Here is a 220077-nt window from a genome sequence, read left to right on the forward strand (position 1 = left end):
AAGACAACAAAAATGGTAAGTATCTGGAAACCAGATCTTGCAAAACAGTAGAGGGAGTTGACTAGGCTTATCTTTGTTGTTGTGTGTCTTCAAGTCATTTCCAACTTATGACAACCCTAGAATCATAGAATAATAGAGTTGGAGGAGACCGCATGGGCCATCTAGTCCCACCCCCTGCTATGCAGGTGAACCTATGACAGGTTTCTTGGCAAAATTTGTTCGGAAAAGTTTGCCTTCTTCTGGGGCTAAGAGGATGTGGGTTTCCATGGCTGAGCAAGGATTGAACCCTGGTCTCTAGAGTCAAAGTCTATGTTGTGTCATGTCATTGTTAGCTGCCTTGAGTTCCTATGGGGGATAGACAGGATAAAATATAGTATATTATTATTTCTTTTGCATGTACATAACAACACAGCACACATGCATGTTAGGTCCAAATGTCTGGTATTCATCTCTGAATAGCAAAGGGCTCGTCTGAAGGGCCTAGGATATTTGAGATTACCAAGATTAGTATACAGCAAACAAGGTCACTATGCTGGCTGTTGTATTGGTTCACACATTGGACACTTCCCAAGTGTCTAGGACTATGTGATGTATTGGCGAATAATGCATACAGATCCCAGTAGGGTGGCCTTTTGCAGCTGAGAGATGGTAATTTTGTCAGCGCTGATTGTGTTTAAGTTCAGGCCAAGGTTTTTAGGCACTGCACCCAGTGTGCCGATCACTATTAGGACCACCTTTACTGGCTTGTGCCAGAGTCTTTGCAGTTTGCTCTTTAAATCCTTGTATTGTGTCAGCTTTTCCAGTTGTTTATTATCATTATCATTATTACCTGGAAGTTGAAGAAGGCTGAATGCATTCTCAGTCCATACATCAAGTACGGATATAATTATGTACTCTATGAATAGCGGGATTTGTGTTCTGAAAGAAATAAATGCTTGGGAAATGCTTTGCTTTTTAGGTCTAACAATCCCGGAATGCCTAATGGTCACACTGCTAGAGCAGCAGTCCCCAATCTTTTTTGAGTCGCAACCTCATTTTATAGAGGCAAAATTACCCGCGACCCCAATACATTAAAAATAGGTTTTTAATAGGGTAAATGAAAACGGATTTTTCAATATAGTTCAAAATAATGTTAACTGCACATGTACCTGGACCTCATAACAAGATCGTAACACGTTTACACAAACAAATTTCTGTGCAGGATGCGTTGACATGATTTATTTATTTTTGGTTTCCTCTTTTTAAAATTTCTATAGCTCACCCCTGCCTGGCAACCCCACAGAAAAGCCTTCGCAATTCCAAATAAGGTTGTGACCCACTGGGTTAGTGGATTCAAGAATTTGTTGGCAAAATGTAACTTTTCCAAACTCAGGTTTGTCCTAATTTGCCTTCTGCTCTCAGCCCTTACAGTTGAGTAGTTACCCTTTAATGTCCTCGCCTTGAAACATGTAGGAGTGAGGCAGGGATTAATTGAAATGCAGGAACCCAGGTAGACAAAGGAAGGAGCGGTGCTTAATGACCTCATCTGATGTCCAGTTTATGACTGTCTATAGATTGCAAACCTAAATTCTCTGATAAAAACAAAAATCTATGGGATGAAATAGAGTGCCTCTTTCAAGAAAAGAGTGAGAAGACATTTGGTCCCCGTTTGTAGTGTAAAGAAAGAATTTTGAATTTGCAAAATCACAACTTAAACTTTGCAAAAGGGCTCTTGGATGCAGTTACTTTAGAACAAAGCCTTGTTTACTGTTACAGCCTGAAGTCATCATCCTTCGCTGATAGATTCAAGGAAGCAGAAGTGTTGAGAATGAAGGGGCTTTGAATTTCAAAGGGAAAGATGGTTATACTTGGGAGGAAGAAACCTCCGGAGTGGTAACTTCAATTAGTCTGTTATGGGCAGAGTATGCAACAAAGGTACCCTCAATGCCTTGAGGCCTAACACATTTTACAGCATATGCTTTCATGGAACAGAATAAGTTTTGTCAACTGTATTAAATGTTGCTCTTAATAGGCAGTCTGTCTGTCTATTTATCGATCTGTCTGTATACACATGTACACACACTTCCATACACACATAATAAAACTTTATGCAAATTAAGCAGAATAGTAGCATTTTGTTTCATGTCAGGAGCAACTTGAGAACTGCAAGTCGCTTCTGGGGTGAGAGAATTGGCCGTCTGCAAGGACGTTGCCCAGGAGATCCCCGGATGTTTTTGATGTTTCACTATGCTTGTAGGAGGCGTCTCTCATGTCCCTGCAGGGGGAGCTGGAGCTGACAGAGGGAGCTCATCCGTGCCCTCCCTGGATTTGAACCTGCGAGCTGTCGGTCTTCACTCCTGCCAACACAAGGGTTTAACCTACTGCACCACCAGGGGCTCCTGTAGCAATTGGTGGCAACAGCATTATCTTGGAACATAAAATAAGACATGCTGGATAAGACCAAAAGCTGATTTAAACAAGCATTCTGGCTACATAATGTCCAACTAATTGGGGATGGGAACCCTACAAGCAAGAAGTGCAATGAGACAGAAAATATTATTCAATGTCCTTCTCAAAGATAGAGACATTCAGTCAAATGTCCAGCACCAACAATAGGGTTTCAGATCTATATACAGAGATACTAAAGGGTACTTACACAATAAATGCAAAAAAGAGCTTTTTTGCAAATCCAGAATATCTTATAGCGCCTTACAGTTTGTGCTCTAGAGCAACTCATATGTTCTGTACACACGAACAGATGCAAGAAAACTTTGGCCAAGATCTTACATCGCAGATATACTTACAGATACGTAACTATCAATATGTGTCTTCCCTGACTCACCCTTTCAAACAGCCATTAGTAATACCAAGTGACAAAGGTGTTTGATTGGAAGTTGTGGCATAGCAAGATAATGTTTTCAGCCAGCAATCTCTGGTGTGAGTAGAAACTGGAATTTGGGTTCTGCTTTTGCTCCTTCATGGTGAACGAAGCTAGAACAGGCATGGACAAACTTTGGCCCTCCAGGTGTTTTGGACTTCAACTCCTACAATTCCTAACAGCCTACCATCTGTTACGAATTGTGGGAGCTGAAGTACAAAATAACGGGAGGGTCAAAGTTTGCCCATGCCTGTTCTAGCTTCATTCGCCAGTGGGATAGGGCTAGAGACACCATCCTGTTGCACCCTGATCACCAACACAACAGGCTTCTGTTGCCTAATGTGGCTGCCAAGTTTGGGGGCAATAGTGCAAAGCTAATAAACATACATATGTTGAAGTTAGAAACACGCATCTTTTGCTTACACGAAGCTCTTTTCGATCTTTCTTTGAAATTCCTCAGTTGAAGAATGAGGACTTTCAGGCCAGCAACAAAATGTTCAGGGATATTGAAATGTTCTTGGATTTATTTTTGAATGTTTGTTACTGTTCCATTATGCGGGTGGAGGCCACAAGGGGGTGCTAGACAGAGAAGGACAGTCTATTTTACAGGTGGGACAAGAGTTGAAGGAGTAAAACTATTTCCCCATTTTCCTGTTGTTCTCCTCACTCATGTTGCTGTTGTGGAAACAACCCTTGCGGGGGGGGGGGGGTAATCTTCAAAAATGGGGAAAATTATTTTCCTTCTTCATCCCCCTCCATAAAATGGACTATCCTTCTCTGTCTAGCACCCTCTTGTGGTCTCTGCCTAGATAATGGAAAAGTACCAAACATTCAAAAATGAATTCAAGAACATTCTGCTGCTGGCCTGAAAGTCCTCTTTCTTCAATTGAAGAATTTAAAAGAAAGATCGAAAAGAGATAATAATAACAAAAGTTGGCATCCTGTGGAGCTGAACAAATGTGAACTACCCATGGTTTATTTTACATCACACACACACTGTTCTAGGAGTCATAGCCTAGACATTTAAATAGTAAAATATACAACACAAACGCTTTACAGGTGAACTTTTATTCAGTCGTACCTCAATGTGACTATCAGCCTGACCCTATTTGTTTTTACTTAGTTTCTCAACATAAAAAATGTATCCGATAAGAGAAACACTGGGAGACCTAGAAAGGAAATTGGGGAGAAGACTCAAGATACAACAACCTATCAATCATCATTAGAGCCTTTAAATCCACCCCCTTTCCCAGGTTTGGGAGGGAAAAGGGGACTTTTAGTTCAGTCTCACAGTTTGGAGCCTTACAGCAGGACGTGTGGGCTTTCTCTGTCCCACCTGTAAAAAGCTTCACTTCTTACAGGAAAACCTCTACAGCTTTGCTGGGGTTAAAGAAACAGATCTACAGCCAGCTTTGCTGGGGAGTAAAGTTACAGTTCCACAGCTTTGCTGGGGGAATACAGCCAGCTTTGCTGGAAAATAAAAGAATGGTTCCATGGCCTTCGTGGGGCAAATCTACAGGACACCAGCTTGGCAGATCTACAGCAACCATTGCCTGGTAAGGGACCACTCGAGCTATCCATAACGCAGCTGGGAGCTGGGAATTGCGGCCTTACGCCAGCAGGGTAAAGAAAGATTGCCCAAGGAGGGGTCGGAAGGTTTCCCTAAAGAGTAAAGGAACAGTTTATCAAGCAGCTGCCTGTCCCTTGTTGGCAGATCGAGAAAGCTACTAGTTTTTCAAGATGATATAGCATTTAATTCATTTGTTCGAAGATTTAAGCCTTAATAAAGAACTTTGTTGAACCTGTTTTGAGCCTCTACAGAACTTTGTGTTGGGAAACCTATGGGACCTTTTAGCTGAGGCACCCTGGCGTCCAGTTGGGCATACAGAAAGCACATCCTGTAAACAGACATTGTCATAGGCCCAGTGCGCGACAGCACAGAGACTCTACTGTATATCATTTCTTCCTTATCTCCCAGCCAGGAAGAAGTCTAGTGTAATTGCATTAACTGAACCGATAATCTGGTTCAGAGTAGAGGACATTTTCAAGTCCCGTAACACTGTTGTCAGTAGATACAGGGAGAGATGACATCCCACCTTGTTTCAGCATTTGGGAACTGTGTTTGTTTTTCTACTATGTAACCTCCTATACTTGCAGGAATGTTTTCTTCACTTCATCAACTTGAAAGGGTTTTGATGGTGCTGGGGAAACTTAGATTTCAGTGAGAAATCCAGCTCAAGAAACTAGGAGCAACAATGATTCCAAATGAAGTAAAACCAGGAAATGTATGGATGAGACATTTGAGTCTGTGTTAAAATACTATTTTTGAGATGAGACAAATTGCCCTTTGTGCAAACACCACAAAATAATCACGAGGAATATGCATAGAACTGTACAGCCCGTTGACACCCTCTTGTACACAATCCCACACACAGCACAGGTGGTACCTTTAACCCTGTTTGCCCTTTTGCCTTTCTTTATGCACCGTTCACAGTGATTCTGGTTTTATGCCTCGTTGCTTAGCAACGTTTGTGAACAAGAGCACAGCCTTTTCTTTCCCTCTCTCCACCCCTTTGTAGGAGTTTGCAGGCCAGGTCACAAGGAAAGCTAAGTTGTTGGTGACAACAAACTTGTCATTGCTGAAAATTGTGTAAAATTACCTCTTGGCTTAGAGTTATGTAAAGAAAAAAATAGTGGTTGGTTTTGTATTTGTGGCTGTCATGTCCAGATATTTGTTTTTGGCTCCTGGCTTCTCTCTGCCCTTTAGTCCTCTCGCTCCTGAAGCCTTTGAAGAGATCAAATGCCTTGCCGGCCAAGCTTGGAAACAACACATTCAAGAAAATGCAAAGGGTTCGACAACCTATACTGGAGCTTATGGAAACAAAGGGCCAGATGAACTGCCTATCCGTAGCCGCGTCATCCCTTCTTCTCCTACCAGGACACATAAGCCTCATCCATCTCAGTAAGCACTTCTTCTTGTAACAGCAGTAATGTGGGTGACCTTCCACTGGAAGATGACCATAGATTTGCCTTAGGGGACCTAGAGCAGTGGTTCTCAACCTTCCTAATGCCACAACCACCTAATACAGTTCCTCATGTGGTGACCCCCCAACCATAAAAATATTTTTATTGCTACTTCATAACTGTAATTTTGCTACTGTTATGAATCGTAATGTAAATATCTGATATGCAGGATGTATTTTCATTCATTGGACCAATTTTAGCACAAATACCCAATACACCCAAATTTGAATACTGGTGGGGTTGGGGCGGGGGGATTGCTTTTGTCACTTGGGAATTGTAGTTGCTGGGATTTTTAGTTCACCTACAATCAAAGAACATTTTGAATTCCACCAATGATGAAATTGAACCAAACTTGGCACACAGAACTCCCATGACCAACAAAAAATGATGGAAGTGTTTGGTGGGAATTGACCTTGAGTTTTGGAGTCGTAGTTCATCTACATCCAGAGACCACTGTGGACTCAAACAGAGATAGATCTGGATTAAACTTGGCATGGATACTCAATATGCCCAAATGTGGTGGAGTTTGGGGAAATATACAAAATAGGGGTTCATTTACATATCACCACAAGAGAGGACTGCTTTGCAGAAAATTCTATATTAATAGATAGAGCATAGTGGCAAAATGAGAAATGATTTTAATAATTTGAATAAAATAGCAGTGTATTTTCCCTAAAAGGGGATGACTGCAAGCAGGTGACATATGAGCCTGCTGTGGCCCAGGTGATGTTGATAAACAATACCAAGCTCCCTGATCTCTTGCTTTACCCTTCTCTTCTAGGAATGCTAAATACCATATATATTCAAAGATAAGCCGAGTTTTTCAGTCCTTTTTTCCAGCTGAAGAAGCCTCCCTTGGTTTATAAGGGGCTCAAGGCTCCAAACCATTCTTGTAATATATGATATATTTCTTTCTCCCCCCCCCCCCCCCTTAACAGTGTGTTTTGTTTTCCAATGGCTCCCCACCCCTCTTCTCCTCCCAGGCTGGAGTTGGAATCTCTTACTTGGGCAAATGTATGCCCCAAAGCTTTTCCCCTTTGCAAGCCCTGTGTTATCTGTATATATCTATATGCATAGTCATCTTATATATGCGTTTTCCCTGAAATCTTTTGCAAGCCCAATTTCTGTGTATCCAAATGTATTAACTTTGTATAAGCATTTTGGTTTCCTTGGAAGTGTTCGCTTGCTTTTGTAAGCCCTATGGATCACATTTGGTGATATGGGGGGGGGGGGGCACAGGGAATGGGGGCAAATAGTTTTTCTCACATTGGTGTTGTTATGGGGACTTTCCTCCATACTCTTCAAAGACAGGACATATTCAGGAAGAGCATTGCCTTCTGACAGTCCTTCAAAGACAGTGTGGTCTTCTACAAAAGCAAATGCACAGCCAACCTGCCCAGAAGTTAAGCCTTAATTGGATTCATAGGGCCTCAATCTCAGGTAAAAGAATACAAAATTGCTGTTTGAATGGTGACACAAAGTGTTGGTCCTACCAGGAAGAAGGGGGTCCACTTCAGGCAACCAACTGACTGGGATCAGTACTGCAAAAAGCAATTAAAGTATCTGTAAAACATTGAAATCAAAGGAAGCCAGGTAACTGAACATCATGAACATGGTGGGCTTTTGAACCCCACAGCAGCCTGTTGGAATTTAATTGGGCAGGTAGTTAAATCCACTAGGTTGAGTGGGAAGGGAAGGGGGATGACCAGTCTGGGAACTGAGTGCACTTCCTTTTCGCACTTGTTTAGGCACTGCATGTGCTCTCTTCCTCCTGAAATTAAACTTCTGATTATTCTGGCAAGTCTCGATGCAATAGTCGCTGTGTGAAAATGAACAAGAACTATTATTTTCACATGCTGAGAACAGCTGACTTGCCGAGATAGAATATCTTCATCACACATTGATCTGACACAAATAAGATAAACATGGAATAATGTTGTAGATTAATGAGGGTTTATTTGTCACTTTAAACTCAAAAGTATAGGATAAAAGATGGAGCATTATATTGGCAAAGTACTAAGGGGATACATGCTGGTGGATCATGTTTTGCTAATGATTACGGCAAAAACCGCATGACAAAACCTATGACAAAACCGCATTGAGTCGCCTAATCAGGCTGAAAAATGCGGTATAGAAATAAAGCAAATAAATAATAATAAATAAAAACATTCAAAAGTCACAAAACTTTCTGAAAGAGCAAAAAAAATCTGGTTTTGGTTTATTGGTGTTTTTGTTTTGCTTGCCTTTTATCACAGGGATATTAAGTCCAGCATGTTTTTTTTTTAATTGCCTGAGCTTTGAGATCTACAGAGAGATCTGCCCTGTAACCATTATTAGAAGTGTGTCCGGTAGATATGAAGGAGGTATTAGGTAATATAACAGACAGTGGTGAATCTTTAAAGCAGAGCAATCTAATTGGAAAGGCAGAAGCTAAACAATGATTCCTATGACAACACAAGATCTAGCACAGAACATGAATAAGCATTCATTCCTTAGTAACTTTGAAAAGGATTACTTACAATACAAACAAATCAATACCTAGTCCAGGCATTCTCAAACTTTTTCAGCCATGGAGCCCTTTTGGAAGCAAAAGCTTCTTGTGGAGCCTCAGTAAATGTTTATCTATTATATCGTGCAGGAAAAGCACAATCAAAGCACCCCCCAACAGATGGTGATACAGCCTTTGTAATAATAATAATAATAATAATAATAATAATAATAATAATAATAATGATGTTGTAATCGGAGGTGACCCCCCCCCCCCCCCCCGGACTCTGTAAAAGATAGTTCAGAATCAGGGAATTCATAGTTTTGCCAAGGACACCAGGCTGGAATGATCCCATAATCCCCTCCCCCCATGCGGGAACCTAAGGCTTTTTCCATGGCCCCACATGGCAGCGCCCTTGTAAACCCAAACAAGCATCTGACCAATTTGGCTATTATTGGATTCCTTTTTTATAAATGAAACTTCTGTTTTATGAATGGCTCAGTGCTTCACATCATCTTACATGAACTCTGGGTGACCAAGATGAATCTTCCCTTGACCCTGCATGCCTCCTTCCTCCTATATATAACTCTGTATATGCCCCATGTCCCCATCCATTGTATGTATGTATGTCTGTATAAAATATGAAGCAAGGTAATCCTTTCATGAACTTTGCCAGCAACTCAGGGCTCAGGAATTTCCAAACTTCCTGAGATGGTAATTCCCTAACAAATAGACTTGGCAAAAACCATTTGCATGGACAATAAACCAATGGCTCCTCTCCTGGATTTTGGAGGGTCTCATTGACCAGACCATCCAGGATGATGTGGCCCATGGACATATTGAAGCATTCGACATAGAAGGCACTTACGTGTCACTGCCTCCCCCATTGTGCCATTTCCTGGTCTCTGAAAAGGTATCTCGACTCTCATCATCAAGTAAATATCACAGGATTATAAGACAATGGAACTGGCTCTTCGGGGCTAGACAGAAGATGTTATTTCAAGACTCTGGACAATAGCCTGTGCTGAAGTTTGAGAGCTTAAGCTATTGCTTATCAATACAGGCACAGAAAGGGCCATTCATAACCCATCATATGACATTTTTTTTTCATTTTTTCCCTGTTGCCCATCTCCTTCCACCTCATTGGCTGAGCGGCCACAGGCTCTCATTGGATGTCCTGCTGGTTTGCTGACGTCACAGCCAATCACAACGAAACCATCTTAGGAGGGTGGGCATGGGAACTTTTGAATCTGACAGCCCTATAAATATTATTTTTCTCTGCCCAGCCAGCATGTCAGCTCCTTGGGCAAATAACTGCAGTTGTCATCCATTCCAGGTGGAATGAAATAAAACTTTGGCGGCTTTTGCTTCAACTTGGTGAGATTTTTTGGGGAAAATTAAGGGAAAAATCTTTCTTGGTGCTTGCTATCTCACCAGGTGTCCCGGATCCTCTTTTTGGGTCTGGCTGGTCTCTGCCTAGGCAGGGCCTCCCAAATTCGTGTTCGGCATCATTAGGAGCAGCCCCAGGGGCCATCCAATTCAACCCACTTCTGCCATACAGGAAAAACATAATCCAAACACACCCAACACATGGCCACCCAACCTTTGTAGTAGTAGTAGTAGTAGTAGTAGTAGTAGTAACTGAAACCCCAAGGGCCATCCAGTTCAACTCCCTTCTGCCATGCAGGAAAAGCACAAAGCACCCCCATGCAGTTGGAGGGAAATGGGGGTTTGGAAGCATGGAATGCAAGGGGGAAAATCTTTTGGGGACAAGGGACATGAGGAAAAATGGCCTTGGGGGCAAGGGAGGTGGGGGAGGGGAAGGAGCAGGAAAGAATAGGGAAAGCTTGGGGGGAAGGAGGAGGAGGGAACTTCAGAGCCCCTCAGTATGCTCACCAGAGCACATTTTGAGAACCTCTGACCTAGAAAATTGCTATAGGTAGGCAAAATTTGCTCCTCCAGGTATTTTGGACTCCGGCTCCCAGAAATCCCAGCCAGCTTGCCAGCTGTTAGGAATTGTGGAAGTTGAAGTCCAAAACATTTGACCCTGGGTTAGAGGAAAGGCAAGAAGGCATGGCAAAGCAAACTCAAAGAAGTGTGCCAATTAGCAGCAGCAAATATTAGCACAGAAAAGTTGCTAATTCTAATAAGGCAGCATCATAGGACTCTATTCCAAAGGAACTTAGTCTAGCCTCCTCTCTGTTGGATTATGGGACTCTATTCCAAAAGAGCTTAACCTAGCCTCCTCTCTGTTTTTCTCCTGTCAAGCCAAGACTTTTCTGTTCAGGCATGCCTTCAACAGCAGCTTGACTGTTACACTCGGCACTTTTTAAAATGGATGTGCTGAACCTTTAAAACATTTTATTTGTTATTAATAATTAGTATGGTTTTTAATTAGTGCTTTGGTAATATAATCAATTTAATTTGTATTTTAATATATATGAAATATTGTGTTTTTATTGAACCTTTTAAATTATATTGGAAGCCAGTTACATAGAGTCTTTCTTATTCAACATAAAAGGGCCAGTAGAACGTTGGATAAGTGAAAATGTCGAATAATAAGGAGGGATTAAGGAAAAGCCTATTAAGTGTCAAATTATGATTTTTACAAACTAAGCACCAAAGCATCATGTTTTACAACAAACTGATGAACAAAAGCAGTTCAGTGCACGGTAATGCTATGTAGTAATTACTATATTTACGAATTCAGCACCAAAACATTGCAATGTATTGAACACCTATTGATCCAGGTGGGAGGCAAACTGCGTTGCATAATACAGAATGTTGGATGCGTGAAGGTTGGATAAGTGAGAGTCTACTGTACTTAGTCTTTTGTTATATACACACAGAATGGCTCTTCTGAACACAAGAATGGTATCCGTAGTTTCCTCTATAGTCACATTTGACAAAATATGTCCTCTCTAGTCTTCCAGAAGATTCTATAGTTAGCTTCTGTTGGAAGTTTCCATAGCTTTGCCTGAAGGAAAATCTCTAGGGATTTTCTAGATCTTCCAGAATGACTCTATGATAACTTCTGGTGGAAGTTGTTCATTTCAATATGCTTGGTTATTATCTAATTTCCTATTTCCACAGTAAGTTTGGATATGTATCCCCTATGGATACAGTGGCCTTAGTGTACATCCATATAAGGACAATATATTATGTTAAAGTCGATGTAACATTAGATGTTACTACAGAGTTCTACATCCATTCTTTAATACAGACTTCCTCAAGGAGATGTTTTTCAGATGTGCTGAACTGTCAATTACTCTCATTCCCAGACATGAGGAATGAAGTTTGGAAGGAAGCGTTTTAACTCCTTTGCATTATATGAGGGTTATCCAGAAAGTAAAGTTACAAGGCATGTAGCTCTTGTGGGTATTTTCGCATGGGAAGTTGGTATCACTGCTGTGTAGTGGGAAGCCAGCAGAAGCAAACGAGCAGTGTCAGTCGTCAGTAGCTCATCGTCTGGCGTTGGGTGAAGGTTAGAGATGAGTGTCCTCATTCCATTTCTCTCCAAGTGTGAAATTTGCACTGTAATATGCTACCTAAATGCTAAGGGCATGAATGCTCCTGTGATTCATCATGAAATTGTTTCTGTTTATGGAGAGGGCATAATGTCAAGACAGCATGTGACAAAATGGGTACAGAATTATTGTGAGACCATGAAGAAACTTTGCAGAGCCACCCAAAACAAACGTCATAGGATACTGACAACGGGAGTCTGTCTCCTTCATGGCAATGCATGTCCGCACACTGCTCATGCACCACAAGAGTTGTTGACTCTATTTGGTTGTGATGTTTTAAGCCACCCCTCTCACAGCCCCAATCTCGCACCCAGTGACTATCATCTGTTCACTAAAATGAAGGAACACCTTGGTGAAAACACTTTTCCGACAATGACAAGGTGAAAATCAAAGTGATAAACTGGCTGAAAATGGTGGAGGGATACTTCTATGCCACAGGCCGCAAAAACTCATCCCACGGATGACAAAATAGATTGAAGTGAATGGTGATTATGTGGAAAAATAATGTAATACCTATGCTACAATCCATGTAAGTTTTTAAAAAATATATTCATTATTTGTATTTTTAAAAAATCTTGTAACCTTACTTTCCGGATAACCCTTGTACTTTTTCCCCAGCAATATAAGGATGGGCACCATGTTTTTGTGTTAATTAACTGAAAGTTGTCCTTGATTTTTTAATAAAAAGAAACCAAAATTGTCAACTATTTTCTCCCACCATCTTTGTTGAAAGTTGAGGAATGCAGGATAAGCATCTTGCAATGTGGCAAGGCTAGTTAATGATTTTCATAAAATGCTGAGGCAAATATTTCATATGACAATGAAATCTTCTAGAGTTCCTTTGCTTTTATAATGTCATTAGAATCTCTTACTTGTGTAGCAATATCATTGACTATGAGAGTGGAAAGCTTTAAGAAAATTATGCCATTATAGGATACATTCAGACTGATTGAAAAGTCTTAGGTTTTGTCCTTGATTTCATACTTGGTTAAAATAAACTAACCTGGGAGATTGTATAAAAGACTTCTGATCATACAGGGAGTTGAGAAAACATTCTGGGATAAATGAAATATGTATGGATCTCCAACATAAAATCAGAAAGGACAGGAACTAAATTGCAGGCTTTCCTTCAGTCTGAATACTCTCAGAGTAAATATCAGATAATAGTAAAACTCTTCAGTATTTTAGTATGTGTAGTAAGAAAGTATGACAATTGTAAGATTGGTGTGTGTGTGTGTATGAAATATAACAAATAGTGAGGCAATCCTTACGAAATCTGGGAATATCCTGGGTGGTCAGGGCAAAAGCCGCCTGTGCTTTTGATATTCTTGTTGTCATCAAGAATACAGTTAATTATCCATGTGGCTTTTTTGCATGGTGTCGGTAAGGAAAAAATGACCTCACTGTTTATACAAATTTCATCTATGATGAAAAGCAGCTGCATGTATTTGGGAGTATCACAATTCTGAAAACACAAGAGCTGTGGCCTTAAGTTACATTAAGAATTTCTTAGGAAGCATATGAAACCTATATTCTCAGAAGTTTACTTTGCTGCCTCACTGTGGAATGAAGGCAATCCTGGTTTCCTAGCTAGTATGTTTTCAAGCATGAATGCCAACCAAGGATCGGCCTAGATAATGATACACTTATCACCAGAAAGATGGACATCAGGTAATGACTGACTAAATCAACTAGGGTGTATCTGCATTGTAGAATTAATGGAGTTTGACACCACTTTAACTGCCCCAACAGGAAGTACAGTGATTCAAAAGCAAAGATCCTCTCCTATCCATTAAGTCTGCCTGTGGAAAATCATGGCTCTCAATATCTGCGGGGAGAGCAGAGGTGCTCTGATGTAGCCTTGTTTCCCTCCCTTGGTACTCCCTACTAAGAAATGTAGGGAATATGTCTGGTGTGTTCCCACCCACACATGTGGTATGGAAACAAGACAATAATAAGCGAACACAGCTTTAGAAATGAGGGCAGACCAGGTCTCTTAGCTTTCAATCTTCTTGAAAATTCATGCAATACCTATAATCTAAGATTGTGTCTGATAACAGGCTTTAGAATCAAAGCTTCTGCCCTAAATAGCTTGCAGGGAAAGTAGCGACCTGAGCCCTATCTTAACAGGTAGGACATTTGAGAAGCTTCCACTACCAAATATTATGGTGCTCCAAAAAAGCTTGAATACTAGTGTGGGGTGGCCAAATTCTAACATTAGACTAAAAATTTTTTGAATACTCAGAGATGGATTTACCTTTTCCTTCCTCTGAAACACAGCCTATAGCACCCGGTATTTGTTGGCAGTCTCCCAACTAAATACGAGGGTTGAATGAAAAGTAATGCCTCCACCTTCATTACTTGGGTTTGGATGGGAATATTTTAATAAATCAAACACAGAAATAATCCTTAGAATGTGCGCTTTAACTAACCCTATTCACTTTTCCACATAATCAACAGACAATTGGATATATTTCTGCCAACAATGAATACGTTTTGTGAAGCCATCACAAAAGAAGTCGACACTCTATTTCTGCAACTCATCGTGCATGGATCTTGCTTGAAATTTTTCTCTGAGTGATATGACGATCATCCTGAATCAATCTGTCAACCTTTTGCTTGTGAAACTCAGTGGTTGCTGTCATAGGACGTCCAACTCTTTTTTTGTTACGCAAGTCAGATGTTCCTACCTCAACATCTTTAAACTTACTAGCCCGACAATGCACAGTACTCAAATCAACACAATCACCATAAACAGCTTGCATTCTTTGATGAATCTCCTTTGGGGTGACACCTTCTGCTGTCAAGAATTCAATGACTGCACGTTGCTTAAGTCACATTGACTGACCATCAGTGCAGGGTTCCATACTTTGCACTTTAACAACACAACCATTCAATGCTAAGGTTTCCTGACAGAATGGAACTGTAGAGGAGAGTCTACTGAACAAGCCAGTACCTGTCGCATACCAGTACTGCCATCAGTTGAGGAGTTACGAAGGTGAAGGCATTACTTTTCATTCAACTCTCGTACTAACCAGTGCTTAGCTTCCAAGGTCTGCTTAGCTTCCAAGGTCTGGATCTGGTGCCTTTTGGGATTTGGCCCAGCCTCTATGCATACAATGGATTTGTCTGACTTTATTCCAGTTTTGTCTGACTTTTCTATTATATCTTTTTTTTTTTGTTTCCCCTAGAATCTTTTTAGTAAACCAGCTTCATCACGTACCTGGACCTTATGGCATTCCAAAATGCACAGGAGCAACGCACATTGGTAAAAAAATAAATCATATATACTAGAAACCTATATTTTAGAAAATAAGATGGTTGTATAGCAATATCAATTTGAACGCATCTTTGAGGATTGAGTAGTAAAAGTCAAAGAGGAAATTCTCAATAAGAAAGACTTATGAGGTGCTGGGAACAAAACAAACAGGACAGAAGATAAGAACATTGCACTTTGTGGCAGCAGCAAGGCTGCTTTGATCAGATGAGCCATACTCATAGGCAACCTCTAGATGGCGCCATAGAGCAGTTTACATTCCAAATAAGTTGGCATTTCCAACAAAAACTTTTCAGATTCACCTTTAGATTAATATGTGTACCTGTCACATTTATATACACACGAGAAAGCACTTTCATTTTATCCCCACCACACTATTTTTTAAATGTTAAGTTTTTTTTAAAAAAACCAACAACAACCAAAAAACAACAACTAAAGGAAAGGAGATTCCACCTGAACACGAAGAAGAACTTCCTAACTGTGAGAGCCGTTCAGCAGTGGAACTCTCTGACCAGGAGTATGGTGGAGGCTCCTCCTTTGGAGGCTTTTAAACAGAGGCTGGATGGTTGTTCAGCAGCTTTCACAGTTAGCAGTGTGGTGGAGGCTCCTTCTTCAGCCGTGTGGTGCAGGCTCCTGCTCTGGAGGCTGGATGGTCATCTGTCAGGGGTGCTTTGAATGTGATTTCCTGCTTCTTGGCAGGGGGTTGGACTGGATGACCCATGAGGTCTCTTCCAACTCTATCATTCTATGATTCTAAAACCTCTGTCCCACAACCTCCCCCACCCATGTAGCCCCACACCAAATACTAGTAAATATAAATATAAAAAGACATTAAAAACACAATTGACTTTCCCTTCTGCAAACCACGACATCTATCAAAATGTTATATGGTACTTCTAATAGCTTTAACATCTGCTAAATAGGAAATATTGTTTAATATGATACCTCTCCAAAAGTGGTATCAACACAGTTTAAACATTTTACTATAATTCACTTCTTGTAACTTCATCCTTTAATTCCTGTATCAATGTCTCCCAATGTTTTCCTTGATTAATTGTATGGTTTTTCAATAATTTTATCTTGGTATCATGTTGTATTTCCCCCTTCATATGAAATGTTCTTGTTTCTTTCATTCCCACATTTTAAAAATGTATATATAGAGAGGGGGGGGGTGAGGGAGGGAGGTTGCTGTGAGTTTTCTGGGCTGTGTATAAACCCCACTTTCCTAGTTTCCAACAGACCTCACAACCTTTGAGGATGCCTGCCATAGATGTGGGCAAAAAGTCAAGAGAGAATGCTTCTGGAACATGGTCATACAGACCAGAAAACTCACAGCAACCCAGTGATTCCAGCCATGAAAGCCTTGGACAACACAAAAAAGACATAGTTAAAAGTATTTAAAAGAGAAACCTTAATTTCCATCCTCACATAATTGGGTCTCACCCTACAAATATTTTCAGGAATGTATATATTTCATGAACCTACTTACAGAATTTCAGCTCTCAGAGAAGCAAGTGTTTAGGGAAGAGAATTAAGGGGGTTGCATAAACAAGAACAATTTTCCAGTTGGGCATGGCCACATCATATCTGATTGAAGGAATTCCTATTTATTTTATTTCGTGTCAAAAGCATTGCATAAATAAATAAATAAATAAATTTAAAAACTGATAAAACAAAGCGAGCTCAAGCAGCTAAATAGTTTTAGACCAAAAATAGGCAACAGCCACTGCATTGTCTGTAGCTTTCAACCGTCATCCCTCTGTGCATGAGGCAGGGCGTTGTGGGCAAGCATACAGATGCGGAGTTGTTTGTTCTGTTCTGCAGTCGAACAAGGTGGAGGATGCTTTTAGGTAGTGCCATTTTGTCAGGTTGTCTGTTGATTTGCCAACTCTGCTTCTGAGTCTCTTCAGGGACTTCCAAGTTGTCCATTCTTGGTTTGCCCCTGGAGGAAGAACCTCCCTTGCTGTTGCTTGAGGAACATTGAGAGGAGTGGTGATTCTCATGAAACTTTTCCTTCATTTATGTCTACTGGGAGGAGGCTAATATTGATACAGTGGGTGCCTTTATTCACAGTATTCAAACTTGTATCTCTCGCAATTGGCAGCAACTTGCCATCACACATTGGTGGTGGGGGGTGGGGAGAGAGAGAAAATGCCAGCTAGCTTATTAGCTTCCTATGAAGATAATCTATTATGTCATGCCTTGTGGCAGTTTGTAAAGATTTGGGCTTTGCAGTGTAATTCAAAGGACTGGAGGGAAAATCCAATCCTTTTTCTTTCTCTTGCCCTCTTTCTAGGATTGTCTCCACGTGAAGTGAAGAAATTTCAAGTGTCTCCAAACAAAGTAAGCAAAAAACAAGTGGAGCAGTAGAAACCTTGTGTGTTTACCTTGCTATGTATGAAAGAGTGAACAAACCACCAAAGAGAGAGAGGTTTATGAAAAATTGAACCTCCCCACTCCATAAGCCTCCAAAAACCTTTTTTTTTTGGAGGAGAAGCAACATGGAAGAGCATTCCAAGAAATGTGATTTTTAGGGAACAACTATTGTCCCTATTCTGTCAAAAGATAAGACACTCTCGATTGGAATTTTAAGGAAATTATTTACTTGTATCTTGTGAATTCTCCCCTGCTTTGGTGCATCTACAGAGCTTAGAATTCAAGAATAATATCTTAATTATTTACCCGATTAAACCTTGATGTTGATAGTAATAATAATATAATAATAATAATAATAATAATAATAATAATAATACACTTTATTTATAACCTGCTACCATCTCCCCAAAGGGGACTTGGTGCGGTGAACATGAGGTCAAGCCCAAAATAATACAATACAGGGTTAGTCAAAATGCATAGGCCAATAAGCCATTCAATAGGCTTCTTATTGGCCTATGCATTTTGACTAACCCTGTATAACAAGCACACAGTAACACAGTGATCTCCTTAGGCAGCGAATTCTAAACGCAAGGGGCCACAGCGGAAAAGGCCCTCTCCCTTGTTCCCATAAGACGAGTCTGTGATAGAGGAAGGGGCGAAGAGAAGTAGGTAAAGACATAAGACTAATTCAGTATAAGAGTTATTTATCTTCCACATTAATTGGCTGCACATATAGACAGGTGGATATGATAGAGGAGAACTAGGTAAAGGTAAAGGTAGTCCCCTGACATTAAGTCCAGTCATGTCTGACTCTGGGGTGTGGTGCTCATCTCCATTTCTAAGCCGAAGAGCCAGCATTGTCCGTAGACACCTCCAAGGTCATGTGGCCGGCATGACTGCATGGAGCGCTGTTACCTTCCCGCCGGAGCGGTACCTATTGATCTACTCACATTTGCATGTTTTCGAACTGCTAGGTTGGCAGAAGCTAAAGCTGACAGCGGAAGCTCACACCGCTCCCCGGAATCGAACCTGCGACCTTTCGATCAACAAGCTCAGCAGCTCAGTGCTTTAACCCACTGCGCCACCGGGGGCTGAGCTGTGTATATATTTAAATCCAAGTTTAGCTCTCAGATGCTATACCTTCTGATGTTGAACTTGTGAAAATTGCTTTGACCAATGCACACAATATAAAGCTTATGTGGTTGGACTATGGTTACATTTAAAGAGCTCGTATAGCAGATGAGCTTTTATCCTGAAATGTTCTATCCAATCTCTCACCTCTCTTCTACTTTCCTGTCTAAAGCCTGGAAAAGTTCTCTTTGGGTGGAGGGTACAACTCCCAGATTTCCCCCAACCAGTAGCATTCACACCAGTTGTAGGAGACTGGGAGCAGTTGATGTCCCAAAGAAACTCTGTCAGGACTGTTCATATCCTTGGCAAACTAGTAGTTTCTCTGGCTTTGTAGTATAGTACATCAAACTCTATTTGCTGACACAGTTGAAAGCCCCTGTCCAAATGTTACCACCACCTGCTGTGGGAGTTGTAATCCAAAACACCTGGTGGGCCAAAGTTTGTCCATACCTGTTCTACACCCATGAGGTTGCCTAGGGTCTGAGATCTTCTTTTTTTGGGGGGGGGGGGTGGGTTCTTTCTCTCAGACTTTACAGGTGTTAATCATGGCAATGGAAGAGAAGAACCTTCTTGGTGGTTCCTCCAGCCTGTAGAACTCTCTGGCAAGAGAAATTAATCTGGTGCCCTCCCCTTTGCCCTTTTACCGGCAAGCAAAACCTTTTTATTCAACAACCTTTTGGAAACTGGATGCTGAGGAAGGGGTTGCATGCTGTACCATGTTACTGCTATTTTTCAAATTGCTTTTAACTTCCAATAGTCTTTAAATAGGATACTGTTGCTTACTGACATTTCAACATGACACCTTTTGATCTGTTTTTAACATGCTGTTTTAATCATGCTTTGATGTGTCATGATTCCCAGCTCTAGGAGAAAGGCTGGTTGTAAGAGGTATGAATGAATGAGTGAATGAACAACTGGATGTATTACAGAAAATTGTAATCCACATATTCTCCAAATGTCCTGGTTTGACAGGGACAGTCCCAGGTTATTTACTCATTTTTGGCATTTTTCTGGTTTGGGACTCAAAGGCAGTGTTTCTCAATTTTCCTAATACTGCAACCCCTGAATACAGTTCCTCATGTTGTGGTGACTCACAACTATATTATTATTTTTGTTGCTACTTCATAACTATAATTTTGCTACTGTTATGAATTGTAATGTAAATATCTGATATGCAGGATGTATTTTCATTCACTGGACCACATTTGGCACACGAAACTCTCATGATCCAACAGAAAAAAGCTGCAAGGGTTCGGTGGGCAGTGACCTTGACTTTTGGAGTTGTAGTTCACCTACATCCAGAGAGGACTGTGGACTCAGGCAATTATGGATCTGGACCAAACTTGGACCTAATGCTCAATATGCTCAAATGTGAACACTGGTGGAGTTTGGGGAAAATTCGCCTTGACATTTGGGAGTTGTAGTTGCTGGGATTTATAGTTCATCTACAATCAGAGAGCACTCTGAACCCCACCAATGATAGAATTGGGCCAAACTTCCCACACAGAACTCCCATGCCTTGAAGGGACTCACTGGCATGAACCTCCCTCCAACCTCGCGTGTTCTCCCCTGCCCACACATGTGCACCATGCTTCCATGTGCCGAGCACGCCTGCTCTCCCCTCCCCCACTTGGAGTCGCTGAAATAGCCCTCTCCTTGGCTGAGAGGCTGGCCAATCACAGCAGAGGAGGGCTTTTGGTGGGAGGATTTGCCGTCTGTTTCCAAAAAGGAAGAGAAGGATAAGTGAAGAGATCTCCAACCTTCTCTGCCAAAGGCGTTCCTAAGATCATGTTATCTGATGATTTTTGGTGACCCTTCTGAAACCCCCTCGTGACCCCCTCCCCAGGGGTCCTGACTCTCAGTTTGAGAAATGCTGGTTAAAGGAGACATAGCTAAAAATATACAAAAGTTGGAAACATCATTAAGCTATCCATAAAATTAGAGCCGGCATGGTGTAGGCCGGGGCTTGAGCATTGGATTCTGAATCTGGAGACTAAGGTTCAGTTCCTTGAGAAAGTCACACACTCTCAGCCCCAGAAAACCCCATGATAGATTCATCTTAGGGTAGCCATGAATTGGAAATGACCTGAAAGGGCACAATAATCCAAAAATCAATTAAAAATGTAACAATTGAAACATGAATAAGACAAAACTCATGAGCACAGCCCAGTTCTGCCAGACTCAATTCCTTTGAATGGTTTTCAAAGGCTGGAAAGATAGCAGAGATGTTGCCAGCCTAACCTCTCTCAGGAGGGAGTTCCAGAGTTAATCCACTGCTGTCCAAAATTTTCAGCTGCTTTTAAAGCATCCCAGTTTTTTTCTTTTCTTCTCCCACTTCATCGTCAGCTCCCTTCAATTATTGCAAACCGAGTTGAAAGTGCAACAATCTGAGTACAATACACTCAGCAAGAAGGAGCAACGGGCACCGGCCCCTTCCCAATTGGCTCATTTGTGTGTTTTTTTTTCTTTCTTTTTACAGATTTTCCTCAACTCAGAACATTTTAATTTTGTGTGAATAGCTTTTGCCCTCTGGTTGCCTGGCCACTCTTTTGACCATACTCTGATATTGCTTGGCGACATAAGTCACAGTTTTCCTCTGTGAAATGTTGGAAGAAATGGATGCACTATGTCATCTTTAACATTACCGTCTCATTTACCACCTCTTTCTTTCTATTTTTAAAATATAGGTTAAATATAAAGCAGCTGTTGTCGCATCCCCGGTCACACCGCTCGATGTAATTCAGCAAGGGATAAAACATGCCAATTTAAATGGTGAGCTCTCCTTATTCATTGGATTGAAGTATCTTTTCTTTTCCCAACACATAAACACACTAAAGGTTTTTGGTTTTATTTTCATTTTTGCAATTATTGCAGGGAATCAAAGTGGAGAAGAAAAAAGATTCATCTCATCTTCCAGTGAGGATATGCTGACTGGCTGGCCTGTTAAAGAGAATGATCATTCCATTGTAAGTACAAGCGTACACAGGCTGCAATTTGAGCGAGGCACCCAAGCTCTCTGGTTCCAAACTATAACTATCCTTCCCTAAACTGCAAATCACCAAGTTCAATAGACATTTCAAGTGGAATCATAATACAATAGTTCTGTAATGTGTAAGGGCCTCTAGTAGTTTTTTCCATCTATAGCAGTGGTCCCCAACCTGTGGTCCATGGACCACCAGTGGTCCCCAAAACCAAAAATATGGTCCACAGCGTCACCATTACTACACCATTGACTTGAAACCATGCAGCACTGAGAGTGACTGGTCTCACAAACCCTCTTATAGCTTTGAGGCAATGGGAATGTCGGGAGGAGAGAAGTTGACTATCCACAAAAGATTACTACTATCACATCAGCTCTAGATTATTAAATATGTTTTTCTGTGGGCAAGCAGATGGCAACTACTGGATGGCATATGTTCTGTATTAGAAACTAGAGCTGATGTGGTCTATCCAATGCAATTTTCTGAACTGGTACCCCAAATAACCAAATAAAATCTAAAGTTGAACAAAAACTGATTTGTAACCCTTTTGGTGGTCCCTGGTCAAAGTGGTCCCTGGTCAAGTGGTTCCTAGTCAAGTGGTCCCTGGCCAAAAGAAGGTTGGGAGCCAATGATCACAAACTTTTTCTTAAAAAGGAAGGGTTGAATGCATGGAGACATTCCCAATGATCTCAAACTAGAGGAGTCAGGCAGTGTGCGGCTTCTTTCCATGCAATCTTAATTTTATAGAGGAGCAGAATGATTAAATGGGTTTTTACCATCCTGAGAAAAAGGCATCAAAGAAAAATTTAAATATGAGAGACTCAGAACTCTGTCTCAGATCTGTAGGCAAGTCTTCACTTGTTTTCTCTTTCTCTCATGTTCTGAGTTCTGCTGAACCTCCATGAATATTTAAAAGAGAAGTTAAGTTGACTTTTCTGTTCTTCTGTCACAGGAGGTGCCAACAGGCAGGGAGACTGAAGCAAGATCGCCTCTACCATAACTAGATGCACATCTATGGTAATAACAAGCACTTGTTTCCATCTAAGAATTGCCTATCTCCACTGGAAAAGAAGGATTCAAATGTGGGGGAGAAACCCAACATAAATGTGTTGACATTCTTATGCAAAAAAAATTATCCAAGGGAGTGGTATGCATTTAATCCAGTTTTGTTTTATGGTTTATATGTACATATGTGTGTATTCATAGTCCTAGAAAAATGATGCATTACTGGAAGCAAATTGCAAAAAATAAGTGTTGTACAGGGAAGAGGTCAAATTCATGCCCATCATCAGGCATGTAGCTGGGGGGGGGGGGGGGGGCTTGGGGGGCTACAGCCCCCCCCCCCCCCGAAATTCTGATGGTGGTTCGCGAAAAGGCCTTACTGGTGCATTATTTAAACTGTTATGTTTATTCATATCATCATCTGATCACCATAATCAATATATCCCATTTGCATGGGGGTATTGGGGTAATAATAAAAAAGGTTTGCTAGGCTAGACCCTCTTTCACTCAGACTCAGCCCCCCCCCCGAAACTCAGCCCCCCCGAAACCCCCCTGAAAATTTTTTAGCCCCCCCCCCCGAAACAAAATCCTGGCTACGGGCCTGCCCATCATATTTGATTCTCCAGAGCAGGGATCCCCAATCTAAGACCTGCAGGCTAGATGTGGTCCTCCAAAGTCATTTACCCAGCCCCCAGTCTGGAACAACTTGAAGGCACACAACAATCCTAATGAACTTTACTATCTCATTGGAGAAAGGAGGCTCACACTTCCCATTGAAAGCTGTCCAAGATAGGGTGATTCATTTCACTAGCCTTTTCCTAAATACAATCTGAAGTAACACTTACCTTGAGAACTTAGACAGCTTAACATCCAGTCCCTGAAGAACTCCTGTGCCTGGATAAAATACACATTCTATTTGACATGAATGTTTGAACTATAAGGGGTAGTAAAGAAAATTCACAAGTTCTAATTGTTCTCCATGTTAGCCAAATTAGTGGTAGGATTTTACAAGACAGAAGTTAGGGTGATACAAATGGTGAAGAAAGCAGACTAATTCTGGCCCTTGTAATTCAAACAGTAGGACTTTATACTAGTCTTGTGCATTTGTACAGAATCATAATCCATTTCTATTTGTTTCATTTGTAAGGCATCTTTTTAATTTTCGAGTGCCTCTTCCAAAAAGGGCCAGGGCCTACAGTCGGGCACCCACTCGACACCCAGCACTTGGCTGCAGACCCTGGTGCTTTGGGCCTGCTCGCCACACACACACTCTCCTTGGAAAGTGAGAGAGTGTGTGGTGAGTAGGCCCAAAGTGCCTCTTACTCGGTGCTCCTGGCAAGTGCTGGCACCTTGGGCCTGTGTTCACCACACACACACACACTTTCCAAGGAGAGAGTGTGTGGCAAGTGCCAAAAATCAGCTGACAGAATGGTTACCATTCCTATTTTCATTTCGTTTTACTGTTATTTCCATACCAGAGGGGGGTGTACCATTTCATGCCTTCCGAATGAACAAAACGGTACAAAAATACGAATTAAACGGATGAAACAGTAACCTGGCCCATTACTACTTTATACATTAAAAAGCCCTATGAATCATGTCTTGAATTTGAGTTTATGAAGACAATCAGAATCTCAGTGGCTGATGTGATAGATTTACAGTAGATTGAATTGATTCTGATTTGCACTAAAAGTTGTTTCACCAAAAGAGAAAGAGAGAAATTAGATTACAAGTTTATCAGGACCACACAGCAAATATATATACAATCAATGACATTATGTATCTTTTGTTTTCAGTTTCTCTACTTTTTTGAGCTAGAGAGTCAATTGTTCCACTGCAGCGTATAACACAGATCCTGAAGTCCTGGCATATTAAATAGTAACCCATTGGGATGTGACAAGACAAAAATAGGACCAGAGTATAGCCAACTTTGTTTTTAATTAGAGTATATATACTTCCAAACTGGATACACTAGAAATTGGCAATGCAACATAAATGCAAAGAAATATACCAGTTACTGTCAAAATGACCCTGTACAGCCTTATAATGCAAAAAAGCTTTATACAATACAAATTTCCATTAATGTACACAAACCTTGACAGTGTGATATCTGAATATGGTACAACAAGTTAAAAAGGGCCGGGGGGAAGCAAGGAAAGTGCTGAGAATGTAACCAAATTACTGGATGGAAAACAAGAAAACCAGCCTATCTTCAAGAATGCATAGTGAAAAAAGCAGATACAAACCGAGCCTGTTGGTAAAAACGTCAAGTCTTTTAACAAGCAAAGGATATCTATAGGGAGCATTCCTATCTTTAGCTTCAGACAGCCAACAAATTACTGTGTATGCAAGGGCTTGGATAAATACTGTATTTTTTCCTTAAAAAAATAATAAAAAACACCTCCAGATGCATTTTTTTCTCTCTCATTCAGAACTCATGTATAACGAACGTTCCGGAAATAATTCAATGTTCAAAGTGCTAAATAAAGCTGCCCAATTATATCAAGCATTACTATGACAAGACATCAATACAAAAAGAAAATGGTTAAACCCAAGGCATTAAGTTGCTTACAGCATCATAATACTCTCATTCCTTGCAGTTCCTATGTATATTGCACCATTTGGTTTACAGGGGGGAGAAATCGCTTAACATTCCTATGCATGCGTAGCTTACCTGCTGACAATCCACTATTTTTTTTCCTTTTATTAGAAACACCTTGAATATATTTAGTTAACTGCAGCAGCTACTTGTGGAAACACAGCCCCTTTATACTTGCCATAAGGCAGCGGTGGGCACCCTTGTCCCGCCAGAGTTTTTGGACTACAACTCCCATTGTCCCTATCAAACACTGGGTGGGAGTTTATCTTCTCCTTGCTAATGAAGGAATTAATTTAACCCTTCGGATTGACATGTTGTCTATTAGCAGGCAAATCCTTCTTTTCTTAAGTGGAGCCTGTTCTTTCAGCGATAAATCTGTAGTTAAGTAAATAATTCAAGACTGGAGAAAAATGCCCTCCCCTGATCTACAGAAATAGCTTTGGAAAATGAGAAATTATAAACTCTTTGTGTGAACGTGTGCTTGCCAGCGTTGCATACAGCAGCATACTGGGTGAAGAAGGCCTATTGCAGCTTGCTGGGACATCTCTCATGAGCGGCCACCTTGTCACTGCCGGTAACTCTCTACTGAGATGTCACTTTCTCATCTTCATCCTTTCTTGTGCCTATTTGGAAGATCTGTGTGTGATTCTCTGCCACATATTAAGTGCTGGTGATTCCTACTAGGCTTTTCCATATTCTTCTCATAGATTGGGATGGGATGCTACAAAAATGTCATAGCCCACGACACTCTACTGACCTTTCCTTAGTCAATGTTTTGCCACACAATCAGCTCATACAAATACTTTTAACACCACTGGGTGAAATAAAGTGTATCAAGATGCCTGTGTTGGGGACAATTTAAACATCATCTTATTTGTTGTCGAAGGCTTTCATGGCCCAAATCACTGAGTTGCTGTGAGTTTTCCAAGCTGTATGGCTGCGTTCCAGAAGCATTCTCTCCTGATGTTTCGCCTGCCTCTATGGCAGGCATCCTCAGAGGTTGGGAGGTTTGTTGGAAACTAGGCAAGTGAGGTTTATATATCTATGGAATGTCCAGGATGGGAGAAAGAACTCTTGTATTTTTGTAATATTCTGGTCCCAACCCATCCAATCCTAGGCTCATTCCAGGTTTTAAATTATCTATAATTTCCTCAATCTCTTTCTCTGATATTGCTTGTTCCATAATTAGTCTGTTTCTTGGATCTTTATTTTCCATTGTTTATCTACATAAACATTGTAGATAAACATTGGCTGAGAAAGGCGGTATAGAAGTAAAGCAAAAAAATAAATACATACTCTTCAACTTTCTTTCTAGGTCCTTCATTTGCTGTATATAGATCCTGATGAAATTCCTGAAATATTAGTATTTTATCCTCCATTTTCATGCTTTGTTTTTCATCTCTACTTTTAATCACAGTTATTATTATTTTTGTTTCCTAGTTGCATTAGCTAATTATTTAGAGTTTCTTTTGCTATACTCAAAATACTCTCTGTTTAAATAAATCAAATCTCTCTGTGTCTTTTTGACCCCTCTTTTTCAAGTTTTTTTTCCTCTTTGCTATGCTCATTCTATCTTGTTCTGTGGATTTCAATGGTTGATGAAGCAACCTGGACACAGCATATTATCTGAGAATACAGAAATGCTGGACCACTCTAACAACCCCCATATCAGACAACACAAAAAAGCCATTCAAATCCACAAGCATGTGGACAATTTTAACAGAAAGGAGGAAACCATGACAATGAAGAAAATCTGCTACCAGTATTGAAAAAAATTCTAAAATCAAGACAGTAAATAAAAAGAAAGACTCAAACAACAGGGGAATTCCTGACATGAAACAATCAGGGCCAGCTAACACCTCCCAACAAAGGATTCCCCTAGGCAGGAATCAGCCAGTCTTTGAAACTGCAAGACCATTCGATGCTAATCAAGGTGGCCAATTGCAACATTCACACCTGCCTCACACAGACAAGAGCTCTTCCTCCCAGATATATAAACCTCACTTGCCTAGTTTCCACAGACCTCACAAACTCTGAGGATGCCTGCCATAGATGTGAAAATGCTTCTGGAACATGGCCTTACAGCCCGGAAAACTCTCAGCAACCCAGTCATCTTATTTTATTCTTTGTTATACTTCTACATTGACTCTTGTTCCTTCTGTGTTAATGTAATGTAACCTACCTAGTTAAACCGGCTTTTTCCCCTTCTTGTCCTCCATTGAGAACAGTTTCTGGTCTTTGATCTGTTATATAGATCTGTACTTCTTCTCCTTCTTATGTGTTTAGTGGAGGGAGCTGGCAGTGGTAATGATAATGACAGACAATAAACATCAGTGCATGGGCAAGGAAGAACATCTTGGGGAGAGTTAACAATGGACTTAGATCATCTAATAGGAATGCAACATTTGCTTCTTACTGCAATAAAGTGCAATATTTATGTCATTTTAATGACCACAAAATAAGAGCTTTAAGAAAAATATAAAGTTAGCTTCCTAGAAGAGTATACTCGAGTAGGTATCAACAAAATGATATATAGGAATACAAGTAACATGAAGAGTAATGTTTATAAGGACACACATTTTTTTGCCAATATAACCAAACCATTGGGCATACAAAAGAGAATTGTATAATTAAACAGCACCTTTTTTTGCTCTTTCTGCTTAAAAGAACTCGCCATTAACTTTTCAAATATACAATCTGGTACTTTTTCAGACAACAAAACCTTTTTTCTACACTTCTTATCTTTATTTATTTATGTTTTTTGCTCGTGAGAAACATATTAGTGCAAGACTCAAGCACTGTGCAAAACCTGCCTTTATTTAGTCTGAGCATTTCTACCCAGAATTCACCAAACCCTTCCTTTTTTAATATCCCCTTTCCTAGATTTCATCATGGTTGAATGTACACTCTTGATTTTGCAAAACAACATAACCACTGAATTGAGGCAAGAATGATCATGTTTGATCTCATCTGAAGACTGCTTCCTATTATTTTCTCACCCACCCCCTTCCCCATGTGCTAGTCTTGCCTTGCATCAGTTTGAACTGAGCACATGCCTTTAAATCACTAATTTTCTTAGCAAACTAGACAGAAGCATAATGGGGAAAATACTGTATTTCTTCAATTCTAAGGCACACTTTCTCATCCATGTAAACATCTCTAAAATTGGGGTGCATTTTATTAGGGGCATTAATTAAAGATTTCCCCTGACCCACTTCCTGTGGACTGAGGGAAACAAAACTTGGCACAGTTATTAGTCCTTCTCTGCATAGGTGCCACCTAGGGACACACACTTCTCCCATCTTTTTAAGCAACTGTAAACAACTTGCACAGGTTGCTCCAAAAGCTACACTGTGACTTCAGAAATCAGAATCTCACCATCTGAAAAATGTTTGCCCTTCAAAAATAACTTCATTGTTGGAAAGAGGTGGAAGTCTGATGGTGTGAGGTCGGGTGAATACGGGGGATGCGGCAGAATTTCAAAGCCACAGGAGCATGCTTCCATTTGGGCAACATGTGAGTTGTGAACTGGTGCATTGTCTTGCAGAAGGTGGACACCTTTGGTGAGCATGCCACATCTCTTGGTTTTGATGGCCTCTCGCAATTTCCGCAGCAGTGAAGCATATTATGCCCTAGTAATCATGGTACCCTTTGCTAGGAAATCCATCAATACTACTCTGTGTTGGTCCCAAAATACTGTTAGCAAGACCTTGCCTGCCGAGAGTTGGGCACGTGCCTTCTTTGGAGGCGGTGAGTCATGATGCTTCCATTGCATCAACTGGACTTTAGTCGCAGGATCATAGAGATGGACCCAGTTTTCATCCTATATGATCGGTCTGTTGAAAAACTCCTCCTGGTTTCCATGGCACATTGTCAATAGAGCCTGAGAACATTCCACTTGTCCCTGCTTCTGGAAAGGTGTGAGTAGCCAGGGGACCCAGTGAGCAGATACCTTATGCATGTGAAAATGATCTTGCATGATTTTTTTCCATGCACCCCACACTAATATTGACAATTTGGGCTAGGTGGCAAATGGTTATGTGACAATTTTCCAAAATGGTGACCTCCACTTGCTGGATGGTGTGTTCATCAATAGCAGAGTGGGGTTGCCCTGGAATCGGAGCTGTTTACACCAAAGTCCGACTACATTTGAATTGATGATGTCAGTTCTTGACTACATCAAATGATGGGGAATCATCACCATAAACCTCTTTAATCTTATTGAACGTCTCCTTTGGTGTGCGGCCTTTCAAATAAAGGAACTTGATGACTGAGCTGTATTCCACTGACTCCATTATCAGACCTCACACCATTTCAGCACCTGTAAAATCAAGGCCATTAGCAGTTCTGAGTTGTAAATTGGCACCTAACCTATAGATATTTATAACATTACACATGTGCAGCTTCAATGTCCTGTGATAAATAGAAGTGGGTCAGGGGAAATCTTTAATGAACGCCCCTTGTAGAATCATACGTATTTTATTTTTTGGTGGTGGTACTGAAATTTGTGTGCGTCTTACAATTGACAGCAATCTTAGAATGGAAGAAATACAGTAATTTAAATGTAGTGCATACGTTCCATTTAAAATGGATGCTGGCATGCTGAACTTTGCTCCTGGACAGCTGCACTATACTCAAGTACAAAAAAGTATTGGGGGGAAAAACAGCCCATAGTTTACACGATTATAACAGAAGACCTTGGACATGCTCAAAATGCACTTGCTGTTTAAAGGACCGGGTGCTCTTTCCTGTATGTCAGTATTCTATATTCCAGGCTGCTTCATACATTTTTCTTCTATAGACATAATCTCTGTGTTGGAACATGCATCTGCACTACAACATTTCCAAAAGAGGCAGAAGTGCATTGTTTTTGTTTGTTTTCATGGAACACAACCTCCAAGCAGCATAAATGTGCAGAGGCTAACCAATTTGTGGTAGAGAGAGAGAGAGAGAGAGAGAGAGGTAGGGAAAGAACACATTCATATTATGACAAACATGACTGGGTATAATCCATTTGCCCATGCAGAGATTATTTCCATGTTGAAAAATGGTAACATGTGAAACAGCCCTCAACTTGCAAGGCTGAAAATAATAGTTTCTTCTCAACTACTTCTGCCCTGATCTTTGAATTCCCAGAGAGGAGAATTCCTAACCAACAACTATTCTATAGCACATTCGAAGTAGTACTGACAGGTTTGCCAACACTGCTTGAACCAAGCATTGCTGTTCCCATGTTCGGATAACTGCAAAAGAAAGAGAAGCAGGCAAAGTGGTGAGCATGGAGAACCGCAATCATTATCGCAAGGGGCAAGGGTGCTGCTCAATGGTAGGTAGAGCACATGCTTTGCATGTATCGAAGTCCCAGGTTCAATCCCCAGCCTCTCCAGGCAAGAGCTTCTCAGGCGACAGATGCTGGGAAAGACTTCTGCTTGAGAAGCTTGGAGAAGTGCTGTGCTGCCAGGCAGAGCAGACAATACTAGGCGAGATGGACCACTGGTCTGACGTGGTATAAGGCAGCTTTATGTGTTCATATTAAATAAGCCATTACAAAAGGATGTGCAAAAGTAATGTCATGGCACACTGACTCTCTTTCAGACACATTCGCACTCACAAACCCAAAGGAAAATGCATCAGTATGTAATCTTAGCAAGTGCTGATTGCCATTAAGGACACTCTTGTTCAGCGTTAAACAAGACAAAAAAAGAGTTTTTAAGTTAAGAGTGCTGGGGACATGCCTCTGAAAGTAGAAGAATGAAGGAGGTCACCTCTCTGAAGTTTTTAATAAAGCAGCCTTCATGTCAATGCATTAAAGAGACACACAGAGCCATTTTGTTTTCTTATATCTCACGACTAATGATCTATAGTACAAAGGTTCAGCTAGCCATACCTGGGTATGGTTTGCAACAACGTATATACCTGCTGGGTGTCTCTTGGGTGTGTTTGGAGTATTTTTGGTACAGAATGTGGCTGCCCTCAGACAGTTTCTGCCCTTTCGGTGAGTCCAAGGTAGGCGAGGAAGGAGTGCTTCGGCGATGTGTCACCCAGGCGTACAGTCTGTGGCTGGGGCGCATGGAATGTGATCTCAAAGTGGTTCTTAGGAAAAAACATGGTCAAGGGAATGAGGTGGGCAAACTCAGAGTTTCGATACTTGTCAAAACAGAGGGAAGTGCCATTGATGGCCAAGGCCTTAAGTGCCAGGTTTGGCTCCGCACCCCCACTTTGAGCAGCCGTCATGGCCACTGTTTGGAGAGCCTGGGAGGCGGACATCATGGAAAGAGGTGACAAGAGGCTCCGGGGACTGCTGCCTGCAAGGAGAGGGCTGGCTTCCTTAGAGCTTGATCCCTGGCCCTTTTTCTCCTCTTCGAAGCAGTCCCCGTTTTGGTGCTTCTTCACATGGCGGCTGAAGACAAAAGGGTGGGTGGTCTTGAAGAGGCACTCTTCGCAGCTGAAAGTCTGCCGCGGTGCATGCTTGAGCTTCTTGTGCAGGTTGAGATTGTCTTTGCGCTTGCAGCTGTAGCTGCACTGGTCACAGTGAAAAGGGCGCTCCCCAGTGTGTACGCGCACATGCTCGATCAGCTTGTTGGCCGTCTTGGAAAGGTAGCCGCACTGGTCACATTTGTAATGGTTGCCAAGGCGATGCTCCCGAATGTGCATTTCCAGCTCCAACTGGTTGGCTTTCACTGCCTGGCAGATCCGGCACTTGTACTCCATTTTGTAGTGGGTCTTCAAATGGCATTCCATCGCTGCTGGACGGTTTGTGGAATAAATGCAGAACGGGCACCTATCAAGAACCAAACAGACACTGACACATGGGCCTAGATAGTCATCCACCCAAACAGATGCAACCCCATTAAAATTAGTATCATTCTCTTCAAGTTTAGGACTATTGGGAAAACATTTTAACCAACTAATGTAATATGAAGGGCCCCCTGGTGGTACAGCAAGTTAAACTGCTGACTTAAAGGTTGGCGGTTTGAAGCTGGGGAGCAGGGTGAGCTCCTGCTGTTAGCCCCAGCTTCCTCCAACCTAGCAGTTTGAAAACATGCAAATGTCAGTAGATCAATAGGTGCCGCTTCTGTGGGAAGGTAGTAGTGCTCCATGCAATCATGCTGGCTACATGATCTTGGAGGTGTCTACAGACAACACTGGCTCTTCAGCTTAGAAATGGAGAAGAGCACCATCCCCCAGAGTTGGACACAACTAGACTTAATGTCAGGGAGAACCTTTACCTTTTTAACGTAATACAAATACTAATCCTATTGATGAAACCCTAACTAGAGGAAGCCCAATTACATTTTTGAATGATGAGTCAACACTATAGATCCACTAAGTTTATTCTAGTTGGGACTAATAAAATGGATTCAAGGCTCTCATTTAGTATGAAATTTCTAACGTTTTGATGCCCAAAGCAGAGTCTAAGTGCACTTGTCAATGCCAGCACTTTACCAAGACTTGTGTATGGCATTGTTTCTACAGGATTGTTTTTCTTGTCGTCTCATCATGCAGCTTCCCTTTAAAAAAATGTTTTTGTCACCATTACCTTCAACTCTTCTAACTCTCCTTGCTTTTAAAACTGCTACTGCTGCAGAAGCAGATGCATAGACACTCCCATGATTTGTGGGATCATGTGACTTTCCACATAGAGAGGAAAGGGGCCATCCCTCTGTGAGGCCTTTCTGGTGAGCAAGCCCCAAACAAGATCTGCATTGTTCCAATTTGGCTGCAACACGTGTAACCTGAGGCTATGACACCTGGAATCCAGCTTACATGGCCACTGCTGATATGGGCCAGGCAGCTCTAAGAGCCTCACACCCCAAAACTAACTTCAAAAATCAGAGCTTAAGTTAAAAGCTTCAAAGTTAAGCTTTAAATAGTAGTTGCTCATATTGCTGTTATCACAGCCTTTCTCTGGGGCCACCTTGATGCCTTATGAAAGACCCCATCCTCAAAGCAAATCACTGGGTTATTGCAAGGAGCCATTTTTCTGCAGTGACAAATGCTATTCAAAATTAAATTTTAAATTAATTGTATTTGCTGAAGCAGCAAAAGTGGCAGCTGGTTGGTGGGCAACAGGTGGTAGATGCAGGTAAAGGGCAGCCCTGGAAGTGGCAGATGGGTGTGTGAGTGCTCAACTGTCCTTTCTGATCTGCTGAATCAGTCGTAGAGCTCAGTGTCGCTTGTGGAAGGGCCGATCCTGAATTCTTGCTACACAGTTCAGACTCCAGCCCCTTCCTTCCTATATCTTTCTATCATAGAGCCATCTAAAGCAGTTTGTCTCACCTTGGCATGTGCATTCTTGGACTTCTTAAGACATAAAATGGCAAGCTGCTCCTTTTATGAAGTTGACAAATGCAGGCAGATGCCTTTGAAATGAGTCATTCTGGTCTGTTTTGCCTATTATCTTTCAATGAGGCATCCTGGTAACGCAGGGATGAATCCAACCCACATGTTCATCCATTCACCATTACATCTGACAGATACATGTGTTTACATGCAGTGGATACTCATCCTTGCTCCAGGTTTCTAAACTACTATTTATAAACAACATTTTGTTCTGCACGGTCAAGGATTGTTTTGGACCAAAGTACTTTTAAGAGTGACTGCCTCTGACTCATGGGTGGCCTGATCAGTGAACTGTAAAAAAAATGTTTTTAGGGGGGTTGAACGGAGTGGAGATTTGCTGTTATGTATTGCTGGTTCTAGTAAGATAATTGCATATTTTTTCAGAGTGCTTTTAAATTGGAAAAGCATCCCACATGTTTTAGAACTAAAGAATTTTTAAAACATGAGAAGTGGTTCTAAATATTTCACATGCAAAGGAGGGTTTAATTATTTGAACTATTTTAGCTGCTACTATAGTAATGAAAAGGGTAAAGTTTCTCCTTGACATTAAGTCGTCATGTCCGACTCGGGGGGGGGGGGTGCTTATATTCATTTCTAAGCTGAAGAGCTGGTGTTGTCTGCCAACACCTCACAGGTCATGTGGCTGGCATGAATGCATGGAATGCTGTTAGCTTCCCACCAGAGCCGTACCTAATGATCTACTCACATTTACATGTTTTCAAACTGCTAGGTTGGCAGAAGCTGGGGCTAATGATGGAAACTCATCCTGCTCCCTGGATTCAAACCACTGACTTTTTGGTCAGCAAGACACTATAGGGGGGCTATAGTAATGTAGTATTATAGTAATGTAGTGGGGTTGTGTTGGCACAGTGGGATAAACCGCTAAGCTGTGAAACTTCCTGACTGGAAGGTCGGCTGTCCGAATCAGCGGTATGGGGTGAGCTCCCGTTGTTAGGCCCAGCTTCTGCCAATGTAGCAATTCAAAAACATGCAAATGTGAGTAGATTAATAGGTAGGTACCGCTTTGGCAGGAAGGTAACAGCACTCCATGCAGTCATGCTGGCCACATGACCTAGGAGATGGCTACGAGCAATGCTGGCTCTTCAGCTTGGAAATGGAGATGAGCACATACCCCCCCCCCCCACATCTCATTAATGTGTAGAATGCTATATGAAAAAGAGCAGTCACCTTGAAAAGGACTTGTATTGTTAAGTTTCCACAGAGAGTATCAAATCAAAACCAAACTCTCCTGCTGATATATTATGGGGATTTAGCATTCTAGCACATGGAAATATCCTGTCCATTAGGATACAGTTAGTATCAATTGCTTTCTGGGACAGATTCAGGCATTTTCCATTTTCAGGTTGGGATGGTTGTTTAGTGTGTGTGTGTGTGTGTGTGTGTGTGCTTACAATCTGAGTATTTTGGACTACATTATGTTTCTAGCTCATGAAAGAGTTATTTTAAAGTCTGCAAGGAAGTGCTATGCATGCCTGATTGGCTCTCCCTCACAAACATGGAAATGGAGCTCACATTTCTGTAAGCAAAGCTTTATGCAGCCAACTGCTACTATAAGTTACCTTTCCCTCTATGTTTTTTTCCAGCAGAGGATTCAAGTGACTTACAGTGTATTTACACTGTAATTAATGCAGTTTTACACCACTTTTAACTGCCATGGGCTCAATGCTATGGAATTGGTAATTTGGTGAGGCACTGTTGGAGGAATATTCTGAGAGTGCTTTGGATTGCGAGAAGATCCAACCAGTCCATACTTTAGGAAATAAAGCCTGACTGCTCATTGGAGGGAAGGATATTAGATGCAAAGATGAAGTACTTTGGCCACATCATGAGAAGACAGAAAAGCTTGGAGAAGACTGATGCTGAGGAAAATGGAAGGAAAAAGAAAGAGGGGATGACCAAGGGCAAGATGGATGGATGGTATCCTTGAAGTGACTGGCTTGACTCTGAAGGAGCTGGGGGTGGTGACGGCCGATAGGGAGCTTTGGCGTAGGCTGGTCACGAAGAGTCGGAAGCGACTGAACAAATAAACAACAATAACTAACACTCTTTGGCAGAGAAAACTAAAGACCTTGTAAAACTATAATTCCTATGATTCCATGGCACTGAATCATACCAGTTCAAGTGGCATTAAATTGCATTAATTCTACAGTGTAGATGCACCCTAAATGTGTTTGGTTGACCTGTAAGAGGTAAAGATAACCAATAGATCCCAGACACGCATGGCTCCCCTATAAGGATCTCCCACCCCCACCTCCCCATTTTTATCAACGCAATAATTGAGATGCTGAACACAGTAAAAGTTTGTGTACTTGCTTTCCTTACTTGAGCCCACCGGTGGGGACAGTGTGGCATTTCTTGTGCTCCAGTAATTGCTCAGGAGTCTTCATGAACTTGTGGCACACATCACATTCAAACATCCGTGTGATAAGGTGGATTTGCAAATGGCGCTCAAACATATTTTTTGTTTTGCAGACAAAGTTACAGAAAACACATTCAAAACCTGCAAGAGGAAACCACAGACACTATTACCTAAGCCACACACCACAGCCTTGCGTTAAGTGGACGAGCTGACTTGGCATCCATTTCGCCAACATTTTACCTTTCTCTGACTTTTCTTCCGCATTTAATATGGTCTGGCTACCAGGCACTACGGAAATAACTAGCAGGTTGTTTGGACCCTTGGGTTTGGGGCTGATATCTGCATCCTCTTTACTGTTGGCAGAATCACTAAGTGCGGACAGGGAAGAAGAAGAAGGGCTGTTTGAATCACTGGGTGTCTTTCTCTCTTCACCTACAGAGAAAACAAAATCAAAACATTAACTTGCTTATTAGTAGAAGCGTTGTCACAATACATCAGTGCTCCAACCATCGTGAAATCCATTTTCAGAAATCATTCTTGGGAAACTGCATGGACAACTTCATGTTATGCAGTCCTCACCCAACCCATGTGATCTACAGTACATGGATAATCTTTTTGCCACACAGAGATGTATCTCCTTCTCCAGGTCTTGCAACAGTCATGTGAAGAGTTTGGGACAGTTTTGGACTATAGATACCCAGATCCTCCCACCAGAGTTTTTGACAGCTGTAGTCCTCAAAGTCATCCTTCCAAGTCTAACTAACCATGTCTAACTAATTTGTTAAAGCTAAAATAAGGCACCAGTCTTGTTCATAGGTTTTCTATGTTTACTACATCCAAGGTTTTTCATATTTAAGTGATGTACAGCTTTCAAGAGCCTTTTTAAATAATAAAAATCCTTGCTCTTATAATCGAAGGCTGGAGTAAATGGTTTGACAGCAATCTGTCTCCTGTGTACCTGCCAAGCGACCACAGTGTCTAGACACCTTACCTGATGTCAGTGTGACACATATGTTTGATTTTTTTGTATTTGAGCAGAAAGTTGGCACAAGATGGCCAGTGATGGGTTCCAGCCACAACTTCTATTCTATCCTGTATAATGTTAGAATTCTGCAATTTAAAAAGCAATGCTCCTAAGTTTAAACATTTGACTTACTTACATGGATTTACTACAGCTATTGGGAACTTTGTGCTCTTCAGATGTTTTGGACTGCAACTCCCATAATTCCTTACCATTAGCCATCCTGGTTGGGCGTTCTTCAATTTTCAAGATCAGCAGGATAGCAATTGACTTAACACACCTTATAATAACACTAGTAGGGGACTCTGGGCAGATTCCAGCATATACAAGACACAAGGCAAACATTCATTCACCACCAACAGCAATAAGATCTACCAACTGAAAGGGTGCCAGTTCGAAGCCCGGGTTGGAGTGAGTACCCGACTGTCAGCCCAGCTCACTGTTCACCTAAGCAGTTCAAAAACAGCTTAGAGCTGTAAGTAGAGAAATTAGGTACAGCTTTAAAAAAAAGCGCGGGGGAGGTATTTTACAACACCATAAAAGAAAAAGGCCAGAAAATGTGGTGACCAAAAGGAAGGAGGAAGTCCTGATGGCTCTTAGTCATAGAGGACGGAGTGACTACACCCCCCTGTGGCTGGATTGAGCACAACCTCCAAGGCACCGAAAAGCTGGATGTTGACACAACATATCTCCTTTCTGTATGTTCTGTCCTATAATGCCTCAAAACTATGAAACACAGACACACAGATAATGGTAAAGTCTTCCTTTTCATCTCCGGCTCTGGGGGTGGTGCTCATCTCCATTTCTAAGCTGAAGAGCCTGCATTGTCCATAGACACCTCCTGGTCATATGGCTGGCATGACTGCATGGAGTGCCGTTTACCTTCCTGCTGAGGTGGTACCTATTGACCTACTCACATTTACATGTTTTCGAACTGCTAGTTTGGCAGGAGCTGGGGCTAACAGCAAAAGCTCACCCTGCCCTGTGGATTCAAACTGCCAACCTTCCGGTCAGCAGCTGAACAGTTTAACCCATTCTGCAACTGTGCTCCCTTAAGGTTGTTTTTGTGGGAGAAGGGGATAATGTGGAGTTCACACAGCACGTGGCCCCCCTCCCAACTTCTAAATCCACCCCCCCCCATGGCCAATTGTGCCCCCAGAAGCCTTGGAGGGCACAGTATGCCAAGGCCTCCAGAATCTGCCCAGTTCTGTTCTAGGTCCTTCAAGAATGTTGTCATTCCAATCCCGTCATTTTCTTCCTGTTTCTATAGTCAGAAAAACCTCCCCTGTTTGTCAATATTGTTTCTATCTTCTTCCTTTCCACAAATTTTTTTTTAAAAAAATAAAAGAGGAGAAGATGGGATAGCTGCACTGACTTTGACAGGCACAGATAGTAAGCTTATAATCAACCTATGTCTGTGTACTTATAATGACTGGACGTCCTCTTTTCATCCTCTTTTGACACCATTTTAAAAACATGGAGAAGAACTGGAACAATGTCTAAGGTGTTCTGTCTCAGGTTGACACAGGTTCCTTATTTTTCCACTGATTTGCACCAGGACAGGGGGCACTAACTGAACAAAGTTTCTCCCTGTTTCCTTGCTGTTCTTCAGTTCCCATCTACTGCCAACAAAGAGGATGATCAAAATAGTTGGAATGATCAAAATAGTTGGAAAGGAAATAAGCTAGAATTGCTTGGTTTGTTAAGAAAGAGCCTACGACTCACCATTATTTGTGAGCATGTGCGAAACTCCCTAAGTTATTCTTGCACAAGGATATTAACTCCTGTTTGCAAAAGATATCCAGGAATATATCTTCAGTACATTATAGAAAGCAGTTGCAAATGCAAACACACACAGAAAGTATAAGGAGGTGGACAGTGCCAGATCTAGCAATAGCTCCCCTAATGGAAACAGCAGGGACTTGGAAACACTCTGTACAACAGACTCAGACATTCAAGAATCACACTGAACAAAAAAGAAAACAAAGTGATAAATGATGCCATTTAAACTTATGGCATAATCTGGAATTCAGTTTGGCCTTGACCACTACCAGTAGTGCCAGTAGGAGGCTGCCACGGAATGGTCCAACTGCTATGGCACCATTAAACTGCAGAGTTTGGAATTATTTCCTTGTTGAATGGGTGGCTTGAGGATTCTGGCAGTTGTAGTCCAAAATGAAACTTTCTCAATCTGTGCATCAGAGGAAATAGCAGAAATCATAAGAGAAGACAAACCCAAACCCAAATAGAGGTGATCACCTGTGTGCTTGGTGGCGACATGAGCCTTCATCTCTGACTCTTCCATGGTCACAAAATCACAGGCTGTGCAGCAAATAGAAAACATCCACTGTTCTTTATCCACATGAAGCGACATATGACTGACAAACTGGACATTCATCTCAGTTTCAAATCCACATACATGACAACTGGAGGCAAGAAAGAGTTAGAAAAAATTCAGGAGCCTGTGCCTATTTGATGCCTTTGTGACAAAGATGAACACTGCTTCCCTCCTTTCAACCTGGCCAGTATCTGGTTTTGCAAACTTAGTCTTCTCTGTGCTGTTCAAATTGCACGGGGATACTCTTTTGTCTGCTGAACTGCTTGTGAACTGAGAGCCATGCCAAGCTGATTAAGGGCAGGCACAAGGCAACAATCCCAAACATGCTATAATGATGCTAAATAATCATAAAGTTAATTAAAAACTACAGGTTCCAGATGCTGCACATCACCTAGCCATTTCCTTTGGGCAATAAGATGGGCTGCAGCCTTGCCAAGATATTTAGTCAGGCTGCTATGTGGCCAAATGGAGAGCTTGCTACACACTTCAGGAACAGCTCCCAAGCTTTGGATAGAATCCCATGTCAGGTTGGGCTCTCGTGCAGAAATGCCTGGCATTCTCAACACACACAAGTCAAAATGGGCCCAGGGATTTCTTCTGCCTGACTGGGCAAAAGTACTAATCGGCTATGCAAACACAAGTGCTTCAGAGAGACATTCTGCAATCAGCTTTCAGTCCTGCTAGTATTGACAGCCATGGAAAAAATGAATTTCATAAGCCAGATATGGCTTGAGAGCCAAACTATCTAAGGAATAGCCCTAAGAACTTCCTCATTTTCCTAAGACCTTCAGGCTGTACATCCTATTGTAGCTGAGGAAGCTGAGATATGAATTTGTGATCAGGACAGAAAGATTCCACTGCTCTTATTGCAAAGGTTATTTTTAGAGTACAGTATTTCAAATGGGATTTACATTCAAAAGGTATCTTTTCTAAACTTAGATTTTAAATGTGCACTGAAATCAGATTAAATTGGAATCTTAAGATCTGTTTTTACAGCTTCTGTATGCTTTTTCAATAAAGTCAATCCAGTATATTTTTAATTAAGTTTTTTTTAAAAAAAAAACATTGCTTACTTTAGATTATTGTAAGTCAGCTAAAATGGCAGGTGCTTAGAAAGGCTGGGTATAAACCTAAGTATATATGTCTATATGAATGCACACATAGAAATAAAATGGATTTCAAGGATTTAAGGAATTACTTCTAAAACCAAAAACCGCATGCACATTCCAGTCAATTTCCTCAGAATGAGTAGCACTTTCCTAACGAAATAGCCAATACCAAATTCAAATACAATCAGTCCTGTAGTTTTTTTCCATGCCAGGAGTGACTTGAGAAACTACAAGTTGTTTTTGGTGTGAGAGAATTGACCATCTGCAAGGACATTGCCCAGAGGACACCCAGGTGTTTTACCATCCTTGTGGGAGGTTTCTCTCACGTCCCTGCATGTGGAGCTGGAGCTGACAAAGGGAGCTCAACCGTACTCTCCTTGGATTAAAACCTTTGACCTGTTGGTCTTCATTCCTGCCGCCATAAGGGTTTAACCCATTGTGCCACCAGGAGTTCCTAGCCCCTATAGAGGCCACTTGGAAACATGCAGACAGATCAACAGGCTAACTTTTGGAATATAGCGGCTTGCTAAAAAGATCAATAGATTTCACTATACCATTGCACCCTGTTTTGCATGGCCTGAAGTGGTGTGATTTGCCACATAAACAAAAGACCTATATGGCATGTAGCTATACTTGGAGTCAAATATCATTTGGATTCCAAGTGATCTCTGTGCATAGGGCTCTTTCACAGCAGACAAAACAAATAAAATTAATGAAGTTATCTAGGAGCAAATGGCTCCATAGTTGTTCTCAACTGTTACAGAACAGTGACAATTTGTGGCTTGCTGTATTTTGCTTCAGAGATGGAAAAAGTTAGTGTTTCACACTACAGCCTCCAGAATTCCAGATCCAGAAAACATGTTGGCTGGGATTTCTGGAAGCCATAGAAAAATGAATGAATGAATATTTTAAAATAATAATTTAAAAAAACAACTTTTCCAAACTTTGATTTGAAGGAAGGTGGAGTAGATCAGGCTTTGTGTGGTAGAGGAGCAAAATATACAGAGGGGAATACAGGCATTGGCTTGGACATACGACAAATTGGCAGTAGAATTTCTCATCTGAAACAGAGAGCAGGAGAATCATGTAGAGCTACAGATTCCCTTCATTTTTAGAGTTTTTATAGCCATGATTGTTTACGATACAACTCTCACTGCTCTGACTTTGGTCAATGCTAGGGCAAAATGCAGGAAAGCCAACAGCATCCAACAGGTCCTCCCGCATGTGCAATGCAGCAGTGCTTGTTCTTTTGTTTTTAATAGTAAGAGGCAGGCAGAAAAAGGAGGCTGGGGCCTGGGCTCTGGTCTTGGCTTCCCACTGGGTCCTCACCTGTAGTAATAAGGGTGCTTCTTTCCATCACTGCCTTCGGAAGTGACAGCGCTGACAATGTCCTCAGTGTCTGTACTCACCAGCTTCACGGAATGGACAGTCAGGTGCTGGTTCAGGTTAGCACGGCACTTAGCAGCATAGGGGCACAAATGGCATTTGTATTTTCTCTCTTCTGGAAAGAAAAAATTAAATACTTTGAGTGGGGTCACAGAGAGTCAACCAATCACTTCGATGTCACAATCACTGAAGACTGGGCAGCGAGAGGTGAAATCTTCAAAACTTGCAAATGTCCTCTTTAGACTACAATCCTCACCCAAAAGCCATGCTGCTTGGGGGTTATGGGAGTTATAGTCCAAAACAACTTTTACAGACTCTGTTTGCATTTTTGAAGAGCTGCTGAATATTTCCACACCTTTCAGTAACACTAACTGGTAACCGGTTACCACTTCATCATATTAGAGGAAAAATCCACTTAAAATCCAGTTTCTGCTTCCTGCAGAATTCTGGGGTTTGTAGTTTAGTGAGACAGTTAAAGGTTCCTTACTAAACTACAAAACCCAGAATTCTGCAGAAAGCAGATTTTAAGTAGATTTTTTCCAGTGTGATGAGGAGAAACTTTCCCTTCAGCAGATTCTGCCAGCATTTTCTAAACAAATACATGACATCTTCCTATGCATGTCTTGAGATCATAGAGATCTGTAGTTCTTAGCCTGTGGGTCCCCAGATATTTTGGCCTTCAACTCCCAGAAATCCTAACAGCTGATAAACTGGCTGGGATTTCTGGGAGTTTTTAGGCCAAAACACCTGGAAAACCTCTGATGAAGAAAGACAAAATAATGGTGGTAAGCATGCAAACATGGTTAAAATATCGTTACTAGTAAAGAGATGCATATCTATGATATCATTTTTGCAAATATTGTTCATCCTTCAGAATAATTGGTGCTAGGTATAATCCAGTGAATATTTTTGAGCTACATTTACTTCAACCAGAAGATTAAACAGACACTTTCATCTCTCCCACCAATACTAATAAGGCACTGAAGTCTGGTACATACCTATTGCTTTGAACAGTCCCCACCCCCACCAAAAAAACCCTCTGACTGCTCTTGGTATTACAACCCCTGTCACCAAATTCATGAAACTACATATGGCAAAGAATACAGAGGTAGGAGTGCCTTTTATTCAACAGTTGTTATTCCTCTGTGCATGACAGGATTCGATCCAGTTTAATAATAAAACACTTCTTCAAAAAAGATAGCATTTCATCTAAAGTTTCTCCAAACACCTCGGCCTTAAAAATAATAGCACAGGAATAGAAATTTGTTTGGTACTAAATTGCACTTGCAACAGCTTTGCAAATGTAAATTGGCAACTATAGAACAATCACAAAACTGAGTACAAGATATTTTGAACACCTGTACTAAATTTTACAAATTTATTTATGACAGCAACTAATACTTATAGTGTCATGTCACACCAAATATGATATCTTTATCTACAAGTTGAAAAAAAAACTTTTAAATAATTGATCCAAAATACCTGGGTCAACATATATCCAAAGGTCAATGTTGGAAACAGATGATCACAATGCAAGAAGTGCAACCTGTCTGTATTAGGGATCCAGCACAAAAGCAGAGGCAAGAGGCAGAGGCAGAGGCGAGAAGTTCTCTCACCCCATTACCTCTCCTCTGGCCAAATGGGACAAAGAAAGGTAGTCTCCTTTCATATCTTCAGAATTCAAAACGATCTTAACAAATTAGAGAGATGGGCCAAAACTAACAAAATTAAATTCAACAGGGACAAATGCAAAATACTCCACTTAGGCAGAAAAAAAATTGAAATGCAAAAACATAGAATTGGGGATGACTGGCATGACAGCAATATGTGTGAGAAAGATCTTGGAGACCTCGTGGACAACAAGTTAAACATGCGTCAACAATGTGATGCGGCAGCTAAAAAAACCAATGGGATTTTGGCCTGCATAAATAAGAGTCTAGTGTTTAGATCCAGGGAAGTCATGCTAACCCACTATTCTGCCTTGGTCAGACCACGCGTGGAATATTGTGTCCAATTCTGGGCACTGCAATTGAAGGGAGATATTGACAAGCTGGAATGTGTCCAGAGGAGGGTGGCCAAAATGATAATTGAATAGTCCACATAGTAACTTTTCAAGCTCTGTTTCAGCTGAAAAAAATTAAAGTAAATTTAAATGTAAAAAAAAATGTTTAAATTGTGTTGTTGAAGGCTGGAATCACCACGTTGCTGTGAGTTTTCTAGGCTGCATGGCCATGTTCACTTCTGGAACATGGCCATACAGTCCAGAAAACTCACAGCAACTCAATGTTTAAATTATTAGAACTATCAACCTGTGCCACCCAGTTGGAAGCCTTCACAGAAATGGCCTGACAATGCTTTTGAAGGCCTTAATCTGAAAGCCAGTACATTTCTCCACATCTACATTTTAGCATGTATGTTTCAACTCTACAATGGGGCTCTCTTATGAGAGCAGCAAGGCCTAAACAAAACAGTACAAACTCAAACATCCCAGGCTTCATTTGTGAACAGATCAAGTTTCCTCCTTAATAAGATTTTTTTAAATAATATTAACATAACTTAGTTATCTCTCTAACTTAAAACCATGGAGCCATACTAAAATATTTTGACACCAGCTAACAATGAGGCATTACTCCTGAACAAAGTCAGGACAGTGTAAATGGTGGTGGCAATGAAGACAGAATAAAGGTAGTGACCATGCCATGAAGGAAGAAAGACACTAGAGAAATAGGCTTGTTGGAGCTAGCATATTCTGGTTGGCATGTGGGACATCCACATCCATATGTTTCCTTATGTGTGTGGATATTCGTTTTTGGGCTGCTGCAGGGTTTGGTATCCATTTTTTTTCTGTAGTGCCCAAACTCTAACTGAAATGCCTTTGAAATTGCCCAAGACAGCAATTTCATGCATTGAGGAGAGCAGATGGGACATATTCTGGCTACATTATCATAACCCAGCACAAAATTGTGACACTAAGATTTGCGGGGGTGTCATGTGGTCATATGGAGCAACTTCAAAGCCTTTTCAATAAGTTAGAGGTTTATTTTATTTTTTTTATTTATCGTGTCAGGACCTTCTTGCGACAACACCAGAGGCACTCCAAATGGCCAGCTACTGGTCAAAGGACATTTAATCAACTATCAAGCTTGCAAACTTTGTGTTTTGTCTGTTTGTTTGTTTTGTTAAAAATGTAATACAACTGTCTGGTTGCTCCTGACACAATAAAGTTAGAGGTGATGGTACATGATCTATGCTGTGCCATACAGGATCGCAGCCACTATCTGCCTTCTCTTGCACAGCACCATGCTGAAAAAGGTGCAACTGCTAGATTACTGCAGCAACAGGATACTATTCAGAATCTTTAAACAACAAACATGATTCAAACATATTTTTGTACCATCAATGGGCATCAGCACTATCTGTCCAAAACTTGGAAGGGTATCTCTGGACCAGTTTTTTTTTTTTACCAAATTCTTTACTGGGTCACTGACTATGTCACTGGATATTTAATAAATCAATTCTTGCTAGAACACTGATCATAAGTATTATGAGACAATAACTGAAGGAGTAGTTAGTACCTCACTGCACTGGTCTAATTATTACAACTTAGATAACATTCCCTTATAGCAGGAGTTCTTAATATTTTGTTGTTCCACAGACCCTTCTGCCATTCAGATGAAATATTGTTATATAATATCATTGTGTAAGTTTATACTGTCAATTTTTATATGCTATGTATGGTGTATTTATGTGTGTTGCACCTTGGAGTGCTTTTGTGAGCTGCCCTGAATCCCTTCGGGGAGGTGTTGGCAGGATGTAAACAAAGTTTTATTATTATTTATTATAAAACCACGGGCTTTCTCAGAATGTAGCCACATATAGTTTTATGACACTCACCACCAGCATGCCTTTAAATTAAATTTTAGTATTAATCAAAATTGCATTTTACATCTTTCACACAATTTCAATACCTGATGACCTAAGACGGTGCAACATCTGTCTAAATCAGTGGTTCTCAACTTTTGGATCCCCAGATATTTTGGCCTTCAAATTCCAGAAATCCTAACAATCATGGGAGTTGTAAGCCAAAACATCTGGGGGACCACAGGTTGAGAACCACTGGTCTAAATGATTTTTTGAGATATGCAACAATTGTAATGTGATAGGAAATGAATACTATTGTAATTTTTTGCATACAATTATAACGGAAGGAAATGTTAGTTTTCAGTTAGAAGTGAGAGAAAACTAAGTTAATAAATTGATTTCCCCCCTCTAATTCAAGCTCACAGACCCCCTGAAATCTTTCCACAGACCCCTAAGGTGTCTGAAGATCCCTGGTTAAGAACCCCCGCCGTAGTGTTTTACCAAGAGCTTTAAAAAAATTACACTTTGCACTACTCATCCCAGAATCTTCCATGACCATTGGCAACCAAGACTTTTGAATTACTGTCCACAAAAGTCCCTTTTCAAAGCTCTGGTTTTCCATCCAGATCAAAAATGAGAGGGGCAAAAGGGGTGTGTGTGTGTGATTTCTGGTAGTTTATCTGTTGCCCTCCAGTAGCTAATCCTCAATACAGGACATTTGCACAGGATCAGAGCAAGACAGAGACAAGTTTGTTTTCAGTTACTGGAGATAGATATAATCCCATCATTTATGAGCATTGCAAAATACACAGAGGATAAAGCAATCCACCGTCATTTGCATGCAAAGAAATGTTCGTTGATACCATGAAAAAATGAGAGAAAGTATGCAACACTATTGCTGAAAAAAGTGTTACCTGTGTGCAGGGAGAGATGTCGGGACAACGTCTGCTGTCGGCCAAACACTTTTCCACACACATCACAGGGAAAGAGCTGGTCATTAAATTTCCAAGATGGTAACCCATTTCCAGCTTCCAGCCCTATCTTCTCTGTATCTATTCCCCAAAAAAGGAGAAAATACAGTTCTAGTATTAATTTTTCAAAGCCGTTCTTGTTTATATACTGTGTCACTCAACAAGTCATGGGCAATGCAATCCCACTGTCCCATACAGATGGAAACATTCAGATGTGATCCTTCTGAAAGTACCAATCACACTTAATGATAGTCTTACATATTAGTATTCCTTTATTACACGAACATACTAAAAAGCAATAGGGGTTTGCCTCAATCTGATATGCAGGACTTTAAAAAGGAGAAGAAAGATGCCGGGGCAGTTACTCTGTTTTACATTCATCTTTCAAGCTGAAAAGTAAAGCCTTTTACTTTAAATTCTAAAACACTGGAGGACATCAGTCTGTGCTTGCACTTCTTTATTTTATTCTAAAAATTTTTCCTATGGTAACACAAGCTAACCTTTGTAGTCTAGATACTTCCTTGAAGATAGCCTTTCCCATTGTCACCTTGTTTCTGAGCCACAAAATATGAAACTCATCTTGAGCCAACTTTGTGTAGTGATTTGAGTGTTAGACTATGACTCTAGGAGACAAAGGTTCAAATTCCTGCTCAGACATGGTAGAAACCCACTGGTGAAATCATCACATTGACCAAATCAAGCATTCTAAAATGCTTCCAGCTTGCTTCAGGGATGGAGTCCCACGCCTGCCATCACACAACATCATGTGATTTCTGGTGGATGCTCTGCCCCCAACTGGATTGGAAGTGTCCCTGGACCTTATCTACTTAAACCAGTGTTTCTCAACCTTCCTAATCCCACAATCCCTCAGGTTGTGGTGACCCCCAATCATAAAATTATTTTCATTGCTACTTCATAACTGCAATTTTGCTACTATTATGAATTATAACATAAATATCTAATACGCAGGATGTATTTTCATTTACTGGACCACATTTGTCACAAATACCCAATATGTCCAAATTTGAATACTGCTGGGGTTGGGGGAGATTGATTTTGTCATTAGGGAGTTGTAGTTGCTAGGGGTTGTAGTTCACCTACAATCAAAGAGAATTTTGAACTCCACGAACGATGGAATTGAACCAAAGTTGACACATAGAACTCTCATGACCAACAGAAAATACTGGAAGGGGTTGGTGGGCATCGACCTTGAGTTTTGGAGTTGTAGTTCACCTATCTCCAGAGAGCACTGTGGGCTCAAACAATGATGGCTTTGGGACAATTTGTCACTACTACTCAATATGCCGAAATGTGAACATTAGTGGAGTTTGGGGAAAACAGACCTTGACATTTGGGAGTTGTAGTTGTTGGGATTTATAGTTCACCTACAATCAAAAAGCATTCTGAACCCCACCAACAGTAGAATTGGGCCAAACTTTCCACACAAAACCGCCATGACCAACAGAAAATACTGTGTTTTCTGATGGTCTTTGGCAACCCCTCTGACACACCCTTGCAACCCCCAAGGGGTTGCGACCCTTCCAGGGGTCCTGACCCCCAAATTGAGAAACACTGACTTAAACTCATGACATTATCACAATGCAACCTGACTGCTGCCACAGGCACAGTGGAGGACCGTCTTACACCCACATCAGAGGCACTCCAAGTGGCCAGCTTCTGGTCAAAGCACATTTAGCATAATGCCAAGTTTCTTTATGTTTTTAAATACATTATAACTGTACCCAATTCGCTTCTGACAAGATAAATAAACAAATCACATGGGGGAATCAACACCCCGCCCCCGGTGCCGTTTTGCTAGCAAGCACACACTTGTCTGATTTGGGTAATGCTTCCCCCATATGACCAAGTTGCCCTGTAGACCAAGTTGCCCCTCGTATCTGCCCTTTCACCACTGTCGCTGGGAAAACGGCACCGGCGGGGGGGGGGGGGGTGCTTCCCTATGTGGTAAGGCCATGGATCATCTTGGGCAATGCACACTCTTGCAGTTTCAGTCAATGACAGGTATGTAGCCGGGGCTTGAGGGGCTTCAGCCCCCCCCCCGAAATTCTCATGGTGGTCCGCGAGAAGGCCTTACGGGTACATTATTTAAACTGTTATGTTTATTCATATCATGTTCACCATGCTCAATATATCCCATATGCATGGGGGTATTGGGGTAACAATACAAAAGGTTTGCTAGGGTAGACCCTCTTTCACTCAGACTCAGCCCCCCCCCCCCGAATCAAACTCAGCCTCCCCCCGAATCAAAATCCTGGCTACGGGCCTGGTCAACGCTACACCTATTTGTAGTATTTCCTTAAAATTGGTAAAGACTATTGCTGGATGGTCAGACAGTAACACACAATTATGTTTAATGTGGCTGCAATGCAAACCTTAAGTAATACACGCTTTCCAGGTTGGTTTCCTCAAGATACCAAAGGTCATACTGCTTTGATTTCAGGCATTCACAGTTGCTATTAGTGTACTTTTAACACTTACAGAAGGGGGTTAATGACAGCAACAGTTATTGCGATGCCTATATATTCTTGTATCAACTTTTATTCACTTCATAGCACAAAATGTGCAACACTGAGAAGCTCAAGCTATAAATAACAGAGGAAAGCAAAACAGAACAGGGCAAATTACTGAACTGTGAATCTGCTTTTTAAAGTAATCATTTATAGGCTTGTAGATTTTTTTAAAGGGAAGATGGAAACCATTATGGTGATCAAACCTGACACTCTCCTTAAAAGGTGCTATAAAAACCAACCTAGCCATTTCTGTATCCAGCGCATAAGCTCTGCTAAGTTACAGCATATCTTGTTGAGAAAGATCCCAATATGATTTAAAGACCTGTAGCGATGCAAACCAACACAGCAAACAGGTCTTTCCCACTGCAATTTTGCAACCAGCTTCTAATTTTAAGATGACAGTCAATTAAATTTTTATTTATTTTTGTGAGTCAACCACTGTAAAATCCTCTGGACTCTTTTGCAGTGACAGCATCACAGGAAGCGTCCATAACTTACTTGTTTGAATGTGTCAAGCATGCAGTGGTTTACATAGCTCCAGGAAGAGAGCTAGATGCGCATCCTGCCATTTTCTAGCAACATGGAAGTGACCATGTTGGGGGAGAGATGAGCTTCTGAAAAGGTCTGTCTCTGCAGTTATAGCTTCTTATGCAGGATCAAATTAGTAAATGCTTTTTACCCCCCCCCCCCAAATATTTGTATGGCCTTATAATGTTCTGTCTCATCAATTATGAAGCATAAGATTTGCACCCCCTTGTGGCCGGAACTGAGCACAAGCCTCCAAGATACCGAGGATGGGAAAAAGCCTATATATACCTCCTATATACAATTGTCTGTTTTGTCTGTATAAAACAGTATTGAATGTTTGCTATATATGCATGTTTTGTGATCTGCCCTGAGTCCCCTTTGGGGTGAGAAGGGCAGAATATAAATACTGTAAATAAATAAATAAATAGATAAATAAATAAATAAATAAATAAGATTTGGAGACTCTTTTTTTGAAATTCTTGCTGGTTGATATGTATATTGCTTTGGAAATATTATTTTTATATAATGAGTTTTATATATCTTAATAAATTAATTGATATATATTACATTCATTTTTTATGTGAAGCATATGTATTTAAGTAATGATTTAGTTTATGCCTTGCTTGGAATTATTGTTACGTATTATTGATTTGTTCCCTCCCTGCTTTTAAAAGCCTGAGGAAGAGCATGCAAATATTTTCTGACTAAAAAACACTCATTTAGGAAACATAACTTCTTGCATATATCCTGAGAGCACTGCTTGACAAAGTAGTGGGCAAGGCCTGAAAAACTGGAGAACTACCTGATCCAACCCAACAGACATGTAAGGGACCCTGAAGGTCAAAATGTTACAGCTTTAGAAAGTTACTTTTATGTAGTAGGAGTTTTCAGAGCTGGAGTCCAGAAGAAACCTTTGATGGGACCAGCATCACCAAAGCTCAACCAACGTGTTTTTGCTACTTGCCAAAATGGCAAAAACAGATACTATTAAATATCTTGTTGGCTCATTGTGATGGATCTTCTCTGATGTAGTGCCACAGCTCAATACAATAAAGCAGAACCATGTTTACATGGACCATTACATATTCTTGACATAATGGAACTGGAACACAAACAATCCTTCTTACAAAAGAAACAACAGTGGACACTTGGTATCTTCAGGGACTTGGTTCCAAGACTCCCCCTTGGATACCAAAATCTGCAGGTGCTCAAGTTCCATTATATATAATGCTACAGTAAAATGGTGCTCTTTAAACATAATGATAAAATCAAGGATTGCGTTTTGGATTTTTTTTAGATCAAGTTGTGGATGGTATGGCAGAATCGTGGATGCAGAATCTGTGGATATAGAGAGCCAACTGTAGAGCCACCCCTATAAGCCAGAAGCCAGCCACCGCCCCATTTCCCAATTCATTTGTAACTATATATTTTAGCAGAATAGCACTTTCCCCATTTATATACAACCAGAACTATCTAGATAAGTTGTCAGTCAAGGAGCATACATGTGAATTATTGTAATTAATTCAAGCAAGACCTGAAAGCTTGCTTAACGGAGCAGCAAGGATCTATGTAGCCATCGCAACAGGCTATTTATTATAGACACATCTCCCAGAAAAGCCATAGTTCATGTAGCACCTGGAACAACAAAAGCTTGACACTTGAAGGGTGCCCTCTGGGTGCTACCATTATCTGCTATTTGTCTTATAATAATATAAATTATCCTTAATGTGTGATTACTCACGCTTCTTTCAAATTGGCCCTTCTGCAAAGTTTAAAAGGCAGAAGGAGGAGGAAAATGGCTGAAGTATGTATCAAGCTTTTAACTTCCCCAAAATCAATTGTGAACCATTCTTTCAATTATTAGTCTTGAGTTCAAGACAGCGGTCATTTGACTCTATGGCGACGGCAGATGTTTTTACGCAGCTTTTTGAGTGCTTAATCAAAACAGTGCTTTAGAGGGAGGAATATGGTAATGATTATGAGAAAATGTCAAGTGTATTCCAGTTCCTAAAGCATGGTCACTACAAAACTGAATTAATTTGGACACAAAGCAAACAAGTAGGCTCAATTAGAAGTCAATGTCCCTCTTAAAAATTCTTCTCAGTATTTGCCATTAGCATTCTTCTTGTCATATTAAAGGAGCTGAAATCACAAACCATATATCATTTATTAAAATTCCACAGGAAACTATAAGAGGATCCATTTTCAAATTTCTCAAAGGTGTTGAAAGCAGACTGTTGTAAAAGCTTATGATGCACCCTTCTAGAATGCAAAACCTTTCCTGCTTTGATTTCTTTTAATTGTCTGTTACTCAGGTGCAGCCTTCTGGGAACTGGTTTGCTAATACTGTATTTTCAAACATTGATTTTCTGCAATGTTCCCCATTTCAACTACACATTTTTTTTGTCTGAAGCGGAATGTCCCAATTCAGGGCAGAAAATAGCATTTTCAACTGAGTGGAAGTCTCCCAGTATTTATTCTCAATTGAAAATGACCCATCACTTCCACTCATTTTAATTTTCTTTTTGTACTTCTCATAATTTAGCTAGCTGTTTGGTCCAGTGAGGGATGGTATCTCATGTACATTAAAGCCTTACGCTGCTGAACTTCCCCATCCTGGACGCTGTCGAGATCAATGCATTCAAAAAACTGGATTTGCATATCTGTAAGACTGCAATATCGGTTACCTGGCTATATCTTCAGGACAGATCACCTGCTGTTTGGACTATTTAATGGTATGTAATCCTAGAATTATTTGATTTGATCTCATTTTGTTTGTTTTGCTTTATTTTCCTTCCTTCCAAAAGAATCATGGATACAAACATGAAAGAATTCTGCCCAATATTCTGTGATAAATTAACATATTTCTTCCCCACATGAGTTTTAGCAAATGAGGAAAGGCATACAAATGCTTGACATTTGGGGAACCAAATAAACTAGCATGACACACCTGTTGCCTTAATTCCATTTGTAGCCATTTAAGGGGTCTTTGCTGAGCAGAACTTGTATTTCCATTCCAAAATGACATCTACTACTACTACTACTACTACTACTATAATTATTACTACTACCATTTAAAAATAGAGACTTCTTTGCCATCAGTCTGATTTCCACCCCTACCCCACTTGCTTTCCTTGGAGTCCGACTTCTGTTTACCACTTCCTATTGTTTTAAACCATATAATTCAGTAAAGAAACAACTTAAACACTGTGGGGATAGAGACAGATGGAAAGCATTCTATAAATGAAATGGTCATCCACACTTGAGAAAAACAATTACAAAAGACTGATAACTTTGCCTGCTTTCACCAGCTGCAGTGTCTTATTGTCCTACAGCCTAACTAAACAGCTGACTCAACTGGTTCAAATTTATGCCTCTATAAAACCAGAAATGGTAAAAAAAAAACCCCACCCATTTTCTTTATCGAAGTTAATGACTACCCTTGCAATTCACCCTCAATTTCCTTTAAGAAGATTTTGTTATATGGAGCGGCATACAGGGAGCTACAACCCTCCTGTTACGTTGCTTTGGGACCAAGCCTTCGGATAATAATTGTAGTGTAATAAATGGATATAGAATATGTGTAATGACTACTGGAATGGCCCCGGATTACAATTGTGGATGGTGTGGTTTGAATACTTAATGTAATGTTTAAATGTTTTAATTTTTGATTTTAATTTAAAGGTTTATTTTAATTGTATGTTGTTTTTTATGCCGCTGAATTGTTGCCTATGTGCAAAGCCGCCTTGAGTCCCCTTTGGGGTGAGAAGGGCAGGGTATAAATATGGTAAATAAATAAATATGGATGAAATGAAACTAGAGAAATTTCGTTCATTGTATAAAATTCAGTTATCTCTTGAAAACAAAATAGTGCACACACATGCACCCCACCACACATACACCCAATGTTTTTAATGCACAAAGGAATTTTCTGTTACTTTTTCACTTTATTCTAGAAAAAAGCTAAACTAGATGGGTTCAAGATCCTATACATTAGTGTTTCTCAACCTGGGGATTGGGACTCCTGGGGGGGTCATGAGGGGATTTCAGAGGGATCACCAAAGACCATATTTCTTATGGTCTTAGGAACTCCTTTGGCAGAGAAGTCTGATGATCCTTCTCTTCCTTTTTTGGAAATAGTTGGCAAATCTTCCTATCAAAAGCCCTCCTCCTGCTGTGATTGGCTGGCCTCTCGGGTGGAAGGTTGAGAACCACGGCTATACATCAACAGGGACTAAATTAATGTATCAAAAGTCATTTATTTATTTATTTATTATTTATTACTGCGCTTGTATACCGCTGTTTCTCAGCCTACATTGGCGACTCAACGCGGTTTACAACACTACAATAATCAACAATATTCAATATAAAAAGCATAAAAACACATACATAATATACAATATTGGGCCACCAATATCGAACCAATGCATCTCTTAACTAAAAACGCAGTCCAATTCCATCGTCTGTGATTACCAGTCCTTGATCATCAGATTCATTGCACCGAGTTAACCGAATGCTTGTTCGAACATCCATGTCTTCAGTCTTTTTTGAAACACCATCAGCGAGGGGGCTGATCTTACCTCTATGGGGAGGGCGTTCCAAAGCCGAGGGGCCACCACAGAAAAGGCCCTGTCTCTCGTCCCCGCCAGCCGCACCTGTGAAGCAGGCGGGATAGAGAGCAGGGCCTTCCCAGAAGATCTTAGGATCCTGGTGGGCTGATAGGCTGAGATACGTTCGGATAGACAAGTTGGGCCAGAACCGTTTAGGGCTTTAAAGGCCAACGCCAGCACTTTGAATTGGGCCCGGTAGCAAATCGGCAGCCAATGGAGCTGGTACAGCAGAGGAGTTGTATGCTCCCTGCGCCCCGCTCCTGTTAGTAACATGGCTGCCGCCCGTTGGACTAATTGGAGCTTCCGAGCCGTCTTCAAAGGCAACCCCACGTAGAGAGCGTTGCAGTAGTCAAGACGGGATGTAACCAGAGCGTGGACTACCGTGGCCAAGTCAGACTTCCCAAGGTACTACCGTGGCCAAGTCAGACTTCCCATTGGAACCTATTTGGTCATATCCGTGTCATACCTGGTTATAGACACATACCTCCGCCAAGAATCCAGATTGTGTTAGTCACATGTATAAATGCATACACAGCAGACACATGGTGATATTTTTTATAATGACCACATGCCAAGTCCATGTATGGCCGATACCTGCCTGTATAACCTCCACTTAATAAAAATTCCATGTCTATTATATTGCCAGGTTATGTATGTCTCAGGAAGAATGTCTTATGTATTATAGACTAGCCTGCTCATAAAAAGGTAAACACTGTAAGTCATTGTGCACAATACTTCTGGCATACTTATGCATTTCCTTTTAGAATTATTTCCCATCAAAACATCAAGAACTGCTCACTTTTCAGAACCTCCTTAATTTTGATTGTTGCAAAGATCAACCAAGCTGTTTACATGCCTTTATTGACACACCCTGAGATGTATGCGTTAGATGAGGGCATGCCTGTTAAACAATCCAGGTATTTTAAAGATTACCCCATTTGGTAACCAGGCTTGAGAAACTGTATGGGAAGTGCACTCTGGGAGGAAATGGTTGCATAATTTGTAACCACCTGCAATTTAACTTTTCCTATGAGATATTAAAGAATACTTCCATTTGAAGTACACTACTGTATTTAAATCCATAATCATAGAAAACAAGCAAGCAAAAAGGTCTATGCTGTATGAGGTTTGGGTACATAATTATGGAATTTTCAAGATATGTTGCAGTAGGATAACACTAGCAAGCTATATGAGCAAAACCCTTTACTTACACCACTTGTCAAGAATAATGATTTTGCATGATCAATATTATGCAGACTGAAATAAATTGTATTTCTTATCATAGGAGAATCTAAAGTGCAGTAAGACCAGCTGGTATTATTTTCATTAATAATAGGTAGTTGTTAACTGCCATGAATTTGACTTTGATTTATGGTGATGCTATTAAAAGTGTTGAAAGATGTCATAAAACTTGAGAATGTTCTCTGCTGGTGGGGAAACAAGAGTAGTCTAAAGGAGGCAAATCTCTTACTAAATTGTTAAAGAAAATCCCTGAGTGTACAGACCTATAGTAATGCTTCTAAAAGAATCCGGAGTGAACCATACTGTGATATGTCTATACTAACTGTGAAGCAGTTAGCATTAGTGGTACTTTCATGGTTATCAGAAGATGAGTATTTAAAAATATCTTAATAATGATAACTAATAGGAACACACGTGCACTACATTGTTCTGAAAATGGAAAATGTAAGACCCAATCTAGCATGATTCATTTGAAAGCATGCAAGATTTTAACACTATGCAACTTAGGCTATGGTCAAGGAATTAATATGAATCTAACCATTTGCTTTTTGAAAATGAAATTAAGGTAATGGTTATCCATAATTTAATATCGACACAGAAATTTAGTTGCCCCTTTTAGTTCCCAATTCCACTGTGGATCATGCTCCATACTAGGCTTGTACATTTTGGCTGAATCTCGATCTGTTTCTGCTGACCAGATACTGATAGACCCTTGTATCCGTTTTCACGCGTCTGCCAAAAACAAATGGGTAGCCGGATAACCATTTTCACTCCTTAGCTGATAACTGAGGCTAGAACCGGACCATTTGCGGCAATGGGGAACTTATGAGGCTTCTCTTTCCCCTTGAAGCCTTTCCTTTCTTCCCTTCAAGGGAACGTGGCTATCAGCAACAGGGTTAAGAAACACCCTATCCAGCCCATTATCCAGCCCAGCTTCCATATCCTTCATTAAGACCTGAATTTTAAAAAAAGCATCAGAGTTAAAATACCATTCTTTCTTGATCCTTTCCTTTCTGTTTGTAGAGGAGACTGGGTTTAATGCTTCTTAAAGCTGTTTACTCTAGAGGAGAGGTGCTACAGGCACACATGCTTTCTTTTCCAGCACCAGCAGCACATCACATGGCTTTCCAAGGCATTTTAAGGAGATCCAGGGAAGGAAGAGAAATGACCTGGAGCTGAGTGGAGCTATCTTCCCTGGAATATCTTAAAAATCTCCCCTCTTTTCTCTACTGACTGCAGTATCCTTTTTGCTTGGGATTTTGCTTCCATAAAGCGGTTTCTACTTTCTACTCTAGAGGAGAGATAGGCTTCTCTTTTTGTTTGTTGGGATTACTATTACTATTAATGATTATTATCTTTTAGAAGTGTTTTCTGAAGGAGAGGAAGGGAAGAAGAAAAAGAAGCTAAAAGGATAACTCTTTGAGCCCCCAAATGTGCGGGTGCACCCCACCCACTGTCCCTCAGGTCCTCAACTCTCAGTCAATCCCACTAAATAAACAGAATCAAGAAAATAAAAAAAATAAAAAAGATTCACCTGTGATGCCAAATAGGGGAGGAGGAGCCATGAACAGCTTCCACGTGGTCCCTTTTTGGATGGGAAGCCCTGATGGCTGGGCCCTTGCCATTACTGGCACCCGAACAAACCGAAGAAGCTGGATTGGCACAAGCCTATTCCATATACTCTCTTCCATTTCTATCTAAGTTGGTTCAGGATTGGGACCCAAAATCAATGTTCTACCACATTAAAAACAATACATAGCAGACAATACTGCAATTCATTGGTGGCCATTTGACAGGTATTATTCTTGATTGGTTAAGCCACAAATTATACTCTCTTGATCCAAACTTTCTCACTTAAGAAATTTAAAAATAAACTGTAAGTAAACTCATTACATGGAAATGTCAAGCCTATTTGGATGTACCAATTTATCACAAATACCCAATTCCAGTAGCATTCAATCACAATTCAAGCAACTGTTCTTATTTTTGATCACTGAAAAATCTCTGTATTTATGGGAGATATGGTACAACTCACACTCGTTCATACAACTCGCCAACTGGAAAATCGTGGTTGAGAAATGGAAGTCACTTTAGAAAAGCTGTAGCTCTCTTTAGACCCTAAGGAAATCCCCACAAAATGAGCAGTAGATAATGTAGTTTGTATCTAAAGACTTTAGACAGGTTTGAGCAGACAGTGGGTAAGCATGGCATTATCTGTGAGATGACAAGCTTTGAATACAAATAGCACCTCAACACAACTGCTTTTACTATTTGCTATTTCACAGAATACACTGATTTATGCCACAAATTTCCAAAGCTTGCCAAAGTGTCTTTAAATACAAGGGCTTATCATATACTCAATCCTACAGAACTCAATCCTACTGCCCCCTCCCTCATGACGTTCAGGAAACTAACAAAGACCTGGTTGTGGAACGCGGCATTTGACAACTGATTTAATTCTTTGCCCACATGAAAGGAGGATGATGAATGGGATTGTGATGGTGTCGGACGATTTGGCTCTTTTAACTGTGATGATAATGTTTTAATGTGTATAGTGCTGATATTTTAATCGTGTTATGAAGTGGCATTATGTTGTTATTGTATATTCTTTGTATGTTAACACATGTTGTGAACCAGTCCAAATCCCTCTTTGAAGGTGAGACGGTCGGTATATAAAACCTCGAAATAAATAATAATAAATAATAAATAACCTCTCTTATTAGTAATTTGAGGACTGCCCGTACTGAGCTCAACATTTGTTTCTCCTTTTCCTTTTGTTAATTTACATGCTTTAATCCTGACTGGACACTAGTATAGCAAACAGATGATGAGTACAGCTATGTTGAGCTTATAGCATTACTTAATGCAATTAAGGATGTTTATGAATTTTATTTCTTTTCACAAGCAAGCAGTTTGAATGCAATATGCAATCCACTCTCAGTTTCGCTCATCATTCAGACCTCTCTGATTTCATCCAAAACCTATCCAAGTCTAGTTCCTCTTGCAAATTCATCTAACATTTAATTGCTGTCAATCCATCTTCACAGACTGTTTGACCTAGATTTTCTATTTAACATAATATATTACAATGTAATAGAACTGAAAGGTCACGCAATGTCACAAGTCAAACAGGCATTTCATGAGCATCAAATGTGATAGCTTTTATGGAGAGAGATACTGTTCAGTTTTTCCCCAAGCATAAATGAAATAAAGGTTTGGGAGCACAATTCAAAGTGCTGGCTTCAGACTATAAAGCCATAAGCGGTCCCAACCCACCTTACTTGTCTGAACACTTGTTCCCTTTATGACCCACCTCAGAGATTAAGATAATCGGAGGAAGCCCCGCTTTCGATTCCACCACACTCGCAAGCACGGTTGGTGGGGAGGAAAGACAGGGCCTTCTCAGTGGTGACCCCCGGCTGTGGAACGCCCTCCCCAATGAAATCAGATTGGCTCCCTCCCTCCTATCCTTCAGGAAAAAACTTAAAACATGGTCGTGGGACCAAGCATTCAAGAAGCAGATGTGGTAATAATAATGAGAATGATTTATTTGACTGCCAATTGACAGACCTGGATTATGACTTGAACTTACACAATTTTAATTGGATGTTTTTATATTTGATATTTCAACTATTTGTTTTAAATGTAAATTGTTATTATAATTATCTTTGTTTGGGCATCTAATAGTTGCCAGTTGTGAGGCCGCTCTGAGTCCTTCTCTGAGGGTGAGAAGGACAGGATATAAATGTACTAAACAAATAAATAACTGTGAATAGGTTTCTCTGTCAAAGATTACAAGATTACAAGATTACAAAAGCAGTTCAATTCTAGCACTCAAACCACGCTTATGGGTTCATAATCCTTTAATTTCCATTGTATATTGCAGTCAGGCTAGTCTGCCAATCCTTATTTTAGAAAATATTGTTTATTTCATTGCACTAGAAAACAGAATTTGCAGAGATTACAGAAAGTTGAGTCTGGCAAGGGCTGAAATTATCTGGATACGCTGCTGAAGTGAAACAAAAGAAATAACTTATCTGGATATCAAGAGTTCAGTTTTGAGTTACAAGATGTGACAGCAAGGTAGCAGAGAACTTTAAAAGGGGATTAAGAGTTGACACAGAGCCAAGAAGGCTAACTGACAGGCAAACATTTAATTTGCTGACAGATCTAGACCAAAAATGCACTACCAATCATTATTGTACAGTAAACCAAAACAAAACGATTACTGTACAGTACCTCTCAAAAAAAGACTTGGAGTGCAAATTTTCTCTACAGTTTCTCATTCTGAATAAACCCAGTATCTCCTTTTTATAGAAGAAATGATTATTTGGTTTTTGCCACTGTTATGATGACAGGACATGATAACTCATCTGGCTTTGGTCTTGCAACAAACTGCAGAAATGTCATCAAGATTACTTCAACTCATGCAATCCTATGAATGAAAGACCTCTAGGTCAATCTTTTACCAACAGTCTTGTTAGGGTCTTGCCACTTCAGTGCCTTTGATTCATTGATTGAGTCTATTTACTGTTTTCCTAGTCATTTCCTGCCTTCTACTTTACCAAGCATTACTGTCTTTTCTAATGAGTTATGTGTTCTCATTATTAGTCCAATATACAATACTCCCAGTTTAGTCATCATTGCTTCTAATGAGAGTTCAGTCTTGATTTGCTCAAGGAGCTAGTCATTTGTCTTTTTTTTTTTTTTTTGGCAATGAGTGGTATCCGAGGAGCTCTTCATCACCACATTTCTCTTCCTTTCAGCTTTGTTCGCCATTCAGCTCTCACAGAAACCAAAAGTACTATGGCACAGACAATCCTGACTTCAGGATCTTCAAGTAAGTTACTTTATGGCTGCTCTTCGAAGTTCTAGGACCTCATCCCACTGAGCCAGAGAAGCTGAGGAGAACAGGGGAAAACTTGGAGCAGTGTACACCTGATTCCTCTGGGCTCTGTTTCTCTGCGTTGCTGTCACGCTGTGCCACGGAGTGCCACTAGAAGTGGTCCTGTGTCATATGATGGGCTCTTGGGGGCTATGTGCCAGTAGTGTGCCGGCAGTGCAGAGAAGCAGGGAGAAGATGCTTCTTGGCCCTAATGTGATAAGGTCCTTAGTCTTCTGATTTCTTGGCTGAAGTCGCCATTTTTGATTAATGGCTGAGATATGTTAGAGTAAATCTTTAATTTTTTCAGTGTCTTCATCACCTGCTTTAAAGTTTTGTAAGTCATCTGTAGTCATTATTTTTATTTTCTTAATGTTCAACTGAAACACGGCCTTGGCATTTTCTTCCATGACATTCTTCAGGAGTTATTCCAAATCTTTGCTATTTTCTGCTACTAATATAGTGTCATCTGCATATCTCAAAATTGTTTATATCCCTTCCTCTAATTTTCATGCATTCTCTCTCTGAGTCTAATTCATATTCATGCACAATATATTAAGCATAAAAGAAATTAAGCATTTCTTGAAGAGAGATGGGTTTTTTTTTCATGATCTCCACTATGGGTGAAGCTACACTGTAGAATTAATGCAGTTTGGCATCACTTTAACTGCCATGTCTCAACATGATAGAATCATGGGAACTGAAGTTTTATATGGTCTTTAGCCTTCATTGTCAAAAAGTGCTGGTGCCTCATGAAACTATAGTTGCCAAGATTCCACAACATTGAGCCATGGCAGTTAAAGTGGGGCTCAACTGCATTAATTCTATAGTGTAAATACACCTTATGGGTCCATATTCTACCAGCAAGTTATATTGCCCACGTTCTTTTTATGTTTATCACATTTGCTTACACATTTGCTTTTGTAATAATAATACTAACATTGCAGCATACATTCAGGTAGTTCCATATATATTTGCATGTGAGCTATGGTTGGGAACATGACTTCCTAATTTCTTATAATAACAGGATTTAAATTTCCAAGTTAAATAATCTGAGTACAGTACATATTTTTTAAATCAAATGAGGTCAGCTCTAATATAATTGTGTGTTAAACAAAGAGTACAGTATGTGCTATCCCACACATGGTCTGATATCTCTTTTCCTTTTTAGTCCATCACAAAATGGCAACCAGAAAGTACTGAGGCATTTGGGGTGGTTGAAGTTCCAGGGAGTCGTGCAGGTGGGTTTCACATTTCTGGAGCATTTTCTGTGCAATTTTCAGGTGACAATTGCTCCAAAACCATGCTAAAATGTTTACAGAATTTGGGAGGAGGAATTTTATGGGAGTAGTGCCGGGTTTCAAGGGATAGCAAAAGTGGGCTCCAGGAAGGGGACTCTGTCCATGGACTACACTGTGCCCCCATGGTGTTAGGCAGCATGTCCACACGCTACAAATTTAATGTACATTCTTGGATGTGTGCCTTGCCTAAGATTAGAGACAGGTTGCAGTGTTATCTGGCAAAAGTGCTACTCCTGCCACTCCAGTAAAATGAAAAGGCAGAGACTGCTGCTGGTGTGGTGGCAGCTTTGCTTCTAATGTGATTGGACCTTCCAATTTAATTTTCCCATAATGCAAAGCTTGACCAGGCTGGCCCTACTATTTGATAGAGTGAAGTGACCATTCCAGGAGGTTTATCTGGCATAGCTGCAAATAATTCGCTATTGACTGCAATGAACTGTCATAGTTATTCAGCTGTTCGGGACTGGTGCTCCTCTCTGTGCCAAGCTGAAAACATTCAAATTAAAAGGGAACAAGAAGCCTGGGCCATTGCTTTAGGATCCAATGTAGGTGAAAGGCCTCATTTCCTCCAATGGCAAAAGGGAATGTATTTTTAGAACTCAAAGACACAACTGTTTAGTCAGGATCGTTATGCAAAGGGAAGTTGCATCTACACTGTGGAATTAATGAAGTCCGACACTACTTTAGCTGCCATGGCTCAATGCTATTGAACAGGTATGGGCAAACCCAGGCGTGGAGGCTGGATGCAGCCCCTTTGACTCTTTTCTCAGGCCATCCTCTCTATCATCATCCTATCCTTCTCTCTTTCCTTCCTCCCTCTTTCTCCTTCCCTTCCACCCTTTTATTCTTCCTTCCTTCCACTCTTTCCTTCCTCCTCCTTCCTTCCTTCCTTCCCGCCTTCCTTCCCTTCCTCTTTCTCCCTCCTTCCTTCCCTTCCATCATTTAGTCCTTCCTTCCCTCTCTTCCTTTTTCTCCTTCCTTCTTTCCTTCCTTCCCTTTGGTCTTTCCTTCCTTCTCTCTTTCCTCCCTCCTGCCCTCTCTCACTCTTCCACCTTCCATCCTTCCCTTCCTCCCTTTTTTCCTTTTTTCCTTCTCTCTTTCCTTCCTCCTTCACTTCCTTCCTTCCATCACCGCACAGCCAGTCCTCCTAACAGGGACCGCTAGCATGCAGCCCCCAAGTTAGAAAGTTTGCCCATGCCTGCTGTATAACGATGGGAATTGTAGTTCGATGAGCACTATTTGGCCGAGAAGGCTTGATCCTCAAGAGCTACAATACCCATGATTCTATGGCACTGAACCATAGCGGTTAAAGTGGTGTCAAACTATGTTAATTTCACAGCATAGATGCATCCCGAGAGAAAGAAGTTGGTAGCATAAATCCTGCATCTGATGAAGTAGGCTGAAGTCTAGAAAGCTTATACCATCAACTTCTTTCTCTTGGTTAGTCTCAAAGATGCTATAAGATACGTTTGCATAGAGAATTTATTGATATTGGATGTGGGTAAAATATAAAATATATGGCTCTAATATGAATTTATTTTTATATATTATTTTGTTCACATAAAATTTGGATAATTTTACCCTGAAACAATGGAGCATGTGTGGCAGCATGCCCTAATTTAGTTATCAATTGACTGGGTTGAATTCTGGATTCTTTTAATAGTTTATTTCTGCACTGTTTTATAGTTTCATCTGTCTGTCTGTCTGTTTCTCTCTCTCTCTCTATTTATATATATTATTACTATTTTTATTTAGTCTATACATGACCTCAAGAGCTCATTGAACAGGGAACCAATGCATAAGCATGCTAAATAAATAAAGTGTGCATATAGGTTGCAGCTGGGAGCTATCTTTTCATATAGTAGAGTCTTTAAATTGTAATAATCCTTTATCACTTGGGAATGATTCTAAATTAGTTTGTCTCTACATCATTGCCTAGTTTTGTTCACTTCACAGTAAATCTGATTGAAGCCACTTACTAAGGAGTCAGGCTCACTGCACTGAGTGGGATGTATGAATGAATAAACATAGGAGTGGACTGTAAAAGAATTGTTTAATGCTCACTCTCTAAAGAGACCGATTCTGGAAAACAACATCTTCAGGGAGACAGGCCTTGAACTCGAATCCCAGGAGCTAAGAGACATTCTCCTCCCAAATCAACCTTTTAAAGTGAAGTGCAGAAAAACAGTCTATGTTAACACTTGGAGAGGGTAAACTCTGGGTCCTGGTATCATAATCGGTTTCTAAAAACAAATTCCAAGCCTGACATCATGGAAACCAGGCTCATGTTTCAAATTGAAACCATTTATTTTTCTAGCTGTGAAAATGACCTGGCAACATAACCTTACCTAGAGAATATGTTACGTTCCCATGGTGAAGACTAATCTTTAGGGACAGGGAGATTCTGTCTGAGGTACCTGGGATAAAACATTGGAGAATTGGAGAAGGGGTTTGTATGTTGAAGAGTCAGAGTACTTTCCAAACTGAGATAATGAATAATAATAATCTTTATTTGTACCCCGCCACTATCTCCCCAAATGTACTTGGGGCAGCTCACTGAAGCACTCCAAGTGCCACATGCAGACAACAACACATAAGTATAAACACAATGGCATAAGTGTAATCAACATAATAGACCAGGACATGAACCAATAGATTCCTAAGAAAAAAATATTCCTAAACATTAGGAAAAACATTTTGATTGTAAGATCTGTTCGACACGGATATTGTGTAGGTCTTTCTTCTATTGTGGAAGTCTTTAAACATGAGTTATGTATTCCTGCATGGTAGAAAGTTGGATTTGATGGGCTTTGCAATCCTTTCCAGATCTATGATTTTACATGCATATTCATACTTTTCTGTGCAGGTATATGTAAATGAGAGCAATGAACACTGCAAATGTCTCTCTTTTCAGTCATAATGACAAATTGGAACGGTTGCAGACTATGATATTAGATTGTGTGATTTTAAATATTGGTTTTAAGGTTTTATATGTTTTGAATTATTGTGTATATGTTAATGTATATGTTCTTATTATATGTGTTTTTGGTACCAAATTGCCGCCTATATATGTAAGCCGCCTTGAGTCCCCTACGGAGTTGAGAAAGGCTGGGTATAAATATGGTAAATAAAATAAGTAAATAAATAAATAAATAAAAGTAATGAGGAATAGTAGTCTCTAAACTGGATAGTTAAAAAATTACCTGAATACAAGTTAATAGCTTTTTTGGGCTTGTTTACAATGCTGGGCTAATAGAAACAAACTACCTGAGATAGACTACTGTAAGTCAATCTCACGTATAAGCTGGGGGAAAGTTAAAGGGTCAAAATATGGATTTTGATATAACATATGGATAAGTTGAGTGTCATTCCATGGAGAGGGGAAAGCACCAATGCCGCCTCACGTAGATATCTTCCCTTGGCCATCACCATTTCCCTGTCCAGGTGTTCAAAAAGGCCAGAAGCAGCATCACGGGGGAGAGAGTGGAGAGGGTCAGTGCTTTTTTAAGGTTCTCCTAAGATGGGCCAAGCCACTGAATTTCTCTAATCAGAGAAAATGATATTTCCTTTTGTGTGCAAGGCAAGAAGTCCCTCAGCCAGGAAAGGACATCTGACACACAATAACATCTGGGAGTAACAAAGGCCACAACTTGTATTTTGGTTACACTGAAAATGCTGTTGGCAACCAGACATGGGTTCTGGATCCCAGCATCAGCCAGCCCATGCACAGAACTGACAAAGCAACATGATAGAGGCTGTCACAATCTGTAGCAATGCTTCTGCCTAGCTTCCACCCAACAGCCGCTCCAGGTCACCCTGTGCAGCCATAACCTCCAGCAGGTAGACAGGAGTCTTTATGCCTGATGTTGGGAGGGCATATGCAAGCAAAACCAGATCCAGAGACAAAGGACTAAAAATAATGGAAGGGTGGGTAGGGCGAGAGCCCGACAGCAACTGAGCTGGAGGAGCAGCTGGGCCTGCTTATATGCAGCCAATCCTCACTTTGCCAGACAGGCATGCAAAGTGAAGGGGATGCCGAGAGAGAAGTGAGCCAAGCCAGGGAAGCAAGATGGCAAGTGGAGGGTATGACCAGACACAGCTGCTCTGCCATGTAAATCAGGGAGAAAGTGTTTGATAAGAGTTATGATACAGTACTCACATTAACCCATAAATAAGTCAACCCATGCTTTTTGGGGGGTGATTTTTGACAACCCCCCCCCCCCCCAGAATTATACATGTGTATATAGGGTACTTGTAAACGGGATTCTAGCTATCCACTGTGCTGTAGGTGCTACTATAACATAGTGTGAATGGAAGGACCAGTAATTCTCAACCTGTGGGTCCCCAGGTATTTTGGCCTACAACTCCCAGAAATCCCAGTCAGTTTACCAGCTGTTAGGATTTTGGGGAATTGAAGGCCAAAACACCTGGGGACCCACTGGTTGAGAACCACTAATAATATCATGCTACCATTTTTTGCATCAGTTGCTGATATACTCTGTGGTAATCTCTAGCATCTGTACAATGGCATTGTAGATCTAATCCTAACACATGATTCTTTTCTCCTTCACCTGAATATACAAGACCTCAGCAAAAAGTATCAATATGCTTGGGTTGCAGTATCCATACTAGGAAGTGAGAGTCATCCTTTGACTTTCAAATCTAAAGATTTATTTCAAGCAACCGTTAACAATTTAATCATATGTCACGGACTTCCTGGCTCTTGTAGGTCTGTTGTGATATTATTGCTGACCTTTGTTTTTTCAAAGTAATTCTTTTAACTTCTTCCTTTCATTTCTTTTATATTTCATTTCCATTAAAAGTTCCTGACTCTGACTCTTTTCTTTAATTCTTTGACAGTATTTCATTGAAAGTTGCTGTGTGCTCTATAGTGGCATCAATTTTTTCTTCCTCATGCTGACACTTTCCCCATTTATGTGGGATAAACACAAATCCACCTATTCCACCAAATAGTTATAAGCTGAATGATTAAAGTAAGATGGCCGTGGGAGTGGACTGTTGAATTTGCCATGGGTTTTAGACTGAATTTTAGAGGAGTGCAGAATCAATTTAGGAGGTAGGGTTCAGAATCCTCATTTCAAGGTCAGAATTGAACTCCCCACTTCCACCTCTGGTAACTAACTATAGTAGAGTCTCATCCAACCTTCACTCATCCAGCGTTCTGTATTATCCAACACAGTGTGCCTCCTGCCCAGATCCACAGCTATTTCAATACATTGCAATGTTTTGGTGCTGAATTCGTAAATACAGTAATTACTACATAACGTTATCGTATATGAAACTGCTTTTTCTGTCGATTTGTTGTAAAACATGAAGTTATGGTGCTTAATTTGTAAAATCATAACCTAATTTGATATTTAATAGGCTTTCCCTTAACCCCTTCTTATAATTGAACATTATTATTAATCCCTCCTTATCATTGTTCTGCAGGCCAGTTTATGTTGGATAAGCAAGACTCTACTGTACTTGAATTGAACAGCATTTTCTCTAATAGAAATAGCTATCCAGGGCTCCAGAGACCTTTTCATAAGAAGGATTTGTGACTCCCAATTGTTTTAACAACAACAGTAATACAATGACTCTTCTATGCCTGTCCTAAATTATGTTGTTGACATGAACCAGGAGTGGATTTTTGTGTGATAGAACTATGAGTGTCAATTCTGATTCTCAAAACAAATTCCTGGATTCAAGAATTCTCTAAAGCCAAGTGCATATCTTTTGCACCAGGCTTTGCTGAGTGGTTCTAGTGAAAATACAAAATGTGTCCTGCAATCCTTAAGTCCTCATGTTTACTAACTTTTAAAATGTGAATATTTCTGATCCTAGAGATCTCTATTTCATGAACTATAACACCTTCATATGATTCCCACAGGGGACCACTATAGAAAGTGCCAGCGGTACACAGTTCGCCACCCAATAGTGCCCTTCTGCCAGCATCAGTTATGATATACTTACAGACTAGTTACACACTATGCACAAAGGATTTGTGTGCACAAAACAGTTCCCAGTTTGGAATGGATGTATTGCCACTTGAACAACTGGTTGCACATCCAGCTGTGGAACTGATTGCACACCCAGTTGTAGGCCTGGTTGCACAATTACTTGCCTAGAAGCTTGAAAACAGTTGTTTGTGTCATGGCATACTTAAGAGAGTACAGGAAGAAGTATACAGTTGAAGAAAATGTAATTCTGCTAACACATTGTTACCTTAACTAATGTTGCACTGAATTTAGACCAGACTCATATGACATATACAGACAAAGTTAGAAAGTCGAAGAGTATGCCTTCAGACACAAATATACAATATACAATAGATAGGTGTTTTAGAGGTCACATAATAAACAAGAGAGACAAAAGGTTACGAAAGGGTGGGGAGACTGCATAAAAGCATTGGCCTTCCAAGAATTATGTCAGAAAGACATGACAAATTTGCAAAATTGTTCTCTGCCACAGTGAGAACTAAAACATTGTAAAGTGAAAACTGAATCCCTTTAGATTCCGGCTTTGACCTCAGATGATCTCATCAAAATGGCTGTGAAGTGTACAACACAATGTTGAACTTGCTTTGCATTCTTACACAACCCAACCCATTGTGCAGTTCCTGCTCAGGTGAACCTTCTCCTTTCCCCATCTTGCTATTCTTAGCTCTGCTTATTCCCCCCATCCCACTATTCTTAGCCAATCTGCATACCCAGCTAACCCAAGCAGGAAATGCTGGCAGGACTCTCAGCTACACAGATCATCAGCTGTCTTAAGAGTAAGGACACACGTATGCCATCACTCACAGGATGTTAGGCATTATATGTCTATTGGCACTGACAGCTTCCTCTATGGTCTCCTCAAGATAATGTCTCTGGAAGAGAAAAAGAGTATGTTTGCCTGTTTGCATGCAATTTACTGACTTCTCTTTTCAGAATAAGCACCAGCTATTGGCCATGCTGTCAGTAGATTTATCACTGGGATGAGATCACCTTGTGCTGCTCATTCTTTCAAAATGAAGCATCAAAATCAACATCCAATACCTTGTGTCTGCAAAGCTCAGTCTACTATAACTTGAACTGTGAAACAAATATTTGTAGGACTACAACACCCAGAATACCCTAACCAATATGGTGAACTGGGCCATGATACCCTTTTTTCATGTTAGGAGTGACTTGAGAAACTGCAAGTCATTTCTGGTGTGAGAGAATTGGCTGCCTGCAAGGACATTGCCCAGGAGACCCCTGGATGTTTTTGATGTTTTACCATCCTTGTGGGAGGCTTCTCTAATGTCCCCGGATTCTTCAGGTTAAACAAGGGTTTAACCCATTGCGCCACTGAGACTGCAGTAAACTGATTTTCTATTACTGACTGAGGATTTCTGGACATAATAGTAGATTATGACATCAACCAAGGAAACAAGGACTCTTGGTTCAGTTGTAGTCCTGAAATCCTACTAATCCAAGCCAGCAATGGTATATTAATCTGGCTGCAGACAAGATCAACCTGCATATAAATGCCTCTTAATAACTCACATCTTTGCTCTGGTATGGATATTCTTGTTATTATCAAATTGACTCCCCTGCACAGTACTATATTATTGTACTTTACGTGCCAAGTGTGTGCTGCTATGACACACCTATCCTTGTTCTATATATACTCAAGTGTCTTGTTCCATGACATTTAGATTAGTAGAAAACCTTGAGAATTTGATGGCATTAATGCAGAACAGTGATAACAGCCAACATTCCTACAAGAGGAAGTATGAATGCCAACCAAACTTCATGATTTTTTTTCGTACATGAAACGGCTCATGGAGCGACAGAATTCTTTCTTCCAAAGAGTAAGTTCCACAAAATACATGATATACCCTTCTTTTCCAGCTGTGTTGGGCCCACTCTGAGCTACAATGCTGGCATCTCCTTTTGTGAACTTTGCTGGCCACTTTTGGTAGTGTTAACAATCTGGATTGGTGCCCAGGACAGAAATCCCAACAGCTGTTACCTCTGTCTTCTGTGCATTTTTCCAGGAAACTTTGGTGGTCAGTAGCCAAATTTGGTTGTAAGGTCTGAAGGCATTCACTAGTGAGGATAAATTGCATGTATCATCTTATAAAGGGGACATTTGACTCCATCTCTTAATTTCTTCTTGCTCTCTTTTGTACATTGTTTTATGTAGATCACAGTTTCTCCCCTTCTTGCTCCTTTCCCTTTTACCTGGGATGCCTCATGGCATTATCTTGGCTTGTTATTTCATAGATAGACAGGTTTTCTATCTTATCTGTCTTATTCAATAGGACCTAAAAACCTGGTGGTTCCAGCATGCTTTTGGAAATGATTAGCCCCAGGCCCTACCCTGCCCATTAGCTAGGTGCCCACTCTGCACTCTACTCATTTCCCCTAACCTTTGCTACCTCGTTCCACTAGCTCTAGTCCAGCCCTATTATAAGGCAGCAGGTCCTGGCAATGCATAGCCCCAGGCACTATCCTGGCCATGAGTTAGCGTCCTGTTTTGCAATTTATCCTCTTCCCCAGCCCTATATCTCTCCATTGGCCCAGCCCTCTTTTAGCTATGCGGCAGGCCTTGGAAATAATTAGCTCAAGGTTCCACCCTGACCACCAGGCAGGCCCATACTTGCACTTTACCCACTCCCCGAGCCTTAGTCTATGTGTGTATGTAGTGGAGATGTCCACTTACCCAGACAGCCTCCCAGCTCACAAACAGACTATAGTTCCAAGTGCTGAGAAGCCTCAAAGGCACTCCCTCAACTGACATTGCAGGTTATAGTGAGCGCCATGAACATGTAGCCCAAATGCTGCCCATGTCCTCCCCAAACACAACGGTCCACCACCCAAGGAATGCTTTTATTCAGGGAGAATTTCATCCTAGATTTGATATGTTTCCTCCACCACAGGCAGGCATCTCAGGGTTCCTTGTGTGGAATTTGCATGACCCACCCACTGACTCTCCCTTAACCATTTCCTACCCTTTCCTGTGGCACACAGCAAACAGAGATGACTTGATCAGCAGCTGAATAGGCACACAGACCTCACATGGCAGGATTTGGAGGTGACTGCCCTTGTGGCATATGGGAGTTGTAATTCACCCTTATCCAGAGCACACTGAACCCTGCTGACCACAGATCTGGACCAAACTTGGCACACACACCCAACATGGCCAACTGTGCATACAGGCCTGGCTTAGAGAAGATTGACCCATGATCCTGGGAATTGTAGTTCACCCACATCATTATGTATTTTCTAATGGGACTATTAATAAAAATGACATCAAAGACTGGCTTTTCCCCAATAAACAGTGTTACTAATTAACTAAATGATATTACCTAACACCCCAAAACAAACAATGCCTTTTTCAAATAACTCGGGTACCTAAGCTAGTAAATAAATAAATCCCAGCATATGATAAATAGATAAAAGTTGTTCTGTACTTCTGTTAATATCAGAATTATCACTTAATGACCTTGTCTGGTCATTGTTATTTGATCTTCCTTGGCTCATAGTACAAGTGTATTTTCAGAGGCTTCCGTCTCATGTATTAACTTTCCACTTTTGCAAGAAATATACCTTATGAACAATTTCAGCAACCATAGTACTTTAATATGAGCCAAACATGCAGAAAGAGAAGAGAAAGGAAAGCAGAAATGAAATCTAACAAATTTATGGTTAGATCTCGTACCCATGTGCACCATGAATGGACAAATGCCAGGTTCCCAATATGGCCCACCATAGCCAACATCCAATTTTTATCTGTCTGCTTTTTAAAATCATGTGCAAGGAATGTATGAAAACTAGTGATCCCAACCATGTTTTTGTCCCTTCTCCACTTCTTTTAGGCTCCAGTGTTACTCTGAGATCCAGAGACATTGTGGATATATAAAAGTGATGGAGAATACAGATACCTAGCTTGCCAATTCTGCTCTGAGCAGCTGATGTTTCTGGAAAAAGTAGCAGGAATCTGGAGCTACCACTCCTTTCAGCAGCATAATTCATCTCTACTGTCTATTGCTACCACATTCTGACTCCAAAAGAGTCTTTAAGGGAATCCACCAGGGTACAATTCTGAAGAAAACCTTGCCCAAAAGATTTCATGTATTGCCCTATACTATTAGCGGGCCACAGTGTGATTCCCCACTCAGTCATGGAAACCACTGGCTAATCTTGGGCAAGCCACTCTCGCAGTCTTAGAGGCAAACTCTCTCTAAACCAGTGGTTCTCAACCTGTGGGTCATCAGACGTTTTGGCCTTCAACTCCCAGAAATCCTAGCAGCTGGTAAAATGTCTGGGCTTTCTGGGGGTTGTAGACCAAAACACCTGGGGATCCACAGGTTGAGAACCACTGCTTTAAACAAAACTTCTCAATATGACATGCAAAGTTCATTTTAGAATTACTATAAGTCAGAAACAATGCGGGTGGTTGTATTTTCAAAGGCTTTCATGGCCAGAATCACTGGGTTGCTGTGAGTTTTCCAAGCTGTATGGCCATGTTCCAGAAGCAAAGAGTTCTTTGTCCCACCCTGGACATTCCACAGTTATATAAACCCCACTTGCCTGGTTTCCAACAGACCTCACAACCTCTGAGGATGCCTGCCATAGATGTGGGTGAAATGTCAGAGAGAATGCTTCTGGAACATGGCCACACAGCCCGGAAAATTCACAGCAACCCAAAGTGGGTGGTTGTTTGGCACACAACAACCCCCACATTATGTTTGACATCTGCATCTAGTTATCTTCAACTTTACCAGAAAAATTATCATCATGCTCAATAATGTAGACATTTCTATCTTTCAAGCAGTGAATGATCTGTAAATAAATATAGCCTTCTTGCTACTATGATTGATATGCAGAAGTATTTCTCCTAAGGGGCGCATGGCCCTTGAATGTGTCATAACACTAATTTGGTTTTCAAATAACTTGCAGCCTAAATTTAGGGCTATCCTAATGGTTATGCGAACATTCTCCCAAAAATAAGATTCAGAATCCAGAGAAAGAATATTTGCAGACTGGAAGTAACTACGCTCACTGCCACAGCTTCACTTTCATTTGTGTGTGTGATTCACACCAGTTAGTGCTGTGTTATTTCCCAAAGGTAAAATGATTTTTTTTTCAGATTCCACACAGAATCCCATAGAATTATAGGATGATATCTCTAAACAATCACACAATACTTGTATGAATATATAATTTGCCTTCTATATTTTCATTGGAATTAAGCTAGTATCAGTTTATAACAGCATTGGAGAGCTTTTCTACATGGATCCCCCATCACCACACACACACACACACACACACACACACACACACACACACTGTATTCACTTTGCATCCAGTACTGGAGGCTGTCATGACACACAGGACTTTCAGTAAGTATCTTGGGTTTTTAGCTTGGAATATCCCGTAACTTTAGAGACATCTGGACAGGTAGATCGGTCCATTTCGGCCCAATCGATTGTCCCCATGGTCACCACAGCCATCTTCTTTTCCCTATGCACAGGCAAGCTCCCATTTTGCCACAATCAATCCCCTCTGGTCATGATTCTCCCTGTGGGCATCTGATCATCCCTTTGAGAGGTCGGAATGGGGCACCTATGCAATCAGCAAGAAGAAGGGATTGCTTTACTCCAGTGGTTCTCAACCTGTGGGTCCCCAGATGTTTTGGTCTTCAACTCCCAGAAATCCTAACAGCTCATTAACTGGCTGGGTTTTCTGGGTGTTGTAAACTAAAACACCTGGGGACACATAAGTTGAGAAGCACTTGAATAGAGCAATCCTTTCTTCTGCTCTACTCCCTTCTTGCTCACTATGCGGGTGTCTTGTGGCCAGCAAGGAGTGGCACCAAAAACAGCGGACAAGGGGATGGCCCAGTGCAGTGTTTCTCAACCTTCCTAATGCCGTGACCCCTTAATATAGTTCCTCATGTTGTGGTGATCCCCAACCATAAAATCATTTTCATTATTTATTTATTTACCATATTTATATACCACCTTTCTCAGCCTGAAGGTGACTCAGGCGGTTATGCTACTTCATAACTGTAATTTTGCTACTGTTATGTATTGTAATGCAAATATCTGATAGCAGAAGGTATTTTCATTCACTGGACCAAATTTGGCACAAATTTGGCACAAATACCCAATATACCCAAATTTGTATGTATGGTGTGGGTGGGGGGGGGGGGGGGTTGATTTTGTCATTTGAGAGTTGTAGTTGCTGGGATTTATAGTTAACCTACAATCAAAGAGCATTCTGAACTCCACCAACGATGGAATTGGGCCAAACTTCCCACACAGAATCCCCATGCCTTGAAGCCACTCCCTGGTGCAACCCTCCCTCCAGCCTCGCAAGCTCTCCCTCACCCTGCACATGTGCACCATGCTGCCATGCTCTGAGCATGCCTGCTTTCCCCTCCTCGCTTGGAGGCTCAGAGGCAGCCCTCCCCTTGAGTGAGAGTCTGGCCATTCACAGCGGAGAAGGGATTTTGGTAGATTTGCCATCTGTTTCTAAAAAGAAAGAGAAGGAGAGGTGGAGAGATCTTCAGCCTTCTCTGTTTTCTGATGGTCTATCATGACCCCCCTGAAACTCCCTTGCGACCCTCCCAGGGGACCTGACCCCCAGGTTGAGAAACACTGGCCCAGCAAGACCTACATGGTGCCACATAGTTTGTCCAAGTGCATCTGGAAGTCATCATGGTTGATCTGGGCCAGTCCAGAGCATAATGCTTCTGCAGCCTGCAGATAGATACATAGACCAAGTGACCTAGAACTTATATTATGGATTACAAATCCCAGAATCCTCTAACATTCAGCCCAAAGAAGTAAAGTTTCCAAGCTCTGCATGTTTCTTGATAAATTACAGATAATAATCACATCACACTTGCTCACAAGGACAATGCTAGAAAAGTAGGTAGGGATGCAACAGTGAAAAAATAAAATTGATATTCCAGTATCCTTAAGAGAGTCTAAAGAGCCAGACTGATTTTCCCCATTGAGAGTGCCTCTGAGAGGATCATAGCCTTCCTATTAGAGGAATTTGGATCCGAGACATAAATTACCATATCTTACATTACTTTATGATCACCTCGTTTTCAGAGTAATCAAAAACATTTCAGCAGCTGGGTACTTTTAGCTGAAGCACCTGCCAAGTTCGCCACTTACTACCCTGTTATTTAACTTCAGAGCTAATGGCCATAGCCAAATGCACTTCTAAAGAACGGGAAAGATATAAATTGCAATGATGAAGCACCTATCTATGCAGGCGGTATATAAGCCATATAGCTTTAGTAAAAGCATGTAATCCCAGACCTTTTCAGTTTGGTAGATACTAATCTTCCAAATATCTGGCTATTCTGTAGTGAACTGCTCCAAAACCGAAAAGACCATTTACACAACTAGAACCTTTAATGAGAAAGCAAACAATTTGAAATGCTTTTTTCCAAGGTGATGTGTTTCCTGGGTGAATGATAGAATGAGTATAAATGCTAACTCTAAAAAAAAGTCTCCTGATGCCTTGACCTTTAACTTTCATAGTGATCTCATATATATGCCATGCTAAAACACAGTGTAGCACAAAGCTTGGAGAAGTTATAACTGTTTTCCCACTTCCCTTTGTGTAAAGTAGAGATGAGAAGTTCACGCCACATGACATGGCAAATCGTTGATTAATCAAACTTGAAAGAAAAAGCTTCTGAGCTCCTTTCAGTGTGTGGGAAAAGCGAGAGAGCACAAAGGTCTGAGATTCAGTGCAGACTTTTGCCACCCATGCACATTGTGCTTAACGGTTGAACATAATGTATGAATGAAGCCAACAACTGGAAATCTTTAGGCTGTCATGACACAACTCAACTGCAGGTAGAAAGACAGCCCACCGAAGACAGCGGGATACAGTAAATGCTATACACAAACGCCAGACATTACGTGCTGAGGCATTTCTAATCAACATCCCATTCCAACGTTTTTTCCAGGCTCAATACCTCTCCACAATCTACAATTACCTTGATGTCCCCTGTTACTTTTGCAACCCATAAAACAGTTATTATCATCTGTTTTGTCTAACTAAAGCATCCAATCATACCTGATTTTAAATAAGAATAATTTATTCTTAGTTAGATTTGTTTTATGAGTCATGGCCTTTTTACATTTCATTTCAGCATCTGACCTGTTTCCTCTTGAGGCTATCAGAACATGATTAGGAATCGCATTGCAGCATTTGAAACCTCTTGTAACAAGAGACATAATGTTCTATACCTGTTACTGTCGTCTTTCCAGGAACAGCGGTTTCATTAGCCAGGAGATCTTTTGAATTGGAAGTGAACGGTGATTGTCTAAATGTATCTTCTGAAAAAAAAGGGCTGAAGGGGGAAAAAATGTTCTCGTAAGTAGACAAAACAATAATTATCCTATCAGCAATAGTAATGTACAGTTACATATATAGTAAGTTCATTGCTTAGAGATGTACAATTAAGAAATAATTTAAATAAAATTGTAGATCAAATTTTCAGTCTTCTGTAAAATGATTCTACATCACCATCAGTGAATTATTAACTGGTATATTCATGAATTACGAAGCTGAATGGAAAAAACTTTTGCCAAAAACCAATTTGTGAAAAAAATGGTTAGTTATACTTGCAGCAAAGTCACATGGAACTTAAATTAGTTGTGACCAACTTCACTAACTAATTTAAATAGAATATGATTAAATCTATATCTGCCCTTGAGGTTTGCTACTCTGCTGATGAATACGCATGCGCAGTGTGGAATACATCTCACCATGTTAAAACAGTGGATGTAGCTCTTAATGAAATGGGCCACATTATCACAGGATGTCTACACCCTACACCACTGGAGAAATTATACTCCAGTGTTTAGCCGGTATTGCACCAGCCAATAGTGAAAGGACGAAAGCATCGACATCTCCAGATCCACAGAGATACTCGAAGGAACACTTCAGGAAGCGAGAGTCCAAAAGTGGCAGGTTAAAACCCAGAACCTCAATTATTGGCTGATGTACAGTTTATTTTTATATCTGCAGCCATAGCTGCATTTTACTGAATCTTTTAAAGGGATTTTATATGATGTTTCATGTAATCTGTTTACATGTTTTTGCTATTGTACTATTTTGCTTATGTACTTGCTGTACTATATGCCTGCACTATTGAGTGCTTTTGTAAGCCACTCTGAGTTCCCTTGCGGAGATGGTGGTGGGGTACAAATATAATATTACGACTACTGCTACTACTATCACTACCACCACCAGATGAGAGACTCCCCCTTGGGGACACAGAAGACTGGATTACTTGGAAGGCACTGAACAGACTATGGTCTGGCACCATGAGATGAAAAGCTAACCTTAAGAAAGTGGCCTGTAAATTGGAGTCAACGACATTCAAGTGTGGAGAAGAGCAAACCACAGACCACTTACTACAATGCAGTCTGAGCCCCACCACATGCACAATGGAGGATCTTCTTATAGTAACACCAAAGGTGCTCCAAGTGGCCAGTTTCCGGTCAAAGGAAATTTAGTGTAATGCCAAGTTTTTAACTTTTTTTGTGGTTCTCCTATACATTATAACTGTATTTTTAATTGACTTCTGAAACAATAAATAAGTACATATTAAATCTAGATCAAATTATTTTTAAAATGAACAATAAAACAACCATGTTGCTTAGCTGCATATATTCTATAATTTTCCTAGGCACCACTTTTTCAACAAATATCATTTTCTACCATCTATGATTAAGTTAAGAAATCTTGTATTACCAGAGGGATTTTAAGGAGACATAAATATTCCTGAAGTCCAGTGCTGCTTAGGTAAAGAAATTTCAGGACATGGCGGGGTGTATCAGATTTTATGGAGTGCCACATTGCAGAAAGCTCAGGCTTCAGGGTTATGTGTCAGTATCAGGCCCAAGCCAAGCCATCTCAGTGAGTGAGGATGTCATAAATGTCACCATGAAGATGAGGACATCCTGCTCAAATGTTTTTATATATGGAAAATGAAAGTGGAGAAATTACTTTTCCAAACTCTATGGAAAAACTACTTTCCCCGTCTAAAGTGCTGAGAGCTTGATACTCTCAGGTAAAATGTCTTCAACACTGGGGAACCGCTTGAAACTAAGTATTCTTGTCACAGTTATTTCCCACAGCTTTGGCTGAGCCAACACATTTTGTTTGTTATTCAAGGAAACCTTTCAGGTAGCAAAAGGAAGGTCTAGGAGCAAAAACATTGCTAACAGAGGAGATTCTATACCTTTTTACACTACTTATTTCCTAAGCAAATTTCTACTTAGACCCAAAAAAAGGTGGTGGGAAGCTTCTACACATAGACAGGACAACCAGTAAAAATTGGTACATGTGTGATGAAAATGTTGGATGCTGTGCTGCATATAGACTGAGCCTTGAATTATAAGTTAAAATAGTGGAAATAAGACTTTAGAAAGCTTTCACAACAGAATCTGTATATAGATGGTGCAGCAACTATATGTTTTCAGTCAGCTACTGTATGAAACTGATTGGAATATTATTTTCATGATTTTTCAGATTGCTGATTTACCTATATGTTGACTTACTATTCAACAGTGAATTGAATAGATTTATTTGCTTTATTTCTATACCGCATTTTTCAGCCTGATAAGGCGACTCAATGCGGTTTACATAATGAAGATTATCACAACAATATCAATAATATCACAACAATATCTTACGCGATTAAAACACATCATATACAGCAGACAAATCAAACAATCATTAACATAACGCCTCAATAAGAAATCAGAATCCATTCTCGTAATCCTTGTACCATTTCCTAGATCTGTTCTAGCTGGGACAAATAAATATTCTGAACATATCACATCTAAGAAACAGTACATCTTAGGCTCCTTCTACACTGTCCTTATACCCCAAGATCCGATCCCAGGTTATCTGCTTTGAACTGGATTATATGAGTCTCCACTGCCAGATAATCTGGGATAAGCAGATAATCTGGGATCAGTTTCTGGGATACAGGGTGGTATAGAAGGAACCTTAGTTGCCTCTTGCATTGCCCATTAATCTTGAGTATTTAAATCTGTCCTTTAGATGGATGGCTGTCCACAAGTAGGGGAAAGACTGCCACAGGATGTGTTTACATAGCCAAAATAACTTGGATTCCCTGCTTAGCTGTTACAGGGAATCCAGGTGACACATTGTTGAATTTGCAATAGAAGTCATGCATCCAGCTGTTAATGTAGGCCAAGAGAACATGGGATTTACTCCAGAACTTCCACGAGGTTCCAGAGTGATCCCAGAGTTTCGGAGGTGTGGACAGCTGGATTAGATTGCATTTGACATGATCCACTGTCCACACCTCCAACGGACCAAGCACTGCATCACAGCCAACAAGCAACTCCTGGCAGATGCTTGCTCGTGATGTTGCTTCTGGTGATGTCACATCAGTGTGTCCAGCCATGTGACAAGATGTCACCAACATATCTTTGGCAGGGAGCTACTTGTTGGTGGTTGCACAGTAGTGTCCCAGTGTGCTCTTGGCCCAGCTGGTTGTTTGAGTGATCAAAAGGCTCCAGAGACACTTTAACCTCAATTACTTGGGTATGTGTAGACACAGCCTTAGTTTGCTACCAGATTTAACTGAGCTAATAAAATTAGAGAGTTTCTTGAACTCAGGAAAGGAATCCTACTGCCTCCATAAATCTATAGGGCACCCAGATTGATTATATTTTGTTCCTCTTCTCTCTGATTTTATTTTGGATATCCATACACATTTTGTTTAACCTAGACTGTTTTGACAATTGTCAGAAGAGAGATGTTTTATATCGGTTCTCCAATGTCAATTTATTGCAAACCAGTAAAAAAAAAACCTAGAAAGAATGGCAACAAACTATATAACTTTTCAAAAAGTCTGGATGTGCCCTGTGTATAGTTCCTAAAGAAGTGGTGCTATAACACTTGCTTTCTGGGGTCAAGAAGGCATTTAGATTTTCTAGCATAAGTGAGTCTGATAAATTTCTTTTTCCTTCAGATCCTGGAGAAGTTAAGCATCTAGACTACAACTCACAGAATTCTCAAGATGAGGGGATTCTGGAAGTGTGGTCCAAAATATTTTTCTAAGCATATTCCAGGAAACTGCCACCTTGCCTTATTGTGGTGAACACATCCTTAAGAGCCAGGCCTGTTTTCACATTTCCTAGGTTTTTTTTTTTAATCCGGATTAATAATAAGTGAACGAAAGGTTTCAAGGACAGACATGTGGAGAAAGAAATCACCCCACTTCAGAACCATGTTTTCCCAACAATGAACACATGTGAGGCAAGCAAGCAAGAATTTTAAGCTTGGGTGGGAATCAAGAAGCCTTCCAGATGTTGGTTGACTTCAACTCCCAGTTCTTGTCAGCCCAATAACATCTGAAAGGCCACATAAATCCCACTCTTGACTTATACCTTAAATCACAAAATGGCTCAATCTGTAACATAAAACTTCATGCCTGTTTTTTCCTTTGAAAAAGTAGAGAGAGGTTACTAATAGAATGATCTCATACAGAAAAGGGAATGTTATTTTATCTCCCTTTACCTGTTATCTAAAACTCCATTTGCCTGCCTAGAAGCTTCAAGGGAAATAAATGTTCATAGACATTAAAGCAGGCATAAGCAAACTTTTTAACTTGGGGGCTGCATGGTGGGCTGGGACAGGATGGGAGGAAGGGGGTTCTCCTCAAGTCTCCGCCCTGCACTTTCCTTTCTATCCTCTTCTCTTTTGGAGGTGGAAACTGAAGGAAAGATGGGAAACATTTGGATCCCAAAAGGGTTGGCCTTGGTCAGAATGAGAGGGTGGGTGGCAGAGAAAAAGTGTATCCATGAGATCCCATATTGATTACTCTTGATATAAAATCCTAGAATCCTAGAGCTGGAAGAGACCTCCAATGGCCATCCAGTCGAACCCCCCGCCATGCAAGTAGGCACAAGAAGCCTCCAGAGAATCATGTCTCCTCTCAGCCTTCTCTTCTGAAGGCAAAACATGCCCAGCTCTTTAAGCCACTCCTCAGAGGGCTTGTTCTCCAGACCCTTGATTATTTTAGTTACCCTCCTCTGAACACATTCCAGCTTGTCAATATCTCCCTTCAATTGTGGTGCTCAGAATTGGACACAGTATTCCAGGTGTGGTCTAACCAAGGCAGAATAGAGGGGTAGCATGACTTCCCTGGATCTAGACACTATACTCCTATTGATGCAGGCCAAAATCCCATTGGCTTTTCTTTTTTGGTGCCGCCACCGCCACATGACATTGTTGGCTCATGTTTAACTTGTTGTCCACAAGGACTCCAATATCTTTTTCACACTTACTGCTGTCGAGCCAGGAATCCCCCATTCTGAATCTTTGCATTTCATTTTTTATGCCTAAGTGAAGTATCTTGCATTTGTCAGTGTTGAACTTCATTACGTTAGTTTTAGCTCATATCTCTAATCTGTTCAGATAGTTTTGAATCCTGCTCCTGTCTTCTGGGGTATTGGTTAACCCTCCCAATTTGGTGTCATCTGCAAACTTGATGATCATGCCTTCTAACCCTTCATCAAAGTCATTAATAAAGATGTAAAACAGGACTGGGCCCTGGATGGAACCCTGCTGCACTTTGCTTGTCACTTCTTTCCAGGATGAAGAGGAAGCATTGGTGAGCAGGAAGGGGGGAAAGACGAAAGGATGGAAGAGAAGAAGAGAGGGAAGGACGGGAGGGAGGGAAGGAAGGAAAGACAGAAGGAAGGCAGGGTGGGATGGTGTGAGAGAGGAGGGCCAACGAAAAGAGCCCAAGGGGCCGCATCCTGCCCCCTGGGTTTACCTATACCTACATTAAAGGAACTCCCCCCCCCCCCCCCTAAAACCATGCCAGGAGAAATGGAGGGTAATTTTACTTGGACTGCAGTTGAAGAGAAGAAGGTAACTTTCTTTCCCAATAATAATCCTTCCTGTGCCTATTCAATATTGGAAAAGGAAATATATGGCTGAATGCTATACATTACTTATTTTAGATCATTCGGCTTTACAGTGAGCGAGGTTTTTGTGGCACTGTCACTGTCTGTTACAGAAGCAGGATCCATTTTTTCATGCTATACCAATAAAATCCTATGATTTACAAGTACATCACCAATGTACCAATGCCAAGCTTTCTGATTCATTTCTCCAGCTTGCCCAACCCAGTGAGTTTATTGATTGAATTTTTAATCACTTGTCAAACTGAAATATTAACTGATCACATAAATATGGAGGGCATGATCCAACATAAGTTAAGCACTTTTAATTCTCATTAAAGGTTCATCCCCAAATTGATGTGATTTAAAAGTACTTCACTTCAGTCAGATCATGCAGCACCATATGTTTTCAATTTAGAGGCAGATTTCAAAATCTGAAAAAAAAACCCTAAAATATAAAGAATATCAGTACTATAATTCTATAACACTGTTGACATTTTATATGTGCACTATACTCATGCACTACTTTGCATATATCTTACCTGGTTGTAGCTGCAATGGTGTTATCTTTACAGTGGTTGTGTTCTTTGCTCACTTTTTCTGTGGAAAAAAAAGGGTTGTGATTTTTTAAAAACAGTCAAAACCAATAGAACACCCTACTTTGAAATTTTTAGCCTTGGCTGTTTTTGAAAGGGAAAACTATTTTTATGAATATATTACCTTATTCAATTATATCTAGCTGTAGCTTCCCAGTGTTATTTCAGTGGGTTTTAAAAAATCTAAATGGTGATCACTATATGCCATCTTCTACAATATTATTTTACATACTATATCAATGGCAGTGAACAGCTATCCTGAAAGGAAAGCCAGATCTTTTGTGATACAAATGGGTCACTTTCAATTTCCCTAGATGGCCACATCCCCTTTCCCAAAATCCAATGATTTTATCATTTTCAACTTTTATATCTCAAATTCCACTTACAATTTGAAAATCCTCTCCAAAGCTGTAGTCAAATATTTGAAAAAAGCTAAGTAAAGGCAATGATAAAGGAAGTATCATATTTTATTGTGTAATAGTCACACTTTTTCCCTCTTCCTCCCTCAAAAAAGAGGGGAGTGAATATCACCCAGTGAAAATTTGGATAGCAGCTGAGAGAGATCCCATAGGCCACTTCCACCGGTGTGCATGAGCAAGTGAGCCCTACAGGATTTCCTTTGACTACCAGAAGCCGAATGAAGCCCTGTAGCTTTCCCCAGCAGGTACATGGGCAGGTGAAGGCTCACCTGTCCATGCCTGCTGCCGTACAAAACCTTCCTTAGCTGGTAGCAGCAGAGAGAAGTCTCCTAGCTCTCGCACCTTCACCTGCTCATATGTCTGCCCCTTGGAGATAGAGAGCTGCTCCAAGGGGCAGGCAGGCAGGCAGGGGTGCAGCTATTATGTAAGGAAAAAATATATACTAAAACCAGGACCCCCAAAATTGTGGTGCGACTAATATGCAATGGTGACTATTATGCAATCAAACATGGTCGATAAGATCCTCAAGTATAGAGATGTATCATTGAACATCAAAAACAGGATAATCCATGTCATAGTATTTCAGTTTCTATGTAAGACTGTGAAAGCTGGACAGTAAAGAAAGCTAATAAGAAAAAAAATCAATGCATTTGAGATATTATGCTAGAGTTAGGGTCTATGGATATCATGGATGACCAAAATGACAAATAAATGGATCCTAGAGCAAATCAAGTCTGCACTCTTATTAGAAGTCCAAATGAACCGAGCCTAACATACTTTGACCATACTATGAGACAACATGATTCACTGGAACATTCTTGGTTATGTGAGACACACTGGTAAAAGAGGAAGACCACATCCCAGATGGATTGACTCATTAAAGGACTCAGTAAAGGCTCTGGACTTCAATGACCTGAGGTCTCTCTTTGACCGTGTCTCAACCGGTGAAAGCAAAGAACAATAAAAAACAAAGGATTAGTCACAGCTTTTAAACTTTGGACCAGCCCACCTCTGGAATGTAGCCACCTCTGAACTTGGAGTTAAGTCTAGCCCTTGGGCGGAAAGAGGTTCCTTGCCCTTGTGTTACAGGAACTGGGGATAGTTGGGAAAGCAGGATAAAGTGGTTGAAGAAGTGAATGCTAAGAATCTATTCATACATCTTTCAAAGCAGCTTTCCATTATCTATCTATCTATTTCCATTATCTACAACTATTCAAGTTGTAGTCTGTTGGACTACAACTTGAATAACTTCTAGCCAGGGTAGCCTCTAGCAAGAGAGTTGTGATATATTGCCTCTCAAAGGTGCCTGATTGGGGAAAAATTATTTAAAGTCATAGAAGAAGGAACACATCGACCCATTTATTACTCATGGCTCTCAATTCAGGTAACATCCCAAAATCAAATTCATGGGTAGAATGGGAAAAAAACACAGTGCTTCAAGTTTTCCTTCTTTTTGTAGTGTATGGACAGGGTATTATTTAGATGATTACACATATATACTTGAGTATAAGCCAACCCGAATATAAGCCAAACCACCTAATTTCACCACAAAAAACTGGGAAAACGTATTGACTCAAGTATAAGCTGTGGGTGGGAAATGCAGCAGCTACTGGTGAATTTCCAGAATAAAAATAAAAACCAATAAAATTACATTCATTGAGGCATCAGTAAGTTAAACGTTTTTGAATATTTACATAAAACTGTAATTTAAGATAAGACTGTCCAACTCTGATTAAATCATTATTCTAACCTTCTTCAATGTAAATATGCTTATGTAAATGTATCCTTCCAATAAGAGTAAAATAATAAATACAATAACAAAAATAATAACAGAGTAAAATAAGGCTCAAGTATAAGCCCGGGGGGGGGGGGGGGGAGCTTTTCAGCCTAAAAAAGGGCCAAAAACTCAGCTTATACTCAAATATATACGGTAAGCATTTTAATAAGAATGTAGCCCTCCCTTATTTTGTCTTAACTGCAACCTTCTTCCATTTTTTTTTTAGTCTTACATACAATTCAATTGCTCCAGTAAGGCCACATCTGAAGATCTGTTTGTTAAAAATTTTGAGGAGACAAGAGAAAGAGTTTCTGCAACACTCTTCTTTTCCTTCCTTTGGTAGCCACAGCTTCAGCATGTCAGGAAGAGCCAGGGAGTACGCCAATGGATCTTTTAAAGAAGGACCAGCATGACACGGGATGAACTAGCACCACATAGGTACTAGCTATACCACTGTAATAGTCTATTGCCTTACCTGTTACTGAAGGTCAGAATAACTTTGTAACTTCAACACAAAAGAGCTTCATTGTACTCTGGATCTCTAGTGAATCTTTAGTGTGCAATGTATATTTTTATAAAAATACTTTTGCCACACTGGAAGCAAAATTTCTTTTCTCAACTTTACAGCATGACCTTAGGCACATTTACTCAGATATGTTCCTGTGTATATGTTCCAGTGCAATCCTATATATCGGGGTATATATTAGAGATGGGAGCCTGATTCCTTACAGATGTTTTGGACTATAGCCTTCACAAGACATTGGGACTTATAGTTCAAAACAGCTGGAGGGCTATTTCTAACGGTACTTGTCTGCTTAGAAGTAACCCCAGTTGAATGAAACTTCTCAATGGAATGTTTTTCTAACCTCAGTCCAACACCGGTATGTTGGTGGCCTCAAGTTTGTACCAAGGTCTTGCAGTCATGTCAAGTTCAACTCACACACATTCAAAATACACCCCAAAAAGTTTCTTTATTTACCTGACAACTGAAAAAGTAGCTCCGAAGCCATCTTTACTGATATATCTTGGCTGAAGAGGTTTCTCTCAGGGAGTACGCGGCCTTCTGGTATCTTTTGTATGTGTTCAGTTATCTCTTGCCTGAGTAAAGTGCTATAACTGATGTTTTGGCTGGGTGAAACTGAGGCTTGGGGATCCTGAATATCAACTTCCATGGGCTCTTCTTTAATCTTTATCGCCTGGGATTCCTTGTAACTTTCCGCTGTAAAGATTGAATAGGGAAAGGGGATACAAAATAATTTAATAGTTCATCTAATTAAAAAATCAGGTGAGAAATTAAGAATAGCAAATGCTACTTTTATTTTTATCTATTATTGCTGAACAATATACTGTAATCAGGAAGCAGTATTAGCAATATGTATTTTGTGAATAAGTGAATAAATAACTCAGCTAAGTGAAGGTAGCTTTGTTGCTTCGCAATTTCTTTCATTTTGTTATGTTCCCTTGGAATAAGTTTTTAAAAAACATAATAATCTGAGGTATAAAACACCCCTTCCCAATGCACATATGTTGCAGTTCTGTTAAGACTAAATGAAAATTAGGTCTGCAAAATAATAATAATAATAATAATAATAATAATAATGCTTTATACCCAGCCACCATCTCTCAGAGGGACTTGGGGAGGCTCACAAAGAACTCAAAGATGCAAACACACAAAATACAAAAATGCAAAGACAATAACATAAAAGCAATAAAAACCAACATAAATATCACGCCCCCCCCCCCCCCCCCCGCTCCCCCGGATATAAAACAACTGCAATCAATATGAGTCTCAATATGAGTCTCTAGCCTCTCAAATATGCTCATTAAGGGTTTCTAAACATGGTCAAAGGCTTGTCAAAAAAGCCATGTCTTCAGTTATATATATGGGGAGCCCCTGGTGGTGCAATGGGTTAAACGCTTGTGCTGGCAGGACTAATTACAGACAGGTCAGAGGTTTGAATCTGGGGATAGCGCAGATGAGCTCCCTCTGTCAGCTCCAGCTCTCCATGCGGGGACATGAGAGAAGCCTCCCACAAGCATGGTAAAACATCAAAAACATCCGGGCGTCCCCTGGCCAACATCCTTGCAGACAGTCAATTCTCTTACACCAGAGACAACTTGCAGTTTCTCAAGTTACTCTTGACATGAAAAAAGTTGCTTATGGAAGGCCTGGAGAATGGGGGCTAGTCTAATCTCCCTCAGGAGGACATTCTACCGCCACCACCAAGAAAGCCTTCTCTCTCTCGTCCCCACCAACCGCACTAGAGATGGAGGTAGGACCAAGAGGATGGCCTCCCCAGTAGATCTTAATCTAAACTCCCAATAAAGAAATGTTTTATTCACATAAATTGATAATTATGAATAGCATTTATTTTTACAAAATACATAAACAGGGTTGAGTATGTCTTACCCAAAAAAATTGGGGTCAGAAATGTTTTGGATTTGTCAACACTTGTATTGGCTAATAAGTACATAATGAGATATCTTAGAGATGGGAGCCAAGTCTAAACACAAAATTCATTTGTTTCATATATACCTTATACTCATAGAGCAAATATAATTTCATACATCATTTTTAATAATTTTATGCATGAAACAAAGTTTGTGTAGACCGAACAATCAGAAAGTAAAGGTGTCACTATCTCAGGCATCCACAGGGACGATTTTGGAGTATTTTGGATTTTGGAAGGAAAAGATGAATAATTTTAAAGACACAGATCTCATATTGCACATAATAACAGAGTCTATCTTTCTTTCACACACACACACACACACACACACATAAAAATAATATGCAGGTATAATCAACTAAAATAAATCTACCTTGCTTGCCAATGTAAACTCTGTAAAGTGATACATACAATAGATAATGAAATACATATAAAAATACTTATACTGTAAAAAAGGTATTCAGTCACATCAGACTTTGTTCCTTCTCTATTGTGCCCCTGTTACATTGCATACCCAAAACATTTTAAGACCTTTCAGTCTTTCACTCGAGAAAAGGACACAGAAAAGTAAAAGACCAGCTTTCTCGCTGCAGTTCTTGGGCTATTATCTGTGGCTGAAAAATCCTTTAGTTTTGAGTGCATGAAGTGACCATCCCCTTTTGAAGTATTAGCTCTCCTTCACTTCAAAGCCATGTCAAAGGTTGTACTTCAAGGAAACTTGACCATGACACTCACCTCCAAGGGAAAAAAAGCTTGTAAGGCAGGTGGTCCATTCTGAAACTCAACTTTGCTTTTAGAAACTCATCGATGATCTGGTTCAAAAATCCCACAGAATGCTTATTTAAAACCATAAAGGAATTAAGGGGGAAACAATGAAGGAGAGCAGGACAGAAATGCTTATGGAATATCCATCTACAAGTTTCCAGGTTTGCCAAGCCAGCTCCTTCTGAACAGGGATTTGATCCTGATCTATAACGTGTTACCTTTGTAACTCTCTCTCTCTCTAGGAAGGAGATTAACCACTTGGGATGGTAGTGGGAATGTATATGCACAAAGAATTCATAGTTAATGGTACCCATGGGGATTGATAGATAAATGTAATTTCTAGTTGCTTGAGAGTTAATATTACAAATAGGCCTAAGACTATATCCCATACTATACTATAAATTCTGTATTGACTTGATATTAATACTGAAATACAGTCATTAAAAGCAGATTGAGACAAAAAAGGCACATGTAACTTAATGTAACAAAGTTTTACTGCATTATACGTGCATTTTAATTTTTATTTCAAGTATTATTTCTTTGAATTTTTTGCCAGTTGCTTGAGTTCCAGTGAACTACAAGTCTACTGTATTATTAGTTTTGTAAAGTCCAGCTCCATTGTTTCAGGCACAATAGGAACAGAACATGACAAGAGCAGAGACGATACCTTGTCTAAACCTATGCCTAATTATCTCCACAAAGCAATTTCAGGACTTTACATCTAATAATGATAAGGACTTTAATTAACATCTTTTGGATATGTGTGCATGCATGTGTCTACATGCATTTATAAGCTTTTATCAGCTTCAGCTGTCCTGACTTATTCTGGAAGGCACCCAGACCATCTATAGTATGTTTACTCCTCAAGGAGGGGGGAAAGGAAGGCAGTATGCAGTCATCTGTCCCATTGAGTTACTGTGAGTTTTCCAGGCTGTCCCATTCATTGTTATGACGACATTATTCTCAATGCTCTCTTGAGAACACTGAGAATACGTATGTCCCAACTAAATCTATGAAAAGATAGCAATTAATATTTTTTTCAAAGAGACTAGTACAGAACTGCCAAGGAGTGAAGGTGACTTGCCAAACTACAAACCCCAGGTTTCAAGAGCATTGAACCATGTCAGTTAAAGTGGTGTTACTGCATTAATTTCACAGTGGATGCACCACAAAACATTTCATTCATCAATCTAGTTTCATATCCAGATAAAATGAATTACAAGATCCAAAACTTTGGATATCATAGTGTCATACTCCCCTTTGCTCAAAAATGGTATACATTAAGGACAAACAAATATAATTTTAGGTTATATGTTATAATTTGATCATGTATGTGGGTTTATTTTTGGTACATGTGGGTTTATTGTGGTATATGTTGGTTTATTTTGGGTTTTGGTAGGTTTATTATTGTATTTGTATTTATTGTTTCGGGCATTGAATGTTTACCTTTTTGTCCCTCTTGGGGAGACAGGGCGGAACATAAATAAATAATAATAATAATAATAATAATAATAATTATTATTATTATTATTTTACTGACACAAAAATACACTATGTCACAGCAAACGAGATATATATGCTGGATTTTGGATCACTTCCCAAGTGTCTAGGACTATGTGATGTATTTTCGAATGATGCGCGCAGATCCATGTAAGGTAGCCTTTTACAGTTGACAGATTGTGATTTTGACAATGTTTATTGTTTCCAAATGCCAGCTGAGATCTTTTGGCATGGCACCCAGTGTGTCGATGACCACTGGAACCCACTATACTGGTTTATGCCAGAGCCTTTGTAGTTCGATTTTGAGGTCTTGATAACGGCTGAGTTTTTTCTGTTGTTTTTCCTCAATGTGACTGTCACCTGGTATGGTGACATCAATAATCCAAACTTTTTACCTTTTCACAATTGTGATGTCTGGTGTATTGTGTTCCAAAACTTTGTCAGTCTGGATTCTAAAGTCCCACGGTATTTTTGCGTGTTCATTTTCCACTGACCATTTTGCAGGTTTATGGTCCCACTAGTTCTTTACTACTGGCAGGTGGTACTTGTGACATAAATTCCAATGTATTATTTGGACCACAGAGTTGTGCCTCCGTTATCTTGCAACAGCTGAGGATATGATCAATGGTTTCATCAGCTTCCTTGCACAGCCTGCATTTTGGGTCGTCATCACCATCATCACTACTACTACTACTACTACATACAAGCTCATCACACAATATCTACCAGCAAAAATATATAAATGATCTGCAAGGAAACCTACTGTTTAAACTGAACTCACATAAACAAAATCACTATAAATGAAGACTAGTCCATGGAGTATGGTTTACACATTTATTTAATGCCTGTAGTTCATGGCTGGTCTATGGGCATCTATGTATACATAAACTAATGTAGAACTTTGAAAAGTTACTGCACAGTTAAATTCAAAAGAGATAGTTGTCTTTGTTCCCAACATCAAATGTCAAGGAGTGTACTGTGCTTGAACATGCAGGGTGTTTTAAATGCCAGGGACAGATGGTAAGGAAATGGTATTCACTAGTTGCTTGGGAATTTTTCTTCTGCAACCAGGGATTTTATCCATTTGTCCAGAGGCTTTTGTTTCTGCCTTCATGTTTTTGTCTACAGTTTTAAAGCCCACTCATTTCTTGTGCTTGGTGAAATACCTTTGAGACCAGCCTGCTTACACTCAGTAGTACATCTCATCTATTGTTTACTACTAACAGGATAAGTTATGCTGTGCCATAATGCCCAGTGATCATGCTACAAAGTTGTGGAGTGACAGATGGTGGTGATGGGCATATGCTTTCAGAAATTGAAATGCCAGCCACAGCAGTTTAGAGAGATAAGGAAATGTTTGTCATGTCAGGTTGGAAAAGAATAATTATTTCAGCTTGGGGAGCCACTTGTACATTATTAGGTTGAAACAGCTGACAGATGAAACAGCACCTTCATTTGTTTTGCTCTTGCTTGTGCCATGAGTTGCCCATCCATGCTGCCAACACTTTACAATGTTCTGGCCCAGTTTCAAGACTGAATGGGAGAGGTCAAATGCCAACGTATCAGTTCACTGTGTTTCCCTTGCATCAAAACAGGTGATAGATGCCTGGCCCAAAAGACCATCATCCCAATCTCATCCTGGTGATACATGAAGTCGAATGGAAAGAAGCTCATTGTTTCCGCATGCAAAAATTGATTTTATCAACATATCCTGGCTGCAGTTGCTTCATACTTGATAATTTCCTACATAGCTATTTCTTCCACGATGGAAACATACATGAAAACAGTAAGGAGGAAACCATGAAACTGAACAAAATCTGGCTACCAGTATTTTAAAAACTCTAAAATCAGGACAGTAAAGAGCAACATTAAAAAAAAAAGGGGGGGGGGAATTCCAGACAAGAATCAATCAGGGCCAATTAACAACTCCCAACAAAGGATTCCCCCAGGCAGGAAGCAGGCAGGCTTTGAAGCTGCAAGGCTATTCAGTGCTAATCAAGCTGGCAAATTGCAACATTCACACTTGCCTCAAGCAGACAAAAGGTTTCTTTTTTCTCTCCCACCCTGGACACTCCACAGATATATAAATCCCACTTGCCTAGTTTCCACTAGACCTCACAACCTCTGAGGATGCCTGCCATAGATGTGGGTGAAATGTCAGGAGAGAATGCTTCTGGAACATACAGCCCAGAAAACTCACAGCAACCCAGCATGCACACTGACATGTGACAAACAGTGGCAGATTTGTCAACTCAGCCAAGTTCCAATAAGGTAGAAAGCTGTGATTAACATAATTTTCCAATACATGTACAGTATATGGGCATTCATAATAGGTAAAAAAATACATATAGTTTCTATATGTGGCTTTCTTATACAGAAGAAATAAACAGAGGAAGCAGAGTTGCATGGAGAAGTCCTTGAATAATCCTACCTTTGAAATGATAAGTCATTTGTTGAGTTTGGGAACCCTACTGTTTTCTCTATTTGAACTTCAAAACTCCATCATTTCACCTCTGCCTCAATGAAGTAAGTAACATACGAACACACCACTTTCATTTACTTCCATTTTTATCCCAGCTCATCTGCTAAATGTCAAGCTAAGGCACACATTTTGCTATGAAGGTTGTGATTTTTATGACATGTCTTGTGATAAATGTTACAGTTTCCATCTAACTGCCTTAGTATGTAATTCACAATATAAACCTTATATTTTCATAAAGAAAAGGGGTTCATACATAAATATAGTAATACAAATTGTGTGCAACCTATAATCTTGTATGCTTGGTTTTTATTGATATATTAATGTTTTCAGCAATGTACGTTTTGTTATACAATTGTGTAAAGACAGTACTTTCTGATATATCACTATATACATCAATTAAAACCAGCTTTCCCACTCTCCCCACAAAAAAAAAACAACCATCAATAAATGAAAAGGAATTAAAATGGCCTTTCCAACTCTCACCTCAAACATACACAATAGAAATATTATTGTAATCCTGCTAATCTCTTATTTTAAGACAATTTATCCATTTTATCTTGCTATCTCAGTGTTTGACTTAATCTTTAAAACCCACAAGCATGCTTATGTTTTCTTTTTTCTTTATTAATGACATAAAGGGTATCCATTATTTTAAACGGATACCCATTATATCAATCTCCCTCATCAAACAAGACAATTTCAACCATTTCTAGGACTTTTATCATCCCATTTGCTTCTAGGGATAGTTCTTTAGTTTTCCATTTCTGTGCATACAGTAGTCCTTCTACAACAATCATATAATGTAATAACTTGGAATACATGGTTTTTGATTCTTCATTTGGAAGTTGGATCTAGCTGTGTTCTGATTTTAAATATCTCTTGTAACAAATTTTGTTTTGTCTACACTGGCAATCTGCAATCTTCTTTTCCTTTGTTGCATGTCCATCACATATGATAGGAAGTATCATATGTTATGGATATGATCGTTTTCAACATAAATTTTAGTGTCCTTGTACATCCTTGTACATCCTCATCCGTTTCAGGTACCATCTATACATTATTTTATAGAAATTCTCTTTCAAGTCAAAACTTAAAATATACTTGTTAACTCAGAAACAAGACCCACGCATATACCCAAAACTGGGATTTTGGGTATATGCATACATGCCTTCAAGTCACCTGCTAACTTATGGAGATTCTATTGATTTCTTAAGGTGTTCTTAGGCAAGGAATACGCAGAAGTGGTTTGGCCAGTTTTTTCCTCTAATTAATTCCATATAAAAACATTGCATAAATTAGTATAAAACTGATAAAAATAGAAGGAGCTAAGTGGCTAAATATCTTTTGATCAAAAACGGGCAACAGCAACCGCATTGTCTGTAGCCTCCAACAAATCAAGTGTGGCCATCTTAGCTTCCAAGTACTTGCTTCAGATAAAACATTCATGCTATAAGATTTCAGTCCTGTTCATTTAAACATTTTCTCCTTTTTCTAATTTGCAGGCTGAGGCATATGCGTGAGGTAAAAGGCAAGAGACTTCTCTATTGTATTTAGCATTCAAAACAGCACCTCCTGGTAACAAACAAATAAACTAAACAACCCAAGTCTTTTGTTTAGCCTTTGTTATGACAAATGTTTTTTCTTAAAACACTGTTTTAAAAATCCTGATAAAACCACCATATTTCCAAGCGGTTTGTTTTATTTCAAGCATAAGCAGCTTTTATATTCTGAATTTTTGACTCAGAAGCATACATTTCTTTCTCCTGATCCTTTTCTTAAATTGCCTTTTCCTACAATTCTTTCTCAGCAGCACTAAGGGTGAAGGGTAAACCTCCCAAATGCTGTGCCTTGCGAGTGAACTTGGCTCCTTGGAGGTATGTGTTGTGTATCTTTATCTATGAAAATCTCAGATAACAGTGAGAACAAATGTGTTCCTCAGATGTCTGACCTCTAGAGTTCCGGCACTAGACTCCAAATTTAGGTGCAGGAGTCAAGATGACCTTCGCTGCTCAGCCTTTCTTTCAAAACATTCTTTCTATTTCTGTTTCTGCTCCATGCACAGTTTAATCCTCTCCTCTGCTAACACTTCTGGCTTGCGTACCGGACATGACCGGGATGGAGGGAAACCTGTCAAATCTCTGCACATTTTTTCTTGTGTTCAACCAAGATTTTTTCACCAAGAATTGCTTCTGTACATTTCAAATCTCACCTGTTCATGTAGAACAGTGATTCTCAACCTTCCTAATGCTGCTACCCCTTAATGCAGTTCCTCATGTTGTGGTGACCCCCAACCATAAAATAATTTTGATACTGTTACGAATCATAATGTAAATATCTGATATGCAGGAGGAGATGGGGTCAGCCGAATAACCTGGACTTGTTGCTGCAGCTTACAAGAGCTGTAGCTCTACAGATTTTCTTACTTACATGACCAACAGAAAATACTGGAAGGGTTTGGTGGGCATTGACCTTGGGTTTTGGAGTTGTAGTTCATCTACATCTAGAGAGCACTGTGGACTCAAACAATGAAAAATCTGGACCAAATTTGACATGAATACTCAATATGTCCAAATGTGAACACTGGTGGAGTTTGGGGGAAAAGACCTTGACATTTGGGAGTTGTAGTTGCTGGGATTTATAGTTCACCTACAATCAAAGAGCATTCTGAACACCACCAATGATAGAATTGTACCAAACTTCCCACACAGAACCCCCCCCCCCCATGCCTTGAAGGGACTCGCTGGTACAAGCCTCCCTCCAGCATCGCATGCTCTTCCTTGCTCACACATGCGCACCATGCTGCTATGTGCTGAGCATGCCTGCTCTCCCCTACCCACTTGGAGTCTTAGAAACAGCCCTCCCTTAGGCTGAGAGGACGGCTAATCACAATGGAGGAGGGCTTTTGGTGGAAGCATTTGCTGACTGTTTCCAAAAGGGGTCCAGATCCCCAGGTTGAGAAACGCTGTGGTAAAAGTCTTCTGGGATGTGAGAATGCCATTTACAAAGTGGCACATTCTGATAATTCAGAACTCTACCACCAGATTTATGTTTCCTTCATTTTTGCTTTTGCACCCTGTCAAGTGCCAACTGCATTCACAAACATGTACACATGCAGTTCTTTAATCCTTTCATGACAACTAAATAAAAATAGGTGGCAAGGGCTTCCAAAAGCCAGGTGTACATAATTTCTTAACAAATGTTCAGTGATTGCTTTTTATCATCAAACAAAGGGTGAACTCCAATTAGTCTATTATGTTGGTATAACTATGCTGGCATAGGCAGTGGCAGCAGGAGGCAAAAAGCTGTGGGCAGAATGGCTGTGAACAAAACAGGGCACTGGAGCAGTAGGCTTCTCTGCTCTGGCAGACCTTGGCCTCAACCCTACTGACTGGTCCAAATCCTGACCTACTGAATCAACTGCTGAAAGGTGTAGCAACATATAAGTAAATCCTTTTCATTTAAAGAAGTAGTTTGCAATCTTCTTCTGACCAGGGATCACTTTGACCAGGGACCACTCTCCAACATTAGTACCAAAAGGGTTATGAATCAGTGTTTGGCCAACTTTAGATTGGGTTTGGAGTGCTGATTCAGAAAATTGCATTGGAGAGACCCCATAGGCTCTAGGTTCTGATAGAGAGCATATGCCATGGTCAGCAACAGAGAAGGAGTGGCAGGCAGGTGGCATGAAAGGAGCAGAAATAAAATAAAATAAAATAAAGAGAAAGGAGGCTCCTGGACCAGATTTTTGTCCTCGCGGCCCACTGGTGGTCCATGGCCATAGGTTAAGAACCACTGATTTAAGGGGTTTATTCTAGTTGGAATAAACTATGGGATTTCCCTTAGTTCTGTCCATACTGCACAATTACAGCAATTTAATTCCACTTTGACTGCTATGACTCCATTCTATGGACTTCTGGGATTTATATTTTCATGAGTCCCTTACCATTCTTTGCCAGAGAATTCCAGTGCTGTGGTTCAGGGGAGTGTGATACAGAATTCTAATTCACCTCCAGAAACTACAAATTTTGGGAATCTATAGGCTGGATCTATGGCTATTAAAGTGGACTCCAATTCTTATAATTGACTAGTGTGGTTACAACAATTTCCAATGCTCCGTGACCTGGGACAAATCCAACTGTAAGCATAGTGCAGTAATAGAAACATTAAGAGTGATGCAACCTGTAGGCTGCCAGAGTTTTGAACAACTGCAGCTAGACTGCTTTGAAACTATTTTAGCAATAACCTTCTTTACAACACAGCTATGTTTATATTAACTAGTTCCGGAACTCTACAGTGTTCTGGTTTTGAATCCTAAGTAATTGCCCTGCTTCTGACGTCTTTACATACAAAAATAGATGCTTATTATTTCCTCCCCATTCCACCAAGGCTTTCCCTTTTGCTCCATTTCTGCCTTGTCCTGGGTTTCCTGAAGGGATTTCCTCTGCAGGCAGACAAAAGGTTGTACTGAAAAACAGTTGTCTGGCTGTTTGGAATGGATAGGTGGGAAAGTGTCCAGGGTATTCAAGAGTTTTAACACACAATCAGAAGGGAAGGTGAAATACTGCTGTCTACATGAAAGCCATAATGACGTAACACCATATAGTGTGGTATTTTCAGTATATTTTATATCCCAATACAGCTTCACAATATTTAGTACCTCCCTTGAAATTCCACATGTGTACCAACTTAAACACCAGTTATTCTTTTGTATTTAAATACAAGAACTGCAAGTTCAAGATCATGGCCTTTACTTTTAGGAGTCACAATGATCTAATGCCATTATGTTTGCAAAACTATGTAATGACTGATAGCCCTGAACCTTCATTAGGCACCTGAAAAATATGCTACACATGGAAAAGGACCACACAATGCTTCTGGTTCCCTTTTCACAAATCTCATTATTTTTCAGGTGTATGGAGCAAGACCTCTGCAGGCAGCATCCTGTTTTCCTGGAGAACCTCTTCAAATTTTAAAAGCCTACAGAGAGCCACATGCCCTCTTTCTTTCTCCTCCTTTTAACATGGAGAAAAAACTTAAGTTTTAAAGGTTTTGTAGCTGTGAAAAGAAGGCTACGTAGAGTAGCCCATTCACACCCTGTGGTTTCCAGGCCAAAACTTGAGGCCTGAGAAAAACCTCTGATGACAAAGTCTTTTGCATTAAATATCAACTTCAGCTGCACAAAGCATGTCATTCAAATACAAATATCCACATATACACACAAAAAGTTTTTTTTTCCTATTTGGAAATTAAGTACGAAATCTCAGCTAAAGTTGGTCTTCCCAGATTAAGGTAAAATGGGAGGACCGTTCCTTCTAATTTAAGGAAGCTGGGACATTTAAGCTAGCCAACTTGTTTCTAGATAGGGGTTAGGACTTCTGGGGGGGTCGCAAGGGGGTGTCACAGAGGTCACCAAAGACCATCAGGAAACACCGTATTTTCTGTTGCTCATGGGGGTTATGGGTGGGAAGTTTGGCCCAATTCTATCGTTGGTGGGGTTCAGAATGCTTTGATTGTAGGTGAACTACAATTCCCAAATGTCAAGGTCTATTTTCCCCAAACTCCACCAGTGTTCACATTGAGTATTTGTGCCAAGTTTGGTCCAGATCCATCATTGTGAGTCCACAGTGCCCTCTGGATGTAAGTGAACTACAACTCCACAATTCAAGGTCAATGCCCACCAAACCCTTCCAGTATTTTCTGTTGGTCATGAGGGAGCAAGCTTGTTTTCTGCTTCCTTGGAGACTAGGACGCGGAACAATGGCTTCAAACTACAAGAGAGGAGATTCCATCTGAACATTAGGAAGAACTTCCTGACTGTGAGAGCCGTTCAGCAGTGGAACTCTCTGCCCCGGAGTGTGGTGGAGGCTCCTTCTTTGGAAGCTTTTAAACAGAGGCTGGATGGCCATTTGTCAGGGGTGATTTGAATGCAATATTCCTGCTTCTTGGCAGGGGGTTGGACTGGATGGCCCATGAGGTCTCTTCCAACTCTTTGATTCTATGATTCTATGATTCTATGATTCTATGTAAGTAAGAAAATCTGTAGAGCAGCAGCTTTTGTAAGCTGCAGCAACAAGTCCAGGCTATTTGTCTGACCCCATCTCCTCGTATAAGACTGCCCAAGCCCCGAGGTCTTCAGGAGAGACCCCTCTCTCAGTCCCACCTCCATCGCAAGTTTGGTTGGTGAGAAGGAGAGAGAGGCCCTTCTCAGTGGCTACCCCTCGACTCTGGAATTCTCCGCCCAGGGAAGATGGAAAGACTGTTGTCTTTCCATCAGTAGGCTAAAAACTTTTTTATTCAGGCAGGCTTTTAAAGAAGGACTTTATTTATTTATTTATTTATTTATTTATTTATTATTTAAAACATTTATATTCTGCCTTTCTCACCTCGAAGGGAACTCAGGGCGGAGCACAACATATATACAGCAAACATTCAATGCCAGGACATAAAACTATAAACATACACAAACATTAAAATCACGTATATCTCTTTAAAACCATCTTAGGACACAGTGTGGCTCTGGTCAGTGGAGTAGGTTTCTGTTATTGCCTCACTGCACTGCTTGAAGGCTTGGTCTCAAAGCCAGGTCTTTACCATTTGGGGGGGGGGGCAATCACTGAAAAGGACCCGTCTCTTGTCCCCGCCAAGTGCACCTGTGACCATGGCAGGACCAAGAGCAGGGTCTCCCCAGACTATATTACTCTTCATGGTGATTTGGAAAGGGAGATACATTTTTAAGATCAAGTCAGGGTGTGCTGTGGGTTTCCACTTTGAATATGGATTTTAACTTTTTATATATATCCTTGATGTTCAATTCCAATTTAATGTTTATATATTTGTAGAATTTAAATTGTACTGAAATGCTTTTAATGTAAGCCACTTTGACTCTAATGTATTGTCGAAGGCTTTCATGGCTGGAATCACTGGGTTGTTGTAGGTTTTTTCGGGCATTCTCTCCTGACGTTTCACCTGCATCTATGGCAAGCATCCTCAGAGGTAGTGAGGTCACTACCTCTGAGGATGTTTGCCATAGATGCAGGCGAAACATCAGGAGAGAATGCCTCTAGACCATGGCCATATAGCCCGAATAAACCTACCACAACCCACTTTGAGTCTGCTTGTGGAGAAAGGAAGTGGGTATAAATAAACAAAATAATAATAATAATAACAAATTAAATAAGGCTTATAAGTTGTAGCAAGCTGCTGTTCTACTAGTGGAACTGGAGATTTACACACTGTTCTTTCCTCTTGACTGCAGCTGATTCCAATACAACTGGAAAATTTGTACCCATGTCTCCTGCCTAGAAATGCCCACAGACATTGGAGATGTTGTGGAGATGACCCACAAAAGCTAGACCCTGGAATCTGGCAATCCTAAGGCTAAGTAGAGCAAGGCATAGCTTAGACTCATGAGATTCGACATCCCATTTCACATCAGAATCCAGTGCCCACAATGAGCCCTGGCACAGGTAAGTGCATTTTCTCAATACTACATTATGGTAATAGAGTTCCCAATCACTCTTTGCAGCAGGTGACTTGTGCAAAAAGCCTCTCCAGGTTAGACATTGTCAGCGCTTTGAAACCATTTACAGGCTGAACAAGTAAAGAGTTTAAAGGCAAAGCACTGTGTACTAGGTCATTGCTTTTAGTTTAAAGTTCTCACTCAAAGTTTGCAGAGCACATTTCAAACTGCTGCACTTTAACATTATTGCAAATGAGCTTATCTTTCAAATTAACATGTTTTTCATTAGATACACATGTGGAAAAAGAGAGAAGGTCATCTGAAATGTTTGATGTAATCTCAAAGCTATTTGAAGGCAGATTATCCACCAGAATCTAATAAACTTTAAAGTACATTGCATTGTGATTAATATGCTACCTCTGTGTGAATATGAGCATTTCCCACTGGTGACTACCTAGCAGGATATTTAGTCAAGGGAAAAAAAGCATTCACAAGCTTGGGAAAATGTCCCTTTCGGACAAATGGAAAATTGACTACCGTTTCACACTGCTGTGCTGAAAATTCACCTTCTCCTCCGTTTCACTGTAAACTGAGGGCAAAAGGTAAATGCAACTGTTATTAGCAGATTAGCTATGATATCACAGCAGCCTCTGGGAGGAAAAGGAAATCATGACATGTAAGCAAGAGCAGAAAGAAGGTAGATCTGGATATACTGATAGGTTTTGGGGTGGCTGGCAGGAGATCAGCAGGAATTTCTGATGATCAGTTCTTTAACAATATCAACAACAAAAATATTTTCCCCAGGGATGCCTCTCCAATTGAAATTTCCTTCTGCCTTCAAATTTCTAGCACTGCAGCAACTTAAAACATCAATTGAGCATTTAGAAATATATGTTAAGCATCCAAAGAAAAGATTCAGGTGAAGTTACCAAAGGAATGTATATACAATGGATATGAGATGTCTAGGTGTGAATGATTACCACCATCTCTCTGAAATACTAGAAATTTGGAAAATGAAGAAAAAAATATTCATGGGGCAGAATTCCTGCCCCCAAACCTAAATTACACAATTGGAAGAAGTAGTTCTGGTTTCTGGAATGACCACGAGTAGAATTTTGATTGGAAGGGTTATCTTTCCCCCTCTTCCCTACTTTGTATATCAGTTGGGCAAATGTCAAGGGTTACGAGGGAGTTACCATAAGTGGAGTCAGCCTGAAGGCACATAACAAGAGGTATTTTTTGCTAACTGGAAGTGACCTGGGAGTAATTTTTTTCAAAAAAGAAAGTCTTAGATTTTCAACACCTGCAGACGCAACAGAAACAACACACACCTATATAGCAATTTGGGGTGATATTTCATGCATTTGATTAAGTAGGTTGGCTTTGATATTTTAAATAACTCACCCCAGAAAATTTATCCCATAGCCGTTAAGCTATGCTATACAAATCTGCCACTTTCCAGAGGATTAGTTATTAGGCAAGGGCAATCCATGGTTCTAAATGGTTCTAAAGTACTTACAAAACTAATGTTCTGGTGGTGAAAATTAGGGGGTGCTGGTGCTTTGCTTCTACAGTGTTGCTAAAGTTCTGGTGGTGAAAATTTCAGAACTCTAACAAAACTTTCAAAATTTCATTATAAATTGCAGCTCCTAATTGGTTCTGTCATTTAAATTGCCAATAATGAAATAATAATGAAATTTTGAAAGTTTTGTTAAGAGTTCTGAAATTTTCACCACCAGAACTTTAGCAACTTTAGCAACTTTAGCAGAAGCAAAGCACCAGCACCCCCTAGATTTCACCATCAGAACTTTTGTTTTGTAAGTACTTTAGAACCATTTATAACCATGGATTGCCCATGTCTATTAGTTATACCAACCAGCTGCAATATAAAACAACCAAAGACAGATAAGGTGTAATATAAGTTGTTTCCCTGTAGCTCATGTAATTATCTACATCTGGACATGGTTCATATTAGCTGATCCTCAGCTACCAGAAACCAATATTATACATCTCACTAGAGAACAAGAGAAAAAATGCCACTGGTGGTTTTGGGAAATCTTCTCAGCTCAGTTTGGGGAAAGGAAAAGCCAGCTCATGGCAATGATAATGATGTTCATGGTGATTTGTGCATTTCATATGCATGCACTGCTACCAAGAAGTGCAGGGATAGATTGCTGAGAAATGACTGTGTGTATGGGGTACCTTGCATAACTTTAAAAGGGAACATGGGAATTTCTCTTAAACTAGGTCAAATGACCTTTCCATTTAGCCCAGTGGCTCTCCATGGACTCAAGCTAAGTACCTTTCATCATCGACTTTCAAATTGATACTATAGTTGAACCTACCATGCTTTCCCAAAAATAAGACATACCCATAAAATAAGCCGTAGTAGGATTTCTAAGCATTTGTACAATATAAGCCATACCCCAAAAATAAGACATAGTTATACAAGCTGAGGCATAGAGGGAGACATAGAAATAAATGCAAGAACTTTCCGCAGCTGTGGTGGAGGTGAGTCCAGGCCTTTCTTCCTCTCACTTTCTGCCTCTGCCGCCACCTCCTCCTCCTCCTGATCTTTCTTTCCCTTGGGCCAGGACAGACAAGCAAGGCTTCCTCCCCAAATGAGTGAGAGAGGGAATGAGTCACTGGATCCAACGGGGCCGTAGTTAGCGGCGCTGCTTCCTTTTGGCCCATCCCTCGGGAAGTCTCTTTAATGAAGTGAGGAGCAGGACGCTCTAGTTTAGGTATTATGTGTCCTCAGAGGGAAGAAGTAAACCTGTGGCTGCCATTTTACTCAGCACTATATTTGAATAAAGGCAGATTTGTTGTACCATAGTTAATAAAAATACAACATCCCCTGAAAATAAGCCATAGTGTGTCTTCTTGAGGAAAAGCAAAAATTAGACAGTGTCTTCTCTTCGGGAAAACACAGTAGGATTTTCTACATTGACTCAACCCCTAAGCTATTGTCCCTCCTTCTTTTGATGAAAAAATTCAAAATGTTTTATGGTTTCTCAATTCATGTCTTGTTCCTATCAGAATAGCATAATGTTGTATTTCAAGGGTTATCAGTCCAACTGATTACGCTCCTCTGGCAGTTAGAGCAGGAACTATGGTATTTATTCTGTTTGCACTAAGAATGAGGAGAGTTTATAAGAGAGACACCTCGTCCTGAGAAACCCACTGACACAGTGATGTTTACTACATACAAGCTGTGGCCTGTGTCACAACTTCATTTTAGAACACAGCAGAGCAAAGAAAGAGACTCAATGAAAATTATAGGTAAATTGCTTTCATACAAGTGAAAATGCATCTACTTTTCAATGACTCATAGCTGGGTCATTGTTATTGCTGGTTTATATTTTGAAAATTCCTAATCAGCAAATTATTGGCTGTGATAAACATATCAAATTAGTTTCCGTCTCTTATTTTGAAATATACACATCCGTGTACACACAGAAAATTGCTGATAAATTACCACTTTTCCCTCCAGGCCCATTTTCTTCTGTGGTGCCCTTGACTATGCAAGTATTTTAAATATTAACTGAGTGCTTCATTTCTTGTCTGGTCATGTTTTCTGTTCCTAGGAAACACTATCCAGCAAGGAGGCTAACTGTACCATTTCTGTTTGACAAAATTATGTTCTATTACATTCCACAGACATAAGCAGCCATTTGATAAAACTGTGTCAGGGCAATGTATTGTCAAAGGCTTTCATGGCCGGAATCACTGGGTTGTTGTAGGTTTTTTTGGGCTATATGGCCATGTTCTAGAGGTATTTTCTAGTGATGTTTCGCCTGCATCTATGGCAAGCATCCTCAGAGGTAGTGAGGTCTGTTGGAACTAGGAAAATGGGTTTATATATCTGTGAAATGACCAGGGTGGGACAAAGGACTCTTGTCTGTTGGAGTTAGGTGTGAATGTTTCAACTGACCACCTTGATTAGCATTTGATGGCCTGGCAGTGTCTGGGGCAATCTTATGTTGAGAGGTGATTAGATGTCCCAGATTGTTTACTCTCTGTTGTTTTGCTGTTGTAATTTAAGAGTTTTTTAATACTGGTAGCCAGATTTTGTTCATTTTAATGGGCTCCTCCTTTCTGTTGAAATTGTCCACATGCTTGTGGATTTCAATGGCATCTCTGTGTAGTCTGACATGGTGGTTGTGAGAGTGGTCCAGCATTTCTGTGTTCTCAAATAAAATGCTGTGTCCAGGTTGGTTCATCAGGTGCTCTGCTATGGCTGACGTCTCTGGTTGAAGTAGTCTGCAGTGCCTTTCATGTTCCTTGATCCATGTTTGGGTGCTGTATTTGGTGGTCCCTATGTAGACTTGTCCACAACTGCATGGTATACAGTAGACTCCTGCAGAGATGAGAGGATCCCTCTTGTCCTTTGCTGAATGTAGCATTTGTTGGATTTTCTTAGTGGGTCTGTAGATAGTTTGTAGTACATAACTTTCCTAAAGTTATGTACTACCCTTCATCTAATATAGTCAGAGAGACATACATACTCTTACCCATTCCCATGTTCATTGTCATAGAAAATCTGCTGGCTGTACTAGGCCATGACATAGTGACTGAACAGATATTTGGACCTAGGTTTTCCCGGTTCAGGTCTAACACAAGTCACCTCCCAGTCATGACTTACTCTGCTAATCATGTTCCAATAGATTTCTGATTGTCATGGAAAATTAAATTAAATGCCTGAAATAAATGGTCTGTGGTATACCTCTGAGAGGACAAAAACAATGTAGATTGTTTCTTGCATATTTTTCAATAGATGTAGCTCACCAACAGGTTAATTAAGTCTCTGTAAATAACTGGGAAAACAGGATGTGCCATATAGCAGCGCTTAATTGTCACCAGATGTCAGTTGCAATATAACAAGATAACTAATCAAACCTGAATTTTACATTTACATTCTTCTACTGCACTGTTATGCTTCTATTTTTAATAGGGTCTTCTTGTGCAAATCTGCATAAGAACTGGCTTGTGCTTATGGGTTCTCTGAGCTCAGCAAGAAAAAGGCTGAAAACAGGTCATTCTTTATATGCGTGTCACATACATATGACAATAGCAATATAGAGTTTAACTTCTGCATCTACTTCTAGCACTTTTAAAAAAACACCTGAATAAGGTGAAAGGTTGTAGCCTGTCAAAACAACTGCCATTTAATCCCAGGTATATTTGGGAAAAGTAGGATTTTTTCCCCTAACTTTTCTTTGAACCTTTGTGGAGTTTCTTTACAGACACATTTCTGTCAGTGAACCATGGCAACAGCGTTTAATTATGTTAATAAAATTCCTAACAATGTGACTTTTTGTTTGCTTTTTTGGTAGGACAAACATGCCGTGTTGGTTAGTAAGAAAAAAAATCTGGTACTTAATTAGTGGCCAAAAAATTCAAGTCTATGACTTTTTTCATCAGGCACCATTCTACAAAAAATGTTGGGTTGGAGGAAAGAACTAAAGGCACAAAAGGTGACCGGATGCTGAAGTCACTAAGTCTGCATGGACAGAGGCTTATATTTTAATGGCCATTCTTGTCTTAAGACTTCAAACAAAATTTATGGGTTTATGCTTTTCCTCTTTCTCCTCCCCTATCTTTTGCTGCTTTCCAGTCATCTTTGTGTGACTAAGAGATCTGGAGATTTTGAATGTTTGCCCATTTTTATTTTTGCATTTTAATTGGACTTAATTAAATTACCTGCTGAGAATGGATTTTAAGAAACTTTTTTTTCAATCCTGGGTATCTGTAAACTTTAGAAGCACTCATTGTTAAGTGAGGACTTCAGAACAGCCTCAAGACAGTTCCCTTTTTGAAAATGTGGAAGGTCACAGCACTTGGAAAGGAATGCTTCGCTTGATATGGAAGCAGATCTGTTTGATTACTTTAGCAACGCACCCTGCTCTGAACTGGCAAGTTGGAATAGAGCTAATTTTTTTCACTCTCTTTAAGAACACTACAGCAAAATAGGTAGCAAGATAGGTGGCACAACAGGTTAAACCACTGAGCTGCTGAACTTCCTGAACGAAAGGTTGGTGGTTTGAATCCAGGGAGCAGAGTGTTAGGCCCAGCTCCTGCCAACCTAGCAATTCAAAAACATGCAAATGTGATCAACAGGTACTGCTTCTGCAGGAAGGTAACGGTGCTCCATATAGTCATGCTGACCACATGACTTTGGAGGTATCTACGGGCAACGCTGACTCTTCGGCATAGAAATTGAGATGAGCACCCCCCCCCCCCCCCCCCAGTGTCGGACGCGACTAAATTTAATGTCAGGGGAAACCTTTACCTTTACTAGCAATATAGGCAGAAATATTGAAAGGTCATTTTGAAGTTTTCCAAGTAAGTAGTTAATGGTTTCCAGTCTTTTTTAAAAAATGTTTTCATCCCGGTTCTGTAGTCTTCTGGTCAGTTTGTCCTTTTTAGAGAGCTCCACGAGCTTCGTCATCCATTCTTCCATTGTAGGTGTTGCCTGTTGTCTCCAATATTCTGCAAACAGTATCCTAGCTGGGTTGTTGTAGGTGTTTTTGGGCTATATGGCTATGTTCTAAAGGCATTTTCTCCTGACGTTTCGCCTGCATCTATGGCAAGCATCCTACAACAACCCAGTGATTCCGGCCATGAAAGCCTTCGACAATACAGTATCCTAGTTGCTGATACCATTTATTGGAAGATTATCTCATGTTCTTTTGGAATTCGTTTGTGGATGTAACATAGTAAGAATGTTTCTGGCTCAAAAATAATTTTAATGTTTGGTATGTTTGCCATTATTTTGTAAGTTCTTGTCCAATACTTTTTAGTTTGTGGATATCACCACCACAAATGATAAAAGGAACCAACCGATTTATTACATTGCCAAAATGTATTTTTTTTCCTCTTAGGTTGGATTTTTGCTAGTTGTTCTGGAGTTAAATATCAACGGTACATTCTCTTGGAGGTCATAGTGGCAGGTGAATTTTATCCTCCTTTTCCACAAGTATGCCCGTATACTCATTTCAATATTGTGTCCAATATTTTGTGCCCATTTGATCATGTGACCTTTAACTTGATCTTTCTCTGTATAGTTTTTTAGTAGTACATTGTAGAGTCTAGCAATCAATATATCATTTCTTTGCAGATGTGAATCTAATTCTGTATCTACTTCTTGTATGCCCATCTTTTGATTATCTTGCCATCTCTGATGTATTTGAAAATATTGGTACCCGGAGACTGAGTGACCTTCACTGAAGTTAAAGCATCATTTCCACCCAGTTCCTATTTCATACAAGAAACATGGTTGCTTTCCTCAAGAATTTCCTTGTCTTTTCCTTTTGTTTAATCATTGTTTTCTTTACCCTTGTACATTGTATTTAAAAATTCAAGAAAAAGCTTGCTATTCCATATCTTGCCTCTAGGTGGCTCTGTGGATATCAAGGAAGGCAACTAACTACACATCAAGCACTGCATGTACATGCCTGTCTTGGAAGATAAAGAATTCATATGGGTAACAGACCTAGCAGAGATGAAAATATTCAAGATAAAACTGGATAGGGTATCTGTTGTTTCTCACAAGGTGTTCACCAAAAAGCTAATCAATATTCAATTGAAGGAGCCAAATATTGCAAAGTAAATATACACAGGAGACAGTAACTCTCCTAGGAATGTACACAATAATATAACACAAAAAATGGTCAGAATCATAATCTAGGATGCATCAAGTAAGGGATCAGTGCTGGTTAAACAATATTAATTTTAAACGATCAGATCTCTTTAAGTGGAAAAGCTCAACTTTCAAGGAATGACAGAACTCTAGTCTAAGGTCAATGCAGCTTTGGAACAGGATATTGGACAATGAAATAATATTACGGTCAACATAAAACACACTTTTTAGATCGCCTAAGAGTCTTCACTTGCTATTAGAACTGCAGTGGCAAAGTTCTAGACTGATGGGGGGAAATAAGCATGCTGACTAAATTGAATGTTATGTGAGGCCAATAGCTAGTATTCCTCTAATGGGGGTGGGGGAATATCTACATATTTTGGTAACTTCCAATTGACAATTAAAGGATGAATAAACCCCACTCATTGCCTATAATTTAAAGTACCACACACACACAAACACACACACACACTGCACTCAGAAGTCTGGGCTCACCTAAGTGATGTGGCATTATTTCTGGTTTCCGTTTTATGTCAAATTTGGACTAAAATAAAAATTGGGAAGCTGATGGTCCATGCCCAAACTATCTCCCCAATATAAAAATGGATATTTGTGAGGCTTCGTTTGCTATATACATGCCTGACTTATGGAAATAGAGCAATGATTTCCTTTACAAGGAAAGAGTGTCCCAGATCCTTTAGCCCCTATGTCCTTCAGCCATGAAAAGCATACCTATGCCTAAATTTACTGGATCATATCTCCTGGATAAGAAAACTGCTTTAGTCTGGTGATTTAAGAAATTTGGACCTTATCCCTTGCATTAAAAAAAAAACCTGCCATAGAGACAGGGAGACCCAATACTTCTGTATTCTATTTTTCATCCTGTTAAGGTATTTCAGATAGGAATGCTGCTCACATTCAAAAGATTCTATAATCATAATACCAAGTTCAAAGGAACAGTCACATTGTAATAGATATTGCCTTTCATGTCTGTCATCTACTGAATCTTTAATCTTGTCAGATGTGCTTTCTAAGGGCCCTTCCACACAGCCATATAACCCAGAATATCAAGACAGGTCTGCTTTGAACTTGATTATTTGAGTCCACACTGCCATATAATCCAGTTCAATGTGGATTTTATACAGCTGTGTGGAAGGGGCCTAAGTCTAGCTCAGAACCTAAAAGACATTATCCTGTTGGTTTGAGGAATCTGGCTGACAAGTTAAACTCACATGTGAACTAATAGTTCAATTAACATGTGATATATCATAATATCCAATTCGGAGATCTTGTATATTATTTTACATATCTTGGAAAGTTCTCTTTTTGGGTCTAAGGTCCCTTCCACACAACTGATAAAATCCCACATTTTCTGCTTTGAACTGGAATCTATGGCAGTGTGGACTCAGATAACCCAATTCAAAGCAGATATTGTGGGATTTTCTGCATTGATATTCTGGGTCATATAGCTGTGTAGAAGGGCCCTAAGATAAATTGAATCTTCAGCCATTCTAGCTGTGGTTTGTGGGAGTTTTAATCAAAAACTTTCTCATACTCTGCATTGTTTACAAGTGTGTTTCTGGAACCCATTTAGAGTGCTGTCCCCTCAACCCCAAATGCTAGGATTCAGACTATCTCTCAGCCCCCTTCCACACAGTCCCTATATCCCAGGATCTGATCCAAGACTATCTGTTTAATCCAGATTATTTGGCAGCGAAGACTCATATAATCCAGTTTAAAGCAGATAATGTGGGATCAGATCCTGGGCTATAGGGCAGTGTAGAAGAGGCCAAAGATGCCTGAACCCATTCAAATATGCCAGATCCCCAGTATTGACTACAGAGTTCATATTCACATCTCTTCTGTTTAGGACCATGCAGGAAACAGGGACATCATGTGGTTCAAATGGTAAGGTGGAGGACATATGTCCCTCAACAATAGAGTGCCCATGATCTTCTCACCAATTACCTCAAAAAATGGAAATGACTTCTCAACTTCTAGGTAGGTGTACTATTAGGAAAGAGATTTTGCTACATTGTAAGGGGGGGGGGGTCTGAAAAAAGCATGCATGTGAAGGGGAAAACATAGCAAACTATCCCCATGACACTTATAGGAGCTATAATTCAAAGATGTAACTTTGCAAACTTTTGATGTCTTTCACCATACTTTTAGGTTTTTTTAATGCAATGCTATCTTTGTTTACTCAGAAACAATCCCCATTGAAGTGCATCTTGCTCCCGAGGAAGTGAGAGCAGGATCATAGCCTAAGTCACTTTTGGGAGCGACTACTATATGTGGGGATGCAGAGCAGTTTTTGGCAGAGGAGACACAAAGTGCAAGGTAAGGCTTGGACAGCAGTGATAGATAACAAGATTTATCTCGCAGATGTCAGAACATCTACAGGACAGTAAAATTAATCCAGTAATGGCCACAGGCCGCGGTTTTAAAATACAATATAAGGATCAGTACATGCTAGATTTACCAATGGCCTGAACTAATATACTTTTCTCCAGTGCTGTCAGGTTATTTTTAAAAAGCTGAATAGTTTGAGACACAATTCACAACTTCCAGCAGCAGCATAGTGTAGCAGGGAATATTAGTCAATTGAGCCAAATTAGCAAACACGTTTTAGACAAATGCCTTTGCTATAGTTCAGTGGTCTTTTTTGGACTGTGTTATCAATACAGAGTTAGTTGATGTTTAGAGATATAAACAGATCCAGCACAACCATTAGGTAGAGCCAGGCAACTACCATTTTGAATACAGACAGCGATTCCTCCTAGATTTGCGCCCTGCCCTGTGTTGCCTGTCACACCGTACGCTAGCCTGTCATCTTCCCAGACAACCAAGATCACTGATCTGTCGCCAATGCTGAAGCATTTGGGGATACTATTCAGCACCTTGGACAATTCCTTGAAAGTTCAACAAAAACACAAAATGGCTTCACCTCCCCACTAACATGCTACCATTCTGATGAAGGAAGATTGACAGGTTTCAGTATGTGCAGTGGAATGGGGATACTTCTTTTGTCTTGTGCAGTAAAAGGCCTGGCACCAATTACAGATTATTTCTCATATGTTTAAGATGATTTGCTTATAAGATGGAAGAATAACTAATCAACATTGTTTTCTTTTTAAAGGCCTTTTTGCTTTACCATGGTGGTCCACACTCTCGTTAAATCTAGGACAAACGACTGCAATGTGCTCTACATGGGGTTGCCTTTGAAGACTGTTCGGAAGCTTCAAATAGTCCAACGAGAGGCAGCACGGTTAATAACTGGAGTGGCATACAGGGAGAATACAACTCCCATGTTGCGCCAGATCCACTGGCTGCCAGTTTGCTACCGAGCACAATTCAAAGTGCTGGCTTTGGACTATAAATCCCTAAATGGCCCCAGCCCAATTTACCTGTCCAAACGCATCTCCTTCTATGAACCATCACGGAAATTAGGATCCTCCGGGGAGGACCTGCTCTCCATCCCACTAGTGTCAAAGATATGATTGGCGGGGACGAAAGAGAGGGACTTCTCAATGATTGCCCCTCAGCTATGGAACTCTCTTCCTGGTAAGATTTGATCGGCCCCCTTCCACCTGTCCTTCAGAAGGATGATAAAAACTTGGCTGTGGGACCAAGCTTTTGGGACAGTGCAATAAGGCAGCAATAGGAAACCTTACCATGTCAACGAGATTTGATACAGAGATGGAGACAGTTTTAAATAGTGGATTTTATTGTTGAGATAAATGATTTTAATGTTTATGTATGTGTATAATCTATTATGTCCCGGCATTAAATGTTTGTATGGTGTGCTCCACCCTTCAGGGTGAGCAGGGCCGAATATAAATGTTTAAAATAAATAAATAAATAAATAAAGTGTAAAGAAATAGAGAGAAAACTGGGTTTTATTTTTCTGGTTTATTTAGTACATTCTAGGGTGCAAAGAACCACTACCTATTTTTCTTAAAGCTCATGTATTCTTATTTAACTTACAGAGCTCAGTGGCTATTTTTGATTTTCATAAATGGCATGGACACTGGGGATTCTGGGCTTTGTAGTCTATAAATAGCTGCTTCCAGTTCTGCTAATATGCATGCAGGTTTCAGACAAAAATGCTGGCTCTGAATGAAGGTTGCGAGCCAAAAACTATAGAGTGGGCAGGCTGGCGAAGAGTAATTTGGATTGCATAAGGACTGGAAATTACAACACTGCAGGGTGTATGAGGTCTATAAATTCTCTTCCTTTTCCATCTGGGATGAACTTAGCCCAGTACAATATTCTAATTATATCAGATCAGCATATTTCTTTTATTGCTTTGCAATACATTTCAGTACAGTCATTTATGAGCCAAAAATGTTGGGAGTTAGTTTTTACCAATTACATTCTTAAGTAGATAAGCCAACATTTTTTATTTTTATTTTTAGAATCCATGTGTACTCTCTCCAAAAGATGATCTCATTCAGTCACAAGTCATTCTCTATTTAACTATCCACTGTAAAACATTTCAAACTGCTTGCAATCAGCAGGCTATGGAATTCAAATAATATACAGAATTTAATTTGTTATTAGATTCCAAATACCTTGTGAATATGGAAGGTCAACAATGTCTCCCTTGCCATTCAGGATCTTATATGGGAGTTCATGTAATTTCCCAGTGCTATGAAGGGAAAGACAACTGGGGGAATAAATTTCCCATCCACTGCACTAAAGCTATACTGGAAATATGGCATGAAATGGATCTCTTTCTGATCATATTTTGTGAATTAATCAGAGAGCAGGTGGGTGAAAATTTAAAATGCACCCCCAGTACATACTGTATTGTAATTTAATAATCAGGTTTTTATGTATTTGTTTATCCTGTATGTTAAAGACCTATGGTCTAAGCCAGACATGGGCAAACTTGGGCCCTCCAGGTGTTCTGGACTCCAACTCCCACAATTCCTAACTTGGGCCCAAGTTTGCCCATACATGGTCTAAGCACTAAACAATTTATTTGGTATTTAGTACAATTCTATTACAAAGGGTTGTATGTTTGTCATTTCTTTGATGCTATTTTTCAAAGTGATATACCTTTGCAATGCTGCTTGTGAGAAAAAAGGAGAGCGGGAGAAAAACTGAAAGAGAAAGAGAACGTTAGAATCCATCATTTAATTTCTGAAAGTCTTCTTTGTGTTTCTATTGTGTTTCTGTATTTCATTTTTAGAATTCAATGCGGGGTTATTCAAATTCAAGAAGACATAAACAACACCATGTAATTCACATGGCAGTATTTAGGGATATCTGATATTCAGGTTTATGCCTCTGAAAATGGACCATTTGTCTGCTTGTTTTTGATCCGTTCAGATGCTGACTCCAATAACTTCCATTTGCCTAGACATCTCTTGTGATTTATGATTCTCACACAGGGATCATATAGCGGTAACTTTAAATTCTAAGAAAAGATATGTCTGAAAATGCATATACAATATTGTATCAAACTGATGTTCTTCTACAGCTGGACAGGATTTCCTACTTGCTTGGAGTGAGCATTCTTTGATGACCAGTTCCAGCTCCCTGACTCGGAGCAGGTGGAAAACCTAAACTCCAGATCTGGGATCTGGCTGCTTTCTCTCGCTCCCTCTCTCTCTCTCTCTATGCTGTTTGGCGCCACCAAGAATGGGGGTAGGAATAATAGTAATAATAATATATTTTTTATTTCTATCCCACCACCTCTCTCTCCAGGGGACACGGGGCAGCTTACAACATAAATCATACAGCAAAGTGCAATATAGTAAAATGAAATAAACAATTAATAACACATCCAATCGATGTAACACATAAAAATGCAGCATAACCAAATAACAAAATCAACAATAAGATTATAAGCATTAGATTAAAAGATAGTCATTTCTATGAGCTAAAATAGCATTGCCATTGAGGTAGATGCATATTCTAGAGACTGACTAATCACTATCAAAAGCCTGTTTAAATAACCAGGTCTTCAGGTCCCTCCTAAATGTCGTGAGGTTGGGTAATCTCCCTGGGGAGGGTGCTCCAGAATCGGGGGCCACTACTGAGAAGGTCATCTCCCTTGTCCCCATCATTCTCACTTCTGATGGAAGCGGGACTGAGAGGAGGGCTCGAAACAAATCTAAAAAATAACTCTGCAAATAGAGACTATCTCATTAGACCTTATGCTATGTGGTCACCATCTTGCAAATGACTGAGGCTAGGAGCTGTTTGTGTGCTGGGAGAGGCATCTAGAGGTAATCATTTGAAACTCTGCACCCCACTTTTTCAAGTGTTAAGTTTCACCCATGGGTGCTTCATGGTTGCTGGCATATAACAATTTCAAATTGGGTTCATATTTTTTAAATGTATTTTCAAATATATTTTCTATCTCCATCAAAACTTATGCAAATCCCATTGATTAAGTGGATAGCTGAGGTTAGCAATTGGAAGTGATCCCAGATACTTTACAATTAAAAAAGAGGTTAACAAATCCAAAACTGTTCAAACACCCATTTTAAAAACAAAATGATGACCTGTAATTATTTTGTTTGTTCTATAAACATTTTTAATTTTAAAAATTGCTTATAGATAAATCAATGGAAATATCTGATCTCTGTCAAGATATAAAGACAAAGCAAAATAAGGATGTTGAATAAAATGGTTTCCAATATACTTTAGGCGTCACTTTATGAAATAGATTATTCCAAAAGAATACCTATCTCATGCTTTTTCTTGTTGAGAAAATCCATTTTCATACAAATGTATTGAGTTACTTTCATATTTTTCCTTAGGAGACAGCAAAAACATTCAAAACTTGGCAGACACTTAGGTAGGTAAGGCAAATAGACTTAAATAGGATTAACTGCATTAGACAACCATATGCAAGGCACACAAACTGAAGATGATGCTGTTTTGGAAGCTTCCTTCCTTTTAGAAATTCTGTTTAGTTTTACTGATGATATTACAGAAACAAACACCTGTGATATCCCAAATTATTAAAGAAAAATATGTTACAATCCATTATTGTAGTGCACTAAATACAATAACAGAAACACATGGCTCTGTTACACTGCCGAACAGACATGATGAAATCCAAACACTACTGGATAAATACTATAGCTCATTGTGTATTTTTCTTTCTAACCTAATAAATAAATTGCAACTGAAATAACTTTCCATACCAAAAAATAATATTGCAATCTGAATCACTACCACACAAATATGAATTATATTACAATTAGGACATCTGTGGCCCTGCAGGTACTATTAAGCTGCAACACCCATTAGCTCCACATTGCATGGCCAATACTCGGGGATTATGGGTATTTTGTAGTCCAATAGCATCATGGTCATCACTGGTGACAGCTATTTTAAATCCATCTGTAATGTTGTTGAATGACATTTATGTATCTGTGAGTATACATCCATCATAACACATATTAAACAAAACAAAAAATCCCACGCCTGTATTCCCATTATATAAAGACAGACGTGTGTGTGTGTGTGTGTGTGTGTGTGTGTGTGTGTGTATATATATATATATATATATATATATATGATATCAATTTTATTACAAGATAATTTTGAAAGACATAATCAAGATATTGGCGCTATTGGTTTCGAAATTTTATGGGGGGGGGGGGACGACGACTGCCAATTACTAGCTACTAGAAGGTAATAAGTCAAAATGCATTCCTTTAATAGCTATCATGCAACAAGTTGTTTATGTCCTTCTTTTGATTTTGTCCTAATTTACAGTACCAGATACATTTCTAATACTTGGGGGTGTGGCGGGAGGGAGAGGGGAAAGAATCTTGTAACCCACCTCCCATTTCTGGAAGTCTGGCAATTACTGGCTCTTGAAATCAATAATCAATGTGGGAATGTAAAAGCCTGCTACTTTTCGGAGTTCACTGATGGAGCTCAGCCCAAAACAATTGACATAAAAGACCTTACTCCTTTCTTTTTTACTCTTCTTTTTTAGAACTTCTTGTTGTTTTCACATATCCTTATATTGACTCCAACTATGATAGGGCTTTCTTGGCCAGATTTATTGATGGGAAGTTTGCCATTGCTATCTTCTCAGACTGGAGGAGTGTGACTGGACAAAGGTCACCATGGCTGAGGAGGGATTTAAGTCCTACTTCTACTCTCAAACCACTATACCACACCTGTGTCCTTTTGGCAGGTAGTACCAAACAACAACCAGAGCATTTTTCTCTGATTGTCTGTATATGTGTTTATTTAAAATTCCATGGATATGTCCCTTTAGAAATCTTCTACCTTTGTGGAAGGAACATGAATTGAGGATGCAGTGCCACTAAGTGGTAGGACCCGCACCTTAGTCTACATGCCTGTATCTTCTTCAGATGTTTAAAAATACCTTGCAGGTTAGCTCCTTCAATACCATTTCCCCAACCTTTTCCACCGCATAGACTGAATCCCACTAATATTACTATCTATGTAACCTGTTGTGTTTTGCAGCTATGAGAATGACAACACTATTTTACTGAGTTGCTGTGAGTTTTCTGGGCTGTATGGCCATGTTCCAGAAGCATTCTCTCCTGATGTTTCACCCACATCTGTGGCAGGCATCCTCAGAGGCTTTGAGGTCAGTTGGAAACTAGGCAAGTGAGGTTTCTGTATCTGTAGAATGTCCTGGATGGGAGAAATAACTCTTGTCTGTGTGAGGAAAGTGCAAATGTTGCAGTTGGTCACCTTGATTAGCATTTAATGGCCTTGTAGCTGATTCCTGCCTAGGGTATCCTTTGTTGGGAGGTGTTAGCCAATTTTAACATTCACACTTGCCTCAACAGCTGAGGATGCCTGCCATAGAGGTGGGCGAAACGTCAGGAGGGAATGCTTCTGGAACATGGCCATATAGCCCAGAATACTCACAGCAACACAGTGATTCCAGCCATGAAAGCCTTCTAACAATACCTTGTAAAACTACATCTCCCATGATTTCGTACCACTGACCCAAGGCAATTAATGTGGGGTCAAACTGCTTTGAACTTTGGACATTATTTTAAAATACAGGCAGTCCCCAAGTTACAAACAAGGTAGTTCTGTGGGCTTGTTCTTAAGTTGAATTTGTATGCAAATCAGGACAGGTACATTTTTTAAGTGTAACTCCAGCCAAAAAAATACCAAATAGGATAGGGTAGGGTTAACAACTGGGTTGTGTTTGTGTTGCTGTCTGTGCCCCTGTTCAGAAGATTTCACCATACTTTCTGTCCCTGTGAGATTTGATTTTTGAAAACTTTGGCTTGTTGTGGGAACAAGGATTGGTGAGAAAGCTTCAGTGGAGACAGCTTTTCCCCATGAGAACTCTTTCTGGGGTAGATTTCCCTTCCTAGGGGTAGATTTATCTCACTTCCTGTTGTCTCATCTCCGCTCTTAACTATGAATCATTTGTAAGTTGGATATTTGTTACTCGGGGACTGCCTGTACTATTAAAACAGAAGCTTCACTTTCTGCTCCAATGCCCATTTTGACCCATTTGTTCACCTTTGTACACAGTTGGGCTCTGCTTCTAGTTTGCAAATTTTGTAGATTTTAACAAACTGGTCATTCAAGAAAAGACAGCCATGTGAGATTGACGGTCTTTCTTCCCCTTAGGACACAATGGAAACTTGGGATGCTATCAATGTGACAACTTTGCTTTGAAATCGGAAATCTAGTGTAGAAGCCTATGGTGCTAATAGCTCAATCAGAGAAAGATGAAAAGTGATGAGAAAGGAAAGAATTTCTGGACCATAACATCAGCAGTTATGAGACAGCTGCTAAGACTTTAGAAGTATTTACAGACAAAGTCAAGTGAAACCCAGAAACTAGGGCACTGTTTAATTGGATTTTTAAAAACAAAAATCACCCTGAACTCAGCAATTTGTAGTGTAAATTGTCACTACCAAGTATTTTTTTCAGCATAAACTTTTAAGTTAGTTACACAGGAAATATCAAAAGTCAGGATAGTATGCAACTGTAAGTACCCATAATTAATACCTCGATTGGGCTGTTGTGTGTTTTCCGGGCTGCATGGACATGTTTCAGAAGCATTCTATTCTGACGTTTTGCCTGCATCTAGATACAGGCGAAACACCAGGAGAGGATGCTTCTGGAGCATGGCCATCCAGTCCGGAAAACACACAACAACCCAGTAATTCCAGTCTTGAAAGCCTTCAACAATACATTGAATATTTCTATGGGGAGAAACTGTTCCAAGGCACACAGAAATTGGAAATGGATGCCTGCCATTGATGCAGCAAAAGTCAGGAGAGAATGCTTCTAGAACAGGGCCATACAGCCCGGAAAAGACACAACAACCCAGTGATTCCAGCCATGAATGCCTTCGGCAATACATTGAACGTGTCTACGGGGAGAAACTGTTCCAGCAAACACAGAAATTGGAAATGGATGTCTGCCATAGATGCAGTGAAAGGTCAGAAGAGAATTCTTCTGGGACATGGCCATACAACCCGGAAAACAACACAACAACCCAGTGATTCCGGCCATTAAAGCCTTTGGCAATACATTGAACATCTCTACGGGGAGAAAGTGTTCCAAGACACATGGAAACTGGAATGGATGCCTGCCATAGATACAGGTGAAACGTCAGGAGAGAATGCTTTTGGAACATGGCCATACAGCCCGGAAAACATACAACAACCCAGTAATTGAGGCGCTATGTCTGTTTTATGTTGTTTGTTAATTGTTGTGGATTGATGTTTGATCCTGTTGTTACATTTGTTGTGTTTTTAATTGCACTGACATTGTTGTGATAATTTTTACCATGTAAACCGCATTGAGTCGCCTGTTTGGGCTGAAAAAATGCGGTATAGAAATAAAGCAAATAAATAAATAAATAAATAATAATTCTGGACATGAAAGCCTTCGACAATACAATACATCAATTTTTCTTCAAAATGACCAGAAAACCTGTGTTTATTTAAAAATGCTATCCAATTAAACCTATTTCTAAATTTTTCGAAGTGATGATTTTATAAGAAATAAAGTAAATAAGACCTTTTCTCAGACAGACAAAAATATTATTCATCATCCTTATGTTCTAGGCTATTTGAAACAAACCCAGGCAATCTGGAATTGAAAATACATAACCATAAACAACGTAATATATAAAATGAAAGGTTAATATAATACTACCAGCTGGCCGGCATAAAAAGATCAAGCATGGATTTCTGTATGTAAATCCCTATTTATTCCTCCCTTTCCATATTATTGATGAACTGCAACCAACAACACAATTAACTTTTTTTTCTACTGAGTTACTTAAAACACACAAGCAAAAGATAAATGCTTTGCTAATGTAGTTCTAACATATGTTCCTTCAGTACAATGGGTTCAGAACTCAATAAGGAATGGAGAGTTAATGCATGGCTTTCTAACATTTTCCTTTGAACTACAAATGAAGACCAGTAATGCCATTACACTGAGCAGCTAATTCAAAGAAAAGTTAATTAATAAGAAAAACGATCTCCAAATTATATAAGACTGGACCAAGACATTTTGCTCCCTATGGGAACCAACAGATAACATTGCTCCATCTCCCATTTTTCTCTAACCTTGGGCATGTCTATAATCTTTCACTCAACTCAACCTACTTCACCAGAGTTGATTTCCGATCACATAAATTGTAGCATTCTACTAAGACTTTTACTGCCCTATCTCCATCCTATGGAATCCTAAAATGTGAAGTTGGTTAAGGTACTGCTTTTGTTTGGGACATTGTACTTAAATATCTCACGAATCTCACCAAACTACATATCTCAGAATTCCACATGTTTAACTGACAAATAAAATACTACCATGCTTCTATGATTGTGCAATGTGGATATCCTACCTACAGGAAACACTGCTGGACTATCAAGCAAAAAAATGGGTGCTAGAAATAATTTCATACGAAAGCTGACTGGCACAACCTGGAGATCATAATCAGACACAGTGAAGACATCTTCCCTGGAGCTTTGCTACTCTGCTGCTGAGTATAATGCCCAGTATGGAATACTTCTCACCATGTTAAAACCATGGACATGGCTCTTAATGAGACATGCCGCATCATCAAAAGATGTCTACACCCAACACTGCTGGAGAAATTATACTGTTTAGCAAGCATTGCACCACATGATATCCGTCGGTAAGTAGCAGCCAATAATAAAAGGACCAAGGCATTGACATCTCTGGTTCATCCTCTGTCAACCAGCATCCCAACACCTTAAATCAAGTCCCTAAGATCTACAGAGATATTTGCAGGAACACCTCAGCAAGTGAGAGTCCAAAAGTGGCAAGTTAAAAGCCAGCACCTCAATCAGTGGCTGAGACCAGATGAAAAACTCTACCCTGGACACACAGAAGACTGGGCGACTTGGAAGGTGCTGGACAGACTACACTCTGGCACCATGAGATGCAGAAGGAACCTTAAGAAATGGGGCTACAAAGTGGAGTTCACGACATGTGAGTGTGGAGAAGAGCAAACCACAGTCCACTTACTACAATGCAGTCTGAGCCCTGCCACAAGTGGCCAGCTTCTGGTCAAAGGAAATCTACCATAATGCCAAATTTTTAGCTTTGTTTGTGATTTTTTTATAACTTATTCTCAACTTGCTTATATTATAACTATATTCTCAATTTGCTTCTGACACAATAAATAAAAATCCCATAAATTGATATAACAATCAAAATGAAGAGGCAGCATGCACAGACCTTTTATTTCTTTAAAGAAAACGTAGAATGTGCATATTTTATGAACACATGTACACTCATTCACAAAACAAATGGACTTTGAAAAATTACAACTCCAAAAATGGGCCAGATAGCAAGGCCCAAAGGTGTATGTATGTATGTATGTATCCATGCATATATATATATATATATATATATATATATATATATATATAAATGTGTGTCTTGTGTGCATTCAAACTTTTTTTGACATATGGCAACCTTAAGGATTTTCTTGGCATGATTTGCTCAGAGGGGTTTGCTTTGCTTTTCCTCTGAGGTTGCTCAAGCTCACCCAAAGTGTTTTCATGGATTCAGACACTGGTCTCCAGAGTCATATCCAACATTCAAATCATTACAAGCATGCATGAGAAATGAAGCTTTAGCTTTAAAGAGTAACTTTTCAAAACTTTGTTATGTCTAGTTCAAGGATGTGAATTGTGAGTCCCTCCAGATGTAGGATTGCAACTTCCAACATGCCTCACCATTGTGTATGCTCATTAAGGCACGGCAGGAGGTTGGACTAGATGACGCGTGTAGTTTCTTCTAACTCTTTTATGCTAAGGCCATTGCAAAATGTAGTTCAACAACATCTGGGGGGCAGCTCAATTACCGCACCAACAAGGAGAGGTAGAGAGATGTGGAGATACAAATATTGCTGTTGTCCATTATGTTATAAACAGCATGTAAAACAGTAAGCTTAGCATGCAACACATCAAGCTGTGCATCACTCAGAACTAACATGAATATGCATTGGGGCAAGAAAACTCTAACACCCAGCTGGAGGTTTATTTTAGAGTGAAATTGGGGAGGAAACTGAATCCTGAAAATTGACATCAATGTTCACAACCTAAAAGTTTTATGAGTTGCCATGTTTGGTAGGCAGACTCCTCTGCTACTGCCAACAGCTTAGCTAGTCAGCAACTGCTACTGACACTGACCAAGTAAGTGAAGGAATTTTTCTTGCCTTTTTCTGGTTCCTCTCCATAGCTCTCTCCAAAGGTAGGGTGGTTAAGGGACAGATGCTGTTACAATGCATCAACTGGTGAGATAGTTCATCTCACATCATGGCCAATTATATTTGTGTTAGGAACCACACATTTCAGCTAGGTTTGCTGGCTAACTTTTGTCTGAAATAGGGATGGGCATGTGCCAAGGTTTGGAGAGCCATGTTTGGTTCTTCTGGAGGTGCAATGATTCAGAAGAACCCTTCCAGTTGGATCATGCAGTGGCCATAAGTGATCAGGGTTGTTGTTCTTTTTATAAAGGAGTGGCTTTTTGGTTGAAATAGGATGGAGTGGCTTTCAAGAGCCACATGGAAACCTCACTTCTGAAGGCTGCATGTAGCCTATGGATCACATAATTTCCACCTCTGGTCTATAAAGCAACACTGTGCTGTGTTCATCTTACAACTCTACAAAGGGTTCTTTTTTGCACTTCCTGCCTGGTGGTTTGTACAGCCGAGAAACAGGAAGAGTGTGGTGTGTGTGCACACATGTAGCAACTCACATCAAATGCTTTATCTCAGCAATACAATGATAGCCTTAAGCCATTTTGAAAGAGGCACCCCTTACCTCCTTCTGTTGTAAGTGTACTTTCTTTTTTAACATTACTCCTGTGTTGAAATATACTAACCAGAGCCTTTCTGGTTGTTGCCTCAATTAAATTTCTGATCCCTATTGGCAATCACACTTAGAGGCCCTTCAAAAGTGTTTTTCTTACCCTATTTTTATTTTTCATTGCATCTGATGTAGTAGGCTGGGCTCCCTGAAAAAGCTGTTACTCTCTAAGGTGCAAGAAGACACTCTGCTGTTTTTTACTGCAAGTGACTAACACAGTTATTCTCCCCCCTCCTCCCCAAATTCGTAAGCTATATGAGATAAAAATTAATCATATCACTAGAGTGATAAACAAGGCCTTTTATTTCTCCATAACTGAATGCACAATGATTAAAAATTGTCATCATAATAAAAAAAACCCTTCCTCTGCAGAAACACTCACTTAATATTCATGAGAAGAAGAGAAGACATGTTTTCTTCTTTACACCACATGCTTCTATATTTATATTCAAAACATTACCCACCAATACTTGTGCCTTATGAGTGAAAAATAAATTTCACATCGCCAGGAATGCTGTTGAAAATTTTCTCAAAATCCCTATTAAGTATAATTGCATATTGAATATTTTATGCAGGCTACAACCTCATTTTTCTGCATAGCCTGAGAGACGTTCAGAGCTGTCCAGTCATCAAGAGCTTTCCAATACATGTGTGCTGTTTACAAATGTTATAATATAATGAATCTACTCTGTATACACAGTATAACCAAACAAGGGCTTCTGGATAAATTGGAACACGGTGCTCAGGAGACAAAAAAGAAGCTAGATAGACATCAGACAGCTTTGCAACATTTCACAGATATAGCTGGGTGTTGTATGATCAAGATTGACAAAATTTATTAATGAAGACACACAAGCTAGAAAAAAGCTGTGGCAAGTTATTTTTCCTTAGCCTAGTGGAAGGGCAAAATTTCTATCCCCTCTTCTTTCCCACTGCTGAAGTGAGCTGAGGGAAATAGGAAGCAGAGAGGGAAACAAACATTTTAAATGCAATTGGAAAAGTCAGATGACAGGATTAATTGGGACCATCCTGGCTAAACTAAGGGCACTTCCAGACAGCAACAAATTATGGATATTAGTCAGTGGCAAAAAATTCTGGGACTTCAGAAGAGGTCCACATATAGACCTGTTGGTCCTGAGATTTCTGCCTCCGTTATCCACACTTGCTCATGTGGCCTCACGTAAGCTGCCCCGAATCCTCTTGGGGATAAATAAAGTATTATTATTATTATTATTATTAATTGCTTTGTTGTGGGATTTAGAGGCTCCCAAGATGGCCACTGTGGGACTTCTGCTGGAAATTTCGGCAGATTTTTAAAAGGTTTGATTAAAAAAAAACTTAAGAAGATGTGAATTATTGTATAAGTTCTGTTCCTGGTTTAAATAAGCTGCAGGGCCATCTGTGCTGTTCTGTATTATACATGTCTGATCCTGATTGCTCTTACTGTGAAAAGATGTACAATGTTGCCTAGGGGGCCACAACTTTGTCCTGGCCAGAGAAAATGTGCCCTCCACATGTTTCATGAAATTTCTGTCACACAAACAAAATTTTCGCAATCTACTCAACTGCCACTTCGGCTCAGAACCGGGATATTACTGTACCTAAAAACGGCGTCTTGCCACCCTCCTGTTTCCTGTGTAAGCTCCTGGAATAAAGGTACTGTCTGGACAGGCCCTAGGACAGTTGGAGAACACATGTAGCAACTGATAGTCCTTCTTAAAAAGTACTGTTGCCAAAGGAAAATCTGCACTCTGAACAACCCATTTTTGGGGTTCAGTGTAGAGTTGTAGGGCCGTGTTCTGTTATATAAATGTGGGTAGAATTCAGGCTCCTCTTAATCACTTCTTGAAGAGATATAAGTCACAGTGAAGTCTTTTCTGACACTTTCAGTATAGAACTGAACCAACTGTCATGTCAATGACCAATAAATATGGCTTTTTATCATTGAGATACAGGGATAGAGTGACTAAATGCTGCATCCTTGGAGAGATCAATGTTACTTTCCAGCTTAATACCAGAAGTTTACAGCTGTGTGTTTGTCTTCATGGCAAACATCCCAACAATCGTTTTCATCAATAGAAAGCACAGATGCGAAACACTGATGTTTTTGCCAGATTATGACATATGGAAATCATAATGTGTGTATGTATTAAGTGATGCCAGAACATGAACAAAATACGTCTTCATCCCAGCATTATAGATGTGGATAAATTGATTTGTGGACAAATGCCCCAGACCAGAGAAAAATAGAGCAAGACAGTGTGTGTAGCATATGGGTCTGATCTGGCTTGCCAATACTTTTGCCCAGCATATGGGTCTGATCTGGCTTGCCAATACTTTTGCCCAGAAACCCTCCCATTTGTCCCAATATGGTCACGTTCCAAAAAAGCTGCCACATCCCTGTCCCAGGACTATAATGAAAGGAACAATGTCTCCAAAAGGATAAGCCTTGCTACCAAAAAAAGGCCTATAAAAGACATTTCTCATGTAGGACCTTGTGTAGTCACCCATTATGTGAAGTAGGGTCTTACAAAAGAACTCTGGCTAGGATTGATAGAAACTGCACTCTGATAACATCTTGAAGCATACACATTCCATAGCTCTATTCTCAACCAAAGGAAACCTACTGAATGAATGGAATTAACACAAATGTTAATATATTATTCAGTCACCCAACAGGTGTACTCTGACTGAGATTAGCAACAGAGTTTAGGTTATAACAGCTCTTCTTGTCTCTTTTAGATTAAAATATGGTCTCATAAAATGACATCAAACTATTACAATAAAATAGAAAATAGGTTAAATAACAAAGCACTAGAGTTATCTACTGTATGAGCACCATGATTTCGCTACATCTTAAGGTAATCGAAAAAATTATTGTCACGACATTGTTCTGGTGTGAATTGATTCTAACTTTGTGTCTATGAGATGTTTACCACATTTTAAGAAAGAGAGTTTTCATTTCAAAATAACCATAAAAGAGAAAAATACATGTCACATGTTTGTTACAGACTCACACTAGTTTTTTTGTGATGCTCATTCGTAATAAATATAAACTCAGGACAATGTCTCATAAACGTCTTCTGATTGTGTGTGGATTTCCTTAAATTTTAAAAGAATTTTTGCAGGTTCCGTTTTTCAAATAGGGATTTTTGGGGGAATATGACTGTTTAGTGGAATACTGTTGAATCGTGCATACAAATATGTGTGTGTGTGTGTGCTTGTGTGCGAGCTCGCTGTAGAATAACTACTTCATTGGTTTTAGATCTTAAGCATCCCAAAGGTGCAGTCTGCATATATGTACTGCCTAGTGTGAGACACTGAAAAATAATCTGAATTATAATAATAGTTGTTACAAAGCCTATCTACCCCAAAGAGTTAGATACTGGAGTCAATAGAAACTTTATAATAAATTGTGAAGAACCAATAGACAATTTCACAGCAATCAGGACCAGAGAAAAAGTAAATGCGGGAAGGGGAATACACATTTAAGTTAATCAACTACCTGATAGCTTCATGAGAAGTTCAGATGCTGCTTTGACTGACATGTCCTGCTGTAATACATTTGCTGGCACTTCCTGTGATTTGAGATTCTCATCGGGAATGCTTGGAGCAGATGTTTCAGGTTCCTGGCTGAAAATGTAACTGGATTTAGGCAAAGTGGAGCTTTCATTTTCCTCATCTTTCGGTTCATCTTTCACTTTGAATATTGGAGTCAAGGGTTCCTTTTGATTTGCAGCTGTTAAGAGAGGGGGAGAAAGGGATTTGATTGTATGAATGCACCATCAGAAGGCAGCAAGCTCACAGGAGAAAACAAAACAGAACAACCACTGGGATAAGCACTGCAGAAGGAACTCTATAAGGAATCAAATTGGCCAGGGCTTAGGAGATGCACTAAATGTTGCCACAAAATATTGCAAACATAAATATAAAACTAGTGAAGCAGAAATTACCATCTCTCTAACAGCACCACCAAATATATAAGTGGTAACGTTATCACAAAAAAACCATGAAGGACTCCAGTAGTAGAGAAGCTACACAAATGGAAAACAAGCAGGGAAGGAGAAAAGAATGCAACAGAATAGAAAAATTCTGAATTACTGCCCTAGGGCAGTGAGTTATATACTGTATGTTTTCACTGTTAGTTCACATTATTGTTTTCGAACACTCATGGGAGCTCATGTCCTTCTGTTATACAATGAGGGAATCCACATATTTTACATACTATGCCATAAAATTAAAATCTAAAAGGTCTCAAGGTATAATACATACGCCCTGGTTTCCAGTTTATCCTCACAACAACCTTGTGTGATAAATGTGAGATAAAGTCAAGATAAATGGATATGATTGGCCCAAAGCTACTCTTTGAGTTTCACAGTTCATTGGGCATACATGCTGTAGATCAGCTACTGATGGTTTAAGTGATGATTTCGAGAGGATTATGAGCTTTCCTGTGGCACAAAGTGATGGGCTCTCAAGTCAGGGAAGTTGTGGTTATCTCTGTGAGAAAACTGGCTCAGAAAGTGCAGAGACTCAAGGGCATTCAGGGGGTCAGAAGTAGCAACAGCAGATATGGAATCGAGTGAAGAGCTGAGTGATAAAGAGGATTCCCATGGGAACCCACCTGTAGCTATGGAGATCAGCAAAGGTCTTCATTTATCAATCAGAGCTGAAAATAGATTACGTCGCTCAGAGAGATTACATGGGAAAGTTGTGAAGGAAATTCATGTAAAATGGAATTGTTTCATGGGTGTCTATTAAACAAGTTATTTACCTTAAGGTCAGTTCAGGCAACACTGTATTAGAGTGAGAAGCTAAGCCTGAATTCTCTTATTCCTGGTTCAAGTCAAGCTTTGATTTTGGATTTTATATATATATCCTGGAAGTTTTCTATGTTCCTGTTTATGTTGTTCTGTTCAAGTTCTACTAGTAGTTATGCCTTCTTGATTGTGGACATGCTGTATCTGTGATCTTTGGCTATTCCTGTACTTTGTCACCTCTGGAACTTTATGAGACATTTGGATTATCGTTTGGTTATCACCTGTTGCTAAACCTTTTTTGTACTATATATCTTCCTTTCTTATTCCTATTTTTATATGCTTTTAACATGTGTTTCACAATAAACTGTTTGCCTGGACTCTTGTGTGCAAATAGGTATTTCCAGGCCTGGAGTGCAACAGTACAACTCTCAGGTCTTAACGTAACAGTGCTAGATGGAACTGGATAGGGCTGTGATACTTGTTATCAGTGTTAAGGGAAATAGGCACTCATGGAAAGTAGCAACTGGCCAAATCACAAGAACTACTGCAGTCAATGCACTAGTCTAGAGTGTGGAATCAAAGGTCTACAGGGCCAAAAAAAAGTAATTGTATGTGCTCATGCTGAGAATATAGCTTGCTAAAAAAAAATGCCTGGATTCGCCAGGACAACTGAATAGCAACTGTTCTTTTACTGAGCTCTAAAGTCCACATTCATGATGAAAGGGCCTCAGATATTTCATCTTTACACCATCAGAGCCTTTTTATCCACTAACAGAGAGTGTGTATGAGGGCTTGTATATGACCAATCATGTGAGCCAAAAGGTCAAGGCAATAACAGAGGGGGAAAGTCTAGAAATACTATTCAAGTACTGTTATTAATTACAGTTAATAAAGGATTTGCTTCAGTGTACAGTTTACAATTAGTGATGGAAAAAAGTAGACTATGCTAGTTTACCTAAGAGTAAATCCCACATATATAATACAACTTTCTGTTGGCAGGAGGAGGCTGTAAGGAGGGGGGAGGAACAGTATCCAAAGGAACTATGTTCTGGATTAAAACAGGAAAATGGAGAGTGATCGGCATAGGATGATCAGCTGAGACACAGACAGCTGTCAGGAGGCCAGGACCTGAGTGGAGCCAAAGAATCAAGCTGGGAGTCAGAGCCAGAGCCATTTGTCTCAGTTAACATCTTAGAGCAGAATCAGTCTGCAACAGCCTTCCCCAAGAAAATGCCTTTGAGATATTTTGAACTATAACTCCCTGCATTCCTAAAATTTAATTGTGTTGGCTTAGGTTGATGGGAATTGAAGTCAAACTTATCTGAAGAGTGGCAGGTTAGAAAGGATGGTCTGTATTGCACTGTCACAATGCTTCCAGCTAAAGAGCTGATGGTCCAGTACAAGACGCAGCGACTTATGGTTAACCACGACTTCACCTGTTTCCTGAATGTCAGGATTGTTGGGGCGGTTCTAACCTCTGGTGGGAGAGAGTTCCAGAGTCGCGGGGCCACTACTGAGAAGGCCCTGTCCCTCGTCCCCACCAGCCGCGCTTGTGAGGCTGGCGGGACCGAGAGCAGGGCCCCTCCAGACGATCTTAGTAATCTTGATGGTTCGTAGGGGAGAATACGTTCGGAGAGGTAAACCGGGCTGGAGTCGTTTAGGGCTTTATAGGTTAACACCAGCACTTTGAATTGTGCTCAGAAGCTAATTGGCAGCCAGTGGAGCTGGTGTAACAGCGAGTGGTGTGCTCCCTGTACCCAGCACCCGTTAGTAATCTGGCTGCCGCACGTTGGACTTGCTGCAGCTTCCGGGCAGTCTTCAGAGGCAACTCCACGTAGAGAGCGTTGCAGTAGTCTAAACGGGATGTAACCAAAGCGTGGACTACCGTGGCCAAGTCAGCCTTCCCAAGGTATGGGCACAGCTGGCGCACAAGTTTTAGTTGTGCAAAAGCTCCCCTGACCACTGCCGAGACCTGGGGTTCCAGGCTCAGCGATGAGTCTAGGAGAACTCCCAGACTGCGAACCTGCACCTTTAGTGGGAGTGTGACCCCGTCCAGCACAAGCTGTAACCCCGTACCTTGTTCGGTCTTACGACTGACCAGTAGTACCTCTGTCTTGTCTGGATTTAGTTTCAATCTGTTGTCCCTCATCCAGTCCGTCACAGCGGCCAAGCACCGGTTCAGGACCTGAACAGCCTCCTTAGTAGCAGGTGAAAAGGAGTGATAGAGTTGGACATCATCTGTGTACAGATGACACCGCACCCCAAAACTCCGGATGATCTCTCCCAACGGCTTCATGTATATGTTAAACAACATAGGGGACAGTACTGAACCCTGCGGGACTCCACAGTACAATGGCCGAGGAGTCGAGCAGGCGCCCCCTAGTGACACCTTCTGGGAGTGACCCTCGAGGAAGGACTGGAGCCACTGCAAAGCAGTACCGCCAAGACCCATACCTGCGAGGCGTCCCAGAAGGATACCGTGGTCGACAGTATCGAAGGCCGAAGAGAGGTCCAGTAGAACCAACAGGGACACACTCCCCCTGTCCAGTTCCCGGCGCAGATCATCCACAAAATTTTCAATGTTCTTTGAAAATGAAGACTTATTTACCTCTGACAGATAAAACAAGGATAATTCCTTCTGGATATTAGTACTGTCAGAAAAACAATGTGCATCAATCAACAACAGAATGTATTTTGGAAGAGGCAGGTACAATTTAAAGTCTCTTAAAGGCTTTAGCTGGGATATTCATCTCAACAGAATCCACTCCTTAGAAATAAAAACAAAAAGTTCATACAACTGGAAGAGGCCACAGGGACCATCTAGTTCAGTGGTTCCCAATCTTTGGTTCTCCGGGTATTTCGGACTTCAATTCCCAGAAATCCCAGCCAGTTTAGCATCTGAAAGGAATTGTGGGAGTTGAAGTCCAAAACACCTGGAGGTCCAAAGGTTGAGAAGCACTGATCTGGTTCAATCCTTGCCAGCAGGACACAATCAAAGCACTTCTAACAGATGGCTATCCAACCTCACAAAGTCCTCCATCAGATATGTACACCTAACCTAACCAGCATATTTGTGTCTTGGGAAAACAAGTTTTGGCTACCCATTCTAGAAGACGATCTTAAATACACATTTATTGGGAAAAGGTACTACTTCACCCTTAGCTGCTACTCCAGAACTGCAAAGCCTTAAAGGCTATTTTAGACAGTAATGTCCTTTGGAGTCTCATGCACACACACACACACACACACACACACACACCATTTTAGATCTCTAAGGCTTCAGAATAACAGAGAAGAGACCTCTGTGGAATAAGAGATGGGTCTGCCCATAGAGGTTTCCAAATCATGACTTCAGAGGCAGTGTAAGCAGATTGTATGAATCTGACACATAATTACCTATCTTTGGCACCTTTCCTTCTTTAATTACCCCTTCCATTTTGCTCACTTGGGGGGATGCCTGCAATCTATTGATCTAGGCCAAAGCACGCAATTTTCCATGGGGTGGAGGAGAAAGGATAACTGAACCACCCTCAGGCTACCTCTCCTTTGTTGTTATTGTTCATATTATAATAAATAGAAATGCTTACTTAAAATGTTGGTAGTACATTTTCCAAGCTCACTAAATAAAACATAATTGCATACTGCTTTATGGGTTGGAACTCAGTGAAGTACCATGGCGCTGGTCAAATGTACGCTATTTTAGATATACATTGCTCTGATCAATGGGTTTAATTTCTTACTTTAGCATAACATCTTTCCCCTTGTGTGGCATTGACATATCTATCAAGTTTACATTTTCATCTTGGAGATATATCTCACTCCTTCAGTGACTTTATAACATGTTGCTAGGTAACACTGCACACAAGTCAGGCTTCAGGACCTTTCGTTAAGACACTATAAAATAAGCTCAGGGGGCTTTTTGCATGAAAAATGCACGACTGGGTCCTTAGTATTCCTGTCTGCTAAACACTAAAGAGTAACTTGTCAATTTCTGAATAAAAAATTGCATTAAGAATGGCGGAGCATTCAGCATCCAGGCCCTCTTCTCACTGCCAACAAACACACTTTCCCCGCACGATCACAGGATGTATTATTATTAATTTAATACTTGTAAAGGACCAAAGATATAACATATACTTAATTTAAATTGGGACATATACGGAATGCAGCATAAATCTAAATGTTTACAGCAGTGGAATATATAGATTTCAAATACATTCGGCCAGCAGGCTTGGCTCTTAAAATGTGAAAATCCTTGATCGTAATAATGCCTTCCCCCATCAAATAAATTTAAAGGAGGGTGAGATAATAATGTGACCTGAATTCTAAAAATATCTGTATGCATGCACCTTCAAGTTACAGGACAATTCATTACAATCCCATAAAGGTTTTCTTAGGTAAGTAATACAATCAAGAGGTGGTTTTGCCAGGTCCTACCTATAAAATACAGCCTACAGCACTTGGTTTTTTGTTGGCTGTCTCCCATCACATCTCACTGGGAAATCCTAAAAATTCCCCTAACACTATATGGCGATAAAATCCTATGCAAATTAGGATTGGCTAATTTGAGACAAGCACAAGTTTGTTCAGAAATAATTCTGACAACGAGTGCCTTGGAAATCTAGTCACCCTCTCTAAATCTGACCTACCTTCACAGGGTGACTATGACAATAAATGGGGAAGAGGAAAGCCATATATAATGTTCCCAGCTCACTGCAGGAAAGTCGTGACATTAACGTAACTATTGAATAAATAAACTATGAAATACTCATTCCTTAATTTTTTAGACTCTAAAGTTTCGCTGCCAACTTGTTTTTACAAAATTACTCTCTTATACTTGCAGACTGTAGCCCTAAGCACTCGGAAAAGGAGAACTCTCAAGGTTTTCCAGATCTATGCTGTCTTTTTTTTTTAACATAAATGTATAACACAATTTCGGACTAGTTGGGTTAATCTGAAATATCAACATACAAAGGGATCTTGTAGCACCTTAGAAACTAACCAAGAGAATGAAGTTGGTAGCACAGTCGACAAAAGCTGATGTTATCACCTTTGTTATCTCAGTTAACCCTTAAGTGCTACAAGATCCTTTTGCATACTATAATTGAAGATACCTAACACAGATATATATATATAGGGGGGGGGGGGAGACATGAAAACAGGCAGAAGTCCAAATCTGCCTCCTGCGGTTCTGGTTCCAGAAAGCCTTGGATATCATTCCAGCCACTTGACCAATGTAGAAACCAATGGTGGTGAATTCAGATATCCTTTTACAATCTATAATAATAATAAAACTTGATTTGTACCTCGCCACCATCTCCCTGAAGAGATTCAGGGCAGCTAACAAAGCACTCAAGGTGCCACACATAAAATAGAATTACATATCATCAAAACAATATACAATTTCACTGAATACAAACAATGGACAATGTCAATCAATACAAATTTTAAAAATTCTAAAACACAGTAATATCTGTGGGTCATTTGGTTTCTTCACACATGAACTAAATTGTCGAACAATGGCCGAAGTCATTTCATGACGATAATACATTACTCCAGGTCAAAGGCCCACGTAAACAGCCATTTTTAAAGGTTCGAATGGAAGGTTTGGAGATTTGGGGCTAATCTAAGGAGGGCATTCCAGAGCTGGGGAGCCACCATTGAGAAGGCCCTCTCTCTCATCCCCACCAATCGTACCTGTGACAGTAATGGGACCAAGAGAAGAGCCTCCTCAGCAGATCTCAAGGTCCGCATCAGTTCATAGGAGATAGGTTGGAACCGAAGCATATGCTCAGATTCAGGTATTGGGGTCATTTACTATATTTCTTTTTAGAGAGGAATCTAGATCAGTCGGTTTTTCAGCATCTTAAAGACTAACACTAACATCTATTCAAAGGTTTCTTACGGTAAGTGATAATAGCAGAGGCGGGGAAGGGTGTAGCAGGATCTGACTTAAGATTGCAGGAGTTTCCAATCCTCTTTCTTCCAAAAAAAAAAAAAAGACTGGACATTAATATGCAATCATGATTGGTTTCCCTATTTTCCCCATTTGTTTTGCCATTTCTAGGCTTGCTGCAGATCACAATTAATGATTGTAGTGGGGGAATCTGGTCCTGAGAAAGTGACCCATGCCTGGTGTAAAGGACTGCAATGTTATTTTATAAATGATAACTATGGACTAAATATGTACTGAACCAAAAGTGAACCACAATAAATGTCTAAGTATTTCAGGTGTTACAAGACTTCATTGTATGGGATGTTACATAATTTCATTATCAACATAAACATGAAAAGATGTGACACAGACAACCATATGTTTAAACAAGAACACAAATATGAGACTATTTTAGGAAAAGGAAGAATTGCGATATATTTCTAAATTACTGAGGAAATAAATTCATTCTGCACAATGATTTGATCAACACTCCTTAGATCAGTGTTTCTCAACCTGGGGGTCAGGACCCTATGGGGGGATCGCAAGGGGTGTCATAGGGGTCATCAAAGACCATAAGAAAACACAATATGTGGTTCAGTGTGGGAAGTTTGGCCCAATTCTATCGTTGATGGTGTTCAGAATGCTCTTATCGTAGGTGCACTATAAATCCCAGCAACTACAACTCCCAAATGTCAAGGTCTATTTTCCCCAAAATCCACCAGTGTTCACATTTGGGCATGTTGAGTGCTCATGCCAAGTTTGGTCCAGATTCATCATTGTTTGAGTCTATAGTGCTCGATGGATGTAAGTGAACTACAACTCCAAATTTCAAGGACAATGCCCACCAAACCCTTCCACTATTTTCTGTTGGTCATGGGGGTTCTGTGTGCCAGGTTTGGCCCCATTCTAATGTTAGCGGAGTTCAGAATGCTCTTTGATTGTAGGTGAACTATAAATCCCAGAAATTACAACTCCCAAATGGCAAAATCAACCCCTCCCCCCCCCCCCCCCCCCCCGTCCTCCAAATCCAACCCCACCAGTATCCAGATTTGGGCATATCAGATATTTGTGCCAAATTTGGTCCAGTGAATGAAAATACATCCTGCATATCAGATATTTACATGACAATTCATCAAAGTAGCAAAATTACAGTTATGAAGTAGCAACAAAAATAATTGTGGGGTTGAGGGTCAACACAACACCAGGAACTGTATTAAAGGGTCACAGCATTAGGAAGGTTGAGAGCAACTGCCTTAGATAGATGCAAATATTGGATCGTGGCTGTACTCTCGATTTTGAGCTACGCATAAAGTTGTAATGTAGTTCTCAGCAGTGTCAGCAAATTAAAATATTCCTTTAGACACATAATATTTTAATGTGGATTTAAATCTGTATTTAAACACAGATTTTATGAGGCTATTTTACATGGATATATATGGAATTATGAATGTTAAAAATGAGAAAGGGGCACATATTGCAACTGGCCAATTACACCCATCCCTACCTGAGAGTTTCATGAGAAAATCTGAAGCCATCTTCACAGAGATATCCTGGCTGAAAAGTGCTGACGCTGTATTGGTCACAAAGTCAATGGAGTCTTTTAGCTTAGTGCTGTTGGTGGTAATTCTATCAACAACATTGAGAGGAAAGGATGGGGTATTGTTGTCATCTTTGGGCTCTTCCTTAACCAGAAGAGGAGGGATGGCAACTCCTCCTTGCCCAACTGCCTCAGGTGTTTTTGAAGCCATGGCCACAGCCCCTGTGTGTTCAGTTCCTCCATCTCCTTGCTGCCCCAATCTGGAGTTGTCATTTAGCAGTGGTGACACCTTGACATCCATTTCTGGGACCTCCTCCTTCACTTTGGCTTCTGTCCTCAAGAAGTGTTGATGGCAACGCATGTGGAGTTTCAGGCTGAAGTGGCGAGAAGAAGTAAACGGACATAGCTGGCACTGAAATGTTTCCCCCCGGTCTTGGTGTTGGTGAACCTGAGCAAGTGTGAACAGAAATAATAATATTAATAACCATACCAATAGTAATACATCTTTCAAAAAAATACTATACTTACATTCTCTGGGCTCTTTTCATTTCCTGTCTCCTTAGCCTTTATGTGGGATTCTATTTCTTATTTGCCATTCTCAGTGACCTTAACCAGGGTAGTTGGTATTGTGAGCGTAAATTGGCTCTCCTTCTATATATGCAAGAATTTAATGATGAATATTTCACTATATGGATTTTTGTTCAGAGGTCACATTTTAAAAGTCACAGAATTATTCAACAGCAGACTACAAGGCACAATGCTATCCAGCTTAGTTCCAAAAGCAACAATTTCCTGGAAGATTTATAAATTTTTGTGCCAATGAACCAGTCCTTCTAGTCTTAATACCCTGCAGTGAATGCAAATCCTCAGCACATTTACTTGGAAGAAATGTCTATTGATCTTAGATATCTTTATCTCCATTCTTCTGGGCTGCTGACTACTGTGGGGAGTCTCTAGTTAGTTAATGGCATCCATAATTCTGAATGGATATTTGGAGACATTTGTAATAGTGGGGAAGGCAGCAACACAGTAGGGATGTTTGTGGGGACACCAAGCTGCTTGTTTATAAAGCTATTGTCCTTCTAACTTTATTGTACACCTACAAAACATGGACCAGCTACAAACATCACTCTCGAGTTTTAGAAAGATTACAGAAGTGTTTCATTTGAACAATTAATACTGCAATTTATTTTGAGAAGACAGGCAGACAAGCATCAGCATTCTGGAAGAAGTGAAAACCACCAGCACTGAAAAGATGATTCTCCATTATCGACTTCACTGTACTGGCCACATTGTCCAAATATCCAATCACCATCTCCCAAAGCAGATACTTTACTATGTGGACAGCAAAAGAGATTTAAAGATGGGCTTAAAACTAACATTAAAAAATGTGGAATAAACACAGAGAACTGGGGGCCTTTCCAGACAAGGCTTTATCCCAGGAGCATTCATGTTTAAAAAACACGGATGTTCCCGGGGTGGGTGTCCAAATAGCTGGGAGAACACTGGGACACTCTACCCCCTCCCCAAAAGCCCTAAAAAGGCCCTTTTAAATAAAAAAAGGATTCACCTGGCCTCCATTTTCCTCCTCTGTCCTCCCCTTTTTCTTGGCGTGTCATTTCTATGCGCCAGCAGCTCTCCAAAGGAGGCTGGATAAATACTTTTCTTTTTAAAAGGCCTTTTAAGGGCTTTTGGGGAAGGGGCTGGTATTCCCACAGTTTTCCAGGCTAATTTAGCCAGGAAAACCATGGGAATACTGTCTGGACTACGGTTCTGGCCCGACCTACCTGTCCGAACGTGTCTCTTCCTATGGACAGTTAGGACATTAAGATCGTCTGGGGAGGCCCTGCTCTCGATCCCACCAGCTTCACAAGCACGCCTGGCGGGGATGAGAGACAGGGCCTTCTCAGTGGTGGCCCCTCGGCTGTGGAACGCACTTCATGCAGATATTAGATCGACCCCCTCCTTGCTGGCATTCCGGAGGAAAGTAAAGACCTGGCTGTTTGAATAGGCATTCGACTAAGCAGTGTGATTGATTGACTGACTATCGGAACACGGAATATCGGATAACGTGTTTGGATTCTGATTTCATTGACGAGACCTGATGGATTTGTTATATTGATGTAGTGATGTATTGATATTGATATTATTTGTGATGCTATTGCTTTTAAATGCTTAATGATTTTATATTGTGTATACCTAAATTGTTGTAAACCGCTCTGAGTCGCCTAAGGGCTGAGAAGAGCGGTATACAAATAAAGTAAATAAATAAATAATAAATAAATATTCTGCAGTGCAAACACCAGAAGTAGTAGGTTTATTCCAAGAATGCATGGAATAAACCCACTATCAAATTAATTTACCACAAACCAGGGTTTTCCAGGGTCTAGATCTGCACTGGGAGGCCCTGACACTTGAGCGTTTTAACTGGGAGTTGGTACCAACAGTGCTATAGATTTTGAAGAGGCATGAATAGAGGAAGAAAGGGATAAATATGCCAAGAGGAAGACGGCCCCTCAAGCAAACCATTGTTGTGAGCACTTTCCAATCTAGGAATCTATGTCCTCAATGTGAAAGACCATGTAGATCCAGAAAAGGTCTTCATAGTCACTTATGGACTCAACACCAAGACATTTCCCTCTGGAAGACAATCATAGTTCACCATTAATTATCGCCTATGATGATGAATACTCAGCACATTTACTTGTAAGAAAAGTCTATTGATGTTAGATATCTTTTCCATTTAGCAAAGAATTAGTAGAATAATTCTACACTGTATAATGGCACTGTGTGTTATAGAATGAGACATTTACAGAAGTGGAGACGGCAGAGAGACAGAAGGGTTGACATTTTTGTCTCAGGTAGCCAAGTGTACCTGATGAATTACATGAAGCCTATGACTGTTACTTGCTTCTTCATGGTTTAAAGCAGCCTTCTGCAACTTGGTGCCTTTTGGCCATGATGGCTAGAAATTATAGGAGTGGTACTCATATAGGAAGGTCATTAGCTCAAAATAGGCGGCTTTTAAATGTGTTATTAATGACCTCATTGCACTCACCTATATCAGCATCCTAAAATGCTTCCACCCTGTCTTGGGAACAGAGCCCCACGCTGACCATTACGCAACATTGTGTGACTTCTGATGGAGGCCCTGCCCGCAACTAGGGTGAAAGTGTCACTGGACGCTTCCCCCACAATATGAGAGGCTTCATGTGTTGTGCTGGCTTCAATGGAATCAGCATGGATCCTCTGCAGAATGGCAATGCTTCCCATGTGCGATGGGGAAAGTGTCACTGAGAAGGAGCTGCATGCAGGGTGGCTGATTCGTCCTGCTTCCCCTCTGTTTTCGCCATGAAGCCAGGCCTATGTATTTTATTCATTGTTTTGCCTATAAAAACTGGCTGCATGGTGAAACTGGGAACTTCTGTTGTTCCTTGCAACATATGGCTTACGTGCACAAATAATATGAATTTGTTATTGTCAATTTTCAGTCAAGCTACAACTATGTGTTACAGGTACCTTGGAATAGTGTACCTTCATCATGCCTGACCTCTCTTTGCTTTCTGTTATGGATAATCACATTTCCTTCTCTATATACCCTGGTATTGTAGATGTATGTACTAAACAGACGATATCAGACTTATATCATCTGACCAATCAGATATTTTAGTGGCTTGCTGTGAGTTTTCCAGGCTGTGTGGTGGTGTTCCAGAAGCATTCTCTCCTGACGTTTCTCCCATATCTATGGCAGGCATCCTCAGAGGTTGTGAGGTCTGTTGGAAATTAGGCAAGTGGGGTTTATATATCTGTGGAATGTCCCAGGTGGGAGAAAGAACTCTTGTCTATTTGAGGGAAGTGTGAATGATGCAATTAGTCAGCTTGATTAGCATTGAATAGCCTTGCAGCTTCAAAGCCTAGCTGCTTCCTGCCTGAGAGAATCCTTTGTTGGGGGGTGTTAGCTGGCCCTGTTTGTTTCCTGTCTGAAATTCCCCTTATTTCTGGGTGTTGTTATTAATTCACTTTCCTGATTTTAGAGTAATTCCAGCCATGAAAGCCTTCGGCAACAGATATTTTAGTAATATACAATAGATGGGGAAAAGATCTGTGATTCCAAACTGTTTAACAAAAGTACAATGCAAAAAGATAACATCCTCCCCTTAATTATTGTAGTGAAATGAAAGAGTCTGAAATGACTTTAATGGGTTTTGTGGATAGAATGGGAGCTCTGTTCACTTTTGAATCCTCAAAACAAATTCCTGGTTTAACTATTTGTTCACTCTCAGTATACAACTCTTCCATCAGGCCCCTGGCTAGCAAATCTCACAGTTCTAATTAAAATAAGACAAAGATCGCACAATCCAACAATCTGTCTCCCCACCCAAATTAGGCCAAAAGACACATATCAAGCAAAGTCTCACACAGGTAGTATTTTTTATAGTTATTTCGATATAAAACTTGCATGCCACAAAGGACCTGCCTGAAGAAAATATTACAGTTCTTAGAGTTTTCCGGGCTGTATGGCTATGTTCCAGAAGCATTATCTCCTGACATTTTGCCCACATCTATAGCAGGCATCCTCAGAGGTTGAGGGGTCTCTGAGGATGCCTGTCATAGATACAGGTGAAATGTCAGGACAAAATGCTTCTGGAACATGGCCATACAGCCCGGAAAACTCAGAGCAACCCAGTGATTCTGGCCATGAAAGCCTTTGACAACACATTATAGTGCTTAGTTGTATGCATACAGTCCCTTGCATGTAGGCAAATGGGTTCACTGGATGGTAGCCAAAAGTGAGCAAATATTTGTTACAGATAGCAATAAGGTTACTGCTGTCACCACCCAAGCCGTCTAATTGATAAAAAAGAAATCACAACAGTTTTACCAGTGATTTAAAAATGTGTAGGATTTAAATGGCAGTGGATATTAAATCCCTGACAACAGTCTTATAGATTATGGATTAGACTTCTTCATTGCCAGTATCCCCTGACCTTACCTTCATGTGTGATTTGAGATTGTCCTTGCGTGCACAGCGAAATGGGCACAAAGGGCACTGATGACTTTTCAAGCCTGTATGAATCACCATGTGTCTCTTCCAATAGCTCTTCCGTTTTATCACCAGGCCACATATTGGACACTGGAAAGGTTTCCCACCTTCCTCTTCTGAGGCTTGGATTAAGGAGACATACAAAAAGAAAGAAAAAAGAGAAAACTTTATTAAGTTCTATAGGGCAGGTTCAAAATGTCTTAGGGCATGTTTTTAACAGTATTCCTGCAGAACAGAAGACATTTTCCTTTTATGTTCTCATGCATCTCTTTGAGTACAGAACATTAAGTATATCAAATATACAGTGTTGTACAAATGGGGATCTTATGGTCACCCTGAAAGTGATGATGATGATGCATCCCAATTGTACTTTTGACAACCAGCAGAGGATGCTACTGTGCTTTACTTAGTATTGAAAATATCATCCTGTGGCTAATTCCTTTCCTCTTGACCTATGTAATACAGATAAAGTGTTCAGCTCTCACTTTCTTTCACTTTAGTAGCTGAAATATACCAAGGGAAAAGAGTGCCTGAGTACAGAATAATCCATAGTTCCAGAATGAAAGTATGCTGCAGTTACGAACAAGACGCCACTCCATTTCCCAAACATGAAAACTCAAGAGTCCTTGTTGTTCAGCTAATTTTGTATTGGCCCAAGAAGTCTTTTTCTGTCACTTCAGAAACAAAAGCATCTCTGGGGTATCATCATTTTATTTTTATTTCATAACTATTTCTTACTTTTGTCAGCACATTAAATCTACAGGCTTAATTTGAGCCAAAGGCAGCACAGTCCAAGAATCCGCTTCCAGCATTGGCAATCAGTTAAAGTTAACTTGAAAACATTGATTTCAGTACAACTTAATTAAAGCAAGTTCAATTTGAAAATGCTTGCTAAAGGGGGAACTTTTTTCTGATGTTTTCCTCTACAAAATGTTGTTCGTTTTATGAACACAGATTGGAAGGGACCAAATGTTTTCGTCATCCAATGGAAGTAGCTTTGTTGTCAAAACTGGAAGAAGTCGGAGAAAAAAAGCACAACTGGGGCATTTGAAAAGCAGATGAAAAAGGGAGATGACGGAGGATTGCCCAAGACTATCCCTGCCAAACTTGATAGTTGGGAAAAGGGAGCGAGGAGGAAAAGACAAGCAAGATGAAATGGGAAAGGAGGCAGACACAGGACAGGGCCCATCACATTTTGTGCATGACAAAACACTCCATCAGTTATCAGTTAGATTTGTTACATCCTCAATAAATAAATGTCAGGACAGCAAGACTTTCTCCTGGGCAGGGCTGGCCCTATTGTTAGGTAAAGTGAAGTAACCATAGCAGATGATCGATTATGAGAGCTGGAAAATGATGAAAAGGTATTAAACAAATAGAATTATCTGTGTCTTCCCTCTAAATGAGTGTCCTGCCTTCAGGACTGATAGCCTTCACCAATCATTTTTTCTATTTAGCAAAGAATTAGTAGAATAATGTTACACTGTATAATGGCACTGTGTGCTATAGAACAAGACAACTGATAGTGCTAACACTTGTCTCACCCTGTAATACTCTAAAGGTAAAGGTTTCCCCTTGACATTAAGTCTAGTTGTATCCGACTCTGGGGGCTGGAGCTCATCTCCATTTCTAAGCCAAAGAGCCAGCATTGTCCGTAGACACCTCCCAAGTCATGTGGCCAGCATGACTGTATGGAGCGCCGTTACCTTCCCACCAAAGTGGTACCTATTAATCTACTCACATTTGCATGTTTATGAACTACTAGATTGGCAGAAGCTGGGGCTTACATCAGGAGCTCATCCATGAGCCCCAGATTTGAACTGCTGACAGCTCAGCAGTTTAACCCCCTGAACGTCTGAGAGCTCCATACTGTACTTTACTCAATATTCACTGACTTACAGACAGGTGGAGAGGAAGTGGTCAATCATGTTTCCTCTTTCGTGGCTACTAAGACTGTGAAAGTGATGCTGAGGATATGTAAGGATAAGTACTAATAAGGATGAGAGGGTAACTCATGATAGATTAGATAGCACTACAGCCGTTCTTTGAATCTACAAAAAAAAAGTTTTTAATATATTTCTTAAGAGAACTGGCATTCATCTGATTGGCAGGCAGAAAAGGGGTTTATGCTTACATGATGCAGAGGCCTACAAAATCAACTTTTAAAACTTTATAAATTAAAATATATTATGTTCTGATTATCATAAAATTATGGTTAGGAAAGGAATCAAATAATGTGTTAGATTTATTTTCACAGCTCAATTATTTAGAGTGTTATTCCTCACGAAAAATATATAAAAGTGACCTTGTCTGTATTTATTTACTATATTTATATACCGTCTTTCTCACCTCTGGGGTGAGAAATTTTTGCAACATACTAATGAATTTTTGCAACATACTAATGGCAAAAATTCAATGCAACATGTACAACAAAGAAATCAGAATAACTAATTACTACATATAACTATGAACTTAAAGTAATTAAAACCATTAAAAATAAAACATGCATAAAAATTAAACAATATAAGCAATATAACTTTGCTGCAAGTATAAATGTATGTTCAACACCTGTAACTTGTCATGTTCATAGTCCTTATCATTCAACTAATTATTTTCATGACTAACGGTTAAACAAATGTGTTAAATGAAGTTTTGAATCCATGTGGAATACTTCAAAAGGAATACCATATCACTTAATTTTCATTTGGGCCTCCTCAGCAGTCTAAAACACAGCAAATCTGAACACATGATTCTGAATTAGGTGAGACTGCTTCATGTGTGACTCATGGGAATGGGCAAACTGCATTAAAAATAACAGGATTACATAGCTAGTGTAGCTCTTCCCTGGTCTAATTGTTTATAAAAAATAAGAAGAGGAACAGAAAGAAAAGTGCAGCCTTAATACCTTTCAACTGTCCTACAGAGAGGATCTTGATTTATACTGTTATTCCACTTTGGCAGCTGCTTTGAAATTGTCCCAATCTGTCTCTCCTCCTCCCACTTCCCCCTTGGTCCTCATTTTTTTCAGTTGCTGCAAACTTTGTTCAAACTGCAAAAATAGGCTGTACTTAATTAACTGGGGGTCAAAGAGGAAGGGGAGTCTTCCTAGTAGTAGACTCAAACAAAAGCAAACTGCTGAAGCCTTCCCCGTTAATAACTTTTGCCATCTTAGCCACAATCTAATGTTGCTTGGCCACAAGTGTCTCAATTTTTAGTCTGTCAAATGTTGGATATAAATCTTAGGAACATGGCTAAGACCACAATGCAGCTATTCCTTTGAATACAGCTTCCCCCTTAACACAAATAGGAGTGTTCAACTTGCACAAAAAAAATTATCTTGGAAATACATAAAAATACAACAACTAATTCCAGTAGGGACTAATAAATAATATCAATTCTTAAGAGAATAAACCATCAAAATGAAGTTCAACAGTGACAAATGCTCAATACTCCATTTAGGCAGAAAAAATGAAATGCAGAGATACGGAATGGGGGACTCCTGGGTCGACAGTAATACATGTGAAAAAGATCTTAGAATCCTTGTGGACAACAAGTTAAACATGAGCCATCAATGTGATGTTGCAGCTAAAAAAGCCAATGGGATTTTTGCCTGCATAAATAGGAGTATCGTGTCTAGATTCAGGGAAGTCATGCTACCCCCTCTATTCTGCCTTGGTTAGACCACACCTGGAATACTGTGTCCAATTCTGGACACCACAATTGAAGAGAGATATTGACAAGCTGGAAAGTGTCCAGAGGAGGGCAACGAAAATGATCAAGGATCTGAAGAACAAGTCCTATGAGGAGCAGCTTAAAGAGCTGGGCATGTTTAGCCTGCAGAAGAGAAGACTGAGAGGAGACATGATAGCCATGTATACATATGTGAGATGAAGTCATAGGGAGGAGGGAGCAAACTTGTTTTCTGCTGCCCTGGAGACTAGGATGCAGAAGAATGGCTTCAAACTATAGGAAAGGAGATTCCACCTGAACATTAAGAAGAACTTTCTGACTGTGAGAGCTGTTCAGCAGTGGAACTCTCTACCCTGAAGTGTGGTGGAGGCTCCTTCTATGAAGGCTTTTAAACAGAGGCTAGATGGCCATCTGTTGGGGGTGCTTTGAACATGATTGTCCTTCTTCTTGGCAGGGGGTTGGACTGAATGGCCCACAAGGTTTTTTCCAACTCTATGATTCTATGATTCTATGAATAAGACCTCACCAAAGGACACTATATTATTTTCATCAGAGCTTGAAAAAATTAATTATTTGGAATAGAACTCAGTATCTTCAGTGGACAACTTGGCTGGGAGTTTCTACAAGCTCCTGTCCAAAAAAGTAACTTTCTAATGTTTTCTGCTACATTTGCACAGAACTGTTCTTTTTGAACATTGCGTACTAATAAGAGTTTAAGTTACTACAAAGTTAAATGTGACAGAACTAGTGTATGAGCTGCCAATACCGCATATGGTGAAAGGGCATTCCTCTTATGCAAAAGTTCTAGATTTCACTCAGTAACAAGTCTGATGGCAACTTCTGAAATGTTCTCCCTTTTCAGAATGGGTCTTTAGACTAAATTATGTTTGCATAAAAAATTCCAAAAGAGTGATATTAAGTAGTTCACTCTTAAATATTAATGACATTTGAACAACAACAATATTTCCATGGAAACAAAATTATGAGTTCATACACTATGGAAGAAATTAATATTCATACATATTTCTATACATTTCTTCTGGTTTTCAATTACTGATTTGTTTTGCTAGTAATAGTATTTGTTGAAATGATAATGAGTGAAGTAAATAGGCAAACATATGGATAAAGAGATCCTATAGGCATTTAAGGAAAATTTTGTTCATTATCTTTTGCATAGGGTGATGGTCAACTAGACTGCAACAGCTAAGGACTGTCTCTGGAAGGGAATCACTCTCTCCCTTGAAACATCTTTAGGCAACCAATCTGCAAGGCATAATGCAGCAACAAACATGGGATTGAAACTTGTACCTCAGCTTTGCCAACAGACTTAAACCCAAATTCATTATTTGGAATTGCAATATTGTCGATGTTTGAAGTGGGAATGGAGTTGGACTTTCTAACCTGCTCCAACTTCCATATGCTCATCTGAAAATGTGAACAGAGCCAAACCTGAACATCCACATGCAGGTTCTCTCAAGTACAAATTGATACTTTGCCTTTTGCTGATTGTCAGTCCCAAACAGCTAAATCTTCTGGGGGACAACTACTCAAACTAGAGAGAACCTTGTTGGAGGATGCAAGAAATCAGTGAGTGTGTGTGTGTCAGCTGTAACATAAGATGCATGAAGCTGATTGGTCAGCAATGCACTGGGTGATGGCTGAGCCTGGAACTTTCTGATAGTGTTGCATTTTTGTTCAGGTTCCAGCTATGCAAGTACTCAGAGAAGTGAGAAGCAGAGACAGACAGACTGATTTGCTTCTTGGTTGCTGGAAGGAAGTATCTCATATGGACCCAGAAAGGACCATTTTAAAGTATCTCTGAAAGGACATTTAGTGAGCTGATACAACTGATCATATTGTACATATGTTGTTCTGAATCAAGAAGAGTAAACTACTTATTTTTTTTACTGTTCACCTGCATGGCATATTTTCTTTCGCTGGCAAAGATGTGTATGGGCTAATCAAACATGAACTACACGTGGTTTATTTTACATTCCACCACAAACCTGCCTGGCGACTGTTAGCCAGAGGACCTGTTCATCAGCCACCCGAAGACTGTGGAATGACCTGCCAGAAGAGCTCCAATAGCTAAATCAGCTGTCGGTATTTAAAACACAACTGAAGATCTCTCTCTTCAAGCAGGCCTATCCAGTCAATTTGAACTTGTGAATTTTAACCCGCAGGGTGAATTTTAATCTGTATTTTATCTACGTATGTTTGTTATATGGTTTTTAAGAGTGTTTTGTTTTATCTCACTGTTTTAATTATGTTGTACTCCTCCTCGCACCACAAGGAGAGGCGGGTAATAACTAAATCATCATCATCATCATTTGAACAGGACCAGGGCCGAGTAAGATGGCTATCATGTCATGTCTGGGCCTTAAAAGCTTCTAAGAAAAATGGGTCTGGAAGTAGCTTTTGCAGAGTAAGTGGGTCATATGTTTCAGGCATACAGTTCAAGATAGTATCAGGGAGCTTACTGATAAGATTGCCATAAAATCTGGATAGCTGGATTTTGTCCAAATTTGACATGGGCATTTGCCCCAGTTTCATATATAGCATGCTGCTATATAACTCTTTTTATAACCACTGGCTTCTTATTTATTGCTTTATTTGTATACCGCCCGAGGCTTGAACTCTATAGCTGAGTTTCAACCAGAACAGACCCAATGCAACCAGGCTCTTATTAAATCAATGGGACTACTCTAGTAGGGACAGGAAGGAGGATTCAGGCCAGCAGTTCTTCCATGTAGAAAACATGCCCTGCAGTTTTTAGCAATAGAACAGCATGCTCGCTGACCTCTTTGAAAGTATCAAAGGTAAAAAAAATACAGAGTATACATTAAATGTAAATAAAGAAACCACATCTATGAGGACTAAAGATAGAGAGGCAGGTCAAAGAAGTAGGTGTGAAGGCAGTGATACAATCAATGGGTAAGAGATCTGATGAGGTTTTAAAAACCCATTGAGCTAGAGAAGGACGTTGCACATAAGAGGTCATAAAATCTAATTATACAAGGGAAGAAGCTGTGTAAAAATGTAATGGCTAAAAGAGCAAGAGAATAGCTATGGTTTAAAGCAGAGATAAATACCTGGTGCGTATCCCTGTGCTGGATTACAGTTTCTATAATCTCTGACCGCTACCCATGTTGTCTAGAGTTGATCATGGGAATTTTAATTTGAAACATCCGAAGGGCTCCAGATTGCTTATCTCTCTGGTTGAAAGACACAGAATGGAGCTTTACTACTGAAGTTCAACAGGTTTGGGTTGCTGTGAGTTTTTTGGGCTGTACGGCCATGTTCCAGAAGCATTCTTTTGTGACGTTTTGCCTGCATCTATGGCAGGAATCCTCAAAGGTTGGAAACAAGGTTTCTGTTGGAAATAAGGCAAATGAGGTTTATATATCTGTGGAATGTCCAGGGTGGGAGAAAGAACTTTTGTCTATTTGAGGCAAGTGTGAATGTTGCAACTGGCCAGCTTGGTTAGCATTGAATAGTCTTTCAGCTTCAAGGTCTGGCTGCTTACTGCTGGTGGAATCCTTTGTTGGGAGGTGTTAGCTAGTCCTGATTGATTCATGTCTGGAATTCCTCTGGAATGGCCTCTCTGTGTAGTCTAACATGGTGGTTGTTAGAGTGGTCCAGCATTTCTGTGTTCTCAAATAATATGCTGTGTCCAGGTTGGTTTATCAAGTGCTACCATATACCATGCAGCTGTGGACAAGTCTACATAGGGACCACTAAATGCAGTATTGCCCAAACACGAATCAAGGTACATGAAAGGCACTACATACTAATTCAACCAGAGAAGTCAGCCATAACAGAGCACCTGATGAACCATCCTGGACACAGCATATTATATGAGAACACAGCCATGCTGGACCAGTTTAACTACTACCATGTGTGACTACACAGAGAAGCCACTGAAATCCACAAGCATGTGGACAATTTCAACAAAAAGGAGGAAACCATGAAAATGAATAAAATCAGGCTACCAGTGTTTTAAAAAAACCCTCTAAAATCAGGACAGTCAATAAAGAGCAACACTCAGAAAACAAAGGAATTCCAGACATGAATCAATCAGGGCCAGCTAACTCCTCCCAACAAGGATACCCCATGCAGTAAGCAGTCGGAACTTGAAGCTGCAAAACTATTCAGTGCTAATCAAGATGGCCAATTGCAACATTCACATTTGCCTCAAACAGACAAGAGTTCTTTCTCCCACCCTGAACATTCCACAGATATATTTTCTCGTTTCCAACAAACCCCACCACCTCTGAGGATGCCTGCCATAGATGCAGGTGAAATGCCTGGAAATAATTATTCTGGAACATGGCCATACAGTTTGGAAAACTCACAGCAACCCAGTTATTCCGGCCATGAAAGCCTTTGACAACACATTCAATAGGTTTGTTAGCGTACACTGCTTGGATGGAAGACAATCTCAAAAACGGGCTGCTCAGAACTCAGAGGAAAGTGTAGGGTATACATACAAGACACAAAACAAACCAGGCTCTGTATGTGGCACATCACCTGAGTAGAGCCAGTCCTATGTAAATCTTATTTAAGAAATAAATTGATATTTTAATAGAAAGGTAAACGTTCTCCCTTGACATTAAGTGCAATCATGTCCGACTCCGGGTTGGTGCTCATCTCCATTTCTAAGCCGAAGAGCCGGCGTTGTAAGTAGACACCTCCAAGGTCATATGACTGGCATGACTGCATGGAGCACCATTACCTTCCTGCCAGAGGGGTGCCTATTGATCTACTCACATTTGCATGTTTTCGAACTGCTAGTTTGGCGAAAGCTGGGGCTAACAGTAGGAGCTCACCTTGCTCCCTGGATCCAAACCTGCGACCTTTCGGTTAGCTTACTAGAAAATCAGTAGAAAAATTAAGGTTCAATTCTTCACTCATCAAATGAACAACTACCTTGAATGAGAATGGGCCAGTCATTCTCATTCAGCATTATCTATCTTACATTGTTGCTGCCATAATAAAACGGAGGGTGGGATTGAACTACTGTATATATGCCTCAAGAAAGGCAAGATAAAATTGTAAATCTGCAAACAAATTCCAATAATATGTTCAACTAAAGCAAGAAGTCCTATATAACGTGTATTGAGGATGACAACACAGCGAGGAAGATGTATCCTAGTCTGATTGTGCTGTTTTCCCCCCTATCTAACTTTTATTCACGTGTGCCTAAAAAAACCACAATTTAAATTTTAAAAAGACACAGAATCAATTCGGAATTAATGATGGAGAAAGATATCCTAACCTAGAGCAGAACAACCCATACCTGGGTTAGTGGTTTTAGAAGTTCTTCCTTTAGGGGCTGGGAGTAACAATAATTCCAAAGACTGCGGTGGAGTTACTTTCTCTTGCTTCATGTCTGAAAGCTGCAGGGGATCTTCTACAACCAGCGACTTTTTCTTCTCAGCCAAAAGACTGCCTGCCGCTCTGGCTGCAACCTCCTTGAGCAGAGCTGCCGAAGAAGTCATTGAGGCGAGAGAAAGGAAAGAGCTAGCTGGCGGTGGGTGGTCCTGCCCAGGAGTCATGCTTCTTTCGCTGACTTTCTTTGATAATGCCGCTAAGGTGGAGCTTGCAGACTGCGAACTAAATGGGGAAGAAAAGGTTTCAAACCTTATTGGATCTTCAGTTCGAGAAAGTGACTTATCCTGAAGGACTGCATTGGCAGCTGCTTTCAGTTTTAGGATTGCAGAGTCTGGAGATAAGCTGCAAGGGGGAGTTGAGTTAGGCAACCATTTGCCCTGATTCCATATAAACCGGTTGCTTGAGCTGTATTGGTCATTTTGTTCCTGTTTTTCAGCTAGCTTTCTAGCAAGGACACTTAGCTGCTGAGCATGATGGGTAGGTGGAGAAAAGGAGATATTTGAGCCTAGATTTACAGGGGACTCAACCCTGCCGTTCACTCTTATACTAGTGTCTAGCTTGAGAGAACCAGCCTCCAGCAGACGTCTCAAGTTACTACTCAGTGGCTTATTTGAACCAGGAGTGTCATCTTCGCACACAGAAGACACACCGGGAGAAAGGTGTTCTTTGTTTTGTAACATATCCCGTACAGCCTCATTCTCCACCGTTGCCAGCTCCAATGTATTGCTGCTAGGAGTTGCACTTCCCAAGGAAGTGTCTGGAGATGTGGACTGTTCTTGGAGTCTGTCCTCAAAGGACAATTTGAAGTTCTCCTGGACCTCTCCATAAGATGCTTCTGATGGGGTTTCTGAGGAGTTTCCATACCAATGCTCCTCTTCGCTAAGCTCACCTTCAGCTTCTTCCTGTCTAGTACCATCTGTGGAGAAGAAAAGAGAGCATTTTCAAATATGGTTCAAATTATATTTATTTATTTACAACATGTATTCCACCCTTCTCACCCCAAAGGGGACTCAGAGCAGCTTACAAGTTATATGTACATACAATATATTATATTAGCATAGTACAATATTAGTATTATATATTGTACTATACCACTATACTGTAATATTATTAGTAATATTACATGTAATATGAAATATAGAGATATTATATTGTATTATTATTAGTATTATATTGTATTATTATAAAGTCAATAGACTCAAAATAGACTTTTGTCGTGGGGGAGCAACCAGCTGACCGGTGCATCCTTCCACACCTTCACATGCTTGGGGGGAGGAGGAGGAAAGCATGGAGCCCCTGACTGTACTTTGTGGAGCTCCATGGGCTCCATGGAGCACACTTTGAGAACCGTTATTCTATATGGTTAAGATAAAAAGTAACAACTTCTACCCTGCTTCCCAATGACTCTGGTAACCGTTATGTTACTAACAAGTAATATACAAGTTGAGCATCACTTTTCTGAAATTATTGGGACCAGAAGTGTGTTAGAATTTTGATTCTGGAATACTTCTACTTACATATACATATATAATGAATTGTCTTAGACACAAAGTCTAAACACAATATTCATTTATGTATCATATCTACCATATACACATAGCTTTAAAATATTGTGCAGAAAACTAAATTTGTGTACATGCACTCATCAGAAAGCAAAGATATCCATATCTCAGCCATCCATGTGGACAATTTTGGATTATTCCAAATTTTGGAATTCCAGATAAGGGATGCTCAACCACTAATAGATTATGTTGCATGAAACATGCAATGTGAAGACATTGGAGATTGCTAAGATTTGCATGCCAGTTTTCCAAAATATTATTTCCATGTTCTGAGTACAATTGAAGGGTCTGTTTCATCTTGTAAGATTCCACAGTCTGGTTGACTTCTATACATGGAATGGGGACGAGGAGGGACTCTTGCTCACTTCAAGCAGCAAAACATCTTGAGCTAGCTTTACTCTTCAGATAGTTGCCCTGAAGGATTGGAAGACCCTCTGGTAAGGGCATGGGCAAACTTTGGTCCTCCAGGTGTTTTGGACTTCAACTCCCACAATTCCTAACAGCCTACCAGCACTTGGAGAGCTGAAGTTTGCCCTTGCCTGCTCTAATACTAAGGCCGAAAAATGCTACTGCCCTCTCGTGTTGCTAGATTGCCACCAGGATTTTATGTTCAGGGAGTGGTGGGCTTTGTAGTACAGCAGCACTCCTTCTTCTCAATCTACTTAGGTGCAATATTCACTGTTGAGCAAAAGATAGTGTACCTATGTGCATTTAACACTTTTCCAACTCAACACACACATTTTAGGAAGGAGTCTTGATTATGTTACATTTGGAAAGTGCTAATATTTGTATACTATTTCACATATATATTTATTTTAAATATATGATTTATATTTTTCCCTGCTAGAAACTAAAATGCCACCCAGGTCTTTCTGCAGTCAAAAACAGAATAGCTCTTTCATAAGATGGTACTTTAAAGGAAAAAGGAAAAAGGAAGAGCACCTCCAGGAGAATTGTAATTTTTCAATTGAAAACTGTTTGCTTCCTTAACCACATTTTCTCATCACTGGCAGTTCTAACATATCTTCTCTCTCCCGAGATCTGACTGGCAGTGTTTAAAGGGCAGTGACCCTGGATTGCTCTTGCTCACAATAGGCATTCAGAGAGACACAGATATGACCAAAGAATTTTTTTGTGCATCAGGCTGACCAATCAAAATGTAGTCAAGAACAATAGCAATGTTAAAATTAAATGGATGCTATCCCTTCTTGCCAGATATCTTTCTTAGGATGATTGCTTTGAGAAGTGAATGTCCCGCAGCATAAAAAAGAGTCACTGAAATGCCGTATTACAATGCATTGCCAAGAACATGGGGAGGGGAGGAGGAATCTAATCACATAGATGTTGGGTTTATATAGTAAATGATGTGGCTAAAAATATCAAACTCTGGTAAGGTGAACGGGAAGATTTCCAAAGAGAATTATTCCTTGAGCATATATCTACTTCTACCAAGCCATCCTCCTCCTAAAACCTCCCAACTACTGCTGAATTAATAGCTGGTTTGATTCTTTCATTCTTTTTCATGCTGACTTTGAGTGAAAAACAAAAGAAATTAATATGTATGGTATGTCAAATTCAATATCCATGGTTTCAATTATCAAACTCCACCCCCACCCCTCAAAGTGTTTGTGGACCTCTCTAGGTTCTCCATTGTGAATCTGTATCCTTCCAGCCCAAGTAAAGTTAAAATATAGGGTTTGCTATTATCCATGATTTCCAGCAACCATCAGTTGAACCTGTGTTGAACCTCACTCAGCACATAGAAGATGGTTTTGAAAGGCAGATGATTACAGGAGCTGTTATCATAGACCTGTCGGCAACTTAAGACACTGTAAATCATTGTCTTCTCCTGAGAAAAAAACTTATATCACAAAGGACTACTACCTCACCCACTTCATAGGAAATCTGCTACAAAACAGGAGCTTTTTTGTTGAATGCCAGAGTGAGAGAAGCAGATGGCAGACAGAAGAACGGCCTGCCTCAGGGGAGCATGATTGCTCCATCAATGTTTAACATTTACACAAATGATCAGCCTCTGCCAGAAGAGACAGAGAATTTCATCTAAGTGTCCATGTGCCAACACTGCCCAAGCAGGGAGTTTTGAAATGGTCAAACAGAAGCTCTCCGAAGCTTTAGGTGATCTTACTGTCTATTACAGGGAAAATCAGCTGATTCCTAATCCATCTAAAACACAGACGTGTGCTTTTCACCTTAAGAACAGACAAGCACCTTGAGCTCTTTGGATTACCTGGAAAGGAATTCCACTGGAGCATTGCAGCACACCAAAATACTTGGAAGTTACCCTGAACCATGCTCTGACTTACAAGAAGCATTGCTTGACTATCAAGCAAAAAGTGGACGCTAGAAATAATATCATATGAAAGCTGACTGGCTCAACCTGGAGATCACAACCAGACACAGGAAGACATCTGCCCTTCCACTTTGCTACTCTGCTGCTGAGTACGCATGCCTAGTGTGGAACACATCTCACCACATTAAAACAGTGGATATGGCTCTTAATGAGACATGCTACATTGTCACAGGATGTCTGAGCCCTACACCATTGGAGAAATTATACTCTTTAGCTAGTATTGCACCACCTGACATCCGTCAGGAAGTAGCAGCCAACAATGAAAGGACCAAGGCAGTGACATCTCCAGCCCATTCCCTGTTTAAGTATCAGCCAGTACGCTAATGTCTTATATCAAGAAATAGTTTTATAAGATCTACAGAGATACTCGCAGGAACACCTCAGCAAACGAGAGTCCAAAAGTGGCAGGCTAAAACCTGGAACCTCAAGCCATGGCTGATATCGAATGAGAGACTCCCTCCTGGGCACACAGAACACTGAGAGACTTTGAAGGCACTGAACAGATGGCACTTTGGCACCACTAGATGCAGAGCTAATCTTAAGAAATGCGAGTGTGGAGAAGAGCAAGCCACAGACCACCTATTACAATGCAGTCTAAGCCCTGTCACATGCACAATGGAGGACTTTCTTATTGCAACACCAAGGCACTCCAAGTGGCCAGCTACTGGTCAAAGGACGTTTAGTATAATGCCAAGTTTTTAAACTTTGTTTGTGTTAATAAATACATTACAACTGTACCCTCAGTTCACTTCTGACATGATAAATAAATAAGTAAATAAGTAACCACTGAGTATCTTGGAATGTATCCCCTATGTATAAGGATGTTTTGCTGTGTGTACCATTTATACATCTGCCTAATTGTTACACATTAACAGCCTTATCCTATACAAAGTTGGGGCAACTTTAGTCAACAGAAACTAAACTAGCTTACCTGTTCCTAACTCCTCATAACACTGTAACCAGGAGGTTATATACATTGCAGAATTTTATCTGCTGCTTACTATATTAACAGCTATGGGTTCATTATATGCAACAGACCACCACTGATACACAGACCTCCATTTTGAGTAGGATTGCTGTTGATGATATTTAATCAGCTTTCCCCCCACAATGTTGAGATCTATTGCATTGTATTTCTATTTAAATATAGACATTATTTTTAAATGTGAATCTATGCATATATATAGAATATATAAATTTTAGAGACAGTAAGGTGTAGTGGTTTGATTCTTGGACTAGACTAGAAAATGAATCCCCACTCAACTACAAAAAAATCCCTGGTAATCTTGGTCAAGCCATGCTCGTCTGAAAAAACTTTGCCATAGAGTTTCTATATTTTATAAATAGCAAATGTGTTTCTGTTTATTTTTAGAATAACCCTCAAAGAGGACTGATTTGTGGGCTTTCTAAAGAATTTTAAAAAATCACATAACATGTCGAGCCTAGGCTCCTTTTATTTTTTCATTGCTACATGATTTCCAGTTCTTTAAATTTCTGAATAACCCTTTCAAGCAACCCAAACCTTTAAATTAATATTTTTCACAGCAGTTAACAAGCTCACAGCAACAATCTACTGATTCTGTAATGTGGCTTTTTTAAAGAATAATCTTTTTTTTCCCCACAATCACATAGCACATGGAGTTTAGTCCCCTTTTATTCTTACCCAGAAACACAAAATTCCTTGTGAAATGGTAGACAAGCTTTACTTTTGCCTAATATTAAATCTGGTGGTAGTAGGCAGCCTGAATTAGTACCAAAGTAAAGGTTAGCAACCCTGCTCTTTCTTGTGCTTGTAAAAGAGAGGTCCACATGCATTCTACTTGTCTGATCCTAATGACACATACTAATTACCCATGCTAATTATATATATTTACCAGCATGTTCTCGTGTCATTCTCCTAACCATATTTTCATTAAAATCCTTACTAATTTGACACCAGTGCCATAATGCAAAATGTGATGCCCTATAATAGATGAGGAGCATATGGAACATGTCCTCTTTCTCTTTCTGGACTGAAACCTTTGGCTCAATCAAATGAAGTTTGGCTCACTGAAGTTCAGTTCCTGCAACTCAAAATAGATTTGTTTAGTAAGTGCACAAATCAGCCAACTATGAAGGGAGATTCAGTTTTAGCTGCAGGAACATTCTGATGGCAAATCGTTTTAAAAAAACATGTTAAGATTTCCCTAATTTAAGATAGCAATGTGGCCCTAATTTACTCTATAAACTAAAGCAATCTGAAGTCACTGAATGAGAAGAAGATAATGGTGTATAGGCTTAGGTCTCAGGGAGGGTGCCTCCTCTTTTGGATACGTAATGAGCAAAGAAGAGGGAAGGACCATCTTTCAAGAACAGAACATATGCTTTCCATTGTTTTACCTTAAGGTTTTCTTTTCATGTCTCGAGTGACTTGAGAAACTGCAAGTCACTTCTGGTGCGATAGAATTGACCATCAGCAAGAACGTTGCCCAGGGGACGCCCGGATGTTTTACCATCCTGGGGGAGGCTTCTCTCATGTTCCCACATGGGAAGCTGGAGCTGACAGATAGGAGCTCATTCCGCTCCCCGGATTTGAACAGCTGACCTTTCAGTCAGCAGTCCTGCTGTCACAAGGGTTTTACCCACTGCGCCACCGGGGGGCTCCATCTGAAGGTGTCATGTCAGGTTAAAGGCATGACGCCTTCAGGTAAAACAGTCAGCATGCAGATGATGAAAATGACCTGTGACTGACTGACTGAAGATATTTATATTCCACCCTGTATCATAAAATCTCAGGGTAGCTTAAAATACAATAAAATCAGCCTATGCATTATAATAAATAAATAAATAAATAAATAAATGCACATTCTAAAGCTATATCAAACAATAGAATAAATTTAAAAGTCAAATTTAAAACAATATAAATAAACAGATTGGATTAAATGATTAAGGCTAAAAAGCTTTAATAAAAAGTTTTTACTTAATGCCAACATGAAACCAGTATTGGGGTAGAGCAATGTGGAGAGGAGGGTAAGAAGCTGTTGTTGTTGTTAGGCTGCCAAGAGACTACTAGAAGAGTGCCACAGCTGAGTAGGCCTTCTCCCATGTCCTCATACAGTGGTCCCACCCAGCAGACCTCACTCCTTGGCCTCGCATATATTGCAAGACTTGGTCTTTCAAATATTAAGTTTTCAAACTGCTTAGGGCTTTTAATGCCATCACCATCTCCTCAAATTCAGACAGAAAATGTGTCTGCAGCCAGTGCAATTCCTTTGAAGGATTAACAAGATTTCTGTAAGCTGTTGCAGTTAGCAATCTAGCAGCAGCACTTTGTACTAGCTACTGCATCTGTATCATTTCCAAGGGCATCCCCACACAGAATACACAACAATCGTCCAATTGGAAGGTTACCAGTGTCTGACTATTATGGCTATTTTATCCCTGTCCATAAAAGGTCATAGGTAGTAGATCAGTCACAGCTGACTCCAAGCCACAAGGTCTACTTGGGCCTTTAGTGGCAAGATGTGGATTTAGATGGATTCCCAAGTTACGCACCTGCCTGCACGGTGGAGAGCAACACCATCTAGAGCAGATCACTTATCCCACTTCCTGACCCAGGAACTGCCAATCCACGGAGTTTCAATTTTACTGTAATTCAGGTTCAAATTATTCTCTCTCATGCATATTATTACAGTATCTAGTTACTGGTGAAGAACCTGCATAAACCTGATTACAATGATTAAGAGAAGCAGATCTGAATATCATCAGGATTCTGAGGCTACTCAGCTCCAAAATTCCTAATGACTTTGGCCAGAAACTTCATATAGATACTTAAGAATATGAGGAATAGAATGGAACTATATGCCTCTCCATATCTTAAAAGTCATGGGGCCAGGCAACAACCTTCCAGTCCTGAAAATAAAACAGAACATGATAGCACAGTGCCCCGTACTTATCTTGCAGAGTTGACCCTACAAGATAGCACAACCAGTGGAATCAAAAGCAGTTGAGATATCTGGGAACCTCCAACAGAACAAAACTTTATCTGTCTTTAACCTAGAGAAGATCATCAATCAGAGCAACAAAGACTGTTTCATATGGATCTAAAACCAGAATGAAATGGGTCCAGATATTTTTTTTTCTTCCAAGAACATCTGAAACTGCCCAGCCATCACATCTGAGCACTTTGCTCCAAAACAGTTTTCATGTATCTCAGGAAGGCCATGTTCAGGAGAAGATATACTAAAAATCTCCACATGACTACCTGCCTCTTCTAAAGATCAATCAAGGTGAATGAGTGTCAGGATTATATATAATGAGATGGATTCATACATAATGTCCACATCATCAGACCAAAACAACTGAAACTGAGCCCAAGTACCTTGACTGAATGACACCCCAGACACCTACCTAGACTCTACAATGATGGTGGCATCATGTTCTGAGTTAAGACAAGCCACTTTCATTGAATTTCTTAGAAAATTTGTTGTAGCAGATGACCTAAGACACCAGGGAGCCCCAATATTAGGCATCACGAACATGCAGACTAAGTCTTGACTCCAAATAAAAACTTGTTTCTGCAGCCTTACCTATATGAGCAGCAGGGCAATGTGTGCTGTCTGATCACTTCTACTTAAAGCAAACCCAACAGAAACAGACTGCTGAACTTTGGTCTTAAAGTCTATCTGAGTTAATACTCTTGGTGATCCAAACTGATTTCATACATTCAACAACTTCAAGTAAAATTTAAAACCTAACTTGCCCTTCACATTGCCTTGTCTCCCAAGCAAAACAAAGGACTTCTTCCTCCTCTTTCTCAGAATTGTATCAAAAAGCTCAGTGGGTCCTTCACGTGGGTGCAAGCGTACTTCATCCTGCTAATAATTCTGAAAAATACAATGCCCTTTTTTAAGGCCACTCAGATTAAAACATCAATGCACTTTGATGCAAGCAACATTTTTTTTTACTGCAGCTTCTCATTTAAACTTGCCAAGGTCGCCAAGGCAACCAGATTGCAATTGCTCTTCCAGGGGAGAAAGAAGGTGCAGAGAGCACTGACTGGCAAGAAGAGTGCATAAGCATGTTCCATCATACACAAGCAGTTTTTCAGTAAAGTTGAAGAGTTATTGTGTAATATTCATGAAAGACTCCGCGAAAGAGAAGGAGGATAAGGATGAACCCTATCATTTATTTTAAACATGCTGGGAAACAATAAGTCAAACACAGGACAGACATGAAGCGGATGCTTGTAGAAATTACCTTGGCCCAGCAGTCCAGAAGGTAGCCCTGGGTGTATATGTTTGTCTTAAGGTTAGAGCAGCTCCAAATTCCTTATTTTGTGATCCAGTTAGAGCGGGAAGAGTGAGCCCCAACTGTGCTCCCAACAGAACAATCCCAGGGGATTTAGTATTCCGTAAAATGGGTCAAACTATATACAACCTGCATGGCTGTGTCAGTATGCACCAAGTTTAGCTGGTACTCACCTCTCCACTCTACAGGCCCAGGCAAGTGAGGTGAACAGTATGTATTATGGGCCTAGAGAAAGCCTGCTCCAGGTTTAAGAAGAGAACATGTAATGAGAACTCTGGGTCCTTGTGAGACCTATCTAAATAAATAAAAATGCTCTGTTTGTTTTGAGTGACATTGTAACTCAAAAACCGCTGGACTAATTGCCACCAAATTTGGCCACAAGAATCCTACTAATCCAAGGAGTGACCATCACTCAGAAAAAATGATTTTGACATTTGCGAGTTGTAGTTTCTAGGATTTATAGTTAACCTACAATCAAAGAACATTCTGAACTCCACCAACGATGGAATTGAACCAAACTTGGCACAACGGACTCCCATGACCAACAAAAAACACTAGAAGGGTTTGGTGGGCATTGATCTTGAGTTTTGGAGTTGTAGTTCACCTATATCCAGAGAGCACTGTGGACTCAAACAATGAAGGATCTAGATCAAACTTGGCACAAATACTCCATAGACCTAAATATGAACACAGATGGCGATTGATAGAAACAGACCTTGACATTTGGGAGTTGTAGTTACTGAGATTTATAGTTCACCAACAATCAAAGAGAATTCTGAACCCCACCAACAATAGAATTGGGCCAAGCTTTCCACACAGGACCCCCATGACCAACAGAAAATACTGTGTTTTCTGGTGGTCTTTGGCGACCCTTCTGATACCCACTCGTGACTCCCCTAGGGGTCCCGTCCCCCAGGTTAAGAAATGCTGCCTTAAGGCCATCCAGTCTAACTCCCTTCACCAAGGCAAGACAACATAATCAAAGACCTCCTGACAGAGAGCCATCCAGCCATAGATATAGATAGATATATATGATTCACACACAGAGAGAAATATAAGTACATGATAGATATAGCATCATAGATTTGAAAGGGACCCATAAAAAAAGGACAATTATATATTGCATGTTCCAGAGTAGGCAAATCAGACAATTTCTACATCAACACCGACATAGAAACAACAAGAAATACTGCTTACACACAAGCATAAAGAAATTACATATATTAGAAACCAACACTTTCTCGTTACTTTCTTTTCCAGATCACCAGACTGGGCGACAACAACGCATGGCAGGGGATGGCTAGTAATTTATATACACATGCCTCACATTTCCTGGGCACTCCTGAGATGCCTAGAAAAAAAGAGGTCCCTTATGTTTCCACTAGAAAAACTCTAACAGAGAAGCCTGAAAAGAAAAATCTACAAAGGCTCAAACCCAATTTCTGCAGCACTAAGACGATATTACATTAGTGTTTTAAAGCAGGCACTCTTGCTTTCCTATCATCTAACTGCCTCCTGCAGAATTTTGGGAAATGTAGTTTAGGGTGGGGTCTTTGGAATTCTCAATCAGAGAGGCCCTCTGCTTCCCTAAACTACATTTCCCAGAATTTTGCAGGATGCAGCCATACAATAAAAAAGCAGGAGCCCTTGCTTTAAAATGCTAATGTGATAAGGCACCTACTCAACAGTTCTGGTAGCTTTGCTAAGTTGTACTGCCTAAAACAATTAATTACATGCACACTTGTGTGTGACTAATTTTTACATCTACCGCAGTTGTTTACATCATACAATCCAACACAAAAAGTCAGCATATGTGTGTAGTCATACCATGTAGTCCAATATTGTCTGTTCCGATTAAAACAAGCTCTCCAAACTATCGGTCATGTTTTCCAGCCCTTAGATCAGACCAAAGGAATGCTATGCTGAGGGATTCTGAGAATTGTAGTCCAAAACACAACATTCCAGGCTATGAAACAGGAGAAGGATTTATTTTGCTCCTGGGGCTTAATGCTTACAGTACCTTGACCTCTGAGCAATGGGCTTTTCTCAAGGTTGCCCTGTGATATATTGGTGTGTGGGCGTTCCTTCCTTCTTACAAGAAGATATAATTCTCGGCTCTTACAATTCTACTATTAGCAAATCAATTCCAAGCACTTATTGTAGGAAAAGTCAAAAGGTCATCCAAGGAGCAAAGAACAAATACTTTTTAGTTCATTTATTGAAAGTAATATCTTTCTACCCAGAAGATACTGCTATTTCCATAAGTGCCTAGAACTAACTTTATGTTATTAGGTAGTGGTGCAGTGTTGTTTGAGATGGTAAAATCGGCCAGTTCCTTGCTACAGAAGAATGTTATTTGTCTTCTGCTGGTTGTTTTTATTTAAGCATTATCAATCAATCTATATAAATAAAAATGTAACGTTCATTTGTGGGATTAACAGAACTCAAAAACCACTGGACAAATTGACACCAAATTTGGACACAATACACCTATCAGGCCAACGAGTGACCATCGCTCATAAAAACACTGAAAAACACAGTGGAAGAGACTTAAAAAGCCAAAAATTAAAAAATGCATTACAACACGTGTACATAAACTGGGCCACAGCAACGTGTGGCAGGGCACAGCTAGTACGTAATATAAGAAGACAGTGGCAAAACAATGACTTTGAATCATCAAAACAGTTTTAAATTGCCAAGACAGTGTCAACAGACTCATAACTGGCTCATATTTTTTTTAAGGATTATAAAATGAATCTATACCTTTACATTAGAAATGTTATTGATATGATATGTATTTATTTTCAGTTACTGGACAAATGGTGTCATTTTATAATCATACTGGTGATGAACAGCAATCTTCTATACTAGTCTTGAAAGGCATATCACCCTAATGCTCAATCTGGAATATATTATTATTTTTATATTTATTTATACCCTGTTTCATCTTCTCAAAGGGAATTGAAAGCGGCTTGACATAAATGCATTAGTATACAGTTTAAAATATACAAATATACAAAGATTAAAACAGATTTTAACACAAACAGCACCAAAAAATTCACAATTAAAATCCATCAAAAACATATTCAAAGTTTTAAAACCATAGCATCCGCTGACTAGATCCTTTATAAGCCAGAGTAAAACTACAGCTGAAGAAACAAATACTGAAGACCTCATCAGATAAAGGCAAAGAAGTGTCTTCTCCCAGGTTCTCTGTGTTGCTGGTACGCAGTCCCTTAGAGCCCATCACATGATGCAGGGTTACTTCTGGTGGGGCTTCATGTCGGTAATGTTGCACCCCAACTCCTCATCCAAAAAGGCAGAGGAGGTGAAGAGGAAGTGGGGCACAGTGGGGAATTGTCATGAGAAGGCAGAAGACAGACCCTGACGGTAGGGGACACAGCCAGACCGCTGTCCCCCGCTTTAGAAAGGGCCATCTGATGAGGTCCTCAGTCAGATACACTTCCGCAATCACCTCCAATTACAATGTTACTCACATATGCCAGGCATCAAAACAGCCAAGCAATGCACAGTGATTGACAAAGAACCCTGTGTCCTATTTCAGAACACAAATCCTTTCGTACACAATCCAAACCATATAGCTAGAAAAAAATCTCATTGTCTCCTACTACACATGTTGCTGAAGTTAGGAGGCCAATATAGAGATTCAAAAATCATCACCGCAAAAGCACAGATGCTGAAAGAACAAACTGGCAATCACATATTTCACTGGCCTCTCTGTGAAAAATGGAAGAGCAATTGGAAAATCCAAGCTGCAAGTGCAATCCAGATCATGAAAACTTCAGATTCTCAAGACATGGTATATTTTACTAGCATAATCCAGGCAATAAAAAACTCAGGTGGAAAATGGGAAATTTGAAAAGTCCATAGGCTCTGATCTATAGCTACTAAAAAAAAAATGAGTGTCTAGCCATCCGCTTCAATATACAGAAATGAATGCATGGTATTCAATCAAAATTGTAGGTTATATTACCCATTGCCTTCATTACCTTCAGTTTAGAGTTTGGAGCCAAATTGTAGCAAAAATTCCCTTTCTACACAGTTTGTACATACTCTGGGTGGGAAATACAACCACAAGTAATTTAGTAAAGCATAAATCTTTAAATGCAGTGGTCTTTCAGTCGCTTCCGACTCTTTGTGACCAGATCATGAAGACCAGTCCACACCAGAGCTCCCTGTTGGCCATCAGCTCCTTCAGAGTCAAGCAGTCACTTCAAGGATACCATATATCCATCCTGCCCTTGGTCTTCCTTTTTCCTTCCATTTTCCCCAGAATCATTGTGTTCTCTAAGCTTTCCTGTCTTCTCATGCTATGGCCAAAGTACTTCAAATGCAGTGGAAGAGGTCAAAATACCCTATGGCCATTGGCATCTAACCATTCTGCACACCAACTTTTCTAAAGAAAAAAAAACTGCACTTGTTGGATTGTACCTCTGCCTGGCTACTGGGTAGGTGTTGATTATACAAAATACTTTTGTTTGAAACACCACATCATCAAAGTTTTCCAATTCATGAACAAACCCAGTTCTGGATGTCTTAATATAGACCTACAAATATCTAAGACCATGCAATGACTCTGTTAGGCTGTTAAAAATGCTTACCATCTAAATAGCTAATGCATGAGTAAATAGGAGAGAGAAATCTGCAGCATTCCCATCTAGATCCACTCACAATCTGATTGCATTTGGTAGATATCTGAAGAAGTAATGCAAGTGTCCCAGCAGATAACTTTCCAGTCACGTTTTCAAGATGCCTAAATAAGGTGAACCCACCACCACTAGGAATATGGTCCTACTGCTGACAAAGGAAATGGCACATTACTAAGGACTTAATAGAGCAAAAATAGAGAAAATAAGACGAAGGAGCCAAACAGCCACTATTAGAGTTATATGAAATCAAAATTTCAATTTCAAAGTGTTCCATCTTCCCCATCACCTCAGCGAATATGTCCACTCTGTATACTGAGCATTAATGAAGCATTTTATTTGACACAAGAGAAGAGGTGAGTGTCCTAATCCTATCTACCTCCATCATCTCTTCCATTGCCCCCGGTGGAACAATGGTTTAAATCCTTGTGCCAACAGGAGTGATTGACCGACAGGTTGGCAGTTCGAATCTGGGGAGTGGGGTAAGCTCCCATCTGTCAAGCTCTAGCTTCTCATGAGGTGGCATGAGAGAAGCGTCCCGCAGGATGGTAAAGCATCAATCATCTGGGTGTCCCATGAACAATGTCCTTGCAGACGACCAATTCTCTCACTCTAGAAGTGACTTGCAGTTTCTCAAGTCGCTTCTGACATGAAAAAAAATCACTTCCATCAGCCAGTGTGCCTCAAGACCTACTGGTCTGAAGCTGAGCACTATCTATGAAGTGTTGCCCATATGAACTGACGTGGTTTCAGCTTAAACAGAGAATCTCCACCAATATGCAGACTCAAGCATTCGAACTGCTGAACTCCATCTATGAGAAGGTGAATGAAGATGGAGGCTTGCATGTTCCCTCTCAACTGTTGTGTAAGATCAAATTGCTTAACTGTAATTATGGGGAGACAATAGCTTTGGAGAGCAAGAGATGCACAATCAAGAGAGAGGGCAAGATTCCTTTCAAGACTTTTTAGAACATTCCAGAGGTGGCTTTGAGCGGGCACGCAAGCCATTGTGTGAACTACAAAGGCCAAAAAGAAGAAACATCCTTCGTTGACATCTGAATCTTCAAGTACTTACTGAAGTTTCTATCTGTTTCATAAATGGACAGTAAAAATGAAGCACACTGTACTTTCGTTGGATGACTTGACCACTTGAACTAAAAGAATATTCCTTTTTTTTCATAAGAAAGGATGGATCTCCTTAGAGCGTATCTGATTTGAAATATCAAACTAGTTCCCTATTCTTGTGAACTAGGCAAAATGTTCAGCTAAATGTCTCACTTTCCCAGAAATATATATTGGTTTAAAGTGGTGTTGATTTTGCAAAGTTTACCTTTCACACTGTGAACATATATAAACAAAATGTATCTTGATGATTTCTAGTTAGATGCCACGCTATTATGCATTCTTAGTGAAGATCTTCTTGCAGAGCATTGGGGAGGAAAATCGCATAGCATTAACCCTAAGATTAAATCCACTTACTATGAAATGTGGAAAAATGGTGTTCCAATCAGCATAGAACAGAAGGGGTAAACAACACAGAGGAACTATTTATGCCCTCCAGTTTTTCATTCAAAGGCATCACATCTTTCAACTTTCTACATCCAGACTATTATTTCCAGTTGTGATCTGTAATCTGAGAATAACTGGACTGCCTGTCTCTAGTTCATTTTTTAAAATGGGGGAGGGGCAAATGACATAAAATGCTTTATAAAGCATGGGTGGATCTCTAGAAAAGAATGAGGCTAACTAAGGACAAACCATGAAGCATCAATTTTGTACAAAATCAGCAGTGGCCAGGAAGATTTTTTCAACATTCTACACAGTGGGTTAAAGCACTGAGCTGATGAACTTGCTGACGAAAGGTCACAGGTTCGAATCTGGGGAGCAGCGTGAGCTCCCACCAACCTAGCAGTATGAAAACATGCAAATATGAGTAAATCAATAGATACTGCTCCAGCGGGAAGGTAACGGCGCTCCATGAAGTCATGCCGGCCACATGACCTTGGAGGTGTCTACAGACAATGCCGGCTCTTTGGCTTAGAAATAGAAATGAGCACCAACCTCCAGAGTCAGACACAACTGGATTTAATTTCAGAGGAAAACCTTTACCTTTTTACACAGTAATAATGAACTCTTTCTCCAAGTAGATCCTAATGAACCAAACTGCATAAGAAAGGATGACTATCAGAATCAGGAAAATCCTAGGGTTTGTAGAAGTACAGTAGGTCCTTGCTATCCTCCAGAGCTTGGTTCAGGAACCCCCTGTTGATACCAATAATAAAATAGTGGAGACGTAGTAAAATAGTGGCCCCTCTAGTGGTACAGCAGGTTAAACCACTGAGCTGCTGAACTTGCTGACCAAAAGTCTGGTGGTTCGAATCCAGGGAGCTCCCACCAACCTAGCAGTATGAAAACATGCAAATATGAGTAAATCAATAGATACTGCTCCAGCAGGAAGGTAATGGTGCTCCATGCAGTCATGCTGACCACATGACCTTGGAGGTGTCTACAGACAATGCCAGCTCTTCGGCTTAGAAAAGGAGATGAGCACCACTCCCCAGCATCAGACATGACTAGGCTTAATGTCAGGGGAAAACTTTACCTTTACCTTAGTAAAATACTGTTCTTTACATAAAAGGGTAAAATCAAAGTCTGCTTTTTGGAATTAAAAAAAATTCAAGCCATGGATGGTTGAATCCGTAGAAACAGAGAGCCAACTATATAAAGACACTTGAAGGGGACATATTTAAGGAAAGGGGGGATGGAAATAATCCAATGGAAACCGAGCAAATTCAATAATTACAGAGTACTGCCTATGTGCTGAGAGAAAGAAATGGGAAATAGACACGAGGGAAGATGGGCTGGCATGGAATAGAATAACCTACAACAAAGCATGGCCGACTGGCCCGAAACTCCTAAGAAAATTCCACATGGAAACATTATGTTACAATTCCCACTTCACACAAGATAATGCTCAAGTTTTCACCATATGAAGCATTTTGAAGAAATGGGTTTATTTATTGCAGCAAGCAATCTTCTTCTTTTCTAACTGCATGATCAAAAGAGCACGTTGTGCCACATAAATACCTACTGGGATATAAAGTGTCATTTAGCACATCATAAATATCACACTCAAAAATGTTTATTGGTAGTTTCTGTTGACGATTTAGACATCAGATAACACAGAAGGAATTAAAAGGGGGTCTAAGCTATCAGATTCCCTTCTAGTTTTCTCTCTCTCCCCGATGCCACCCTGACTTCTGACCTACCAGTCCCTCTGCAGCATTCTGAGTTTTGTTTTCACTTCCTCAATGAAGAAGGGAGCACAGCATATTTCAGATTCTGAAAATATATTCCTCACTCTGCAGTACAATAGAGCATTCTGTATTAGAAATGATGTCTTTTTATTCCAGAATCAGGTACCTGTGTGTTTTGTTCACAGTTCTAAGTTGCCTGGCCATGAACCAGGAAGGTAAAGAATACACACTGTCAAAAGGTTTTCGAGATATTTCTCTTTCTGTAGTTAACTAACAGCAAACCGCAGCAATTTTTAAACTCTGAGCAATTTAAAAATGGATTTGGGGTTTTGGCACAGGATTCACAGAACAGGAAATAGCTAGGAATAAATGTCTGTTGCAGGCCTACATCTGGTATACATGAGCTTCTGGATCACTACCACTCCCCTGGCTACAAATCAGGGGCTCTCAAGTGTTGGGTTGGGACCTAGTTAAAAATGACTCATCAAGAGGATGGCAATGGCTCTGCAAGATATTCACCCTGTGCAGAAGTCACATGGTGTACATTTTAACTTTCTGTTTTATGTGTGTCCAATTGGTAATAAGAATGAGTGAACACTTATTCATATCCACACTGAGAATTCAAATCTTGTGGAGGAGGACTTCCTGGATATTTACTTTCAAAGGCACCACTACTGAATGCAAAATATTTTTACCTACAACAGAGCTTGATAGCAACTCGTTTCAAACAATGAACTATTACTAATAAATTCACTTTTGAAACAATAACAAAGGACTAAGTACAGTAGAGTTTTGATTATCCAACCTTCGCTTATCCAACGTTTTGCATTATCCAACACAGTCTGCCTCCCGCCCGGATCCACAGCTGTTTCAATACATTGCAATGCTTTGGTGCTAAATTCGTAAGACAGTAATTATTACATAATGTTGCAGTGTATTGAATTGCCTTTTCTATCAATTTGTTCAAAACATTATGTTTTGGCTCTTAATTTGTAAAATCATAGTGTAATTTGACATTTAATCAGCTTTTCTTTAACCCCTCCTTATTATCCAACATTTTGGCTTATCCATTGTTCTGCCGGCCCATTTATATTGGATAAGCAATACTCTACTGTAAGTAATATTACAACTGGAAAATGAGGAATAACTCCATTCACCCTACAGCAACGATTCCAACTGTTTTAGGGGATATGTGGCTTCACTACTGGAACATACCTGATTTACAGAACAATGTTTTGTAACCTTATGTAGCAATTTGGTTACTTCCGAATAACATGAACATTGTTTTTAATGGCATTATAATGGTAACATGGCCTTATTCAAAGACATAGTTGTGTTAATCTGTTTCAGCATAAAAAAAGATATAAAGGAATCAATCCAGCAATACCCTTGAGGCTGAGAAAAAGAAATTTCTATCATAAGATTGTATGGACTCATGGCATTTGATGGACTGGAGCCCACAAAAGTTTATGCTAGAAACTTCTTATTCTCAGTCTCAAAGGATTGATTCCTTAGTCTGTCTTCTTAGATCTGTCAAGGTGCAACAAACCACTCTAAACAACCATCCATGGTATTGCCATCAAAATGACTGGGAAAGCAAAACAATACTACACTAATCTGTCTAGCTAGGTTGTTAGCTATAATAATAATCATCATCATCATCTTTATTTATACCCCGCTACCATCTCCCCAATGGGGACTTGGAGCAGCTTACATGGGGTTAAGCCCAAACAACAACTTCAATATAAAAATACATATAGTTAGTTACTCTAACTACTTTGTCCATGCTTATTTCCAACCTCATGCTCTCTATGATAATGACTGCAATATGATTTGCAGCCTACTTGTATCAGGATTCATAACACTACAGGCAATTAAATGAATTGTGGTCAAAAGTAAACAAAGGTATACACTGTGTGTATGCACAATTAATGTTATGCCTGAAAAGATTAAGGAAAGGTGTGGTTTTCTTACTGGCAGACACATAAGAAGTTTAAAATATAAGGAGGGCTCTACTGGATTACACTAAAAGCCTGTATAGTCCAGCATCATTTGCAGTAAGCATTTCTGCTCTGCTTCTGTTCAGTCAGGTGGTTTGATACTTGTGCAACTTCAAAAACATGAGGCGTTTCCACTTTTTCAGCTCTTGTGCAGTGGCTATTTCTATAGGGATCCTCAACACTTCATTCCAGAATACGTTCTCCACAATCAAGAACATCTTCATGTCACCAGTCACGGAATGAGGTCTCTTCGCTTTTAAGAGGAACTTGTCCTATGTCAACATTATTTTACCAATTCCTCCCTTGTGGTTACAAGTGATGTCTTTGAGCATCTTATCTTTTTCTGATGTGAACCAATGTCTTCTTTATGCTTAAGAATCTTTTTTTGCTCTCCTGAGGTTTTTTCCCAATGTTTTTTTGAATTTTCTTGGGACAGAAGACTTCAGAGATGACAAACTAAGCTGGACCGTGTCCAGACAAGAGCAACCAAAATGATCCAAGATTTGGAAGCCAAGCCCTATGAGGAGTGGCTTAGGGAGCTGGGTATGTTTAGCTTGGAGAAAGGAGGCTGAGAGGGGACATGATGGCCCTGGTTAAATATCTGAAAGGATGTCACAGTGAGGAGACTTGTTTTCTGCTGCTCTATAGACTAGGACATGGTAAAGAGATTCCACCTAAATATTAGAAAAAACTTCCTGGCAGTAAGCGCTGTTCAGCAGTGGAATATGCTGCCTTGAAATGTGGTGGAGACGTCTTCTCTAGTGTTTTTTTTTTTTTTTTGGCAGAGGCTGGATGATCATCTGTTGGGGGTGCTTTGATTGTGTGTTCCTGCATGGCAGGGGGTTGGACTGCATATCCCCCTACCTCTTTGTGGTCTTTTCCAACTCTATGATTCTATGATTTTACCTGAACAGAAGCACAGCAGCAGTCTTTGCCGCAATCAACGTCATACTTCAAGCAGACTCCAATCACAGTCCAGCATTATGGTATCAACAGATGCCGAAATCCCAAATGCTTCTGAGAAAACCCAGTCATTAAGGTAGTAGCCTTCTCCTACTTTTCTTCCCCTTTTATGGCTAATAGCCACTGTTAGCCTTACTCACCAACAATTTGTCTGTTCTCTCATAAACCATTTATATAGGTTAAGGGGTCACTATATTTGTGGAAGCAAATTTCATAATTTATTATGTGGCACAAATAAGTACTTTTTTGTTTATCCTGAATCCTCTACTATTCAGCTTCACAGGAACACACATGTATATACATACATAAAGGTAAAGGTAAAGGTTTCCCCTGACATTAAGTCTAGTCGTGTCCGACTCTGAGGAGTGTGTTCATCTCAATTTCTAAGCTGAAGAGCCGGTGTTGTCCGTAGATGCCTCCAAAGTCATGTGGCCAGCATGACTGCATGGAGTGCCATTACCTTTCCGCTGATCTTCCACTTAATCTACTCACATTTGCATGTTTTCGAACTGCTAAGTTGGCAGAAGCTGAGCCTAACAGTGGGAGCTCACCCTTCTCTCTGGATTCGAACCGCCAACCTTTTGGTCAGCAAGTTCAGCAGCTCAGTGGTTTGACCTGCAGCACAACCAGGAAGTGAGCAAGAAAAACAAACTTAACTTGTACCCAAAGTTAAGTACCAGCCATTAGCCCCTTTCATACTATATAAAGATTCCACCTTAACTGCCATGGTCCCATCCTATGGAATCTTAGGATTTGCAGTTCGAGGAGGGATACTTAGAATTCACAGGTGGAGAGTGGCTTCCTAAACTGCAAACTTGCAATTTCAAGGGGAGATGCTCCATCCTGCATTATTTTCAGCATCTTTTCCAACTCCTTAAGTTGTCTTTTTTGAGTGCAGCAACCAGACCTGTGAACAGTTTTCCAGATTTGCAGATGTTGAAGGTTTGCATAAAGGCACTCTAATATTGTGAAGGTTTTTTATTTATTGTCTAATACAAATCAATGGCAAGATTCCACTGCCACATCCTCTAAGTGGCAAAAAGTGACAATAACATTGACTAACAGCTAACTTCTGTTAGAAAATAAATTCTGAATAACATTTATGCTCATTTCTTTTGTCCCTGTGCTATAGAACTAAGCCCAATTAATATCAATGGGACTTGTGTCAAGGTACACAGGTATATGATGGTTGTACAGTTCAATCAGCTTCTATTCCGTGGCATCCCAAGGGCTATGAACAGCTTACATAATACAACTGTTACTATAAGAAGGGCGAGTCTCAGTTCACGCTGTTCTGCATCCCTTACTGAGGCTTACAGTGCTCACATCAGGGATCAGACATGAAAAGGTGATTTCACATCACATATAGACTGGAAAGACTCAAGTTTTAATAGGTGACATCACAACAGAATGACAGAAGATGAAACAAAGCCAATTTATTATTGCTTTTAATTGCTCTATGCTTAGCTTTGTGAGCTGTAATGTACACTGCTATTTTTAGTAAGCATTGTGCACCTGATTGACCATTTACAATGCGTATGTGAGCTCGCACTCCCTCCCTCCCTCTCTCTCTCTCTCTCTCTCTCCTATTCACTCAATGTACTTTAAATATGGCATTGTTCCCGGGGGTTCAGGGAAAAGGTTTTTAGTTGTCCTTCTGCCTTTAGATTGCAAGTATACTCCCATCCTATAAATGCCAACGGAATCTAATTTTTAATCATTCCCATCTTCCTAAAAGAAATTGTTTCTTTGTATTGGCAATCCTCACCCACTAGTTCCAAATGACATCATGATACAGCTTCGAAAAGGAGGCTTCGAGGGGTATTTGTTTTACTTAGTGTTGTGTTTTCTTCACCAAAGACAGCTGCTTTCTCTGCCCCTGAGAGGATTGCTTGGGGTTAACAAGCAGAGTCAGACAAGAGAGGATTAGGAAGCTACTAGTACTTCTAGGCTAATGCACTAAAACAGTACACTCCATGTGGAATAAGGCATTGCTCACTCTTAGACATGTCCTTTCAAAGTAATGCCCCAGCTTATGACCCGCGACAGAGTCAAAGGTCATACAATCAATGTACTAAGGTTGAATGAGAGGCCTTCCTCAAACCCTTTTTTTCTAGAAAGCACAGAAGGTATGGATACAAAGAGATTTTGAGAGCATTTCCTAGCAGTAACAACAACAAAGCATTTATGGACCTTAAAGATGAGCAAATCCATTACAGTACAAGCTTCTGTGGACTACAGTGTAATTCGTCTGGCGCATAAAATGTCATCCAAAGTTGAAGGTATATATATACAACTAGAAAGGATGCTCACATTTTAGAATATTATTCCTTTGTCTGGTACTGTAAAAACCAGAAAAAAACCCACAAGAACCTGTTTTATAGAGTGCAGGTGACAAAGTGGATTTTAATCAATAGGTAAAGGTTTTCCCCTGACATTAAGTCCAGTTGTGTCCGATTCTGGGGTGCTCATCTCCATTTCTAAGCTGAAGAACCGGCATTGTATGTAGATACCTCCAAGGTCATGTGGCCAGCATGACTGCATGAAATGCCATTACCTTCCTGCTGAAGCGGTACCTATTGATCCACTCACATTTTCATGCCCAGTGTAGAACACATCTCACCACACTAAAACAGTGTATGTGGCTCTTAATGAGACATGCCGCATTATCACGGGGTGTCTGCGCCCTACACCACTGGAGAAATTACACTGTCTAACCAGTATTGCACCACCTGACATCCGCCAGGAAGTAGCAGCCAACAGTCAAAGGACCAAGGCAGTGACATCTCCAGTTCATCCCCTGTTTAGGTATCAGCCAGCACATCAATGACTTAAATCAAGAAATAGTTTTCTAAGATCTACAGAGACACTCTCTGGAACACCCCAGCAAGCGAGAGTCCAAAAGTGGCAGGCTCAAACCCAGAACCTCAATCAATGGCTGATATCAAATGAGAGACTCCCCCCTGGGCACACAGAAAACTGGGCGTCTTGAAAGGCACTGAACAGACTGCGCTCTGGCACCACAAGATGCAGAGCCAATCTTAAGAAATGGAGCTACAAAGTGGAATCCACGACATGCGAGTGTGGAGAAGAGCAAACCACTGACCACCTGCTGTAATGCAACCTGAGCCCTGCTACATGCACAATGGAGGACCTTCTTGCGGCAACACCAGAGGCACTCCAAGTGGCCAGCTACTGGTCAAAGGACATTTAATCAACTACCAAACTTGCAAACTTTGTGTTTTTTAATATGTTTGTTTGTTTTGTTAAAAATGTAATACAACCGTCTGGTTGCTCCTGACACGATAAATATTTTCATGTTTTCGAACTGCTAGGTTGGCAGAAGCTGGGCCTAACAGTGGTAGCTCACACTGCTCCCCGGATTCAAACCTGCTACCTTTTGGTAAGCAAGTTCAGCAGCTCAGCAGTTTAATCCACTGCACTACCGGGGGCTCCCTAATCATCAATACCTACATAAAATAAATCTATTAAAGAGTGAGTGTACTTTGTATGTGTCTATATGTGTTTGTGAATTGATGAAAAATGTATACCACTTCACACATTAGGAATTGTATCCTCTCATATGTGTTGATGACTTAATTTATTATTTGAATGGCAGCACCTACAGGTTAAATTTCCCTTACCCAAAATTCTTTGGACCAGAAGTGTTTCGCATTTTTCTGTGGTTTTTTTGTTTTTGTTTTTGGGAAACTTACATTTGTACAGTTGGTCTAACACAGGGGTCCTCAAACTTTTTAAACAGAGGACCAGGTCACAGTCCCTCAAACTGTTTTGAAAAAAAAAAAAAAAGAATTAATTCCTATGCATACTGCACATATCTTATTTGTGGTGCAAAACCACTTAAAAACAATGCAATAATTAAAATGAAGAACAATTTTAGCAAATATAAACTTATTATTATTTCAATGGGAAGTGTGGACCTTCTTTTGGCAGATGAGATAGGATTGTTGTTGTTGTGTGCTTTCAAGTCATTTCAGACTTAGGTTGACCCTGAGCAAGGGCCGGTTAAATGGAGGGCCGCATCCGGCCCCCGGGCCTTAGTTTGAGGACCCCTGGTCTAACACATCAGCGTGTTTGACTTTTGGAGATTTGATTAATGGGTGTGATTAATATATTCTTTCTAGGAACTCTCAACAAAGTTAGTATACACATTTCAATGTTCACTTTTGTATGTATCTAGCTGTATTGTTCTATTTTAATTGCAAGCTGCCTTGAGTCCCAATTTTGGGAGAAACGTAATAGTAGTAATAGAAGAGGAGGAGGAGGAATGCTTGAAATAGCTGATAGAACAAGTCCAAACCCAACTATAGTATACAAGCAATTTTTATTTTATAAAAAAATATATATTTTTAATAAATATTATATAAATTTTAAATTATAAATTTTGAATTATAAAATATAAATTAAAATATTTTATAGTATATGAGCAATTTTATAGAAAAATAGAAGGTTATTAACATTCTGCATAATCTGTAGTTATATGCCAAAGTGCACCATGAAAATTGTAAATTTAACCACCATGAAGTGTAATTATTAGGCATGTGCAATTTCTTCGGAAGTACCTGTGAGTTGAAATTCCCTCAGAAGTATTTGCCCTCTATATTCAAGGATTCTGTATCCATAGATTCAACCACCTAGTCTTTGAAATATTCCCTACAAAATATTCCAAAAAGCAAGCCTTGATTTTGGCAATTTATATGGATCACCATTTTACTATGCCACTGTATATAATGAGAGTTCAGCATAGGATACTGTATGGATTTCCCATACAGTATCCCATGGAATACTGTACTGGTTTTGGTCCCATTAGATAAGAAAGAAAGAAATGTAAATTTCTACAGAGTAGTCAATAAACAGACAAATACATTATAGCATAGAATATGTGTGTGTGTGTGTGTGTGTGTAAAGTGTGGATGACTTGAGTCCTCTTCATCTGACTCTAGAGCCTTTGGTCACCTACTTTTAACTTGCACTGATCTCTGCTTTTGCAAACCCTGCCAAGCAGAAAAGATTTATTGAACACACTCTGGTTGATGACACTCGGGTTGTTCAGACCTATGGTTAATAGATGTCTCTTAAGTGAACTCAACATACAATAATAGAGAAGTACATTGGGAGTAGCTTGATAGATAACAGTAAGCCTCACAGACTATACTTTCTAAATACTGTTATCAGCATAGAAAAATGTTGTCCAAGCATCCTATTTTATCAAGACGTCCTCTATGTCAAAAACTATTCAGTCCACCTTTGGCTTAAAGATAATGATGCACAAGAAGGGAAGGCAGTGGTCCTGAAGTTAGTAGAAGTATGTCGTGAGCAAGCTGGGCAGTTGAACGACTCAAGTCTTTCCCACTACAGTGAGTGTATTTTTATATAAATTACAGTAAATATTTCTATATTTGCATCTTTCTATATAATTTAACCTATGTACATGTGTGCTGTTGCCAAGAAGATGAGGCAATTTCATAGACACTGAAGGCTCCAAGGAGCATAATATATCTCAGGAAGTCCTAAGAAAAAACAAGTTGCATCATACCATAAGGTCCTCTAATATATATGCCCTGCCTTTCCCCGGGTATCCATGGTATATTTCACATACTAACGATTTATGCTCACAACAATTGGTGGGGAAGGATAATAGTCTCAAATATGGAACTCTCTGTCCCAAAGTGTGGTGGAGGCTTCTTCTTTGGAGGTTATTGAACAGAGGCTGGATGGTCATCTGTCAGGGGTGCTTTGAATGTGATTTTCCTGCTTTTTGGCCGGGGGTTCAACTGGATGGACCTAGAGGTCTCTTCCAACTCTATGATTCTATGAGTATAGTGCCTAAATCCAGGGAAGTCATGCTACCCCTCTATTCGGCCTTGGTTAGACCACACCTGGAATATTGTGCCTAATTCTGGGAACCATAATTGAAGGGACAAATTGTAATGTGTCCAGAGGAGGGTGACTAAAATAATCATGGGTCTGGAGAACAAGCACTATGAGGAGCAGCTTAAAGAACTGGGCATGTTTAGCCTGCAGAAGAGAAGGTTGAGAGGAGACATGATGAGGGCCATGTATAAATATGTGAGGGGAAGTCATAGGGAGGGGGGAGCAAGCTTGTTTTCTGCTGCCCTGAAGATTAGGATGCAGAACAATGGCTTCAAACTACAGGAAAGGAGATTCCACCTGAATATTAGGAAAAACGTCCTAACTGTGAGAGCGGTTCAGCAGTGGAACTCTGTACCACAGAGTGTGGTGAAGGCTCCTTTTTGGAGGGTTTTAAACAGAGGCTGGATGGCCATCTGTCAGGGGTGCTTTGAATGTGATTTTCCTGCTTCTGGGCAGGGGGTTGGACAGGATGGCCCATGAGGTGTTTTCTAACTCTATTATTCTATTATGGTTACTTAGGGAAATCCATGGCTACAGAGAGATTTTAACTTGGCTTTTCCTAGTCTTAGTCTTAAAATAATCACTAGACAAATAGTGTTTTGAAATGGGTGCTGAGCAGGATCTTATACGTAACGAACAAATCCTTTCTTTAAGCTATCTCTCCTAGAAATTTTATTCATATATTGACATAAGATTAAACAGCACCACACAAAACTGTATTTTAAGAATTATAGCAATTTCAGCAATGTATTCACAAATTTACCATGACATGGTATCTCGATCTCATCCATGCACATCCAAAACAGATCTAACCCCATACCAAATTTTACCTCATATATGACATAACCTAGTACTGTTTGACCATGGTTAACATCAATGCAGATAGAACACCAAGCTGAGGTTAAGAGCAGTGAGCAGAACATGAATGATGAAGAAGCAGAAGGTTCACTCTGCTTCTAATCCCTGAACCACAGTTAAACTGGTGTTCTCACATCTGCTTTAACCTTGCCATTGTGAACACAAGGGTTGGGAACACAGCTTGAATGGGATATCCATGATTGTCCTTGGGCACTTTGATTTTGTTCATTCTCAGAAAAATGTTGCTGACTGTTGTTGTTTGTTGTGTACTGTAATTTCCAATTTAACGTGACACTGAATGAGCTGATCATGGGGTTTACTTAGCAACATTTTTTTTCAAAGAAGGTTTGCCATTGCCTTCTTTTGAAAGAGAAATCCAGTGGGTTTCCATGACTGAGGGAAGATTCGAACCTTGTACTCCTCAAATTCTGTTCCATCACTCAAACCACTGATACAAAACATTGAATTTTTCTACTGGCTAGGTGCCCAAGCTACAAAGTCTGTCTACCTTTAAATTGTTAGAAAAGAAGTGCTACACCCAAGTGCCATCTCTTTTAATACATAGCAAGCAATCTGAAAAACATGGAGAAAAAGCCATCCACAACTACTTCTTCCTTTAGCATAATAATATTCGGTTTGAAAATTTCAATATGAAAGTATAAGCCCACATTTTTAATGGCAGAGGGGAGAGACAGAGAAGAAAACATGCACCAAACCGTCATGCTGTAAGGCGCCTTGAATCCCCCTCAGGTCGAGAAAGGTGGGATATACATATATAGTGACATCATAACTCGAAAACCGCTGGACTAATCGCCGTCAAATTTGGCCACAAGACACCTACTAACCCAAAGAATAACCATCACTCAAAAAAATGATTTTGTAATTTGGGAGTTGTAGTTGCTGGGATTTATAGTTCACCTACAATCAAAGAGCATTCTGAAATCCACCAACAATGGAATTGAACCAAACTTGGCATACAGGAATCCCATGACCAACAGAAAACACTGGAAGGGTTTGACGGGCACTGACCTCGAGTTCTGGAGTTGTAGTTCACCTACATCCAGAGACCACTGTGGACACAAACAAAGAAGGATCTAGACCAAATTTGGCATGAATACTCCATATGCCCAAATATGGACACAGATGGAGTTTGGGGAAAATAAACCTTGGCATTTGAGATTTATAGTTCACTTACAATCAAGAAGCATTCTGAATCCCACCAACAATAGAATTGGGCCAAACTTCCCACACAGAACCCGCATGACCAACAAAAAATACTGAGTTTTCTGGTGGTCTTTGGCAACCCTCGTGACCCTCCCCAGGGGTCCTGACCCCCAGGTTGAGAAATGCTGCCTTAAGGCCATCCAATCCAACTCCCTTCATCAGGGCAAGAAAACATAATCAAAGCCCTCCTGACAAAGAGCCATCCAGTCATAGATGTAGATAGATATATATGATTCACACACACCTATGTATATGACAGATATAGTATCATAGATTTGAAAGGGACCTCTAAAGAAGGACAATTATATGATGCATGTTCCAGAGTAGGCAAACCAGACATCAACACTGACAAAGAAACAACAAGAAGTACAGTTTACCCACAAGCATAAAGAAATTACATGTATTAGAAACCAACACTTTCTCATTACTTTCTTTTCCAGATCGCCACAGCAACGTGTGGCAGGGGACAGCTAGTAGTAATATAAATAAATGCATTGTGTACTCTTTCAAATATAGCTGGTGGGGGGGAGGGGGGAGCTGCACACTATTTTCTGATTATGTGTAATTCATCCTACAGTCAAGAAATATTTTGTACAATTTCATCTTAACTATAGACTTTACATTATTGCATTCAGTAATCGAGGCAACAAAAACTGGTCACACTAGAAGCCAGACTCTGTATCATTATTTACAAAGCAAGTGAAGACTTTGACATCACATGGCTCTAGGAAGCCTCATGCTAGAAGCCCTTTTGCCTTCCAAAAAGTCCGCGATTGTAGGTCATGCTCTCATTATCTAATTCTGGGATCTATTTTGATTCAATTACAGAAAATTACTAATAGTTCATTCCAAACTGACCAGCTCTTCCTAACCCTTCTGTTTTATATCTTTCCTTATTTTCTCTTTCCATTCCTGCCTTTGACATGTTGGGGGAGGGGGGTCTTTTTACAAATTGTGTGCTGATTTTGTCATCCATTAAAAGAATACATTGTGTTCTCTGTTTCCCTGGACACAGTTGTTCCTCTTATTGGGGTTGTTTATAGAGTCAGCACTTGAACTCTGCCTCAATTTGCATCTCGACCATGTCCCAAATGTCATTCAAAGGAAACAGAGCTGTTCAAAATCAACAGGCATTATATGCTATCGAACCTTTGTTGAATCAAAAATGATAGGACTTTAGGCAGATATATGCATACTAAGGAGAAACATGAAATTTGGAAAAAAATCATAGTTGGGAGTGGAAGATGTGGACTTGAACTACGCCCTTTAGGTCTATGTCAGTAACAGGAGGAAGCAAAGGAATGGAGAAATGAAGACCAATTGTTTTACGTACAGCAATAAACACATGTTATTTGAATTATAAAGAGGAAGAAATCATCCAAACTCCTGCAATGACTGAAATGATGACAGTAATGAAATTATTAACCAATCTAGACTAACAATAATAATTTTCTCTACATGGACCCTCTTGTCAACAATGACCCATATTATGACCCCTACAGCAGAACATCATTAAAAATAATAAATAGGAACTATGTTAAATGTTTACCTAGTGCAGCATAATACATATTTCTTACCAATGTACTGAAGCCCATTATGAACTGATCCCCGCCCCCCACAGCAATTAAAAGTTTAATTAATAATTCAGAAATCCTGACTCTCAGATGATATCATTTGGAGCCTCTTCTGTCATTTCACAGAGATAAGCAACTATGGACTTCCAGATAATTTTGGCCAACAGTTCCCATCAACTTGAGCCAGCATAACCAACAGGATAGGGTCATGCAACCAAACTGCACAAAAATCTAAAGGGCCACAGTTACCCACTCTATACTGTCCAACATTTTCCAAATGAAAACGTGGTCAAGCACCATCAAAGTGCCTTTGAGATAAAAAAAATGTTATTAATAAGGAATAAATAAGGCTTCCTAAATAAAGTAACTGAAAAAAAAGGGAAAAAAGGAAAAAAAGAGAGGAAAGACAATGAAATATTTCCTTTGAATCAGAACCTGTCAGCAATTAAAAGTATCTAATATTTTTGCTCACAGACATGAATTCTAGTTATGGAACCACTGTATTGCTTGTATAGTATTTTGATAATGTATTATTTGCTTATTTATTAATTGTACAATTTCTTGGCTATATTGTAGGGGTGGGCAATATTGTGAAGGCCATATACAGTGTGTGTGTGTGTGTGTGTGTGTGTAGGTCCCCTGTTGGCACAGCAGGCTAAACTGCTGAGCTGCTGAACTTGCTGACCAAAAGGTTGATAGTTCGAATACGGGGATTAGGGTGAGGTACTGCTGCTAGGCCCAGCTAGCAGATTAAAAAACATGCAAATATGAGTAGATCAATAGGTACCGATTCTGTGGGAAGGTAACGGCACTCCATGCAATCATGCCGGCCACATGGCTTTGGAGGCATCTACGGACAATGCCGGCTCTTTGGCTTAAAAATGGAGATGAGCATCACACACACACCCCCCCCCCCCCGAGTTCGACATGACAAGACTTAATTTCAAGGGGAATACATATTTATACACACACACACACACACACATATATCTCAGCAGAAGATTTGTGATACAGATAGCAGGATTAAACTGTTTTAACTGTATAGTGAAGATACATTCAAAGAATATCTGCCCTTTTTTAGCTTGAACTGTATAAAAGGGCTATAAGTTGCTTGAAATTGTATGCAGTAGAACATTCTCAACATTTCAATGTGGGGGGAAATGATCTGCAATCTTTTTTTAAAAAAAAGAATAACAGACAAGCAAGGATTGGCTTCAGCAGTTTGCTTTTGCCAGAACTTACTGTGAAAAATTCTGCCCCTCTCCTTTACTGAATTAACTGAATGCAAATTAGTTTTGCACTTTGAACTCAGTTCACAATCACTGAGGAAACCAAAGGAGGAAGTGAAAAATGGAGAAAGGAACTTGGACATTTTAAAAGCAGTGGATAGTGGGATGACAACGAATTAACCTGATCTGAGCTGCTGAACTTGCTGACCAAAACAAAGTTGGAACATGAAACAAAGTTTGTCTACAATTAACATCCTGAATCAGCCACCCATGTGGACAATTTTGGAGTATTTTGGATTTCTGGATAATGGATTGTTCAACATGAGGCATACTGTACTAATGGGGATGATTTACAGATTCATATGTGTTAGTCTAAAACAGAAGTGAAATTTCACAGGAACATAGATTTTAAGAACATGAGGGAGACTGTTACCAAAAATTGCTGCTGTATGATTAAGCCATACTGTCCATATTGTCCTAAACACATCTGATTGGGATTCCATGTTTCAGCAATGATAAGAGACAATTGAGATATTGTGCTGTTTGGGGCACAGGACAAGTATGTACCTCACAATCTGTTACTCAGGAAGCAGACCTGACAGGAAATTGAGGCTGGGTCTACACTGCCCTATATCCTAGGAACTGATACCAGGAGATCTTCTTATCCCAGATTATCTGACAGTGTAGATTCATATAGGTAAAGGTTTCCCCTGACATTAAATCTAGTCGTGTCTGACACTGGTGGGTGGTGCTCATTTCCATTTCTAAGACAAACAGCTGGCATTGTCTGTAGACACCTCCAAGGTTATGTGGCCAGCATGACTGCATAGAATGCTGTTATCTTCCCACAGAAGTGATACCTATTAATCTACTCACATTTGCATGTTTACGAACTGCTAGGTTGACAGAAAGACTCATATAATCCAGTTCAAAGCAGATAATCTGGGATCAGATCCTGGGTGGTGTAGATCGAGCCTGAATCTTACTTCAGCACAGAGAAGCAGAAATAGCATCCAATACACCCCCAAAACTGTAGACTAACATATGGGATATGGGACAGTATCTCCAAACAGTGGGAATGACTTCCATTGCTAACCCTCACATGTATCTCCTAGCAGTCTGCCCTAAGGTAGTTGCTTCATTTTGCCTAAGGAAGGAATATTTAAATCCCATCTCCAAACAATTCTTAGATATGCTACTGGTGTGAGAACATCTCATAAGTGAAGATTTTGACTTGAATTTCAGTTTACATCTTGATTGGAAAACAATGAAAGGTGAGGTGTCTTTTTGTCCTGATCTCATTCTGCCAGCTGCCCCAAAATGAAATCCTTCTGGAAAATGGCACCACTGCCAAATGGATTTAGATTAACCCCTGCATTGTAGCAATTCCAGTAGGTGGAAATATAAATCTGCCATCCATTTATTTCTGAAATTAGGTTGCCTGCATACTTGACCAGCTGTTTATTGCTTTACAGACAACAAAAGCCAAAGGAAGAAACACTTTTCAAATTCATGAGAAATTCTTTATTCCAGGATCTCTAGTTTACTGTTTATTTTTGTGTGTCTTTCAACAAAAATTTGGTGTTTATCACAGGAATACTTATAACTATGTCCTTTTAGAGATTATTAGATACATTTCTTTTATTTCCTCCTTTGCCTATTGTTGCTTTGTAACATGTTTTATTTCTAGTTGCCCCATTATCAGTTCTTGTTATAGCTACTATATCCAAGTAGCTATAACAATAATTACATATAAGCAAACATTATAATAACCTCTTGGCAAGAGTTAACACAATTTCTATTGCTGATGTCCAAGAAATTGTAACTAGTGCAAAATGCAATAGCCAGAATTTTAACCACTATGATCAATTGGAAATTCATTTTACTAATTCCAAAAGAGCTGTACTAATGCTTTCTTTGCTTCAGGGCCCAATTCAAGATGTGAAATCTTATATTTAATGCTACAAATGGCTTGAGATTCAAACACTTGGAAGAGCATCTCTCTAAAGATCACTCTGCAATGCTTTAAAATCTGCAGGTAAGGCCCCTGAGCACCTTTGCCAAGGAGGGATGCATTGATTGCCATCTATGGATGTTCCACATTCTATGGAGTAATGTTTGTTGTTGAACTGTCAGTGGACAGACTCACAGCCCAACAAAGTACAGTATCTTGTAGGGTAGTCTGTTATTCCATACATAGGTTACTTCCAATGCACTGTCTGGGAAGCTGCTTTTCAAACACTGCCTCTAGTATAAATACACTGCAGCTGTATTCACAATGGGCAGTGTCTTAAAGGCACCTTATACCACATATGGGAAAAGACTGTATATATTGGGACCAATCATAGCTCATAACCTTTTTGTGTATGTCAGGGTAAACTGTTTTATTTGCCCAAGCATTCTGAATCCCTGATAGAAACTCTGCTCTTACTCCTGTGTTTTGTTCCTATAACACTATATATTTCTTTCAGTTCCTGGTTTGAAGGTACTATTTCCTGTTTAATTGTGCAGTAATTACTCTGAAAGTAGTTGTTATACTCCAGAAGCTTCATTTTTGTGGCTGCCACAAACTACGTATGTTGAATTGATTTGAGACTCTATGAGATATTCATTGAAAAAAAACGATAGCAAAATATGATGCAGGATGTCTTGCAAAAACAAAAGTTTTTGCAGTTTAATAAACTTTATCCATGTTTTTATGATAGAACCGATTAGGAAATAACTTTTATATCCCAGGCATAAACATCATGTTGCATAGTGTTGCATGGTCTTATCCTCACATTATTATTATTTTAGATTGAACTAAAATGTCAATGAGCTATTTAACAAAATATATGTGTTGACCATACCCATAATGTCATTAATATCAAATGAATAACATTTACATTATTTTAGTAATATTCATTAATGATAGCAAGTATTTATAAAGTACTTTCCTTCAGTTGTCAAAAAACTTTGTGCATATTGGGTTGCTGTAAGTTTTCCGGGTTGTATGGCCATGTTCCAGAAGCATTGTCTCCTGACATTTCACACACATCTATGGCAGGCACCCTCAGAGGTTGTGAGACTTCACCTCTGAGGATGCCTGCCATAAATGTGAGCAAAACATCAGGAGAGAATGCTTCTGGAACATGGCCATACAACCTTTGACAACACTTTGTGCATATTATTTCAATAATCCTTACAAGATTCCTATGACCTTCCAGTGGACCAACTATCTCTTTGACTGTGTTTCAATGTAGTTTTCATTTTACATTGGAAAAAATCCCAGTGGAGAGGACAAAGGGGAAGGATTTTAATATCAGGAATTAACTTTATGAATGCTGTAGGAGGGGCTTATTAGGATTTCTGCTTCAGGTGCTAACAATTTGAGCAGACTTATACACTTTTGTCCAATCACTTGGGACAGGGGTGCTTTTTTGCCACTTCAAGCACCAAGATCTTACGGTGTACCCAGCTGCAAAACATTCCTGGCAAGCAGGTATCAGTTATTTTAATAAAATGTATTCTTTTCCACAGAAACAAAGTTAAGCTCACAGGCCAGGGTAAAAGTGGGAGCAAGATAATTTGAGAAAATAGGGGTCTTTTCAAGAAAAAAAGAAGAATTGCTTATTTTCACTTACTTTATAATACCAGCACAGTTAGTCCTCCATATCCATAGATTCAACTATCTATGGCTTGATTTTTTTTAATTCCAAAAAGCCAACCTTGATTTGACCATTTTATATTTTACTACACCATTTATATAATGGCACTTGAGTATCCACAAGGAGCCCCCGGTGGTGCAGTGGGTTGAACCACTGAGCTGCTAAACTTGTTGACTGAAAGGTCACAAGTTGGAATCCAGGGAACGGGGTGAGCTTCCACAGTCAGCCCCAGCTTCTTCAACCTAGCAGTTCGAAAACATGCAAATGTGAGTAGATCAATAGGTACCACTCTGGCGGGAAGGTAAAGGCACTCCATGCAGTCATGCCAGCCACATGACCATGGAGATGTCTATGGCTTTCATTCCTACCACAGAAACCCTGCTCAAATTGAACATGGGAATTTTAGCATATGAAGCACATTACTTCCTTAATTGTTTGCTAGAGGAAACAAAACCTTTTTTCCCTATTCAACACAGAACTTGTTCACAGAAGAGGTCTCTCTGGGATAAAAATTATTGCATGGATAGGAACATATTTTAAAACTGTTTTATTTATTAAATTTATTTTGCATTTGTTTGGTCTTGGCACCGTTGAGGTAAACCTGCCCACAATTGGGAAAATTAGACACAAAAGTCCCTCTCATGTAAATTAGGTACACAGACAAGATCGTTTTTCATAATGATATAGTACCAATATAATGATGGAAGGTAGAGAGGAATTCTAGTTGTCATGAACTAGCTGAGTCATTCTGACACTATAGCATGTGATTCACACACTAAATTTGACAACATTTCCCAGGATATGATAACTCTAGCCTCAACATGGATCATTTAGATCTTCTCCCCAAAGCCTTTCAAACATCTGATAAAACAAATGTATGAATTTGTATTTGAGTGCAAGGGCAGATTATTTGAGTAGAATAAATTACCAATATATATACTATATATACAATATATATATATATATATATATATATATATATATATATATTCTCTCTCTATGTGTATGTGTGTGTTGTATATTTCAAGGAAAATGAAAGGCACGGCAGACTAATTCAACCTGAGAAGTCAGGCATAGCAGAGCACCTGATGAACCAAACTGGGCACAGCATATTATTTGAGAATACAGAAATGCTGGACCACTCTAACAACCACCATGTCAGACTACACAGAGAACACACTGAAATCCACAAGCACATGGACAATTTCAACAGAAAGGAGGAAACCATGAAAATGAACAAAATCTGGCTACCAGTATTGAAAAACTGTAAAATCAGAACAGTAAATAAAGAACAACACTAAAAAAAACAGGGAAATTCCAGACAAGAATCAATCAAGGCCAGCTAACACCTCCCAACAAAGGATCCCCAGGCAGGAACCGGCCAGTCTTTGAAGATGCAAATCCATTCAATGCTAATCAAGGTGGCCAATTGCAACATTCACACTTCCCTTAAACAGACAAGAGTTCTTCCTCCAACCATGGACATTCCACAGATATATAAACCTCACTTGCCTAGTTTCCAACAAACCTCACAACCTCTGAAGATACCTGCCACAGATGTGGGAGAAACGTCAGGAGAGAATGCTTCTGGAACATGCCCATACAGCTCAGAAAACTCACAGCAACCCAGTGATTCCAGCCATGAAAGCCTTCGACAACACATACCATTGTTTACTGTGAAAATATTTCAGAATGTTCGTTCTAAAATTTTCCGACTCTGATCGAAATAGATGGACTTGGATGTAAGTCACAGGAGTATAATGAGATTTACACCCTATTATGCATACCCTTAAGCTGAGTTTCATCATATAATTGAAATAATCACCATAGTAAAACCTATCTCACAAGACTCCTTCCTTCTTCTGAGTAGCCTTTTATTTTGGTCTCTCCTAGCTGCCATTGTAACAATATTCCATGCTTTGTTATCTTCTACAATCCAATTTCCGCAGATATCACCTTATTTTACACACATTCCATATCCTTCTCTGTGTTCAGATATAACATGCTGGGTCACAGTAGGATCTTTATATGGAAATAGTAATAAAGCTATACAGAATAATAGTTAAATGTATATATATGTAGGTTTCACTACATTACATATTCTATTCTATTTATTCTGTATTCTAGATTAAAAGCATAATGAATAAGTATTAGTATTTGATTGCTTAGACATCCAATTTTTAATGAAGCATTTGATAATTATTTTTAAATGAAGCATTTGAAATATTGTGTGGCATTTTTGGTGATTTTAGCTACAATATCCCAAGCATTGATGTTGTAATATAACACATGATGCTTTCTCAAATCTAACGTGAAGCAAATACAATTTAAACCTACCAAGACCAATGCTCCAGTAACCCTGCTGTATCATTATGCACATTGTCAGCAGCTGCATACTCTCCCCTCCTATAAAAAATTCAACATTAACTCAGGCAGCAATGGTAGTTTATTGTTGTTTTCCATCCAAACTCCTTTTCAGCAATATAAAACTTCCTCAAACTTTTATGCATGTACCTCACTGAATAAAGGTAAATTTTATCAAGAGAAGAAAGATATGGAGCATAGCCTAGGTGCATATACGGAACTGCTATCTTTTCATACAGTTCTCTGTGCCGTGAAGCAAAGTTAGGCTATAATCATAAAACTTCCTTCCTGGAAGTAAGCTAAAACAAACTCAATTCAACTTGCTTCAGAACAGACAAATGTAGTATAACATTCTTTGCAAATTTAGTTTTCCATAAAAATATAGTGTATACAAGAGGGTCTCACTTAGCCAACATGAACAGGCCTGCAGAACGTTGGATAAGCGAAAATGTTGGATAATAAGGAGGGATTAAAGAAAAACCTATTAAACATCAAACTACATTATGATTTTACAAATTAAGCACCAAAACATCATGTTTTGCAACAAATTGACAGAAAAAGCAGTTCAATACACAGTTACATTATGTCGTAATTATTGTATTTACGAATTGAGCACCAAAACATTGCAATGTATTGAAAACATTGACTGCCTAGAGAAACAGCTGTGGATCCAGGAGGGAGGCAAACTGTGTTGGATAATACAGAATGTTGGATGAACAAAGGTTGGATAAGCAAGACTCTACTGTATATAGTCTCTATAGCCACAAACCTATGCTCAGTTGCTCATTTGATCTCAATGAGATTTCTTCCCTAAATAGCCCATAGAAGACTCCTAAAATTTAGAAATTAGTATCTGACTGATCTTAATGACTGACATTTGAAAAATGCCTTATGCATTCCTGGTATTAATGTTGATGTGATCAACAAATCACTAATGATTTCTCACTTCAGTTCAATTACGGATGCTTGTGAAACTACATATCTGCATTTCCAACATTTTCTGTTGCATCAAACAGCTTTCTACACTCCTGTTTCAAGATTCAAGATTTCTCACGATACAATGTCCATCTTTGGACAATGGGAAAAGGAATCCAGGAAACCAGGGTGAAGAAGCTAATGTAAACTCTTATTTCTAGCTTGGTTTTAGCCCAAATTACGCAGATTCATTAAAATAACTTAGACATATGTAAATGGTAGTTAACAACTCATTTATTTCAACTTTAACTGAGGCTAAAATTGGATTGGCCCTTTAATTTAGTGTTTATCCAAGAGTGTTTCTGCACATGACATGTTTGCTAATGTTTTTCAAAATATGGCAAATATCCAGTTTCTAATATCACACTTTCCAAGTCCCTCAAACGTCATCATATGTGGATCTTCTTCATCATTTCTTCCCTTCCTGCTCAACTCCTACATCAGAAATGTGCCAAGAGTAGCTCTCCAAATGTTATTGACCTTCAGCTTCCAGTTCTTTTGGAATTGTCAATTGTGGTTATGTTGGTTAGGGCTCACTCAATACCTTTGCAATGACAGAAAGTCCCCAAGTTACAAACAAGGTAGTTTCTGTAGGTTTGTTCTTAAATTTAATTTGTATGCAACTTGGAACCAGTACATCTTTTAAGTGTAACTTCAGCTGAATATATGATTTCAGTTTATTTTCTGCCTCTGTGATAACTGGATTTTGAAAAATTTGGCTTGTTGTGGAAACAAGGATTGGTGGTAAAGCTTCAGTTGAGACACCTTTTCCCCATGATAACTCTTTCAGGAGTGAATTTCCCTTCTTAGGGATTGCTTTCTCTCACTTTATCTTGTCTCAGCCCCATTTGTAACTACAAGTCATTTCTAAGTCAGATGTTTTAACAAGAATCTAATGAAGCAGGTTCACCAAAGAGACACTAGCTGACCCAAGGCCAGTCAGCTAGTTTCGTGGCAAAGAGGATATTTTAATATAGGCCTCTATGTTCACCATCTATCCAGTGTAACATACACAGGTTTTCAGAAAGCCTTGGTGTACAAGAGAAGGTGCCTGCATACACCAAAGGAGGGTCCTGGCATTAGTCACACTCTTGACCTGAACTTTTTTCAATAATGTCAGATATATATCAAGTTACTTCTTACAACATAAAGCATTATTCTCCAGGCATATAATTAGATTATTGTAATCATCACAATGAATCAGGTCATATTGCATATAACCTTTCTCTCAAGGTATATATTTAAACTAAACACTCTCTATATTTATCTCACATTCCAAAAAGTAAACAAGCCCTTTTAACAAGTCCAACTTTTCTCACTATTTGCAGACAACGATGACAATCAATAAGAGGTCTAAGACAATTTTATTTCCACCTGTCAGATGCATCGATAAAGAGAAAAGTTATCAAAATAGCTAAGAAAAATCCAAATCATTTGCACTGACATAAAAGCAAACTATATACTTTACAGTTTTAGGTAAAAAAAAATACTGCAGATAATGATGTAAGTTTAATGGGAAATTGTAGGCTCCCAAATTTATGCTTGACAGAACAAACTAGTGGCCAAATTCAAGCTTCCTGGTCAGATAAATTAATAAGGTTCCTCTGTATTTGTGGATTACAAATCACTTCCTTATGTCATAATAAGGGAGTTGAGAAAATATTAGTAACTCAAAGGAAATAGATATTGAAGCACAGAAAGATATAGCCACTCTGTCAAACACAAGGTCCTTGAAGTGGTTAGGTCATTTTAAACAAAAAATTTCAGCATTGATATGCCAAGACTCCTAAGAATCACTTTTACAAGGGCCAAATTTGAACAAATAGAGACAATGGAGAGACATAATAGATTCAGTCATATCCCACCTAAAGAAAGACTCTGTGTCTGCGGTGCCCCCGAAATCCAAGTTGAAAATTTGAACCCAATATTACATAACTGCTGTCTGTATGAAAAAGAAAGGAAACAACCCTTATGCTCTTTTACTTGTAAAAAATGAGCTGGGATACATTGGCCACAACTGTATTTTTACTACCTAGTTCTAACCCCCTCTTAACAACAAAAGTTGCTCTTTATCTTTATAAAGCATCTAAAAGGAGATTCAAGTATATTGAACAGATTGAAATACAGTGTAAGGGGGATGAGGACATCTGATGTACATATGTAGGATTAAAGTATATTTGGTTACCAGTTGGCCACCTCCACTTCCTCTTTCTGTATATGTATATTTAAATTCAGACTAGATGTATACTGTACGTTGTGTTTATATTGTATGTTTTGATAAGGCCAATTGGCTGATCAATAAAAATAGTTTTGTTTCGATGTAAGTTTAATTATGAATAAATTCAAACACATATAACAATTTCATATACACATACACATGGGGAGCCCAAGACATGTCTTTCAATGGTTCTTGTTTTAAAACAACCACTGATTTACACATGTGTAAAGTTGTGAACTGACATCCAAGAATTTTCTCAGAAGTAAACACTACCGAGTTCAATTGGACTTAATCTTCTGTAACAAGTTCAAGATTGCTGCCTTCTATTAACAAGCACAGAATGTAGGTAACCACTGGATTTTCATTCTGTTGTACAAAACCTGTCAGTTGTTAAGAAAGGGTGCCAAAATATATAATGCACACTATTTAAGCAATGGATTCTGCTTGTATAGTAAAAAAAATCCCATTCTAGCATGGTAGTACTATAAGATGTAATGTGTACTACTGCATACTATTATATGTCACAGAAGAATTAAGAAGATATTTTTATAGACTTTTCTATGCAAACTGCATGGAAGTGAAGAATGTTATATTGACATTACATTATCTATCACACTTTAATTTCCTGCACTTTTCAGACTGTACTAATGATGATATCTCCTTCAAAAGACAATACCAAATTCATGGAGCCCCTAGTGACACAATGGGTTAAACCCTTGTGCCAGCAGGACTGCTGACCAACAGGTTGGCAAATTGAATCCAGGGAGCGAAGTGAGCTCCGGTCTCAGCTCTAGCTTCCCATGTGGGGACATGAGAGAAGCCTCCCATAGGATGGTAAAACAAATCCTCCAAGGACATCCCCTGGGCAATGTCCTTAGAGACAGTTAATTATCTCACACTAGAAGTGACTTAAAGTTTCTCAAGTCATGAAAAGACACGAAAAAATCAAACAAACAAACCCATACCCACCAATGCCAACCTTGTAAAATACAAACAGCATTACAAAGCATTTTATGTCAAGCACATTATTTCATATAGGCTTTCAGTAGCATGAACAAGTGTTGATGTTTTTTTAAAAGGCTAAAACAAAACATTTTTTTTAATCTAGGAAGTACACAAGAAGCTCATGTCACCATCCTTTTACAGTAGTACAATAACCTCTTTCACTGTCTAGCCCAAGCATGGGCAAACTTGGGCCCTCCTGGTGTTTTGGACTTCAACTCCCACAATTCCTAACAGCCTCAGGCCCTTTTCTTCCCCCCTCTGCCACTTAAGCCCGAGGCTGTTAGGAATTGTGGGAATTGAAGTCCAAAACACCTGGTGGGCTCAAGTTTCGATCCTTTAAATACAAAACAAAACTCAAAGTTCAAAAAATAGGGCACCGTATTGTAAAAGCTCAGTTTTAAAAAAATGTCTCTTTTCCTAAAATCTTCAGCACCTTTAATAAGCCTTAACTTCCTAGAAGCAGCCTAGGCAAGTGCATAAAGAAACTTACAATCATATGGGAGGGGATTTGTACGATTATCATTAAAGCAAACACAAATGATATCAAGGAACACCAAGCCTGGCCCCCAACTGTCTGTCCGCCAAAAACAAGGGGCCTTTCCGATCGAACTAAAATGGAGACAGGATCTCATGGCTGCCCTAGAGAAACAGACAGAAAGGGCAGCGGCAGCACCAGGTCCGGGTCAAGGTCAGGAGCAGGCCAGTCTGCAGCTGCCTGCATTGCTATCTCCAACCGCAGGCACGAGGCGCTTCCCAAACTCTTCAGCCAGACTCTCTCTCTCTCTCTCTCTCTCTCTCTCTCTCTCTCTCACACACACACACACACACACACACACACAGCCCTTTATTTAAAATGAAACTCTTGAAAACTGTTTATTTTAGGGGGAAAAAATCTCATGCGCTCATGGTATTGATCTCCACGTTTACACATTAAGAACTTCAAGGCACCTTTCCCTCATTTTTTGTGTTTGATTGTGGGATTTACAAAGCATTAAGGAAAAGTTACTGTCTCTACCCATTCTGGGGGGAGATCAGTGACATGAAGGAGGAAAAGCAAGAGGAAAGGCAACCCCTTTTTACAAGTTTGAAAGGAAAACTTACTCTCCCACCTTGAAATAGATCACTGACCTAGAGAAGGAAGAAAAGCAAAAGGAAATAGGGAAGGAGGCAAACCTTTTTTTACACGCTCACAAGGGAAAGTGACTATCTCCCCTCCCCCCACTTCTGCCTTTGGGGAAAAATAGGGGGATAAATAAGTGACCTAGAAGAGCAGGAATAACAATGAGGGGGGGACAAGGGAGGGCAATCCTTTACACAAGGAAAAGTTGCTGTTTCCTTCCACTTTGGGGGGAAATGGGGAATAGACAAGTGACTTAAAATAGGAGGAATACCAGGGGGAAGAAGGAGGGAAGGCAATCATTTACACAAGGAAAAGTTACTGTCTCTCTCCACCTTGGGGGAAAAATGGGGGGAAGAGACAAGTGACCTAGAACAGGAGAAATACGGGGGGGGGGGGGGAGAAGGAGGGAAGGCAATAATTTACACAAGGAAAAGTTGTTGTCTCTGCCCCTCCCTCTGCCTTGGGAAAAATGGGGAGAGGGGAAAGATCAGTGATCCAGACTGAGGATAGGTGAGGGGGGGAAGGCAACCCCTTTTACACATTCACAAGGGAATGTTACTCTCTTTTTCACTCCACCTTGAAAAAATGGGGAAGGGGGGCAATAGATCAGTGACAGAGGAAGAGGGCTAGCATGGAAAAGACAGGAAGAAGGCAGTCCTTTAACCTTCAGGAGGAAAAGTTACTGCCTTCCCTCTCCCTCTGCCATGGAAAAAATGGTGGTGAGGGTATACGTAAGTGACCTAGAAGAGAAGAGCAGAGGGAAGAGTGAAAGAAGGCAGCCCTTTTCACCTTCAGGAGGAAAAGTTACTGTCTTCCCCCTCCAGCTGCCATGAAAAAAATGGTGGGGAATACACAAGTGACCTAGAAGAGGAGGAAGAGCAGAGGGGAGAGGGAAAGAAGGCAGCCCTTTATAAATTCATAGTGAAAAGTTACTGTCATCCTTTCCCTCTGCCTTGGGGAAAAATGGTGGAGGATAGATAAGTGACCTAGAAGAGGAGGAAGAGCAGAGGGAATGGGGGGGGGGAGCCTTTTACAGGTTTACAAGGGGAAAGATATTGCCTTTCTCTTTCCTTTTGGAGGAGGGGGGGATGGTGGGGGGAAGATCAGTGACTTAAAGAGGTGAGGCAGGGAAGCAAGCCTGTCACACATTCAATTGTACAAGCCTCTTGAAGGAGGAATATATATATATTTGTGTCTGTGTTTGTCTGTGTGTATGCCTCCCTCTCGCTTCCACTCTATTATGAACAGGATGGCGGAGCATGTGGGGCCAAGGCTGGGGTCACAGCGAGGCGTGTGGCAATGAGGGAGCCCTCGCAAGTGCCCTTTTTGCCTCCCCCTCCCCCTTTGTGAGCTGATAAAAGTACATTTGGGCGGAAAGGAGAGATTGGAGACAGAAAAGGGGGAGAGTGAGTGAGTAAAATAGAAAAGGGGGTGGAAGGAGAGTGGAAAGAAGGGGGGCCGGGTCACTTGGAGACCCTTTCCCCCTCACAACAGATCACTGTACATCTATCAAAAATTATGCTGTATCTAGGCAAGATAGATACACTATAATATGACATGTTTCTCAACCTTGGGGTCGGGACCTCTGGGGGGGATCACAAGGGAGGTGTCAGAGGGGTCTCCAAAGACCATAAGAAAACACAGTATTTTTTGTCAGTCCGTGTAGGAAGTTTGGTATAATTCTGTTGTTGATGGGGTTCAGAATGCTCTTTGATTGTAGGTGAACTATAAATTCCAGCAACTACAACTCCCAAATGCCAAGGTCTATTTTCTCCAGATTCCATCAGTGTTCAAATTTGGGCATATTGAGTATGCATGCCAAGTTTGGTCCAGATCCATCATTGTTTGAGTCCACTGTGCTCTCTGGAGGTAGGTGAACTACAACTCCCAAACTCAAGGTCAATGCCCACCAAACCCTTCCAATATTTTCTGTTGGTCATGAAAGTTCTGTGTACCAAGTTTGGTTCAATTCCACCATTGGTGGAATTCAGAATGCTCTTTGATTGTAGGTTAACTATAAATCCTAGCAACTACAAAATCAATCCCACCAGTATTCAAATTTGGGTGTGTTGGATATTTGTGTTAAATTTGGTCCAGTGAATGAAAATATATCCTGCATATCAGATATCTATATTACGATTCATAACAGTAGCAAAATTTACAGTTATGAAGTAGCAACGAAAATAATTTTATGGTTTGGGGTTAGCACAACATGAGGAACTGCACTAAGGAAGGTTGAGAAACACTGAACTAGTGTATCTACCTCTGAGGTCTGTATTACCTCCTCACACACAGAGAGAAAGAGGCACACACATTTGCTTGGACGGAGACCCTTTCCCCCTCACAGAGATTACTGTACAACTATTGAAAACTATTCTGTATCTACTAAGTAATACTATAATCTAGTATATCTATATTCGCTGCCTCCTCCTCACACAGAGACACACAATTGCATGGATGGAGACCCTTTCCCTTCACAGAGATGAGTGTACAACTATCCAAAACTATACTGTATCTACTAGATACCCTATAACCTAGTATATCTGTATCTGCTGCCTTCACACACACACAGAGAGAATTACTTGGATGGAGACCCTTTCTCCTCACAGAGATCACTATACAGCTATTGAAAACTATACTGTAGCTACTAGATAACACTATAATCTAGTGCATTTATATTTGTTGCCGCCTCCTCCTCTCACACACACACACACACACACACACATGACAGAATTGCTTGGATGGAGACCCATTCCCCCTCTCAGAGATCACTGTACAACTACTGAAAACTATAATATCTAGGTTAGATACACTATAATCGAGTGTATCTGTCTCTGCTATCTTCTCCTCTGTCACACACACACAGGCAATTGCCTGGATGAAGACCTTTTCCCCTCACAGAGGTGACTGTACAACTATTGAAAACTATACTGTATCTAGATGAGATAGATACACTATAATCTAGTGTATCTATATTCGCTGCCTCCTCCTTACACAAACAGAGAGAGAGAGAGAATTGCTTGGATGGAGACCCTTTTCCCTCCCTGAGATCACTGTACAACTATCCAAAACTATATTGTATCTAGATGAGATAGATACACTATAATCTCGTAGTGTATCTATATTCACTGCCTCCTCTTCACAAAGAGAGAGAGAGAGAATTGCTTGGATGGAGACCCTTTCCCCTCACAAGAGATCACTATACAACTATCCAAAACTATATTGTATCTAGATGAGATACACTATAATCTAGTGTATCTATATTGACTGCCACTCTTCACAAAGAGAGAATTGCTTGGTTGGAGACCCTTTCCCCTCCCTGAGATCACTGTACAACTATCCAAAACTATACTGTATGTAGATGAGATAGATACACTATAATCTAATGTATTTATATTCACTACCTCTTCATAAGCAGAGAGACACAGAATTGCTTGGATGGAGACCCTTTCCCCTCACAAGTGATCACTGTACAACTATCCAAAACTATACTGTATGTAGATGAGATACACTGTAATCTAGTGTGTCTATATTTACTGCCTCCTCTTCACAAAGAGAGAGAATTGCTTGGATGGAGACCCTTTCCCCTTACTGAGATCACTGTACAACTATCCAAAACTATATTGTATCTAGGCGAGATACACTATAATCTAGTGCCTCTATCTCCACTGCCTCCTCCTCACACAGAGAGAAAGACACACACACACACACACACACACACAATCCCCTCCTGAGGCACACGCCATTCCCTCGGCCTCCCTCCTCCTCGCTGGTGAACTTCAGGTGACCGACCATGGCTTTGACACATAAGCAGTTCAGCGCCGACGCTGAACCCAAGGGCGGGCAGGGAAGGAGGGGAAGGAAGGAGGGAGGGTGGGAGGGAGAGAGAGAAGACCGATTTGAAATTCAAATGTGTGTGTGTGTGTGTGTGTGGAGGGCATGTCCCTACAAAACGATGCCCCCCATATTGAGATATATATATAGAGAGAGATGCAATTCCTCCTTCAAGGAGCGCTCCTCCAAAAAAAAAGAAAGAAAAGTTAGCCGAGAACTGGTGAGGTGTGGAAAGGGCTGCCGCTGTGTGTGCGCCTTTTGTGTGCAAAGGCGCTTGGCCTCAGGGCAGCCGCCTCAGCCTCGCCATTTGACCCTCGGCTGCCTCTCCAAGCGACAGGAAGGAGAAGAAGCAGGAGCAGGAGCAGCAGCCCTGAGTGAGCGCTGCCTCCCCTCTTGGCTCTGCTCTGCAGGGACCTCCATCTCCCTGCCTTTCCCCTTCTGTGTGGGTGTCTCTCTTTCTCTCTCTCTCTCCTTCTCTCTTGCTCCTTCTCTCTCTCCTCGCCGTCGCCCCTGAGCTTCGCCTCAACCCCCGCCTCGCCCTCCTCCTCTTTCTCCTCCTCCCTTCTCTTCCTCCTCCTCTTTCTCTCCTCAGCCCAGAGCCGCAACCTTTTAGCCGGAGACGGACCTATGTAGGCGCCACAGCAACCCCCCCCCCCATTTGAAATAACACAGGGCGCAGAGAGAGAGAGAGAGAGCCTCCTCTTCCCTATCTCTGTATTCCCCCTTCTCTCCATTCACACACTCACACACAAATGCACAATCACAAGGAGGAAGGAAGGGGAGGGGAAAGGGAGAGAGGGGGGGGAGACACACACTCCGTCGCTCTCTCTTTCTCTCAGAAGAGGAGGAGGAGGAGGAAAGAGAGAGGGGGGGAGGGGGAATTAAAAGGGCACAAGGCTGTTCATCACCAACATGGCTGCCTCGGCTCAGACCTTAAAAAAGAGGACGGCGAACCCAGGGCTTTTGGGTGCCTTTGTCCGGCTTCACCTCTGTAACCCTAGAAAGGGAAAGGAAGGAAGGAAGGAAGGCAGCAAAGAAAGAAAGAAAGACAGACACGAGCGGGTCTGGAGGAAGGCGCCTGGAGAAGCGAGGGGAGGAAAGGATCCGAAGGGGTTGGAGAAAAGAGAGAGAGAGAAGGGGGAGCACTTACGTGAAGAAGAAGAAGACGAGAGGCGCTTGGGCTGCTCCTGCTTCCTCCTGGGCATTTTTTCTCCCCCTCCTTTTCACATTCTCCTCCTCGGTTCAACGGGAGAGCGGGTTAAGGAGGAGGAAGAAGAGAGAGAGAGAGAAAGAGAGAGAGGTTGGAGGAGGGGGCAAAAGGTGCCTGCCTTGGCTTGGTCGGGCGCCTTCTTTTGGGGAGGAGGGAGAGGCAGGGATTCCCCTCTGCCCCCTTTCCTCCCCCTCTTTGCCCTTCCTCCTCCACCTTTCCTTTCTTCCCTTCTCCGATCCCCCTTTCCCTTCTTCTTCTTCTTCCTCCTCCTCCTCCTCCTTTCCCTCCTTCTCCGGCCGTGCACCTGGCTGCTCCCCGGTCGCGATATTCCTCAATGGGAAGGAGAAGGAGAAGGGACCTAATGGGTGGCTCATATGCGGCGGTGTCAAGAGGAAGAAGAGGAGGAGGAGGAGGAGGGCTCCGAAGCAGCAGCAGCAACGGCGATGGCTGCTGCTCCCTGCGTGTCTCCCGGCCCCTAACTAACACTAAGGCAAGGGATCAAAGGGCAGCGGCGGCGGAGGAGGAGGAGAGAGAGAGAGAGAGAGGAAAGGGAAAAGGAGGGAGGCAGGCAGGCCACACTCCGCTCACACACTCTCCCTTCTCTGTCTCGCAGAGCAAAGGCGAAGGAGGAAGGTGCCCCGGGCGCCTAGGCTGCCTTTGGCGCCCCGGATGGCGGCCAGGTTCAAGGCTGGGCTAGGCTGAGAGGAAGGGGGGGGGGGAGAGACAGACAGAGCCAGCTACACACACAAAGGCAGTCAGAAGGCAGTGGGAGAGAGGAGCAGGACGAGGATCCCCCAAAGCCAAGGGCTCCCCAACAAGGAAGGAAGAAAGAAACAAGGGGCGGAAGGAAGTTTGCACTGCTCTCCACCATTATAACCACATTCAATGCGCCTGGATATTTTCTTTCCTTCCTTCCTTCCTTCCTTCCTTCCTTCCTTCAAGCCAGTGGTTCTCAACCTTCCTAATGCCATGACCCCTTAACACAGTTTGTTTGTTTGTTTACTTACTGTATTTATATACCGCCTTTCTCAGCCCAAAGTCGACTCAAATCCTTCCTTCCTTCAAGCCAGTGGTTCTTAACCTTTCTAATGCCATGACCCCTTAACACAGTTTGTTTGTTTATTTATTTATTTATTTACTTACTGTATTGGTATACCGCCTTTCTCAGCCCAAAGGCGACTCAAGGCGGTATACAGGGCAAAATTCAATGCCCACAATACCATAAATACAATTTAAAACATTAACATATAATAAAAACCATAACAACATCAATAAAAGCATAAGTCATTCGTGTCTCCTTGTTAAAAACATTGTCCAGTTCCGTCATCTAGTCCAGGGGTCCTCAAACTCTTCAAACAGAGAGCTAGGTCACAGTCCCTCAATTCCTTCCTTCCTTCCTTTAAGCCAGTGGTTCTCAACCTTCCTAATGCCATGACCCCTTAACACTGTTTGTTTATTTATTTACTTACTGTATTTGTATACCGCCTTTCTCAGCCCAAAGGCGACTCAAGGCGGTATACAGGGCAAAATTCAATGCCCGCAGTACCATAAATACAATTTAAAACATTAACATATAATAAAAACCATACCAACAACAATAAAAGCATAAGTCATTGGTGTCTCCTTGTTAAAAACATTGTCCAATTTCGTCATCTAGTCCAGGGGTCCTCAAACTTTTTAAACAGAGGGCCCGGTCACAGTCCCTCAAACTGTTGGAGGGCCGGATTATAATTTGCAAAAAGCATGAATGAATTCCTATGCATATTAACATATTTTATTTGTAGTGCAAAAAAAAACCACACACACACACACACTTTAAAACAATACCATAATTAAAATTAAGAACAATTTTAACAAATATAAACTTATTAGTATTTCAATGGGAAGTGTGGGCCTGCTTTTGGCTGATGAAATAGGATTGTTGTTGTTGTTGTGTGCATTCAAGTCATTTTAGACTTAGACTGACCCTGAGCAAGGGCCGGGTAAATGACCTTGGAGGGCCGCATCCGGCCCCGGGCCTTAGTTTGAGGACCCCTGATCTAGTCGTTCCATATTCCTATGTCAGTTGCTCTGCATTTGCAAACACTTGCTCTAAAAAGCCACCTCTTGAATTTTTTTTTCAAAATGTTAAAAGGGAAGGGGCTGATCCCTAGGGAGGGTGTTCCATAGTCAAAGGGCCACTGTTGAGAAGGCCCTGTCTCTCCTCCCCACCAGACGCACTTGTGACGGAGGCAGGACCGAGAACAGGGCCTCCCCAGAGGATCTTAAGGTCCTAGATGGTTCCTCATGTTGTGCTGACCCCCCCAACCATAAAATGATTTTTGTTGCACCTTTATAACTTATCATTTTGCTACTGTTATGAATAGGATGTATTTTTATTCACTGGCCCAAATTTGGCACAAATACCCAATACGCCCAAATTTGAACACTGGTAGGGTTGGGTGGGGGGTTGATTTTGTCACTTAGGAGTTGTAGTTTCTGGGATTTATAGTTCACCTACAATCAAAGAGCATTCTGAACTCCACCAAGGATGGAATTGAACCGAACTTGGCACACAGAACTCCCATGACCAACAGAAAATACTGGAAGGATTGATTGTATTGACCTTGAGTTTTGAAGTTGTAGTTCACCCACATCCAGAGAGCAATGTGGACTCAAACAATGATGGATCTGGACCAAACTTGGCATAAATATTCAATATGCCCAAATGTGAACACTGGTGGAGTTTGGGGAAAACATACCTTGACATTTGAGAGTTGTAATTACTGGGATTTATCGTTCACCTGCAATCAAAGAGCACTCTGAACTCCACCAAGGATGGAATTGAACTAGACTTGGCACACAGAACTCCCATGATCAACAAAAAATGCTGGAAGGGTTTGTTGGGCATTGAACTTAAGTTTTGAAGTTGTGGTTCACCTACATTCAGAGAGCACCGTGGACTCAAACAATGAGGGAGCTGGACCAAACTTGGCATGAATCTTCAATATGCCCCAATGTGAACACTGGTGGAGTTTGGGGGAAATAAACCTTGACATTTGGGAGTTGTAATTATTGGAATTTATAGTTCACCTGCAATCAAAGAGCATTCTGAACCCCACCAATGAGAGAATTGGACCAAACTTCCCACACAGAACCTCCATGACCAACAGAAAATACTGTTGTAAGGCCATCCAGTCCAACTCTCTTCGCCAGGGCAAGAAAACATAACCAAAGCCTTCCTGACAAATAGCCATCCAGCCATAGGTATAGATAGATAGATATGATTCACACACACACACATATATACTAGGGCTGGGCGGTTTCGTTCGTTAATTTCGTAATTCGTTATTAATTCGTTATTTTTTTTAATAACGAAGCGATATTGAACCATTCAGGAGCAACTAAAAATCGAAACGAATTTTTCAATTCGTTTCGTAATTGTTTCGAAATCGTTTCAAAATCGTTTCGTTATTATTTCTGCATGTCTGGTGCAAGTTTTATAGTTGTTTGTTTTATCAGTGAAAAAAATATATAATTATCACACCAACAGTCAACAACAGAGGGAGAGGGTAGCTTCAGAAGTTCCCCCTGTCCCATTTGGAGGTTTTTTTAGCGTATTGCGCTTTCGCGTCCGCCATTAACGAATCGATTCGTAATTGTTTCGTAATTGTTTCGTAATTTCTGAAATTTCGTAAATTTTGAACTTTTTTAAAGAAAAATTTCGGAATTCTTTTAAAAATTGAAATGCAAAACCCCCCTAAAAACGAATCGAGTTTAGAAACAATTTTTTCCGTGGTTGCCCAGCCCTAATATATATGTATATGACAGATATAGTATCATAGATTTGATATATGAAATTGGGTGATCATGGAGTTTTTCTTTTAAATAACATTTTTAAAAAAACATATTATAGATCTAACCCCATGGGATGCAGTCAGGAAAAGTTATCCCCCTCCCTTGATAAATATTTAAAATATTTAAAATAACAGTTGGTATATTAAGGAGTTCGGAGGAAAACTTTTTGGTGAGTTGTCTTCTGCTGGTTACACCAGAGCATGACTTACACATACACATCTTCATATGGTTAAACTATTTGGCCAGAAATGGAAAAGAAAAACACAGGATCACATACTTTTGGCAAATAGCAGATTTGCTGAAGCCCAAAGACTTGGAGCCATATAGGATAGGATATCTACCCACACTTTTTTTCATCTTTTAAACATTTTTTTTTAAATTATGGAGTCCTTCCCACCCATCATGGGATGAAGTTAGGAAAACTAACACCCCCCCCCCTTTTTTAAAAAAAATATATAGAGAGTGAGCATTACAGGGGCGTTGGGAGGAAAACATTTCAGTGGGTTGTCTTCTGGTTGCAACAGAGTGTATTCATTTATTTATTTACAGTATTTATATTCTGCCCTTCTGCCCTTGTCACCCCAAAGGGGACTCAGGGTGGATGAGAAAACACATATACGGCAAACATTCAGTGCTGATTAAACAATAACAAGACAGACAACACAGAGGTATATATTGGTGTGTGTGTATGTGTGTGTATGTGTGTGGACATTCAGATATATAAAACTTGGTGATCCTGATATTTTCCTTTTAAACAAAATATGATTTAAAAATATTATTACACATCCACCACTCCATGGAAAGGAATCGGGAAAGGCTAGACCTCTCCCTTGAAATTTTTAAAGTCACAATGGGTGTAATGAGGGACCTTGGAGGAAACTATTTTGATGGGTTTGATGGGTTGTCTCTATTGGTTCCACCAGAGTGATTTTAGACATGCTCATCTATAGATATATAAAATTGGGTTATCCTTAATGTTTTTCTTTTACATAAAATACTATAATTAAAAAATTAATGTTGTTATTATAGCTCCATCCCCATGAGATGGAGTCAGGAAAGGTCATTCTCCCTCCTATGATGAATGTTTATTCATCCATGGGTATTATGGTGGGTTGTCTTTTACTGGTTCTGAGAGTGTACAGATACATATATACAGATATATAAAATTGGGTGATTTGTATTTCCTTTAAACAAAATGTTCTTTTTTAAAAATGTTAAAAATAACTGGGTGTCATGAGGAAGTTTGGAGGAAAACATTTTGGTAGGTTGTCTTCTGCATGTTGCTCCAGAGTGTGGTTTAAGACATATATATCAAGAGATATGTATGTAGATGTGAAAAAATGGAAGTTTTTAGAGAGGGGTGTTTTCAGCAAGAAAATATTTGGTTAAAAGTCTATAAGGATGAAGAGGAGCAAGACTGAGTCCCCTTGGGGAGATAGGGCAGGTTATAAGTAAATTATTATTATTATTATTATTATTATTATTATTATTATTATTATTATAAGCACAACAAGATTGGTACACAGAAAACAAGATCACTATGCTAGCCTTTGTATTTGATCACATGTCAGACATTTCCCAAATGTCTAGGGCTGTGTGATGTAGGGTGGCCTTTTGGAGCCGACAGATGGTAATTTTGTCAGTGCCAATTGTTTTAAAGTGCAGGCAAAGGTCTTTAGGAACTGCACCCAGGGTGCCGATCACCACTAGGACCACCTTTACTGGCTTGTTCCAGAGTCTTTGGAGTTCAGTTTTTAAATCCTCGTATTGTGTAAGCTATTCAAATGGCTTCTCATCAATTCTGCTGTCACCTGGGATTGCAATATCGATGATCCATACTTTGTTTTTCCCCCCATGATCATGAGGTCAGAAGTATTGTGCTACAAAATTATTATTATTATTATTATTATTATTATTATTATTATTATTATTATTATTATTATGGTTTTAACTGCTACAGGATGCAGGGGATATAGGATGCTCCTACAGTCTCCCTGACTCCTGAATGTGAACTTCATGCCTGCCTAAATGCAGGTAAGAGAGAAGCTTTATCTCTGCATTTCCAGTGTACCTTATGAAGCCAGGGTAGCAGTTGTCATTAACTGATAGCTGCTTTCATTACTGCACAAAAGGATACATTTTTTTCAAAGACAAACATGAAGAGATGGGGGGGATAGAGAGAGAGGGAGAATAGGAAAGAGACTGGGGCTCACTAAAGCACAAAAGGTACTTGGTGAAAGAGAAGTGCTCTTTTTGTGTGCAACTTGCAGTCATTTGGATAAAGGTTCACTCTGAGGTTGTTCGCCGATTTAAACTCTAAAACCTGTTAGTACAATTGAAGTGGAATGATTTGAAACACAGTTATTCCACAGAGCTCTTCCTTTGTGCAAGAAGAAGAAGAAACTTTGAACTTAGTAGGGGACATAACATGAATTATGACTCAGACGTAAAAGAAGTTTTTAAATGTATTCTTCTGCTGTCATCCCTTTTTTGTTGCCTTGTTCTTGGCAATCTTACTCATCATTTTACTATTTTATATTTATTCCCACCAGCTGTAAGGCACCCCCCCCCCCCCCCCCCACACACACACACATGTTGTCATACAGATGGTAAAGACAGTTCAGTTTTGGTATTAATTCTGCAAAGAGACTGCAAAGATACATTTCATTCGTTTGTATTCAGGACTGGTTTGTAGCAGGTTACATTTGACTATTTCATACATGCTTTGTGCATTCTGTGCACAATATGAACATCCACTGGAATGTGCAAATTTCTCCCCACCATGCAAATAAACAAAAACAAAGGAGGTCCTTTTATTATAGTAGAGTCTTGCTTATCCAACCTTCTCTCATCCAACATTCTATATTATCCAATGCAGTCTCCCTCCCGCTCGGATCCACAGCTGTTTAAATGCATTGCAATGTTTTGGTGCTAAATTTGTAAATACAGTAATTACTACATAACATTACCGTGTATTGAACTGCTTTTTTTCTGTCATATTTTTGGTAAAATATGATGTTTTGGTGCTTAATTTGTAAATCATAACATAATTTAACATTTAATAGGCTTTTCCTTAATCCCTCCTTATTATCCAACATTTTTGCTTATCCATTGTTTTGCCAGCCTGTTTAGGTTGGATAAGAGAGACTCTACAGTATTTCTGATTTGGTCAATTCCAGGCCTCCAGCAGTTTTAGGCTCACAACTACCATCACAAATGGTAAATGATGCTGGAAGCTCCAGGGACATAACTTTGGGAGGGTCACAGTTGCTCTTACTTGTCTTATTTTTCTTTCCTATGTGGAAATGTAAACTTGGTAAGAAGTTCATCTTTTGTTAAGGAAACTCAGGTTTACTTGAGTGAAGCATTGAACAGGACCCTATAAGCATTTTATTTGAATGTATAGCATTAAACATTAGGTTTTCATGCTCCCATTTAGAGATGCTATGTGATTTCGACTGTCAAAGGCCAACTTCTGGACCTTACACTCAGTGATGGGGACTGAGTGGCAAGACTGGACCAGTATCATACCTAAATATGCCAGGTTCAGTTGTGTTGCAGACTGCCAGTTGTAGCATAATTTCTAATGTCTGAATACATTTTGCAGCCACAGGACAGCTGGGCAGGTGCATACAGATATTAATTTATTACTTGTGTTTATAAATTTATTATCCTTTGCTAAAATAAAATGGAAGAGCCAGTGTGATGCAAAGGTCTAAGTGTTGGTTTAGGGCTCTGGGAGACCAAAGTCCTAAACCATTTCACTTGGCCATATAAAACCAATGGGTAACCTTGGGCAGGTTCACATTCCTTCAACCACAGAAGAAGGCAGGGCAGACCCACTCTGAACAAATCTTAAAGAAAAACTCACACGTAAATCCATAAGTTGGAAGTTGTTTCTGCAATTCTGGAAAGCAAACAAAATAATAAATAGTGTTTGTTTCCAAGTAAACATTTTACTGTCGACAACAGAAGCAAACTCCATGGTTTTCTCGTAGACATGATGATGCTGTGATTTAAACAGATTTAAAATGCAGAATTGCAAACACCAAAATAATATTTTTAAAAAACAAATCAGGTTTGTTAAACAATTTGGAGAATGTATATGTATAAAGGAATGTATTATATCAGGAATTTAGCAACAGTGGAAAGTATGGCATGGTAGTTTGATTAAAGTGGTTCCCAACCTTTGGTCCTCCAGATGTTTTGGATTTCAACTCCCAGAAATCCCAGCCAACTTAACAGCTGTTAGAAATTGTGGGCTCTGAAGTCCAAAATACCTGGGGGACCAAAGGTTGGGAACCACGATTAAACGAGGAAAGTAATACTAGTTGTATGTTTTCAAATTATTTATTTATTTGGTGTGTCAGTAGTGACTTGAGAAACTGCAAGTTGCTTCTGGTGTGAGAGAATTGGCCATCTGCAAGGACATTGCCCAGGGGACGCCCAGATGTTTTGATGTTTTACTACCCTTGTGGGAGGCTTCACTCATGTCCCCGCATGGGGAGCTGGAGCTGACAGAGGGAGCTCATCTGCGCTCGCCCAGAATTCAAACCTTCGACCTATTGGTCTTCAGTCCTGCCTGCACAAGGGTTTAACCCATTGCACCACCGGGGCTCCTTGTTTTCAAATGAAAGTCATAGATACAGCTATCTCGATCCAGGAACTAAATTACCTGGCCCTGTAATATGTATACAGAACTATAACATTTCTGCAGATTCCAGATCAACCAATAAAAAATAACGAAGGCAGGAGACAGGTCAGTTTACAACTGCTCAAGCCATCAGGGATAGCAAATAGATTTACTCCCTACCTCAACTATATCCTCAAGGGAGCCCCATTTACACTTGGTCATATAAATGAATGGTAGCATATAAGTAAATACTGCATGTGGGACATTGCTGTGATGAAGACAAAAGAGCCTCACATCCCTTGATATAGGCAGCTTACATTTCACTGCCTGGGGATTCTGCAGAAAAGCATATTCTGAATATCTTACCTCCAACCCAGATCACATTGTACAATTGTACAATCACATTGCACATTGGCACAATCACAGCAGCGTTCAAAGATGCAAAATATGTGTTCAAATATTGATATGAATAGTAGATGCTTGTCTGAATTCACACACACACACATACACACACACAGCATCCATTTTTTGCATTAAATTTCAAAATGATCCCTTTAACAGTCTTAAGAAAATTATGTCAACAGACTATTGCATGCTGGATGTCCGTCATGATTCTAGTTTCATTGACCCTCCTCTTATGTTACGGTCATCAAACAATTGTAAAAGATATACTTGCTTGCGTGATTCCCCCCCTTTGTGTTAAATGCTACCTTTATAGCAGCAGATTAGTGTTGTCATAGCTCTTCAGGTATCCAGGACTATAGTAAACTTATCTACACCTTGGAATTAGAACAGGCAAAGCAGATTGTACATAAATAAAGCATTAAAAACAACTTTAAAATGCCTATTACATCAATCAATCACAATCATTTTTTTAAAAAAACCATTCAACACTGAAGTGTTGAAAAAAGAAACTCAGATGAAGACAACGAGGCCCCATGCATATTAATCCAAAGCAGTTTGAGATAAAAGGGTCTTTTCAAAGGCAATAAAATGTGGTCATTATGTACCTCTCGTTAAAGATAACAGGGACACTACTAAAATGCCTTAGTCTCTAGTGTACACTATTCCGATAAACCTTGATGGAAGAGTCACAAGCAGGGCCCCTGTAGTGGGTTTTACAGCCCAGCCAGTTTCATATACGTGCAAAGGGATGTACAAATAAGATTGTCCCACAACATTTGGGGTTTCAAAAAATGTTAACTACTCCAAAATTTGGACCCAGAAATAAACAAATAGTAAATGTAGTAAGTATTAGAATACAGATGCTCTAATTAGTGTACTGCCACATATCTTCAAGCTGCTGCATGCAATAATAGCTGGAGTCTTTGGACCATTTCTAACAGTAGCCTCGTTTAGGATGTATTATTATGCTTGTCAAATTTGGAGTAACAGATGTGTATAAGTGAGGTATTCTCTACCTTTTCTCAACAGTATATTATTGGCACATCAGATAAAATTGACCAAAGGAACTCTGTGCCACTGGTAAACCTTAAATGTTAACCTCTTTAAGTACTGGAAAAATTATTTTGAGCTATTATCAGTTTCAGCTAGTTAAATAACAGCCGGCGTACATACCTTGGGGAGGTGGGAGGAATGGGGAAGGGGGAGACTAAATATCTCATAAATGCCACATCCCATCTGATATGGAAGTTAAGCAAGAGCAGCTCTGATTAGTACAAGGATGGGAGACTGTCAATGAATACCCGATGCTGTTGGCTATATTTCAAAGGGCAGAACTGGCAATGCCATTTTTGAATATTCCTTGCCCTAAAAAAGCTTATGAAATTCGTATGGTTGCCACAAGTTGAAAGGTGACTTGAAGATACACACTGAGAATTCCATGCCCTTTAGACTTAAATCAGAAATAGTTTCATCATCACTTAGGTTATTTAAATGTTTATATATATTTTTTTCTTCTGGAAAGAATTAAGTGTATTAGTCATTTGTTTAGGGAAGCTCCCAGAGTACCTTTCAGTTCAGCAAACTCACACAGAGGTCAATCTATACTAAAAACAAGCAAGAAAATGTGCCTATACAGCTGAAGGCTGATGAATTGACACAGAAAGGTAAACTGTTTTGACAGAACTATTGTGTTTTGACAGAGCTGTACTGTTTCACAGAACCTTTCCATTTCATTTCTTTTACTTTAGATTGCAATTCCTGTACCTGCCAGCTTAGCAATGTGAGGTGGGAGTTAACTTTATCTGAAGATAATGGGATCTGTTTCTAAATAAATATGCTTCAAAATCATCATTCTAGACTGGGTGTGTGGTCATAGTGCAACTTCAGATAGGTCTAAACAGTTGATCTCCTGTCCCTGAAGCTTTTCTCACAACCCATGAGACATGCCCACTGGGCATTTTTTAACAACCAATTTCCTCTGCATCAACAAATGAAAGTTGCTCTTAGAGACCTCCAGAAAGAGCACTTCAGCCCTAACGATTCTCAGCAACCATGCCACTACTACCCCCAAATCCCTGAAAACCACAAATATTGCAAGTAGAAGTCAACTTTTGTGTAGACTTTGGACTGATTTTGAGATAACTGTGAGGTCGTGGAGTCACTTTTCATCCCTGCATGCACCACAGTTGCCACCCCTTGGCAAGAACTCCTAATACTTCTTCACCTACCTTCTGTGCTTCCAAGAAGATGGCTATCAGCACAAAATATATATTACAGTTATCTTTACAATGGTATTCCCCATAGTCACCTACGGATGTGAGAGCTGGACCATAGGGAAGGCTGAGTGAAGGAAGATAGATGCTTTTGAACTGTGGTGTTGGAGGAAAGTGGTGAGAGTGCCTTGGACAGCGAGAAGATCCAATCAGTCCATACTTCAAGAAATAAAGCCTGACTGCTCATTGGAGGGAAGGATAGTAGAGGCCAAGATGAAGTACTTTGGCTACATCATGAGAAGAAAGCTTGGATAAGACAATTATTCTGGGGAAAATGGAAGGAAAAAGGAAGAGGGGCTGACCAAGGGGAAAAAGATGTATGTATGGTATCCTTGAAGTGACTGGATTAACCGGGAAGGAGCTGGGGGTAGTGACGGCTGACAGGGAGCTCTGGCGTGGGCTGGTCCATAAAGTCACGAAGAGTCGGAAACAACTGAACGAATGAACAACAATAATCTTTACCTACCAAACACTATGTTTCCATGGTGGTGGGAATGCATGCTCCTGAGATCCAATAGAATATGTTGATGGTAGCATTGGTAATGAGGTAATTTCTTATGTCAGACAGATTTGGCTTATTTATTTATTTATTTAATAATAGTAGTAGTAATAATAGTAATAATAGTAATAATAAAACTTTATTTGTATTCTGCCCTATCTCCCCGAGGGGACTCAGGGCAGATTCCAACATAACAATGGCGGACATTCAATGCCTACATAAAACACATGATCCTAACATAAAATCCCAGAAAGTAGCATTAAAACCTAACATCAAATTAAAAATCTAGCATCAGTAAATTAGATTTGACATCAATAAATTAAACTACATATAGTCAAACAAAATTCTATAATAACAGAAATCTAAACAAAACATTAGTGTAGAACACTCACACTCATGTCAGAAGCGAATTGAGAATACAGTTATAATATGCTTTAAAAACCACAAAGAAAGTTAAAAACTTGGCATTATGCTAAATTTCCTTTGACTAGAAGCTGGCCACTTGGAATGCCTCTGGTGTTGCTGTGAGAAGGTCCTCCATTGTGCATGTGGCGGGGCGCTGACTGCATTGTAGTAGGTGATCTGTAGTTTGCTCTTCTCCGCACTCGCATGTTGAGGATTCCACTTTGTAACTCAATTTCTTAAGATTGGCTCTGCATCTCGTGGTGCCATGTGGGAGATGAAAGAAGCCTCCCTGCAGGATAGTAACACATCTGGGCATCCCCTGGACAATGTCTTCATAGATGGCTGATTCTCTTACACCCAAAGCGACTTGCAGCATGCAACCAAACAAATTTTGCTGTGGAGTCAAATTAAATGTAGCAAATAGCTACTGTGCAGCCATAGTGCTGGAGGGTGATGTTGGTAGAAGATTTCTGAAAAGATGGCGGAGCCACTATAGTTAATACTTTTTAGAACTGCACAGATGGAAGGTAACCCCCTTTTCAATGTTTTTCACCACAAAACCCTTATACTGAAACAATCTAAAACGAGATAATGCCAGAATATGAGATTTCCAGTTGGAAGGCATTCAACAAGTTACTGAGGGAGACCAGAGGACAAGTATAACTGTATACTAATTGAGAAAGTAGACAGGTTCAACTCCATCAATTCATTGTTCAGTGTTTGTTGTAAGATCCTGGAAATTTACAGATGATAATCATACATATAATGCTGCATGAAATACTAGACAAGATAAATGGATATTCTTCCTACAACAGCTATTTTTCACATTATATTTTTGCTCTATACATATTATCTTTATGAAAATAAAAGCTTATAGAGTGATAGTGCAAAAAAAAAAATAGAATGGCTCTTTTGTTCTGTTAACTACAACTGCAGGTTCAGAGCCTGTAGCTTATATATAACTTCTGTGCTTATAGTAAAATAAATACTTTAGCTACATTTCAGAATTCAAGGGTGTACTTGACCCTCCCCGGATGGAGATCACTTCCATCTTTGCATGAACCATCCCAGTGTGTATAGCTGTGTCACATTTCTCCTGCTCAGGAAAAGAAGGCTTCTTAATGGTCCATTAAATGATCTGAGTTGGGCATCCAAATGCCTTCTGCTGCTGTTTTCTCATGCTAATTATAGGAGTGCAACAAAATAAAACGAAACATGACAAGCATTTACAAGACTACATAAATAACAATTGTTCTGCACATTCAGGTGTTCAAAACACTTCATGGGCATTGCCTAGTTGTAATCTGTGCAAGAAAGCTTTGGAACAGTTACACCATCATAGCTAGGCTAGGGAGCCAATCGTTACATTTTTCTTCTTGGATTTTTTTAATCGCAGCCAAATAGGGCTGCCAAGAAATGCAGAGCATGGGAAAGTTACTTTTTTGGACCACAACTTTCAGAATATCCCCAGCTGACATGGATCAGGAGAATTCTGGTTCCCCACTCTCACCCCAAAAGTGCAAAATCAGCCACAAGTAAAGGTAAAGGTTTCCCCTTGACATTAAATCTAGTCGCATCCGATTCTGGGGAGTGGTGCTCATCTCCATTTCTAAGCGGAAAAGCCAGTATTGTCCGTAGACACCTCCAAGGTCATGTGGCCAGCATGACTATATGGCGCACCATTGTCTTCCCACAAGGCAGTACCTATTGATCTACTCACATTTGCATGTTTTCAAACTGCTGGGTTGGCAGAAGCTGGGGCTAACAGTGGGAGTTCACCCCGCTCTCCCGATTCAAACACAACTTCCAGGAATCCCCCAACTGGCATGGATTACAAGAATTCTGGTTCCCCACTCTAACTCCAAAAAGCAAAAACAATCACAAGTAAAGGTAAAGATTTCCCCTTGACATGAAATCTAGTCATGTCTGTCTCTGGGGAGTGGTGCTCATCTCCATTTCTCAGCTAGAGAGCTAGCATTGTCCGTAGACACCTCCAAGGTAATGTGGCCAGCATGACTACATGGAGCACTTGTCTTCCCGCAAGGCGGAACCTATTGATCTACTCATATTTGCATGTTTTCGAACTGTTGGGTTGGCAGAAGCTGGGACTAACAGTGGAAGCTCACCTCATTCACTGGATTAAAAAATAACTTCCAGAGATCCCCCAACTGGCATGGATTAGGAGAATTTTGGTTCCCCACTCTCACCCCAAAAAAGCAAAATCAGCGACAAGGGGAGCATCCAATTACAAGATATTCACTTTGCACTTTACAAAACCCAAAGAGCATTTTAAAAAATAAAATACTTTTCAAACTACTCAACTGCTTGGAAAAAAATGTTTCCACTTTTTATATTTCAAATGTGACTTTCAAGTAAAGATATTAAGGTGGCACCAGCCTCTTCTCAAAATTGAAATAAACCCACAAAGGAGTTTCTGATGCAGAAATCTGGCCATACAGACTTCTACTTCTTCTAACATCATTCTTCCTTCAACTCCCCACAGGTTTCTACAATAAATTAATGCCGACATTGTCAGTACTCATTTACAGTACGCTGGTTTCCTCTCCTCTATTTGGAACTTCCTTCAGGGAGTTAAGGTAGTAGTAACCGTCAAAAACACCATAGGAGTCACAGCTTCCTTGAAAAATGGCAGGCTCATGGAAGTAGAAGGCAGAAATTAGCGGTATGTGGTTCACGGGAGCTCTGTGTGCAGTGCCCTGCCCTAGTAGATAGATATGGCTTTCTTGAAAAATAAAACAAATACAGTAAATGCCATGCTCAGTAGCTTAATCAAATAGATTCTTCTTTGTGAAGCAAAACCCTATACATTTTTATACCGAAACCAGTGTCACTTTGGTCAGTTTGGGGAATAGGCATTAGACTATATCTGAAAACATTTGGATCCAAAAAAAAAACCAAAACAACAAATCTTAGAATAAAGTTAAAAATCACTTCCCAAGGGATTATGCTTCTCATTTCACATGTTGGAAGATGTCATTACCACCACCACCACAATAATTATCCGTATACATACAGTAAAAAGTAAAAGTAAAGGTTTCTCCTGACATTAAGTCTAGTCGTTTCCAACTCTTGGGAGTGGTGCTCATCTCCATTTCGAAGTCCATAGGCACCTCCAAGGTCATGTGGCTAGCATGACTGCATCAAGTGCCATTCCCTTCCCACCAGAGAGGTACCTATTGATCTACTCATGTTTGCATGTTTTCGAACTGCTAGGTTGGCAGAAGCTGGGGCTAACAGAAAGAGCTCACCTCGCTCCCCAGATTTGAACTGCCACCCTTTTGGTCAGCAAGTTCTGCAGCTCAGCGGTTTAACCCACTGCACCACTGGGAGGCCCATTCATACAGTACGACTTCTTTATTCACAGATTTAATATCCATGGTTTCACTTACAATCCAAAAATACTTCTTCCTAGGAGTGTTGGTGGACCCCTCTAGATCCTACGGTGTGATTCTATGCTATGAGTCTGGCTCATGTATAAAACAAATATAAGGTTTGCTATTACTCACAATTTCAGGTATCTATAAATGGCTTGAAACATATCCTCCATGGACTCAAGGATCATATTGTATTCATAAAATCTGCATTGATAGCTAGCATTGTACAATATGTGTTCTGTGATGTTTTAGAGCAGTCAGAATGATTCTTCTAAAGTTATTCCTGCTATGTTACATATATGCTTTTTAATCATTATTTTTTCTCATATACAGCAGCATGCCTATTCAGAAAATATAATAATGATGGATATCATTTTGTAAATTGCGCCAAGTCTAACTCCAGATGTTACTTTCCCCACTAGAATAGCTATGTAAGTTATAGTGATTTGATGAGTATGCTCTAGGAGGGATTCAGGACTCGAGTATTTATTTCTTTAATTAAGAGGCAGTTGCACTTATTCTACTGATGATAAAACTTCTTTTCTGAGAGTACTTACATATAAAGCTATGGCTGATTGAAAGTGTATAAGATAGGCAAACAACCATTGTAAAACACATAGCTTGTATTGCAGGGATATTCAACTCACAGATCAGTTCCTGACTATTAACTCAGCCAATGTGATATAGTGAAGTGAATGCTTGTGAGCACAGTATTGAAATGACATACATTTTGGTAGCCTTGCTTTGCCCAAAAACTAAAAGAGCTCCTGTACTTTTAAGAATCAATAATGATAACAATGATCCATATAGCTCCTTTGCCAGTCACTTCAAAAATGTTCCCTGGTATTAAACTTCTCTGGTGCAATGCTAACCATCTTACGGTTATACAAACACAAGTTCTACTGAAGTTCAGGATAACTAATTTCTATTTGCAGTTCACACTTAAAGATATAGGAAGCTGCTCACCTTATAGACCTGACACAGTGAAGACATCTGGCCTTGCACTTTGCTACTCTGCTGCTGAATATGCATGCCCAGTATGGAATACATCTCACTATGTTAAAACTGTGGATGTGGCTCTTAATGAGACATGCCACATTATCACAGGATGTCTACGCCCTACACCACTGGAGAAATAATACTATTTAGCCAGTATTGCATCACCTGACACGCATTGGGAAGTAGCAGCCTATAATGAAGGGACCAAGGCATTGACATTTCTGGCCCATCTTCTGTTTGGATATCAGCCAGCAAGCCAATGCCTTAAATCAAGAAATAGCTTCTGAAGATCTACAGAGATACTTGCAGGAACACCTCAGCAAGCCAGTGTCCAAAAGTGGCAGGTTAAAACCCCGAACCTCAATCAGTGGCTGATACCAGATGAGAGACTCCCCTCTGGGTGACTTGGAAGGCGCTGAACAGATTGCGCTTTGGCACCACGAGATGCAGAGCCAACCTTAAGTAATGGGGCTATAAAGTGCAATATGCACAATGGAGGACCTTCTTACAGCCACACCAGAGGCACTCGAAATGGCAAGCTTCTGGTCAAAGGAAATTTAGTATAATGTCAAGTTTTTAGCTTTGTTTCTGGTTTTTCTATACATTATAACTGGATTTTCAATTCACTTCTGACACAATAAATGAAACCTTGTAGACCTTATCATACTTTTAAAAAATCACAAAGCTGCAATCATACATTTTTAACTTTCAGGAAATGTGCAATATATAATCAGTGTTTGCATATAAAATCAAATCATCTTAACCACTAATTATTTCTTTTGACCCTAGGAGTTAAACACCCCACATTTGGGGTGATCTCAATCACTGCTACAAAGTAGTAGAAATTAAGCTATTTCTACAGGGACGTTTTTATTAGCAACTATGTATAAGTAACACCCTCTTCTTCCTCATCCTCTCTTATCATAACGCCCTGAATATACAAAGTCATTTTCAATACGAAGCATTCATCTGCATATTGACAACCCAGAAAGATTAGCATTGATTAATCTAATGCCAAATTTTAAGTGAAAGGGACTCCGAATGTGGCTATTCTTAAAATATTCTGTGCTCATAAAACAAATAATCAGAATTCTATACCTGGAAAATTTTGCCAGAAGGAGAACAAAATTTTGCATCCTGCTTAAATTAGCCAAAATAAGCTAATATTAAAATTTGTTAATGTTGTGTCTAAGTTTGTTTAATCAATTAATTGGCTTGATTATTTAAGTAAAGGCTTTTAATCAACGAAAGAGAGAGCTGCCCTCAATGTGAAGCTGAAATTTTTAATCAATGAATTGGCTTGATCACTCAATTAAAAGCTTTCCATTGATTAAAGAAAGGAGTGCCCCTCAATCAAAGGCACTGCCAGGCCTTTTTTTTTAAAAAAATAGTATTATTTCTTAAGACAATAACAGGTGATAATTCCACATTATAATTCTCTCAATTAGAATTATTTTTTCTTGGAGTGCATCTACACCAGTGGTTCCCAACTCTTTTTTTTTTTTAACCAGGGACCACTTTGACTAGGGACCACTCTCCAACATCAGTACCAAAAGGATTACAAATCAGTTTTGGTCAACTTTAGATTCAGTTTGGTTATTTGGGGTGCTGATTCAGAAAATTGCATAGGCTAGACTACATCAGCTCTAGTTTCCGATACAGAAAGCATGCCATCCAGTAGTCGCCATCTGCTCACCCACAGAAAACCATATTTAATAAGCCTCAGCACTATAAGAGAGTTTTGCGAGACCAGTTGCTCTCATTGCACTGGTGTAATAATGGTGAGGCCGCAGACCATATTTTACTTTTTGTGGACCACTAGTGGTCCACAGACCACAGGTTGGGAACCACTGATCTACACTGTAGAATTAATGCAGTTTGAAACCATTTTTACTTCCATAGTTCAGTGCTATGGAATCAAGTGAGTTATAGTTTGGTGAGTCACGAGTACTCTTTAGCAGGGAAGGGTAAAGACCTGGTAAAACTACAGCTCCCATGATCCAATAGCATTGAGCCCCGGAAGTTAGTGGTTTCAAACTTCACTAATGTTATTGCATAGATGCACCTGAAGATGATGTGTGCTCTGTGTGTATAGCTAAAACAAACTAAAATATATGTGTGTGTATCTATCTGTTTCCAGGTATTTTCGACCTCAGCTCCCAAAATTCCTTAGAGTTAGCCAAACCGGCAGTGGTTTCTGGTAGTCCCAAACACCCGAAGGACTAAAGATTGGGAACTGCTGCAGAAGAATTGCTCTCTTCAGTAAGGAATGATGAAAGCAATTCATGTTCCCTGTGTTAAAACTAAGACTTGAAGAGAGCCTGGGCGTGTCCTTTCTGAAACAAACTACAGTATGTGTGTGTATACATACACACGCATGCACACACACACACTTCAGAATTATTTGCTTCATTTGTATTAAAATGAAAATCTAATCCAACGTAATATTCAGTCTGTCATCATGAAGTGCAGTCATGCACACTCTCACATGTTCTACTCCATGTCTCTCATCCCATGTAGGTTTGTACAAGGCTGAATCATGAAACTCATAGAGTTTCATGTAATGCTATACATATCAATTAAAAAAGTAAGGGCTTTTTAACTTTACATTACTTTAGCTAGTAGAGTGATGCAAGGAAAAAAACATTTCCAACGACATATATACAAGACCTAGGAGTAAGCACCCTTGAACTCAGTGGAAATTATTTTGAGTTGATATACATTGGATTGAGCGAGTAATGTAAAATAGCTATATCCAGATTGTAGTTCTAACCATATATTTTATTTCACTAGTTACAAAAAGGGACAAAAAACTATTCTGGGCATTAAACCCTCACTCCTTTACAGTTGGAAATGCACTCATGTCCCTAACCCCCAGCTTTGCACATTACACTAGATGCCTTTGTTTTTATTTGATTTAGAGAGCTATCAAGATCTTGCCAACTCAGGACTGTGCCTTCCTTGATTGAATCAACACACCTGTACTGAGGTTTCCCTGTAAAAACAAGCTTGATTGTATGTATGTATGTATGTATGTATGTGTCTGTATGTTTTTCTGCAAATATTTTCTTGTATACAAAGAATATGAAAAAGCAAGTTTTCGGTATTCTAAGTTCTCTGCCCAATGCCAAATGCCTGTATTTTGTTCTTCCCACTTCTCTCAATAATTAGGTCATAGTTCTGACAGTGTTCACAGACAAGCCGTTTCTTTATTACTTTTACTTCTTCTTGTATTTATATTTAAGTGCCTAAAATACTCAAGCTGTCACAGCAATATCTCTTCAGCATGTTTATTTGCAGCTTGGCACAGTCTCTTTTGTTTGAAAATCCTTTCTAAACAATATAGTCTACATATATCCAGATTATTGTGTGCCAACTTTGTCTGGTTAAAGCTCTTCTACTAAGAGCCTTTCTACTAAGAGCTTTTCTCTTGAACCCCCTCTTTCACACTAAATTCTGTGGTATTTAAAACCTTCATGCTGCCAGATGGGACATTTTAGTCCCTTGGAGTTGCATTTTGTTCGAGAACTCACACAGACCTAAAAGGCAGGCATTTTATGCCATTGTCTCCTGAAGAATTTTAAATGTCTTGACTGAGAGTGCATCTACACTGTAGAGTTAATGCACTTTGGCACCACTTGAACTGCCATGGATCAGTGCTATGAAATCATGGGAGTTGCAATTAAACCATCAAAGGTCTTGAACCTTCTCTGCCAAAGAGTGCTGGTGCCTCAATAAACTACCAATCCCTGTGAACCCATAGCATTGAGCCATGGCAGTTAAGGTGATGTCTAATTGCATTAATTCCATAGTGTAGATACACCCTGAATTTCAGCTATCTCACATGGATAAATGAAATCTTGGATAATAGCAAACCCTAGAGAAGTGACAGACTTCTGACCAAAGAATATCATAAAGTCATACTGGAGGACCTAGAAATGCCTAGAGTGGGTATACTTTATCAGACATGTTACATGAAACTGTGAATATTGATCCAAGCAGGCATGTAACCGGGGGAGGGGGGGCTTGGGGGGCTTCAGCCCCCCCCCCCCAAATTCTCATGGTGGTCCACGAGAAGGCCTTATTAGTGCATTATTTAAACTGTTATGTTTTTATCATATCATGATCTGATCACCACACTCAATATATCCCATAAGCATGGGGTTATTGGGGTAACGATACAAAAGGTTTGCTAGGGTAGACCCTCTTTCGCTCAGACTCAGCCCCCCCCCCCCCCCCCCCGAATCAAAATCCTGGCTACGGGCCTGATCCCATGGATACAGGTATTTTATTGTAATGTATTTATTTACAGTACTTATATTCCAAACTTTCAATGCCAATTATACAATAACAAGACAGACAACAGATAGAGGTATATTTAGGCTCCCCCTCCCCCCCCCCCCCCCCCGCCCGCCATCATTTGGCATCTTTTGGAGACTGGGCTCAGTTTTGTCCACAGGGGGTACTGTCACTCCATCTCCTTGCCAAAGAGCTTTCCTCTGAAACACTGTGCCTAAAATACCTCCTCACTTAATGCGGTTCCTATTCATCTACTTGCATTGCTGTCTTCGATCTGCTAAGTGGGCGGGAGAGCTGGGTTGAAGATCAGAAGCTCACTCTGACCCGGCTTCGAACTGTCAACCTTTTGGTTGGCAAGATTTAATATAGCCACAACTGGTGATTAACCTGCTGTGCTAAAGCTGGTAATGACATGTTTAAAACACAGGAGTGGTATTGGTTATTTTATTTTTAAAGGAATACTAACAGCTACTCACAACAATCATTCTACTTCATGATAACATACATGATTTGACTCTGGATATTTGCATATTGCAGGTTACCCTTTATGGTCACAACTATTTGTTGAATCAAAGAGGATTTTTATAATCAGCAGTTCATTGGAACTTTTATGAAGTTAGAAAATACTTCAGAAGGCTAAAGTGTGTTTCATCACATGGATGATAAGCTGTCCTCAGCTGGCAGATAGGTGCATTTTTATTTATGGAATGTTAACTTTTTTTAAAAGTTAGTAATTAGAGCAACATGGTGTAATGACAAGGGCAGTACAGTGAGTAAGAGCACAGGGCTTAGAAACACTTTTGGCATATGATTTTAGTACAGGAGTGGGGAAAGTGTAAATTTACAAATTCTGTAAATTTGTATGTAATTGTTATTCCACTGTTATTGTTATTCCACTGTATTAAAAGGTATTGAATGTTTTCCTACATATGTATGTTGTAATCTGCTCTGAGTTCCCTCAGGGAGACAGAGCGGAATGTAAATACAGTGTTGCTGTTGTTGTTACCTTACCCATTCTATCCCTAGATTCTCTCAAATTTTGCCAACTCCAATTTGGAGTTCTGAACAGAAAATGCAAATATTAATAAATTAATCAATGTACAAACAAGATTGTAATAATATAAAACTGTTTATTGCATTCGTATCTTGTTTCCATAGAAGAGCCCAAGACGTTGGACATACAAAGCTTTCCCCTTCCCTGCATGCCTTTTTATCTTCTCAACATCTTTTAGTCTGTTATTGGCAGAGTGGATATTTGAAGTAGGACGTCTCTTAGTCCACACTTCATGACACTCTAAGCATGACATTACACCAGTTCAGTGGATTGTGCTGTGCTGTTAAGGCTGAAGGATTTTCAAAACCTGTTATTTCAGTGACTTCCTCACTTGTAGATTCACTGCCCAAACTCTAGTCTGCTAGAAAAAGAGCATACATATTTCTCTGACAGAAATTTGCAGAGAAACAAGCCAAAGCAAGAAGCCCAGGGATCAAAATGACACTTTGCAAACTTTTTATTAAGGAAATATTTTTGCTCACCCCAAATGCCTACCAGAAGTATAGGAATTCTCCAAAACATGCCTCCATGCCTCTAGAGTGTATTTAAGGTTAAGAAAGAAATTTCACAGGAGCCATTGTGGTGGGGTGTCTGTATATAGCCCTCCAAAGTCTCTAGGAAGGCTAATGGAGCTCCTAGCTTTCCATGGTTGTCCACACTTGCACTACACATTGATAGAAAGTAGAGGAAAATAGTAAAATAAAGCACAAACTAACTTAGCAAACTAAAAAAAAGCAGTAGGAGGAGAGGGATTAGAAATCAATCTGAATCAATTTAAGCTTTCTGCCAAATGTACATATACTCAGCTGTGAATGGCAGCCCATCTGTCATGAGTGTGAACTTGAAATAATAGCCTAACTAATTATTTCCACCTGCAAAGTTGTTACATAGACACTTTGTTGTAATTCAAATGTATTGAGCTCAACAAAATACATAACATATCTTATTGAATGGTTTGCTAATTCTAATCACTAATCAATTTTACTCAGAATTCAACCCTATTTATTTCCATATGAACAAATCTTCAATGTATTTCTTAAAAAAAATTTAAAAAAATTTATTCAAGAAAGCAAAGTTCCAAATATAGTAACCAACAAAAACATATAAAAGAAAAACATATTAAAACAGTATCGGCACAGAAAGTACATCATAATATGGGCTTTTCTTAATGTATTAATAAGGTCAACAAGTAAAATCAACAAAGATACAATCATTATATATGTTTAATAACATACCATGATGATAGATTATATCATAAAAGCACCTAATTTAGTTAAAAACTTTCCCCATCTAAAGTATACTGCACTTATAGTTTTTTTAATTATTATTATTATTATTATTATTTTAAAATATACAGTGCTTAAAAATTCTTCTACATACCGCATCTCCATAACAGATTTGTAGTACAGAAATATGTATATCTTGACTCCTATAATATGTTTATTTTCTAACTCTATTACATACTTATTGTTTACTTCTATCTGCCTTCCTCTTGTTTACCCTTCACCCCAGACTAGCCAATTACAACACTTATTTCGAAAATTCAATTCTTCTTGTATTTATTACAGGTTTGTTCCTCTTACCTTCTATATATACCAGTGGTTCCCAACTTTTTTTTTTACCAGGGACCACTTGACCAGGGACCACTTGATCAGGGACTACTTGACCAGGGACTACTTGACCAGAGACTACTTGATCAGGGACTATTTTGACTTGATCAGGGACTATGTTGGAGAGCGGAGGGACCGCTCTCCAACATTAGTACCAAAAGGGTTACAAATCAAGTTTTTGGTCAACTTTAGATTTGGTTTGGGGTGCTGATTCAGAAAATTCCATTGGATAGACCACATCAGCTCTAGTTTCTGATACAGAACATATGCCATGGTTAGTGACAGAGAAGAAGTGGCAGGTGGTATAAAAGGAGCAGAAATAAAATAAATAAAATAAAGAGGAAGGAGGCTCATGGACCAGATTTTCATCCTCGTGGCTTACTGGTGGCCCACAGCCCACAGGTTAAGAACCACTGATATATACACATTCTATAAATTTTCCCCATATCTTCTCAAAATCATCCTTTTTCAGTAATCCTTTTTTAATCTTAATATTGTATGCCAATTTATCATTTATTGCAATATCCCAGATCTCCCTATAGCATTCTGCCTATTGGTACTCCCCTCCTTCTTTCCATATTTTGGCTATTAACCATCTTGCTGCTGTTACCAGATTAGCAATTAATTCATGTAGCTCCTTTGATATTTTATTATTATCGATAAGGCATTCCTATTATTTCTGTTTTGGTGATTCCTTTTATTTCTTGAAATACATTTTCCCAAAATTTTTGAACATTTTACAAGACCAACAGATGTGTGTGTATGTAGCAGTTTCTTGACGGCTCCTCCAGCACTGCTTAGAGTATTCCTTATCAATTTGATTTAGTCTAATTCCTTTCCACTTTTGAGGGTGTATTTCCTTATTATAGTCTAACTCCCCTGTTTCTTTAAGGTTTTATTTTGTGTCATGGATTACTTGAGAAACTGCAATTTGCTTCTGGTGTGAGAGAATTGGCCATCTCCAAGGACGTTGTTCAAGGGGCACCTGGATGTTTTGATGTTTTACCATCCTTGTGGGAGGCTTCTCTCAGGTCCCCGCATGGGGGGCTGGTACTGACAGAGGGAGCTTATCTGTGCTTTCCCTGGATTCAAACCTCCGACCTGTTGGTCTTCAGTCCTGCTGGCACAAGGGTTCAACCCATTGCACCACTGGGGACTCCATTTCTTTAAGGTGATCTTGTTCCTGTACTTCTTCCATCAGCAATTTGTAAATATCACTGGTTATGTCGTGTCTTCAATATATTTCAATAAGTAAATCTCTTATTTATTTCAGTAAGACTTCAAAATAGCAAGATTTTTTTGTTGAACTCTGAGTAACTTTACTTCATTGGAGTATTTATAATACAAAAAGAAACAGAAGGAAAGTTCTACACATAGCTGTAGTCAAGTTAACTGAAGAGCACTTAAGCAAAGGAGCAGCAATAACTGATGAGTCCCATATAACTGAGTTGTGAATCCACTGTTTTTTAGACCGATGTTGGCATTGTGATGCTTAACTCTATCCTTCAAGTAGATTCAGCATTTGGATAGTTCCTTTAGCTCAGATTAAAGTTTTAACGAAACCCAAAAGCCGATTCACCACTCCACTGATATGAGATGACTCAGCCAACACTGCACATAGAGGGCATGGCCATCCCAGAGAGTAGGCTCAGAAAAACATATCTATAATATGCCAAATGCCAAATGCAACTGCCAAATGCAACTATATTTCAGTTTCCAATTTGGAAGCCACCCTTTGTCTCTGTGCCCGTTAAGAGCAGCACACTCTGCAGCAATTAATTGGCAAAAATGTTCATTAGCAAGCCACAAAAATCATTTGCTGACTGTACTGTTTTTTGTCTACCAAAGCTCTGTGAAAAAGGATAGGAGCAAGCCAGGCCTTT

The 220077-nt window shown here is 39.9% G+C and overlaps 2 protein-coding genes across 5 annotated transcripts; one reads left to right on the top strand and one right to left on the bottom strand.

Annotated features, from left to right (window-relative positions):
* Positions 1-5457: 5457 nt before the first annotated feature.
* C5H4orf51 (chromosome 5 C4orf51 homolog) lies at positions 5458-22940 on the top strand. Its single transcript, XM_060776203.2, has 6 exons — positions 5458-5819; positions 15088-15164; positions 17470-17516; positions 21368-21452; positions 21555-21646; positions 22614-22940. Exons 1-6 carry the CDS (start codon positions 5578-5580, stop codon positions 22659-22661), a joined length of 591 nt encoding a protein of 196 aa, XP_060632186.2. The 5' UTR covers positions 5458-5577; the 3' UTR covers positions 22662-22940.
* A 1642-nt stretch (positions 22941-24582) lies between these two features.
* ZNF827 (zinc finger protein 827) lies at positions 24583-195458 on the bottom strand. Of its 4 annotated transcripts, none has more exons than XM_060778876.2 (14): positions 194726-195458; positions 147429-148439; positions 138389-138561; positions 133363-133843; positions 124669-124902; positions 85503-85742; positions 82274-82331; positions 76023-76126; positions 46615-46752; positions 41783-41954; positions 39266-39432; positions 36226-36417; positions 35949-36126; positions 24583-32043 (listed from the first exon to the last, which is right to left on the bottom strand). In XM_060778876.2, the coding sequence occupies exons 1-14, from the start codon at positions 194778-194780 to the stop codon at positions 31236-31238; spliced, it is 4011 nt and encodes a 1336-aa protein (XP_060634859.2). In that variant the 5' UTR covers positions 194781-195458; the 3' UTR covers positions 24583-31235. The 4 variants fall into 4 exon arrangements, with proteins under 4 accessions (XP_060634859.2, XP_060634860.2, XP_060634861.2 ...); XM_060778879.2 differs by having other exon boundaries at positions 31956-32043; positions 35940-36126; XM_060778877.2 differs by lacking the exon at positions 35949-36126 and having other exon boundaries at positions 36156-36417.
* Between the last annotated feature and the right edge of the window lie 24619 nt (positions 195459-220077).

Source organism: Anolis sagrei, chromosome 5, assembly GCF_037176765.1.
Source record: "Anolis sagrei isolate rAnoSag1 chromosome 5, rAnoSag1.mat, whole genome shotgun sequence".
NCBI lineage: Eukaryota > Metazoa > Chordata > Lepidosauria > Squamata > Dactyloidae > Anolis > Anolis sagrei.

Excerpts from the sequence above, each read along its gene's own strand:
- C5H4orf51 (XM_060776203.2), top strand. The coding sequence starts at position 5,578 with ATGTCCAGATATTTGTTTTTGGCTCCTGGCTTCTCTCTGCCCTTTAGT. Across the intron at positions 15,165-17,469 it reads CACAGGAGCAACGCACATTG|GATTGTCTCCACGTGAAGTG; the intron begins GTAAAAAAATAA and ends CCCTCTTTCTAG. Across the intron at positions 17,517-21,367 it reads TTCAAGTGTCTCCAAACAAA|GTTAAATATAAAGCAGCTGT; the intron begins GTAAGCAAAAAA and ends TTTAAAATATAG.
- ZNF827 (XM_060778876.2), bottom strand. The coding sequence starts at position 194,780 with ATGCCCAGGAGGAAGCAGGAGCAGCCCAAGCGCCTCTCGTCTTCTTCT. Across the intron at positions 133,844-138,388 it reads ATCTCAAATCACACATGAAG|GTTCACCAACACCAAGACCG; the intron begins GTAAGGTCAGGG and ends ACACTTGCTCAG. Across the intron at positions 76,127-82,273 it reads ACCATTGCAGCTACAACCAG|CCCTTTTTTTTCAGAAGATA; the intron begins GTAAGATATATG and ends TTCCCCCTTCAG.